The sequence below is a fragment of the Synchiropus splendidus genome, chromosome 12 (assembly GCF_027744825.2).
Source record: "Synchiropus splendidus isolate RoL2022-P1 chromosome 12, RoL_Sspl_1.0, whole genome shotgun sequence".
Taxonomy (NCBI): domain Eukaryota; kingdom Metazoa; phylum Chordata; class Actinopteri; order Syngnathiformes; family Callionymidae; genus Synchiropus; species Synchiropus splendidus.
The window spans coordinates 11,080,387-11,365,534 of record NC_071345.1 but is presented as its reverse complement, the minus strand read 5'-3'; the positions used below and the strand labels follow the sequence as shown (position 1 = coordinate 11,365,534).

Below are 285,148 nucleotides of genomic sequence, written 5' to 3'. Positions count from 1 at the left end.
TCTAACGAACAACAGCTAGATGTCGCAATTTTAGCCGACAACCACTTTTAGTTCACTTCAGTCGCTCAAATTTCTGCTTAACGATTTTTATTCTGGCGAATAGATTTGCCTTACTGCAATACACAGTCACATAATTGTTCGGCGTGTACGTAATATCCATAAGCACAAATAGTGATTCATTTTTAACTTTATCTTGGTAGCTTATGTTTGTATGAACACTGAAACATGGCAGACGTGAACACGCCGTATAACCCTTACCCGGAAAATGCGTCAAATGTTAACTATAGTTTTAATTTTTACCATTTTGCAGAAAGAATTGCAGGTGAATTTCTTATAATTGACACAAGATGGCGGTATAAGTCTTGGTTTCAGCTCGCTCTCCATCCTGATCTCCCTCACAACACTCCAGCAGGCGCATGCGCACTCGCTTTACTATTACATAGCACGCATTTCTTTCATCCACTCAGAACTTTTCTGATAAAGTATGTCAGAGCAACGTGAGTATGTGAGACGCCTTTTTTTACTCCAGTTGTCGTCAATTCGCGGATTATTCTTTGTGGAAACAGTGTTAACCCAACTTTACCATCGCATAAACAACTTAATATTTCTTAATAACTTAATATTTCAGTTCTATTCCACCAAATCTTGCATAATTCACAAATGTCCGATCATAAAGAGCCTCGTGCCTTTGCAGCGGGCGCACACATTACAGCAAGCATCATTAACCACGTCATTTCTCATCTTGTAAACTGCTTTGCTACATTGCCTCACGTCACTCCACCAACAACAAACCACACTGTTGACGACAGCAGTGCCACCTCCAGTATGAATTACAAGTGTGCTGAGCAATTATTGTCCATGATTTTTGGGGTCATTTGACGTTGTCTTTTTGGCTGCTGTTAAATATCATTAAAATAATGTGTGCTACTTTATCATCTTCAGCCGTCAGAGGACGCTCCTGCCCACTCCGGTGCTTTACTACTGATAGCACACGATTATGTAACGCTTACTACTGTTGCAGGGCGTCCGGAGAAAGCTCGCTCTTAAATGTTAGCTGCGACGCTTCGGGTGATAAAATAAAAAAATAAAATAAACGTAAACAGCCCGTGCGCGCGCTGTCACATCGACCGTCTTCACGGTCCACCGACATCGCCTCCGATAACTTTACAAACATGGGGTTAACTGAGTTTACGCCTGGCCACGCCCCCGAGGTCCAGCTGGTGGCAACACTTGCGGTGACATCACCGCTGCACACGCTCATTGGACGCGGCCCTGCCCAATAGACTTTAAGTGGGGTGACGTCACGAAGACGGGTCCCGCTCGCTTTCAATCGGGGTGGGCGTGGTCGAGAGATAGCGGACGTCACAGGTTGCCTTGTGATTGGCTGTGAGCGGAGAGAAAGGGAGCTTCTGTTGCTGAGAGAAAAACAACATGAGCAGTTTGTGTTGCGACGAAACAGCGCCTCTGAAATCTCGCGGTGAAACGCACGACTGCGATTCGATTTTTCTCGTGGCCCAACTGCCATTTTCTTTTAATCAATTTGATTGGTTTACGAGCTTGAAAGAGGGTCTTTTGATGCTCAAAATCTGCTGCGCCAACATCCCGGGAGGGCTGATGTATTATCACCGTCCGCGCGGAGATGATACCTCTTCTGTCAATCATGGTAAACACACACACAAGTGCAGAAGAGGAGGGGACGTGTGTGCCTTCTGATTGGCGCTCGCTCGTTGAGATCCCGCCCCTCAGCCCTCCCTCGTGTTGTTCCTATGGTTCCCAGAGCTCTCATTGGATACTGTAAAGTTTGGGACCGGACACCGGTGTTCCACAGTGCGACCGCTGCCATTGGCTGGAACCTCACGTCCATCTAGCGCATATTGACAACTCGTCACGCCCTCTAGTTTTGAGCATCCTCTCTGATTGGCTACTGTATCTGTCAGCGACATCTGATTGGTCAGCCTGCCCAGCTGTTACTGGTTCATTCACCATTTTGTGACTGTAGTGGAAAAGAAGAGCAATAGTTTTGTGTATCCCTGTTTGAGTTTCCGCGGAGGAGAGGTCATGTTTTCCCGAGCAAAAGTAGAGCGCGAGTCCGAGGCGCACCACGGCCGCTGCCGACAGCAGAGGGATGTAACCGGGAACAGTTCGAGCCGCCTCTCCAGAAAATAGGACCGTAAATCTTTCCGTAGCGACGAGGAGAAGCTCTGCTCGGGTGAGTTGAACTTAGTTGGTAACAGCTCCCGGAGCCTTTTGGGAATGACTCGGCGCATTCCGCAGCAGTTTACTCAACTCCAGAGGGTTGTTTCGACACATTGTCCGAAGAAACGGAGTGTGTCGAGCCGAGGAAGGGCCGAGAGCAAGGGGAGGGGTTGAGGAGGAACAGCCTTTAAAACTTTGTCAAATGTTTTGTTGCAGCGGCACCGTCGACACATGGGATTTATTCGACTCTTTTCGGATCCACGAGGTCAGTATTCGGTACTTTTGCGTGACTTTAGCGTCCTGGTTATGCGTCGGGCAGCGCTGGCGTAGTAAAACAATCGACCTATTTGCAGCATTGCAGCCCGTCTGTTTACACCCGCGCAATAACATGCGCCTTTCCATGAAACAACACAAAAGTCAGTCGTGTACACGGCGGCTTCACCGCTGTTTTGTACTCGTCGACTGTCATCGTTGCGTACTCTACTACTACAAGTCGCCCTAAGCTGATTACAACAGCAAACATGACAGATTTCTGCCAACTTTGCTTGAATGTCGTATGAATAAGTGCGTCGATGGCTTTTAAATGAAGATAACAACGAGTTATTTGCGTTCCCCCGTTGCCACAGTTCACCGCGAGAATCTTGTCATGGTGAGAAAACGTCAGTAAGAACCGCTTGTTTGTGTTTTGTTACCGTTACGCAGAGCAGACCGGCTGACTGCCTCCAGTCATAATAGTCGTTTGACATTGTGGAGTTCCTCCTGTAGTACTCGCAGAGATCAGCGCAGTGAAACATGAAAACATGCACTTCCCTGCGCTGCGATCGCACACCATTCCACGCCACTGTATTCCATCCGATAACAGTGATTGATGTTGGTCTTCCTTGACATTGTATATCATGCACCTATCCCGCTCATCCCTTCGTCACGGCGTGTGAAGCGGTCCATGTGTGTTTGCTGACCACTCATTGATCTGGATCGCCTCAGGATGCTATTGAAGTTTATTTCCTTATTCATACGCACAGTCAGCTGATATTGTGTCTCCATGTAACAACACACATGCTTGTCGAAGACATCAGAAGTGGCTCTGATAAGCTCACAAAGAGACACTCTGTAGCACTGAAGGATCATGATGGGTGAATTGGAAAGTATGTTCCTTTCTCGTCGTTGCTTCATGAGCTTGCGTGCTCCCCAGTGACCCAGTTAAGGCCCAAGCCGTTTAACCATATTTGCCAAATTTGACTGTCTCGTTTCGGACCCCCAGAAGATTCTTGTGTTGTTCATTGCATGTTCACCTCTCTCCGGCTTTGTCACTGCAGCCCCTGCGCCCACACTGACACCCATAAAACGCTTCTGAGAGAGGGATGAGCCGCAGCGTGCCTCCAAATTATGGAGACATCTCCATCTACTTGTAGGGAATGTGGCGTGTACCAAGAGGTAGATGTCGAGAAGAACGCTGTCATGCATCCTTATGTCACGCTGTACATGCTGTGCCATGTTGCAGCGGGGCGTAAGGTGCAATTCTCAGGGCTGAATAGATAATCTGGCACGGAGATCTGACTTCAAATCTCACTGTCAAGTCTGAAATAATGTATATTATCACATCTTCTTGTACTGTTGTTGCAGGTCTCTTCGCATGCATGCAATTCTTCTCACACACACACACTCTCTCTCACACACACACACACACCAGAGCTCTTCAAATAAAATCATGTACGTCTATTCATTCTTGTTCATTTTTTTAAATTACCACCACAAAATACTTATTGTTTTTTTTTTTTTATTCGATACCTGCCTCGTCCGTGTGAGTCGAGTTTGCAGCACAGAAAGAAGAGTGTGTGTTTGAAGACAGGCAGAAAATAGTCATACTCAACTGTGTATGTGTGACGGCACCAAAAACTACAAAGAGAATATTAAAAGTGCATGTAAAGTGTGGTGTTTCTATATTTAAAAAGCAAGAGTGCCACTCTGCGATTCCTGCGTGTCGTAATGGACGAGCCGAGTTGATCCAAACTTTGGCTTGGAATTCAGGGATTAAGCCCCGATCTTAATCCGTTAAAATCTCAACCTATATTGATGAAAATAGGATTAATGATAATATTTGAATTTTTACTAATAACAGGTTTGGATGTACGTTTTTAATGTAATGTATGTTTTTAATCTGCCCGTCTTGCTGTCCAGAAAGAATCAGAAATTGTTTTCATATTTATACACCACCAGCACATTCATGTGCTTTGTGATATTTCATTTAATTCTTTTTAGCTATATTTTTATTGCAGTCAGCAAGGAGCATCAACGTCTAGATTTCCAGTTTAAAATTGTTTTTGTAATTTTATTTAGACTAGAATGACATGCCAGTTAAGTGTCTGCCTGAGAGAGAGGAATGAGCTGAGTCGTCCAACAGAGATGTGGAGCAGAGGAGCGTGTTGCTTCCTTATTTATGATGATGCTCCTCAACGTCCGTCTGTCAGTCAGAGGAAATGAGGACGTAGACGGGATGTCAAATGTGTTAAAAGTGTAATCTGCACCCGTTTGATACAAACCAGCCGACCATTACTTCCCAAATATACACCAAAACTTAATCATAAACTTTTTTTTTTCCCATTTCAGACCGGAATAGCTGCAGCTTTTTAAATGAATATTCACCTTTATTTTACGTTTTACCTTTACTCAGCCCTCTGATCATGACTGATACATGAAGTGAAGCTGCAGTTGATTTTAAACACTTAACACATTCATGATAATAGCTAGTAAATGACTTGATAATAATTTGTAATAATTCAAAATAGAAACTAATGGAGTCAAATGTCATGTTCAGTACTGCCACTGAATATTTCCCGGGTCATATTTAGGTCACATTCTAAATGTTAAACTCTTCCGGTATCTGAAATTTGTGCACACAGAGAAACTTGTAGAATTCTCTCTCACTCTCTCGCACACACACCCTGAAATACGCACGTCTGCTGCTTATCAGCTCAAGCCTGGAGTGTTTTTGGAGGCCACGACCAAACACACAAGATCTACCAAGTCATTACGACTGTCAGTCACTCATTCAACATAGTGACCCTGACTCCTTCCTGCACCGTCTTTCCCAACGCACTTGAAAAAAAAACCTCTCCAGGACCAACACACACGTTCGAGACATGAGAGTCTATTCTTCAAAAATTTGATGTGCATTCCTGCAGTCGGATTTGGCGATGCTTTCCTTTGCTTTAGCTGGGTTTAATTGTCGGTGGGACTTGTAAATTAATAATTCAAATAATGCCCTGTTTATACTTTTACTTTTAAGATAGAATAGTGGGATTCCTACTTTTTCTTTTAAATCACAGCAAAGATTTTTGAATGACGTGGTGTTTTCTGGTTGTGAGTTTACATGTGTGCTGATGTGTGGAACCACACCACAGTAATTATACTTTCATCTTCCCTTCAGATTGTTAATATGACCTGGTGTTGTCCGCGGCTGTGACTTTTCACGTATATGATACGTTCCGGAACAAGCCTGTGACAAGTTTGGACTCTGCTTTCTGGAGGCTGAGTGACTGAGAGTGAGAGGAAGGTTTCGGTCGTGGAACATTTCATGACGGTCAGTGCATAGTGTCGGACGTCAGGTTAAAAAATAGTGGATGTTTTTTGTAGCGTCGTCACCTCGAAGTGTGTGTAGCTCCAGTGTGTGTGTCTTAAGTGGCGCGATAATTTGTTCTTCGTGTGTGAGAGAGTGATGTGAAAGTGAGAGTGCTTCGACTAGAAGTTGTGCTGCTAAGGTCAAGGGTCGAGAATAACTTTGGAAGAACAATTGACAGAGCAGATAAAGAGCAAATGAAATGTATATGAGTTGCATGTGTGTTCTCACACAAATCATGTGTCACAATTACTTTTCATCACACTTTTGTAGTTAGCAGTCATTATATATTATAGTTACTGTAATGGTTATTTGGCGTGTGGGTGTTTGTGTGCATGTCAGAGAGAGTGGTAAACGGGAAATACCGAGAGTGAGAGAGGTTCAGCGAGTGCTGAAATGACTGTGGAAATTCCCAGTGCCTACATGAGAGCGGCCTATTTGCACAAACAGCCGCTCTCTCTCCTCCATGTGTCTCTCACACTCTTGTTCCAAAGTGACCTGACCGGACTGCAAGCCTTTAACCCAACTACATTCATAATGAAAAGAAGCTTTCCACATTGAACTCAGCTGCTCATAGGCAGTGCGTAATGCGTGGTGTTCAGGATGACCTGGAGACTCTTCACGTTCCAGAGTGCCGAACTTTTGTATCCAAAGACTTTTATTTTGACACATTTGGTGTGTATTGTTGTTGTAATATCAATCTTGGATCCCAAACTTTTCCTCCCATTTCGCACTGTCTACTGTCAGCTGTCGTTGCTTGTTTGCTTAAGAACATTTTGTGTTTCCTTAAATTCATGTTGTTGGTTCCCGGCAGCTTTAATCTGGAAACTTGAGATGACATTAGATTAGAGGCACCAAAACCTCCTTTCAGTCATGGGTTTTCGTTGAAACCAAGAAGCAAATCCTTCATATGAACTGGACCAGAGAACCAGGGGCTCTACTCTGAGTCCCAGGGAGATGATGCATCGCAGGAATACGGCCACACACAGAAAGAAATTAGCATTGTTTCTTTTGTTTTTAGTATTTTGCAACAGTATTTTACAGTAAACCAGAAAAAAGGCAAAATGAAATTTTGAAATTAAATTAAATATGATATAAAGGCACTTGTTTTTTTTCATTTTCAGCTGGTTTTGAGGGACAATAAATACTCACAGAAGGACAGGAGAAAGATATTAGGAGCTGAACTACCCATGTATAGCAAAACAAACATGAACTATAGAATTGCCAGTTCGCTGTCAGAAGCATTTCCACACAGTTATTTTATAGTTTCCATTGGACCACGAGGGAAGCATAAATACAGTCTACACGTGGCCCCTGGGTGGCACTTCGCCCAGGTCTGCTGGAGTACATCAAAGCAGCTTGAGGACTCGTCATTACAAGTTTAAAACAATGCAAATATTGCAGAAATTCAAGGCGCTGCCTCGCTCATCTCTGTCAATCACGGCTGATAGCTAAAGTCCGTGGTCACACTTTGTTTCTTTAACCTCATGAGGACTTGGATTGCAGTGGAGGTTGTGTTGGTAGCAATGTCTGAATTGGCTCAAGTTGTTAGCTGTGTTGCGTTAGCTAGGTGTCAGAGCCTGTAAATAATGTACCACTAGTGGGTTTGTTGCTTGTCATGTGCCTTACTCTTTAAAGTGTTTCATCACGCTGATAGTAATGAGTGCAGTCACAGTCATTTTCCTTTGTCTGTTTACGCTATTGCGATAGGTACTTTAAAGTATTTTGATCTTTGGAAGAAGAGCTCAAACCGGAAAAACCACTGCGGCTCATTCCAGAACTAGCTTCCAAATTTTGAACAAAAAATTCAATAAATATTTCTGTTTTGTATTATTCAGTAATATGTAAATAAAAGCTGTGACTGCGATGCCGCCTGGACGTCTGTCGACCACTAGTGCTGGGTATATTTCTGTGGATCGTATCATAGAGGCTGTAAGAGGGTTACAAATGAGCGTGACGTTTTTTTTCACGGCCTGCACAAAGCTAATAATGATTTGAGTGACAGGCTGGGCGATGAAGAGTGGGACACGTGCTGATCCATAAACAAAATAAGAAGCGAGGACATGCTGTTGATCAACTGTTAAATATACCAGCGATCTTGTGACAGTCCTTTCTCAAGGAGTTCAGCATACATGTTTTGTTGGACTCAGACTTAAATTTCATGCTCATTTTGGCGGATTTTAAAATCATGTAGTGCCTTTCTTTTAGTAAAATACCCGATAGGTTGTACATAATCTATAGCTGGAGCACCTGCTGTTCTGATTGGTCAAAAGTTGAACCCGCTTTATTGATCACCACTCTGCCAGAAGTGTAAATACCATTGAAATGAATGAATGTAGCATCTTGTTGAAGTGGCGGCTGCAGACATGAATTCTCTCTCGACAGTTCTTTCATGTTAAACTAATCTGATAAGTCGGCTGCACCTCCAGGTCTGTGAGGGTTCTCTGTGCGGAGAGGGTTGATGGAAGGAAGCCGCTTCTTCATTTCAAAGACGGAATTCAACCGGCTGGATCAGGACATTCTGGCAAAAAAAAGTAAACATCATCTGTCCCAATTTTCCATTTGGTGTCCCCACAGCTGTGAAGCGCCGCTCGATCAACACTGCTTTTGCGAGTGTAGGTCGTAGCTAAGGTGAACGTAACTTGGATGCAGAGGGTTTTGTTGATTTTATCCTTTTGTTTGATCTGTTATCCACCTGTAATGTGTCTCTCTGTTAAATTAAAGACTATATATATATATATATATATATATATATATATATATATATATATATATATATATATATTTGAACAACATTCCTCAGTGTCTTTTACTGGAGGACAAATGCACTTTTTACAAAAGTACTGGTGGCCATTCTACAAGAATGATTATTCCAAGGCAACTACAGGATTAATCTGTGCATTCCTAATTAATTTCATTATTCATATTTTGCTACGTTGAAAATACATCTGAAAACATGGCATTAATGTCACCGCTGTTATGTTTTCAAAGGGTTGTGTCAAAATCTGAAATCTGCATTTATTTATTTATTTAAAAAAAGAAATAGCTTCGATTAATATTTCTGCACAGTTTAATTTGTCTTGTACTAACCTCAGGCACCATTCACTCCGCTACTGCAAGTGTTAGTATTTTAGATTATATAAGATTGAGTTTGGAATGTAAAATTTTAGTGGAGGTCCATGAGTCATTGGAGTGCAAAGAAGCAGGTTTTGCAGATTGTATGGTTTCAATGATGCTGCATGTTGCTCTTCACATACATATTCAATTTATCATATAACTTTTTTAGCGCAGACTGCAGCTCATATCAGACATTTTTTTTCCCCAAGAGATTTTTGGTGTGACATTTTTAAATAGAAATCTACTGTTAAAGCTCTTGTCAGGTTGTTTTGTGAATCACAAATGTGTTCAAGTTCCTTTTGTTTTTCCAGCGAGCCCATTCTGAAATTAGCTGTGTCATGACGTGTAATGGAAAGCAGTATGTTGTTAAATATTTTAGAAATAATCATCTTTTTATTCCTGCAGCCTTGTTACAAAGGCTGATATGAATACACGCATGCACACGGACACACTCTACACCCACTAATGGATCAGACAGGGGGCACGGTGGATGCGCACGACAGCGTATGCCTGCAATTGAGCTGATGTGATTGAAAGTACACGGAAGCACACTTCCTGATATGTTGGCAGAGTTGCGCCGCTATTTTTGATTTTGAGGAAAATAAACTCTCCCTTTTTGTTTGACAGAGCAAGAAATCAAGAAGAGGGACGACAGACGAGGAAGAGAACTGAAAAAGTGCCTTAGAAGGAGAGTTTAAGGAGAGATTCACCACACAATCTGCAGCACTTTGTGAACGGCGCTAAAAGACATGAGGCCATTAAAGCGACACAGAGGACGTTCGCCTTTGTTAAATAGGGGCAGAGGGGGGAGGAAGAGGGGGGGCTCGCAGCCCCCACAAGAAAAAGATGCCAAAAGAATCAAGAGTGAAACTCTCATCAAACCCACACCCAGTTCTCTCTCCACACGCAAGCTTGTGCCACCTGCGACGGCCAACTCCACAGAGGAACCCGTGTCGAACAGCAATACCCCCAAGACAGAAGAGACTGCTGGGATCAAGAAACCTGTTGAGCCAGCGGAGAAAGACGGCAACAACGACGGGGAGAAAACAGAGAGAGCAGTCACTGGAAATAAACAAACGGATTCCATATCATCTCCTACCTCCACTGCTGCAACATTCCCGGCATCCTCGACACCCCCGGCCGCCAACCACAGCCCGAGTCTAGTCTCAGTGTCCAGTAGGAAAACAGCCACCTTTAAGGCCCGTGTTCCCAAAAAGAAATACACATATGAGCACTTTGCAAATAATGCAAGTTTTTTGACAACCATTCCTACCTCCAACCCCACACCCCCCAACAATACTTTGTGCAATATGAACAGTAAAGTGAGTGACAGTGCGACTGTCAACAACAGCATTAGTATTAGACATATAATGAGTAAAGACAGTAATGCTAGAAATAACAATATAAATAAAAGTAGTATTCACAGCATGGTTAACAGTACTAACAATTGCTCAGGTAACATTTTATCAGTCCAAGCTCTACATTGTAAGACCACAGGGGCAAATCACTCCATGGAGGAAAGGGCTTTACTCTTCGCCAGTCCCCAAGAAAAAGAGACCCATGCTGGAGAAAATGACTCAGAGGGACCCCCTCACTCAGCGCGGTCTTCATCCACCGATACAGCAAGTGAGCACTCCGCTGATCTGGATGCAATGGAAACGGCAGGACCAAACTTTATTCAGAACAGCCCTCGCAACACTGTTCCTCTTAAAAACGCACAACCAACTATTTCGGAGAGCCTCTCCGAAGTTCTGGCGAAAGGCATGAAAAACCAGAGAGTGTTGGCTCGTGAGGTTAAACGAAAAATAAAGACTGGTGACTCAGAAGAACGTTTTAAAGACAGGAAACACTCGTCGCCTATATTCAGACCTGGTGTTGTGCGTAGAATAAGTGGAGGCACAATTGAAGTACAGCTCCAAGGAGATGGCACACTGATAAAATATCCATTTGATGGTGGAACTATGATGTCATCACCTGGTACTGAGGGCATTGTCGATTTAATTTTAGATGCCCCCCCACCTGGCTCGTCACCTGTAGCTGTCAGTACCCGAGTGTGCGTCCCCTTTGCGGGACAGGAAGGTGGTCCTTCACTTTATAGAGAAGGCACCGTCTCTCAGGTGGACCCCCACCCTGGTGTCTCGTTCCCGTACCAAGTTCTCCTCAATGAAACCAAAGAGACTTTGGAAGAGATGGGAGACAAAAACAAAAATCAAACGGTGTGGGTTTCGCGACAGAGCCTGAGGCTGATCACCCCTCCCTGGGATGTCCCAACATTAGATGTTGGCAGGGCAAAAGAGAGAGAACGAGAGAGGGAGCGAGAGGAACGGGAGTGGAGGGAGGAAATGGAAGTGGAGCGAGAAGTGTGCCAGTTAAGTATAGGTATGGGAGTGCTGGGAGGGGGGTCACGGTTGAGCCATGGGTTTTCACATCAAGGGGCACCAGCACCTCCATATGAGAACATGCGCCCGCCCCCGCATTCCTCCGTAGTGACTGCCAGTGTATTAAGTGGATCTGTTGATGGCTGCAGAGATAAATACTCTGAAAGAGAGAAACACAAGCAGCCAAACACCTCAGAGGAAGATATTGAGATATCTCATTATAACATGGGCCAATTGCCAGAACCCAAGTCCACGTCTGGGACTTTACAGCACAGGAATATAATTGCCAAATCCAGAATATATCCTCCATCCTCCCCACATCTCTCTGTGGGGCGGGGTGTCGGACCCCCACACTTTTCTCCCCTTGCTAGTCCGCAGCCCCCCCCTTCACCTGCATCTCTCAGTTCGGAAGCAAATAACCCTCAACACCTACCTCCAACAAAGACCACTCTCGGGCAGATCCCTACTTCTGCTGGGAATTCATCCTCAAGTGCAGCCCGTTCCAGAACTCCTCTCTCATTGGCTCAGCAAAAGTACAAGAAAGGTGACGTGGTCTGCACGCCGAATGGCATTCGGAAGAAGTTTAATGGTAAGCAGTGGAGGAGACTGTGCTCGAGGGAGGGATGCATGAAAGAGTCTCAGCGGCGAGGATACTGTTCCAGACACTTGTCCATGAGGACCAAAGAGATGGAGGCAGCAGGTGTGGAGAGAGGGGGAGGAGGTAACAGCTCAGGGACCGTTACTCCCTCTGACCTCCGAGGCAGAGCGAGCAGCGAGTTTGAATGGGATGACACATCCAGAGGCAGCAGTGAAACAAGTAGCAGAGGCGACTCCAGACCCCGTTTAGTCCTACCGTCTATTCTTCCACATGACCTGTCGGCACGCTTTGACTATGATGAGTGTGAGGCAGCCACCATGCTGGTGTCTTTAGGCAGCTCTCGCTCTGGCACCCCATCTTTCTCTCCAATCTCCAACCAATCCCCTTTCTCCCCTGCCCCTTCGCCCTCGCCATCCCCACTGTTTGGTTTCAGGCCAGCAAACTTTTCTCCAATCACCGCATCTCCTGGTATTCCGCAACGAAGGCATCGGCAGCCCAGTGGTACAGGAGGGGGAGGGTCCAGTAAGGTTTCAGGGGGAGAGCGGGAGAGACACACCTCGGGCATCCAGCCTTCATTTACTGTCCCCATGAGCCCCAGTAAGAGAAAGCCAGATGCGCCTCCCCCTCTGCCACTGCCGTCACACCACCATGACTACACTCACAAAACCGAGTTAGATCAAGGAGACCCAAACTCTTTTAGGGTTCTGTCTCCACAGGCTCCTGCCTCGCATTCCCGCACTCACACGCCCACCTTCTCAAAACCAAGAGGTGGGACAACTCCTTCATCGAGTAGACCCCCATCTTCCACTGCTGCATCTCCACCACCTCTGCTTGTTTCTCCAACACCTCCCTCTCCTCTAACTCCTGACGGAGGTCCCCGTCGAGTGGTCCCTGTTTCCCAGCAGGCCTTAAGAGACTCCCCCGTCATAGTGAGAAATCCTGAAGTACCACTAGCAAAATTTTCTGAGAGTCCACTGGGAAAAGGAGGGGGGGACGGAGGTGGAAGCCATGGAGTGATGGAAAATTCTTTGTCCAAAGAGAGTGGATTAAACCCCTTCACCCCTCAGCCCATATCTGGCCTCCAAGTTCCTGTCCCCATCAACGCAGCTGCAGCCACAATACCTAGTGGCACTGTCCTTTTGAGGAGTCCAGCCCAAACCCTCGTCTTTGTGTCCCCGACATCTTCGTCCCTACCCGCCTCGGACACCCTTGTTGCTCCCCAGCAGGCTCTATCCGTAAGTGTCAGCACAAATGAGACAGGCCCTGCTCCATGCGGCACTGACAGCTTAGGAGAAGAGAGCAGGGGGACTGGGTTCGAGGGTGAGGTCCAGCAGCCGGTACCCTGTCATCCCTCTCCCACTGCGCTGCTGCCGCTGATCCTTCCGGTGGAAAACCTCCACCCTGCCCCACGGAAGGACATCATCATGGGGCGCCCGGGCACAGGTGAGAACTGCTGCGCTTGTGCTAATGCATGCGAGGTCAAGGACTTTTCAGAAATGTTTCGTCATCATTAAAATAAGCATGTACAGCCACCGTCACTAAAACTGTCGATGTTCAGAGCTTCACTATTTGTTGAACCTTTAAGCCAGAAAAGATTTTATTCCGATAGAAACGTCAGAGTAACAATATCATAATATATATAAAATATATAGTATAATATATAAAATAACATTCAACAATATTATTTTGACATGATTTTCTTTATTTGAATTTCACACAATATGTCAGCCTTTAAAACATATTCACATAAGTACAGTTGTACTTTAAGCTTAAGAGACTAAATAAATGTTATTACCTCCTTAAATATATAAATACTTGCCATTACCAACAGTATGTTTTGGTGGTTAACTTTCCAAATGAACTGCAAGTGTGATCTGTTCAGTTGACTACTCGTATCTTTGCTGAACAATTTCAGATAAATGTTTCATTCTCTAGAATTAAATGTTGATGCCTGCTGTTTGAAACTGTGGGTGTATGAGAGAGCTTCAGCAACCGTCTGCATGGCGCGCTAACACAGGGAAGCCCGAGGATGCTTTGGTTGCTGGCCTTGAACAGCAAGTAAAACGTCATGTCAGTACGTCGGTTTTAATTCCCTTGGTCAGTAAGAGAAAAGAAACTAGCATCACTCGAACCACAGAAACAGAATGCAATGCGTACCGAGCATCTTTGCTTGAGTTTTGTCTTTGCAAGGTCACATGGACCTACCATGAGTTATGTACGAGGGTCTGTGATTTTGTGTCGGTGCCCCATGAATGAATGTCCTGTTAGCATACATGCTGTTGTCCCATATGGCCTCTTGTCGTCTGTCCATTATTCTCATGCACGCTGCTGCTAACTCTGAAGTAACTGCTCAAGCTGGTCTCGTGAGCCCAGTAAGCCGGTGAACAAGCACCTGCGATTCACCAACTCAAGTCAGTGGGATTACTGGAACCACAGCTGAGCCCTAAAAACCCATCAATTTCACCAAACATTTATCAATTAACACTAAGCGGGGAAGGAATGGCTAAAGGGGTCATGAATATTGTAGTGGGAGCTGGTTCTCCTTTGTTATTTAACTTGTTTAAACCTGGGTTTATGGTGTTTATTGGCTTTAAAAGATGCATTCATGCTATATTGAAAGATGATTTTAAGTTATTGTCAGGGATTGCATATGCAGGATTAGGATCATTCAACTACTGTGCAACCTTTTTGTAAGGTTCTCAATACTGAGTTGCTTTTCTCGTGAAATTATTTCATTTATACACCTAAATATAGGGTACTAAAGCTCCACATCATATATTGCAGTGTAAACGAAGTGAGAATTGTCCTTACTGATGTCACAGTTGAGGCAGAAACCTTGACAGAACTGGGCTCAGAGTGGGCCACCAGCCGTTGATTGTGAAAGCAAGCAAGGTGGAAAACCAACCAAACAGTGAAATGAAAAACCTGTTTTTACAGCAGGCTTGAACACAAATGACTCTGCTGTGATCAGAAATGTATCTTTTCCAATGCAGTTATAGAGAAGTGAATGGTGTCAGCTCTCCATCACATTTTTTCTCTATTTAATTTCCACCACAAATAGTTTGTACAATAATTTCTATGGTGCTTAGCCTGTTCAAGACTTCAGGCTGTCACTAATACGGAGGTTTGGTCGCTGTCACCTGCAGCCATCATCATTTAAAAATCTCCATTTGTCAAGACATGACTTGCTGTGCTACAGTGAGACAATATTTTGAACTGCAAACTTTATGACCTCTTATGGGCAAGTCAAATTAACAATAGGAAATTTTGGATCAATTTAAGGATGACCCAACACAGTGATTCTTGTCAAACTGTACTCAAACATTACATTGTAGTTACAGAACCGTGAACCTCATGCAACATTTGTTGCATCTGCAGGTGAGTCGTGTGTTTGTTTGAGCTACCGTAATGACCGTTATAACAGAGCAAAACTCCTTTAATTTCTGTTGAGTTTTCTGGATATTGCATGCTTTGGTCATTTAAATGTGCGTGACATATTCTGTCGGCAGATAGAAGCATTGTAATGAGAGAGTTGACAAGAACAAGGGCCTCTTGGTGACTTGTAGTTTTTAGAAATGTACTTGTGTAAAGAAAACTTTGAAAACATCAGATTGAGTTGTATCTAGATTGTAGGTGTGTTTGGATCTGTTATTTTTAAATCAATTTTGTGCAGACAATCCTAAGGTGGATTTAGTGGAACAAACCACCATCCCAAGTCGCAAACACAAAAGTTCACATAAGGTCTTTAGTGAGCATCTCCAGTCGATCTGAGCTTCCTTTGTGGTCTACAGTTATGGACTCTATTATTATAACTATTGTAGAGTCATGGTTCACTCAACTCTTAAATAGGGCAGAACATAGCACATTCACTTGATCATGTTTTTTTTTAATACTTCAACAAATGTGTTGCACTTGTAAACGAAGACAATAAAATAAAGATAATCACAGTCCTTCCTCATTAGCAACAAAGCAAAGACAAAAAAAAAATCCTTTTAAAGTCAGAACTGCTTTCAACTGATATGCCTTAATATGATTTCAAATTGTCTGATTAAATTATTTCTTTCATGAGGGTAAAATATCAAAAGCAATTTATTATTCTTCAAGGTCAAAGCCCGAGGAAAATAACGTAAAAATTGCACTGTCATTGGAAAAAAAGGGTTTAAATCTGAAGTGTGTCTGAAGTGCTTTCATTTGTGTGTGTCACCTATTGAAACGTCGCATGTGTAATGTTCCATTATTCAATTTAACTGGTGTATAATTCAGTGTACAGTGTTGCTTCATAGATTGTATGTGAACGTTGCAGAGGAAGATTTTTACCTGTAAAACATGTGGATGATGACAAAGGCTCGGGAAGGAGGACGCGTTGCATAAGTAGAAACCGAAACAACGGTTCGTCCTACTGCTGACTTTGTGAGCAACATTCGGATGTTTGTGATTTTAAGTGTGTGCATTTGACTCCACCATCCCTGGTGACTATTTCAACGCTCACTAAAGGCTTGTTGTGCTGACTCTTGCTCGACATGTACACCGTCGTTTATGTTGTGTTTATCTCTCAATGACTCATGTCATAGTAGAGTTAAGTAAGATGTGGGAACCCCAGTCGATTTGGTCTTAATATACAGTGTGTTGTGTGCGCGTGTGTGTAGGAAACGGGCTGAAGTTGGTCTGTGTTATATGTATCCGTGTTTTGTGTGGGTGTGTGAAGATTTGGTTTCTCAGGCTCCTATGATAGATTGAGTTGCAGCACAGTGTGTGTGTGTGTGTATATGTGTTGGGTTGTATTATTCATCATCAGCTGAAAATAAAAAGCAACTGCCCAGCTCTATTGTGCGTGGACATATAGTATCAGCACACGGAATTCACTCCAGCAGGCCCTTTGGCCCTCAGTGTGTACGCACTTGTCGCTATGGGGATGTTGACCAGTGTGACAGGGAAGTGGACAGGAAAAGGAGCCCTGTCATTTTGAGTGTACGGTCCCTGCTCAGATCCCCTCTTCTGCAGCTGAAAGGCCTCTGAATGAATGAATAGCATCTCTTTGTGCGGGTGCATGCATGCTTGCCTGTGTGCATGTGCATTTATATTAAAGATCTCTGAGTGAGCAGCACTTGTGGGAGTGTGTGTGGAGTTGGAACGGGTGTGTGGGCATTTGCATATGGTGGAAGAAGAGTGTGAAAAGGGAGGAAAGAATGATGAGTTGTTTGTCTGGTTACACGTGTGGTGTGTGTGTGTGTGTGTGTGTCTTCACATTTGGCCGTCAACTATAGTCTGAAACAGAAGAATAAAGCACTGCATTTTTATATTGACAGTCTTTTGATGATGGAAAATAAAAATAGGAGATTTAGGCATGTACTTTGTTGTCATCTTTATGTGATATGATTTTAATATGACTCATTGTTCTGCAATAATTACCATATGAAGTTTCGGTCAGGTGAAATTGTCCAAGTATATATTGAAATTAAATAAATAATTTAAAATTTTATTACAATTTCACTCAAAATGTTTGTAAGTATTGACTTAATTTGACTTGTAAATCTTAAAACAAATATTTAATCAATTATTATTCAATTATTATTTGATAACAGTATCGGTGGAAACAAGTTGCAGTATAGTCAAACAAGAAACTCATAATTCTAATAAAGGCGTAAGCCTTTTGTGGATGCTCTTCTCTCCTCCGGTTCGGCAGCAGTATTCAGCGATCCAAAATCCTGCGGTCGAGTCCATTCAAAATTGTGAGTGTGTGTGATGGACTGATAACCTGGGTGCCTCTTGTCTATGATCAGTTGGGAGTTACTTACAGATAAATTTTTTTAACCATAAAATGATATCATGAAAGGGCTTCTTCGCCGCGCACTAAATATGAGCGGAGAAAAAGTATTGCGGGAAGCGTATGTGTGTTGGTGCGGCGCAGGCTGTGTCAAGCGTCCGTCTATGAACACCGGATATGACGTGTTGCTGCCAAACATCTGTTGCCATGGCAACAAAGCAAAACATCACATGCCTGTGTTGCCTCCACATCATACGCCACGATCAGGAATGGAACTAAATGTGTGTGTGTGTGTGTTGGATGGAGAGTGTGCGTCTAAGCTTTTGATTTGAGTCCTCGCGCTCGACACATCATCAATGCGTCGACGCTTTTGTGGATTTGTGAACCCACTGGTACGTTTAAGTTACATAACAGTGTGTCATCAAGTTCACGCGTAAACACCAGCCTGCGTTGTGATGAATTATTCAGGACGTATTTTACTGGATGGCCAACTTGAAAGGAGAGGACATGCTAGATTTTTAGGGATGCTACTTTGTTCCAAACTTCCTTTAGTATTTTTTTTATTTATTATTATTAATAATTGTGGAATCACAATTATTAATATAAAAAAACACAGTTATGTTATATAAGAATTTTATTCAGTGAAATTTGAAATGCATCAGTGAATGTTTTCAATACGTTCGCTGACTTAAAATGCTTCCTTGGATTGCAATAATGTAAATGACTTGTTGTGTTCTTTATTGTTCCTCTCATGTTTCCCCTTTTAAGAAGCATAGTTTTGTCAAGTGTACAATGCTCTGTTTGAATGATTTTGTTGTTATTAAGTTCACTGAAGAGCTGCTCTTATTCAAGCTGAAAACTAAACCAAATGTATCTACTTAATACAGTGATATTTTAGCAAATCTCTTCTATTTATTTATTTAAATGTCACAATTCTAGCCATATCATTTATGCACTTGCAGTATTTCATCATTTAAAAATATAGAGCTTTTTACTTGATCAGTGTTCAATAAATAACTGATTTATATCTTGGTTATAGAATACATTGGCAACTATCAATTCATAAAACGAAAGTTTGTTTCAGTGATTCAAAACATTTTTCAGCAAACTTATGAGTGCAAGTTTGTTTTATTTGAACCTTCTGGTCATTTTTATTCATTTTTCTGAAGCAGATTCAGCAAACTGATTGTGTGGGAATTTTGAGTCATTAATTTAGAATCATTTGAACGCAGTAGTTGACCTGGTGACATGCCGTAATTGTGTCTGGAGATGAGGAGTATTTGATGTCTGTATCTTCAAAAACGTCTCTCTCTTGTTGCCACTGAAAAACACACATGCCGGAGTGAAAATAAACATACTTATAAGTAAACGTAAATACACTTTCGGCAGCTTGTCTTTGCTTCTCTTGGTCTTCCTTCCGTTTTCGGGTAACACCGCTATGTTTCTTTCCTAAACGCTGCTTCGACAATTCTCGTCTTCACTTTTCTCTTCTCATCCTGGTCTACCCGGATACGGATACCCGGGAATAACTCCCTCCCGCCCCTGCTTTACGTAATGCTTAAAGCCCTGCATATCCTGCCTGGCCATGGCAACAACCACATCTGGATCACACCAGACCTGCACCACACATGAAGCCTCGCAGGATTTCCACTAGAGTCATTTAGAAAATGATGTTGGACTCTCATATGGTGCTGGTGATCCTTTCCCTGTGCACAGTGGCTGCAGATGTTCTGTGACTCCCACAGAGGCACATGAAGTTTTGGTTGGGATGCAGCTATTCTTTTTTTCCTCCGCTGAAGTTTGAATGTTTGATTTTGGAATTCCCTTTTCATTTCCTTATCCTCCTCCACTTCTCACATCTTCTCCTGCACTCTGGTCTTCACACTGGATGTGTGGTGCTCCTCATCCATTGGCCATTTATCTGCGGGCGAGTAGTGCCACCAGATGGCTGCTCTCAAACACTGCACATGTCGTGTGAAGGATTTATTTTCTGGACTAACTTTGACTCTCAGGTTCCCTGCTTCTCACTTGAATGTGGAAGCAAAGATTTGTTTATCTTTAATGAGCTATTTAGCCAGAAGCTGCAGCTGATTCATTGTTGCTGAATTTTTAGGAAAGTTGAACATGACATAAAAATTGTCTTCTTTTATCAGCTCTTCACGCCCAGATTATTTTGAAAAGAGTCTGACGTGCCCTAATTGATCTATGTGTTGGTAGCGGTCAGCGGCAGGTGATTCGAGGGGCCTGTGCCCAGCTTCACTGTTGCCATGGTAACTGCAACTAGCGGGTGGATGGAGTTATAATTGGACGAAGGAAAGCATCGTGGGAGGGAGAGAGCCAAGAGTGAAGGATGAAATAAAAGGATCAGAGAGCAAAGGTGGCGGTCCACCTGGACTGAAGCAGGACAGGTTTTCAGCGGCGGCTCACTTGACTGGAGACATTCGGAAGTCTAGATGTGAATATGCACCTTAGCCACATGCTGTGAAGTCTGAGAGCGGAGTCAGCCAATAGGAGCCGCTGAACACCTACACAGCTCTTTCAGCGGAGTCAGACGCAACCGAGGGCTGAGTCTTCACCCCTGTCGTTCTGCCCTCAAATATTACACTGTAATTGTACTTCTAAACCTCTTTTTTTAATATTTCCCGCCCCCTCTTTTCTTGAGGCTTGGTGTGATTCACATTTTTACCTTGGTAGCCGCAGTCTATGCCCTGCGATTATCGCTGAAATAATGTTTTAATCCACTGATAGATGGGTTCTTCTCTGACGGCTTAAAGCAGTTATTCCTGTGACTCATGCTGTTTTATCATGACAAATATAATTGTTTCATCATTGTAGGTTGGCCATTGTATTAAAGCCACCTGCTCCACTGCCTGAATTGTGTCTGTAGTTTTAGAGATGCCAAGGTAAATAATAGCTAGTGTTCAAAGTAGCATAGCTCAGGTTTGAATATAACGTGGCTTCCAGTTCCACACACCAGGGTCATTTGCAGATGTGTGATGGAGAGCACTCCTTTTTTATTGGGTGTAAGTTAGTCAGCATCTGTGCTACACTGCTCTTACTCACCAGCAGGAGAAGAATGGAAGGTAGGAAAGTAAAACATCCAAACATGTGTGACTCATCACAGCCGTTACTAAGCCTGTTCAGATATTTTCACTGCGTCAAGTTGTATGTTCAGGATTACAAAGTAGCTCAGGCAAACAGAGAGCATGAGATATTTGCACAGCATTTGTCAGATAATCATGTGAGACAATCCTCATCATGTTGATACCACAGTTAACGTCATTACGTTGAACATAAGGGCTGCAACTATCTTTTTTTTTATTTTTATTTTTTTATTATTATTCATTTCCAAACTTGAATTCAATATCAGAACTGAGTGCAAACAAATTTGTTTAAGGATGTTACAAAGTGCATAAACAAGTTGCACCTTCAGCCTATTTTAGCTGTTGGAAGTAAGAATTTTATTGTTGTATATATTATTTTTATAATAATATATTCATTCATGTATTATTTTATAATAATTTATTCATATGTATATGTGTGATATTGATGATAGATTTCTTTATATTGTTAATAAAGGGGACAGAAAGAGGTTTAAATGTGTTTAAGAGGATGCGAGCTGACAGACCAATGAATAATTTATCAGATAAAACATTTTATTTTATTAATTTCAGTTTTTGCTTCATTTGATCAAGCAGTCAGTCGATGTGGAGAGTCATACATGTTAAACTCATCAGCTCTAGTGTCCTCACTATTTGTGCTGTCAAATATTAATCTGTTTTTTCAATAGATTGTGATCGGAAATATTTGAGAAACAGAATGAAACAGAATACAGAACTAAGTACTTGCTTGTTCCAATGAAATCGTTTCAGTTCCTGCATTATTTCTGAAAAATTACCTGCCGTTTCTTTTGCAGTGAGAATTGTGTCCATATGACTAATGGACTTATGTGTCTGTATTCAGTTTCATCTCTCAGACTCGGTCTGACCTCCCAATTTGGTCTTGGCCTCTGTCTTGGGTTCTCAAATTCTTCAGCTGTGGTCTCTGAGTCATGTAGATGAAATATTGAGCGACACGACTGGTTTCTGTCTCTCAGATGACTTTATTGCTCTCTATTTTGCTTAGAAGATTGCCGACATTTCCCCAGGTGTACTCTGGGTATCAAGGGCCCGGTCATATGCTCCGCCCCCTGGCCCAGCATTTGTCCTGCCACTGTGAACTGCCTTTCAACTAAAATGTTATTTGGTCCTCACAGTGTTTTTAATTCATGTCTTTTAATAACGTAGTTGACCTGTCGGCAGAAAACACCACTTATTTGTTCAGTATTACTTCATGATCTATCTGTTCACGGTAACAGAGCCCAGTAACTCGGGGTGAGAAGCGAGGGGCACCAGGACACGTATACACTCTCATAGCTAATGTATCACCATCTACCATCTATCAACACCGCCATGTTTCTAAAACATCACCAAGAAGGAACTTTCCAACCCTGAAATATCTGCTCCATCTCAACTCACGACGCGGTCGGCTAATTGAACAAGCAGATGTGGCTCATTATTACTCAGGGCTCGTAATGTTTATACAGAGCTGAAACCACCAAGCAGCCGAAGTAATCCCTCGTCCCCAGCTAGGCCTGGTTTCACCCTGTTTTTTTTCTGCCACTCACGAAGCCAAGACGTGCTAGTCCCTCCCTGAACAAACACCGCTTGTTGTGTCGCCCCACTGAGAGCTCAGTGTAAGTCAATAAAAGTTAATCTCTTCTTTACACACACCAGACAGTCTATCACACATCATGCTTTACTTTGAAGAAGCTTAGAAGGTGATGGACGGATGATGCTCCACCTTAACTTTCTCATCACCTGCAGTTATCTTCCTGAAAGTTATTTTACATCTGCATGTGTTTAAATCGCTAAAACAAGTGCAAACTCTTTAGAACAAACCCAGAGGCCCTAAAAACTCACGGTTTAAAGAACTTGCGTCGTCAAACAAATCTACAGGAAACATAAAAAAGTGAATTCAGATGTGAAGTCATGACTCCATTTTTGCACCTACGTTTACCAAGCGCTAAATATGTGCAATAGTTTTATTAGCGGTAAATGAAAAAAATCTGCATTTTCTCCTGCCGGAACTGATAAATGGCAAGTGACTCAGGCCATTTCCTTCCTGGAAAGACACAAACCACCGTCCTGATAGATCGCTCTGAATGTTTTTAGCATGTGCAAACTGATTTTCTGTTTCAGGGTCCACAAAATGTTAATGGATAATCCCCCAATATAGATTTGGTCTCTGTGGTGTAGTTTACTGGAAAATCAAAACAAGAACTAATACAGTTCAATTTCAATCAGTTCAACTGTTTACTTGAATACAGACGGAATCTCACTGACTTTATTTGGCATAAATTCCAAGATGACTTTCTATCAAATGAATTCATCCATGCTGAAAGATGTGTTATGATTCCTGATTTAGCTATGATCATTTTGGAGCAGCTGAAAGTGATGGCTTCCCCATCAAAGCTGTTATTGGCTTCATTTTTTTCCTTTTTGTGAACCAGTTGGTCTGTAAACTGTTCAGTAATGTTGCAGCGCCTTGTCTCATGCTCCTTTTACTCCTTAAATACAGTGTTTCCTGCGCTAGATATGCCCTCTTCCTTTGAGTATTCATTCATTCCTTTATTCTCTGGCACAGATCAGGCAAGCCCATTTTTCCACTCGCTAATTTCACAATTGTTGTTCTGTTTTCTCATGTGCAGTTGGTGATACTTTGGTTCCTCCCAGTTGTATTAGTCTAATGGAACGATGAGCTCAGCACTTTGACTCACGAATGCTGGGAACATACATCCCTTTCCTGTCTGCCTCATCGGCACCGTATCTCATCGGTCCTTATGTTTCTATACATTCCCCTTGTCTCCTCTGCAACAAGCCCCCCACCCTTCCTCTCTTTAAGAGTTGTGCTCTCATAAGTTTTTTTTCTGTTCCCAAACACCCCCCCTCCTCCTCCCCCTCCTCCATCCATTTCTGCCTGCCTTTCTCTCCAGCTGAAATGACTCAGTCTATTTTTACCCTCTGGTCCTCTCCACTCTGAGCCTGTTTCCACCCATTTTCCCTGTGTTTCAATCCACCTCTACTCTCCTGTTTCCAATTCCTTTATTCTCCCTCCCCTGCGTCTGTTGCATCAGATCGGGGAGAGTTTGTCACACCCTGATGGAAAATGCTCGGGACTTGAACAGAGTTGAAAATACCTGTCTGACGATTCTAGTTTAAATCCAGCACAGCGTTTGACCGTGCACTTCAGTGTAGCTGATTCACTTTATTCTCACCCCTGAGCTGCCCTCTTACTGCAGGCTAAAAACCCAGGATGGCTCAGCAGCGCCGCCCTGCACCATATTGTCCATAAGGAGCTGAGCATTTGTAACAGAGGCGGGGCATTTTCCCTCCCCGCTAGTGCTATTGGGTGGCCTACATTCAAGTGGTGGCTCCTCGTTGGTCGATGAACACATCCGTCAGGGATTACTACGCCGCCTGCATGACACGACGTGATGTGCGCTCACCAGGAAAGATAGATGACTTCATTTGTTGGATGGATACTGGAGTGAAATACGGTCATATTTTTATTGGATTTGACATGAATCTCTCCACCTTAGATTAATACAGTCCATGTAATTTATATTTGACAGATTCGATTTGCTCTAGTGAACATGACAGTAGGATTCAAACACTTCTGCACAGATTTATCAAGGACTTGATTTGTAATTTAGGTAACTCTCTTTGCTGATCATTGGGAATTTTTTTTCCATTGTAATTTAAATACAGAAAACCCATTTTTAAATCATGTATTTGTTCCTATCAAGAGGCTCCACGTGGTGTCTGTTACATTTCTCCTGATATACATTTTTAATTCACATTTTTGCTTGTTTTATTTTTAGCTAAGAATAAGTAAATACTACAAAAAAGAAAAGTGTTGAGTTAGCTGGGTCATGTGAGTGTGAACGAGGACCGGTGAGCTTTTGTGAAGTCAAAAACAAGACACGTTGTGATTGGTCCGAGAGATTTGCTGGATGCAACCTATCTGCATGACTTGGTTGTTGCTATGTTTAAGAAAGAGGCGTTTGTTGAGAGCCATCTTTGATGCAGCCGGGGACCATAGCAGGACATGATGAGGGGGAGATTTGTGCTTCTTAATTCTATTTTCAAGCTAATTCTATGGATGTGGAACAATTCTGCGACTTATGTGATGCCTTTGTCTTGATGCCCATCCTATTGTCTTCGTTCATTTAGACAGCGTTGTGTTTGACTTGAATAAAAATGGCATTTCTCATCAAATCAGATTTTATTAATGGGCACCGTAAAGGGTGACCGTAAACTCCTGCTGTAATTTGCATATGACTGACATTCCAGCGCACTGGCCGTCCAATCATGGGCAGCGGCGCGCAGACGACAGGTCAGCATCTCCACCAATGGCGGAGTGACATTAGCAGTAGCGGGCGGGACTAGGCTGGGCGAGGTTGACAGGACGAGAAGAGGTGGGGGCGAGCACACGGGGGGGAGGCAGCCTAGTTTACAACAAGGCGAGGAGGGAGGGAGCGAGAAAGAAAGGGTCGAGGAGATCCACGTTCTAAAACAGGACTGCTTTCGGACCCGGGACCGTGGAGGGACTTTTCCGAACATTCGGATTTATGGACGTGTTCCAGAAGCGGGCGATGCGCTGGTCTCTGTCGCGGCTAAGAGGCTAACCCGCTGTAGACGGACGCTTCTCCCGTGAACCCCCTCCCTCTTCACACCAGGCATCTTCAACCAGTTTGCTGCCTTAATCCTGGAGGAGGTGGAGAAGGTTCAGCACGGTCTCCGATTAGCCCAGCCTGGACGTGGCTTCATCTGTGCGCGGTAGCTGCAGCTAACGCCAGGCGTGTATATTAGAGCGGATAACGGCTAAGTGGCTAGCCGCAGCGATGACCGTGTTTTGCGCTCCCGTGGATGGGGAGCAGCGTTGAGAGCTGTGGGTGATGGATCAATGCGCCACAGTTACGCGAAATGATCTGCATTTGCCTTGCTATCGAGTCACGATTTGGAAGATTAGCAGGTGTCGATCGTGCTCTCAAAGTTTAGGCAGGTGCATACTACGGTTTTAGCTGTAAGATGTGCGAGAAAAAGACTAGTTATTTGGAGTCGGTCGAAAGCTCTTCATTGGCTTGTTGTGACAGTCGGTCCGTGAATGCGTCTTTGTAGCTGCGATATGAGAACAATTCTTTTGCTTCTGTGTGAGCGGCGGGTGCACGACCAGGGGCGTTCCCGAGAGGTGGCTCTAATCTGGAGCTGTGGACTTGTCGCTCCGGTTGTTGCAAGGGGCAGTTAAAATTCACTGTTATCGCACCACGCAAAACCTTTAATAACCAGTGCATCTCGCAGTGGGTTACGTCATTTACGGAGAGGGTCGTGTTGACGTAACATACAGCTCATATTGTTGGTGGCATTTTGACCATATCCCCTTTAAACAATTCACACGATCACCTTCCGCCCACAGCTTGTTCTGCTTGGGTGAAACTGTGAGCGTGGCGAGGTTTTGCATGCCCAGCTAGACTGCGTAGTTTCCGGGTAAGCGTTCTACTCGAGGCCGCGGATGAAGTGGAGGCCTTGTTAACCCCTTCGTGTCCGCGCCGCTGCAGTAATGTAAACAAACAGACGAGAGGGCATCGGGGGTAATTATACCAAAGAGGAAGAGAGAAGTTCTCGTGCGTGTTGCCAGTTTTTCTGCTGACTAAATCACTCGTTTTTCTTATTTATTTTCCTTTTTATATGTAACAGCTGAACGCCGCTATGGTGCGTTTTGTGCGCACGTGTTTTACTTCGCCATCCGACAGTGTTCTGTTATGCACAACTGTGGACTAACATTATTTATTGACGCTGCAATTGGGGTTGAAATTAAACCACCACTCGTCTTTTATGCTCTTTTTAATGTGAATTATGGCGCACAAGGCTGAAAAAGATTCGCATCGTGTTGACTTCCCTGGAAAGTTGGGCATTTAATGCATGGGCTTTTTTTTCATGTAGCATATTGGTGGATATAACACGACTTTTTTAAGACAAGAAGACGACCATTTGAATCATGTTTTCATCAGAGAATCCTCAATATCTTCGCCAAGGATTGAGCATGTTTGGTTAGTTTTACTAAATTTGTTTTAATCCACAAATGCTGATCCTTATGTATTGTTTGGATATATCCATGTGGGTTCTGGTTGTTTCATGTCTGTCTGATTTGTATGCTTGGGTTGAAGTACTGGTTAACATAAATGTTCATGATGCAACTAAAATCTTCCAGATTATTTTTAGGGCTGCCAGGGGTTGGTCGGCAATGAGACTGTTTTTTAAACACAGTTTGTGCATGAGATCTAAATCAAATAAGTCTGCTGAGGGTGAAAAAAATGTGCTGTTAATATTGGGACAAGGCACTAATACTGCTTAAAAAATAGTTTGATTGTAGGCTAAGTTAACGAAACATACTCGGCCTCTGATTCATTTTTCAAGGATCAGTGTGTACCAGCTCCGACTCTCCATCCTGCCTGCTCTGGAGAACACAGAGTCCTTTTGTACATCTGCTTCAGTTGTTACAGTTTAGGCAGTTAAATGATGGGATTTATGCTGTTGGAGCTGGATTTGAAGTCTTAATACTTGGACAGCTGTTCTGGATGTTTCTTTTTGTTTTCTTTGCGGCATTGCCATCATGTTTTGTTTGTTTCACTCAAATGTGCCTATTGCTGTGTCACAAGCTATAATTTTGTCACACTTTACATAGGTCTGGTTCCTAAAAATCTGATGTTCTTTTTTTTACTTTCTTTCCATTCCAGTCTGGACCAATGTTGAGCCCCGGTCGGTTCCAGTTTTCCCATGGCATTCGTTGGTCCCTTTTCTGGCACCCACCCAATCTGATGCCTCCTCTCAACCGGGTGAGGGTCAGCACCCTGTCAACAACCCACAAGCAGCTAGCGTGAAGCCAGGTACGGATTATAATGGAACCAGACGGTTTTGTTTGGTGATCCAGGGCAGAAATGTTCATGCTGTATTAGATTCACAACTGTTTGTGCTCAGTCATGACTCAGTTGCTCTCCCTCAGAATGTCAGGGGACAGAAGTGCAGCATCACGAAGCAGCCGAGGCACCTCCCACTGTTGAACGAGGGGGGACCTCTCTGTCGATGCCTCCCCCCTCCGCAGATGAGCCAGATAAGGAAAAAGGAGATGCAGAGAGGGAGAGGCCAGACAGTGAGAACGAAAGCGATGTGGACGATCCGTAAGTTCCAAATCGCCACCTAGTCAAAGCAACAATTGTTTAAAATCATTATCATTGAGTTCTCTTTTTCAGTGGATACTTTTTTTGTGTGCATTTGTCTCCCCACTATCACTCTCTATGAGCGTGATTTTCCTGTGTCGCGCTGGCTCCCAGAACAAAGCAGATGGGAGCAGAAGATTCAATTTCAGTGCTTTTATCTGAGGATGATGACTTTCACACTTTCCTTGCAACATAAAAATGATCTTGAAATACCCAAGAGGAACAATAATCTGCCATTATGGCCCACTTTCATTGTGACTTTGATGTAGCCAATAATCATGTCAAATATTTAACCCAATAGCAAGAAGGCAGTGACTTCACTTCTACATTCAGTCTGTAGACAAAATGACAAAATCTGCTTTATCAAATGTCTTTTTTAAGCATGGATCTCTGAACCATTTATGTTCATTTATCATTGGCTTAATTGGTTTAGTCTGGAATGAATAAAGGCTTCAGACATAAATCTACATCATGTGGGTTAGTTTAAAAAAGAACTCCCTGATATTCTCTTCAGGAAAACTGGCACTACATGAATAAACTCTTTTTTTAGTCCATCATTAATCTTCTTCTCACACAACCTATTTGAAGATTTATTAACCTGATGTTGGTTTTCTGTCTAGTTTTCTCCCTGGAGTTGTTCCTGAGCCGCCTCTCTCCACTTCGCCTGTCAAGCGACGCACTCAGTCCCTCAGCGCACTTCCTAAAGATGGGGATAAGAATAGTCCAGGAAAGGTACTTTTCCACACACACGTGTTCTTTTACTGACAAATTAGACATCATACGCCAATCATTGCCGTGACTGTGGTTGCTCTAATAAAACATTGTGTTTAATGGCATAAGTGGCTTCGTAAACTGGGTGAAAAGAGCACAGAGAGACCCACTTCCTTTCAGGCTGAGTGAAAGATAATTCAAGTTCTGCACAATGGAAGAAAACTACAGATCTCTGACTCAGTCTGTGGATTTAAAAAGCTGTTTTCTCCTCCTTTCTTTTCTCAGAGGGAGAAAGACCACATCCGGCGGCCGATGAACGCATTCATGATTTTCAGTAAACGCCACCGAGCTTTGGTGCACCAGCGGCACCCAAACCAGGACAACAGGACCGTCAGTAAGATTCTTGGGGAGTGGTGGTACGCACTGGGACCCAAGGAGAAGCAGAAGTACCACGATTTGGCCTTCCAGGTATTTTCATGACTCAAGGGACTCACGGCAGCGATCGACAGTATTTTAAATGACCTTCTTACTCATCTTCCCAGGTTAAAGAGGCGCATTTTAAGGCACACCCAGATTGGAAGTGGTGCAACAAAGACAGGAAGAAGTCCAGTTCGGAAGGCCGCGGAGTTCCTGGAGGGAAAGATATCCGAGAGAGGAGCATGTCTGAGTCCACAGGTCAGTCTGAGTCTGCGATCAACGGCGCATGAGAGACAGTTAAAATTACATTAGCCAAACATCGACTTGTCTCATTCAGTAGTCAATACATTTACATCAATACTGTTTTGTTGATGTAGTGCTGTTGAGAATGCTGCCACATCATGCTGGAATGCTGATGCTTTTAGTTTGCTAGCTAGCTGTGATGGCTTGGGTCGCCACCCGTCCCTGTGAAATACCAATTCATCCCATATTTTACTGGTAAATGAGGTGTCCGTTATTGAACTGTTTTCAATGAATCCTGAACTCACCACAGTGGCTCTGTGAAGAGTCATCCTCTGTCTCCACCTGGCTCATATTAGTTGTCAGGTGGAATCAGAACCAGAGATGGAGGATGACGGACTCCTTATGAGAGAGTAAGGGCTGGTGTTACACTGCCTGCCTGCGAGAACTGCCACACCACTGCCATGTTAAAGTGTGCAGATTATAATTTGTCCCGGATATTTTTGTGGTGGATCTACTGTTTGATATAGCATAATGAAGCCACGACAGCCTCACTTGCATATGTTTACTTCACGGTGTGGCTGTGCTTGCCTCGATATTTGTCCAATTGACTTCACATTTCACAGTGAATTCTTCTAAAATTAAATGTATTGTTTGTTGAGGCAAAATGCTGGAACTCCATACCTTAATCCAGCCTTCTCTCTAGGAGCTGATTTTTAAAATATATGTTACATTGGCATGATCTAACTTGACTACCCTGAGCTTGTTTGGAATCATTGCTAAATATACCGAAGGAAGCTTGCAATCTATGCCTCTCTAGGCAGGAAGATAAACTCTTAGAGGATTTTGTTGAATTTTCAGCAGCGTCTGATGAAGCCATTTTCAAGCCGTCATTACAGTATGAGAGCAAATGTTGAATTGATTGCACGGCATCAGATCACCTCAAGCAGGTGCTCACTTTGCTGGTTCAGTTCAGCTCGACCCTTAGTTTTCTGCATGGGTACCACAGTGTTATGCTACCCTTCTTATATGTATTGATGTATACTTCTACTGCGCTAGAAATCCTCCCCATTTCATTTGATTTCTGGCTCACATCTGCGTCTATAGGTGATTGGAAATGGCCAAAAGCACAAAACTAATTACCGCAGCCCAATTGGATGACCTTTAGGTGTGGCGCTGACATTTCTTTTTTTTCCCCCTCCTTTAATAGAGCATCATACTTTGGAGCTGAAAGGCGTCGGGCCTGGTCTGGTGGGAGTGTCTGAAAGAAGTGCAGGTGAAGGTCATGTCAGCCAGCTCACTCGTCCCCGTGCCTTCTCTCAAAGCGCCATGCACAGCCTGGAGCGCAGCGACAGAGGCAACACCCAGGCCCTGGCAGAACTGGCACAGGTAAAAGAGAAATTGCACATGGTTTATGCTTTACATTAATACAGCTTTGAGTTGCTGTTTTTGTTGGAATCATGCCTTATTTATATCTCCCAACCTCGGATGTGTGTTTTCAGATGTGTGGTGATGGAGGTGGCCAGTATTTAGGGCACGCCCCACCTTTGTCACAGTCTAAGAGGGGTGTCAGTGAAGACATGACCAGTGATGAAGAGCGGATGGTCATCTGCGAGGAGGAGGGTGATGATGATGTCATTGGTAAGCTTCTGTGAGCCTATGAATGATGGATGCCATCAGCTTCATATTAATGTGTGGAAGGAAGCCTGGCTGCTGTTTTAAATGCCCATCCTCCATGAAAATAGTTCAGGAATAGATCATCATCAATGTCAGACCTCACAATATTAGTGCAGTTTTGTGAACTGTAAATTACATGATTTCAAGAAGTGAGAAGCAAATGATCATATTTAGCCACTTTGAAAAATGTGTGAGTCATTTTATGTGATTGTAGTTTCATGTTTTTTACATGAAGCCACTCGAGTTTCTAGTGAAACTAGTGCTTTTGAATCCGATTGGGCTCCTTGTACTTTCTTTAAATTCTGTAAGTACTTTTATTAATAAAGCAATTTTATACCTGTATCTAGTGTACACTTTGTGGTGTGTCTTTGAATGTCACGTGTAGCTGGAGTCTTTTCTCTTTTCCAGAGGACCCTTATCCGAGCAGCTCCATAGACCTCAAGTGTAAGGAACGGGTTACTGACAGCGACAGTGAGAACGGTTCTGGAGACGAAAGGGAAAGAAAGGTAAGAGAAACTCTCAAGATAAAAGTTCAGTCTAAACTATTATAACTGATGGCGTGTAGTGTTAAAGATACAGCGATCTAAAGCAGTGTGTAATTTTCTTTTTCAGAGAGGTTTTGCGGCAGTCATCTGCTCCACAGCATCCTCATCACATCCCACTCCGCATGGCAGGAGTGTCTCACTCTCTTCTTATCCTGTTAGTCGACATTATGAAGAGGGGCGGTTAGGAGGCAGCGTGTTCTCCGATCACAGGAGGAAGGGAGGGGCTGAGGGAAGTGCTAATGACTCTTTTGGGGGTGAAAGTGGAGGCCAAGCCCCATCTCACTCCCTTCCATCCGGCCAGTCGGTCATCTCGACTTCTTCGGCCGGAGTGCCCCTCTCTTCATCAGCGGGAGTGAATCCTCCCCTGGGTCTGGGAGCGGTGAGAGTGGCCTCCACCATGGTGACCAATGTCATGCGTCCAGTCATCAGCACGCCGCTGCCTGTCACCAGCAAAGCCAGAGATGGAGGAGCGTCGTCAAGCCCACATCCGCCCGAGAGAAAGTCACTGACACCCCAACAGCATTTTCTCATCGGGCCCGGGTCAGGAAGCGGCGTCGCAGGCGGTGGGTACTTCTCTTCATCATCCTCCAACCCTGTAGCTGCGGGGGTCGGCCCAGGTGGAGTGGTGACGAATTTAGTGTTAGGAGGGGCTCTCTCTGCACAACCTGCTGTCCAGCTCATCAGCCCGTCTGCTCAGCCCCAGCTCTCCCACACCATCTCCCCCAGTGCTGTGTCAGCGCAGCACAGCCAAGCCAACGGACCCCTCCCTTTGCCCCTGCTTCAGCCCCAGTTTCTCCCCTCTTCATCTCTTGCGCCCCCCGGGGGTAAGGCCATCACCCAAGTTCAGTACATCCTTCCCACCATTGCTGCCAACTCCAACCCCAAGAGTCCACCTCAGCCGGCCAGCCAGCCGACCAGTGTTTTCACCCTGCCCACAGCCTCGGCACACGTGTCTCTGGCCAACGGGAAGCAGCAAGCCTCCGCCTCTCTGGCTGGATATACTTCCAGCCCAGCCGTGGGAGTGGTCAGCGCAGCGACCAGGGGTGAGAGCTGCTCCAGCTTAACTTCCGACCTTCTGAGGCGCATGATAATGAAATTATACTTGTGCTTCATTTACAGTGCAAACCCAGTCTCCGGTGCTGCAGGGGAAAATGATTGTTCCCATGGCAACAGTGCGGACTCCACCAGCTCCTGCCCAGCAGTTTCCTATCGTGACTCCGCCTCTTCCTGTCCAGAACGGATCTCAGACAGGAAGCAAGGTCAGTGTGCGCTATTGTGGAAGTAGTCTGGTCATAATTATAACTCTTCCTTCTGTCTGGGCTCTGTTAAATCCAGATCATCCAGATTGCTCCCATGCCCGTCGTGCAATCTCAGCTTCCTCAGGGAGGAACTGTCCACTCTGCCAGCCCATTCCCAGTTTCCATGGCGACTGCTGCAGTTGTGGCACCAGGATCAGTGCCCTCCCAGACTGTTCTTCTCCCACCGGCGCCGCGGTAAAAATGGTTCTATAAAAAGTTTACGCCATGTATTCGATGACAAACTGTATAGTAATAACTCCAGTGTATAAAACGGTGCGATTGAAAGCATATCTGTTCAGTGATAAACCTGAAAGTGATGACTCTCTCTAGTTGTTATAGTTCTGTTTGCCCGAGTAAATGGACCATCAGAAGGTTGTCTTCCTCTGGAGCTCAGGCTTGTGCAAATGACCTAATCAAACTTGACCTATGTATGATGGACTGCGCTTTATTGACTCCTAAGAAATATCATATATAGAACAAGAATGGTGCAGTAAAAGGCCAAGATATAAGGTCATCCAAAATATGCTGACACCACAAAGAGAGGAGAAGGAAGTAACTAATGGCACATGAGGAGTGAGGAGTGGCCTTAGTGTTGTTAGCAAAAATTCATCAAAATTAATGCTCCCAAAACGTTTATTCTGCAAGATTCCTAGTTGCAGTTTTATTTATTTTATTACATTTTATTACATTACATTATATTATAATTATATTATTATTATTCATTCTAACATGTTTTATTTAACGCTCATAAAGGAGCAAATAATACTCTATTTCTTTCACTAAATTGTAATTGTGTTGCAGTGTAATTCTCACTGTAGTGCAGTTGTTTGTTTGGTCTCTATTTAATCTGTGGTGTTCTCCTTATGAACAAACTCTAATGATCAATTTGTTGACCAGTTGTCGCATACAAAGGGAAATTTCATCCAATTTGTCCTGAACTTGATCTCCGATGGCATAAATGATCTGGTTCACCGTCAGGTTCTATTGTCTTTGTCTATGCGGCAGGGTGTGTGTCTCCACTAAAAGAGACAAAAAAGTCCAGCAGGGGTGCAGCTCCAGCAGAACAGCTCTATTCTGGATGTGTTAGTCATGCTGCTGGTGGCCCGAGCTGCCTCTGCCTTCCACCCCCACACTACCTCTTAGCTCGAAAGCACTCACACACATAACGCGAGTCATCCGCCGTGATGTACTCTCACCATCTGACCCTCGCTGCTGCAGTTCTCCTTTTGTCTTCCTCTTTCCTGTAATCGTGCTTTTGTTCCCTTCCTTTGTATTCAGCCTCCATGTTTAGCCTTATGTTCCTCCATCTCACCATGACACATCACTTTATTCCATCTTTATTTTTCTCCACTCTCCATGTAGGATCACTTATGTCCAGTCCACTCCAGGGGTCCCTCCCTCTCTTCCACTGATCTCCACGACTACAGGCACCTCCCCTTCCCAGCAAGCTCTTCCAGTGCCAGGATCTGCTTATGTCCCTGCCCCCTTAGCGACCCTCGGGTTCACGACTATCACTTCACCTGGGCAGACCCTGGTTCAGCCGCTGATTGCAGGTCAGTGCTGCAGTGGATAACATCGTGGGGTCATTGTAAATCCATTCCATGACCCAAAAATTTTAGTTGTGCTTGAAAGAGACAGTTGCTTCAATGTCATTGTGAAAATAAACACTACACTTTCTAGTTTTTTTTCCACATTCCTCATGTCCTGGAAGTCCAGCTTAGAATTAGCACTGACATATTAATTCAAAATTCTCATTTCTTTAAACGTGATTTTGGTTATTCATCCTAGCCTTGATTCTACGGAAGTATAGTTTTGTCAATAAAACTAAAATGAGTTTTTAAATAGCCTTGCTCTACACTCACATGAACACCTCCACATCATAGATGAAGAAATGTATTATTCATGGAATCATTAACTCTCCATACATAAGCCAGAATGAATATAATTATTGGTAAATTATAGGGACAAACAAAATTAAATTTGGTTAATCACCAATCAAACATCTAAATTCTAAGATCAAATTGAGGAAAAGTTTATGACTCCGTTATTTTCAAGTATGTATTATGTCTCAAATGTAGTGCATATTGTCAGTTAGTTACAGCGGGGTAAAAATGAGTTGGCACCAATGAAGCGGAAAATGTTTGTGGAGATTTATACCTGACGTAGTTTTGCAGGTCAAATATGTCTTGCATAATGTGTGTAACGCATGTGATACATGGCTTTGTGTGTAATAAGTACCCTAATATATCCATCTTTGTAACATTCTATTAAAAGGAAAGTGGAGGAGTTTCTGTAATAAACATTCTGGCGCAGAGTGAGGCAGATTTTTGAGTGCAGCTTGTGTGTTCTAACACCCATAAAGATTGAGTTTATGTTTGTTTTGGCTGCCATTTCTCCTCGAGAGAAGGCCTATCTTTCTTTTTTAATTTGAGTGTATGTTTGGATTTTTTTAGTTTTATGGTTGTGAAATCCTGCAATGGAAACACACTATGTGCCGGGTTTGCTAATAAAGCAGTCAAACATGACATTAAACTCTAAGATATAACTTAATATTTGGACTCCCCAGCTTGTTTGTCATTTAGAGAGCCAAGGTTCCCCTATAGTGAGCTGAAGTTGCATGTGAAGCATGTGGAGGATTACTGCAGTGCTTGGTGTAGCGTGATTGAAGACCATCAACAATCATACTTGCTCACGTCTGGTTATGGTACACGAGGTGCCCAGCACTCACTGACTCTCAGAGCCTTCAGGGAAGAGGCACTAAATGTTGTTTGGGAGAGCTGCCTGTAGAGCGAATTGAACTACCTAAAAATGACTTTAGCTCAGGTGACCATCGATAGTTGCTCTGCTTATTCGAAGTGTCACGTTGCACCGTGTCGTTTTCCAGGTCAGCCACCTCTCCTGTCTGCAGCGCCGTCTCCTCAGCCCCCGAATTCAGCTGCAGTCTCCGGTGCTGGGGGACAGATAGTCACAGCCATCTACCCTCCGTCTCCCAGTGTCACCATGGCAACATGTGTCGTGTCCGTGGCAGCTGTGCCTCCCAGTGTGGTCTACTCCGTCTCCAGCCCCTCCAGTGCCTCCCATCACATCCTGCCTAAGCACACAACGACCCCAGTCACGGTCCCACATGCGCACACAGACAGATCTCTTCCGACAGACAGGTCAGCTGAGCGATCCCTGGACCTGTCAGACAGACAGCTGGAGAGGCAGAATCTAACGTCGAGTAGTGGTGGCGTAGTGGCGCCGCCCAGTGGACAAGTTCTGTCAGTGCGATCCAGCAGCCCGCAACCTCAGATTCAAATTCCTGGTATGGTTCTGTTCTAAAGTTAATACCAAAAGACAGAAAGTTAAAATACATACATATCTGCTGCAACCTAAAACCTAAAGTAAAACATAAGTCATGTGGTTTTGTGTGTTGGACAGTTTTTTTTGTGTTCAAGCTGCGTTCTTCATAGTCATTTTTCTTCTCGTAGTCAGCACACCTGGGACGCCCAAGCTAACACAACTTCCAGTCCGGACTCCACAGAAAGTGAAGGCCACCGTGGCTAACATCCCTGTGGGCAACTATGAAGCCGGAGGCCGAGGAAAAGAGAAGGAGAGAGAGCGCGAGAAAGAGAGGGAGCGGGAACCGGCATCAAACAGCCACTTCTCTTTCGACCCAGAACCAGCTGGACGTACGCAATCGCCCTCGACCCATTTCGCTGAGGAGCCTTTGTCCTTTGACCGGCCCCAGGAGGGCCCAGGTGCTGCGGAGGCCACGGACACACAAAACCGAGGAAGCACAAACGCCAAAGAGGTGAGAGAAACATCTGGTGTTGGAGGTGTATCTGTAAGCAGCACGGTGGAGTAGTGGTCAATGCTGAAGCCTCATAGCAAGGTGTGTGAGTGACCCCTAGTTGTTCCTCTGTGGAGTTTGTGTGTTCTCCTTGTGAGGCCACCAAACCCGAGAACAGAGCATATAAAGACCAGGCAGAACAAACAAAAACGAACAAAAGTTCTTTTTTTTTTCTTTTGCAGTGAGAATTAAATATCTATATGACTTATAGACTTATGCGTTTGTAATATGTAATTTGATGTCAGTCTGGTCTTGGTCTTTACTCGGGTTTGATGGTCTCTACGCCAACACTAAACATGATACTGAGGTGAATTGATGAACGTTGTAGGTGTGTATGAGTGGTTATCTGAGTGATCTGGCCGTTGCCTGTCTCACTCTTTTGACTCCATCCCTCTGAGTCCTTTTTAAAGACTAAGTGGAAGGAAAAACAAATTCATTTCTGTTATTTTTTATAAAAAAAATCTATTTCAACCCTAAAACTTTTGAATACAAAGCAAGATTTGGAAAGTCACTGTGTATTCTATTGGTTGGTTGGTTGGTTGGTATAACTCATTAATAACCAGTTGCTTTGAGTTAGTAAGTAATCGTGTTCCGGTTTATCACCAGTTTTCACTTGCTCAGCAGAGCTGTAACTGTGTGTTGTAAAGCTGCCTAAAATGTATATTCAGCTGTTCTATCTTAGTTCAGGGGTCTCGGATATTAAACAACATTAGCAAGAGCTGTTGTAGTTGCTGGTTGTGACCTTGGTAACTGGTGGGTGATAGGCCTCTTTGATCTGAAGCCAACTGAGGATTTCATTTCTAGACTGGTCAAAACAGAGACTGTTCTGTTTCAGTTTCTTTTTCATGAAGACAACTTTTTAAAACATTATTATTTTAAATGAGTCGTTGCTGTCACTGGACTGCACATCGACCAGAAAACAAAGGCTTCGTCAGAGAGAAGCATCACTTAAGGGTTTTTTTTCCTCCGATGTACATTCCAGCTGACAGCTCCTAAAAAGACTAATTTCTCTCTGACTTACGGCTACAAAGGCTGCCAGATGAGATCTTTCTAACACTGGCGTTTAAAATGTCATCCGCCTTGAGAACTCGGGGAGCTGCTGCTGCTTAAATATCCATTGTGTGAAGTTGAAGTTTTTATTTTGTGTACATTCTGAACTTTATCATTCCTTCAGAGCTGTCGCTGCATAAGTAGTGTTTTGCTTGCTGGATCATCGGACTTGACAAACATTTTATAACTAAGAATGGATTATTATGAGGCTCTGCTCTTTGCTCCGGGAACTAAACCAACTGATCGTGATGCATTTGACAAGTGTGTAGTGATTTTTTTATTTTTTTTCCTGCTTGTGTATGAACTCCCCGACTCTCCCTACAGGCTGGATGGAAGGAGTCCCTCCCATCGTCACCTCTGCCCCCTCCATTAGCCACAGAACCAACATTGCCTCCCCCACAAATCGACAAAGACGCCCCGATACCCAAAAAGGTCAAAGCCCGCCCACCACCGCTGAAGAAGACTTTTGACTCAGTGGACAAGTGAGTTGAAAAATCCATAACTGATGCGGTCAGAGGGGCGTCTCCCCGCAGGACGGTGTGTTTATACTGTCTTGTGTTTGCCGTGTGCTGGTCCGGCAGGGTGCTGTCCGAGGTGTATTTCGAGGAACGCTTCGCCGAGCTGCCGGAGTTTCGGCCGGAGGAGGTGCTGCCTTCGCCCACCCTGCAGAGCCTGGCCACCTCACCTCGAGCCATCCTGGGCAGCTACCGCCGCAAGAGGAAGAACTCAACAGGTGAGCAGCGATTTCACCGCTGAGTTTATCCGCGATGGAATTGAGGTCGGCATTTTTATTGAATCCACTCTGTTGGCTTCAGACCTGGACTCGGCCACGGACGATCAAGTTTCTCCCAAGAGGAAGAGCCGACGCCGATCAAGCTGCAGCTCCGAGCCAAACACACCCAAAAGTGCCGCCAAGTGTGAGGGAGAGATTTTCACCTTCGACAGAGCCGGTAAGTGCTGCAAGGCAATGACTCGGCACTTCGCTATTGATTTAGTTGCACCTGCTGCTCGAGGAGGGTGTCGGGAGTTTGGATGATTTGCTGCAGGCAGAACATCGTCCGAAGATGAGGAAGGAATATCTTTATGAGCATCTGTTCAGATGATCCTATAGATATAATAAAGTTCATCAGATGGAAGCTAGAGGAAGCTGTGTTTCGTTGCCACCCAGGAGCGGACGGAGAAGACATCCTGGCAGAACTGGAGTTTGAGAAAGTCCCATATTCCTCCCTGCGACGGACTCTGGACCAGAGGAGGGCGCTGGTCATGCAGCTGTTCCAGGAGCAGGGCTTCTTCCCATCAGGTTAGATGCACACACATATTCATGTTTTTAGATTTTGTGGGACCGATCGCTGCCATAATACTTTTCCCAGCCTCTCAGCCTTAACCTCACCCTCCAGAACAAATGGCTAACCTTAACCAGGACTCTGAACCATACTTAAAACCTGTTATTATGACCGAGTTTTTGAAGTTTTCATCCTCAAATTAATTATATCAGTTTGCGAGCCATCTTTTGCTTCCATGACGTGTGAGATGCTCAGTATTCTGTGCATGACCTATGTTGGTCCTCTGGCCACATTATCTCTCTCTCTGAGCCAGTTGTGCTCCTTATGTTGCAGGAGCAGGACATCTGCTACTATTACACACACTACTGAAACCCCCTGGCTGCTCATGGTATGAGCTTGATGTTAATGTTTTTGCACTTTCCAGCTCAAGCCACTGCAGCATTCCAGACCCGATACTCGGACATCTTCCCCACCAAAGTCTGCCTGCAGCTGAAGATCAGGGAGGTCCGGCAGAAGATCATGCAGACGGCGACCCCCTCGGACACGCCGGGCCTCGGCCTCCCAGACTCGGTCGGCTCCCTGCCTGGACCCTCGAGCGCCCAGTCGGGAGAGGGCAGCGGAAAAGGTGGCGCAGACCTGCTGGACGAGGAGGTGGATCAGGGCGCAGAGGAAGGTTCCGAGGACCCGCGGGATACACCAGAGTCCTCCAGATGAGGATCGTGGACCAATCCGAGTTGCGATGTTACCAAACCAGTGATGGGATGTTAAGGATTTGCGTTCCCACAGCAATGCAGCGGCACAAAAACTTGCACATGTCAGCGTCTACACACATTCACCCTGCCATCTTTGAGTCCCTGGACTGGAGTGACCCTCAGTCACCTGGCGGAAAGTCCCATCGGTGCCAGCGAAACAAGATCCTTTTAATCGTCTGCACTCTCTTGTTTGAATTTGGGACTCAGAGCTTGTCTGAAGAAAGACTAGGAAAAAAAAAAAAAAAAAAAAAAAAAAAAAAAAAAAGTACCTTTCATGGTTTTTAACTGGGTCACTAGGGAGGGGGGCTGTGCTGCCAGTCTCAGGGGGCTGGGCCCTCGACAGCTGGGAGCACTTGGACAGGAACTCATCAGGCGCCTGGTACTTTTATCCTTTTTTTTTTTGTTGTCGTTGTTGTTGCTTAGAATTCAACCCTCGGGCCAGGTCGACACCGAGGCGTTGACTGACACTGAAGTGGACTTCTGGCTGTGCCATCATTCCTGATGCTCCCTGTGCCCCCTCCCTAAGTCAAGCACACGCCAGTGAGTAGTTACCAAGCATTCCCGTGCCTCATTCATCAGCCTCGGAAGAGAAGGCGGAGCCGAGCCGCCACATCTGGCTCTGGAGCTCTGGCTGATTCGGCCTTAATCCTCTCCAACTCTTTTACTGACTCAATATTGTACTCTATTGTTGTGACTCTGGTGAAGACTCGTACCAGGCCCGGTCCAAAGTGCTGATTCCCGTCCGACTCATCAGTTCAGTAGCGGACTCACATGTACAGACCTCTCATGCTAGTCTTCCCTCTCCAGGACTTCATTTCAGCAAAGAACACACACATGGACCTTCATGTCCTTTGAAGAGTAATAACTGAAAAGAAAAACATGCTGAATTGTTCTTCTCTTTCCTCCTTTTGTCACTTTATCGCTCTCTCCGGTTCTCCTTGTTTGTCTGGAAAAGTGCGGGCGGGTCAGCAATCAAAACCTGCAGCTCACACGAGACCCGACCGCTTGTTACTTTGTGTGGCTGTTGTAAATATTCACCGCCACTTGCACGGTGCCGATTACTGAAGGTGAGAAAAATCAAAGTTAGAAAAAAAAACAAAAAAAACAATTATTCTGGCCATTTATGTTTTTGTGTTTATACTCTCGTTTTGCCGTTCCAGTACAGTATGCAAGCGATCAATTTTTACAAATAATTTAAGTTTGTATCTGTATCTTTCTGTAGAGATGTTCAATTAAAGTGACTTTATTGCTGGCGATGTGAAGGCTCCTCTCTTCTTCTTGAGCTCATACGTGTCCAGCTCGTACCATTTCAGGTCTTAACCTGTATCCGCTGCCTCCATCTCTGTCCTCTAATACTGGTGAGAACCACAGGGAAAAGGTTGGACCCATTTGTTTCAACAGAAATAAAACCATTATGAGTTTCCATGAAACTGTGGCCTAATGTTCTGAGCCCTCTAGGTGGCACTCTCATCTTTGAACGACCGTGCCAATGATTTTTAAACTAAGAGCGCCACCTACTGAGCTCTGAAAATGAAGCTGCTGTTTCACGAAACAGCTTGTCACTAGCTGCTGCTCTTTAGAGGAGGAAGTGACTTTGGTGAATTTTGAAATTGAAACGAAATCTCTGCTCGTCTTGATATTTAAGATTGATTTATTTGTTCATCTACTATATATACAAATGAATTTCATTGAACAAAGGAAAAAAAACCATTTCATTCAATTAAAATAAAACTGGTAAAAAAAAAAATCATTACAGGCACGACCTGTGTCTGAAATTAAAGCCACATTACCATAAACGCAGCCATCACTTGTCATGTGACTATATTTCATTTGGTCTCAAAGATATCCCGTCCATCCTCAGAGCAGCTGCAGTCCCTCCACAGCCACCGTCTCCATGGCCAGGCCGTTCTCCAGTGCCGTGTGGTAGATCTGTAGCGCCTGCTCCAGAGGAAGGACCCCTCCCTCGCTGGTCTCTATGATGGCAATGGTCTCCCCAAACTCATTGCACAGCATGGTTGGGGTCCCTTGCACCTGAGTGGGAGAGAAACAAGGTCAAACTTTCATTCCTCAGAAGAAACCGTTCATGATTTGTTGTCTTGTTCTGACCTGCTGACCGTCCGCTGTTTGAATTTGGATGAGCTGGTGCTGACCGTTCACCAGCTCGACAGCAGAAGCGTCAACCATGGTCACGGCAGGTTCGGACTCTGGTGCGGCGGCAGCCTCGGCGTCCAGCTTCCTTTGCCGTGCGTGCGTCTTTTTATGGTTCCTTAGGTTGGAGAATGTCTTGAAGGCTTTGCCACACTCCGGACACACATGCGGGCGCTCGCCCGTGTGCGTCCGCCGGTGTTCGGCCAGGTGCATGCTCTGGATGAAGCCCTTCCCGCACACCTCGCAGCAAAACGGCCGCTCGCCCGAGTGGATGCGCAGGTGCTCGCGCAGGTGTGTGTTCTGGCGGAAGCGCTTCCCACACACCTGACAGGGAAACGGACGCTCGCCGGTGTGGACTCGCTGGTGCAGGGCCACTCCCGACGAGGAAACAAACAGCTTCCCGCAGACGGGGCACTGGTGGGCCTTGGGTCGCATCCCTGCCGGCGGACGTGGCCTCCCTGGTGCTGCGGCATGACTGAGTTTGTGCAGCCGCAGGTTCGCAGCAGAGTTAAGTTTCTTGCCGCAGACCTCACACTCGAACCCCCCACGGCAGACAGCGGACCCCTCCTCGGGTTTGGACTCCGCAGAGGGATCAGAATCTTTGCCCTTGTCAGGAACAGCCTGAGACAGAGTCGGATGCTGCTCCGCGCAGTGGCTGTCCCTCTGTCTCCGGGTCAAGAAGCCAGCTTCGCAGTGAGGACAGGGGAAGGGCGCGGGGGATCCGGGATGGTTGGTGTAGCGATGCGCTGCTAGCTTGGCGGGCCGGCGGAAGGTGGCGGAGCAGTTGGGGCAGGTGAGGGGCCCCGTGTCAGAGTGCAGCAGCTGATGCTGCCGCAGATTGGACGACTGCGAGAAGCAGCGCTGGCAGACGTCGCAGCGGTACGGACGGATGCCCGAGTGCACCAGGTTGTGCCGCATCAGGTTGGTGAGGGATGAGAAGGTTTTGCCGCAGTCCGAGCACTGGAAGGGCCGCTCGCCCGTGTGCGTGCGGATGTGGTTGCGCACGTGAATCCGCTTCCTGAAGGATTTGCCGCAGACGCCGCAAACAAAGCTGCGCTCGGCGGCGTGGCAAATCCGTCGATGCCGAATGAGAGCCTGGCGCGAGGGGAGGGTCTCTGTGCAAGATGGGCAAGGCACCCCACCTTCTTCTGTCTGTTGGGGAGGAGCATCGACTCCCACACTGGCCTCCTCAGGTCCATCGGTTTTCGGCGCCAGCTCCGTCTGGCCTTGGGCAGCAACCGACACTTTAGCGTTTGAGCCCTTCTGACTCAACGTTCTGATATTGGAAATAAGGATCTCACAAGAGTCGTCTGCAGCGTCCACCATCTTCCCTTTCTCCTGCTCCACGTCCGGCTCCAGTGGGCTGACGTGACTGAGCGTGAGCTTCCGCTCTCTCGCCTGCTGGATGATGGCGAGAGCAGAGAGAGACGCTCTTGTCGGGGCGGCCACCTGGAGACACAGCTGAATGTCAGACACAGGAACAACACGTCAACTAGACTGTTGTAATACCGTCGAGGCGCTGGCGTCAGAAATGCCGCGCTCCAGGTGCGTCCGGCGGTGGTACAAATACTTGGTCATGTTGGTGAATGTCTTGTTGCAGAACTGACATTTGTGAAGAGGCTCGTCGGTGTGCGACTTCCTGCAACACACAACCACGTCCAGGTTGTTAAAGGGCATCACTGTGAAGCTTGAGGAGATCCTCACCTGTGCATGACTAGGGTCAACTCAGTAGGGAAACTCTGGCCACAGTCCACGCACAGATGCCGCGCCACGCCCGAGTGCGAGCGCATGTGCGTCTGCAGCGTGGTGGCCTTCTTGAAGACCTTCCCACACTCGGGACACTCGTGCGTGCCCTGCTCGTGCACGCGCTTGTGAGCGGTGAGTCGGTTGATGGAGCTGAAGGTCCGGTTGCACAGAGGACATTCCTGGCTTTTCCTCCACGCCGGCTCCTTCTCCGACACCGCGATCCGCACGTCCATCCTCTCCGCGGCACCTTGGTGAAAGGCCTTCAGGTGGCTTTTGTCGTGGCACAGGATGTGCTCCCCCTGGTGCCGCAGGAAGTCCTCAGGCGTTTGTAAGACAAGGGAGCACTCGGAGCACTCGTACGGCTCGCACACCACCAGCTCGCCCGCTTGCATCTTGATGTAGTCTTGGGGAGTCAGCCTCAGCTCCAACCTCTGGACGCCGTTCTCCATGAGCCTCGCAGAGGAGCCTTTGGCCATGGCCGGCAGCAAAGGCGCCGGTCTGGCCCTCTTCGGAGCCCTGGAGCCGGAGTTATCAGCCGCAGCTTGAGCCGTGAGGATCTGGAGGTGCATGGTCGCCGAGCCTGGGGTGGCTGTGACAGGAGGGAGCAAGGAGGCCAGGGGTTTCTTCTGCTGCTGGGCCAGTACCTGGACGACACCAGATGCATTTTCATTTGCACTTCCGCAGGCTTTAAGCTAGGAGGGTACGGAGACATGACAAAAAAAAAGAGAAGTATTGCGAGATCTCACGAAAAATAGTATTGTGAAATCTCGCAATACTAGTTTGAAGTGACGTCGCAACTACTTCCGGATCAAACAACCATACCGATCAGCATCCGTGGGAGAGTTTCATTGAATTTTATTTCCAAACTGGACTTAAATATGAGGACATAAAGTCCGTGCTTCGTCGCAAGCATGGTTTTGAACTCAGTGTCAGGTCATCCTTCATGACTCCTCTACTACTCGCAGCAGAATCAATATATTTGAACGGCATGAGGAAAGTATTGTAGCATCTGGTGGTAGTAGACAGAAACAGCTGTTCCATAGTTTAGTTTCTTCTTTTATTTCACTCAAACACTGTGTAGTGCTCTCCAGAAAACATAAACAATTGCAGCTCCTCACTCTCCTCAACAACTCCCAAAAACAGAACTCCATCTCACCCCCACCGTCGCATCTCACTCCACCCTCACTCACTTGTCACCACTGAACTCTTAAAGGAACAGTAGCATAAACCCAGAACGTCAGGAGATCTCGCAAAAAACTTTGGTTGTTGTCGTCATGTCCCCTTAGGGGCTCCGTAGCAGGGCGTCTGCAAAACATGAAAAAATGGCGGCCAAGCTACGGTCGAGCATCTGGCGTCCATTTTTTCATGTTCCTAGCTAAACGCCTGATTTCAAGTCTGAGCGGCGGCAAAACACCTACCTGAGCCAAAATCTCTCCAGCCTGCTGCTCACTCAACACACAGTTCTGCATCAGAGGTGCGACTGTTCCGTCGGGTTGCAGGACGTACTCCACCTGCGGAGACACACACACACACAGATCAGTCCCGACAACGCCGCCTTCTGAAAGTCGGTCAGTCAGAGCGGAGTTTACCGGTGTTTCCGAGTGTGTGCTGCTGCTGTTGTGGGTGCGCCGGTGCTCCAGCCAGGTTTCAGGAGAGTCGAACAGAGCCAGACAGTCCAGGCACTGGTACTGGACCGGCTGAGTTTCAGCCGCCGGTTCCTCAATCTCCTGGACCTCATACACATCTGAACAACACAGACAAGTACAGAAAATGTTTCCTTAGGTCTGCGGCTGAAGGCAAAACGTCTCTCCATCTCCCCCTCACCTGGCTGCTCCGTCTCCATGCCGGACTCCCTCATGTGCAGCTCCTGGTGCTGCAGAAGCTCCTCCGGGTTCACCAGCACGCTGCCACACTCCAAGCACTGGTAGTGCTGCTCCTGCTCCACCTCTGGGAGGCCCTGGAAAGCCACCGCCACCCCGCCATCCACCTCCACTTCCTGCGCGGTGTGGATCTGCTGGTGGACCAGAACGTCCTGCAGGGAGTTGAAGAGCTGCTGGCACTCGCTGCACATGTACTGGTGCTCCACATACACTTCCTCTGCCTCGTCCTGCTGAGGCTCAGCCATGTTGGAGGTCGGATGTGTGTCAGAGGAGACAAAAATGTTGCTGCAAGAGAGAAGATCACTTTTTAACTTCATTCATTTGTTTGTGTTTATTTTCGCCACATAAGAAATGTGGTTTAACTTCCTCCACAACATTTATCAGAGCTCCAACCTATGTCTAACATGGAAAAAACAGCATCGTTACGGTTGGGAAATGTAGAGTTTACTATCATTTCCAGTTGAAACAAATTGCTAATCCACTATCCACTGGCTCGCATTGACAACATTCCAAGTATGATTTCGGCGCGTTTGTCTCGCTTGTGTGACAACAAACAGGCGATCGTGCGCGTCAGCGTCAAACCCTTCTTCCTTATATTCGCGTGTGATGGCAGACGGAGGGCAGTTGGCGGCGCTCCCTTCGACATTGCAACCCTAATCCCCGGCACCGCGGTTTCCTGGAGGCTGCTCCCGGTGCGTCGGGCGGTCCGTCAGGCGGCGCTGCACACTTTTCCCCGAAGCTCGCGCGCGCTGACGGCGGGCCCTTCTTTCTCTTACCTCGCCCTACTCTCGTTGGACTGTCCCTCGTGGAGACATCGCGCCGCGTTCGCTCGTCCGTTCGCTGTTCAGAGATCCTCCTCCGGCGCCAAATTGTAGCGGATGGTCAGTGGATATGAAACAGAACGATCAACTCAATTTCGACGCGTGTAGTGAAGCAAAGCCCGCTGTTTGCCTCCATTCTTCTGGTCGTAAGCCCCACCTACTGCGGTAGTGTCGAATATTTCGAGCAATCTGATTGGACACTTTGGTTGTAAATTACAAAACCGCGTGGTTGATGGGAAATGTAGTTATTCTGTATAAACTGAGTCGACGTGAAGAACTCGGTAGCTTTTTCACGAGTTTTGGTGATTGAAATTTAACGATATAGTGGGTGATTCAAATTCTTTGATAATATTCTTTTTTTTCCCCAATAAAATGGACTGGAATAATGGGACAAAAATTGAAGATTATATATATATATAAACGAATAAAAAATATATACATTTGTTTGTTATTAGTTTATTGTACATAAAGTGTGTTTATTTAATGTTATTATTATTAATTCGGTTGTTTGACCATATCATATGTGATAATATTGGGAAAATGGGATGGGATGGGATGGCTTGACACCACCTTCTCACATCCGATACCGATGTTGCTGACTTGAGGATGAGTCCATTTCGATCTGACACCTTCAACGTGTCACTCAAAAAGTTGTTAATAATGTTTTTGAATGTGATCTGCTTAATACCGACACCTAAAACGGCTTGCAACGGAGGCTGTGGACAACTGCTTTGGCTTTACTAAAACACAAAGGCATGGCATAAATAAAAGTGCAACTTGGCAATATGTTGAAATAATTAAACAGAACTTATTTGGGATCATGGATGGACTGTGATCCAGTGATTTCTCCCTGGATTGGACCTGATACTGATCCTGGTCGATACTGATAACCATCCCTCGTGAATTTATTACAACAAAATATTTTTTTGCAGTTAAATTAATAAATCCTCATACATTCTTATTTAATGTTATATTTTGCATGTAAGTGTGAATATAACTCTGTTTTTTTAATAAAATGTTTGAAAACTGTAAGGAATAAGTACATTTGAGGAGTCATGAAACCTAAGCACAGTAAGATACTTGCCCAGAATCACATGTCGCGCTTGTAGGCGCCTTGAGGTGCAGCTTCAACTCAGTTGTCTTATACACTCAGTTTCCCAGAATCCCTTGTGGTGCTCACGTAGTCGTGCGTCACCTCCCCAGTTTCCCCCCCCACCACCACCGTTGCACAGAGGAAGAAAGGGGGAGAAGGGCAGCTTGTACTGAACGCCGTAAGTGCAGTTTTAATTGTTTAAATGGAAATATAAGACAGTTATAGAGAGCGCCACACTGTCAAGCGTTATAGCTGCTGCTAACGTCCACGCTCAACCCCGGCCTTAGTTCACACAAACATGAGCGGCGGGCGGGCCAGGACCAGCTCCTTCGCTGAGCCTCCCGGAGCTCCCGGAGCCGTGGCAGCCGGTGCCGGATCATCAGGAGCCAGCGGAAGCTCCGCAGGAAAACCTGGGGCTTCGCAAGCCACTGGAGGCAGCTCGACGGGTTTTGGAAATGTGAAAATGACTCGTAAGTGACCGACATCGTTTGACCGATTCGTCGATTAAGACGTCCCAAGCGAGAGTTGCTCTGTAAAACACAGTCGAGTAAAAGCCCGATATTCGTGAAACTAATGTCGAACATTGTGGTGGAGCTAATCTGAGCTAGCCGCGAACCTGTGTTCTAGCGGCTAGCGTTAGCCGTGTTTTTCAAGACCGGACCCCGTTTTTTTCACCGAAGATGCGCCAATAATATGCACTGTCAGAGACAGGTATCATTTCAGTAATAAGTTCGCTGACGCTAAAAGGGAATTCAAGTTGTTTTGTCATTCCCAACCATTTGTCTGACGATTAGCAGTATCTGGTTAGCATTGGTTCGTCGTTAGCCGAAGCTCTGTTGTGGATTTAGCCGAAATAGCTGCTGAGTTTAAAAAAATAAACCTAATCTGTTTCAAATTTAGAACGATGTCTTACCTTTACACGTGTTTTATCTCAGCTGTCTTTCCGAGAAGCATCGGTTTTTCCGATTTTGGTGGGAGAGACAGCCATTTGAAATCAGATTGCAGACCTATTTGGCACAAATAAAGAAAATCAGGGCCCACAATTGTGTGGACGGAAGTGGTGATCTGAGATTTAGCTGCCAGTCTACCCACTTTTCAGTAACTGTTACCTGGCCACCCTCCATATGAGTTATTCCAAAGCACAGGATGTCTAGAGTTTCACATAAACATGTCCATGATTGTGATGTTTTGATGTAACTTTAGTCCTTATCAAACCTGTTATTCCCTTAAAATTCACGTTTAAATAAGAACACAATACTTAGTCGAGAAAAGTCTTCAGAAAGGAACACCTTTGCCAATAAAGAATCCTTTAAAAAATTCCAGCCAGTGAGCCAGATCACATGCTAAATGTATCATTGGTTTCTTGTCCCGTTTCACACACTTCCTGACAATTTCATCCAAATCCGACCCAAGCTTATTAAGTTAATATGAAGACAAACCAACGGCTACCTGGCAGAGGTAATACATCCCACCCCCCGAAATGGAACTCTAACTTAATTCCCTGACCGATACTCGAATCCTGGCCACCGTGGTGAGAGCGCCTGACTCCGAGACCAATCACCAGGTAATACAGAGCTCTTCAATGTGCACAGTATGTATCTTGTGTACTGAAGACCTGCTTACTAAATCATTATGGATCACTCCCAAAATTGATTTGTTCTAGTTCACACATTTCCTCAAAATTTCTTCCAAATCTGTCCGTAATTTTTCAAGTTGGTATGAACACAGACAAACAAACCAGCGTAGTCGGAAACAGAACCTCCTTGGAGGAGGTAATTGGACCAGTAAGATCGGATTACCAGATACTTGCTGAAGTTATGTTCAGAAAGTATCTGTTTAGCATTTTAAAAACCTCCCCTTTCTTTTAAAATATTGTGTTGTGCAGTTCGTTTGCTATACTTGCTCATCTTAGTGTCCCAGTGTATTCATTTCTGTTACTATTTTCTTCCATTAGTGTTGAAAGCATTGAACGATGCCTCAGTTGCATCGGATTGTAAACCAATTTCATTGTACGGTTCAACAACCGCACAAGACAGTACCTCTCTCATCAACAGTAAGGGTGTTAAGAGTGGATGAATAACAAATGGCGGACATGAACACCACCATTCCAGCATTAAGCGTCGTTCCATTTGAACCATTCAGTTGTTCTGACAGTAAACGCTGGAAAACAAAATGATTCTTGCTGTTGAGTGTGATTAGAAAAGCACCGACGTCTCGTGGCGGTAGTCCACCCATGATCTGCAGAGTGCATCAGCACTTCTACAGTTAAGTTGGTTGAGGCGCTTTTGGAAATTGTGTCCACTGGTTGAACTCGTGCTGATATTCTTTTCCCTCACTGTCTGACTGTTATAGCTGTGGAATATGTTGTTGTCCCTCTGCCAGAGTGTCTGGTTCTCTAAATGGCCGTCTCTGACAAACCTCATCTGCAGTGACCCAGAAACTATTTTGCAGCAGAATGGCACTTTAAACTTTATCAGCCACAATGTTGTATTTTTCACCAACAACCATAAACAAACCAGAACAAGTGAACATGCTGGGTTGCAAAAATTTCACATTATAAATAGAAAAAAAGTAGGATGCTTCACCTGGATTTTTTTTTTTACGGTTTGGCAGCCTTGTTTTCACTGTTATGCCGAGTATGAGCCACTAAAGTTCTTTAAAGTCAGTGTAAAATCCCTGCCTTAGGTCGATGGGTCAAAGTAGCCTCTGAACTTTAAGTACATTATAGCCCATTATTTTCAACATTTGACTCTGATTAATTTCATTGTTGAGTAAATCATTTAATAGCATTCTTCCTATTGTCTAGCATCTTTAAAAGAGTAATTTTAAGACAACTTTTTTTGTTACAGTATTTGGTCACTGATATATACCAAACTGTTGGTGGTCATTAAATGGTGGCGTCAAAAAGGAACGTATTGTCACTTTGATAACTGAAACCACCACTGACTGAGGGAGGCACCTTTGCTCATTCTGTTGGATTGTCATCATAGCTGCCACTTGAAAAATGCACAAGTCAAATTCAACAGTGAATATGTACCCCAAAAATACACAGGAGCAGGATGTTGCCGAAGAAAGCACTTTGATGAACTACAACGACACAGAGATAGATCTCAAAATGGAACACCTCCTGCTGACCCCACGGCTGTGATGAGATCAACAGGCTTATCATGTGAAACGTCTCTCACCTGCAACTGCAAAGTCCTTTTCTTTAAGTGCATCAGATAAATAAGGCAAACACGGCCACTGTATTCTTGAAGCTTCACACTTCACTTTTGTTTTGGCTACGTTAAAACGGCCACAACACTGCATTTGTTGAGATCGGGAAGGGTCCTGTTGAGACAGGCGGAGCGAACAAGCCCTTGAAATGGTAGCACTTCTGGGTGAGCCACTGTCCACGCAATTTCATCACAGGCTCTGACAAGCCTTTTGGCAACTCCTCTTCTCCAGTTCCCTCCCAGTCGCACTTCCTCTGGGGCTGGTCACACATACAGTCTTGACCAATACAAGTGCTTGGACATCAGCGTTTATTGCTACTGGTTACTTGTCTTGTCCTCCTGTGATCGAGAATGAGTCTCACCTTCTGCATAGATGCTGCTGTCTTCAGAAAAAATGGTCGCTTATGCAGGAGTTTAGCCTTCAGGAGGAGATCATTCCCCGTGAGACTGCTTTTATAGCCTTCCATAATTTTTGCTAATGGATAATTGCATGTAAATTAATGACTGAAAACAAAGACTCAAGGGAGATGTGTTGGCTGTGCTGACGTCCACCGTAGCTGTGCCAATATTTAGTTTTTGGTCTGTTTCATTTAGCTCCCAAAACTATTTCCAAATGAGCATTGATTCTGAGAACCTGCAGGTTGTTTGGATCTGTCATTGAAAGTTATGGTTAGAACCGCTCTGACCATTTTGTCTCAGCAGCTGAAACATAGGGGCTAAAAGTTGATGTTTAACTGGGAGGGTGAACAGAGCGCTGCTGGCTGTCATATGTCAATTCAAAAAGAAGTATAAATCAATTTTGATGGCCTGCAGTTGTCTAAAATGGAGAAGTGTGCTCTTGTCCAGCGAAGATGTCCGCTGGGCCTCGACTCTGGAGATGACATGGGGATATGGTCTGGTCCTTGATGAATTGTCCAGACAAGGAGGAGCTACAAACCAAACATGATGCTTAAAGCAAGTCGGAGAACGAAACAGGAAAATGTATGTTTTTTTATCAGACACAAGGCAAATAAAGACACCTGTGGCGGATTGCCTGCTGGAAACCTTCATCTAACAAACCTTTCGTCATAACCATAAACTCCACTGTGAGTCAGACGATTCATTAAGACTTGCTTCAGGCTGATTCCAGAAGACCTTTACAGCTGTTTTGTGTAGATACTTACTCAGTCGACACATGACTTAAAGACTAGACATGTAGCTATCGACCCCGACACTTATAGTGCCAGGGCTGTTACCTATGAAAGGTAAAATAGGTGCCGGAGACCTCTGCAAAAGCCTTTGTTGATGAGTTCAAACAGCCGACCAATGTTCATGTCATACACAAACCAGGCAAAAAGATAGCCTCAAGTCAGATATTGTAATATTGGCCTGCCGAAGAGGCTAACAAAAGGAACCTCGTCTGAGCAACTTTGCGGAATAATGAATTTCACGAGCAGCAATGGAGATTTGAGTAAGTAGTAGCCAGCTGATGTAGTGGGGCACTTGGAGTGTGCTTAACTTGACTGCCGTGTCGTGTTAACTTCTGTAAGTTCGCCCAGTTCCTTGAAGCAACATGTAGTTGAATTGAATCAGTTTCCTTGCTAGGATCCGTCTCTTTCTTTCACAATGAGTTTTCCTTTTCATCATTAAATCGATGTTCCATCGAACGGTGGTGCATTTTGCCTCGTACTACGTGGACATCGTCTTCATACTTGAATTTGCAGCATTTTCGTTCTGTGAAACAGCTGGGCAATTTGTACAGACAATTGAGGAGACTCTTGTCTTTCAGATTGGATTCTAAACTTAGACTGAATAAAACCACCCCTTTTTTTCCCCCTGCCCTGGAGCATCTATGCTGCCGTGCACAAATGGACACTTGAAGTCCATCAGACCGAGACATGAACAACACTGTGCAAGACAGAAATGTTCTTTCTTTTTAGTCGATGAAAACCTGCATGAAGGTTTGTTTCACCTTCGCTTCTGCGATGCGCGGCACACTAGAAAAACTCAGGAATATTTAGTTGAGATTTCATCGTGGGCTGTCAATTGATTCAAATTTTAAATTGTGATTAATCGCACTACAGCCATAATTAACTCATAATGAATTAATCATTTATTAAAAAAATTTTTAAAACGTTGAATGAAAAAGAGCCCTTAATCACTGAGGTGGAGCTGGGAGGGACCTGTTATAGCACTTTAGCACAGTGTTTAATGTTGGTGAATGAATGCTGTGCAGGTCGAATGAATATTGTTACCTGGTTTCACAGAGACAGAAATGCTAGAATTCACATAGTTCAGTGCCACATGCAGTGTTTGTTCATGAGCGTGAGAGCCGCTGTGCTGCTTGAAGTTGGCCGCTTTTGGCTTCGTCATCATGTAAGTACTCTGTGGCGTACTCCGGTGGTTACTTAACTCACATCGACAGTAACTGCAAATCACTTGAGCCTTGTCGAAAGAACCGTCTGCCATGACTTGAAAACTAATTTTGCCATTCAGTAGAGTGCACCCCCTTTCATCTGCACTTGCGTTACTGTTGTTCGCTGCTTCCTGATCTTCTATGGAAGGTACGCACGGTTATTCAAAACACGCACGTCAAAATATTAGTTGCATTAAGACTTGCTATAGTTGTTCATTTTGACAACTATCATTTGTATCATGGTGGTGTGTAACAGGATATGGTCTCAATTTATTCAGTTTAATAGCTTCCCCATTTAAAATGAGATCTTAAGATGAAGCTCAACTACTTGATTTTTTAAGATCAAATCCAGACTTAAAGTAGACATTATTGATAAACTCAGTTAATATATTGGTTGATGTCTATATGATTGTGTGTGTATATGTTAGAATACTGGGTTTAGTTTTTTTGTCAAATTTGTAAGAAGAAAATCCGTGCTCATAAGTGGCATCGCGTCTTTGCACTGACAAGCAGAGGCGGCTGGTTTATATTATTGGTGTCAGGTTAGCTGTCGTCCCACACCAGTCCTCTAGTTTAATATGTGATCATGATTTTTGTGTGCACCCCTCTGTACTGAAAAAACTTGACCCTCAGTGACTTTCATGCTTGTGTTTTTGATGTGGTATGTCCACATAAATGTTCGTCACAATTGTTTAGCATAGCTTTGAGTCTTCAGTAGAAAGACTGGCTGTAAATTATGTCTACGCCTTTATGGATACTAGGCTTTGATTTACAGGAGACAGTGGCAAAGTGACAACTGTGGCAGCCACACCCGGTCAAGGCCCAGACTGTCCGCAGGAAGTGTCCTACACAGACATTAAGGTCATCGGTAATGGCTCCTTTGGCGTGGTCTACCAGGCTCGCCTCATCGACAGCCAGGAGATGGTGGCGATTAAGAAAGTTCTCCAAGACAGAAGGTTTAAGGTACGTGCCACAGCTCACAAGATGGAGGCTCTGCCGACGCCTCATGAGCTGTATGACTCTGTTATCCCCGTCAAAGCCTTAACCCTTCTCCCTCTAAATTCCCCTTCACTTCAGAATAGAGAACTGCAGATAATGAGGAAATTGGACCACTGCAACATTGTGAGGCTACGGTACTTCTTCTACTCCAGTGGTGAAAAGGTTTGTTGTCATCTTTATGATATGATAATATGCACCGACTCACTGTGAGCCTCAGTGGTGGCAGGCAAGTACGGAGGTTTTAATTGTAAGAGACGATTATGAAGTTTCTTCCACTTTGTTCTGCTGTTGACTTAGAGCTCAAAGTTACAACACTTGACTGTGTTTCTCCTTTAAGTACAAAGTATTGTTTTGCTCGGGTATAGTTTCACGTGAATTGTGTCTCCTTCACAATAGATTGTTCTAAATGACCGCACGGATGTTTATTACCGTTGGAAGTACACTTTACCAGGAGCCTAACTTTGACTTGGTCTTTTTGCTCTTTGTAGAAAGACGAGGTGTACTTGAATCTTGTGCTGGACTTTGTCCCTGAGACTGTCTACCGGGTGGCACGACACTTCAACAAGGCCAAGACCACCATCCCCATCATCTATGTTAAGGTTGGTTGACACAGGGGATTTCTCAATTTTGCTGGTTGCCTGAATAGCATTTCTGGCCCAACACATTGAAAGGCTCAAAGAAGTGCTGAACATGCAGCAAAACTTCTCATGTTGGTAAAAAATGACCATTTAGTTTTGTGCAGAACATGGATATTTATATTCAAAAAATTAGAATGGCAGGTTACACTAATAATTCAAAATGGTGTAAACGTCCCAAAATACAAAATTGAGTTAAAATTTCACCTCTCATTGTTTGTTTTCTCCTAGAGCTCATATTTGGGACCCGTGTTTAGTACAAGTTATTGTATTATTGCTCTGTTAGCATTCATGTTCATGTCTACTCTCACTTCCTGTTTTTATTTCCTAGACGCTTTCTTGTGTAAATAAATAACTCGCTTCTCTGCGAGTCCGGATTTCATTTATAGAAAGAGGGATTTGCTGCCTCCCAGCGGCAGAATTTGATACTGTTGCTGAGTGTCCAACGCGAGGTTCCCATCACTATATTATATGTACATGTATCCATTAAATGTATACAAGTTAAGGCTGAATAATGTTAATCATGAATTTAATAAATGTGTTCTTTTATTTAAAAATGTAAGTGAGTTGAGAATTGTGGTTCTACTTTTTGTGATTCTCAAACAATTGGTCTCATTCAAACTTATCCTCTTGGTTTGAGGCTTCATGCCATGCTCCTCCACTCTTGCACATGTTTTTAGTATTCCAATTCATTTCATTGAAATGTTTGCTTGTGAGAAGCAACAGTGACAGTGATAGTCTGTTGAATCACCAGCCTTGTTGCTTCGGAGGGCGACAAGCACATATGATTGCACCTTGGAGGACTCTCTCAGAGGTGACTGTTATCAGCTCATGATTTGCTCCTTTTAAAAACATCGACACGTTGAATGTCTCATATATTTAACCTCACTGAACCCTTAATGAATCACCGCTGCAGTCCTGCCAAGTGAGATCAAATTAAAATAACTTGATGCTCTCAATATATCCATGACTTATGCTAGGTCTCGTGTAGGTCGTGACGTCAGTTTGTGTGGGTCTTTGTTGGACAGTCATACTTGGAACTTATTGAGATGTATTGTACGGGCATTGTGAGTCTGCTGGGACTTGTGTGCGATGCACTTGATTTGTTGTCTAAAGTGGAGTTGACTTCAGAGTCTTGGTGTGTTTATCAGCGTGCAGCACCAGAGAGGACATTCTAGCTGTCTCATGGCCCATTTCTTCACCTCGGCGTGCCGTCTCCTGTGGCTTTGATATCCCGACTCATCTTGCGCGCTCTTCCTCTCTCCTGCCATCCCGTCTTCCTCCAGAGACGCGCTTCCCTTCACTGTTCTCTCTTCCTCTCCGTCTTCTCTCTGCCCCCATTTTAACATCATCTCTCATCACTCAGTCAACTTGTCCGCAATCATTTTGTGACGCGTTGACGGCCTGCTGTCACCGCGTTGTGTGACAATAATGATCATAATGGCGATGATGACGGTAATTTGTCACATTAAGGTCCTTACCAGCTGCATTCAGCAGACGCATTTAGGCATTCCTGACGTTGACAAATGTTTCAGAGTGACATCACACAAGCAGGCTTTCAGGGGTCGTTTGAGGGTCTGAACTGACGCCACACTTGGTGATTGAAGTTGACGCCACGCAAAGCCTTTGATGTGTTGCACTAGGAATGCAAGTTTGTGTGGTAACAATGGAGACAGGACTCTCTTGTGAGCCACGTACGGATGTCTGTGGGACAGATGTTGCCCACTTGGCAGCGTTGTGTGTCATCACGTAACCATGTTAATAGACCCTTATATTTTCTGCTGCAGGTCAGTTTCCTAATTCTTATGCAGGTCATGACAGAGATCAAAATTGAAAGTGGTGTACAAGCCTGGCATCAAGTGTGTGTCAAGCCACCTGACTCTTGGACTCAGAAAGTGATTTTTTTACGAAAAGAGAGCAGTTTCTGCCACCTAAACCAGATTCCCTTGCTAGGATGGCATTTGTGGCATTTCCCACTGAACTGCCGCTTTGATATATTCTTGGTTACGCTTCTAAAAGGCTCTTCTACCCCTGCAGGTGTACATGTACCAGCTGTTCCGCAGTCTGGCTTATATCCATTCCCAGGGCGTGTGTCACAGAGACATCAAGCCTCAGAACCTCCTGGTGGACCCAGAGACCGCCATCCTCAAACTCTGTGACTTTGGCAGGTTGGTAGCAGATACTGCCGTTGGGCATGTTTGTCTCTGCATCCTTGTCGGTGCGGACTGTCCCCCTTGTTACTGTCTAGCTTGATGTGGCTCTAAATTCTGCTGACTTGAGTGTAAACCATTTTATGTTCATGGTTTTAAACTTGCATCTCCTCCACAGTGCAAAGCAGCTGGTTCGGGGGGAGCCTAATGTGTCCTATATCTGCTCGCGGTACTATCGTGCCCCTGAGCTCATCTTTGGTGCCACCGACTACACGTCCAACATCGACATCTGGTCGGCTGGCTGCGTGCTGGCAGAGCTGCTGCTGGGTCAGCCCATCTTCCCTGGTGACAGCGGGGTGGACCAGCTCGTAGAGATCATTAAGGTGAGTCATTTGGGAGCGTAAAGTCCAATATTTCTTGAAAGGAAGCCTTTCCTTTCTGATTTTTGTTCTCTCAGTGGTGCACATTGTGACATTCAATATTCAATGAAGCAATTCTTGTGAAGCGCTCTTTTCTTAAATAATCATTCAGTTTTGTCAACCCATCAGAAACCAGAAATGGGCTGCAGTGTTCATAAGTTGTTTCATGACCTATTAATGTTGCTGGTTATTTCCTGGATTTTTCGACATACATTTAAAATATTTGTTGAAGATCTTAACAATATTGTTCATTTCATAGTGACTGTACGTCCTTTTCATGTCATCTGAATGTAGATCAATTGGGATTGCATGTTGGTCATTTGAAATGTACTTTGTTCATCTGGCTCAGACCCAGGGTCCCCATGCAGCCCTTCACTAGTATTCATGCAGTCCTCATGATGTCAGATTGTAACTGCAATTGAACTATATTCCTCCCAGCTCATGCTGGAGTGACCTTTGTTAAAGGAGCACTGCTTCCCTCTCCACCAGGTTCTGGGGACACCAACGAGGGAGCAGATTCGAGAGATGAACCCCAACTACACAGAGTTCAAATTCCCACAGATCAAAGCACACCCTTGGACAAAGGTACCAGTCTGCGTCATGAATAGATTTTGCTTCTTCTCTCTTCTGGCTGAGTGTTGCTGTTTTCATTCTGCAAACTTGTCCTTGATTGTTTTTGTTAACTATTCAAATCCATGCACACTGGTGTTGAAAGAAATGACAGGTGGAGGACAAAAACAACATATTTGCAATGACTTCACCCTTGTCTTGGTACACAGCTGTCTGAGCTGCTTTATTTTGTCATAAAAATACAGACTGTCTAATGGCTTCACTGATCTGAATGTAATGAATTATTTATTTCTTGGCTTTTAAATTCCTGTGGTGACTTGATCTTGCCATTCGTGATTGGTGATTCCTCTGCTTCGTTCGTCTCCTGACTAGGTGTTCAAGCCTCGTACTCCACCGGAGGCCATTGCGCTCTGCTCTCGATTGCTGGAATACACCCCCGTGACCCGGCTGTCTCCTCTGGAGGCGTGCGCACACGCCTTCTTCGATGAGCTGCGTCAGCCCAACACCCGCCTTCCAAGTGGACGAGAACTGCCGCTGCTCTTCAACTTCAGCCCCGTTGGTCCGTACTAGCGCCTTTAAACTCCATCGTTGATGGTGTTTCGATTTCACTAACCGTGCGTCTTGGTGTTTGCAGAGCTGTCTATCCAGCCCCAGTTGAATTCGACACTCATTCCTCCTCACGCTCGTGCACAGACATCACCTGCCTCACATGGTGCGTAGACTTCTTTCAGACAAATGTGTTGTAATAACAATAATATTTGACATAAATGTAAACAGAAAATTTGGTTTGTTATCCTGTTTACATGCATTTCGGAGTTTCATCATATGAATGGGTTGACTTGCCTTCTGTAATTGTTAATGCGCAGTTGACCGTCTCAGTACCGGTAATGTAGCGGTCACTGAAGAGCACCTTTGTGACCCAGCTGGTCAAAAGAGCTCACAAATGACGGATGGTCCAAACACACGACGGAACAGTCGTAATTAGTCTTGCATGTTGAAATAATGGGTTTACAGAAGCACATCCTTCAACAGCGTCGTGAAGTCAGCTTGTCCTTTTGATTCATGACGATCTTGTTAGCCCCTAACTGCCAGACTGTCCATGAAGGACTTGCAAATAATAATGTGAATAGAAGGACACTTGCTTATGCTCCGCCAAGGTCCATGTGGTATCGCCTCATACAGTTGTTATCCTTGAAAGAACGGTTGTGTGTATCATGCAGCGGCTGTAAATATCAGAGGCAATGTCGCTCCAAGAAGTTTTCACGGAACGATGCTTGAAAAGACACCAAATCTGAGTTTTCTGGTAGTTGTTTTTTTTCCCCCTTGTGACTGATGTAATACTTCTCTCCTCCACAGAGGGCGTTGTGTCAGACAGTACCGCCCAGCCCAGCTCAGCACCGGGATCCATCAACAGCACCTGAGCAACCACCCGTCTGTCATCCTTTCTTTTTGTCTTCCCCACTTTCCATCTTCTCCTCCTCCTGCTCTCCTCCTCCTCCGGCTCCAAACCCCTCTCGAACTGAAAATATTAGGCGCACACACACACACACACGCACACACACACACACACGTACGTCCCCGTCACAGCTGATCTCCCTGGGTGGCTCCCAGGGAGATGTGGGGATCATTCAAGTTTTTTAACAAAGCTGACAACATTGGCTCTGATCTATTCCGGCCTGCTGGAATTAGGAAACAAGCTCGGGAGGTTGTTTGGGAGGAGACGAGTGGGGGAGGAGAGGGTCAATGCTACGTTGCGTTTTATCCCTTTTTTATGTTTCATTTTAATTGTCGATTTTATCCGTGGCTGCGGTCATTAGGTCAGTTTGGCTCTTGGAAGAGTTGCAGGTCAAACCAGACTCCTTACTGACAATCACCCAAGAGAAGGTCCCGACTTGAACTGGTGTCGCTCTGAAACCCCCATGTGCTTCTCCTCACTTGGCTCGTCCTCTAGGCCGTCGTTTCCTGGTAATTTTAGGTCATGGTTTTAAACTGTATGACAAAGGCGAGGACTACTTTCTCTCTTTGTTTTCTTCTTTTTGGCTCCTCAATGGCCTTTTATGTAAATGGAAGAAGGAACCGTGTGGTTTCTTTGTGTAACCTTCACTGATGAAGCTCAATGTTTCTAGTATAAATGTGGGTATTGCACATATCCAAAGAGAGTAGAGGCTTAAGCTAAGTGCTGTGCTGTTTATGTGTGTAATAATAAATGCCAGAGGGAGCAGTAAGCGTGAGGCTCCGTCTGCATCCAAACCTCCGGTCCGGCTTTCCTCCTGCTTTTGGAGCGAAAGCTCAGCTCATGTCACCTTGTTTGTGGGAATCACGGAACCTTTCTGACGCAGAGGAGAGCCATCTCACCTGGCATCATCACCGTCGACCCGTTTGCTTCGGTGGTTGTGAGTGCTGACTCCCTCGTCACCATCTTCCCAAACCGCCCGCCCACCCTCCTGCCTCTCCTCCTTCCTGTCCAGTGGTCACAGGAACTGATCATGATTGACGGAACAGCCTGACTGTCAACCACCACTCACACATGCAGCTCAACTTGACCTCACGTTAGCACCACATGATGCTGAAACAGCTGTATTCCTCTTTTAGTTGTTTTTTTTCTCCTTTGGAGCCTCAATCCCATTCCTCTCTGTCCTCATGCCTCTGCTCCTTCCTCCTCTTTTTCACTGCTACTCTGTAAATATCAAGTACCTTTTATTTTATTTTGTTATTATTGTTATTATATTGTTGTTCTTGTAATTTTTTTTTCTCTAACAGCCGGTCGCTGCAGCGGCCGGACTGTTTATCCTCAGTTGCAGTCTGTAAATATGATTCATTTCAATCCCCGATTCACTCGGGGAAAGACAGAACAAAATGTTTTTTTTTTTTGTTTTTTTTTTTTATCTCTCTCCCTCCATTTCTCTCGGCGGTGCTCCCCCGTTTCTCATTTCCATGTTATTGTCGTCTTAACTGTTTTATTTATTGTTGTGTTTGGGGGGGTTGTTCTTTTCCACCGCGGTGGTCATGAATATAGGGTTTTATTCATTTTTTTTTTTTTTTTTTTTTTTAATTGCAGATATTAGTTCAGCAGTGTCAGGTAATTTACATCGGAGATACTGTACTTGATCAGTCTGTTGTGTGTGTGTGCGTGTTTTTATTGTTTTTGTCTGAGTTGTGTGCTGATTAAACGCAAACGGACTCCAGTTTTCTGTTTTTACTTCAATGTGAAGGGAATGTTACAAGCTCTCTGGAACATGTTTTGCTGTCGGGTGTTGGTCCGTGTGTGTGTGTGCGTGAGTGTGTGTGCGCGCGTGTGTTACACACAAGGGGATAATGAACCAAACATTAACACCTTCCATCTCCTGTGTCCGACTGTCTCTGGCTTCAGCTCTCTGTGTTAGCAAACTAGTCATAATTCTCCGTGTTCCTGATGAAATGTGCGACTTCAAAGTTCGTTTGTTTTTCTCCGTCACCTGATGCATCACCAAGACTTTGTTTTCTCCGACATCACCCGAGTCTGGGGTGAAACAGAGCAGTTGGATGAAGGACATGTTGAAGAGAGGGATTGAGGGAGAGATAACTTTTTGTTGGTATAAATAATTAAACTCATTAATAAAGTGATAAAACCGTCTCTGGCTCATGTTGGTGATTTCAAGGTGGAGGCCATTTAAGCCGGAACCGTTGGGGTGTGGTAGAGCAAACACAAAACTGACTCACCTTTTTTTTCTTGTTTTGTTTCTAAATTTGCTTTCAAGTTGGTAGAGTTTTTATGAAGAGTTCAATGGGTTTGACCTGATCCATCAAATAGTTTTAACCCTGTAAAAATGTTAGACCACCAAACTATTGGCTGTGATGAAAGGTTTTTATGGCTGTATTTCAATCTGGTGAAAGACTGAAACAAGTGACTGTTTTAAGTATCTCAGTTGATGTGATTTATTTTCAACAACTCCTCGCTCAGAGCATTATCAGACTCTAAACATTTACTGTGCTGCTGCTGCTGCAGTCCATTTCAAGCTACTTTTCAAATTTACTGCTCCAGTCGAGCCCAGCATCGACTTTGCTGTGACCTTTCCTTGTCCGGGGAAAGCTGCTCTCAAAGCCCCGGGAGGCTTTTTAGGCAATTCTCCTTCACATTTCGTTTCAAATGACATTATGTTCTGGGATGAAATACCGTTCATGCGGTGAGAAATAAAGGGATGTACTTTGATCGATTTGCGAGGTTATTTAGAATAAAACCTGTTGCCGTTGGCAAATGTTGAACTAGAGCTGCTTTCTGTGTTTAAACTCCGATCTGTGCCAAAAGTCACCTCAGTTTAGGCTTGACAAATGTGCCCTTTGTGACCTCATGATCACTCATTCACTATCCAAGCCACTGTCACAGTATAGTATTTTTTTCCTTCAATATTAAACTGTCTACTTTGTTTCTGTTCAAATTTTAGGCCTAAAAATGTCTCTGAATTTACGTCACCTTTATGTTTACGAAACTGCTGTACTGCATCTTCACGCGTTCAGGTGTACTTGCCTGTTCCTTTTATATAGATCTTCTGCTGTGTGGTCTGACGGTAATGCAGGTGATTTTGATGCAAGCGCCACAGATCAGGCGCTGAATCCACGGTTGCATCTGGATCAGTGACCCTGTCAGCCGAGCGGCGAAGTCAGAGCCGTTGTTATGGGAACCTGTGCGCCGGCAAATGTCGCTGGGAAACATTTTTGACATTGACTGATAAATATCTCCCACCGTTCAGTTTTGTCTGATGTCTGAAGCGAGGACGTGCAAGTTCACTGGCACCTGTATGTTCGTAGTGGGTTTTAGAGGATGCAGTTCTTTCATCCGGGTGAAACCGAATCAGTAACTGAAGACAAAACTGACAAACATTTCAGAAACTGGTCGCACACTTTAAAAGGGTTTCTCAAGGTCTGGTCTGGTTTATATGTTTTTATATTTCATGACTATATGTTAAATCGGGAGAAAATGTATGTGAAATTTCATGGACTTCTTCTCACATCAATATATATATATATATATATATATATACACACCACACTGTACAGCAAAACCAAAGGGTTTTGAGTGAATATCTCCAGACGGCGAAGTATCTCTGGCTGTCAGTGACCTTGATCATTTTATTCAGACAAAATACACTCCAGCAGAGGAGGATGTTCTAATGAAGTCTCCCAGCATCCACCATCTCTCTCCTTCTTTCCCCTCCACTATGCTCCATAGAAAATATTTATGGGCTCTGGCAGAACCTCTGCTGCCTGAAGCTCGAATACTAAGTTTACACCACAGCCTGATTCTCCTGTTCAGCTTGGCTAAATGAAAAAAATCTGTCCTTACAGTTTGTCTGGGGATTTTTAGGAGTCACACTAAGGCAGAATTTAGATTTATTTGTTTTAATAGCGCAAACTTTAGTTGTTGCAAGAGATGGTTATTAAATAAAAAATAATATATCATTAATGTAGCACTGAAAGTTATTGTTTATTCGCTTACATTACGATTTTACAGGAATATTTATATAAATACATATTATTTGTCTTTAAATATGCGTGGTCTCATTTTATTTAAAGCGCGTTCAATGTAAAAACAAATCTCATCTGGACTACACGGATCCTTCTTTGGGACTACAAAGCTGCCGACTCTCTCGTGTCGTGCGATGCTATTGGCGGGTCAACTGACCGTATTGTCCAATCGGATCAAACCTTCTAGGATGCCAAAAACACCGCTGTAGCTGTCGAATGTCCTCCAACGCAGCCGTCGAATTGCGGTGAGTAATGCGGGAATTAAAGTCCTTTTCAGTCCTATCCTCGCTTTTTTACGGCGACGGGTTTGGCAAACGCATTGGTATTTGGAGGTTTTCGACGGGGGGAGACAGCAAATCGTAACTTTGAGACAGCCGCCGCCATTATACCACCGAAGAAGCGAATCCCGCCTTCCGTTGTCAGCTTCTTCTTCTTCGCCTGCTGCTTCTTCTTCGTCTCCCCCCTTTAGTTCGACTTGTTCAGTGGACGGCTGGTGCTTTTGTAAACGGCATCCATGTGCACCTGTCGTCTCGAACGATGCGACCTGGGCCTGCATGGCTGCGAGCTAACAGGGAAGCTAGGCGACACGTTGGGAGAGAGTCCAGGCCAGCGGTGGACATTTGCTGGGCCAATAGAAAAGGCTAGCGGTTTAGCTGCTAGCAACTCCAGTGCTCTTCGTCTGTACTGGTTCCGACTCCCTATAAGCATCTTCTACCTTATATACAAGCATTTAATCTGCTGTTCACCGATGCGATGCAATTCAATTTAAGTAGTTTGCTCGAGTCATTGGTAGAAAACGCATTACGAAATACTGCAGGGTGACGAAGCCTGTTGACCGAAAGGCGGTAGATTCCCCCCAAATTCTTCACATAATCCATGAGAATTCACAGAAATTCAGAGGCTAGTTGAAGTGCGTCTTCATGCCAAATCATCCGTTACAAGTCTTGCGTTGGTTGCCAACATGGCGTAATTCCTGTATTTGCTGATCTTGTTCAGCAGTTAAACTTGTACCCAAGGAAATGACTTTTATAGCTACGTGTTGGTGTCTGGGCGCTGTTTTGCTACTTCTTGCTTTAACTAACCATCTAATAACATCAGGTCATTCATGATGCCAAAGCTGTTATTTTTATTAAAGATCTTCCATATTTTGAGGAACATTTCTGTGGTGGTGTTTGGGGAAGAGACGTTGTTTTCAGTTCTAATCCTGTGTAGCCTCCTATCTCACTTGTCAGCACATTTGAATAGCTCTCCTCAGCTACCACCACATCCCTCCCATTATACTGCTCCCCTCTTTTGCCCTTCTTTTTGAATTTCCCCACTGTGGCACTAATATAGGCCATCTAATCCAACATTACTTACAAGGGCACTTATGGTCAGACCATTGTTCTCTGGCATTGTGCCGTTATGTTGAGAATAGGGCCAATCACACGTGTCTTCATGCTCAACAAGCAGTGTGGTCGTGTCGAGACAACTCCTGAGAGTGCGAACGATGAGAGCTGTGAGGGCTCAAGCCATTGGCAGGTTGGATGCTTGGATGTCACGTCGGACAGTTGCTGGCCGTCTCGGTGGTTACTGACAGACCATGTGTTACCACCAGGACTCAAGACCGTCACATTCCGATGTTGCACCTGCATGTTTGTCTGCCACCTGGACACACAATGAAGTTGTTGGTTTGCACAACAGGTCCACTCAGACACTGTGAAACCAACTAGATACTGCTTTGTGTGAAAACAGTACAATCAGACACCATTTAACATGTTCCAGTGAGTATTGTTATGGTTTTGTCTAAGTTTATGACTCAGTAAGAATTTGATCACATTTTGTGTCTGTTAATTTAGATTGTTATGCAAGAATTCATAAAAAAAACCTTTAGAGTTTTAGAATTTGCTATCCTCTCCTTTAATACAGATTAACCAGGTACCTTAAAAAAGTATATGTGTGACTGAAATGTGTTACTATCTAGATTAATTTGTCCTATCACAGCAATTTACTAGCCTTAAACTTCCGAACAGCTCAGGCATAATAGTTTGAAGCACACCATTAGTTTTCCTTATGCTCGATCGTGGCCTTGTCATAAGCATAATCATTGGTTGACCACTGTTCCTGACATCATCTACGAGTGACTACTGCATCCTGGCTACATGACACAACACCTTGAGCTTTTAGCATCCAAAATCTTCCGCAGACACGTAGGTGTAAAACAGAAAATCACCAGTGTGTGACATGTCCAGCTTGTCTGTGTTATGAATTCTTCAAGCAGCTTTTACCCTGTAAAGGTGTAGAACACATTTAACTGGATAGAAACACAAAAGTGATAGTATAAACTGCTCAACATTGAATACATTATGATCTCTAACCTCAAATATAAAATCAATGTTTTTTCATCTTGTCTGACTGCCGCAGTAATATAGAAGATGTCATCGAGGTACGTGCACAGTTAATCCTGTTGGGCCTGGTGTCAAACTCAATCACACAAGGGGCCAAAGTTCTGAACAGAATCCAGGTCAGGTGCTGAACAAAATCCATATTCTTTGAACAGACTATCCTCAACGCGAGATAAGAGGTAGAATAGAATGTGATGTCAGTCTCCCTGTTAGTTGTTGAAGTCTAATTTCAGTGTAATGCATCACTGCGGTTCGTTTCAAAATATGTATGTATTCCCGCTCTACTGTTTGCACCACATAACACAACACTTGATGGCCTCCCTGTCAATTTTCTGTGTTAGCAGATTATTTGTTAACATTTTTAATCGCCGCCTGCTCCAAACAGAAAGTCACTGTATTCTTGTTAGGTTATGACATTGACATCCAGTGGAAGTAATCTAGTGTTTGATGGTCTGACATTTAGTGTTGCGTTTTATATTGAAATGTTGTGGTCTCTTACCACATTTTGCCTTGTGGCCCAGAGTTTATCATAGGTGCTTAAGGGGTTTGTGAGAAGGTTGTATTCATCCTAAAAAGACACGAGGAGGATGAGAATCTTTCATGTGCCTGTTGAAGAACCCAATTAAAATGTTCTTGAGTAGATGAAGCCCCCAAAATACCAGTTAATAGATTAGATAATGAGGCACTTGAGACCATCAACCTTGGAAGTGTGATAATCAGCGTCTACATGGAATTCTGTACAGGTGTACCTTGTCTTGTTTCATGCTTGTACACTCAAATGGAGACAATCACTGTATTGTGTAGGGTACAATTTGTGTCTTAATACATTTTTAGGTGCATGAGGGAGACCTCTTCTGAATACAAACACTCTTTCACTGCTGGTATTTGGTGTATTTATTTGCCTGAAATAGACATGCAACAGGTCATAGCCTTACATTTGTACTTTATTTTACATGCTGGACGATAACAAAAAATAAAAGACAAAGTTGGGAGTATTTGAAGTATGCATATGTCAGTGCTGTGTTGATGGTTGATGGCGTCCATAGTTTCTAAACAATTTTCTTCATCACAAAATTCACTGTGACATAAAATGCTTGATGTTTTTCAAATTCCCGAGATTTTAATTGTACAGTACCATGAGTATTAAATTTGAACCGCAGTGATCCGTCTATTTTAAATGCCAAGCATTGTTTAATGACTTCACTGGAACATTTTAGCTCTATGTGCGTCGTCTCACAGTACATGCACATCAGAGTTAATGGCTGTGTCCCCTCACCCTCTCCCAGTGATGTAAATAAAACCCCTCACAGCAGAAAACGTGACATGTCAACAGGAAAATGAGAGGAATATTAATAACAACAAAGGCTGGCGGCAATCGATTTACGTCAGCCAGTTTCCAGCGCTCAGCTATTGTGGAGACTGAATAACTGCCGTGACTTACTGGAATAATTAATGGATTGAAACCATCATTGTTGTTACAATTTGCTTCTGTCCTTCTCTTTCTTTGACAAATAAAGCAACCAGTATGAAAAGGTTCTTTTCCTAGATATCTGGCTTTATTCACAGTTACAATACCCTGTATCTATCAGTACAGCTAGAGCTGGTCGCACAAAAACACTCACTAAGAAGGTTGGATGACTTTAAGCGGTGTTGTGTAAAGCAAAGGAGTGTCATGTTGCACACATCACCAGGGGGTTCCAGACATCCATATCCGTGGGCACCTCAGCCAACCACGTCTGAGAGATGTATACTCTCTCCGTCTGCTCCAAGGTTTGGTGCGTGTGATCTCCCATCGCCAGCACTGGAAAACCATGGAGAGAGGAGGGTGGCCTAGCAGCATTCTCATGAGATGCCAGGAGTTGCTTTCACTTGCCTCTGTCTGTGCTGTTTGGCAGATGATCTTTTCTAAGTCTCTGGCAGCTTGCTGAGCTCCTCACTCTGTTCTGTTGTTAATGTCTGCCACCTGGCTGAGGAAGTTATTTTAGAGTTTCAACAGGTACAAAAAGTACTTTGAACTAGCATAGAGTTTTTGTCTGAGGAAAACGGTAAGAATAACTTAGGTGCCACATGTGTATGTAATATAAACCTTCCCTTTCTGTTGCTTTTTTGGCAATGCACTAGTATAACTAAAAGAATGGCTAATTATTTTTATACAAATAATCCAACGTGGAGGCTTGACCCAGCTGTTTGGAGCCACGCCACGCCAGTAATGTGTCCCATCTTGTGGGTGGCAGTTTGGAAGTGTTTTGTGCTTGGTTACTTTAGTTTTAGCCAACTATTCACAGTGCCATTCCAAGTTTTCTGATATGGTGCCACACTGTTATTTTTCCAGTGGGTTCCTCCCAACAAATATCTAATTGATGTTGTTGTTAAACGTCAGCTTTGCTCCCAAAATGGCAGAGGCAGCGAGCAAGACTTGGCACGGTCATTACCTGCCTGAGCGGCGACCTGCCTGGTGAAAAATAACAATTAGCTCCGACTCGGCACATGGTGAGTCATCTTGGCAGAGACCAACGTGGTCCACTGGCACAGGAGTCTGAGCTGCTGTCGAGATAAAATATGCAGGCGCTTCTTCTCATCAAGAGAGGGCAATGTTCACATCCGAACTTCTGATACTCTGCTGCGCCGCTGCTTTGTGTCGAATGACTTTAATATTCAAGGCATGCGCATGAGACTTGTGAACTGTTGTAGCTTCATTTAAATCAGTCGTGCTTTAATGCTTGATGGATTGTATTTGGTAATATATTTCCATTTCTCTTGCAGCTATGGAGACCTCGTCCGTGTTCATGTGCTTCCCCTGCTACAAGGAGTTCGACACACTAGAGGAGGTGATCAAGCACCAGTTAACATGCACCGCAGAGGAAGACCCATCTGGACCCGTGCCTGCCAACTATTCTGAACCGGCGACTCAGGTAAACAATGCCATTTATCTTCCGTTATTATCAGAATTACTCATTAACCAAATATGCACCTTAATAAATAATGGAGATTCAATTAAGTTGATAGCACCAGGTAAGAATAATAACAATTAAAACATATATTTACACCAAACATCAAAAAGGTAAAGCTTTGAACAAGTTGAACTTGGAAATGCTTTTCTCTCTCAAGGCCAGGTCTGGGATGGAATATGTTTTCAGTAGGGATGCTCCGATCGATCTATCACCGATCATGATCAGCCGATTTCAGCGTGAATACAGATCACTTCCTGTCATTGCCGATCACAACAACTGATCACGTGTGACAGCCGGCGCTCTGATGAAGGTCCGCTCCTCCCTACTCACTGCTCACTAAGCAGCGGCATGTCTGGTGTGTAGGTTATTTCAACCTGCCATGTAAAGTTTGCATCCTGTAACACATACACAGGAAAATGCTGTGCAGGCAAGCGCCTTCAAATTAAACACACCATTTGAAGGGCCAGCACTTGATATAGCACGGAGAGTTTTCCGGGCTCATGAAAGTGAGACCGCTGGTTCCTCAGCAGTTGTTAGTGCAGCTGACATTTAGCAACACCCGCCGGTCTGAGCGTGACTTTCGGAATGATAAGAAATAATAATTAATTTCACTAGTCAGCTAGTCGCTCACACGGAGACAGAAACGGAAACGACCAGATCTGTCGCCGTTTTGGAGTCAAGTGCAGCGTTGGTCAGCCACCTGAATGTGAAACTTTTGAAAACATCCGGAGTGGAATCTTTCACAAATGCAGTCCCGCTACAGTATGTCAATATTTCACGGACATAGCACAGTCTCTCGAGATTCACCTGCAACGTCTCACATCAAATGAAAGGTTTTTCAGTTGTCCTTTTGACAGAATAGTTGCTCCATTCAGCAATTCAGTTTTTCTATTTTTCGCCACCGTGAGGAATGGTAATGATTTAAAGTTCATTTTTTTCACATCATGTACACAGAAGCTCTCATCATTTTGATTACAAATTCATTTTCAATCCATGTGCTCGATATCAGTGATCGGTCTCGGTGATCGGCACTCTGGCTGAACGGTACTCTGGCTGATCGGCAGAAAAATCCTGATCAGAGCATCCCTAGTTTTAAGTGAGAATTTTTGTGAACACATGGTTAATGATTATTGTTTGAATCTTATAGAAAATTGATATTGCTGGTGTATACAAAAATGAAACATGTTTAAACAGATATGTTGTGCCTCAGATGGTCTGTTCATCTTTAGAATTTTGTGGAACAAGCAAATGTAGCATTCAGCTGGCAAACAAGGAGGTCGGTGAAAAGGATTTTCCTGTACAACACACCCCATCTCAGCATATCATAATATTGCAATTAATTATACAGCCAAAATAAACCAAATAAATGGTTTAAGGATAGTGATGTATGAAGAACAGGAGAGTTAATCTTTGCAACTCCCTTAGAGAACTGTCTGCCCTTAGCCTTCTGGATGAGCTGCAGAGAGGGGAGAAAGGACTGAGTGGATGTATAATCGTGTTAAGATACTAGGCCAAATATGTGCCGCTGCATACTTGAAGCCCTTTAAAACATTGAAGGTGATTGATCTCATTGGTCGGGAGCTGCCAAATGTTTGGTTACAAGGTGAGATCCGAGGGGAGGTTATCCAGCCTGGTTTTATTTCTGTGTTTTTGTGTCTCCTAATATATTAAATAGATTCATGTTTGTCTGTCAGATGTGAACAGTGTTATCAATAAAGGTAAAGGATGTGATGAGGAAGTTGAGACCAGGAAACACTTTGAATTTCCATGCCTTTTTGCATATACTGTACATTTTGTTGAACGGATTAAAAAAGGCCATGAGTGGCAGCAGGGTGGGATGACTTGTCATGTGATAAGGTCACAGAGCAGATTGAGGGACAGAATGCTACTGTGGAATGTTGAAGAAGAGATTGTGTGATTCACCAGAATAGTGCTCCAGAAATAATGAACTCTGTTGCTGCATCTAAATGTTTCATATTTGTTTGGCTCGTGGCACAACTGTAAAATCCCTCCATGCTTTAAATAATTCATGGAATTGAACCCGCTAAAACAACAAATGTTGCATGCCGTCTTTTGTTCACCATGGCTCGTCTTGGCCCAGTTTTCTGCACCCAACAGTCGTCCATAAAGCCCTGACACTGACGACAGACAGATTGCCACCAGTATTTGGCGATGGCAAAGTGAGCATGAACTGCGTCAGATCTTCTGCCCCTGTGAACCGCCTGCAGGCCTTCTCTACATGAATCTGCAAATCACTGTAAAACCCAGATTGACTTTTTTATTCTGCCGTTTCGGCCCAGGCTTTGCCGTGTGCTGCTTTACTACAAAGAGCCTGATGTTTATTGGCCGTTGCACCATCACCTCTCGATACATTATGTAACAATGCTGTAAAGCTATGATATCTGAAATCGATGTCCGGAAGGTTGCTCTCAACTCTTTTAGGGCTGTTGAGAGAAGATGAGGATGAGTAATACCGGTGATTTGCTCATGGAAAAGAGGGCTTTGAGGTGGTTCTTCCTATTTGATGTTGGGGCTTTGAAGAGCATGTGTTGGTGGGACATCACTAGTGACTAGTGATCCACCACCAAACAATCTGTCTCAGACTGGATGAAGAGTAGCACTTTGATCCTAGGAAATGTGAGGAATCAATCATGGAAACTGAGATTTTGTTTTTTTTGCTTTTAATATTCTTTGCAATATATATTAACTTGTAATATTTGTTGTTGCCAATCAAACCTCAACTAAAGTGAAAAGAGAAAACCTGGAAATGTATGTGTTTATTGTCGCAACCAAGTCCTATTGATAAATTAGTACTTGTGTAATGATAGCGATAAAATTCTGTCATAAACCCAGCTATAAAGCATGTCTGAAATGAACAGTCTAAGACAGTATTTTTCTGATGGATGAGGAAATCGGAAATTGCGCTACAATGAAGCAGACTGATTAAAAAGGAGATTGATTCAGAAAAACAGCGTATTGATGACTAACTGGCAATGAGACAGCAATAATTATTTGTCCTTGATAACATTACGACAAGGACAGGCTATCAATAAAGGCAAGTCTCCTTGATCTGACTCATGAGTTAGAAGTATCAATGTGATGGGAACTTCAATTGGACCATCGTGGTTATGATTCGCCAGCATTACTGCGCAGAGATGATGGAAGCTGTGAGTGCAACTGGCCAACAACCAAGATGGAGCAGATCAATATGTGACTCATGCGGATCTTTTTATTCAGTTTGTATTAGTTGGATATCGTCATGTGAGACTCACTCACTCACTCACTCACTCACTCACTCACTCACTCACTCACTCACTCACTCACTCACTCACTCACTCCTATAGCTAAGGAATGTTCTGTAGCGAAGACAATTGCATTGCTACGAGAGCAAGGATTTCTGATTAAGAACTGCCTGTAATCCTGTTATCCCATCTCATTTGGTGCAGTGATTCACATCTCGGTGTAATAAACAAGAAATTTTCTCCGTGCACGTTCAATTTTAATGTCATTTAAATAGCGCTTCATCAAATATTCATTGCTACAACCCATACTCACGCACCCGTAATACAACATCTGAGAAATGGCAAGCAAAGTCAGGAGGAGGTGTGGTAAGTGGTACATAGATCATACTGTACCACCCAGTAGAATACTACTATCGTCTTTCAGAAACATCTCTCAGTTCACACAAAGTACCAACCATCAGATTTAATTCATTTCAAAGGAAGCCGGTCTGTTTCTGGCTGCTCCTTCTGAACCCATTATTTACGTTAACGCTTAGCCACCACTATGTGACTAGTTCATTCAGACAAGTTAAAAACAAGTCAAGTCATTTAAAAATAATATACTGTGAAATAGCAGTACGGGAATGGAAAGTTCACTCAAATTTTGTGCACTGTTAATTCCACTGCACGTTGCCCTGAACATGTGTATACATTTTAAGTTTGTGTTGTTGGTTCCTTCGTCTTGGGATTTGATCTTGGTTCCTCTGTCCCTGCGGTTTACAATGGATAAATTAATACTAGTAATGAAAAGTTTTGTTAACCCTTCTTTGTTGTACTTTGTGTACTATGTCTATTACCACCCACCTCTACTGTCACAAGTGCTACTAATACATTTCATTAATTATATCATTAATAATAATAATGTTCTGACGCAGGCTGAGGTTTTTGCTATCTGGCAACAATGTTCCTCTTATGCAGGTTGGCAGTTCACTTTTGTTCCATATTTTTAATAATCCTAATTATTCCTGGACCAGAGACATATTGAACTTTTCTGAACGCAGCCGAGCTCCACGTCTCAACCACTTTCATCACCCGAACACAAATGTAATATCCAGTGGAGAGACCCAGTCAAGCATGATGGGATTGTGATATGATCAGGCCAGCCGCAGCCTTATCTCTGCTGTCTGGAGCTCTCAGAAGAACCTCGCCTCTAATCATACGCTGCTCTAATTGACCTCAGTAGCCCAAACATTGAATTATCTCCCGCATGCTATGAATAATTATATGGATACAAAAAACCCTGCATATTAAATGGGGTGGACTTGAATACTCGGAAAATGAAAACACCAGCTTTGGAGATAATCTTATTTTGCTGCTGTCTTTCTTCTTTTCTCACCCCCACAGCAACATATACTCAATGCATCAAGGACAGTTGAAGTTCCCCAGGTTTCTATTGGGACCCTTGAACAAGGTGCGAGTGAAGTACAGCAGGCAGAAGATGTCAACGAACTGTCCGCAGACCAGCCCAGGATCCTGTACCAATGCGGCGATTGCAGTGAGCTCTTCAACAGCCTGGTCCTCTGGCAGCAGCATCGCAAAGAAGGGACATGTCATCAGCGCGAAGCCGCTGGTGCATCCGTTTCAGATCCACAACCACCGCAAGAACCCGCCTCTGCCCAAGACTCAACTTCCGCTTTAGTGCAAGCCAAGGATCCGGATGACCAGGAGTTTGACGTTAGTGAGATTGCTAGACATGAGCCCATGCAGAGCGTTGTGGAAGAGGAGCAGGAGAGGCAGGAGGAACAGGAGATCCTGATGACCACTGTAGCCCAGAGCCCCGATGCTCCAGCTTCTGAAGTGATCACTGTTAACCCCAATGCAGATGATTCATCCCCAAGGAGAAGAGGGGCTGGTAAAAAGCCCAAACCTGAGGCGGTTCTACTCTGCGTGGACTGCGGTTCATGTTTCAGCTTTGTGTCGGAGCTTGTGGCCCACCGCAAGAACCAACACGGCTTTGAGGAAGCCCTGCACCGCTGCTCTGTGTGTGGGGAGTGCTTCCTAAACACAACCCTCTTTCTCTACCATCGCAAGCAACACAGGCAGAAAGGAGAGGAAAACGTGGCTGTAGTGTCGGAAAAGCAGGCCGACAACTGCACAGAGGGTAGCACCATAGTGGAGCAGGTGCAGAACCCCACTCTGACCAACATAACCTTTGTGCAGCCTGAGCTGTTCATGTGCACTGAATGTGGGGAGAGCTTCAGCGACGATGCCGGGCTTTTCACGCACCGAAGAGAGAAACACAACCTACAGGAGGCGCTGCACACATGCATGCACTGCGCAGAGAGCTTCATGAACACCACCTTGTACCTGTACCACCGCCGGCAACACAACTACATGTCACCGATAGAAGAAGCTGATGGAGCTGAAACTGTAGAGGAAATGGTCACCACCACACCTCACGAGAGCTCAAAACGACTCCTCATGTCACCCAATGAGTCTGGCTCACCTTCATCTAAAAGAAGTCGGCCAACAATCCGGATCTTGCAGGGTGTGTATTACCATCTTTATTTGTGTTTTTTGTGGATGCTTTATTCAAGCCTTCTTTGTTTTTCCCAAGGAACCAAAGCTTTAGGATCCAAAGAGGACTCAGAAGGCAACACAGACCCCGACACCAAAAACATGCCCCCGCCTGCCAAGCTCATGCAGGACTGGGCTAGAACACCTCTGCCACACGTCTGTCCTTACTGCGGCAAAACCTTCACCCGGAGAGTCTTCCTCCGCACGCATGTGTTCAGCCACACTGGAGAGAAACTCTTCACATGCAAGGTAAAGACATGAACAGCATGAAATCATGTTTAGACTCGTGGACACTCCAGTTGTATAGCAAACATACTTCAGGAGCCCAGTTTCGCCAGATATAATCTAAGGTTAGGATCATTTGTGATCTTGAATAAGTCTTAAATAAGTTGTGTCATTTCAGATGATCGTTGAAACCTGTGCTCAGATAAAAGGCTATTGCAAAAGCTGTGCAAAAAACATTCCCATTTTGTTTGAGCAGATTGATTCAACGGGTTGAGGTTCTTTTATAACATGCTTAGTTTATTTGGACATGAGTCACATTTCTGACTAATATTATCACAGAAAATTATTAATTATCCGCAACATTTTTTTTTGCAGAATAATTAATTACTTTTTTCCCTTTTTGGCAAAGCTAAAGTCATTTATTAGCTTGGCTCAATTATTTCATCCAACAGGCCAGTGATTTTTGGCAGTCTCTTTTTAATGATGTATTTGCATATTTACATTTTACAAGCCCTAAGTTTATTCAAATCCAATACATGGATGCAGCTTTGTTCAAACGGAGCATAAAAGCACATTTCTTTCTGGTCACCTGAGCTGTTCAAACATTCCACTTCTGTTTTCGGAGGCTACATTGAAAGATAAGACTGGTCTTTGAAGCCGACAATCAAATACAAGGACAGCTCTGACTGTCAAAAGCGATAACCAAGCTGATTGTAGAGCATTTTCAAAAGGAAATTCCTTGTCTGTATTTGTCTCAAGTTTTTGTGCGCTGATTTTTGTTTGTTTGTCTATCCCAGGAAACGTTTCAAAAGACATAATTACTGATTAAAAAAAAAATCTGAAGGTTTCTAACCCATCTGTTGTTATAATTTTTCCAGTTAATTATAGGAGGTGATGATGATTTATACAGAAATAAAGTACTACAATGAAGGTTCAAACTAGTTTGAAGTTGATGAATCTCAATTGTTTATGAGCATTTTTTGTACTTTGTTTCTGATAAAGGCGCTATATTTGTTTGGTAAGTGAAGTAAAGTAAAACAAAAATCATCAACTTCTGTGTAGACTTCAAGTGCAGTTATTCATTTGTGTTGCTGCGTCAGTGAAATTCAGAATCAGAGCTACTTGAGGACAGAATTGTAACTGACTCATTTGAAGGGTTGGCAATGCGACCTTCTTTCTTGCCTTAAAGTTCAATATATGTCACAGTAGATGGTGTCAAGCTTGGTGAGTGCAGTCAATAGTTCTCAGCTTTGCCTTGTGGAAAATAGTATTGCTGATTGAAAAATCAATGGGGAGCTTTATTTACTTTAGAATAGCACTTTTATAACTCAAGATATTTTCATCTTACAATTTAAAGTGAAAAATGAATGAGACATGAATAAGCACTGAAGAGGTGTGCAGTTCTTTGAACTGGCAGCAAAGGATGGTTGTTGTGCGTGTGAACTCCCTCTTTTCAATCTGAAAACACGACATTCTGTGCGTGAATGTTCCTTTTGTGGTTTTGAATGTAACCTGGATATTTACTGATTTTGTTCTGAAGGTGTGCACAAAGTCCTTCACCAATTCCCAGAGCCTCCTGCGCCACAGCATGAGCCACAGGGGCATCAAGCCCTTCACCTGCGACGTTTGTGGCAAGAGCTTTTCCCAGGCTGCAGCCCTCAGGAGGCACAAACACATCCACATGTCCACGGAGCCTCCGCGCAAGCGTGGACGCAAACCAGTAAAGTTTCCTTCTGCAATATTACTCCTCCATTTATTGAATTTGCTTCACTTTGATGATGTGCCTTCTCCGCGTGGCTCTATTTCTGTAGGCATATCGAGTGGACAGCGAAGGAGCTGCACATCTGTTTGATTGTCCGCAGTGCCCATCCAGGTTTATCACAGAAGATCAGCTCAACCATCACAAGTAAGAGCACAATGACACTTTGGACAAAGGTGTCCTGCACTCATATATTTCATAGATGCAAATAGACGCTCGATGGAAGCAGCACTATCTCCATTACCTTGTACATGTACAGCTTTAGAGGTATTTACAGATGGCGTTTACTTTTAATACATTGCAAAGTTAAGTCGGGGATTTGGGGACATTTCCTCTGTGCAGCAGGCCGCTTCAGTAGTTGATCTGTGTCCTTCTGCATAAGCTTTGTTGCGAGCAAACTGAATGAGATGTCTTGGTGCCCTTGAGCTTCTGCCACATATGACTGACAGACAGAAGCAAAGTAAATTAAGATGATAACGATAACAATCCGGGGCGGTGGGAAGAGCGGCGCATGTCCTACCTGGTTGAGCAAGCAGCAGAAGATTTATAGCGTCTGTCGACGTTTGATTAGTTGGGACTGCGGCACATTTAATATGAAAGAGAACAGATAAAAGTGGAAAGTTTCAAGCGCGCAGCCTGTTATTATGTTGATGCTTTAAAAAGAAAAACATTGTTCAGAGTTTTCTTTAATCAGAACTGCTCGGGTACATTTTCTCTCTCCCGTCTTTGTCACTTCCTGGAGGCAAACCTGTTTGAGTCCTCTCCAGCTTGTTGAGTCTGTCTCTGTGGCACTTGCGCTTGCCTCAAAGCCAAACAGAATGCTGGCTGCAGCAGAGTCAGACTCTGTCTGCTGTCGAATGTTGAACAAGAAATTGTCATTAAGGAGCAGATTGCACCCCTCTGTGGTCTCTGTCAAAGCCCAGAGCTCTCTACAGCATTATGGCACATACAAAGTCGAAGTGATGGTTGCTCTGGTTTCTAGTTAATATCCCGCAGCTTTAAACACACAAGACGTGTGCACAACAGCATTTTAGCGTATAATTTATCAAATGTGTTTTGTTTTGACTTGGGTTCTTCGCAGAGTCGTTCATAAATTATATTTTCACCAGGCAGTTTTGAAAAACACAGACCACCTTTTTCGCAAGTTGGGTACCAGAATGCTTTCCAGTTCAAGGTTGCAGTATTGCATTGGCAATGGCTCGAGCTTCTGACCTTGAGCACACATCGAATGCAGCATAGCAGACTTTCCCCTCAACCGACTTAGCACACCGTGCTGTGTCGTTTTCAATGGTACAACCTAGTCCAGCGTTTGCAACTAGTCCCTTGCAAGTCGAAAAATAGATAAGCAGGCGACTCGTCTTTAAATCATTTTCCAGAAAGGCTGCGCTAGCCAATACCTCTCGATGTACAGTGTCATCCTCACTCATTAGATAACATGGTTGGGAGTAGAGGTGACCCTGACTGAAATTCTAATTCTCCCAGCTGCCTCAGGGTCAGCTGTCCCTGAAATATTGATTTTCCTTTTTTATTGTCTGTTTAACAAGGAGCAGTCACAGCCCAGCATTCTCCTGTAAATGGGCCTTCAGAGCTCCTGGCTGGTCTCCTTTGGAAGTGTACTTGAGTGGTTAAGTACTTCACATGGTTCATTAGGGCGCATAGTTAGTGATACAAAATAGTCATGTAAGTATCTTTATTTTGTGGAGTGCTACGTCCGTTTATGTCCTCTTGAAATTCAAACGCTTAAATTCATGGTGCTCACTGTCACTGACAATAAACCCATGAGATTTTCATTTGGGTTCTGATTTTAATTCAAAGTTTTGATATCTGAAAGCTGCAAGCTCTGGGCCTTCATGTTTGGAAAATAAAAACAGACCTATGAATGAGCCTTTCCACTTGCTAGATTTTATCTAATGCCTGTACAGTGAATTTTATATCACTATTGTCTGTGGAATAAATGCAAACTATACACTTTGTTATCTGTTTACTGTGGACAACAGCACTGTGCAGCCACTTTTCACTTCAATATGTGACATCAACCTCCCATATGGGTGGAGATGATAGTGATGATTAAGTCATGCAGTGGTGCTTACTATCTAACATCTGCAATATTCCCAGTTAACACTTTCTGTGAATGTACAACAATTTGAGTTCATTTTCTCAAATCCTATCGCTGATGGTTTTTTTGACTTAGGACTGTGAGCTGTAGTAATTGCTGGTTTTCTGCACCGTCCCCAAGCCTGTACCAAATTGGTGAAAACCAAGCTTAGAAATGCTCAATATCTTCATGCTTCATCAGATAGTGCAGTGATTTTCTGTGGTGCTTTCATTTTGAAATAGTTGAATTTTTGAATGTATGAATGAAACTGCTTTTGTCGCTTTTCTGCACATTTACTTGTTGACCTGTTAAACCCATGGAATAATGTAATATTTGCCTCACTGAATGTCGTACAATTGGAAGTTCTCAACAGAAACCTTTGGTTTTGAAAACTAGCAGGGAAGTGAACTGAAGCATTTGCCTTGATTTTCACTGAGAGGAGACAGGTTGGACAAAGAATGTTAGTAAGGGAGGTACCAGGCAGATCAAGAGCATGTCAACCAGCGAGTTTCATGGATGTGATAAAGGAGGACATGGTGAGGATCGGTGACTGGAAATGCTGGATGAGAAAGAAGAATGGTGAGTCAGCAACAGTCAGCAACAGCAGAAAAGGGAATGGAGTGAGTGAACGAAAAAAAGAATGCAATGGATTGCACACATTCCATAAATGCCCACGAGCCATTGTGAGGGATTTTCTTTTTACAGACCAATCCCTCTCTTGTTGCTCTGTAATTACTCTCCAAGTCCGTTTCTTTACTTGATTCTGATGTCTCTAAAGGGGTGGCACTTTAAGCCAGACAGTCCAGTTAATGTTTGACAATAAAATTGTGGAAATATATCTTAATTTATTGAATCCCATTAGCTTGTGAAACCTTTATTTAAACCCATGTGAATTTTGGACAAATGACCAAAATCTCAACCTCAGTACTCCAATGACTTTGAAAAAGATTGATCCGATAAAAAGATCATTTCCTGAATTGCCGTCTGTACCATTCCGACTTTTTATTTGCACATTGTGTCTCTGGCTTTATGTGATGTGCCGTAACTGCTCAGTAGTTTAAAAGTAAAATGCTTCTTTGTCTGAGCCATAAATTTCCAGCACTGCCTGCGTTTGGTCAGATTGTACAAACCAGAATCTTTAGTTTTATTTTTACACTCGGCGAGTGCAGGCCTGAATCAGCGTGAGGTGAACACTTCTCTCCTTCCCGAAGGCTATAAGCAGTGTAATGTTACGAAATGGGAGAAAATAGTCTTTCATGTCCAAACTCTGACTCCTCCTACTTCACCGCTGCGCTTTTATCTCCATCCCTTTTGCGCTCCTCTAATTCCCCTCATTTGATGTGCAGCCCAGCTGAACGCGTACTTGCTGCTGAAGTGTTTGTATGTATGAACCTAGTTATTCTGATGTGATGAAGTACAGTTCAAATGACGTCTTTGGGACACAAGGACACCATCAGATATTTTAATGTCAACTCAGAGAGATTCAAAGGGGCACTTTTGCATGGATGGTATTTATATTTTTACTAAAAGTCACAAAAATTACATTACAGTTTACAGTGTCCAGGAACCTCTTCTATAAAACCATTGTCATCCCTAGTTGTATATTTTCTTTCTTCAGTAATTATTGTACTCACCTCACCTAACCTAAACTAAAAGTGTTTGTAGTGACCAAGTTATATTTAGTTATGAACTCAAAACAACAGATTTGTCCTACTCGAACCAGTACTCCATTCGATCGTGTTCCTTACCGGGGAAACGTCGGGTCAATGTGCCACCTTTCCCTCCAACATAGTTACAAATCTCCATAGTTGCTGTAAGTAATGAGGGATTTCCAACACATAGCCCTAGGTTGTACACTGAAGATTTCAAAATGCTCTGTCCGTGTTTGTTTTTCAAAACATCTTGTTGGAAACCTTGAAAGAGCGACATGAGCTGTTTTGTAGCAGGGTGTTAATGGAAAGCCAAAAACATGTCCCTCGCCCTCACAGCCAAAAACACACTTCCTCTTCTCTCAGGGAAATATTGAACCACAGTATAGGACACCTTTCCTGAAGTCCGTACAAGTATTTATGTAGGATGGCGGATTATCGGTCGAATGAGCTTGACTGGGTGCCTCACTTGCTCCCTCATGTGATGGCACTGTGGATCAGTGATGAATAGTGAATTGCTTGAAGTTTGACAGCCAATCCTAAAAATACAGCAACTTTATTCTTGGATGCAGACACATGTATCATCAGTGCCCAAGTGGACAGGATAGGGTCGTTTTATTTTACATGAACGTGGTGCAAGAGGTTGGCAAGTCTTGAGTCAATATGCAGGATGTACAGTTGATAACCTAAAGCTCAAGACTAAGGGTAAGAAGAATCGTCTATATCCTACAAACCATTTCATCAGAGAGGCACCAGGTCTTCTCCAAAAACCTCTGAAGGATGGGTGGATTCCTTACGGGACACTTTAGAGTTGATGATCCGTATCAATTTTTTTTTTTTCACTCTGCCGCAGATGATGAGTAGAAATGAAATGTACCTGTAATCGGAGGCTTAAGCAGAGTGTTTTTAGAATGACTCGAGTGTATTTTGCTGGGTATCGTTGGAGTTTTAAATTGCATCATTGTCATGAGCGTGAATGCTATTGTGTGTGTCTGAACAGGCTGCTCCACACCAGCCACCCCTTCCCCTGCAGTGAATGCGGTGAAGCTTTCAAACGGCGGAAGGACCTCGACCTACACTCCCTTACTCATCAAGGTAAGAGGCCAGGGGTCAGCGCAGCACAACATCCAGCACCATTTAGCGCTGACAATATGCCGCAGCCTTCCCTTTTCAGCGAGCCTCATCTCCTCCATTTTATTGCTTCTTTCTAATAGGGGGAAAACATCTAATATAATTTGTCTCATTGAAAAAAATTGAGCAGTTAGTGACGGCGTTCTCAACACACAGGAAAAACTCTATTGATTGATGTGAAGAGCTTGATGAATATCTCCATCTGCTCCCCTTATCTCGCTTCTCCACAAACATGTGCATTGTTCCTCTGACGCATTAAGCCGATGGCTTCCCATTGATCTGTGTCTCATGTGGAATGGCAGAGGAAGGTGGAGGTAAATGAATTGGGTCAGCATGCCGTCACTTCATCTTCATCAGGGGGTGGAGGCCCTCATTAGTTAAGCTTGAAGAGTCCACACGCAGCAGAGGTCAGAGGTACGGAGCTCCTCGGAGAGAGATGATTGTAGAGATTGATCCATTGATCGGTCCAGGGCCATTGGGTGAGGTTGTCTTTATTAAAGGTTTAATTAGAGGCTCCCAATGGGGAGCAGAGTGGATCGTTGGTTCTGGGGGAGACGGCACAGATGGTTAGCAGCTTGCAAGATGTTGGCGTGGCGACCTATGAACATGCTGATGAACCAATTTGGCTGCCAGAACGTCAAGAGCAAACGCAGGGAGAAGCCGGCGGGGCTGCCAAACATTCACCTGAGGCAGACCATTGACCCTTCCTTTTAATAGTTGATTGACCAGTGATGCTGGTGATTGTAATTTTACATTTCTTTATTTAACACAGTGAGTGGGTGTTGGGAGCTGTGCTGGTTTTCACTTGCCCTTTCTGTCTGTTATGTTATGAAATATGTAAGGTGCGCTGTGTGTGCGAAAAAGTGTTTTAAAATGAGTGTGTCCCACGTCTTCCTCCTTCACATGCAACATAGAAATAATTGTAATAGGTTGGCTGAGTATAATGAGATCTAAGAATGTAGCTGATGTAGAACCATTCAGTTATTTAATGTCTCATACTGCTGCATGAAACCAGACCAGAGAAGTGTCTTTCAGCGTGTCAGGTTTAACATGGACATCATCACCCGAGGCTGCTCCCGGAAGCCTTTCTAGTGCCTCTTTTTTTTAACCTGCAGAACACTGTATTATGAGTTATTAATATCTTCAGTCCTGTGAAAGTCGACAGTAAGTGACAGTGAGGTCGTTTCCATTAAGATTAGATTCTCTGAAACGTGTTGATAATTACAGAAGAAGAATTCTGTGAGTGAGTGAGTGAGTGAGTGGTGGTGAGAGTGGTGAGTAATTGGAAAAAGTCTTTCACCTGGCTGGTGTCATATTGAAATGTCCATTTGTACAGCGGCGTATCCTCTCACTGTCATGGCGGACGCGTACAGATCATGATTTAAAATGGACATGGTCTTATGGTTTTAAGGCCCTCATGCTCCTTACTGGCGGTTGTTGACTGTGCATGAATTGTTAGGTGTGTAGGCGGTGATCTCCATTGAGGCTAGCGATGGTGCCAGTATCTGCCCTCAGCATGAACACGCACAGTTCGGTGACTTCATTTTTGCATGGACTCTGCTATGCCATAAGCTCCCGGACTCGGTCCCAGGATGTCTCTGGCTCACCTCCATGGCGCGAATTGCAGACGGTCTCCTGTTGCTCTGATGCCTTCCAGGACCAGCCTCCTCCACCCAGCTAGCCTGGCTGTCATTCCTGTCCTCTTCTACTCCAAGTCATCCTCCCGCGCTCTGTTTATCCCAGGGCTGGTGATTGCACACAGGTGTTTCTCAGGCTGAGTCACAGCGCCACACCTCCTCTGCTGCACACCCCCACACCGATGCTTTGCATGCTAGGTTGACACATCAATGTCAAGCCAGATGAATATCCTCATCAGTAGGTAATAACTTCAGTTATGACCACAAATACTATTCAGTAATAATGTTTTATATATGAACCATTAATCAGAACCATTGCTACAGTTTGGTTCACCTTTTATTCAAGGTAATAAATCAACAAAGCAGTCTAAGTATGCACTTTGTTAGAAAAGAGACAAGCAAGGCCAAACTCATCCTCACTTTCACCGCACTTCTCAGGCAAGGATTATAAGTCAATACCGGCTGATATTGATGTATGGTTTTCCAGAGCTGAGCAAAGTCCTTCCATTTGCCCTTCGCAATCGCAACTTGTGTCCAGCCCGATACAGTTCAATAGTTCCTTAATCCACTTATTCAAAGATGGAGACTCTGGACTCCTCCCACTGCAGGAGCGAGAGCTTTGCTTGTCTCAGAAAGTCAGTAGTTATAGTGTCTCTTGTAGAATAGAGCAGAAAGTCATAATTCATACAGGCCAGTGTGTTCATGAAGCTTGTATGGAACTGGCAGTATTTCTTCATCGTTTTAATATCGCTTTTGTGTGGAACAGTAGTAGTAGTAGTTACTGTGTATTACAGTTGTTGTTACAGTAGTGTTTTTGAGTGAGTGGATGAAGAGAGTCATGTTATTTGTGCAACTAAACCTTGTTACCTATCAAGAGCAGACCAAGAATGATGCTCAGCAACCATGTTTCTGATGTGACTCTGTTGCTCACTAGATGCGTATCAGGACAAATCGGTCATCACAGTATGTTGTGGAAGACATTGCTCAGTGTCAATCCTTTTGACCCCATACACTGCGACACTAAGCCCCTTCTTATTTGGACTCCCTGGCAACAGAGGAGTCTTGTTTGCTGATTTATATCTTCTTTTTCCTGCCCTCTCCAATCACGGGACTCTTGGATTGGCATGAGCACCGTCCCTAACTTTCCAGCCGCCACACTAAACCTGTGTACATAAGCTTGGGTCCCCCACCATGGGTTTGTTTGCTTGGACACTTTGGATCGATCTGGACAGAAGGGTAAAATGGGATGGTGTTTGACTGCTGGTCATGGATCTCAATGGAATCTATGGATATGATATTGGTTATGATCGCAGCGGCAAGTGAACCCTTCTACTTCACAAGGGAGCTCTCACCTCGGTTCTCGGTGAAGACGGAGCACACCTGACGCGTGACCTCTTGTCTCTATCATGGAGACGCTCAAACAATTGAGTCCTAGTGATAACATTTGTCATAATGATGGTTCCATCCTGTTGATCACGCCTCCGGACAGTTTTGACTTACCGGCAAATCTCAATTCAGAATAGACCGTGTTGGTCAGTAAATCCCCACACTGACTATATCACATTACACCATGACTGTGCAGCATCACTGTGTAGTGACTCACCTAGTTTTACTTCATCTTGAATTAATAATAGATGAGAGGAAAGCTGACAGCCGTGGACATATTCATTTATTATTCATTTCATTCAACCGCTCAGCGTCAAAACACAACTTCCCACCAGAGTCCCATCAAGAAAGTACACTACTAAGTGAGACATTTGTCTCTTCAAATGGCTTTTGGGAAGCGTTTACAAACATTTATTTGGCTTGTTCAGCCACAATACTTCCCGTCACCTCATATCTGTGAGCTCACTTAAATGTTGGTTCTCATTTACAGACAAACAGCCCGTGGTGTGTCCTCACTGTGCATCCCAGTTTGTCAACCAGTCGGTGCTGGACATCCACCTGCAGCGCTGCCCGACTACAGAGGAAGAAAGGAACTCTGGTCGTGGACGTGGCCAGGGCCGAGGACGCTCCACAGGACAGGTGAAAAACCCACCTTCTTCTTCCACGCCCATGTGCTACTATTAATATTCCAATTTTAGAAATTATTCATGCAAGTCGAAATGTTAAAACAAATGTATTCTTCATATGCAACAAGAAGAGGTTTGTTATTTAGTAACACTTTTTATGAGTAAATTAGATCTTCTATAGCAATGATGCTATCTTTTTATTATTTAAAAACGTAGATGTATATTATTCTGATGAAAATATAGTTTTCGTTTGGGCCAAGTGAGTACAATGTTCTGCATGAACAAACCTCCAACATGATTTTCCGAAGCCAGATTTTTTTTAACTTCTAATCCTACTTTTCCCTGATCTCTGAGTTGACTTTGAAAGTACCCACCAGCTTGGCAGATGAAGTCTCTACTGCAAAATGAAGTTTGTGCTAATTTTGTCCACCATGGGACTGGAATGAACTCTTTACTTGACTTTGACTTTCTCTTATTTCGTTCTCACATCAATGTTTTTTTTAAGTAGAACTTTTAAAGTAAAGTACTAGTACATTCAAAGGACACTGTAATTTATGTAAAGTAATTCTACTTTGGTGTTATTGGTTTCCATTAGCAGTAAGGAGTTTATGCTCATTTATATCTACTTTTTGTCAACATAAAGCAGATATAAAATGAGAGAATTGCATGAGAGTCACAAAGTTTAAATTAAGCTTATTTCAAAACATAAGGGCTGTTTCCACTTTGAATTAAAGTTGCATTTATTTATTTATTTTTCATTATTTATCGTCCATTCAGAATTTTCCCGACCTTTCACCATCAGGATGTTTGTGCAGTACTCCGTTGAGCTTTTGCATCAATTTATTACTAAGGTCTTCTTGCAACTCCACTGCCTCTAGGTTTCCTGCAGCGTTATATTGTTAATTCGGACTTGACAGGAAGCGTTTCCACTGACTCTGTTTGTCTCTTCAGAACAGGCAACATTGAGCACTCTGCCATGCTCATGCTAAATAAATCCCAAAATAAGACCCAACACCACTGCAGTGAGGATGGTGTTTATGTACTGCAAGAATATATTGTAAAATGATCGCAATTATGATCGACAAGTGCAGAAAAAAATAGCAAAATTGCAATTGTACTTGACTGTATGGTAGGAGCGAACCATACTTCCTGGAAAATGGAATTTACTCTTCATAAAGACACTAGACAAGTCTGTTAGAAATCATGGTTTGCAGGTCATGACAGTAAAACAGGAATTCTCAGTGTCTGTTGAGCTTGGATCAGTATTTCATGTTGTTTTATTCGTTTTTCAAACGTCAACAGCATAAAGTGTTCATGGGATGTAAACGTCAACGTAAAAAGAAAGTAGCGCAGTTAATTTTCAGTGTTCATTTGCCTCGCCTTTATGTCCCCATCTCCTTCTACGGCGCTGTAGATTGAGTGTGACCTTTGTGGCCACCGCTGCATGACCCAGGAGGGCCTGGACCTCCATCGACTGTCCCACACGGGCCAGACTCCGCTCAAGTGTCCGATGAGGCCCTGCAGGCGGCGGTTTACCAGCAACAAATCCCTGGAGGAGCACGTCCTGGCCCATTTCCAGGGCACACTCCAGAAACCCAAAGCTAGGACCCGTTTCCAATGCCAGATCTGCAAAAAGGAATTTGCCTACAATTCCACCTTCAAAGTTCACATGAGGACACATACGGATGAGCGTCCCTTCGAGGTAAGAGGTCTTGGTCTGTATGATTTGCTTTGAAAATGGTTATTTTCAGCTTTTTGAATTGATATTTTGCCATGAAAAGAAGCTGAATATTTCATCCTGCTGCGTCTCGCTGCGCTGCGGTGGCACCTTCTCTTAGCCGTGGTCATCTCTCTGGTTCCGGTCCATGGCCATCTGAGCGGTGTGTGTCCTGCGGGTGTTCCCTCCCTCCCTTCCTCCCCCTCTGCGTACCTGTGATTAATGACAGGCCTGAGTTAGGGCCTGTCAACTCCCCTCTGTGCCTGTTACTATTCTGGGCCTCATCCCTCCGCTCTGTCTCTGGCACCGGTGAAGAAGCGTGCCATCAACTATAGACCCACCAAAGCCCATCACAGCACCTCGGACTGTGGAAATTGATTTGATGTCTTATCTGTCATGCAGGCTAAAGACTGTGGCTCAGAGAGCATCGCTCTTTTTTCCCCCCAACACGAGTGCGTTCATGTGTTAAGGATTTTAATTTATAATTATCAAGTATCCGATATGCCTCCGAGCTGTCAGGCCGTAGATCTGAAGAGGGTATGCAGGAGCATGGAAGGAACATGAAGAGCTGTTTCATGTTGAGGAGATATCTTCACTTGACTAATCTGAGTCACAGTGAAATGAAACATGGAGTCCACTCGGCTGGAGACCATGTTTAATGACCAAGACTTCTCAATGCCTCTCGACAGGTCAGAAAATAGACCTGGAATAGGATCTTTGTTCTTGTTCATCTCTCATTTCATTCAGGAAAGAATTTGTTTGTATTTAAATGAATGATTATTCAATATGAAGTGTGTTCAGTAGTGCAAGACAATGGCGCTACGATACAATAACAGAAGTTAATGATGTGTGTTCAGTGCTTGGAATTAACATTCGCAGAGTCATTGACCCCTGTTTGGGGTGGAAGATGCGCAACAAATTCAATAGTTTTGTCGTCCATGATGCGAGAGACAAACTCAAACTCAACCTGACGTTCTGAACTCGCTCCAGCTGGGCTGAGATGGAACCGTTTTCTGTGTGTTGTTTTGCCACTTTTGCCACCGGGCTGATGTCGTACGTTCAGGGCTGCGTTCACTATGTTCCAATGGTTTACTCTCTCTTACATCTGCACGGGCCGCCTTGATCACGTCTTGAAGGTACCATGGTTGAGAACTGCAGTCAACAGAGCAGCTAATCGAAAATGCTATTTTAATATTTGTGGCTAATATTTATGTTCAAACCTGAATCCAACAATAAATGAGCCTGAAGTACGCAAGTACTTGTTGCTGGATCCACACAGTTGATGCCAATAGCAGTTAGCTGCAATCTGCTAACTGACCCAGAGCTGCTCAATATCGCCCCTCTGAGGTGGTGGATGCTGGATGAGCGCCATCAGTGTGATGGGGAGTCGTCCTGGGGCGTAGAACTGAGGCAGAGTGAGTTGGATGTTGGCTGTTTACTCCATGTCCTTCCATTGTCTGAGCAGAGGTCCTGTATTTGACCCTCACTGAAACAGTTTGACCACCAAATTTGACTGACAAAAGGTGATCTTGCTCCTTGGTAATGCGTGTGTTGTGCATTTATAAATTCACTTTTCTACACTTAATTTTTTAGAGCGTTAACCGAGGTAGAAATCTGCATTAATAGTGATTTTCACTCCTACTCCATAGTTTTGTTGCTACCCACTGAGCTGTGTGGATGAAAATAAACCCTGGATGTTTATCTTCAGTGCTTGCCTCGACTTTCTGACAGGTTCTGAGTTACAGTGAGTAAACACAGGTCATAATTGGTAGTGTGAATCACTTCTGAACTGTTGGCAAATCCAATATTTTGCATAAATTCCACAACAAACTCGTCCGCTGCTGTCATCCGGGACCGTCTCTCGGCAGCCTTGCTGCATTCATTAAACTTAAACTCATCCTTCTTGTATCATTTGGAGGCAGGAAAGATCGGGAGCACTCGCGTATCTGACATCACTATGGTCACGTGCTGTGTGTGAATACATGTGGTCGCATGGGTTCAATGACATGTCAGATGGTGATGCCAGATATGGGCTCCAACCTTGGCTCCCTCCTATCTGGCGGCCTCACCACGACCGATCAGCTTCGGCGGTTCTGAGGGGTTAAAGTGTTGTGCAACCTGGATGGAATGAAGGCCTTATTATTTGAGACACTTTGACAGCTCAGTCGCAGTGTCAGTCACGTCGGCGACCATCACCGTGAGTGACACACGGGCACGAAAGCACACAAATGCCTGCAGGAGAGACACTCATTTGAACTGGCTGGTCCTAACGCTGGGCTGTGTCATTGATACACATTCCCGGATTCAAAGTGTGCGCCCACAATGGCACGCGGATCAAAACACCTGCCGAGGCTGGCACCTTTTAGAAGTTTACGGCGGCCGTGCGAGGCAGCAGTTTTCATGTGGCGCACGTGAGATTGTGCTGAGGCAGCAGCCCGGCTATATGATGTGTGTAAGCGTTTGAGTAACAGAGCGTAAGTGGATCAGCTCTCTGTCTCGCAGTGTCCGATCGGTGAGCGAAGGGAGCGCTGCATAATTCGCTTTGTTGCCAAATGAATTTTCAGGAGAGGAACGTGATGGATGTGAAGATAATATCCCTCCCTTCATCACTCCCGTTCCTCATGTTTATCTTAGCGGGACATCTCCCTGGAATATAGGCCAGTCACTGTGTATCAAGCGCGGCGCATCAAGAAGCTTTTTTTTTTTTCCAGTTTAATGTTTGCTCTTGCTTTGATTCCAACACCTCGCACATCAAAGCGTGTACAGCCGAACATGGCAGTCACTTTTTCAGCCAAGCATGTGCCCACCCACCGAGGCAGCAACCTGTCGGAGCTCACCTGGGAGTGTGGCCCTGCCAGCACGCTCCGGCTGTGGTTTGTTCGTGTGAAATAAGAGCCGCGCTCGCGTGGTGCCGCTGCCGTGGGCCTCACCTTGTCCCGTTCTCAAGCCAGAAATGCTGCGTCTGCAGAAAACAGCAAGGGCAAACCAGGAAATAATCACTGCAGGTTTTTCTAACGGTCTCGCTTTTTGACCCCTTAAGCAGCAGTTTCATTTGAGCGGAGGAGACGGCAGCGTCCATTTCCAAAATCATTTGAGTCCCAGCATGCAGCGCCCTGCACTTTATTTTTTCCTGTGTTGGTGTCGCCTCATCACTTTTTCAAAATCCCATTTAGTAATATCTGCAGTGTTTTATGCCATGTGAGTGATTCGATTTTGAATTAAATCTCTTGCTGTCATTGAACAGCATAGGATCGTGGAGGGGTTTGATCCAAGTTCTGTCAAGTTTGTGGCCCGCGGGCCATGAGTTTGAGACCCCTGAGTTAAGTAGAGAGCTTTTAACATTTGCAAGCGAGGGATTTATTTCATCCACATCATTTATGACGGAAATGTCCTGCTGTTGTAACTAAGTTAGTCTTCCACTAGTGGGGTTTTAAGGGTTAAAGTCTCTCAAAACATGTTGTACTTTTGAGTGAGTAAAGAGTTGTTCAATACTTTGGTGTGGACACGGTGTGGCCCTTGGCCTACATTGTAGTTACAAAAAAAAGCAGTTCTTTTTGTATCTGTCATGAATGTTTCATATTTTGATAGAACCTTTGAGTTTTTTTTAGGGTTTAAACTTTTTTCCTCCCTTTTATGAGTTGGTTTTTCATCCACGTGGCTGTTATGTTGAAGTCTTAAATTTGATTCTTTTTAAAGAGCGTTATTTCTTGTACCTCTGAATAAACAACAGATATTGAAAAAAAATTTTTAATGCTACAAAGATTTATATTTTGCTTCCAGCATTTATGATTTATACAGAGAATCTTTAAAGAAAATGAAACGACGTATCATCAAACCACATATTTGAAGCATTTAATACAGTGGTGTCATCTCATTTTGTATTTTAGCTGCAGAATTTAAGTGATATTTTAGGCTAATTTTCACCAGTCTTTCAGCTCAACAGTCCCTTGGCACAGTATATAATGTGGCCCCTTTGCTTGCCCACACCTGGTCTGGAGAGAGGGGGCTAGAAGCAGCGTTGCCATATGCCCAAGCGGACGATATGAGATCAGTTGTGCCAATGGTCATAAATGCAGCTAATGATGTGGAAGGGTCAAATGAAGTTCAGTGTTTGCTAGGAGTCCGTTCTCTCCTCCAAGTCCTGAGTTGCTCGGCAGTTGTAGGCGGCAGCCATCGACGTTAAAAAACCTTGAAGTGGGAAATCTCTGTTGGCCCATATTCTTAGCTTCCTCTGTCAACAACAGCGAGAAAATGTGGGTCACGACTTGGAAAAAAAACACGTCAAGGATGCCGAGTTGTTTTGTTTGGTGGTGGCTTGCTTTGCCTCTGGACATGGCCTGTGAACTCTGGTTTATTTTGGTTTTTTAATCTTGACACAAGTCAGTGGACCTGTTTTTAAGTTGTCGAGTCGAGACACGTGACTTTTAAATGCTATGTTGCTGCCTCTTTTTGTGTTCTGTTATTCATTGTCCAATTCTCTTCCCATAGTGTGCCACATGCGGGAAGCGCTTCCGCCAGCTTCCCCACCTGCAAGACCACGAGCGCATCCACAGCGGGGCGCGGCCCTTCTGCTGCTGGATCTGCGGCAAGAGCTTCAGCGTGGCTGCCCGCCTCACCGAGCACGCCCGAACCCACAGCGGCGAGAAGCCGTACCCATGCCCGCACTGCTCCGCCGCCTTCCGCTCCCGCTCCAACCTGGACAAGCACATCCTGCAGCACGAAGACCTCCCGCCTGAGAGCACCGAGGAGGCCATCCAGGCGCTGGAGGCCGCTCACGTCCAGAAGGTCCTGGAGGGGGCCAAAGTGCTCTCCTCCCTGGCCACCACAGAGGTGGACGCTGGGACCGTCCAGACCATCTACGTGCTGCAGGAGGCGGGAGGCACCGAGGCCGTCATGATCCCCGCTGACCAGCTGGGTGCCATGGAGGGAGCCTCGCAGGTGGTCATTCTGCCGTCTTCTGTGCTGGACTCCCAGTCCATCACAGTCCCCACCATCTCCATGGAAGACAGTGAGATCACTATGGTGACAACCAGCCAGTCGCCCCAGCATTCCATCGAGTTCATTGTGGAGGAGACCGTCTGAGCCACGCTTGATAAACATCGCCTTCGTGATAGTGTTCCCCTTCTCGCCTTCATCTGCTGTTTGGCTTCAGTGTAAATGTAAAGATGAATTTGCAGAATGAATCCACGCCAATAGATGGGTTTAAATAATTGACCTGATCTGACAGGATGAGTCATTCCTCCCATGAACGCGCTGCGAGTGAGGAAGAGAGGAATGTCGACCTGCTGTTGTCTGTAAAATGTCTTCTGCTTTCTTTTTAATAAAACACCTCAGCTTTTACATTTATGAACCGCTGTCATTTTAGAATGGGGGTGGGGTCAGGTTTCCGTCCTGGAGGTCGGCCTTTATGGGCTCTCCTCTGAAGAGCGACTGCCACCTCTGACAAGTCATCTGCCGCAAACACACCCCCTGCTCCTCGGCTCACAAGCTGTGTTTATTCTTAGCACCCGCCAACACTACGTCAGGTAGGCGAGCGGAGATGAATGGGGGGCGGATGTGTCTAATATTGGGGTCACAAATCCTCACATTGTGGGCTCCAGCAGAACATCACAGCCTTGGTTTGAGCCGGTGATTCTCCTCTGTGTCCATCACGAGCTCTTCAGACGTGGCTCCAGTTCTTCAGCAGGTGTCGACTGTGGAGTCTCTCGATCGTTTATGGCTCATAATAATCATCATTATACTTTATCACTGCTTTAAAGAGGTGACTGTATTAATGAGTGTTTGTTTAGCGCCGGGCTGTAAAGGAATTTTCCAGAGCTGTTATTAAAATCCGCCGGTGAAGAGGCTTAATAGAAGTTTCCTCCAGCGTGAGAACACCAGGAAAGAAAGGTCCCCGGAGGAAGGGAAGCAGCCAGGAGTCGAGCCACTCTTCATCGCCTGTTTGCAGGCAAATGCTTGATGAATACATATTTTTGATTCCTCCTCCAAGCGTTTAGTGAACGCTGCCATTCATCATACCTGCTGCCGCCCCGTGTGGAGGCTGAATTCCACTCAGCAGACCGGCAACATCCAGGATGCTGGAGGTGAGAAGAGACTCCGGAGCTCAAGGGAAAGGAGCTGTGAATATTTGAGCGCCTTTGTATTTACTCAGGTCCAGGGATGATGGCTGGAATGAAACCACTGACGCCACTGAAGAACCCTTGACGTCCATCATCACTACTTCCGTCTCTATTTCCGCCACCGTGCTTCCCGCCAGCTTGGGTGCGCTAATATACACAGGCGAGAATGTTATTTCCTCTCAGATATTCCTGCTTTTATTAAACGCAATGAGAAAATAAAGTCAATAGTGATACCTGTGAACTGCTTGAGATGAACACAAGGTGCGTTTATTTACGTTTGAAAGGAGATTCAGGGCCTCCAAAACATGACTCGTGGACGTCCTTCACCGGCTGCTCTCACCCTGGGCATCCCTCTTTCCACCCGCCACTTTTTTTTTTTTTTAAATCATAAACACTAAAAATATCCAGGTGACCCTCAGGAGGAAATGTGCGCATTCAGCTCCCAGTGCGGTAAACTCGCTGACATCACAATGTCCCGCACAAGTGGAGGACACCAGGAGCCCGTTCGCGGTCCAAATCTCCATGTCAGAACCACAGCAGCTCACTACCCTAATTTTTTTTTTTTTTAACAAGGGATATTTTGACCCCTTTAGAGGCATTTTCTCTCCATAAAACCTGCTTCTCTTCTAATCATATATTTAAAAATGTAAACCCCAGATTTTTTTTCAGGTGCCGTGCCCTCAGACTTCCATGATGACACATAAAAGTCATGAAACACCCAATAGGATGTAACTGTTATGACCAGTTTGTCCTGCTTTTATTTTGTGTAGCTTCTTCCTGGTCCCGCCCCTCTTGCTCCACAGGACTCGCAATAACAGTTCAACCTTCACGTCTGGGTTGACATCTAGGTTAAAAAGTTAAAGGGCTTCATTTCATTTTGCTGGGAAAACCCCTCCAGAGAAACCGCATCGTCTGCCGGAGCGTACAGGTTCCTCTCAGCCTTTTTTCTTCTTCTCCTGACTCATTCTGCTTCTCACTCTCTGGGCTTGATGCTCCCTGGTGCCAGAGTTTGAGGTGTGTTGACCTCAGCTTGGTGGACAGTTCATCGAGTTTGAAGGAAAACATTCTGCTGTTGCAAGGTAACAAAATGTTCAATGAAATGATACACATAAGGTGAGAAAAACTCATGCCTTTTATTTTAAATATGTTTATTTGAGGCATCTCAATATACAACACAAATATGAACATATTTACAGTTTTAAAAAATCATAACTATGCAATACATAAATGTATATAAGTGTATTTGTTCGTATATATATATATATATATATATATATATATATATATATATATATATATATATATATATATATATATATATATATATATATATATATATATATATATATACATATATATATATAAATATATTTTAAATTAATGTTCTTAACCATTGAGAAGTACCATTGAAAAAAATATATATAGAAAATATATTATTTATTTAGAAAAAGTGAGGAAAAAGTAGGAGATAAAAACTGCTGGGACATAAACTTCTCATGTTTTCAATGACTGCACTGCATGTTTGGGACACTTTCAGAAGGTTGTTAAAGAGGAAACAAGAATGTTTTCTTTGCAACATGAGCTTCATGTCACAGTAGTTGGTTAATAACTTGATACACTTCATGTGTTCAAAGTTATGTCGATGTATGTGACGCTGCATTTGACTCATGGCATGAAAAAACGTTGTTCATTGAACCCTCTGTTGGCCTTCATGACCACTGACTGTATAACATGTGATTGCTCTTCAACATACTCCCAAAAAATGAGAATAAAAATACAAATTTTCACACACAATAATCTGATTATAAAATTGTGTACGCAGTCAATTTCCAGGACCTCTCAACCCAGACCTGGGCAAAGTGCGGCCCGGGGGCCATATACGGCTCAATGCCTGTATTTTCGTGGCCTGTTTGAGCTCACACTAAAACTATGACTAATATCTCCTAAATTTCCTGCCTTTTATTTAGATCTTTCTGTTTTCATCACCACCACCACTTCACTGTTTTAAGCCTAAAATGTTCTTCTTTCCATTGGCCATTTTTGTTTTTCTTGTTCCTCAAAATAAATTGAAGGAACACTGAAAACATTTTGAAATAACTTGCCTTTCTATCTGGAACGTCTACTCCATAGTTTATATTCAAATGAAGTGCATATAAAATGAGATATTTCAATAGGTTTCATGGCATATTTACACTTGAGATGCTCACGAACATTTAATCTTCTCAGGTTCATGGTGTCCTTGTTACTTCAGCATGTATTTTGACAGATATTTTCCATCATGTTTGGTGGTCATCGCTGTCCTTCCTTTGGCGTCACAGTTTCCAATGTGGCCCTTGAGGACATGAAGACAGTTGTCCACCTCTGTCTGGACCAGTCAGATGCTGCGCTGCATTCACCTCGCTGTTTATCAATGAAGGTGTTTCCATGGCAACAAGCTGAACATAGTAACAACATACTGCAACTGTAAAGCAACGCAGGGCGCCGCCGCAACACGCGTGTAATCGTGTTTACACTCTGTGTAATTAGCATCTATAATCAATTGATGATTGATTAATGTGCTAATTGACTAATCTCGATCGCGTCTCGCTGTTTGAGATGATAACGAGGCTTCTGACCTGATTTTGATCAAGTCTCATTAAATAACAACACTGGCAGGAAATTGCAGGCGTCGCAGCACGAAGTCTGCGTCTTCATGTTGTGGGGGGGAGGAGGGGGGGTGAGGGGGGTCACACCCACGGTACGGGGTGCGCGACAGTAATTAAACATTAGGGGGTGTGTGTGTGTGTGTGGGGGGGGGGGGTGTTAGGGGGGCTCATGTTGAGGTTTATTACCGGAGAAATGGCTTTTCCCGCTCATCTTTTATTCACTGCCGTAAAGCAAACACGCCGCCTTTTAACCCGAGATGTCTTGAACTCCCACATTTGACGGCAACAAAGCGATATCTCATCGCCGAGCATTTAGCTGTGAGCTGCTCCACTAACTCTCGCTTCGCCGCAGCTAAATGCTCGGCGATGAAATATCGCTTTGTTGCCGTCAAGTCAGGTGAGAGACAAGGAAGCAAAAGAAGCTGCAACTTTGAAAGTCACCATGACAACCACCTCTAACAACTTGTTGTTTTCCCCTGCGTGTCTGAGGTCCGAGTGTGGGCGTGGCTCTCGCAGCTAGAGCCGAATACTAACAATTATTTTCATTCACACTGTAGCATTCCAGATGAACTTTAAAATGTCATCCAGTGTTAAATGGCAGGTGCGTTGGTGACCAATTCAATAGTCGACTGGTTTTTGCAGCCCTGTTTCGTGGGGTTCTTTTCCCTAACGTAGATGAGCCATCTTTGTTAAGGGCGAATAAAACATGGTGACTTCATTGTTGGATATTCTGAAACAGGTGTTTGTATTCTACAGTCCAAATGAGCAGAGCCGCTGCTACTCCGTGTTGAGAGGAGTCAGCTGTGGTGGACGCCTCCCTTTGGAGGTGTTTCAGGCTCTGCCAGCTGGGAGGACACCGAGGGGTCGACCCAGGACCAGGTGGAGGGATGGCATCTCTTCACTGGCCTGGTACCGTCTTGGATCCCCCGGTCAGAGCTGGTGAAGCTGCTGCCCCCGCGACCCATCGAAGGATAAGCGGATGAGGATGGATGCATTCATTCATGTCAAATGACCTATGATACAATCTCAAAAGACAGTATTTATTCACAAAATCCCTCCTCCTGCGACGCTTCCATGTGGAGTCTTGTGTGAAACCTGACCCCTCAGAAACCAAACTGCCCCTCTTCTTTTTGTCTAAGTGTGTTTTTGCACTTAAGCAGCGCAGTCTGCCACAGCTGACTTCCCGACTCTATTACTGCAGTTACTTATGTATGATTGACCTATTTAAGCAATGGTGTCTATTTATCATCCTCCATGCTGTGTGACTATGTTACTGCTGGTCTCTCCACACTTTTCTCTCTTTTCTTTCCCGATCAACAGCAGTTGCTCTGCTCTCCTGCGACATCGCCGCTTCAGCCGCTCTCTGCTGAGTTTGCTGTACCTGCTGTGACTTTGACAAAGTGGCCTCTGTGCGTATCGTAGTGGTGTTTTTTTTTGTTTGGTCCATGTGAGAGCAGCAGAAGCTTTTAGTGCTTGGTTCTGTTTTCATTTGTCAGAGCTCAAACATTCAAAAACACAAGACAAAACTCGCATCGCACACAGCCTTCAGAGCGATGGTGCGATACAGGTGACATCAGCCAGTTGTAATGGGCTCATGAGGCTTCATGAAACAGTGTCATCCTTTTCAGAGGCCTCTAGATACCGCTGTCTACATTAAACTCCTAATAGGCATTTCACTGAACCATCCATCATTTTAAAACCAAGGGTACCATCTAGTGAGCTCTGAAAAAGAGGACACTGTTTCATGAAGCCTCATCAGCCCATCACTACTGTTCAGCTGTTCAAATCAAATGATGCAGTGACATCAACTTTCCTTTGACAGTAACATGATCCTGCTCAAGTGATGTCAGTCACCACATTGCATACATTACATACATTTTTGTTCATCAACTTTTGTAGGAGAAATATTCAACATATGAAACATCCAAATTTATATATATATATATATATATATATATGGAAGGACACTCTTAATCCTTACATTTTTGCATTCATTTATGTACAAAATGTGAATTTCCCTTTTGATCTATTAAAACAAATTTAATCTGTCTCAAGAATTACTGATAATTATTGAGTGTTTTTGCACTTTAAGACATTAATTTTGACTCAGGCTTCATGAAACAGTGTCATCCTTTTCAGAGGCCTCTAGATGGCACTGTCTACATTAAAGTCACAACCATTACATTGAACCCTCATAATATTAAAATGTAGCTGCCATTTTCTGACCTCATGATGAAGCACTCACAGTTTCAGAGTGACTTGCAGTCACAACTTAAAAACCACTGAAAACTCATGGTGTGATAGTTGCACATCAAGCATCCAGAGTTAAACATATTTCAAACGTTTGTCAGGAAAATTGTGTTGGACATCTTTGAGATCATAGGCACAGTTGGTAAAATGGCTGACATCAGTGACCTCATGCTCAAAAGGCAGCAGTGGAGGAGCTGGGTGGAAGGTGGGTTGTGACTTGCTCAGGTTGTGGAGTCCATCACAGCAGATTCATCCGATTCAAGTGGAAGCAAAAGTCAGACACACTTGGTACCATTCCCTGCTAGTTTTTCAGGGAATGCAACTTCATTTGTAGCTTGAAATGAAGGTGATACCCCCTGAAGGGTGAGGTGAACGTCAGTCAGGAGGTGTCACGTCTGAACCCAGCCCTCTGAGGCGACGTAGGTGTGTGTTTGCACTGCAGCATTCCAGTGGTCGCAGCTTATGTCATCCCTTCTCTTTTGTCCTCCATCGCGCTCACTTTTTCATCCCTTGTTCACCTTGTACCCCGTACTCTCTCTCAACCCCCTGCAGCCTCTTCACTCTCCTCCCTCCGTGTCCCCTTCTCCACGTGTTTTCTCCCTCTCCACCCGCCCTCTCTTCCCCCCACTCTCTCTCTCTCATTGATAGTGGAGCATATGTGCCTAGAATGCTGAAGAACTCATCATTATTCCACAGGCGAAGCATCGCGCTCGGGCTGAATGTCAATCCCCCCTCCTCTTCCTGTTGGCTCCCTCTTGCCCCCCCACCCCTTCCACTCCAACTCCCTCCTCCGCCTGTTTGCATGCCTCCCCACCAATAGCTAGCATGTTGGGTTTGGACTCTCCCAAGTTAAAAGTGAGCCGCCCGGCCCAACAAACGCCGGTGAAATCACTCCACCGGAGTCAACTGCTGCAGAGAAGCATATGTGCGAGCGACGTCTGCGGCGGCACGTGCGTCCGCATGTATTTGTTATGTAAAAGCGCTCCACATCAATTTGTCGAGAGCAGAGAGGTGTAGGATGGAGATGAGTAAAAGTGAGAGGGAGACAGCTGTTGAATGCATATTTAGAGAGAGAGTCAGAGAGGGAGGCAGAGCAGAATACAGCCCTGCATTCAACTTTCACTGCACATGGTCCAAACCAGCGCTAATGTCTGCCATTGACTTCTGGCCTTTAGAAGCTGTCCACAACTGCGCTCTGATTTCCTCCCCTCTCCATACTTCACACTACTCAGGCAGCGATCCATCCAGATGTTTTCACATGTGTCATCTTCATACTTGAATGGATTGTTGAAGGTGGCAGCTCATGTTATTCAGCGCAACATGCATAACTCACATCGGAGCAGTGACATTGCTGCCGCCAATGAGACGTGAAAGAAGTGGCTCTTGTCATTATTTATTAGATGAATGATAAAACCCGTAGCTTGTGTGGGTTGGCGGTTCAATTCCTGCTCCATCTGAGTCGCTGCTGTAGCGTCCTTGGGCAAGACGTCTTGCTCATCTTGTTTCATTTGGATGTCTATGAGGGATCATGGCGGTTGCTGGGGGCGGCCATGTTTCTGTCACTCAGCCTCCAGCGTGGAGCAGGCATGCGTGAGAACGCTGACTGATCATGGCTATACATGTAGGAGCTGGTGCTCTTCATACAGAGGGGAATAGATGGCGGGTGACCTACGCTGGGAGGAGAAGGTGGCATCCTGTGCATCTGGGATCAGCTTCATAGATCCTGGGAGCAAGTGGAATGACAAGCTAATGGATTTACTTGAGCTGTTGCTGAGTGAAAAGGAATGAGCGATAGAAGTCCAACAGCATAAACTGACGCGAGGCCAGACAGTCAGGCATCGGGAAGCGGTTCCATATTTGAGCCGGGTCAAACTGGCTGATCCCACATGTGTTGTTAAGATGTTGTGTCACGGTTCCTCCGCTCCGGCGCCTTGTTCCATTCCATTCCATCGCTTCATTTTGTTTACAAATATGATTCTTTTGTTATCGGCGATTTCAATAATCCTCTTACAAAGCCTGGATTTTTGCAGCTACGTAGATGAACCCACTTCTGAAGCTTAGTATTGAAATAAGAGCTGCGTTGAAAGGAGGGAGTCTGTTTTGGTCACTTGGAAGTGCTAGAAGCTTCTTGAACTCTGAATGAGTCCAAAATTTTAGAAGGAAATGTAAGGTTTTGACTAATTTTGAGTCATTTAAAAGTGGTTAAAATCCAAACAATATCCCACTGTATGTGAACTGATCACGCAGATAACAAACTGCTCTTGTTTCCTTCCAACTGCAGTGACTTATTGGCATCATCATGCAGAAGCCTCTTCAATAAATGCTTCTAATTCTCCGCAATTCTCGCCAGGTCAGTGGTCCACAGCCTTTACCATTTAACCAGATCATTTCTTTCCCTCCCACTGAATAACATTGCGCCTGTGCCTGGAGACGTGATCCAAGAAATCTCTTTTTTTTCTTCTTCTTTTTTTCTGTGCTTCCACGGTTTGATAATTTCAGCAAATCCGTCCTGGAAGTCTCTCTCAGTGTTTTAATGTTTGCGTCTTTCATGCCGACTACCGAGTGAGAGGCTAAACCATGGCCACTGCCAATGGTGGCAAAGAAATCTGTCAGCGCATAATTTAACTCTGTAGTTGCTGTTTTTCTATTCCATCCTTTTTCATTTGGCATTTTAACATTTTCAGGAAAAAAAATTGCATTCTTGGAAAGATTGTTTTGCCAGCCATTGTTTTGTATTGTTTACTCCAATTTCTTTCACACACTAGTGATGGGCTTATGAGGCTTCATGAAACAGTGTTCTCCTTTTCAGAGGCCTCTAGATGGCGCTGTCTAGATGAATAACCATTTTACTGAACCCTGATATCATTTTAAAACACAGCGCCATCTGCTGAACCCAAATGACTACATGTCTTGCACCAACACACGAAGTCTGATGTAGGTTACTGCACTGATGCAACACTATCCATATGCGACTAAACGGCTCCAGTTATGTATCAACATCCCACACTTCACCTGCCTTTTTTCTGCCCTGTTTCCTCTGGAATGTGATTCCTTTTGATACAGACTGGTTTTACTTGTAGTTGGAGGCATCTTCCTCTTGAGCTGAACTTCTTCAACAGCCTCTTTATGCTGCTGTCTTCTGCCAAGTTGAAGTGTTGAGTGTGGGTGTCGCTTGGATGGAAATTGTATCCTTCCCTTGTCTGTCTTACAGGATTGTTTACATCAGACATGATGGCACTCCAGCGCCACCTATGTCTCTTCAAATTAAGCCATAGAAGCCAGAGTAGCAAGCATAGACTCACCTTCCATATTTATATATATACATATATTATATAGTTATAACTATATAACTATATATATATATATATATATATATACATATATATATATATATATATATATATATAATTTTTTTAACAGCAAAAATAATACATTTTTGCTGTTAAAAAAGGAGGTTCATCTATGTATAAACCTGAAACATATGTTTAAACCTGAAACAGAAACATATTTCAGAATTACAAATTGCAGATGTAACGTAGCAAAATATGCTCCCAAACTAGACCCAAATGTGACGGCACTCAGACATAAAACATAGACAGCGGAAATAATTCTGAATCCGAAAGCATGCAGATGGAGTCATTTGGGAGCAGGCACACAAACCCAAGTCCGTCCCCAGAGGAAACCTCTGGCGTGACATGGCTGCAGTCTAATAGGCTCCAGCGTGAGTGAGTAATTGGTGCTCCAGCACTGTCCGCCCACTGGACAAAGACATCTTGAGATGCGCATTATTTTACAAGATGCAAAGTGAATAGGTGAAAACATGATGAAGGAATGGGTGGGGGGCAGGGGGCAGGGGGCGGGGCGGCGGGTGTTCGAGGCCAAAGCAGAGGAGACAGCTCAGCAATGTCACATTGTATAACGCTGCAACATTTGATGAGGGGACAGCTTCGTAGACGCAGCAGGGTTGATGTTTCCAAAGGCTGAGATCAGAGGGCAGCACTGTATACGGCAGACGCGGTTAAACCCCTATTTAGAGTCGGGGGATGGAAAAGAGGACCTTCTACTGATGCCATTTCGGTTCTACTGGCATGTGTGAAATTTACTGCCATGAAATTACAAACATGAAAATGCGAGGAAGCAACAAATCCACTCTTGTTATTTTGAAAGGTCACCTCATGGAAAAATCTCTAGATGAAACAATGTTAAAACAACTTCAATCCTCAATTGAAACCTATATTTTGAACTGCATGGAACCAGATCTAGATTGTCAACATTAGATGTTAAACACGACGTTCCTCACTGATGCCAGTTGTTGACCATTGATAGTTTAAAAGCCTATAATTCCAGTGGCCTGACATACACGGCATCTTTCTATTTTACTCCATTTATTACCATACGTACTCTGTATAGCCAGAGCAGAACATGACTGGAGCATCACACCTAGTCATAGAAGGCATGACTTGAATTTGGGGCTTTTTTAGGTCTTTTTGTGCCATTCCAAAATGTGGTCCTGGCTTGTATATGTTTTTGTGATCCAGCTAATATGAATGGAGGCCAGCCAAAGCTTCCATTGCTTTCAATCAGGTAAGTTTTTTTATTTTTATTTTTAAGAAACAAAGCCACTGTGTTCATAGTTTTTTCTTCCTGATAACAAAAGTGTGCACAGTAATCCCACGCCAGATCGTGGTTTATGTTTTCATATAATTATATATATATATATGAAAAGTATGAGCTTCTGAAAGGCTCAAAGTGTTGATATTATCAAATTATTACCATTGTTTCCTGAGAAATACATTTGATATGCTTTGAAACCGAAGACTAGATTTTAGATTTTCACTTCTGTTGGGGGTTCTGGGACGTAACACCTGTGTATATACACCAACATTTTTAGGAGCCAAAGTAGTTTCTCATCAGTAGTGTCTTGCCTCCCATTTGACGTGGACAAAATCTTGGAAAAAACACCTGCTTACACAGACTGTATGCCTTTGTGAGGACCTCTCACCAGGTCAAATCTCATACAAGATTTAGCCTTCAAAATAAGTGTGTCATTGTACTTGAATTTAACCTTGGTTTGTCTCCTGGTGAAGGTGAGCCATTTGTTTTGTCTGGTTTGGTTTAGGATGAGAGGCTGGGGAAAGGAGTCGCAAGTTCAAAATCGATTCATTATTTTTAAATATTAAAATGTACTTTTACCCCCTTTCAACCACGCGGAATTTGAAACTGTTGATCAAACTAGTGACAGAGAGGAGCAGCTGAGTGCTTTGAGTTACAGTCAAAATTATAGGATGTAGCTTTCAATGGAACTCAGCAACCATAACCTTGAAAGGTAAAAAAAACAATCCACCCTTTTATGGTTTCTAATGTGTACAGCTAACACAACAAAGCAGCGCAATATTCTCATAAGCCCCCAAATTCATCCTCAAACATCATTTGGCGTGTGGAAGCGAAGGCAAAGGTCAGTGATCAATACCGCCATTCTGGAATGGCTACAGCGGCGCAGCCAATATCTCTCAGTGAATCTGGGCTTCATATATTAATGAGCGCACACAGGGGCGTGATTTGCCTCCCTCCAAATCTTTCATGCGACAGGATGGAACGCTGGTGTTGCGGAGCCTCCCTGATGAATGTCTACGCTCCATGCCTCCTCCTCCTCCTCTTCCTCCGCTCCTGTCAGCCACGGCTCGTGTTCTTTCAAGGCTCCTGCCGCGTTTGGTTCCGTTGACCAGTTCAGTCGCAGAACACCGATCAACTCCCACTGACACGGCTTCCAAAATAGTTGGGAAACTAGCCGCTGCTTATTTACAAAGCCAGAGCGATTAATGATACAGCTCATGAACACAGCGACACAATCAATGATTCAACACCCTGTGGAGTGTTTATCGGCCTTGGAAGACCCGGATCACAGGAGCCGCAAGGTTAAGAGATCCTGAGTGAAGACAGAAGAAAGGGTTACTTGTACTGTTTAGGTAATGACTAGCCAACAGCCGCCACCTGTGAGGCGCCACGCACGAGACAATGCAGGGCGGTGGACATGAATCCGTCAACAAGGTGTGAGCTGCATCTGTGAATACGCTCCAGAAGAGGAATGGTGACTGTAGACAGAGCTGGACGTGTGTATCAGACACCTCCTGTATTTACAGCTCAAATCCTGTTCCATCGAATCCCACTGTTGAGGTGATGCAGATCCTCATGTTTAGATGAAGCATCAGTGACACTTGGGACTGTGGAGGGCTGGTTCTGATGCCAGACATTAAACGCCTTCAGTTTCTCTTCTTGGTGTGAAGGGATCTGTAATACATGTGTTAAAAGCAGTGAACTTGTAATAGCATTGAACAATGCGGCTGTATAACTAATGCTACACAATGCATATATTAAGGTTCGCCGGCCGTAGCTCATTTGCAAGTCATATTACGCTAGAACCAGCAACGCACCACAAGCTAGCTGCTGTTTAATAAGCTTCATTTGCAGCGTGCACGTGCCACTTCAGCTCCTCAAAGAATATTGTTTACTGTCTATTTAAGAAACTTTACAAAGTACAATGATACGTACAATGTTTAACTCTTGCAGAAAAATACATGGATAACAATACAATAAAATAAAAAGAAAAATACAAATAAAATACATAGGCTGAAAAAAACAATGGAGATGTTACAATAACTCATAATCGCTATAAGGTTAGATTTCTTTGCTGAAAAATGTTCTATTTTGTCCATCTTTTTGTGTACAACCCACTTTTCAGTCTTAATTGAGAAGTCAAATGCTCCACCTGACGTATTTCTTCTCAAATCATGACGCCACGGCTACAACCCCAGAACCAACACAGTCGTCACTCCATAAAACTGTTTTTAAAAAAACTCTTCCACAGATTTGTTGGAATCCCTCCTTTCAGAAGTGTTTCTAGATCAGTGGGGCGACGTGCAGATCATTGCACTTTGGTGCTGTGCTGGTGTCCCATCTGGATCCAGGACAGTTTTGAAGGATTCCTCTGTGACTCGCGTATTCCCAGCTCTGTTCCAAACAAACTCAAAACACCACTTCACCAAATACTACTGTTACTCATCAAGACTGCGAGAGGCTTGACGCCATTAGCATCAGCTTTTTAGCTTCATTTTTGCCAAAAAAATGTGAGTGTTTTTGTCGTAGTGTTTGTGTTCTCTCTGCTCTGAATTTCATATTCACCACTGCATTATATGTCGGAAAGCGTGTAGAATTGCGTGACGTCCTGCTATGTCAGTACACATTTGATGCCAACGTCTGTTTACATTTCATCCAAGCGAGTGCTGATGCGAATATATGTTTATGTGCGTGCGGGGAGTGGAGGCCAGCTGATGGTGGTGGTGTGATATTGTTTGTCACCCTGAGCATGTTGCCATGTCAAACTCTGTCAGGCGAGTTTACTCTGGCGCTGGTGGAAGCATCCTTGTGATTCCCACTCGCTCTCTCTCGCTCTTTCTCTTTCTCTCCGTCTCGTTCTGTCTGTTCTCCAGACGGCGCGTGTTTTCCTCAAGACCAGCTTTTTTCCCTCTGCTTTTATTTCAAATGCCTATCGCACAGATTGACAGGGGATGAAAAGGGTTGCTGGCGAGTTGATATTCATCGTTCAGAAGAAAAAACCTCTGAAGAGAGAGAGAGGCAGAGACAGTGGAGGAGTGGGTGTTGGGAAGGAGGAGGGAGGGGAGAGAGTGGGAGGGTGCAGCGATGGAGGGAGAGAGAGAGAGAGAGAGAGTTGATTAGATTGGAGAAAGGAGGTATGCTATTGAGCAAGGGGAGAGACAGAGAGGAGAGAGGCATGAGGGGAGGGTGACTAAGTGAATGCAGTTTGCCATCGTGCGTCGCCGAATCCTCGCGAAGTCTCCAGGAAGGCGAATGGACTGGATCTGAATCAACACATGGATGTGGGAAAAGTCCACCTTCACAGCATGTGAGGACTTCAGGGGAGTACAGGAGTACACAGCAGCCTTTTGTCTCCGCACCAAACAGCACTGTGATGAACCCAATGGTGAGCCAGAGGAAAATTACGGACAAGTCATTTCTCACCCTTGGAACCTAGAGACACGACTCTCAGCGCTCGGACTGCCTTGGATTACACCTATTCAAAGTAAGTCCATCACAAAGCTGTAAATGTCACAGTGTGTGTGGATTGATGCCTCTGACTTGGGCACGCTGCCTCCTTTTTTTTTTTTTGGTCGAGAAGAAGACGGGAATGCAAATGCAGTTGCAGCAATGTCTCCTCAGTTGCGTTACTGAACAGCTGTGAAGATGTGAAAGTCCTGGCCCAGACTTGACGCTGGTGTGTTTGTGCCTTTTCTCCAGAGTGCCGGTCTGTGTGTGTGTGTGTGTGTGCGTGTGTCCGAGTGTATGTGTGCGTTAGCTGATAATAGCAGACTCATTGGTATTCAGTGGAGGGAGCTCCAGGATCTCGCTGCGCCTTTCCCCAGGATGGGATCACAGAGCAGGGATTGTGCTCGCCTGTGGAGAGACCACTGAAATGGGTGAGTGTCTGTCCTTCCTCTCTTCCTTCTTTCATGACTTGACTCTTCTTCTCCTCCTCCTCCTCGTGCCTCTCGCTCTCCCATTATGTTTCGCCGTCCGTGGCTGCCTTCCAAGCGTTTTCACCTCTAATGCGTTTCTCTTTGCGGTCTCGGCTTCTTCCCTCACCCGTCACCCCTCTCCCGCTCCTCCACCTGTTCCCCTTCATTCATCCCCCTTTCCTCCGTCCATCCCAGACGCATCAGTCCCACTGCACCATACTGAAAAATAAACATGACAGACTGTTCTGATGGATTTGGATGGAATCCGAATGGCTCACTCCAATTGTTGCTTTTCCTGACTCAACCCCCCCCTCCCCTTCCTCCTTGGCGGTGTGACCCCTCCCCGTCCATCCCTCCTCTCCGCGATCGCCTTATATTTATTAAGTCATTAACATTACACCGTGACTGGAAGCGATGATGGTTGTGCGTGAGCCGGTGGTACATCATGTTATTGGGGCATTCATCTTCCCGGCCGTCCACGCTGTGGGGCCTTCCTTATGGAAATTTAAATGAAGCCCCTGTGATAGGATCACTACATCGCTGGCAGTGACAGTGCGGTGACAAGCAGATAAAGTGCTGTGCAATGCTTCCTCGGCGCACACCTGTGCGCAGGTGTTTCTGATGGTGTCGGCGTCACATCCCCTCTTCATCCCAGCTGGTCCATGTGTGGCCCCTGCACTCAGGTTCAGCGCAGGCTTCTCCAGACAGACCAGACAAATGAAAACGCAACATTCTTTCCCTGTGATAACTTTTACGGCTGTGGAGACAAGTTAATTACCAAAGATGAGGGTCTGCGCCAAGAGTTTCATTCCAACTTGATTTATCCTCAATGAAGGCTCATCATGAAACGCTCAGTTTAAGAGCATAATAGCAGGAGAGGGAGCCTCCCTCCCGTGTATATAAAGCCAGGGCTGGCTCTCAAACGCTCTTGTTCCATGAGACGTCTACAGGTGATCTGAGGCTGACACGCTGCACGTTCATGCTCCTGGCTGCTGCACCTTACATGGAAATGCATTTGTATTTTGAGCCGTGGCTTGATATGAAGAGGTGAGGGATTTGACTGGTGAAGATGTTTGATGTTGTTGCCTTTTATTATGCAAATGTCATTAATAAAGTCAAACCAATTATCTCTCACCGCAATGTTTTCTAGGCCTGTTGTGATCAAGGTCGTCTCTTTTTCTTTTTTTTTTTTTCTAAATGCCACAAACAGCGTGTCACTCCAAGTTCACGTTTGGAGTCATGTATATCCATGTTCACCAGAGCTCTTTGGATAGACATTTTTCCTGTACAGCGGAGAGTAGTGGCTGTTATGGAGAACTTTTCATTGCATTTTATGCTGTAAACATTACATATGTTCATGGTCTTCTGGCTCCAGTGTGCCTGCGTGTGTGTGGTGAAGTGGCCGCTCCTTGTTTACTGGCGAAGGCTGAAGACCTTTAAAGTATTGTAAAGCACTCCTCACAGCAGTTTGGCTTTACAGACGGTTAAGTGACATGACCTTTTTGGTCGCCACTGCTGCTGTGAAATATGCTCACACATTTATTTCTGAGCTTATAGTCAAATACGATTTGATTTACAATTGATCCGCCCAGTGAGGCGCTAGAAAGGCTGGCGTATGGATTGAAGCGTTTCATTGAAGAACTCCGGCTTTAATTCAGGCTTGTCAGACTCCATCTCGCAGCAGGCTGTGCAGGGAATGCGTCCACTGCAATAGGAGATATGAGTGTAAACTGGATGTGTGTGTTTTAGAGGATATAACTTCATAGTGATAAACAGCTAGTAAAACTAGAGTCCTTTAACAATGAATGTAGAGGGCCATATTTGGCCCCAGTTCCCTGAGTTACACATTTGTGCTGTTTATTTATTTTTTTTTTTTACAAATCTATCAGACCCTTTTTGGAGGCTTTTCTCCTGAGGACACACACCATCCTTTTTATGACGCCTGCACCTCCACCTGTGTGTCCATACTTCCTTGACCTGCGCTCAGAAATGTTTATGGCGTCCCATTACCGATGGTGAAATCGCGGCTTAACATGCAGTGTGTGTTCTTCGGGAAGTTATTATCACTCAATGTAATGTCCTCTGAAGTGACATAAGCAAGACTCAAGCAAGTCCGTGAAGTAATTACCATCACGCCACGGTGTCACCCACTTTATTTCACTTTGATACATGTGAACTATTTGCACAATGCAAAGAGAGCAGAGGTGAGAGTTCAGCGGCGACACCCGGGAACACAAGGAGATGCACATAGATCAATGTGTTAAACGGCCTCGGGCAAGACAGCTGTGACACGAATGTACACACCGGCGCCGGCAAAAGACACACGTGTTGTCATTCCCAACACATGCGCTTCCATCTTGTCGGGCTCCTCGCTGATCAAACCTCCTCACATCAATTCACACCCACCCACAGGTTCTGGCACCTGTGATGGTGTAGCATGTGCGCGGTGGAAACACGCCGGAGCAGACACACATCTTCAATGGTCCAGTGAGGATATGCGTGTCATCGGCGGGTCACTCCGATCCACACCGCTCTATCGATTGGAGCCGATGCACTGAAAGGCCTTTAATGTTTCATTTTATAGGGCTCTCAGTCTGGAGGGAAAGAGTTCGGTCTCACCTGTTAAAGCAGATCATTATCAGCTACTATTCTGGGGAAATATGTTAACAGTAATTCATTTTCTCTCTGCTCTGAATGAACAATGCCAAACTTCAGTGTCACCTGGGTGGCGATCTGTTCATTAGGAACGCGGCGATACACTGCGTCTAAAATAGGTGCCCAGGGTTGCCTGGCGACGCCTCTGTAGCGTCATGTTTTAAAAGCTTTATTTTAAGGCCTCCCACCAAATGCTATATGAAAAGAATAAAAAGCACTCTCCCCCAGCTTAGTCCCATATTAGCTTCACCGTCGACACGGATAAGTGTCAGCCCAGAACATAAGGCAGAACATTTTCTTTTCAAAGGATGAAAGAATATGTCGCCGCACATTAGAGAACCAGGCGTGATTGTGGCAATACGCGTGATCGCAGAGAAATGAGTGGTGACTAAACCTTATGGGATTAGTAACAGAAATTAACAGATGAAATTAAAATTAATCCGTGAATGCCAAAAAAAAGCAATGGCTTTTATTTATTTATTTATTTTTTTGCAGTTGGTGGTGGTGGAAAACATATCGGTTTGGGACGGCGATTCTCTGGGGCTGGGGTGTGTTTTGTTGAAGCTGCTTCCCAAATTCTGGAAAACCGAGGCTGAAAAAAGAAGCACATGGACTTTCTAGACATTGGATCAGAAGTAGAAGAGAAAGCATGTTTCCGGGAAATCTCTGATCTACTTTTATCACAGTTGGAAATGAAGCCATTCAAGAGATCGCTGTTCTGCAGCATTATTTGCCCCAGGGAGATATTTTTGTATACAAAGTGCTTTCAGTGCAATTCAGGTGTGTGGACATGGATCTCTGCTGGCTACTGGATGAACATGTTACTGTGCAACATACGTGAGTTGGCATTCTGAGCCGGAATTTTAGTCTGTTTACCGATCGGATCATCGAGGGATTCTTCTTCTATTCGGAGCGATGGCTACATTACTTCTGTGCTCACTCATTTTTTTTACCACCATCAGGAGGATTGTTGGTATTTGGTTGCTGTTGTGCTTTGCATTGTCAGTTTCATCAGTTTCACTTCAGATTTGGGAATATATATACAGTGGTACCTTGGTTCTCGACCACAATCCGTTCCAGACGGCCGTTCAAGAAGCGAATTGTTTGAAATCTGAATCAGTTTTTCCCATTACAATGAATGGAAAAGAAATAATGCGTTCCAAGCCTTAAAATAGTCTTTTGTAGGAGTGAATGTAGAGTGTCTGCTGCAGGTGCGCTGTTCCTCTATGTGTGTGGCCACTGCATGTGGGAGGGGTTGCCGAGTGAGTGAGGTCTCTCCAGAAGTGAAGAGGTGCCCGGTGCGTGTCCAGCTCTGAATGTGCGCTTCTGTGCAGTTTGGCTGTGACAAAGTCATAAACCAAGTCACGCTCTGTCCCAGACTCGCCTCATCCCTGTCCCAGCTCCAGCCCACAACAGGACATCAAACCCTGGAGTGGAGGTGTGGAGAGCGAGCACCTCCCCTGTGACACTCTACCACGGTCCAGTGCGGAGACAGGAAAGGTTTTACACCTCAATATGAAGAAAAAACAGTCAGTAAATGTAGCTAACGGGACACGTCTGCATACAGAGGCTGCGTTATACACAATAACAAAGCGCGTCTTGGTCAGCTGATCGGTCCGCGCACGTTAGGTGTTTTCTGGCTTTTTTCGGGGGCCTTCGAGTCCGGGATTGTCATTCGAAATCAGGAGCAAAAAGATCTCGAAATTTTTGTTCGAACTCCGATTTGTTCGAATTCCAAGAGTTCGAAAACCAAGGCACCACTGTATGTTTTAGCAGAAATAAAAAACGTATTCACTCATGCTTCAGCAGCGACTTATCATTGTAAAGTGCTGATTAGCATCCTGTTAAGCCTGAATAAATTTGACTCTACAATGGTCACTGAAGGTTGCTCCTGAACAACACCATAATTACTGTTTATTACCAGTAAATAAGCAACTATTTAGGGTTCTAATGGTTGTGTTCCTGGCTCTAAAATTTGTATCCTTCCTGTGCTTTTCCCCTATTTCTGCAAATAGAAGATTCACTGCTTTTATCTTAAATTTAAACACAGATGGATGAAGCCATTAAAAGGGAAGCATTTTTGTCTCACAAACACACACAATGGTCGTCGTTCATTTGGTTTACTCTGTGACACGACATGTCTCCGGAGCTCACTACGTCATGACTGACGTCCGCACGTTCAGTGATGCGTTCAGGGGTCACACAGGAGTTCAAATTCCCAGTGATCTTTAAGCGACGGTCAAAACAACCAAATAGCATTGAAATAACAGAACGAAAAAAATGAATACATGTTTGCAGAAGAAAACTTGTCCCTGGTACGTTTGCGTGGTCTTTTTGCTGCAGCCACCGGGGGCGATCTCCTAATAAGAGCTCCAATAACAACACAAAGTGAGAGCAGGTTCATCAGCGCGTTTCATAGTATCTGAAACGCATGAAGCCATCTCAATAAGCTTTGGCTCCCGGACCATGCAGCAGTGAGCGGTGTGCGACTGCACGTCTGAGGAGCAGGGTTGTTGAAAGAGACTTATGTCATGAAAAACAATGGTGAGTGAGAGCAGCATTTTACAAGTCAATTTGATAACAACATGCTGCGCGCAGACACAGAGAGTGCGAGCGCTTTATGATGCTCAGCAGAGACTGACAGCCCCACGCTCCGACTCTTCTGGCGCCAACAGGAGGTGAATCCTGTCCTTCAAGTTTTGAGTCCACGTCACATTCACTAACTCTATTTGATCTGAAATAGATGCGTTTTTCCTTCATTAAGCCAGTTGCATTCACGCACATCCACTGTTTGCATCTGCGTTCGGAACCTACGTAGTGAAGACGTGAGGTCTATTAGCAAAACTGCTCTCAGGCTAAGATAAGGACCCCAAGTTACCTGATGCTTTTTGCCAGGAAACGCCTTTTTTGCACCTTTTTTAAGTTTTCAAACTTTGAAACCTGCGACGTGTAACCTTTACATTGTGGCGTTGGAGAATAGGAATGAATGTTATCTTCATCCATACCAGTAGAGTTGTCAAAGTTTTGTTTTGGGTTGTGCCAACCAACAGCTACGACTCACAAGTTTATACAAGTGTTCAAATACCCCACATGCATGCTGCATGAATCGACTCTTTCCTCAGATCTAATATCCTCATATAAACTGACTCAAGCCGGTGGGCTGTAAATAGATGTTTGGGAACATGTCAAACAAAACACTTGCCGGAGAGGCTCAAGTTTTTGTTTATTTTGACATTCAGAAAACGCCATTTTGCATTTCTGCCTGCCAGTTTTCATATTTCTTCTTGCCAGTGCTGCTTCATCAGCTGCTCGCCCTTCAAGTGACCACAGTAATTAGATCAGTTTTCCTCACAAACTTTCTGAATTTGCTAGATTCATGAGCCGTCCAGGGCTCACGGCCACACGGCCTTTATGTAGGAAATGGCGAGTCAAGGGATGGAAATCTTTGTTCTTTACAAGTTGTTTTAAAGGGCCCTTTGGCTTCTTCTTTTTTCAAAATCAACCTTAAGTTTGAAACTGTTAAAGTGTTAAGACTGGTTAAAGAATATGGAGCTCAACTTCACGTGGCTTTATGAAACCACAGCACACTAGAACATCAACAACTAAATTAAAGAACTTTCATGACTCAAGATCTATTGGCTCATGGCAAAAAACATCATCTTCCACTGGGATCCGGAGTCTTAACCTCTACAATCTTTTGTCTTTTTTATGACTCTATTATATGCTCTTTCATAGTCAAGTTTTCCAACTTTTAGCTGAACAGAGTTGACCTCATGAAGGTTGTGTCAATACTTATGCTATAACCTCATGTTTATCTTATACACTGATACTGCAGCTCGCACTCTTCATATGGTCACCCTGGCTTACTGTACATGAGTACTTCAAGTGCTGCTCCATCTACTCCTAAAATACTGCCATTATAACATGTAAACTCCTCATTTTCATATACCTGTATATGTTAGCAGGTTTTAGGATAAGCTGCACCACGATTGATGCAATGAACCGATGCATTCTAAGCCACATAGGCTCTTGAAAGACTATTTTTGAGTAAATGTCGCCAGTCAACAGTTTCTACAAAGTAAAGCATTGTCTCTGGGGTTTCTGGGCTGCAGCCTTTCAGCCTCAGGCACATTAACCTCTCAGGTTTGGTGCTATCCCTCATTGAGGTACCTGAAATGCATCATGTCGTGGATACAGTGGGGCATGATGGACAGCGAGCTAGGAATCCAAGGAAAAGAAAATGGGGAAAAGGATTGGATGGAAGCAGAAGAGGTGTAAATATAAAATTGGATGGAGGCGAGAGAAGATGGATGTGACAGGGTAGAGTGTTTGAAGATGAGCTTGATGGGAGAGAGTAAAGGGATCAAATCATAGCGCGAGTGGTGAGGAAGAAGGAGCAAACAAGCGTCAAAGTCGGTGGAAGAGTGACAAGGACAGAATAGACAGCAAGACGAAGGACGGGGTGGAGTGTGACGGGGAGGAGAATGACGTACGTGATAAGGCAGAGTGACACAAATGTCACCGTGCTAACCTTTCATGCACTCCCTCTCCTCTACTTTGCCGCTCTTCTTCCTCTCCTATGGATTTGAAGTCTTTCAGAGGTGGATTCCGAAGGACAACACGGACTCTGACTTACGCCTTCTAGCGATTGGCGTTTCACACCTGACTACTCCCACCTTCTCCAGCCTTCCGCTCTACCTGTGCCCGTGAGGCCTGGTCTGAGCCGGACAAGCCCGGCTGTGTGACCCGGAGGACAGATACAGAGAGGTACAGACCTCAAAAGAGCTTGGTCAGTCTGACTATGAGACCTGAAATGGGCTGCCTGAGCTACATTATGGAGCTTTTTGGACATTTCCAGATGTATTGCCCGGATAGCCTCTCAAGATTACAGCTTTTTTTTTCGGGCACACCTCAGAGGAGGTCCACTCTTGCAGATTGGTTTATGGGCAACGGCGGGTAATTGAAAAATCACCCATGAGACCATCTTTTTGCTCTGATTTGGGCGAGATAAGACGTTTTGTGAGGAACGCTTCAAAAATACAACTGTATCTCCTCCTATTTATGACATTTTTACGGCTAAAAGAATCCATTATAAAGCTGCGGCGTACTTTCTCCCTCTGTGGAAGGACTGCGCAGAATAGATAACAAAACACACACAGACGAATACCAAAGACAGGACTGTCCCCCAAGTCTTCCAGGGAATCAGATTATTAAATGTTTGTTTTTGGCACAAGAAGAACCTGGAACATGCCTCAGCAGCCTGAAGGCTTGACTAATAGACAAACCAGCCATGAGCGGGGTCAGACAGACAGCTTGAAAGAGGTGCACACTGGATTCTGAGCTTCTGCGAGAGAGAGGCAGGCTCAGAAGACAGCAGCAGTTCATTGTCATTCTTCTCAGCATGTAAAGAAAAAAGTGAACCAAAAAAAAATGGTTCATGTGTTTGTTGCTTCGACATCATCCCCAGCCCTGTGAGCAGCCTGCAGAGAGAGAGGAAAAAAAACTGGTGTGAAGAGGGGGCGCTGTTACTAGAAAGGCAGTAGGGGCTGGAGAGGGAGACAGGAAGGGAGGCTGGGATAGAAACAGAGGGAGAGAGCAGGTGTCTGAAATCCTCCCCTTCATCTGCTTGTCATTTACTCTTTTATGTTCTCTCCTCGTCTGGAAGGCGATTGGTATTTCTGATGCTGGCGTTCCTCTCGGCCCCAGGAAAGCCAGAGCTGGTCAGAGAGCAGCGAGAGAGAGAGAGAAGGCTGAACGGCAGGCAGGTGGAGACACGTGCTGGACTGAGATTTTATTTGCCACAATGTCTTCACACTTTTTCCTTTTTTTCCCCCCATCGAATTAGAAACCGAGTGGAGAAAAACAAGCCCCCGATCAATCCCTCATTCTCTTTGTGTACGGAATTGAACCTCTCCTCTCATCAATTGTTGATTTTCCTCGCCCTCTTCTAAAGGCATCATTTTCTCCATCAGAAAATAAACACTGGAATCTGCTAGAATCCTTCTATCCCCGATGACACGCTGTGAACCCCCGAGGCCGAGCCCCTTCGGCTGAAGTGCTAAAAAGCCGGCGGTCTCTCATTTTGATGCCTGTGTTGACTCACCAGCGCCACGCTCCTGATACCATCTGATTCATGCCTGTGAGTAGGACTGGGTGTTTCTCCGCTTCCGTCTTCACGTGTTGCTGCCATTAGCATGTATTGGGCTCATATTTGCTGACACACAACCGTGATCTGTCTTTCTGCAGTGTTGGTTTTATGGTGTCTTTGCCGCGGATTTGCTTTCCTCGTGCTTCCTCTGCCCCAGGCAATTTAAGAGTGTGTGTGTGTGTGTGTGAGTGTGTGTGTGTGTGTGTCCCTGCCAAAGACAGAGATTTTGATCTTACAGCCAAGCTTACAAGAGCATCAGGATGGTGTCAGAAAGAGCAGAGGAGGGGCCTCTCTCCGCTCCAGTGTGTGTGTGTGTGGGGGTGTGCATGTTTGTGTTCGCCTACATATTGGTCCTGAGGTTAATTTGAACTAATTAGTGGCTCGCATTTTTGCCTCTCAGAGCACTTTTTCTTTTTTTTTTGGTGGTGTCAGTGTGCTGGCGTTCATTAGGCTGAGACGGGGATGTGTGGACGCTGAAACCTGCTAATGAGAATGACTGTGATTCTCTGACTGGTCCTTTGTTGCTCCTAATGCTGCGAGCGGTAAAACACAGCTGCATAAAATTTCACCCGCCTTTAATCTGGAAATGTGTTGCTCTGGACCAAACCCCGGAGACCGGGCCGCAGCCATGTCCTGCATATTACTCAGCTCATCTATCGCTCCAGACACATCCACATCTTTATACACTCCCTCAGCCACCAGGCCCCGCACCAGGAGACGCTCCGTCAAGATAGTCCCTTCAAACAGACCAATGAACTGTGAATAACGCCATCACACAAACTTCCAGCGCTGAACCTAGCCAGCTTGGGAGAGTGGAGAATGAGCGGGAATCAAAGCCGACCTACAACAGTAGCGTGAGAGCCAAGAGCGCGGCGTGGAAGAGGAGCGGTGGACGGGGGAGGAAATGGAGAGGGAGAATCCAGTGTATATGTCAAGAGGGGCTGCAGAGCAGGCGGAGACCTTTTGGCTCCATAGGAAGGCTCTGATGGGCTTAGCTAGGCCCCGCTGTGTTCACATTGTTGGTCAGCCTCTCAGAATTAAGATTACTAAATAATACGATTACTGCGGCTGCACAGCGATAACACACGGCGGCTGATCCGCCTTGTCAAAGTCAGAGAAGCAGGGGAAAAAAAAATGCGAAGGCGATGGCATCAAAGGCTACACTGACTGCAGTGACTTGTTATTCCTCCGCATTAGTGTAGTCTGAGTGTCAGCGACCCCCGATAAATACATATTTCCTGTTGTATTAATGGCAGAAACCTAGTTGAAGAGTAATTTAGTCTTTGTAATAAGTGGTCTTGTGGTTTGGAAGTCAAGAACTTCATTGTTTTCTAAGCATGTCAACTGCCATTCAACCACAATATCCAGCTCACTGGGAAGCCTTAGTTTAGTGCTTTAGTTTTACCATGTAATAATATAGGATTTATCGCAGATTGTTTCCCCTAGTTTTATTCTTGATGGTAGAAAGTACAGTAATTAATATAATAAGGTTTTAAGAGTCGCTGTTTTCAAAGTAGCGTACCTTTGTGCTAAATCATGCCTAGCCAAGTTTGATCGTTTTAAATGACGCATGTTCAGAAACCCAGCACCGACACCATCATGATGACGCTGAGGGAAGAATGCTGGCTCCTTTACTGCGCTTTGGCTGACTTTCACTTGAAGCCCCGTTACTTAGCATGTTCTGGATGGCTGTCAAAATAATGTTGTTAAAAAGTCAGCTAAAGTGGAGCCACGCTGGACACCACTTACCAGCCTCCAGGATCCGATGGTGCTCGCTGTGGTTCAGGTCAGGCGGATTAAGGAGCTTGCAGCCGGCAAGCTGGCAGAAATACATGTGAACCAGCGGCATGTGGGATGTTGAGCAGGCCAGGACTCAGGTGCTCCATCAGGTGTGGAGACATCATAATAAGTCAAATATCTCACAATCTGATAAGGAATGAAAACAAACCACATCATGCTAAAGAGGATAAAACCTTGAACGTCTCGTTCTCGGGTAGCAACAGCGCTCCACAGTTTGGCCCCAACCCAAAAACGTACAGATTGTACACATCAGGCGTGAAGCAGGAAGCGGTTGATGTAGCATTTTATATGACAAGTGGTCATAAACCACAGGATGGAGGACAAATATATGGCTGGATTTAAAACTCGTCAGATAGATGGATGTGGTCATAATTGTCAAACCTGAGATGGAGGACGACTTGCCTGTTCTCGTCCGCTTTACTGTCAACCCTGATGAAAACGTACCACGCATTCCCATCTTTTTATGCCGCGGCGTGAGCGAACATAAAGGCGACGTCTGCGTTTATCCAAATAGTCGGCGGCGTGGCGTGTGTTATCCGTTTCATGCCTGACAGCTTTACATAGATTCTTGCCAAGTTGACCTTGCAATTTAAAGTGCAATAAAAGCCGAATTCCCAGGCAGTGTTGCATGTTGACGGTTGTTCTTCTTGTAGCTGATAAATGGTCTTCCACCCCCCGAGGAGCTGGGAAGCAGAAACCACTGTCCAGCGCTGCTCAGTGGAAGTAAAGCACATCTAGAACACCTCTGCCCCAGAGAGGTAGGCTAATGTCAGCACTGTGCTGTGATCAAAACACCTCTCAGCGGGAGGAAGCGTTTGCCTGCGGAGTTAAAGATTACCTCGGAGCAGGAAACATAAAAAACACATTAAGCATGTGCTGGCGTTTGGAATAGTAACACATAATGCAGAGCACAAGACACGAATGAATGCCCAATGTTGGGTTTTCCTCTAGTTTGTCTTTGCGCGGGGAGGTTTAACCCACTCATCATGGAGCGGCTGTGACTTGAGGCTATTGGCGACCTGCGGGCCTTACTTTAGTCTGACAAGATGTTCGAAACCAGTCGGGAATAAAGCATTATTATACCGAAAACACTGGACGGATTTTGCTGATATTGTCATTCGTAAAAGGGTTAGCTGTTTTGCTGCACACATGCTAAAAACGTGTCGCCAAGTATGAATATTCTCACAGTTTCCCCGTTTCTGTGAAAGAACCTTGTGAAAAGGCACTGCTGGAGTGTGGATGTGTCCTGAAGGGGATCTCCCTCGCTCGCTCCTCTCTCTCGCTCTCCTTGGCACTACACTGCGCCGCGAAAGTATGCCACACTCATTTCACTTGACTCGCACTAAAGCGTGGCAGAAATGCGCATGGTTCATAAGACGGTCTTTCCAGGCTAGTCAGCAGCAGTCAGGTCCTTTTAGATCAGCGGTGCCATCATCCCTCCGGGGTCGGACCGTCTAATCGCTGTCCCTGATTTTATTTACGCGTTAGCACTTGACGCCGCCTTCTCTCTCTTATTTTGTCGTCGCGAGCCTAAACACATTTGTACGTTGTTTGCCCCATTAATCATTTCACTGCAGCGATTTGGTGCGAGCAGCTGCTCGGTCTTTAAAGGTTGCTCTCTTCCACTCACCAGGCAGCGAGCGCTCGGTCCTTTAACCCAGAGACTAGTTGGTCCTGACAGAAAATTTGCTCTGTCTGAACTAAACTTTAGAGGCATAAATTTAAGCTGCTTCATTTTGACGAATGCGCCTTATTCCCGAGTCATCTATTTGAACTGTGAGCCGTTCAGTAGCGCGAGGTTCTTCATCTTCTGTGTGGTGGATGTGTCACAACCCACATGGGTACAAGTGCATTCAAAGAACCAAGAATAGACACAAATGTCATCAGCGTGTGAACGGTAAAATGGAAACCAGCCTGATCCTGTTCAATAACTGCTCTTTGAAGTGAACTCCGCAATCGACATCTTCCAAGTCTGCATTAGTGCCAATCTCATTGACATATTTTGCCTATTGAAACACTTATGAAGGATCGCTATGCTCTGGATTTGACCTTTGATATTTCATCATTGCAATCTGCATGATTGAGTCAGACTTTCTGTTCACTAAAGCTTACCACCATGAAGCACCCGGAACAAGGTTCCTCCATTTCGCAGTCCTGTTGCCAAACCTTCTCACGACATAGTAGGAACTGACATCACCTTGTTCATGTAACTACTTAGTGTTATGAAAGATGGCGTGGCCTTTCTTAAAGGCTAAACTACGAAGGATTACGTTTTTCCAGACGCGCTTCACATTGTAGAGTTTCACTCCTGAACAAACATGGCGACTGTGGAAGAAGTACTGTTAAAGTACCTCTTGCGCAAAAGACGAAAACGTAGGCAGCGACGTCAGAAGCGGTGGGCATTGAGGCTGTTAAATATCGCAACTGGAGGACGGAGAATTTCCACCATTACGTCTTCTTTGTGTCTCATTAGAGTTACGTATCGGTAGTAATAACAGCAACACTGTATTCTTATCCATATCCTAAAGCTCCATCCGTATCCAGAGCCGTACGTTACATTCAGCATTAATGGGCCTATATTCACACCGCAACGCCTGTTCTAACCTAAGGAATTCGCTCAGAGGCCATGGTCAGATGGACACATTAAATGCTTTAGTGTAGAGAAGAAACCTCCTCAAGTGATGGATGTCGAGCAGATCTGAGGACCTGATTCAGATCAGCTTCGTGTGTGGTGACTGACACACGTCTGCATAGGACTCAGAAGTCCACTGGCCGATTCAGGACACGATCTTTATATGGTGATCTATTCTGAAGTCAGATGTTCTTGGCAACTTTCTGACTTTCATGTAAATATTCAGAGTTTTCTGCAGGTAAGACTAGCACGACAAAAGCCACTGTTTTATACCCAACATTAAGAAATGTTTCTGCATATTAGTAAGTACAGTATCACCTGGATGTAACTATTTTTTATCTATTTTAACATGGACTACTTGTGTTTTTATGTAAATGGATAAGTGTGAATTCAACGTGAGCCACATGTTGGGTGTAAGATCATTTTTATTGTGTTGTGCTGCAACTTGGTGTGGGTCACGATGTTCGACCAGGATGTTGTCCCCCGCCTGTCTGTCGTTTTCCCCAATCTCCCTCCTGCTAATGTGCTCTGGGTTCCCTCTTCTGCCTCTTTTCCTGAGTGAGATATTTTAATTTTCAAACACGAGCTCCCTCGCCGCGCCGAGCGGCACTTCAGAAAACTCTCCCCTCCATCCTGGACCATTTGACCACCGCGGCCCGCGTCTGTGGCTTGCACTCCAGCTCTGCCCCTCATTGCCTAATGGAGCACAAAAAATGGCCCTGTTTACTTAGTCGTCTGTCCACTCCTGCCTGCTGCGGGCGAGCTGGCCTTGGGGGAAAGATTGAGTGAGCGCATGTGTGCGCGAGCAAGGTGACAAGAAGTGGACATTAGGAGACACATGGCCTTTCTATAATGTGCTCCCTGCTGAGCTGTTTGGCTGCCCGTAAAGTGAATGCCGCTAATGGCCCGGAATTTAATGGAGTCATTTGGTTTGTATTGTAAGAAGATAAAAGCAATGTGGATAATGTGTGCGAAGTGGGCCGAAGTGTGATAAGTTGTATATGAATACCGCTACTGTAACGGCGTTGTGTGTTTCTGCTTATTTAATGCTTCACTAGCGACGGCGTGGACAGCACTAAGAGGCAGCAGCTTCACAAGCATTAGTACAAAAGGCCACAGTTCTGTCATGGGAATCGGGTCCGAGGCTCAGGTGATCAGTTCTGACCCGGCAGTGTCCGAACCAGCCATCTGCTGGAGCGTCTTCGGTCGCGCGGGAGTGAGGAATGCCAGTAAATCTCATTTCCAGGTCGTTGAAGGACCACTTTTTGCAGTCGGGGACTTTCTAGATAGAAGTGTGTCTTCGGTTAGGACAATTTATGCCAGGCGTAGCAGTGTGAAGCTCATCGTGGCGATTCATCATTCGCCCTGTCATTACTTGTTCCACACTCCACTTCGGAGACTTTGTTCTCTGTTGAAAATGAGCTGGTATGACTTCGGTCAATTGCAACATCTGACTCTATGCCGTCTGTGAAGGACTCGCCCGGAGTTAAGTGCGGGGACGTCGAAGTTGACCGAACTCAATCTATTCTTATTTAAACTGAAGAGTCTGGAGGCGAAGTTTTGCATGAAGCATTTCTGTGGCGTGTTTCTACAGTCAACACTTCGATTGAGGACTGACCTCAAATCAATAGCATGTTTACCTTGATAACAATAAATGCACTAGTACTAAGTACTCTGTAATCTGTGTTGTACATATTGGGAAGCACGGTTTACGAAAAATATGACGGTTGGGGTTCAACCTTCAACCTTGGCATCAGGTGATGCAATATCCCAATGTCAAATAGGTTATTTATAAAGATAAAGAAGATTTATAAAGTGTCATAACCAGGTGCAACATCACCCGAAAGTTAAATTGCAACGTGCTTGAACAACTTATTGCAGTAAAAGTTTATGGAAAGCCATTAGAATCTGGATTAAGTGCCGTACCACACCTCGCGCCAACCCTATTGATGGTGTTATATCAGCATGTACAGCCTCAGAAAGAGGATAATGTGCAGCTAAGTTAGTTAAGTTAGCCTCGTACAACTATGTGGTACACATTGCCTCAAGTTATTCTTTGATTTGGGTCTGAAAGTAAACGTATATTCAATGTCTTTTTGATTGGTTGCTCCGTTGAGCATGTTCCCGAACATAGTTGTGAGGCTGGTGCTGTCCATCAGCACCAAGCTGTTTTAGCTCCGCTGTGAAGGGAAACAGCACAAGTGACGTTGATCGCTGTCGTCGCATGACAAGAGCGAGTGAATATCATATTTCTTGAATGTTCACCTCTTACTCTGACTGGATAGGTGGCATCACGTGACCACACGTTTTACCCATATTAAAGGGCCACATTGCCGAGGAGAACACGCGGTCAGGACCGACGAAAAATACTTTTTTTAAATTAAAATAGCGACATGGGCGGTAACTGTTTATCGCCAAGGCCTGCTTGCACTGTAATATCAGTCAAGCTTGGGCTGAACGTGTACTGAGTTGGAAGCTCCTGTGGTCCACATCAAGGACCATGAGGGGCTGGACCTGCTCTCCAGCACAGTTGTTTTTCAGCGAGTCCCCCATGCGCGTACCAGCTGGGGCAGCGGTGACACACGCACAGTCACAAAGCCTCTGTTACCGGAGCTCATCCCCTGACTGACTGAATATAGGTTGAGAGTGAGCGACTGGGTTTTGTGGAGCACGATTCATTACAGTCTAATCATACAAAGGTAACTTTTGTGTAGAACTCATTCCGACACTTGACTCTTCTTCCCACAACAAAGCATGAATTCATTCACAAATCTGCACCACCCTCCTGAGTATTGAATATATTCATCTGCTTCCAGGCCATGCTTCTAAAATTACTTTATTCTTTGGAAGGAATGAGTAGGAATGAATGTCGTAGGAAGGTTTTTTTTTCTGGACTAAATAAACACGGTATGAAATGAGACTGTGTCGGTGTAAATGAGGAATTAGTCGAATCATTTGATGGCCAGGAGAAGTCTGCAGTCGGGAAATTAACTCTCAGCAGGGGCTGTCACAGTTTGCTAATCAGACCTGTTCGCACTGACTGGCGAACATCAAGAGTTTTAAGGAGACTTATGTGGTGTAGCGTAGGACGCTGTCACCTTTCCTGTTTGTTCTATAAGTAGGACAAGGGAGGATGAAGGGGTGCAGCACGAGTCTCCCGCGTGTGGGGTGAGAGTCTGACAGGGCTTTGTGGATACAGAAAAATAACAGACAGAATAAGGGAGAAGCCAGTGCTGCATCACCTTTAGTGGACAGTCAGACATGGTTCCCAACAAATAATGCTGATTATGACAGCCACAACTTGTCTAAACTTTCCATCGAGCATCAAATATTTTTTGGGGGGGAGAAACGAAGAAAATGCAATTCACAACATGCTGAAGTTTTATCATCATCTGTGAGTCAAAAGATTAAAAGAAAAACCCACATTTGAAACAATTCCACTGTTTACAAGGTTGGCTCCTGCAACTGAACAGGAAGTCGTGGAAATAAAACAGGCATGTTGCGGACTGGAAAGTAACATATTAGCGTGGTTATGTCTTAATGAAACAAACGGGTCAGTTGGGGTGATTTAGGTTTTGGGTAATCAGGTTGGATGAAACGCTCCAATCGAATGTGACAACCCAAATGTTCATTTGACGCTAGATTTGGATTTCAAACCACGGCTGCAGGGATCGTGCACGTCTTGTTCACCCCTTTTTTTTTTACCATTTCTGTGGTGATTTGTGGTGACTTTTTTTTATTCGATTGTAAAGCATTGGCTGTGCTGAAATTATTTCTGTTAAAAAACAAAACAAAAAAAAAACAAACTGATGGCCTTGTGGAATATTTTCATTGTTTAAAATATTCAGCGATGTTGGTTGGAGCGAAGATGAAAAATAAAGCGATCGAAATCAACCCCCCAAAGGAAATGTTGGTAGTATGATGTAGCAATCTTTAAGGCAACAAAAGGAATCAATACAAGTCGCTGACTTCTGTCGCTGGAACGCACGGCAAACTGGGCGAAAATGACAAACCTCCACAACTCAACATTGCAGCACACACACACACCCTGCTGAAAACACACTCGACTACCTGGATCACAACTATATAACACTGAAAACCAAAGATACTCCTGAAAGCTCCATCAATATAAACCCTCCAACAGTCGCATGGATAGACATTTTTTGTCTATCCACGACATTTTTTAAAATATCTTACTTCAATTTGTCATACAATATACATATTGTCCATGTGTAATGTTTAGAGCTTAGTAGTGTTAACAGTGGTTAACACACACTGCCATAAAGCAAAAGGTTGCGGGTCACGTCCAGCTTGAGACTTTCATATTTGATGCATGGATTGAAAAGCGAGTACATTTTTCCACCCATCAAGAATCGAATCATCGCATCAAGAACGGAGCCCCCTCCATTTCTTAAATGGTGAAATTTTGTTTTTACCATCCTCACTGCCCTTCCCACGGTCTGTATGTCTGATGTGAGCGGCTCTGTTTATATGCACCAGACTTGTTGAGGGTACAGCCTCCATCCCCACACATTTTATTATGAAAATAAGTGGAAGGAAAAAGCAAAAAAACATGAAGTGTGAGTGCGTTTGAGGCTCTTTCTGTCCTCCTTTATCCACAACAGAAGTTACTTATTTACTTCCACAGGGAGTTTTCTGAAAAACAAAACACAGCCAAACTCCAATGTTAAACATTAAATGTTGACACATCACAAATATTGTTTCTGTGGAATTACAAAGTCAATTTTGAGAGGAAGGAAAGTCAGTAATAAAACAGGAAAGCAAAGCGATCCAATAACCTCTGCTCTCAGTTAGTGCTCAATCTCACATACGTCTGAAATGAAAGGGACACTCTCTCAAATGTCTTCGTCAGTTGTAAAGTCAAATTGACTGAGGTGTTGAGCTAAGAAGCTACAGATGCAACAATTACAACCTTTTAAGCGAAACACTTAAATGAGCGTATGACCTTTCAAGTACTTCTCTTTACTTTCATATACTATCGCTTTAAAAAAACAAAACTGGCTGGATATGTTTACACATGTGTGCCACTACACTTTGTCGCCAAGTCGACAGAAACAGAAGCATCACATGCTATTGTCAGTGGAAATACTTGTGCAGTCAAAACAGTTTTTTGCACTTGCGCAGAGCCACATCTCACATTTTGGGTGAAAGAGTTCAAAATCACTCAGGTAACACCACTGTCAGCCTCCAGTGGGTCCATTTTCCATTAAATGGTTTCCCCGCTGCTCTCAGTTTGCTTGAAGGTGTAATAACAACACTTATCATGACATTTACAGGCCATCTAAGCACAACTGTGAATACATCAGCCGGCTCAGCTTGCGACCTCAGACCCAAATCCAGCCTGAACACACCCGCTTCTTCATTTCAACAGAGCTGCTTTCTAATGAAAAGCATTTGTGCGTGTTGGACGCAGCAACCGCGTCGTGCACGGTACAGATTTCAAGCCAGTATCTCCTGTATGAAGTGCTTTTCTATCCTGAGGGGTCTCCTCAAACACCTTTCAGTGTAGCTGCCTGGGCTCGACTTTAGTAACAGACACTCAAGATACCAGGGAAGACTTTGGGAAACCACTTGTCTTTGATGAGAAGCAGTTGAATGAAATAATGGTGGAGAAAAATAATTCAATGATGATTACCCCGCGCGCCGTTTGCGCGGCGCTAGACTCAGCAAGTCATCAACTGTTAATTTCAGCCGGAATTCCACTTCGAATTGCTGAAACAAATAAAAAGAAGGCATTAAGACAGAACAATTATTTTCTTCCCTTAGGTTGTTTCACTGAGTTGGTTCTAAATCCGGCTGGCTCGTGCACTTTTGACCCAAACCAAAGAAGTAGGCCAATTTGCTAACATGTAAATCAGTGTGAGGCAAACCGACGATGAGAAGTGCTTATCTGCCCAAACACTCGCGGCTACTTTGATTTCTTGTTTTTCCAAGTTTGATGCTTGCATTCTGATTCGCTGTATGGGTTTTGAGGAGCGCTCATGTGCACTGGGATCAGTAGCAACAAAGTGAGGAAGCCCCTTCTATGCATGTATGTATGTATCTATCTATCTATCTATCTGTCTGTCTGTCTGTCTATCTATCTATCTATCTATCTGTCTGTCTGTCTGTCTGTCTGTCTATCTATCTATCTGTCTATCTGTCTGTCTGTCTATCTATCTGTCTATCTGTCTGTCTATCTATATGTCTGTCTGTCTATCTATCTATCTATCTGTCTGTCTGTCTGTCTGTCTGTCTGTCTGTCTGTCTGTCTGTCTGTCTGTCTGTCTGTCTGTCTGTCTATCTATCTATCTATCTATCTATCTATCTATCTATCTATCTATCTATCTATCTGTCTGTCTGTCTGTCTGTCTGTCTGTCTGTCTGTCTATCTATCTGTCTGTCTGTCTGTCTGTCTGTTTGTCTGTCGGTCTGTCTGTCTATCTATCTATCTATCTATCCATCTAAAGGAAGATGAGACAGAATGTCAATAAGCTTCATTGACAGAATTGGAACTGATATTTCAAGGGCTCCATGCCAGCGTTTGTCATGAAGCAAAGTTGTCAAAAACCACTAAACAAAGTGAAGGTTGTGTAGCAGTTGGCAGGAGGTGCTCAAGGATCCTCTGTTGATTTCCAAAATACGCAAACGCTCATGTGGAAAGACTGGTTTTGAGATAGCTACCTGTTTTTCTATCAACCTTTGGATTGAATAAGGAGAGAAAGTAAGCTAAGTTTGAAGTGTTTTTGGAAGGATGCATTAAAAACATATTGCATTTTATTATTTCATGTAGTGAAAATCATGTCAAAGAACATGAGAATAAAATGATTACAAATTAAACCTTGTTGACGATAATACAATTTAATCTCCTCGCCCCGAATATGCAAAGGTAATTTGTTAATATCTAACAATAGTAATAAAGCTTCATTTATGTAGCACCTTTCAGAACGCTGTTCACACTGTGCTCACACTAGAATTTGGACAGGAACACACTCTACATTTCTACAGACATGAACGCGTGGGCCGTGTGGGCGAAATGGAAGGCAATAAAAACACATCCATAATGAGAAATTGTAATAATTAAATGCCAATATTACCTTAATAAAAGTGTCTTTCCTTTTTATTTCAAAACAAATATCATCTGGACGATTATATTGATTCCATTTGTAATGAAATGAAACACTAATGCTTTAGCAACTTTGAAAATGACTCCGCTCAGTATCATAAACCTAGTAGACTGCTTGTTTAAATGGTATTTAATGGGCCAGATTCTTTACTTTAATTCGTTTTCTTAGGGGAATAAAGGGTGAAAAAGGGAGCTCTATGTTCAAGGGAAAGAAGAGTTGTTTCACTGCATCGGCAATGAATGGGGACCGTGGCGATGATGAAGCCCCCCACTGCAGCCCTCGGCTGCAGCCACATATACACACATGCCAAGACAGCAGCCGCTCCGTGGCCCGTTGGAGGTGAAACATGAAGCACAGTTCTTCCGTCAAATGGCAGTGAGTAACAAAGATTAGCCCTGAGAGGCAAGTGTTGACTATAATTAGGCTCAAGTTCAAATGTTGCTTGACGATAAGTAAAGATGCTTTGTTGAACAATCGTCATTCTTCCGATGATTTGATATCTTCCTCCGGGAAATGGTTCCTCCACTTTACTTAAATAATGAGCACGTCTTCCCAGAGGTTGGAATAAAGAGAAGCTTTTTTGTCTCTCTCTCAGCTGTACTTGATGTAAGCCACACTTGTTTCATCTGTATTTCTTTCTTCTCCTCTGGAGCTTTTCCATCGCTCCGGAATGAAAGTCAGGAGTTAATTATTTAGCCAAGGCTTTTTTCTATACCAGGAAAAAAAAACAACAACTCCACCACATACGTTTAATTTGCAAACACAGATATGCAAATGCTCCCAGATGATGGATTAATACGGTAAGATGTCGTGATTTGGCTTCTGCTGTAGCCCATGTGCCGTTTCAATGGGGATATATTCCGCACTCTCGTGTCAAAATAAGAGGCGTTTTTGTGATTCCGTGACCGATAAAGACAATCTCACGTGTATGCTGATGACGGCCACATTTGCATTTGTGTGCTCAAGGTGCCACGCTGTATGTGTTTCACATAGGTTGGGCTGTAGTCATGCTGAGAAACAAAGTCTTTCAGACAGCCTTTGATCCTAAGCAAAGCCAGCGGAGAGAACAAAAACTCCTGATGTCGACTAGCAATAGCAGCCCATTAGCACCCGCAGTCAGCCTCCGCTCTGATGTTTGCAGGCTACGACCAGAATATAATGAGAGAAAATCTGCTGGACAGGAACAAAACACACTGTTTGTCTTAAATAATGAAAGCGACTCCACTTACGCGCTCAAGGATTGCTTAGTCTGTAATCCCAGCAGGCCCTCGATCTGTTTCTGATCAATCCGTGGAACGTCTCCAGGGTCCACAGGGAGCAGCGCAGACATCACTTGTCTGTCCGTTTTTGCAGCCTTGCTAATTCCGTCGTTATCCCTTGATATTTGCACTTATTCCTTCAGTAGGTGACTAATCGTCTGAAATACTTCAAAATGCCGTGCGCCACTCCTCGGCTTCAGCGTCTGTCATTCATATCGCAGGGAATAACAACACTTTTTTCCCCCCCACACATTTTGTTGTTACATGAAAGGATGTAGCTTTGTGTTTTGCTTTGACGTGAACGGAAACGATACAACAATAAAAAGAGCAGGTCTCTGGAATTTGAATTGTTTACTTTTCTTCTCAGATGTAGGACATTTTGGCACAGACTACGATCCATTGGTGTCAGTTTAGGAAGGTCCCCCACCACACCACACACTAATCCTGTGAGCCATCATAACCCTTCTTATTTTCTGTAGTAACATCCATCTTACGACCTACTTCGACATCCACCCGTACTTACGACCACGGCCAGCAGATGCTTTTTTAAAATTTTATTTTATTCAATGTCTTGCAACACTCTCACACAGCCATCTACCACTACAGTAGTAACTATAACCCTCACATCGGCTATTTTGAATGGCATTTGACTTGCGTTCAATCCAACTTACGACCGGTGGATTGGTTCCGACTCACGACCGTTCCGAATATTCCCACACTCATGAACGCATCATCTGCACTCATCCAAGTAGTGCAGCACTTCAAGTCCCATATTTGCGAATCGCAGAATGGAAGGGCTCGGTAACACTTTCCTTGTCCTCTGACTGGCCATTTCATTTGGCCAGAAAAATGTAAATAGCTGGAGCTGAACCTCTGAGCTAAGGAGCTGAGCAGAGGCAAATGTTTTAACTTAAGTTGTCATTTCTTCAGCAAAATAACTCGGAAAAGCATTCTAGCCAGTCAGAAGCAAGGGAGGAGGCACCTTTCCCCACCATCCTGGGATTCGCAAACACGTACTCGGGAGACTAAGAACGCAAAAGAAAAACGGTGCTATGACTTGTGTGGTCCCCTGGACCGTCCCGTGTAAACAACTATTTACACGATGTAACCCCCCCGACACACACACACACTTCTCAAACCAAACTGAAGCCATTGCTGTCATCATTTAACTCAGAACACTTCTTTGGTATATACTGTAATATTAAGATATGGTTGCATTTCAGGCGCCATATTAGCATAAATACACTTCATATTTGCGTCTGTAGGATCGGCACATTCACCAGGAATTAATCGTTACTATGCACTAATGCCTTTTTAAGACTACACTGTCACCTGGGATGGCCACTCTAAATATTACAATACACACTACTGACTATTAACAGTAAATAAGCAAGCGTATTTAATGGTTGGTAAGTGTTGCCCAATCTGACGTGAAGCCTTAGATGTTCAGAAATTCTCTTATATAAATGGCATGATTTATGAGACAGTTTCTTGATAATCATATGGAAATGCATTTCTGTCAGCTGGACCCATCAGTTGGGTTCCATCTTGCTCAGCCTGGTACAAACGTTAATGGGGGCCTGGGGGCGCGATTGTTTTTGTTGATGGCTCAACCTGAGATAGGCGCAGCTCAGATAAACTTGTGCGTGTCTAAGTGAAAACAACAAAAAGTTGAATTAAAATAAAGCTTATTCCACTGTTTAGAGTTAAAAATACGTTCCATTCCTGGTGGCTTTTTGTATAAAAACGCAAGTGGGATTCTCAAACGCTGACATCATTCGTACGGCTGCGCCAATGGCGACGTTCCGATGATCAGATGAGCTGCCGTTATCTCTCTCGATGCTGCCAACAAATGAACACAAATTGTCAACCGTGTTTTGAAACCCCCTCCTCCACCCCTCGAAATGGCTGTTTTTCAATTTCCCTCTCTGGTCTCTGTGGGACGTGATCATTCACCAGCAGTTGGCCAGTGGCACTTGGCTGTCTGGGATAATAACGCCAGGGTCTCATAAAGGGATAACCTGCCTTATTGCTCTATGGATTTACATACGGCAGGTAATTATTGGGACCGCGGGCTATCTGTGACTGATGGTGTGTGTCAGCCTTCTGCATGCAGCCTTTGTTTTCATTCGGCAATCTGATGTGTCTGGCCATGCTGCGGCGCAGATCAATGTGCCATTTAGAGGCCTGCAATGTGTTTCATTGTCTCACGGTGTGTCTCACTGCACTTTCTCCGAACACTTACCTGTTGGCTGCCATCATCACTGGATTATTTCAGCTGCTGCGTGCTGTCGATACTCATTTGTTTTAATTGTCGATGCGTATGAAATATAATCATGCGCCTTGAATCGCAGAGCAGCGTGTGCAGTGAACAGCATTGAAACAGGTGGTGGTTTAATACGGTGTCCTGAGGTTCGCTTTGCATCATCATTTCCCACGATAGGTTTTGCTGCTCATGAAGCCGTCAAATTTTATTTTAGAATTTTTGCTCACAAATGTTTTCCAGTGTTGACAATTTGAGTTCATGCAATAAAACACCCTGCTGCAGACCCAGGCCAGGGCTGAGGCTGAGGCCAAGGCTGTCGAACCTCATGCAATGGGCCAAAGTTTTGTACACGGTCGAAGTCATGGGCCGAACATTACGCTGTTCTATAATTCATTCATTCTCCACTGCTTTTTCCACTTATGTGGGGCGAGAGGCAAGGAACACCCTGAACTGGTGGCTGGGCACACAGAGCCAAACAGCCATTCACACCAGAGGGCAATTTTGAGTGCTCAACCTTGGTATGTTTTTGGACTGTGGGAGGTAAACTCACACTAGCTGGATGTTCCTGTGATGCACTTTGAATAAGTGGTGAATCAGATCAAACACGCTGTACCCTCTTACAGACCATGTTAAATGTCTTACGCGGACAGGTTTGGCCCCTGGACTTCAAGTTTGGAGCTGGAGCTCAGAGACACCCATATTACCATACTGCAGGGAAGCTCTCTCCCACCAACAATCTACAGTTGCCAAAAGTCTGTGTCTGTTTGGGGTCTTTGGGAGGAAACCAGAGTGCCTAGAGGAAACCCACACAAACACAGGGCGAATAACAAAATCCTCAATTTAACATCAAAAAAGTGAAATGTGAAAGGCTGGTGTTCGACAAGCGCAAACACATCTGAAGAGATTTACCATCAAAGTTTTTCTGGAGTTAGAACTGATTTTATCTTAGGTCAACATAATTTCAATATTAATGATGAGCTGCTGCTTTTTTGCTTTTTCTCTTGAATTTAGCAACCACTTACCAGCGAGGGTCTGTGAGTCAGTTTAAGATCAAGTTAAGATATGTGGCTTATGACCAAGTTTTGTTTGAAATGGGCAGTAAAACAAGGCAAATGTCCGGTCAAAATTCACATCAAATAGTGATATTTGCAACTATGTTTGGCATATTCAATAACCTTATCTGCCCGCTCACAATGTGACTGTTCTCCTACAATAATCCATTTTGAGAGTAAAGCCTAATCCAGTTACTTAAGCGTATGGGACGTGTGTACAGCCGCATTCTTAAAAGCTTTTTTGAGGGGGTGCGTGAGGGGTGGAGAGGAAATGGAAAAACTTGTTAGCTCAGCATAAATGAGCGACGGGCTCCGGTGTCAAGTTAATCTGCTTGGCTGCTTCCCACTTCGCCCGCTTGAAGGTAGTCGCTTTATTTGCTGGACTCCCCTCACAGTCACGAGGGAGAACCCCAGCATATCGATCCCCGATATATTCAGGGAAGGTTGGAAGATGGACAGATAGCATCTGTTGTCTAATGATGATGCCTGAATTACATTTGGAACTCTGGACCGTTGTTCAGCCGCCTGCATACGTGTGTTGTGAAAGAAATGCTCAATGATTTGCAGCAATTCACAAAGGTCCTTGAAATCGATGTGAGTCGGTGCAGCAACCCTACTGATGTGCTAAAGCAGACTTAGAGCATTGTCTGTCGCTGGTTTGGAAATATACATCTTGGCATCTTATTCAACAGAAAAAGAACGTGGTTAATGGGCCAATGGAAAATACTGTTTTGTTAGTAGCAAAGGCTGATCAGAAAAGAATAAATCATATATATATATATATATACATATATATATATATATACGTTGTGAGTCACACTTGACAAAACACAACGCAAAGGCCTCTGATCTCAGCGCAGTGGGTGGCAAAAAAAAGTATATATATATGTATATATATATAGCCAGTGATAGCAGCCAGTATAATTATATATATGTATTTTAGAACTTGTGCCGGTGCTTCTCAGAATTTCCTTCGATCACCTTGCATGATAGCTTTTTTTCCCCCCCAACTATTTCCCGTCTCCCGGCAGCTTCACATGCCGCTCTGTCCTGCATTGCAATAGGGAGCTAAAGAAATGGAGAGGTAACTTTCATGTATCAACAAACTTTACTCTAAATCCCACTGTGTCCGGGCTAGTTTCTCATTCTGTCTGCGTCCTCCCGCCCTGACCGGTCTGCTCTCTGTGGAAGCTCCAGGTATGACTGAGACGCTTTAGTGTAAAGGAAAATGAGAGAAGTGTGGAGAGGGAGCGCGATCGACACAGAGAAACGCGGGAATCAAACAAAGGAACGCTCCCAGAACAGTCATGTTTTGTTCTGCTCTGATCGTAAGCCAGACTAAGGGAGGTTGCCGGAATGCAATTGTTAGTTTTGTGCTGTGCGTATGCGAGTCATGGCTGCTGCGGGGTTGCTGTGTTTATCTGCGAAAGCTTTACAGTGAATAAAGCAGGAGTCCTGGCAGAGAGACAGGTGCAGCTGTCTGAGCCAAAGGAAATGTACTGTAACTCAGGATGAGATGGATAGATAGAGTGCGCGTGTGTGCGAGCGTGCGTGCGTGTGATTCCCGGGGGAACCAACCGGACAGCCTTTTGAAGTGGCCCATATTGGCATCTAATGAATAAACATGACCTATGTTTGCTCTCCAGCGCAGCAACATGGAAGATGTGCGCTCATTAGAAAGCAAGAGACTGTGACTGTTTATTTACTGCAGTTGATCATCACTGCGAGTTCATCCACAAGTATTTATCCTAATAACTATCATGCTCATCAAATGTGCAGATGTGAAAGGATGCGGGCGATAATTAAAGGGGAAAATATATCATTCTCAAGAGTTCCAGGATGACATGAAAACCTCGGTGATCATCTCGTGATGCCGTCGCACTTATTCAAAGTTATCAGCCAATTATGTTGCCATCTGCGTCGCACTGCTGTTTATCAGCGTGTTTATTAGAGGAAACGATAACCGCTCGTGTTTCTCAATGGCGCCATTCATGGGTCTGCGGGAACAAACTCGCGATGATGTCTATTGCTGCTGGAAATGATGCTGCCAGGGACATAAGTCTTCCAACACCTCCACTGTGAATCATAACTCATGTATAGACACGGGGAATGTTAACCCCGTCTCTGCCTCCGGGCTCCAAAGATGAACCTTATGAGCTCAATCTGTTTCGTGCGGCGGTGGTGTGATTAGAAATCCTCTCTAGTAAAGTGTGAAGTCACTTGATGGAGTTTGATAGTCTCAGTCGGCCTGCTGGTTATTAAAACCGTAGTGAGCAACCTTAATGCGCTTCCTTCCGCAGGGGGTCCCACATTAAACTGAAGTACAGCTGATTCACAAGCCTCCTGTTTGCAAGTCAGGTGAGCAGTGGCTCCAGAACTTCATGACAAGATGGAACCACAGTGTTACGATGTTCAGTCACACAATTAAAATCAAAATTGAAGGGACAAATAAAGCCAAAAATGTTTAACTGATAGCAGCTTTTCCATTTTTCCACACATACATATGTCTTGAAAAAAGTGTGTCAAATTTGTCGCTGAAAGTACTGTGACATGAAGCTATTGATGCAAACAAATTGTTGGTCCTACTGTACACAAAGCATCCATGGGCTCCCTGTTTTAACGTGAAACTCTAAATGCGTCCAAATGTCCGGTTTAAATTGTGTAGCTGCTACTTTGTCGGCCATGTTCACTGCCTTTAGATTAGATTGGATTGCCTGTAAGAAAATTTGTCAATGTTTTTTCTCGGCAGCTTAGTAACATTTTCACCAAGCAACAACACAATCGACATTGTAGACATAGAGACAAAAAAAACCAAAAAACAAAAAAAAAATACACAAGTGCACACCTTGTGCTCAGATAAAGACTGCCTCTACTGGAAATTCAGCAGTGATATATAGCGGAGTAGCTCTGTGGCGCCATCATCGAAATGTCCTACAACACGACAATGGGTCAATTGAATAAACGATAACGTAATACAAATAGACGTAGAAAGTTGATGTCGGCCATTGGCTGGCTTCAACTGTCGATCAAGCCCAAGAAGGAAATGACAGTTGTGGTTTGCTGGTCTTGGTTGCATGTTGTAGAGCAACTGACGTTTGGTACTTACTTTACATCGAGGGTGAGCAGGGGAAGTCAATGACGATGCTAACATCTTGAAAATTCGTATGTCGACATAGAGAACAACGCATTTTTCAGCCAGAACACCTACCGTAGAGGAGGTGCGGAGGTCTTGTTTACTTCAACTTTACAATTTTTATTTTCAGATAATAAATAAAATCAATACTAAGAAATGAAGTCTGGTTATTATTTTGAGGGGTCAGAGTACCGCGATACATTTCCCTATCAATCTATCCCTCCAGTGTCTTGTTGTAGTCATGATCACACAATATATAATAATACAAATGAGTATAACAGAGGGACACGGTTTGGAGTCTGGGAGGCCAGACTGGCATGGTTGGACAAGTTAGATGAGGAATGTTGCAGATGAAGACGCCAAGTAAAAGGAGAGGAGGACGAACATTGTGGAGGAGGCTGAGCTGTGACGGAGAATGCAGAAAGAAGAGTTGTTGGTGTCTCCTTACAGTTTGTTAATAGGAAACGTAATGACAGTTTCTGTTATAACAACAGATGGGAGGCTCATTCGGGCCAGCATGCTCAATGGGAAGGGCCACATGTGGCCCCGGGGGCCAAGACGAGTCAAACTGTAAATGCTCAAACTGGAACTACCCATCAAACTGTTTTAAATACATTAGAGGTTTAGTTCTTTCACGCAGATGCACACAGAGTTGCCTGGCTGCTAATAAATAAATAAATAAATGAAATAAGCTCTGTTCCTTTCCATTACCGTTTTGGGTCGTGCACTGTTCCGCTGTTATCTGAATATGCGTCAGAGTATTGCGTTCATCAGGAGGCATTAGCAGAATCAGTAATAGCCCTTAAGTCGTTCTGAAGCGAATCCGAGAGGAGATTAAGCAACGTTGGTTCACGGAGGATAGGAGGGGGAATGGTCTTGGGTCTTACAGGCAAGCGACGGCTCCCTCATAACAAGCAGCAAATCCCTTTCACACAGTGTTTGTCTGCTTCTTTAACAAAACACGCTGGAAGATGGAAAACAATAACACAAGCTGAGAACCAAAATATTTAGAATGAGCCTGTGTGTGGAAAAACAATTGCTCACAAGGGTGTGAGAGGAATTTAAACATTGTTTTGCCTCCCAATAGCAGAGTGAGGTTGAACAGAATATTCATTAAATCAGAGGTCACCTTCATTGGCGCTAATTCTCACCAAAATGTTCCATTGAAGCTGGTGATTTACAGCTTGAGGGCTAGCCAGGTGGTGCTAAGAGGCGTGAGCTCCTGAAGGTGTCTGGATCGCTGTTACGTACAACACATATTAAGTCTGTTGGGCTGACCTGTTTGCCCCGATGTGGGGACACATGACTTCACACTCTACGTTTCAGTGAAGTCACTGTCGTAGACTAGAAAAATTCTTTGTCAAATGTCAATGCAATTTTATCAAAGTGTTGCCCTCACATTGTTTTTGCCTGAATATGGGTGGCAATAAAAGTGAAGTGACAACTAGTCCTCTGAAGGTTAGTGCTAAGCACAAGCGCCTGAAGCCTTCGGCGGCGAGTCAAAAGGTGCTCTCCATCTCGCAATCCTCGATAGCTGTGTTTACATGGCCCACTCTCATCTGAATTAGACGCCTGATTTGAATGAACACCCTTCATGCAAACACATCTTCCCGTATGAAAATGACCTGATTCTGTTTGTTCTGAACGAAATTTGGTTCAGATCGTGAGGACTGGTTTGTGCTCACCCCATCTCCTAGTAATTCATTAGTCCTCCTGCATGTCTGTCTCAGCTAATACACTTCCTACTATTTTGGTTTTACGCAACTGTGCATGTCAGAGTAGTTCAGATGAAATGCTTGCTACACGTATCACCTCATGAAAACATGGAAGACTTAAGATCTGATCAGACTACATGCATAAGTGTATACAATGAGTGAGTTGTCTTCTTCCTCAGCATGAAAAGTCTGAACTGTCTTCTTGTCTTTCTGAACCCCTGGTATAGATTGTGTGTAGTTGATCCAACATGACTCCTGCAATATGTTTGAATATATATCCTAACATTTAAAAAAAGCCTCTCACTGCAAGTCCCATAATGCATTGCATCAGTTAGTTCTTGTGTTAAGAGATGGACTCAGATTTGTATTCCTGATTTTCTTTTTGCCACCATCTATTGGAGTAAGACCACTTTGGTCTAGATATTGGATGGTTATCGCAGTTACCGTGAAGCTGTAGGGTCAGCCTGAACACCTCAAACATACTTAGGGTCACATGACCACGTGAGATTTCGCTTGTACATTTAGTTTCATTCATTTGGATGTTGCTCAGGTTGAAACATAAACAAGAGCTGAACTTGACTTGTAATGAGCAAAGCTATATTGAGAGGTTGGCGTCTATTATTTGGGAGTCAGAACTGCAGTCTACATTGGTCGCTTGTTATGAGGTGTATTTGACGGTATCCAATGTTGTCTATGCTTTTATCAGTTATTACATATATTGTATCTGCCGACATTTTGTGTCACAAATCCTTCAAACTACATCCTCCGGTTGCCTCTCAGGTGTTGGCATCAGTTCTTCGCTGGCAAACTTTCCCGACTTTTATAAATCATGTCAGTATTCGTCCCGACGTCTGTCAAATTACTGAAGCGTCTGAAGCCAAATGAAATCTTGACCCCGGCCAGAGAGACGAGCTCTGGGCTAAGGTGCTAACAGAACACGTGTGGTTGTTACTGGCGCTACGCTGGAAGCTGCTTAGGCACCAAATTTACTCATTTTTAAGTGGCGTTGACAGGTGTCGCTTCACGTTTGGTTCGCAGCATCCAAGCGCTGCCAAATGTCTGTCTTCACTAATGTCAAAAGGTGTTGTATGCAAATACTGGTTACTTTAAGGTGCGCTCCTTTTGCTTTCCCATTCATCATTCATTGGTATTTGACACTTGATATTCAATTTTCACATAATTTGGCTTGTCAGGACCGGCAGGAGGGAGAAGCCATTCCTTCGCTCCGGTAATTGTCGTCCTCAGTGACACACAGCAAACACAAAGGCGCAACGTCCCATTGGCAGCTCTTCCTTGTCTACGATTGTTGAGACTTTTATGGAACGTTACGGTTGCTCACTCCTTGTTTTTTTTTTTTTTTTTTTTGTTTCCCTCTCTGGGGCTGTTGAAAGTAATAAGAGAGTGTGATAATGCGGCGCCTTGTTCCTGTTGGGTGTGTATTGAAACCGGGATCCTCCGCGGCGCTTATCTCCCCCTGCATCTGAAGAGCTGATGCTATCGCCTCCCCTTGTGAGTTTCCCTCCGATCCAGCCAAATTAACTATTCTCCGCCTTTCAAAACTCCCACTTTTTCTTCTCTGAGCTCCGCTGCCCTCCTTATCGCTCTTTCCACCATGGTTCTGTCCCTGTCCAGCTGTCCTCCCCTCTTGTTTCCCCCAATTTCCCTGTTAATTCTGATGCTTAATCACTCCTGTCTGTCTTACTTTAGTCCAGCTCTGCATCCTCCAGGTGTGTTTGCATGTCTCTGGCCAGGAGGCATCAGACTGTAACCTACTAAATTAGAATGTTATGGTGAGGCAACACACACGGATGAGGAACTCTTGAGTTAATGGACAATTTACCTCACCTCATTGTTAAAAGCCTTTACATTCATTAAGCTCCTTTGCTCTCTCCTCCGCATCTACTTATCTTTCTCCCACTCACAGTTTTACTTTTTCATTCCCTCCAGTCTCTCTCCCGCCCCTTCCTGCTCTCTGCTTGTCTGCATCCCAAAAGCCTGGCAGCATTCTTCTTCATCATGTCCTCCTTACTATATTTCCTATGGCTCTAGTTTTTTGCCTTCTCTCACCCCCCTCCTCCCACTCGGTTGAGACCGTCTTGCCTTGCTGTTTCGGCCCGCTGGAGAAAATGGCAAACTAATGGTAACAGCTAGCCATAAATCAACAAACTGACAGTGGATTCGCTCCTGTTTCCTCCCTCTTTCACCCTTTTGTCTGTGCCTTTCACCTTTGTACCAACATCTATCATGTTTTGAATTTCTTTCCTGTATCACTGTATTTTAAAGAGTCATCTATTTAACATTAATGCATGTAAAAGCTCATATTTGAAGAGGGTCAAATCCAGAAGTGTTTGTGAGTGCGTCTGTACTCCCGCTCTCTTTCAAATGAAATTGTGGTCCTGCTCTGAAAAAAAAGTCATTATGGGGGGAATTCGGTCATGAGTGTCTTTTTGGAGGCCAGGTGAAGAGTGCAGTCCTTTGATCGGGATTCCAAGTAAAACCCTGTCGTTTGCTTCTCACCATTGAGGCGGGTTTAGGCAGCTCTTGGTCTTCAGACCTTTGTCATGAGGCTCTGGAGTTCCATTTCACTTTACAATGATTGCGGGGTAATAAATGTTTATTGCTAGGAAATCAATGAGAAAACCGCTGAACAAAAGAAAAAGATCCCAAATTGATTCAGAGCTGATGGTTTCTGGCTTTTATTGAATGCAATGTTTAGGAATTCAACCAGGCAATACGGTGGTGGAGTGGTTTGTGCTGCGGCCTCACAGGGAGAAGGTCACCGGGATGAATCCAGCCTGAGGCAACTCTGGGTTTACAGCAAACCTGGGCTCATTCTGTGTAGACTTTGAATGATCTCCCCATGCTTGCATGGGTTGCACTCAGGTTTCCTCCCACTGTCCAAAAAAGGCCAAAGGTTATAAGCAACCTGCAGGTGGGATGGTCTCAAACCTGGTGCGGAAACTGAATGCTTTACTTTGCAATTTTAAAGGAAAATTTTAGAAGCTGTTTCGCATTTACTCAGTTGACTTAATGTGTGACAAGATACAGCAGAGATTTGTCAGTAAAATATCAATATCAGCGCAGATAATAGCGTTCTGGGAGCCTGAATGAAGATATTTTCTGTATCGATATTTTGTCTACGCCGAAGAGAAGTGGAATGAAAAATGATTGCAGCAAAGGCAGGACACTGAGCTGTGTGAGTCTCAGCATTCACTGTTTTTGCTGGTTGTTGATTGCCGGTTTTTAAAGCCTCAACTGGTGTATGTGGAAGCAATATGCACTGTCCTGACCCCAAGCTTAGAGGAGGAGGCTCATGCGGAAGGAAGAATCCTTGTGTCAGCACATCCACAATCCGCTAATGCGTGTGAGTGTGAGTGTGTAAGTGTGGGCATGCATGTCTTACAGGCTTAAGGGTAGAAGAAAGAGAAAGACACTCCAGTGAGATAGCTAGCGTAAAATCGCCAGAAGAAGCCATGATGGGCAGATAGACTGAGAGCACGATGGTGCTTGGGAATATGAGTGGTTTGAGATTTTGATCGAGACGGACACATTATAAAGGCAGACGTTCAGTTGTTTGTCAGGTTGTTAAGATGTTAACATTGATTGTTGACAACCGCTGGTTGCAGGCAGCATCATGTTCCGTCTTTACTCGACCAATAGGAGATGCCAAGCATGGCTCTGTCTGGCTCCTGTTGCTGTGGTGACGCCTGCTTAGGTACGAGGGGGAAAGCTGTGGTCTTAGTATTCAATAAACACAGCACGAATGCATGCAGCCCTATTTAAATCCTGTATTCCATTCCTGTGCCACTTTTTTGTTGTCCTCCCTCAAACCTGTAGTGAACCAATCCACAAGGAATAGCTGCTCTTACCAAACAGATTCTAAAAGTAGTTTTACTCTAGTTGCTCGCAGGAATCCGGCTCACTTCAGTGAACCACACATGCCACACCACGTCCTGACACATGCGCTCACAAATTCTTACAGACTCACAGCGCAAAGGCCACGGTGCAAAGAGGTGCTGACGGCTGTCAAGTTAATGTGCCGGAGGGGCCAGAGATTTGGTTTATTACCAGCAGGATGAGTCGGAGCGAAGGAGTGCGCAGCTATCAGCTTGTTTACTGAAAGAGCGAGACGAGTAGTTTTTAATTTGTGAGCGCTTCATTTCACAATGGAAAATCCAAAGAGATGTTTCTCTCAGGGCGAAGGTGTCTGATGAGGGGATGGAGGGGCCATAAATCAAGTCGATGGTATATCGTCCATCCCATTAGGGGGTCAGCGATAGTCCAAGTCAAATTTTCCGGTCTCCAGAGGCGTCCCAAGTTTGGAAGGGTTGCCATAAACCTCTGCTTTCTTGACCTTTTAGGGCTGAAATGTTCCCTTTAGATGATTCTGTGTTGCAGTAGCTGCAGCTGATTTCTCCACAGGTTAGTTGCAGGCCATTGGCACATGGTGCAGACACGAGTGACGCACTGTCAGAGCGAAGTTCTTGGCGTATAATTTAATCTTTTTTTTATGTCCATGTTGACACCATGCTCATCATCGGTAACATCCTATTCTGCATTTAACACGAACAAAGTGGAAAGGTTGTGAAAGATTAAAAAGCAATGAGCATACGCCACGTGTCCTGGATGTTAACTTGGTCACAATATAATGAACTGCTCACAACTTATCATCTGCTACACCATTACTCACCATCAGTGTTATTTCAATAAATGATTCCCCTGTCAAAGATGTGGAGAAATGATCTTCGCTGATGAGGCTGTCAGTCAGCAGGTTTCTTCAATAGATGAAATGTCGTATTCATTGCATTACAGTGTGAGGATGGTGAAGACATGTGGCCAGTAGATGATGGTCCATACCACACTTTTTATATTTTGGTTGTCATGAATAGGATTTTTACTGGTCGAGGTGTTTTTATGTGTATATTCAAGGAAATTCTAACGTAAATTGTTAGTAAAGAAGCAGAGGTGAGAGCCAAACCTGCTCCGATCCGAGTCCACGGTTTTCTTCAGGAACTGAAAAAGAAATAGTCTGAGCTTAAGCTGAGTCTTTTCAGCTCTTTCTTTTGCCTCTGTCGAGGATATTGCATGATGTCTTTCTTTGCTAAATTGAATTTTGGTGGTTCTGAATTCTCAATCCAGGAATCTTTTGAGGATTTGTCTGTCAATAGAGTGCTGTAGTGCTAGCATGTGGCTGCGGGCATGGTTACATGGCGGCTGAGAAAAACGAATTGTTGTGCTACTCTGGCTAAGTTATAAAATGCATGTAAACAGCTGTGGCTGTGGGTGAGAAATTCAAATTTCTCTAAGTTGGACCACACATGCAGTTAATAGCTCCACTACAATTGGACTGGGTGATGTGCACAAGCTTCACAGACGGCAACCGAAGAAAAGAAACTGCTCCTAAGACGGTCAAAGGACATTATAAACAAGAAGTGTAGCTGTGTGTAGCTTCCCGCTTCCACTTGTGTCTGATGAGGAACAGATGAAGAAGAACTGACAGAAAAAGCGTCAGTCCTGGGCTTCAAACTCAGGCTTGACCTTTGTTGCCTTGGTAAAGCCTTTCCTCCATCTTGGTGCAGACTAACACGGATATAATGGCTAATGACTGGGGAAGGTTTTCTCTGCCTTGGGAACTTGTTTGGGATGTCGCTGCAGATAAGCAGTTTAAGAAATGAGAGCGTGATGAAGTGAATTATAAAGGAGGAAAAGAATAAATTCTTGTTATGAAATGCAGATTTGTGTTTTTTTAATTATCATGCAAATCCAGTAGGCGACTGAAATAATTTTGAGACCTCATTCTCATCGAATTTCCTTTAAAAAAAAATGTGCCTGACCGATTATTCCACCACAGTTCTGAAGATTAAATTCAAATAAAATGGCCCATCAGCGTACGCCGTCCTCCAGGCGTGCGAGGAAGACTTCAAAAAGCCCAAATTCTGATTTGCACATAAAAATGGATTTGTTATCTTTTCAATAGAGCGCCAAAGAAAACTCAGTCCCCACCTCATTCAAACAGCGCGTCCGATCAAATGTGTGAAACTTAAATGGGTGCAGAGACTTTTTAGTGGCTGCAGATAATGATGGAACATGGTTGTGATTTCGGCGCGTGATGAAGCACGTACGCCACCGCATTGTGATGAAAATCGATATCACAAGAAGCTTGATAATAAAATTGTGATATCAATCTTGGCAATGATCCATTCTTGCCTTTCCTGTGTTCTATCGCCGATTTAAATGAGGGAACAGTGGCATGAAAGGACGGCATGGCGAGATGAACATAAGGGGAGAGGAGCCCAGGGAGCGAGGGACATGGCATCGCTGGAGGATGCAAGGCTGGATGAAGGAGGGAGAAAAGGTGATGATGGGATGCAGATTTGCAGGAAAAGCGGGGGAAGGGTGAGTGCCATGGAGAAGAAGAGGGAAATGGATGCAGGGATTATTGGACGGGAGATGTGAAAGAGCACTGTGGCCCCTGAGGCTCTGACCCTCCATTTTTCATCCCTTAACAGAAAGAACAAAGATTTGGTTTGTTATTAAAACTTGCCTGTCAAACAGAACAAGGGAAAATTGGAATGAGGGAGAAATAAATAAATAATTGCATAGTAGAGTATAAATATAGCGACGACCTCCAGGCATGTGCTATCTGTTGCTCTTTTTCCTTCCACTGTGGAGGAATGCGCTGTTTCATCTTCGCTCCAGTCATTGGGAATCTTTTGATTCCAGAACTTCCCTCACAAGTAGCAGATATTGTAGTTTCCTTTTAGTTAGTTTGAAACACCAACCTGCTAAATAGAGTACAGTCAAGCAGAAATGTGTGAAGAACACAGTCAGACAAATCTTGCTTTGGTTTACGCTTCACTTGGTGAACATGCAGTGTAGAAGCAAAACGCGCCGCTGTGCTCTCTTTCGCTCAGCGGAAACAGCGATCGCTCTGTGCTGCACATATGTCACATTTCTTGCTGTTTGCTTCAAATTATGCATCATTATTGCTCGCAAGAGGAGGAAATGTGCTGCCAGGAACTGACAATTGTCAAAAATAATAACAATAACAATAAATGTTTGCTAAATAGAACCACTGGTGATGCAGCCAGGTCTGGAAAAATGTATGATCAGGACCGCTAGTCTTTATTTTACTGGAATTTGATTCATAAAAAGGTTATTTTCATGTATAGATATTGTATATTTCTTGGCCTCATTGCAAAACTCATCAAACCATTTCCATTCATTTAAATGGGGGAAATAGGTTTCTGAGAGACTCGGCACCAATTACGTTTGTGAGCTGCTTTATGGTTTTGTTTACATGTGATAAAATGACCCCGGTGCTAGTATTGATTTAGAAAAAAAATGAAATGAACCACAACCATTCACAGCAATAAAACAACTTCCATGATCCAACGCGGGAATAGGCTTGGCCTTCACTGGAGCTTGAACCTAGACCTCTTTGGTGAAAGCGCTGAATCTTGTACTTGTCTTGTACCGTGGTGTTGTAGTCATGACTGTGACCAAACAGAAATCAGAAGCATAAGTCTGTTACTCCTCTACACACGCATTGATTTCCTTCTCTGTAAGAAACACATTTCCTGTAAAGGTCATTTAAATAGGAATTTTCAAGTTATGTGACTGAGACGATCATATAACCTTCTTCACAGAGGTAATAAAACCAATTTTAGTCACCTGTCTCCACAGAGTTATGTCATTCGTGTCCCTGAGCAGGGCTCTCAAACCGAAATTACTCAGAGGCATCAAGCCGCGAGAATCAAATTCCTCCACAGGGACAATAATGCTGCCAACCTTTCTTCCTGTTGTTATTGGTGGTGTCAAAATGTGTCTTCAAGCTTTTTAAAAATTCATTTCCAGACATGTCGGTGTTTGGTTTGGTCACTTTGACTCTGTAAATGCCGTTGTTTCTGTGAGGCGAAATGAACGATTGGGACAGCTGTTTAAAAATACTGTTGACCCAAACAGAATACCTGTCGCCAGCCTCTGTGAGCAAAGATTTCAGAGAGATGAAAGGCTTTTCTCATCTGACCTACAGAGCTGCAGATCTACATTATCTGCATTGGCTGTCAGAACCGTCTGGTACCAACAGCATTTTTGATTGTTCAAGGACGTGCTTAGCGGAAATTGACCTCGCTAAACCATTGTTTGCCTTTCACACACCCTTCAGCTGAAGGACTATCACAGGCAAAAGGGGCTCAAATATCCGACATTGAAACCGCAGAGAGAAAGAGTTTCATTATTCTACACTTTCTTTTCTTTCACTCTTGCCATGGAGACGTCTTATTAGCTTTGTTCACATTTCCCGTCGCTCACCTGTTCATTTCTCTCTCCTCATGCGCGCTGTGTGATGTCAGGCTAATCACCCCGCCGCCGCTTCCACCCGCTTCCTCTTCGCTGAGACCGGCTGCAGTGTGAAAGTGATTAGGGCTTTCGTGTTTGTGAGTGAGTGAGCTAGCCTGTGGAGCTACAGGTGGAAGGTGAGGCGTCAGTCACGCCACTGTCTCGTTTCTTATCTCCGCTACTTTTGTCGAGGCGGAACATTCAATTATACAACATTTAAAAGCAGCAGGGCAGCGGTCTCCTATCAGCGTGTCACTGACAGAGCCGGTAATTACAACCTACGTGTCCTGGTTATCTGGTCCCGCGATGATCTGATGGGTGTGACACATGTTCAAAGCAGTAACGCGATTTTCCGGGCTGCCTCTTGATGTCGACTTTCCACAATGCGGAGCTTAAAAGAAATGAGGAAGTTGCTCCAGTGTTTCATCAGATCCCGCTCATAATCAATGGTAAAGTTGCTTTTCATACCTTGACTGCAAAAACCTTATGTTTTGACAGCGTGATCATAGCGACTCACGAGGACCAGTTCGGAAGAAACGCCTCTGGTTTCTATTTAGCATAGAAGGAACGTCATGGCAGGTTTAGAAATATATGGTTTCTTTGGACACGAGATTTTTTTCTTCTTTTTCCTTCGGCCTAAGGGCGTCTCCCTACATCCTTAATGGTGTACCCTAAAATCCAGACACCTCCTCGAGCAACTGATGGTGAGGGAACACTGACACCGTGAGTCACATGTCACAGCATGTTGACAAGAGACAACGGAAAACTCCCTGTACAATGGCAAAAACTCAGGATGGCAGTCAAAACCCCACCATAAAGGGCCCCAATATGCTGCTAATACATAATAAGTACAGAAGGCAATTGACCAATTCTTGAAAACATAATAAGGGAAAAAATACTAACAATAATAATAACAACTCTGTTCAATTTGCTAATGCTTCATAGAGGGCTGAAGTGACAGTGGAAATGAAAGCTATTTAAACTTAAGTAAATACATACATACAGCTTCATATTTACTCCATATTGGGCGGGGGGAATTATATCAATCTGATATTGGAAAAAAGACCTGTCTATAATAAGCAAAGGTTGTTTTCATAACAGTCCATCTAGTCGAGGATTCGGTGGCTTAAGGCCCCTCAGTCTCCTTGTTGTAATTCACCTGTGTTAAGACCTGTGGTGCTGGTGAACCAGGCACGCTGAACCAATGACGCTCATGTGACCACAGTTAGCCATCTTGAATGACACTTCAAAGTGTGGTTTCTGTCCCAGAAACTTAACTCTAAATGCCATTTTATTTTATTTGAACTTTATTGCAGTCATTTTGGAGTCCAGAGTGATACATTAAAATATTTAATGGGCTGAACTTTATATTAGCTTTTCACACATGGGAAGAACTCGAAATTTCCAGCATAGTTCAGGATCTAAAATGCCAACGTTGACCTACACTCATTTTATTGAGTATTTTTTTTGTATTTGGTTGTTGGAAACAGAAAGAATTGGGAAAAAATTGGTGTATTCTGGTGGACAACTAACCATATGTTCCAAGAAGCAAGACCATTGAGCAATGTTGGTGGAAAAAACAATGATCCTGCCTCCTTAAAATATTTATTGACTCATCTAGAGTGGTATAATCAGCTCAGTTCCACAGTTGCTTGAAATAAGTAACTTCATTGTTGTGGTTTTTCCGCACCTCAGACAGATTTTGGATCAACATCACTAAAGCGCACTGTTGGACCCCTTTCATTTTGGCTCCACTGGATCTCACCCCGACCCTCTGACTGGTTTGAGCTTTCCAACGTAACAATTATGAACAATTCATGATCAGTGATCTTTGTGCCAAACAGTTAGGAAATGAACCCTCCTCATCCATGAGTCCTTTTGATGTGGAGATGTTCAGTAGCATGGACCCGGGAGTTCATATTAATGCCATGCTGCGACAGTCTTAACAATAAAATTAGATGTTGTGACAACTGGCACTGTGCCAGACCTGTAAAAATGTGTTCCACCACTGGACAAATATGATAAGAGAAGAGAGCAGCTCATGATGTCATCTACCATCCAGTTGTCCTACTGTTAAAGCTCTGTCCTCATTGGCTGTTGGTCTGAGCACCACTGCATTCAAGTGGTGGCAAGTCTAAATGTGAAATTCTTTAAACAATATTTAAAATTCTTACACAACCAAAAAGCCAACCAAAGATTAAATTCCGACTCATGTCTAACTTTTTGAGAGGGACAGATAGAGCTGCAAAAACATGCAATCCAATAACTATTTTCCAAGTCAGTGTCGCGTCACTCATTGTACCAATGACCTTGCAGCAATGTGTACAACCTCCTTCTACAACCAACATTTGAATAATGACCTTGTTGCGCTGAAAAGCCGCACAATCCCTTTGTGAGGTTTATGATGTTCCGTTGAATTTATGTCCCTTTAAAGCCGCGGTTGTTGCAGGCCTGTTGTGTTAGATTGCATTATGCTGCGCCGCTCCTTTATTGTGTCTGACTCTCCGTGCTTCTGTAATGTATGTTCAAATCGGTCCCCTCTGGTCTCCATTGTAAACAATATGGAGACACCAAGAGGGTTACAGCCACTTTGACCTTCTTCGCCAGTCACCATTTGTGGTTTTAAAGGCGAGCTGAAATGGTTTTTTAACTCTGTGACTCACACTTCTGGTCCTGTTACCGCTCAAACTACAGATGAGATAAATATGGCAGAAATGCTTTTCTGTAGTTGAATAACATTAGAATATTTTATGCAACTTCCCACTGGGAACAACCACAAATAATATTCATAATTATAGTTTCCATTGAGCAAGACAGACAATGCATTTTTTTGAAACTTTAACTCCAAAATTATATATATATATATATATATATATATATATATATATATATATATATATGCCCAGAATACCATAAGTATTGTAAGTAAAAATTATGTAGATATATAAGAACGTGCATTTTAAAACATTAAAATGGTTTTGGTCTGTGCTGATTCTTCTGATGTAAGTCAGCTACATTGCTTTCAGTTTTATCTGAAAACATATGAGCAGTCGAACGCAGGTGCAATGGTGATTTATATGTGAGACCAGTAAAAACCACTTGGATAAGGCGAGAGGTGAGGGTTATAACAAGAACACGTGCCCGAGAACCACGTCAGATTGGGTCAAAGAAGATTTGATCCAACAAATGGCCGTTAAGTGCTTCCAAAATAGTCATTTTGTAGAAATTTCAAACCAGGAGCTGTGCAGTAAAATTTCCTGCCAGCAGTGTTTCCCAATGTCACATTGTGCTTCTACCGTCCTCCTTCTTTCATCTCTGTTTTGTCAGTCATTGTCGTCTTATTTGACTGCCTGCTGCTTTTCTTCTGCTTGTGACCAGCCTTCCCTCAAGTGTCTAAAACTCCGGCGGATTTCTCCCTTGCACTGCAAGATCGTTCAATTTTGCACCTTCGGAAATGTACGCTTCGACTCAGTCTGGATCAGTAAATGTCCTCTAAAACAATGTGAAGGTGCACAGGAACACACACACACACGCCTACTTTATAGGAGCACTTTATTCCAACATATATAAACCATCTCGTAAAGGCGGCTTAATTTCCGAGCAGGTTCCCCTTCACGCGAAATGCCACATTTATCAGCGAAGCGTGAAGCAGGTTTTCCAGAAGGAGTGAGGTTGCTCCTCTAAACACCCAGGTGCTGAACATGATAGGTTTGCTAATTGATGAGCTGGTGCGAGACACATCGACGGTATGAGACCACCTGGGCCGGGAGCTGCTTTTCATCGCCGAGCGCGCATTATCTTGTGGAGTATACTGTTTATTATATTAGATCATTTCCAAGGAGTTCATTACAGACTCAGGCGAAGCGCCTGAAATGCACTCCTCCCTTTGTCGTGAAATCCCGATCAAAAGAACTTCCCCGGTTTCCGACTTGGACCGCCACACATCCGCATGTTAATTACAACCAGGGGAGTTCTCCTATAAATAAAGTTTTGTTGACACAATTAATTCCTGAGGTGTAATTACAGTCCTGAATGCCTCTCCCTGTCCGCCCCGCACATTTGTAAATGTAAGCGTCGCTAACGCGTTTGTTTACTAGCTCGCAGTCTTTTCAGTGGCGGACTTATTTTGGACGCGCGCCAACCACTTATGGATGAACTTTGCTGTGTAAAACTATTAGTGAGAACGCATCGGGCCGTAATTGCTTTATTGAATTACAAAGAGGAAGCACTAGGGGCCCTTCTTAAAAATGCACAGGTAGGTGGGAGGAATTACCACATTTCGCTCTGCAGCCTCTCAGTGGCTGATACCTGAATTATGGGGCTGACGCTGTGCGTCGAACGGGTCAATTTCCTTCTCCACATTGTGCCCATCTGCACTGTGTGTCCAGAAAGTGAATTTTCATATTCTATTAAACCTCCTTTATTATCTTCACCTGAGGCAATAGGCTACATTTATGTTCACCGTTCGATGCATACCGAAGCATTATTGATCAGGTCAGCCCCATGTGCTCCGTCCTGCTGATTCTTCTTCTTCGAGGGGTCTCTTTTAAATGACTGGCCTCCGTGCACTATCTCTAATGGAGACACCACCCACCTAAGTAAACCAGTTTCCACCGCTTCTAGCTGCTGTGCTTCCATCTACAAATCATGCCAACAGTTCAGTGAGGAGATGAAGCTAAAGAAGGTTTTTGGCCTTTGACCACTAACTAGACTCCAAATAAGTGAAGCTGCTCACTCTTCTGGTGTTGCACAAATCCATTCTGGCATGCAACAAAAGCATTGTTCCTCAACGCACCGCTATAGTTGAATTTATCTTTAAATATTTGCCAGGTTTCCCAGAAAAAACCATGCATGTTTAGACCTCCGTGCGCTTCAGTTTGACACCTTTTCTAAAGTTTGACGCCGTTTCTAAATGTCCACTTTGAATGCCTTCCGAGGACAGTTGGACTCTGACATGATTTCTGACTCAAACTGTCTGCAGTGAAAGCCATTCAGAGCCCATTTCATTACCAGGGCTGAGGAACATAGCCTGGACAGAGCTGCAGCCTCATCAACATTTGTGGAACGCTACCATTAATGAATTTCACGCCCCTTTCATGGAGAGCGAGGATGAACCTCAACTGGAGCTTTTCTTTATGTCAGACCCAAACACTTTGAGAAAAGTGTGTGACTTGCATGTCTTTTCCACCAGAAAGGTTTTCAGGGTTGTCAAGGGTTGTATTGTTGCAGAATGGTTGGTGCACCAACCCATCTTCATCCCATGACGTAGTATATTAACATTGGGAAAGTGGACTTTTGCGTCCCATGCTGACACCGAAAGCGAGACTCGTGCTTCCTCCCACCCTGCATGCCATGCTTCTCTAGCTATCAAGCTTGTTTTTTTCTGGAAGCACCACTGTCCATACACTCTAGGTCATTGACTGAACGACTGGCGACGTTTACCAGCTGCAAACTAAAAATAGAACGTTCATGTACTTTAGCACTGCTTTTGAGACATAGCGTTGTGCTGCTGCGCGAGATGGTTGTTGCTGAGAGTTGACCGTTGCGAGTCAACCGCAAAGTCGCTGTGCTTCCGTTGCAAGACAGGGTTCGGCCCGGCCCTCTAGCAGCATAGGAGCCACTGGTGGGAGTTTTCAGCTGTTTTTGTCAACATGCTGTGAAGTAACTCCCAATGTCAGCGCTCCATCACTCGTGCGGGCCTTTTAAGGTAGACTGTTAAGGAGGACTGTGAAAGACGTGCGATGTCGTCGTCATCAAGATGTAGACGGCTTCGGTGGGTTAGTACTCTTTGGGAAGTGTTGTATGCTTACATGACTCTAACTACATGTTTCCGCACACACACAAACTCAAAAAGAGAGGACATCTCTGGGCATGGAGAAGAAGAACGTGTGGACACCTCTGTCCTATTGTCATTATGCAATGCGTCTGTTCATGATTCAGTTTGGCTAATGATGAAATTCTCCCTGGGGAATAGAAATCGGATTTACTCAAGGAGAAGGCTCGAGGTGAGCTACGTTACGCGACAAAAGTGAAATGGAAGCCCATATGCTGTCACCATAAGGCTGATTTATCCAGGGGGTTTTGAATTGTAATAGTGGCGTAATATATGGTGCTGGTTACACGACTATGACACGAGGGTCAATGTCAGAAAAACGTGACGCTTCTAGGTTTTGGAATCTGCAGGCAATTACTCAGACTTGGTTTAAACCCCTTTATCAGAGGCTGATGCCACAGATGCTAATCCTTGGTTCTGTGCAGCCAAATGTCCAGCCAGTCGCTGCCTTGGCTTCTGTCTCTCAGCTCTGACTCCTGCAGTATCTGCTTAGCATGCCACTCATGTGTTCTCCTTGCTGACATGACTAATGCATGAACACACAACATTTATGCCAGGCAGCGAGTAAGACGGGGGCTCGCTCTAAGACTCCGACGATTTTTTTTGGCTCTTTTGTATGAAATTAATATACACAAGTCTGGACTCTAAACCATAACACAAGATTACATGCACGGAGGTTAACAGCAGCTCAACATTCGTGTCAATCTCTGCCTCACTGACGCTGGTGTTTCTGCAGTACTGCTGAGACTCCTGCGGTTTGCTGATGTTCCGTCGTATCGCTCCCTCTGAGCTGGCACTTAGCCACAGGGATGGTCACGCTAATAAAGACCCTTTGAACTGAGATGTGCAGAGAAAAGGGGAGGAGACAAAAGAGGGGAAAGAGAAATTGAATTGCGAACAAAGAAAGAAAGACGGCAAGAGATAATGAAAGGTTTTGTCCTGCAGGTAAAGACCTGCCAAGTCCATGAATTTACCCCCTTCCCTGTTTCCCCACTCATAATTAAAGGCTAGACAGAAGGTGCGGGTCGTCCAGATAAGGTCAGATGACAGCCTTTGATAATCCTTGTTTCAACCTTCATGTTGACTTCAGGTCCTACTCAAGGGGCGGTTGACTTTTGACGTCTGACATTTAAAAGAAGTGGACCTGCAGACTTGACTTTGGCGTGTTATCATTATTAATATTACTTTTTTGGACAGCACTTGGTTGCAAAAAAAAAAAAAATCTGAGCGGAGAGCAATGTGACACAGTCCTGATTTAAACCCGTATCAGACGCTTGTGTCAGCGCTGGAGCTCCGCCAGACTTCATGTTTCGGCGCCCGTCTCCAGCCGCTCGGCACCTTTAAGTATTCTCTAAATGTCAAGGTCTTCCGGTTGCACGTCATGACTTTGTATGATCCAGGAATTGCACGCCGTCACTGAAGCTTGCATTTTTCAGATGGATTGATTCTCAGAGGAAGGAAAAGGAAAACGCCGCCAAAGAGCAGATTGATGAGGCCGGCGTGCATAATCATACATCAGCTACAAGTTAGAGGTCGACAGATCGATTAGTGGGTCGCTTAACAACATCGCCTGATTAAGAATCTTATATACATTTGATAGCAGACACATCTGTGCTGCCTCTGCTCTACAGGAGAACGTAGTCGCCCCCCCCACCCTCCTTCATGTCCCAGTCCATCTTGGAAACTAAAGAAAATACTTCCAGAGAACAATCGTTCGTCTTCCTCTGAGGTTTTGTTGTGAGTGTGTCTCTCACAGATGCGCGTGGAGCTCTAAAAAAACTTCATTGTCATTTACTCTAGATGATGGGTTTCACCAAAGAACGTGTGCCTTTGTAGCATCAAAGCAAATTGGTTATATAGCGGTTTAAGTGGCAGAACGGTGCAGTGGCTGTGGTGTGACTGAGCAGTCGCTAGACATTGCTCAGTAGCAGCCGTTGCTTTCCTGAATGGTGGGCTGGTTTGTAATAGGAGTATAGGTGTCACATGTGGGAAGGAAGCACAGCCAGCTCATTTGATGTCTATGACAGATCCGTGGGCTCATGAAAGCTAATGCTAAAAGCCACAACTGAGTGAGTAACTTGGAGAGGGAAGTGAAAGCAATGTCCAATAAAAGAGAAGTACAGTAGTACCTCGTTTCTCTACCGCAATCCGTTCCAGATGGCTGTTCGAGAAGTGAATTGTTTGAAATCTGAATCGATTTTTCCCATTACAATTAATGGAAAAAGAAACAATGCATTCCAAGCCTTAAAACAGGCTTTTGTAGGAGTGAATGTAGAGTGTCTGCTGCAGGTGCGCTGTTCCTCTATGTGTGTGGCCGCTGCATGTGGGAGGGGTTGCCCAGTGAGTGACGTCTTCGTTGTGTTCGAGTTCTGGATTTTCGTTTGAAATCTGAAGCAAAAACATCTCGAAATTTTTGTTCGAACTCCAATTTGTTTGAACTCCGATTTCGCCCCGATCTATGTCACATCTGGGTCCGATGCGGAATGGGTCTGTGCCAGACATGGTCCAGATCTGAACCCGAGCCATCAAACAGATCTGTCCCGCATGTGGCCCAATGTTCAAACAACCTGTTGCCAGGTCCATAGTACATCCAGCCCACTTATGGGCCAGATAGATTTTGCTATGAGGGTACAGTTGTTGCAACCTTGAAATTCCAATAGAATGCTAAATAACTAACCACTTTATTTGTTTATTTTTAAAACTCCCGGAGACTTTGGGTCATATTGCTGTGGTTGGCTGTGATTCCTCAGGTTTCTCTACGAGTCACCTTCTCTCTGCTTCAGTCTGCATCTTTAATTGAAGAAAACATGTTTGAGTCACGTTCGCGAGCTAAAGGCTAACAACGGACTAACACCAGTAAACTGTTTAAGACAGTAAGGTGGGAGATGGAGCTTTTTCTTGTCTGGGTGCCAGTTTTGCTATCTGCCTGTAGACGATAGCACATGGCCTTCTCTGTGGGTGCAATGCAATGCTCCATAAGTATCCTGTCCAAATATGGAATTTGAGTATCAATATTTTAACCTAAGCATATGACCCACTTTCCAGCCATCATATCTCAGTCACTTTTGGTCCAGGGTTTCTTGAGTCAGTGGGTTTGAAACCCATGGTGACTCGCTGTTTAAGTGACAGATGTTCCACTGTTCTCCTCAGTGTCAGTTGAAGGGACTAGAGGGGCGTATTATGACTCTCACTTGGATTCAACGCTCTGTTTGGGCTTCATTGATTAATTCAGAATACATTTTGACAAGGAAATTTATTTGGATCGACATCCACAAGAGGACCCTAAAGGAGATTGTCACTCATCTGGGGGTGGAGGCGTCCTGGACAGTCTGCTGGTCCCGTTGCTGGTCACACAAACAACAAGCCTTTTGCACGGACTATTAGATCTCATAAAACCTATCGGCGCTCGTCAATATTTAAGGCATCTGCCACCCAGAGGGTGAAATGCATCTGCGCTCCCAGAGATTTGACTCATGGAAATCAATAAGGATGACTTCATTTAGATCTTGAATCCTTCATTGGCGAAAAGACAATCGCAGGCCCCAGACTGTGTGTCAATCAAACAGTCAATTACAAAGGCAAGAGGAAGCCCCCAGGCCAAATACATTAGTTGCTGTCCCTCTGATGAATCACTGTGACATCTTGCATGTGGAGCGGCACCACCCTCGGCTCCTAAGGAGACCCTAATGCGAACGGAGGGGAAGAGGTCAAACATGATAGGCAATCTAAATAAGGACCTTGGTATGACTTTAGCACTGTCGTGAGGCGCCGCCGTGTTTGTGTGCCGCCATGGAGGTGATGTCCTTCCACCTTTCTGCTGTTGTGTTATGACTGGCGTCCTCGCTGCGAGCTGGCTGTCACCATGAGGTGTCATCTGTGCGGCTCAGCCATCAGAGCTCCAGACACACACGTCAAACAACCACTGAGGATGCAGAATAGAATCGGCATCGTGGATCACGACTGACTACATTTACCCCAGGGCTTAATAGCAGCACCCCCTCTGGAGTATTCTGGTGCTACAGGTGGTTGTCTTCAACACAGGCGCGTACGCCGTTCCCGCTCAAGACTTTCAAAAAACCCGGAGCCAGATGTCAGAAATGTAAATGTCTTCAAGCCTGCATAACAAGAAAAGAACTGCTGGCCTCACTCTTTTTTTTTTTTAGTTCAAGCTAAGTTCACATGAGCTTCTTTTTCTTTCATGTCCCTTTCAGTCCCTAACAAGTGCCGCTTTTGCGGTTAATGAACAAAATACCGATGAAATATTTAATACTCTGTAGAGATATGAATGAATCAAAAATCCGCAGGGTTCTGCGAACAGCGAGTGCATGCTCCATTATGATAAGAGTTTGCAGAAACCATGCACTGTATGCAAGAGTCATCCAGTTGAGAATTGATCTCTGATACCTGAATTCTGGGCTCAGCAAGTCGCGACATTTTTTTTTTATTGAAAGGTGAGTCGCACTGATAACTGCATCCAACCAGACAGGTCGCAATATAGCGCTGAATCAATACCTCTCCTAGCTTGAATCGAAAACAGTCGGAGTGTTTCTGCGGCTGTCACAAACATGTCATTTTCGTGAAAGACGGTATTCGCCATAAGCGAGTACATTCATTGCTGTTGTTTATTGCAGTCTCCATATGATGAATGTTCCCTCCTCTGAACCATAACTCTATAATCGCATTTGTGCGAATGCATTCGCCGCCTACCAGGCTTTCCAAACAGCTTGTTTGGACTGACAGCTGATACGGGTTGTCGTTGAGGCCTTTATGACACGTCTGTTGTTGTGTCTGCGCATATGGAATGTATAAGGAAGGACTGCGCTGTACTGACTGTAAAGACATGCTGTGGAGCTGCTAGCCAGCATTTATATACCAACACCAGAAGCAACATATAGACCCACTTTCCTTGTTCACGAAAGCCAACTGGTCAATCGTAACAACTCGCATAGCAACTAGTGACAAACATGAGGTGGCGGGGCTTCATTGTTGGGCATGCTGGCATCCTGGCCTTTTTTTTTTATCAGTCTGCCACTGTGTATCCAGCAAAGCCTAGAATAGAACAGCCGGCTGGAGAGTCTAATCACCAAATGGAATAATATCAGAGGAAAAATACTACATGGAAACAGGAGGGCTGCAGTCTTGAAATAACAAAAGCTTCAGTCAAGCCACAGACCAACATCATTTTCCACTTCAAATCAGCAAATCTCTCAGTCATTGTCAGCCCTTAACCTCTCCTCACCCCACTGGTCAGATTGGAGGTTCAGCTTTGGGAAAATAAAAAGTTTTTCAGTGAGTAAATGAAGCACGCTGTTATAGTTTTAAGGCATGAATCTATATATCAAGTCGGAATAGACGCATAGAAGATGCTCTCTCTCCCCTTTTTTTGCTCCAGATCGCTTCGGCATGCCGACTCTCTTAGCGTGAATGAAAAGAGAATTATGGAGATGAGCGTGTGTTTCTGCGGGAGGCACGCTGCTGGCGCTTCGTTTGAATGTTAGGCCCAAGTCCTGCATCACTCATTCCGGCGCGACACATCAAAACGACAGAAGTCAACGCTGCAACCCACCGACCATTTATGGCTCTTCCTGCGACATCCAGGCTCTGGTTAGGAGTAAAAGTAGGACAGAGCCGCTCCTGATGACCATATTTGGCTGGTGGTTGTGTCCCCTGCAGCCATCTTTTCTGCCTTCACTGCCAGAGAAGTGTTGCTCAGCTCTTTTGTCAAAGGTCCCTGTTGCTTCTCTTCCTTTTTTGATTCCTAAAGAGAACTTTATTCATTTTTTTTATCCCCCTATTGGTTTCACTTTGTGCTTGTTCTGCCTGTTATCGCCCCTCTTCCCTCCTCCTCTCACCCACTCATCCTCTTACTGCAGTGTTTTGTATTTTCTCCCCAAACCCACTTCTTCCGCCCATCCTGCTTTTACTCTTCCCTTTGTTCTTTCTCTCCCAGTTACTTCCTGCATCCCCCCTTTTCTCCTTATCCTGTCCCAGCAGGAAGCTACTCACATCCAGGTTTACTCCACCGGCTGTTTACGGTGATCACGGCTAGTGTCCTCTGGCCTTTTCTGGATACGTCCCTCTGCGACTAATCAGCCGGCTTATTTATGTGTTTGCGGATTTCTTATCATTCTCGCAACTTTGCATGCAACTCTTTGTCTTGTCTTTGAGGGTCTTAAGCCGCTGCACTCCCCTCCTTGCTTTCATCCTCTGCTGGTGAACGCACACACCTCCTCATGATTTCCTCGCGCCTAATGCAAACCCACACATAAATCATGAGCACATGCTCGGGAGCATTGACACACACGTTCACATGCACAAACCCCCCTGGTGTTGAGCTTGATCGCCTGGAAAATGAATACTAAATGCGGGGCGAAATGGCTAGCAGGGATCACCTTGGCTGTGCGCAGATATAAAAATCAAGTCTCCCTCGGCTTATTCCCGGCTACACCAGGGGCGTGAAACTCGATAAGGGGCCAAAATTTAAAAAGCATTCCAAGTTGCAGGGCGAGAAACATTTGCATTTATTGAACCGCACTTGGGAAGAAACAAGCATCAGACTTCAATGAAATTTTTTTCGGGGGCTAACGCTTTCATAAATCATCCCCGTAGCTTGTGTTGAAATCCAATATAAAGCTGTCCTGTCTTCTTCAACCACTCTTATTTTTAAAGCCTCTGCATTTGTACTCTTACGGGCCACATAAAGTAACGTGGCGGGACAGATTTGGCCCCCAAGCCTTGAGTTTGACGCATGGTCCACACAGATATGCTGTGATTGATGGCTAGTTTGGATGAATCTAGAGGAGAATCCTCCTGTGCCCTCTTACTTTCCCTGTTAGGCAAAACACAGCTCATCCAAACACACTCTCTCACACAACATCCACAAGGAGGATTTGCATGCAGGCTGGCACCATCACTGGGAATCAAAGCAGAAGACGAGGCAGCGTTGGGCAGGTCAGGCTGGGGGAGAGGGTCCCTCAGGGGCCCTCGAGAACTTTGGTTTCCAGATGTACCAAGTCATTTCCTCCAAATGATTCTTTTCGCCCCGAAGATTGCGGTTTTGAATCATGTGTGACTACTTAATCATTCAATAATAGAGTTGTTCTCTCATTAAGTGAGTTCGGAGGAGACAGACCTCTCTGTTTATTGCCAATTTCTCCGTTGCTTGATGAAATATCCCAAATGTATTGCTCCTGTTTATTTGTCAATTACATCCTTCTATATAAACACAGTAGCGTGTATTGTTTGGCTGAAGGGCTTCATCTGCTTGGTTTCATTTGATACCGAATTATTGCTCTCAACATGCCAATTATGTTTTTCTACTTTTTCCTTTTAATGAAACTGTTTTAAGATATTGCATTGGTGCATTAGCTGCGCCGTTTTTGGAAATAAACCAAACAAAACGTACTACTGTAAGCAGTTTCTTTCTGGGAAATGGATTTAAACCGATTAAAAAGTTCCTAGACGTCGACGAATACATTGCATGCTTTGACTTTACAGAGAATTTGAAATTCTAATTCTTTGTGGTGAAATGAAAACATGGAAATGGTTTAACCCTTTAACTACCTCTCTGGGACTTTTTCTTATGTCTTGGTATTTATTTTATATTTTTATAGATTCATCTGAAATCTCCCACATCAACCATGTGCTCGAAATGGCTTGGGACTTTTCACACTCTGTCTCAAGATGAAGTGTGCTCGGCTCAGAAGTCCGACATGAGCAAAAGCCAACTGGGTTTTGGCTGTGGACTTGACTCCACCTGGAGAGCTGCACCTCATTCCGGGAGCGAATTTGGCGAATCCCAGGATAATAGGGGAAGTTAGCGCCTTCCTTGCCTTAAGATTGGTCATTTCATTCGGCCCCCGAAAAAGGCATCTCACGTTCTGAGCAAGCTTAATATCAGAGGTAAATAGCTGAGCTTTCATCTCACCTGGTGCTGAACAGCAGAAGCAAGTAGCTGAGCAGAAGCAAATGTTTTGAGATAAGTTGTCAATTCCTCACCAAAATTGAAATTGGTAGTGGTTAGGATCAGAGGACATTCTTGCCCTACCATCCTGGGATTTGCTCTGCGTGGGGGTGAGCAAGAAGCCTCAAGTGACTCAATGCCGGACACCGGAAACTATGAAAACAGACAAGACACACAAACATGGTAACTAGAAAGCAGTTAAGGTTTCTGATCGCAGTCTGGGCAGAGAACATTGCGACAACTTTGCAAACTCCCAGAACGCTGAGGTGCAGCGGGAGATTGATGCTGGGGAGTCAGGACTCGCTATGTGTGCACAGCTTTGATAACGCAAGTTTTATGAATTTGAATGACATTATTCTCTACAGTTTGGCTGTGCAGTGAGGAAAAAGTAAAATATGATGGCGACACTGTCACGAAGGAGAAAGCAGTTTGTTGTTTTGTCAATGAACAGGTCGCCATTAATGCGCCATTGGGTTTTAGTGTGTGATGCGCACTGTATGTTGCTCCCCCGGAGAGCAGCGGGGCTTGAGAGCGGGCTGTTTACAGCGTGGCCATGTCTGTGTTTGCTGTAATTATGAATCTTTTCATGTGGATGTGTTTATTGCACGGCCAGAGTGTGTTTGTGTTTATGAGCGTTTGGTTCCGTTATCAATGCGGCCCAGACAACAGAAGCTCTTTAGCGGGGAATAAGTTCACTTTGCCATGGAGATGAGTTAGTGCGCCCAGTTTATTTCCCTGTTTGTCAATGCGCGTACTGGAGTCAGGGATCTTCGAGGTGCTGGTGGCTGCTTCTGTTAAATAATCACTAAAATCGCTGATCTATTCCCGAAGCTGCGGCATTATATATAGCCTTCTCCTCTTCCTCCCACTACCTCTCCGCATCCTCTCGTTTCATTCGCACACATTTTCTCTTTTGTTCCATCTATTTTCTATCCCTCTCCTCTGCCACTCCTCATCTCTGTCCTCCATCACCTACTCCCACACGCTCACCATCGCTGAGCTTTGTTATGTATTGCTGCTCTGTGTTGTTTGTCTCTGGACATTTTCCCTGTCATCTCACTTTTTCTCCCCCGTTCCTTCGGCCTCTGCCCCCGAGCCCTACGTTCCCCCATTACCAACACTTCCCTCCTCTCATGTCCTGCTGCCCCCATCCTCCCTCCAACATCCCCTCTTTACCCTCGCTGTCCTCCTCTCCACCCGTTTTGACTTCCATCACATATGTGCACGCTGTCGGAGGGGGAGTATTGATTGCACGCTTGGCTGACAGGCACAGTAATGGACGACTTCAAGTGTGTGTGTGTGTGTGTGTGTGTGTGTGTGTGTGCGGAGGGGGTGTTTAAGGAACAGTCCTGGCAATAACTCACCTGACCAAGCGGAGGGCCGCCGGGCACGCGGGCAGGCAGCCGGGCGGGCGGGCGGGCGGAGTGAGAGGTGCAGCAGCATGCGGTGCGGCTTGACAGGCTGCATTTTAAAGCTACTGAGCCAAATGTAGGGCAACTTTCAAATCACACTCTGCTTCATCCCAGGGGGACTTGTTTTTGACTAGAAGCACCATGTGAGAAATAAAATGGACGAGTAAATTCAGGAATGACTGTGACCGTAGTCTCCCTGGCTGTCAGATCATATTGTTTTTTCCCCCTCAAACAATTATGTCACACGTACACAATGTCAAAGACGGCCCTCGCCAAACACCGAGCCCGACTCTTGAAATTATCGCCACTGCAGCACAGACAGTACCACACTGTAAGACACACTCAGCAGTAAAAATGCAAATAAGGCGATTCAATTAAAACAGTCTCCTTTTCATCGCCGGTAACACAGTTTTTGCGGCGCTGTGAGTCAACGTTTTAATGTAATATTATGTGAACGGGCCGCCAGAGTCTGTCCTCTCGGGCGGTTTTTGGACATTGTCAAAATGATTGCAGAGCTTTTTTGCCACAGCTCTTTCAGGAGGTGCATTTGCTTTTTCATGATGTGGATCTTACAGCGGTGGTTTGACATTTGGGTTTAGACGGAATACGATTACAAAGTCTGTCATGTAAATAGCAAAATGTGTTTGTGCCTGCTGCATACAAAGAGTCTGATCACACATTTCTTGTCTCAGACAGTGTGTTTGCTTTCATAACAAGCGGTTTGACTTTTATACAGTGAAGTAACTTGCTAATGACTTGTCCTATCGAAGACAAACATCAAGATGCTGAACATGTTTTGATGCTAATGAATCGGATAGTATCTTCACGAGCAATAGATCAGTTGTAGGAATGTAACAGAGGAATAACACTGTCGCCGGTCTGTTATCAGATGGAGTGTCATTCCACCATTACATTCCTTCATTGGAAAAAGCTGAAGATCAGGTCATGTAGAGATGTTCGGAGACTAAGTTGGATGAATGAGCTGTGGATGGAGATTGGATAACCACCATGACCAGCTACCGTTGATACCATTGGTATAAAAGGAGACCAAATGAGGTTTGTTGTTGTGGCCAGGATGTTCATGGGGAGTAGCCTTACTTGCTACCTCAACTCCTAATGGGAAACGTGTAAAGAAGCACAAGCGAATAATGTTGAATTCATGAAATTCTAAGAGTAATAATAAAGCTTTATTTATATAGCACTTTTCAGAAGGCTTTACAGGCAAAACAGTGAAGTGTTTGTGCTCGCTTGACCACGTAGGTGGATGACTAGGCCTTCAGTGAGCGAGAACTAAGGAAATGTTTGGAGGACTTTCCATAAATGCAAATGCATGACTTTTTAGCAGGGATTTAAAGGCGGTGTTGCAAGTTGTGTGTCAGACCTCCTCTGGCAGACTGTTGCAGAGTGGAGGAGCCCTGACAGAAAAGGCACCTCTAAATTTAGGTCTAGACTTAGGGACAACTGGCTGAGACCCACCTGAGGATCTGTGAGGATCTGTGGCTAGAAGGGGGTCAGCAGTTCCACAATGTAGCCAAAATGGCCTTTAAAAATGATCAGTCAAATCTTAAAGTGAACAGTTTTTGGTCTTCTTCAAATATGGATCTAGATGTACGTGCATCATATCTGGAGAGATTGAGAGATTGTCCTCAGTCCTGGTCACACCAGTTGATGTTTCACTGCACTGGACATAAAGAAAGTCACTTTTCTGTTCCCAGGGGACAATGTTAAGACTGTGGGGTGATACCTTTAAGAGGAATCCCTTAACTGCTTTTCAACTCCCCTTTGGGAAGCCACCACACTAAATATTAAGTTAAATTTGTACTGAATTATTAATGCAATGCGTAATAAATTAAACTTCTATTGACAGCCCAACTGTTTTGCTTTGACTCAAATACACGGTGGTTTGAATTGGCTCTTTCCGTGGTCAATAGACATCAACACATGGTGTGACATTTATGAGGCAACCTGAAAAGCATGTTTTGTGTTGTGTTCATCTGGAGCAAAACAGTTTTCACCCACAGCCCCTGCCATCTTTTTGTCATTTCCCATGATGATGCACGAGCACAAGGCAAAAACACGGCTGCACTGTTGGCTGTTAATCACACGCTGACACACACGTGGAAGGGCAAATCACGCACTAACTCACACGGACGTTTGCACGACACACACAAACGCAGCTCTGCCATTATAGGTTGCAAGCATCAGCTAAACATGTTGCTCGGCGGCACAATTCTGCAGAATCTGGATTCCACGGTGGCGACTGCAGTCACGCCATTGCTGCGCCAGACACAACATGACACGCGGTATCACTTGACGTAATGATATTCAGAAGCAATATGACCACTTAAGCATCCACACAAATAAGCAAGCAAATTAATAACATCCACTTTGCATGTATAATTGATTTAAGCCCGACCTTGATCTACTAACTTGAGAGGTTTTCGTCGTAAGCCGCATTAAAATCAATGCGGATATTCATAATTCTGCAGTAAGTTGAGGGATTTCACAGGCTAATGTGCCGTGAGTTAACAAGATGCATTATGCATTAATTCCGACGCACTTTGCTGCGGATTTACAAAACAATGGAGCAAATAAATGCCAACACCACATTAAATATGGTGGTGCTGCATTAATATTCCGCTGCAAATTCCTCTTAACATACGCTATCATCCCATTAGCATATAGCCGGCGGAGCCATGACCAAGAAAAACAGCGAGAACGGAGCAGAGAGCTGCGATGTTTGACCAGAGAAGCGCGAGCTGAAGCACCTCGTTGACATTGGCAAGGTGACACTCTTATAATAGAGATGTACACACGCTCACACTCACACATTGGTTCCAAGTCACTAGCATTGCTCACAATTGAATTGTATGACACTTTATTTTCCCCGGCTTCTCTGCGGCTCAGTTGCCCCGATGGAGCATGAGAGTAGCTCAGCAGCCAATCTGTGCTTCGGCTAAAGGGATATTAAATATTGACTTGAGGATAGAATCAGGGCCGAATGGCTGGAAATTATTCATCATTTGTCAGATGGATGTTTTTGACAATACATGCCGGGGTAATGGATCAGCCCTTTGGCCTGGCTGACCTTGGGATGGATCTCATCTAGGAGGTGTTGAAGTGACATGAAGGGGAGCTACACACCTTATCTGATCTGCCCCACCATCCTCTGTGATAAGATGGATGCTTTGTTTTGTCAGCACGTTTCATATTTGCTGAATACAACGCTATTCAAATGGCGCAGCTGCCCTGCGCAACAGCTTGCTCACAAGTCATAACCCACCTCCTCCCCCGCTCCTCCTGAGTAATCTTCTGACTCATCAATGCCATCCTGTTATCATTGAGGCAGGCTCTGTTCGGTAACCTTGTTTATGTAATTTCACAGAAGCGGGAACAGAGTCGTCGCTCTCATTTTTAAGCTTCCGACACAGACTTGTGAGAGATCCGGGATCCCTCAGCGCGCGCCATCCTGTCGCGTCGACGCTACATTATTTATTTTTGACTAAAATGTTCCTGACAGCGCCGTGTCTGTCATAACATTGCTCACATTGTCTTTTTATCATATCCAATTTCATCTCACTCCTGAACAAAATCCCCCAGATGCGTCTCCACTTGAGGGAAAAGTTCATACCTGACTTGGACTTGTCAGAGAGCGGCATGCTGTCAGTTCATTGCTGTGAAACCGAGTGAAAATAGCTCAGCATGTTTATCATCAACTTTCCTGAAGACACGTACGCTAACTTGATGCTTCAGAATTACTTTAGCTTCCGTATCCGCCGATCACATCTATGCTGCCCCTTCTTTCCAGTGTGTCTGCTTGCTGTAAAGGTGTTCAAATGGTTTCCTACTGAGAACTATTGCACAAGAGCTAATCCACATTCTTGTCGAGATTCAAATGTTCTCACTTAAAGTTCAAGGCTCAAGGTTAATGAAGTAAAAACAGGCACTTCAGCTACCAAAGGCATGACGGAATCTTGAGGTCACCATTACAGGAGCAGCTCGCTCCTCGCGGTGCACTCATCTTTTAGTCTTTCATTTGCCTTCCACTCATTTACAAAACGCTTGCAGAGCGGCGGATATTTACGAGACAACCAGGACATTCGTTCTGTCAGCTCCTTCTCTTCAGCACCTTGGAGAGCTCACATCCTCTGGTGCCCTTTTGAAGTCTGGCTGAAGCTCGTGGCCACTTTTTCATTGTCAAGTTTTCGACGAACCTTAGAACTGAAGCCATTTTCAAGCCTCTTTCTAGCGCCGCGCTGTGCATTCTCATCAGGTTTCCCTCTGAATTCATGGACGGAAAAATATGGTGACATTGCACTCCACCTTCGAACGATATTCATTACCCATGTTTGAGTTTAATACATACCATTTTGAATTAATACAGCATGAAATATGAATCGTTAATTAAGGCCGTGCTTTGGAATAGCAATACTCATTTATGGTTGTAATTCAGTTCCTCTTGGATTTTGCCATGTCAGATTGGAGCTCATTAGAACCTCAGCAGTCAATTTATTTTTGCAAGTGCTTTCTAATATATTTGCTTATCTGGATTTGAACAACTTTTTCATTCATAATTCTCCGCACTTCTGTAGGGATTCATACTGCAGTGGCTTTTTGCTGCAGTTGTTTTCACCGGCAGGGAAATAGCGCTCAGTTGTTTGGTTTTGCCATTGTAATGTCTTTGTTCTTATCCAGAATTATAAGGTTTCAGTCTTGTATTTCATGTCCATGAAAACATTCTGGTGCATTTTATGGCCAATGTTTGGACATGGAGCTGTGGTTCACCTTTGAGCTCCTCACCGACGACCAAGCTCCTAACCTTATATCTGAGGCAGACCAGACTTGCAGACGGAGGATTTTTTTTGCCCCCAAGAGTACGAGTCATAGGGTTCTCCTCAGGGGTCCAACCCTGGTGGTCAATTTCTTTCCTCTTTCAACTGAGAAGTGCAGTCCAGTGAGCCAAGAGATTATTTGCACTTGTGGCCTGATATCAGACCTGACCTCCTCTGACCCCGATCACCAGCTCCCACCTCTCAGAATGGCCAGTATTCCCACTACGGTTGTGCAATGACTTTTAGCACTCCCAACCAAATGGACAGCGGTCAACATTAAACCTGCACTTCTGAGTAAATAACAAGGCATTCCCACTCCTTAGTCATGCACAATTCATTCTTCATCATTATAGTTAATGTTAGCTGGGCTTCTTTGAGTACAGTCTAGAATGTTTTTTACTGGTTCAAGTATGCTACAGAAAAAAAAAACTTAACTACTTCAATGCTTTCTGCAGTGTTCGTAACACATTGAAATAGTGTGGAAAATGGCTTATAATGTGTTTAAATCCTGGATTCCCATTCAAGATGCAGGGTTTCCATCAGGATTTTTTGAAACTGTGGCATGGAACAGAACACAGCCATTCAAGGAGCAATGGAGAAACAAGGAAGCAGAGGGAAGTGTTTTGACATTTACGGAATTGGTGACACTAAAAACGCTTGTTTTTAATCATCACAAGTAAATCTTTCTTCAATCTGCTGCCGATCTCAAGCGCTCCGCCTGAATGTGCCACTTGAGTTCCGCGAGCAACAGACCTCAGTCATGACGAAGTTCCTTCCTGGAATTTTCTGTGAAAAACACACAGAATACCATCATATTCATGTCTACCTCCATGATGTGTTATCTGTCTGTTTCCGCTTAGGTTTAATCGGTTTTATCACGTGAGATTTTAAAAAGAGGCTTTTCGGAAGCCTCTCATATTTACATGTAGCGGAAACCCTGAGATGTGAGTGCATTTGCCTCTGGGTGACGTGGGATTGACCGGAGGGATTTAAGGTCATGAACATTGACTTGATGTTAGTCTAATGCTCCGCGCTCTTGTCTCTCGGCTTATGTTGCTTTTGAGTGGCCACTCGTTGATCGCGGAATAAGAGATCGCTGGGACAGTCATTCACCAAAATCAGTCAGTAATCGGATGGATCGTTGGTATTGACTTTACAAGCTGGCTTTATTCCTCGATCAATGTTATTTTCATTGATCTCCGTATCAGTCAGCCGAGCTTGATGATCAGCTGTTTTTAGCACGTGTACTCCTTTATCCTCCGAGTGCCATCATGAAGTACTGAAGAATGAAAGCGCCTCTTGGCCTGGTACAAACCAGCAAACAGGCATTTCAATTATGGGAACAAATCTTGTCCTCATTAATAATACATGATCGACTACTCTAAATAGTCTTTGTTTTGGCTTTGAGTGTTGTTTCTGTTTTCGTCTCCCATCTGTGCTTGCGACAGAGAGAGCGAGCGAGAGAGAGAAATAAATGAGAATGTTTTGACAATGATGTTGCGGCGCTGCACGAGCAGCTAAGCGAAATGCTACTTGAGCAAAACGCAGGCACAAAATTTGGAACGTGATCGTTTCTGTGTCGCAGAGTCGCTCCTGGCGACTCGTTATTTGAAAGGCGTGATCATTTTGGAGCTCAGCCAGGTGTGACAATAGTAGCTGAGTATGCAGTAATTAACGTTCAGGAAATGTCAAACGCCAGTGAGAGTTAGCCTGTAATTCTTACAACAATATAACAATATAGTTACATAAGTCACTTGATTTAAATGTTTCATGAGCAGCAGAGCCGGCGATTCACATCACACAATACTGCTACGTCACTCAAGCGTTGAATCAGGTGATATCCATCCAAGTGCAAGTCAGACCTGAGCAAAGGTTGGGATGACATTGTTTCAAACCATTATTTCTTCATGTCAGTTCTTCAAGCAAAGCAATGGAATGAGCTTTCTGTTGTCTTCTCTGCCCCACTTTTATTCACAGGACTAAAGTATTTGGGAGTATTCATGCTCTCTCAGAACTCGATTTATGGTTAGCTTTAAACCTTTGAGTGCGAAATTGCGACAAGCCAATCTGCAAATCTGGTGCCTCAGGCAAGCAGATGGCGGCTACCTGCATCTTAAATCTGAGCAACATACGAAAGTGTTTTGGAGTTTAAAAAAATGTCTGGTTTTAGTAACTCAGTAGGATTAAGACAGCGCAAGAGAGTGAATATTCATGCTCTGATGGAGATCTTATAGTGGGACCGCGTAGTGACAGTGTGTCCACTCACAGTGACGACTCTACAAGAAGCACATCCTAGAGCGGATTCTTGGTTAAAGCTCTGATAGGGGTAGTGTGACTGTGAAATGCCGGGATAGTGTCAAATTCAGAACAAAAACAAGCAATGATGCTCTGCCAGATGAGGAAGAGTATCACTAGTGAAGGGTGTAAACATCTCTAAAACTTATGTAGCTGACTACGTCAGGAGCCTGGTGACCTCATGAGAAGTCACGCACATCTACTTCCGCTCCATGGGACCTTAGCTAATGAAAAATATGAACAGGAGCCAATGGAGAGTATTTGGTAGCGAACTACAATGCTCCTTGCAGGCTCTCACTTGACCGACTATCGAGTGAGATAGTTGGTCAACTATCGAGTGAGAGCCAGCTGGCAGGAGTGTTTAACCATGTCAGCTAATGTTTGCTATCTTCTGCCTTTGTTAGTTTAGTATTTTAAGCATGTGCCTTAGCCTTAGCATAGGCGCTGTTGGATTCTGCTGTGACATCATATATGCGACACTAAATAATTATGTATTTTCACAATCAAATAAATCACAAACGACACGACAAACGTAGACGAAACTCACGTCATTATTTAGCTTTTAAACTGAGGCGCAGCACGTGATCCATCGCATGAGGCAAAGTGGACCAGAAAATAACCTTGATCTCACCATAGACTTCCATTCATTTTTTTTCGAGTGATCTCTTTGGTAACAGCATCCAAGTTAGGATTCCATTGCGGAGCGACCCAGAACATACCGTACTGACCATGTTGTAGGTCGCAATGCTGCCAAAACCATTTCTCCTCGTGTGCTGCTTTGCGGTGATGTCACAACTCTAATTTAACAGTCCATTCCAGTCAACTACATCGACCATTGATGATGCCCCACCAAACTTCGGTGGCCGCTGTTAGAACCGTCAGAGACGGAGGTGCACCTCATGAGCTTTATCCCAGTGACAATTGTTACAGTGAGCATGGATGATAAGCTGATGGGCGATCCATGCATGGCGACTGAGGTCATCACAAACCTGGTAAAAACTTGACACCAAAAGAGCAGTGTCTCCAACCAGAGTTGCACAAGGACCTCAACCCATCAGTTAAAGCGTCCCTGAGCGAGACCCCGTGCCGAGACAATTAAAAACATAATCAATGGATGGATCCTCCAGAGGTTCATAGCATGTTCTCCTCCTCAGTCCTGTGACCTTCTGCTTTTTAAGAGCTCTGCTTTTATAGGCCATAAATAAAATGATCAATTGTCTTATTCATCAGAGGCAGCAGGAGACTCGGTGCTCATATTTCTTTTATACACTTATCTTTAAAGGCGCCCTCATCAGAAAACGCAGCACGAGGTGGATTGACATTGAAAGAGATACACATTCATAGTCTTTTCTTTGCTTGTGCCAGTGTTACTTCCCCGAGTGCAAGCAGGGATATATGAGAGTATCCATTAGAACAGAGACGTACAGTCAGCTCCTTGCATGGTATTTATTCCTGGCCCGGCCTGCGACTGGCACCACAGCCAACCTCCATCTTGTTTTCACAGCAGCGTTCCCAGTAAATGATGTCGTCTTCGCACATTTATCCTGAGGCAACAGCCTCCCGAAGAGGGAGAAAAATAAACATGATAATTACGACATTTGTCATGATTCCAATCAATGATAGATTTCATTCGATGGCTTCTTTGAGCTTGAAGTACTTAGGTTTGAAACGTGTCACATTAAGTGGACGAGCGGCCGAGGAGCTTAATTGCATGGCAGGAAACTACAAGTAGCTATTACTTATAAAAGACTTTTCTTTCTGCCGTTTTCGCCGAAGCGCTGAAGAATGCATTCATCTTTGCTGCATGGAGAATCTGAATTATGTTGCTCTGGGCCCAGCACTTGTAGATCTAGCTCGATGATGTCGCCGTTTCTGGCGACTTCGTTGCTCTGTTTGGCTGTGTGGGCTCACATTTGTGATCTTAGTCCTGCATGTTCACTGTGTCTAAACACATGACTTCAACCTTTCTTTATTAGTTTCACCGTATTAGTCGTGTGAGTCAAACTGAACACAACTCATTTCCAAGGCTACCGACTGCGACGCTGCGTGGAAACCGTTTTGAATTTTCATTTTAGAATGCGGTTTGTTTTTCTCCCTCATTTAACGCTATTTTTCTTGGATGTTTGAATTCTAGACATTGCAAACGCTGTGCGAATAACAATAGCTCATCCAGTGATTACTGAGTAAACATGAAAGGGTGAAATGACGGCTAAATTAGCGGAACAGTAAGCAGTAATGTTGCATCACAGCAGGAAGTTATGTTTCAGTCCGGAGGGTGCGGGAGTTCTACCTTCCTGCCTTGCTATTACCCGGCAACTAAATGAGACACAGGTTGGATTCGCACGCTGTTATGTGATTTAAACAGCATCATGTATCATGTTGTGATCTGAACCTTTCCCATCATATGGACTGTGGATGATCAAATATTCATTGAGCGCTTAAAAGTTTAATGAAAACCAGTGAGTCTCTGCGGATCGCGGTTGTAACTTCCACGATATGAGACACATCTCTAACCCCGTCTGGTTGTAAAGGGAAATGTTTTACACACGTCATTGAAAAAGCTCTGACACAGTGTTTGCTTTCTAATCCTGCATTTGGGAGAAATACCACAACTGAAGGCCACCCTCCGGCAGTGGGTGAGAGATTTGTTGTCAGATCTGCCTCTAGATGCTCTTTGGGGGAGTAGATTAGTGAAGATTCACCAGATGATATGAACAACCGCGACCACCATGGCTTAAGGTGCGTTATCTGTTTCCCTCCCTGGAACTATTCGACAGGTGGAATTTGATTCACTGATAAGAGGTTGACTGGTTTTTCAAGAGTAGCAGGGAGAAATCTTTAGATCCAGAGTGTATTGGTTTAATTGAACTATCTTGCGGACGAAAAGTTTTTGTATGTTTTGTGTGGATTGATAGTGCACTTCGTAGTCTTGTTGGGCAGAGTTCTGAGATTTTTTCCAGGAAGAAATGCGCTACGACGTCAGATAAGCTTATCAAGACTTGTACCTGCAGTGAATGGGTTCAGTGGCAATGGTAAATCTAACATATCTCTCACCTAATTTTGTGCCATGGGGTATTGCGCCGTGTCGGAAACGTGCTCCTCAAAACCGAAGTTAGACTCCTTCCCGTCCGCAGATTGCTGCTCGATTTTCACTGACGGGGGCAGTTTTAACTTGGGGTTAAATAGTGTACTGTACGATTGAGGGGAAAAAAAAGAGCGTGGCTGAGTGTACTGAGTGACATATTTATAGCTTCGTGTCAGCTAAGCAAAAGGAGAATACGTTGTGTTGTTGGTCAAGTTAGTCAAGGCAGGCCACCTTAATATCAAGGAAGCTCTGCAGGAACCAATGCATGAAGGTCTCTCATTGAAGCATGGACATTTAGTAGCCCTCACAACACATCCTCACTCCCATGGTGTAATATATTGGCGTTGGGAAAGTGGACTTTTGCGTCCTATACTGACTACAAAGGCAGCCTTCTGTGTTGACATGTACACAGGTGTTTCAATGGTGTGGGGATGGTGTCTATATCACTTGCAAACATCTGTCTTTTTTACGTTTCTCTCTATCAATGTGCCAAGATGCATCACTGAAGACTGCCTTTGTCTTGTATTGTCAGTATTGGATCTCAGGATATTTTGCCATGGGACTGAGGATGTGTTGGTCACGTTTGTTGGAGGCGATTGTAAACACTCCATATGATTGGGTGAGTGAGCCACTAGACGTGATGGGAGCGGACATCGATTTAATGAATATAGTTGTCTCTGAAAGTTTCATTTTAGCAGTGTTTGAATAGTTTGCTAACAGTATTTGGAAATGGCCTGCGAGCCAATAGAGTTTCCAATTACACTTCAGCTATTACATTTGCACTTTGAATAAAGCGGAACGTCCAAACCCAAATAAGCACTTCTTCCACGACTGCTGGGTGAGATTTTCGGTTCAGTCCTCGCAATAAAACAAGGAACTTCTGAGCGCCGGCATGTATGTCACTTCTGTGATGATTCGTGACACATTCATTCGCCTCTGAGGATCCGCTGTAAATAATTTATGTACGATACACTTACGGTGGGGAGACGGGAATATTGGATCCAAACTCACTCTGGGTTTCACTTTATCGCCAAGAATTTCTGTTGCTTCATGTGCTGTGACAATTCATGACTCAAATGTGGAACCAGGACATTTTTTTTGACTGAAATTAGTCAAGAGTCAAATAACAAATTCCTTTCTCCGTCCAGCAATCAATAGTTCAACAGTGTGAAGATGGCTGTGACTCTTCTGCTGTTGACTCATGCTCACGACCATTTTTAGATAAATCGTGGGTGACTGAAAAAAAAAAAAACATGGTTCCAAGTGGACATGCAAAATGCTCTGCACTTTTACTTTTCATCAGCAGTCAATTTGAGACAAGTCCTGCTAAAAATCTCTTCTACTTCTCTACCTGTTCCATCACCAGCCTCCTCTCCACACCCCCTCCCCTTCCAGCCCGAGACTCTGTTGCTATGGCAGCTGAACCTGACAATGAGAGAGTGAGAGAAAGAGAGAGGAGAGCAAATGCCACCTGTGAGTCAATCAATTTACAACCTGTGTGTGCATGAAGGTGAACGTACCGTATACGGGTAACTACAGTGTTTGAGGGGACATCTAAAGCAGGAACGACGCTTGCAGTGGCTTCTCCTGTACATCAAGGAAAGCATCGATGCGATTATAAGTTTTTGTGATTGAATGAAAGCTGTAAAATATCCAGTTGCCCTTAAGAGCGTCGTTCTTGAAATGGCTTCACGGTTTCCTCAGTTGTTTTGCGATTTGTCGTGATGGATCTGATGCCAGCTGCTTCTCAAAACACACACACACAAGACCCTGCTCTGGGTTGTGAGAAATGAAATGAGAAGAATATATTTACTCTGAACGCACCAGAATCCCTTTGATGGTACACGGCCTTGGAGAAGAAAGTATTCAGATTTATTCAATTATAATTTATCTTATTTTACTCTTTTTCATTCAGCAAGGAAGGGAGCACATCGGTTGGGAGTCAGACGGCGTAGCTGTGGAGTGATCCCAATTTTCGAAATGCACTCAACAGACTTCATTTTAAATGTTTTATCACTCGCACGATGTATAGTGTGTGTGCGTGCACGGTGTATCTGATGGGAGAGTGTGAAGTCAAGAGCGGTCCTTTGGTGCAATGTTGGCAGCAGAAAAATGAGATTCAGACGCAAAAGTTCTGCAGCACTTCAGCGTGTTTGAGTTTGTTGCTGAAATGTGTGATATAAATTTTGAAAAGCAGAAGTACTGTGTTAGCCAACCACGTTGTCTTACTGAGAGGAAACTGAAGCACTTGTAGTTTCTACTAGGAATGAAATTTGCCTCGCTACTGAGCGTTAAAAAGCTATTGTCAAATAAGGACACTGTAATGTCAATGGAATTTGCAAATGACTACAGGTATTCTTAGAACAACCACAGTGGCCAACGCCCCCTCCTGACCTCAGGAGATGAATGACACCTTCATCTACCTTCCTCAGCTTCTATCGTCCTGCACTCATGACCCTCAATGGTTCCATGTTCCCCGTCTGTCCATATGCTTGAGTTTGGTGGTGTTTTGTACCTTCCTTTGGTCACATAAAACACAGCATTCACATGACGACAGTGACAAGACGTTCAGTTAAAGCCTGTCAAACTAGTCATAGATCTGAGTACTCCTGTATACTGCAGTGAGCTCAACCAATGTAGCGCAATGTCACCTAATTCAGACTTTTTACCATGAGCCAATGCTATTCTTTAGTCAAGGAGGCTGCTTTATCCACTTATTTTTATGGTGTATTTTCAGAAAAAGACAGAATATGACGGAGGTATTCACTGTCTCAGTGCCTTTCTTGGTATAATTGCCCTCATCCTCCTTCACCAAAGACATACACAGATTTCTCGCTCTTGAATTTCACACCCCAAATTCCAAATAAGATAACATGAAAAATATGATTGTATCGGGGAATTGCTTTGCTTTGGAAATATTTGTTAAGAATCACTGTGAGACAAAGCCAGACCTCTTCCTGCTCTAGCCACAGGCACATGGCAGATAATGAAGGTGCATCTGCGCCTACTGTTATTAATAACCAACCTAATAGATCAATAAGAGGGTGGAACACAAGAGAACCAGTCATTTGTCTGCATTACGCTTCAGTACTCTCAAGTCAGTGACCACGGTGTCTCTACTACATTATTATTACATAATGTTTTTGTATTGCGTTGACATCTGTGCTCCAGTTCGGTCAAATGAAGTTTCTCCACCGAGCCCTGCGGTGCGTACATTTGTATCAATGGGCATACCCTGTTCAAAGAACTGGCGCACGGCTCCCTGAGAAGACAAAAAACATTACACACGCTCAAAGAAAAGAAGCCGGAGCTCCAAGTAGGAGAAAGAAAAAACTAGTGGGAAACCTCAGGAGATGCAATTCAAGAAGACAACGCTCCTCCTCGTGCAGCCAGCTCTGTGAAGCAGCAGTTGTAGAAAGAGACAGATATTAAGAAAGAGTGCATGGAACAAGGAGGCAGTTACTCAACAATGTAAGGGGGATTATTTTGCTACCGATTCTCTGAGGTAAACAAGGATAGAAGCCTTTGACCTGATCGCTACCTCGGATTGGACGAGTCATTGTTCGTCACGGCGCTGTGTGTGATCAAGTCATTCTTAAAGTCCCCCAGTCTGAATGCAAATTCCCAGCTCTCCAAAATAAGCCAAGGGGTGAGTGAGTTCAAGGAGAGCTTCCTAATAGTGATTAAACCTCTGCGCTTACATAAGCCACGGCGGCAACAAGTGGGACCTGCGTCAACAGCCAGTGACACTAAAGAACACGTCTTTTAACAGCGCTCACGGGGAAATCAGTGCACCGAGCCGCTGCTCCGTCTTCCTCTGCAGTGATCTGAACAGCGGGTGATGCATATGCATCCAGGAGAGGATGAAATGCAGACTCAGACATGAATAACGCGCAGGAATGCGTCAGGCAAGCAGACAAACAAGAGCACATAAAATGACAAAATTGGCGGAATGTTCCCCCCCTTCTGAATCTTTCTGCTGGTGTGTAGCGCTAGCGGACGTGTCTGTCTGTGTGTGTGTGTGTGTGTGTGTGTGTGTGTGTGTGTGTGTGTGTGTGTGTGTGTGTGTGTGTGTGTGTGTTTGTGCTTGACATAGTCGAATGTGACAGTGTCACAGGAGCACCGAGGTTCCCCAAGCAGGCGGTGTCACCGGCTGAGGGCCTCTTTGTCAAGAAAAACAGGAGGATGGATTTATCCTTGTCCAATGGAAACACTCACACACACACACACACGCACACAGACACACACGGAAAGTGCACTTGTGGGAATGAACAGAGTCCTATAGACTGTTCCTGTGGCCAAAATAGATATAGCTTGTGCTGGAGGAGATACAGATGTGTGGATGGATGGAGACCGAATGAGAGCAGAGCCAAAATCTAGCCTTGAGTTTTTAAGTTCAAGCTTTACATTCCAGTGAATATTTACCTCGGTTAAGCTGCGTGTTTGTCAGTACAAGCAGCTCAAGTTCACAAACCGCGGGCAGAAACCTTTCTAGAACAGGACTGCTGTCTATAAATGAAGTCAAAGTGATCAAGAAATATTATGTGGAAATATATATTGTGGTTAAATATATATTTGCTCAGGTGAAAACACAGCTGCCCCATTTAAAAAGTGGTTGCTATAGATAGCAAAGCAAACATCTGAGGACGGCCGATTCCTCAAATGGTCGACAAAGCATCGATGAAACAGTGTGCGTCTGTGACGTCAATAAATATTACGATGTCTACAAGTGCGGCGGCTCTTGTTTCAGTGTCACAGACAGTCTTTCTCAGCATAGATTCATTTATTCGATTAGAAAATGGCAGGAGGTCGTAAAAACGAGAGAGACCCATTGTACTTTTCCCACAGGCCAGAGATTTTGCTAAATAGCTTCTTTTGTTTGAGATCAAAAGAAACTCCTCTCGCAGAGATATACACCGAGGGAAATGTGCAAATCCTGACATTTGAAGCTGAGGCCGGAGAATTTAGACAAGTTTTCTGCCCAGTATAATGTATTCCTCTGAAATGGAGATTTTTAAAAACATTGTTAGATTCATGACAAAGTCCTTTTGTGTTACTTTCTTTCTGAATCCAAGTTACAGTAAAGGTTTCCACTGTTTGAAATTCACTTTTAATGGTTTGTCAAAGACATTTACATTACATTTATCAGTTTATTATGTTTTTATTTTTTTTCATTTTTAATGTACCTGGGTTATCATGAAAAAAACCTATTCAGATATTTGGTACAGTCATTGAAAATGATTCATAGATTTTATATATCCTTTGATCATGTTAAATGGTAATATTTTTTCCATACCCTTTTATTGAAAGATATAAGCATTTGTTGTCATACACTCTACAGTATATACAGTCTTTGTATCATGTGTCAAACTTGAGTCCAGGGGCCACATTTGGCCCACCAAATCATTTTTTTGTGGCCCATTAGGGCTTTTAAATTTGGAATATAGCGCCTTCCTCAAAATGTTTTGTTTTTAATGAATTGTTATTGCATAAAAATACCTTTGGATTTGTTCACAAGTATTTCAAGGTTGTAATTTTACAATTTCACACATACAAAGCAACTGTTTCTTTCAAAACTCTGCAATAACTCATCTGAGAAAGTGGTATGTTGTGAAATAGCTCCCTGAAGTGTAGTAGCATGCTGTCTCCACACTTGAGTTGGTGGCGCTGCATCTTGACTTACTCTGTAGTCACAAATTTGCGAGCAATCTTCTTCATTTATTACCAGACCTTGCGGCGATTTTCTGACATCAGTTTTACTGGTAGATGAGAGTTTATGCAGAGGACTGTTCTCTGCTTGGTATTCTCGACGGCAAAGCCCCAATAACGCCTCGACTTACATGCGGCAACCCAGTGAACATCCTCAAGAATCTAATATAAGAAACTCCGTTATGTGCCCGCTGCCAGACGGAACAACATCAAATGAATAAACCATATTTCCTCCAAATGTTGAAATTCCTCACCGGGTCTGCAACCGACTCTGAATCAAGCCCTCGATAGCGGGTGACGGTAAGAGGGACAGATGAGGCGGAGGGAAAATAAAAACATGCGGAGGAAGTGATGGAAAGTTGGTCAAAACAAGAAGCGAGATGGGAATTGAAATGGTGGCGGGGGTGAAAAGGGAAAAATTGCTGAGTCAATGCGACTCGCAACAAGTGCGAGCGCTTTGTTGGAGGAAGAAAGTATAAACCCTAAATCCTTAGAAGAAAAGAAAAGCCGGAGGAGCAGCGAGGGGTCTGTGGTGCTTCAGTCGTGCTCACATGCAAATGACATCCCAGCTCATCCGTGTTGTTGGGGTGTTGACGGAAATGACGGGCCCTTGTTACGGACAAACCTCCCCACCCTCGCCCCCTTTAACAGTTCTTTATAATGAACCATTATGTTTAATTGCGAGGTCCAAAACCCCCTCTCTGTTCCATCACGTCTAGTGCTCCTTCAGTCCACTGCCAATTGAAACCCTTCCACTCGCAAATTCAATTATAGCAATGATTCATCCTTCCATTCTGATAGCTGTCAGATTTTCTTGTTTCGCACAATAAGCCAGAAATGAAGAGAAAAACAAAGCATTTCCTCCCGCCGTGGCGACACCCTGCTCCTCCAAGCTGCTATTCTCCCTCAGCCTGCCTTTGCCTACATCCAGCTTTCTTCGCCTTAGTCTACATTCATCCTTTCCTCTTCTGCCTGGAGGTAGGAAGCCAGATTGCGTTTCTCAGCCTCCCCTCCTCCCTGCCACGTCCCACTCTGTCCCTCCCCTGTCTTTCTCTCGTCGCCCACCACATACCCACCTTCTTCTTTACAATTTCTGGAGATAATTAACGTCTTGGATTTTACGCTTCATTCTTCCATAATAGACGTGGCAGACACGATGAGCGGGCTGCCAAGTTTCCAGCTCATACAAACACATAAATATGCAAATATGCCTAAATGCGTATTTTGCCATGAATCTCCCGCTCGCTCTCCCGCACCTTTTCCCAGGCGATGTCATTGTCTCCTGCGTGTACAGACATCGCCCCCAAAACAATCTCTATCCATCCAATCTCCGCTCAAGCGGTTGGGGCAGCAGACTAAAGAGGCGAATGCTGCGGGGGACGCGGGCAACCGAGAGTGATCTCTCCAGCTCTTGGGGGGGGGGGGACGGTTTGAGTAGAATGCTGAGTCGACAAATGCTCTCTCTTGAGGAGGAGCTCTGGTTTGAGCCTCTCCTGGATGGCCAGACCTCTCAAACATGGCCTCACCTTGAGCTTTGTCTTTCAACTGAGCTGGTGCTACTCCACTCTGAACAAGACAGCCTGGACTATTCTGCTATTCTATGCTGACTGGGAAGCAGGAGATTGAGTTGGAGGCACCTCATCCCTGTCTCTTGGAGCAAAAAAGCAATAGGCAGAAACAAGAGCATGAGGTCACCAAACACTCACCTGGTCTGTTGAAAATATGTCCAGTAAATTGAGGGATGAATGGAAAACGTGACAAACAAATTCTCTGTGTTGTTACTGGTTTGGGTTGGAAAAAGACGCACACTATCACTACAGTCATGTGCATAAGCCCATTTATTTTCCATTCACGTTCCAAAATGTACCTGTCCGTCTCAAACAATGTTATGGACACTGATCACATGCTTCCATGTGTTCTTGGCGTTGGTATTGCTGTTCACCAATATATCCACCAGATGGAGCAGCCCACAGTCATAAGTTTATGACGACAAACTCCAAAACCAACGTGATCCGACTGTTGAAGAAGTATTGGTGATGTACTTCTTGCACTAGAGAAAAATGGAGGCTCTGTCATAGGAGGCGATGGTCGGTGAGGCCAATAGATATCTCACATCTGGAGGACGGAGAATTTCCGCCATTGTTATGTCTTCTTCGTGTCTCATTAAGCTATGTATCGGGTAGTAACAGCAACACTGCCCCCCATGGTTTCCAGTGGTACTGCTCTGTTTGGTCGGTTTGGAAACATGGAGGAATATGGACGACATGAATGCAGCACACAGACAGAACATGTTGTTGTTGTCAATCCATTGAATGGGACGTCAGGGCACGCCAACGTCATGTGACCACGAAAAACGTTCTTTTTGTGTAGTTTGATTTTAAGAAGAGTTTCAAGAAAGGAGGCAGATGGTTTAATTTGAACAATGCTTCATCATTGACTGTTATATGGTTATAGTCCAGGTGTGTGTTTACAAACACAATGTTTATGATCATAATAATATGCCAAATGTCTTTGCTGTTATGGACAGAAAATGTAAAAACAAAACAATTGAGCTTCGAGCATTGAGACACACTAGTGTGCCAGAGAAAGGGATGGTCTGCTGTAGTTGCTAGGGGGCGCTGTAGGAGCCTACCGGCCCAAGTGAAGGGCGGCATGCACTATAAAGTTCACCCATTCATCGGATGGATAACAGCCGAATCCGCTGAAGCACATTTTGAGATACTTCTTGTCGTAAGTTTTTATGGTTCATTTGTGTCCTGATCTTGAATTACTGCAGTTTACAGCCACATCAATCCGGAGAGCTTCTAACCTCATCATAAAAGTTGACCTTGCTGCTTTAAATTAGAATAATCGGCAACTCAAAGTGCCGCCAGGTCGGATTTCCGTGGTGTATTATTATTTTTCTCTGATGACACGACTCCGGGGCAAACCTTAATCTGGGATATGATATTGGAGGTGAACTAGATAACAGAGTGAGGGGCTTAAAGTTGCATATAAATATGTTGAAATATTCACTGAAGCAGGGTGCGATCCATCGACACCATGTGTTCAGCCTGATTCAGGTGAAATAAACACTCAGTGTCTGCTGTAACCTGGACGTCTGCTGCTCTTCCTGAGCGTGGACTGTCCAGACACACACAAGCTTGAACTCACATCCACACACTTGCTTTTGTGTCTATCTCCATGCTGCCAGAAAGTGGAGCGACTTTCACCAGGGCGACACGACGTCAGCACCGGGAGATAGAAGCAGCGATTTTCTGCAGCTCAGACGAGTCAGGACTCACTCGGCCATCTTGCTGCTCCAGCGCCTCATTGACTGACACCTCACTGCTCCATGAACTCGGATGAGAACAGCTCTGGCGAGCGCGCACGTGCAGTCATCGCTAATTAAACATGGCAACAGTGTTGCTACGCTTCTCTTTCTGAGTGCATCTGCTTCTCACACTCCAGCCGCACTTCACTCCGCTGCATCCAACCGCGGTGTGAGAAGAACCTTCGTAATGAGGGAAAACCTGGTGGTGGGATACAAGTCACGCTGGCGTTCAAGGGCGGCAGGTGCGCGGTCAACTCACTGTAAAGCTCGATTCAGAACCAAAGAGTAGAACTTCCACGATGTTGCTATGGATTTCTCTGGTTGCTAGCTATCGTTGAGAGGCCTTTAAAAGGCCTCCCAAAAGACAATCAATAGTCATCTCAAGCTTTTAGAATGTAATTCACTAACAAGCCAGACCGTTTAAAAAATCCAATGACAATAATAGCAGTCATGTTGAGAAGGGAACCATGGTTCATTGAATGTGTGAATGTGAAAACATTTCATCAGTCCTGGAAAGACACTGGCTGCTTTGGAGAGTACATTCAAAATCTCTCAATAGTTTCCTCAATAGGACGATACTGAAGAGGACGGGAATTCGAAAATCTTTTTTGTTAGATCACTTTATTGCACAGACATGGGAATGTTTAAATCCAGCAGGTATTGACAGAGCTTTTCTTTTGTTTAGTTTTATTGATATCTTCCTGCAGTTTCTTGTTCGCGGAGCTGTGCATGCTCTTTACTGGGGAATATGATGAGGGTTAATATGCATTATTACCTCTTCAGAATGCGATCGACTTGAAGCGTGTTTTACTATCAACGATCGCAACGGGTTCCAAGAATCCATTTGTACACATTTGCAGAGTGGAGACAAACTCTCTTGGTGAAAAATGAAATGAAAAACACACTCTTTTCTGTAGAAAAATAAGGTGGATTTCACCATGCCAAACTGCAACACATTTGTCTTTCCACTGGGTTCTCAAAGGTCTAGGGTGGTGCTGGTTATTGACTCAACCAGGATCTGTCTAAACACTGTAATAGTCGTCTGTCTGGTGCTGCTTGATTCAGCTGATCCATTAAGTTATGTCTGCTTGACTGGTTGGAACAAAAACCTGCACCGCACCAGCTCTTTGAGGACTGAGTTGAAGACCTACAGTATGTTCTACTGTCGATCATCTTCCAGACTTTGGCTTCACGTGAAAAACAAAGAGTAATTGTCCTGCTGGAGGAATACAATTTCAGCTCTTTGAATAAAAAATATCCCCTCGTTTGAGTGCGATCTTGAGTGACAGTGCTCAAAAGTTGGCTCACACATAAAGTATTATCCACTCTATATCGATTGGCATCACCAGTATTGTCACCACTGCTCCACCTCAGTCCAGCCATTCACTTTGAAGGTCAGGAAATGCAGCAAGAACAGAAACATTGTGTACATTGAAACACATGAGTCAACAAGCAAGGCCACAGCCCGAGATCTGCGTCAACATTGGATGGAAATGTCTCGAATTTACGCATTTACCGATCGTGTTCCATCTTCTTTCTGTGTGTGCGTGCATGTGTGTTTGTGTACTTGTTGATCTTGCCTTGTGAGGACCAATTCTTGGAAAAAAAAAAAACCTTGTGGGCACCGTTTGGCTGAAGCTCAAAAGGTTAAGCCTGAATTTCATGAAATATGTTGGTCATTCTAAATGGGTTTTAGTTGAGGTGGTTGGGGTCTGCCGTTTGTTTTGGAAGGTTAGGTATAGGTGAGGCTGGGGAAAGCAATATGTCAATGAGAAACCAAAGTACAAACGTGTGCGTGTGTGTGCTTTGTGACTGACTGGCAACCGGCCTTCTGTCCCTGGGATGGGCACCAGCTCCAGAATAAAAGTGAGACCCAGTGATGGATGAGTGCCTCGAGTAGATTAATGCCAGCAGTGCAGGAGCTCATTGGATCATCTGAGATTAATACAAATAGTCTCTCACTAAGAGCTGAGCCAGAAGGTAAAGCTCTGTCAATTTGGAGGACGGTTAAGCATATTTTACATTTAATTTCAAGTATTGAGTGTGATATTGCAAAAAAAAAAATCTGGTTAAGCTCCCACTGCATCTGGTGAGAAGTCGAAATGTTTGTTTTTATGCTTGTATTTTCCCAAACAAAGCTGGAGGAGCTCCCAACATTACATACACACAGCACATTGTAAATGTCACATCGTAGCTATGGTTTCGCAATAAAAAATGCATTTTAATTCTATGTGAATTTAAACCATCTGTTTTGTAGCAAAGTGCGCGTCTGATCCGAGCTTGAAGGGCAAATTCCTTTTTAAGAAAGAAATCTAAACTGCATATGGCCGACGATCACCGAACAGATGGATGGATTTGATGTGGTAAAAAAAAAAATGATAAGGCTAATCAAATCAGAATTAGTTCAGACTTTGGAATATTATGCCCCACATGTTGCTGTCACGTTTTTGTTCTTCGTTCCTGAGAGGCAGAAAAGCTTGAAATAAACGAAACACTCGACCGTTAATCACAAAGCAAAAAAAAAAAAAATCCCTTCATTAAAGATGGAAAACTCCTTCATGCTCCAGTTAAAAGCAAATCCAAATGAAAGACTATCAAGTATGTTTCTGTTCACGTCTGATCATTCTGCTCACAATGGCTTACAGAGAGAAAAGGAAGAGAAACTGTCACAAACAAACAGAGCCCAGATTGAATGGACGATAAGAGCTATGAAAAAGCAGACTGCGGAGTGAACAGCAGAAGAATCCTGCTGTCTATACTCCTTTCTGTGACTCTTCCAGTCACATGACGTGTGTCTGATAAGTCACATGGCCTCAGAGTTATCGGAGTGTAAAGTGAAGTTTCAGGATTCCAATGAGATAAGACATGCCAGGCCGCTTGGAAGCGCGCAGATCAATGTCATAAGATGCTCACCAGGCTGATGGTTGGAAAGATTGCGTTTCTAAGAACTGAGCTCTGATGAGTCACTGGAGATAATGTGCAGAGATAAACGGGGACAAACAGGCGGCAAAACAAACACTCCGTTTCAGTGCGGAATCTGAACAATTGCATCTCAAATTGTGGTTAAATGCTTTGACATTGACTGACAGGAACACATTAAATCCTGCTTTTTTTAAAATGTAACTTTTGTCAAATATTGCGTTTGACACTTGCGCGTCTTTGACTCGTCGGAACACCCACGTGTCTGATTGTCTGCGCGTATACGCTGCTTGTCAGTGGATCTAAAGTGTTTCTCCCTGCAGTCTCACCAACTTATTTTTAATTTATGTTGCCACCTGAAAGCATTTCTGCTATTCGCTTTTCGTCTGCCGTGTCAGAACCTTTTAGCAGCGCCGCGTTCGCAGCTCCATCAAAATAAATATTTGTGTTAGAGATCAAATTTGGACGAGGGGTTGTTTCTCTGTTCAAAAGAGCGTCTGTGCGCTGGTGGGATGGATTAATCATGAGGTGCGCGTGATGAGGTCAGTGTGGAGGGTCATTGGTCGACAGCAGCTCTTGGTCTTTTCTCTGACTGTAAAACACTTTCACAGTCAATGCACTACATACAATGCAACACAGAGAACAAAAGGACAGTGCTCTGTCTTATGAAAGAGTGTGAATTATTATCAGAAATAAGATGAAAAACCTGGGCCCAGAACAGTGCCACTCGGGCAGCAGATTCTAGGGTGGTGACAGGGTGAATTCCTGGTGCCATGTGACCAATTTTGAATTGGTAGAGAGGCTGTGCTGAAGGGGCGCTTCCTCCCCTCCACCTACAAGCAATGTGATGGACAAACTATAAACTTCCCTCAAACTATAAGGATAAATATTTTATGGGTAACATGTTGGAGTGAGTAAATGCTTATGATTTTATATTTAAAATGATAAATAAAATGTTGCTTGAGAGCAGACCTAGGCAAAGTGTGGCCCGGGGGCCTAATGTGGCCATTTGACTGTATTTATGTGGCCGTCCTGGAGTCAGACTAAAAGTATAAAGCTGACATTGTTATTGTCTCTGACATTTTTGTCTTGCTTTGCATTGTTTTTTTTTGTTCATTATGATGCAACTGAAAGATAACTTTCTTGTTTGCTTATGTTTCTTAATTGTATGTCTTTGCCTTTGGCTATTTTAGGAGTATTTCTTGTCCCTTAAAGTACATCAGATTTGAGAGAAGATTTTGAAATGTATGAGACACATTGAGAATCGTTAAATAAAACACAACAAAACAACATTTTCTGTGCGTTTTAAAGTGTAATTTCATCACCACAAACATAGAAAAGTTTCTTCATTTCATTATAAGGAAATGTAAAAAAAAAAATCAATATTTTTAGTCCTCCGTCTTCTAAAATCCACCTTTCAGGCTGGAGCTGTGCTCTTCTTTTTGGCTTCCATGGCAAGCACAGAGCAGTTGGTCAGCACTGGTCCCACGACGGCCATAAACGCCTTGGCGAGAGGAATTAAGGATGGTGAATAAACAGTAGACACATCTGCTTATCCAACTGGACGGTTAGTGAGCCAGAAAATTCCAGGAGAGGGAGACACTATGAGAAGAGTGGTGGAGAGACGCAGGACTTCCTCAGGTAACCAGCTAACAAGAGCCTTGGCTCTGACTAAGAATTTATGAATGATTCTAATGGTGGAAGTTGATGATGTTTTTTTAATGATTTTTCTATTTTATTTGAGAAATATTTGTGTCATTGAAAGCGTCGATTATACAGTCGTCTAAACCCAGCCACTGAAAAGAGCACGACTGAAATGATCAAGGACTGGAATTATTTATTGACGGTCAAAATCCAAATGATTCAAGCGGAAGAAAGGCTCCAGTTCGACCAAGTCATTGAAGAATTGCAGTCTATCAATGGTTGTTTTTTAACCAATGTAGCTCATAAACACTTTACTGTGACTGTTACAGAAACTGTGTGCGGTTCTTGGCAGCGTTCCGTGCGCCTTAAAGCCTAAGCATAAAGGTTTTCACACTCTTCTTTGTCCTCCTAAACAAATGCACTCACTCCGTCGTGCTTCCATCTCCATCCCGCACCTTCATTCTGTTGTAACACTTTCCAATCTCTTCTCTCTGTATTCAATTTTCTCCCTTATTCCCCGTTCGTCCTTCTGCCTATTCCCTTTGCTCTGCTTTCTTCCCCACTCATTCCACTCACTTCTATCACAGTGTTGCATCACCGCCTGTCCCTCCCCCCCTCTGCCCTTCTAATCCTTAGAGTACGGACGCCGTCCGAACTGTCAATAGCCCTCAATAACAGTAAAATATCGCCGGTTCCACCCCGTCATTGATGAAGGCGTAGTTCCAGTTTGGGCCGTATTCGTCATCACGGCAATCTGCTTCTGGGTAATAGCCAATCATATGGCGGCAGTGGAATGCAGCGCTGCCATGATAGGTTCCCCATTGGTTTGATCGACTGCACCTGAGGGCCCGCCACTTCAGCTGGCTGCGATCAATACGCCATCACACTCACACAAAGTAAGCATTTTCCCCCATACACACTGGCTGCAGATGCACACGCGCCTTGCTGAGGACTAAATTGAGTAAGAAGTCACTGGTGTGGGAAGCCAGTGGAATCAAGTGGTAACAACCTAGAAAATGGAGCGCTGTGTATCCTGACATGGCCTGCGACGCTCCAGCGGTGAGGTGCAGTCCCTCCGACCGACTGACAAGGTTCTTCAGGGCGACCAAAGAAGACGTAGTGAGGAGCCTGGTTTGATCAAATTGAGAGCCATTGTGAAACCATATATTTCCACATACAAGGCCACATTAGCATTTATATGCGACGGCGTTGTCTTGAGGACAGACTGAAAGACAAGTGAGGCGACACTTGATTAGCTGAAAGGGGAAGACGAAAAGAGACACGTTCTCCCGCAGGACACCTCGGCACTGACAATACAAACAGAGGCGACACGGGAACACAAACATAACACTGGAAGACAGAACACATGAGAAGAATACCTGCTTGTACATTAGCCTGACACACAGAGCGACAGGAATAACTGCTCTTTAATGTGACACTTATTATGAGGGAACATTTATTACTCAAAATATACTACTTATCCATGTGAATTATTATTATTATATTATAAAGTATTGTTTAGTGTCTTGTTTAGACTCGATTTTACCCTGGAATACTCACCAAAAGTTCACACCATACTTACCAAGTATTCTCAGTAAATAAACAAATAGTTACTGTATTAGAAATTAATGTGATCCCCAATCTTAAGTGTTACCAAATAATCTAAATTATATGTATACACTCTGATGTGTACAGAAGAGGATTAGGGCCAGTGAAGAAAAAAATATTTGGCAGACTTCTGGCTTTAAAGTCTGACTTAAAGAATTCTGAGATTTAAGTCAGAATTCTCAATTTAAAGTCAGAATTCTGAGATCAAAGTCAGAATTCTGAGATTAAAGTTGACTTCAATTCTGAGAATTAAGTCAGAATTCTGAGATTAAAGTCAGAATTCTCAGTTGAAAGTCAGAATTCTCAGAATAAAGTCAGAATTCTGAGATCAAAGTCAGAATTCTGAGATTAAAGTTGACTTCAATTCTGAGAATTAAGTCAGAATTCTGAGATTAAAGTCAGAATTCTCAGTTTAAAGTCAGAATTCTGAGATTGAAGTCAGAATTTTGACTTCAATTCTGAGGTTAAAGTCAGAATTCTGCCAATTCTTTTATTTCCTTCACTAGCCCTCATCCTCTTCCATAGATCTGAGAGTATAAATAGTGGCAAAAAAGGGAGTGATGCTAAAATACCTAAACAGGAACCACTATTTCCTTGTTAAAGATAAAAAGGCCATTGGAAGATTCATCATAGACAGGTAGCAACACTTTTAAACACTGTGGGTTGAATAATGTGCAGCGAGTGGGATGGCGTTGCTACCGTGGGTTTATTTTTAAAGACCTGTGTTTTTACCTGCTACGCAGAAATCCTACTGCCTGGGCCACTTCCGAGGTTTCTCGTAAGACCTGTGTACGAGCAGATGTCTTCCCTCCGTGCCAGACTGAAGCACTTGATGTTTAAAAACACGACGTAAGAGGCAGACTAGAAGGAATGTGAGAAGCAGTCGCAGATGGCCCAAACCAAAAATACAGTTCACGTTGTAGGCCACTCAGACCTAACATTTATTGGATTTGCTGTAACTCACCAAGTTTAATCGCAGAGAAAAACCTCAAGAATTTGGCCATGAATTGGATACGCCTGTTCATTGATGTGAAGATGGCATCCATTAAATTAGACCCTGAATATTACACCCAAGCAAGTGAATAAGTAAATGACGGGTGGGATGGTTTGCTCGCAGTAATAGATCCGTACTGAGAAATGATAAGTAAATCCTTGCAAAGTTCCCTCTCCATTTCACCTGAGGTGTTCAGTTAGGGTTTGTTTTCATTCATAGAGCCAGTCAGGAACCTGTTTTATTTCTCACACATCTGTGGCACCATTCCACAAGTGTGTTGGAGAACATGAGTACAAGGTGTCTTTCAAAAGAGACTAACAATATGAGGCCTTCAAAGACTGACTGTCACTCTTGAAAGGTGTGTAGAAACATGCATTTTCCCTGTGTATTCCTGTGTAACCATCAACTGCTTATTTGCATGCTCGCAGCCTTCACTTGTCAGGAGTCACTGTGTCAGCATGTAGAATGTCAGGATGTCGTCAAATGACACTTGAACAACAGTTGAAATGACTACTAAGAATCTCTTCTGATCACATTAAGATACGACCCTTTAGATGACTGAGAACAGATGTTGTTTCTACTTCCAGTTGATGCTTCCTGTTCTGGAGTCCTGTCATCATTGTTGCATTCATTCATGGCAAAATATATCAAAAATCCATTTTAGTGGAAAATACAATGCTACTCCAGTTTGGGTTTATTTGTGAATGCTTGTGTCGCTCATGTATTTTGATTCACATCAAAATTATTTAGCCATTTAGTGTGCGGCAAATTATTGTTATTATTATTCATAATTTTTTGTCCATTTTTTTTAAATTAACAATTTCAAATGAGGAATACGTTTGTCTGACCCTTTTCTAAAAATAAAAATAATGAAAATTCTAATCTAACCAGGAATTTAATGAGATAACTGGGTTCTGTGGTACACCAATGACTGAACTCGCACACGAGGGAGGCGGGGAAAAAAGATGTAAATAATAACAATAATAATTCATAAAATTGATTGACAAATTCAAGGTCTAAAATATAGATGCCAAGTTAAATACATAAATATATATATATATATATATAAACAAACTTATATTGACAGGTGATTGGATGTCACTCTTGTTATATTTTTGTAACAAAAATACAGTTTTCACTGTTTTATGTTGTTTTATTTTCTTTCTCCAAATAAGAAATAATATCAAATTCTATCACGCTTTTTATAGAATTGTTTTCAGGGCTTCTTGCAACTGTCCTCGTAACGTTGTTGACAATTGAGAAAGTCAAATGGCTCACCCCCCCTCTACATCCTTCATGTGGCGTTTTCCCTTCTCTTAAAAATTGTCCCCGTTTCCTCAGTCTACCCAAGTCGAGACTGTTTCCTGGATCATCAGCTGCTGTGTGCAGCTTTTCTTTGCAAACAGAAGAGTGACGGCACGACGGAATGTTTGGCGCTCTGATGTCGTGAATATGTCTCTTTGTTCACGCTGTGTTTAAACACTGATAGATTGGAAAAATTGGGGAAAACATTGCACCCACTGCGCGCCTGTGCGACTGTTGCACATGCAGATGGGCTGGGATGGAGCCTTGTTGCTATTCACTCAGAGCCTTTTCAGGATAACGGGAGCATCAGCGCCATCTGCACACTATGGTGCACGTCATTAGTAATACAAACGCGTCGGCACACAAACACTTGCCGATGCTTTGACACACGAGACAAACTCAAAAGAGAGAGCGACATGAAGTTACGCGGCAGGAGCAGGGGGTCAGTAATTGTGAAGAGTGGGAAGAAACGGAGAAGAAAAGCAGCGAGCTCTGTTTGTGAGATGTAAAGAGCGGATCAAAGCTGCGGCAGGTTTAGACATCAAAGGCAAACTCCGGGTCGAAAACACAAGAAAATGAATTTTAAAATGCCTGGATGGAGAAACGAGGAGAGCGGGAGACGGGGACGCTGGATGGCCGCACCGGCTAACAACACAATTCATCTGCATCTTTGATGTACACTCACGTCCACCCCCGCAGACCGCTGTCAGGGTCAAAGGTCAGCTCTCTACCGCTCCCTTGTGTAGAGCCACTTGGGTCAATTGGAGGTCATGAACTGACTCGTTCAGCTGTCTGTCAGACATGACTAAAGCTCAGATCGGTTGTTGGAAACATTTACAGGTCAACAGTCCAACCCCCCCGCCGCCGCCGCCGCCGTCCACCCACCGCCCACCATCCTCATCTCGACATCACCCAACCTCCGTTTCTCTTCTGTACTCGTCCATCCTTTCATCTCGCCGTCCCTAGACAATGCCCCGTCAGGTTGTCAGTCAGAGCGAAGCTTTGTCACTCCAAGTGATGGAGCTCAGCTGCCTCATTTGGTGAGCTTTGTAGTGGTCGTATGTCTGTTGGCGCTGAAAACATGTGCAGATGTGTGTGGGTGTGTTTCATCGCCACCAAGATGAGTGGTCCTTTGTACATTCCTCATGCGTGGTCTGTGAAATCCCACTGGTCCCTCACTTGCAAACAATACCTTGACATCAAACTTTGGGTTTTTTTTCGACTCACAGATTTCACCATTTGAAAAGACAGCAGTCTCTTGGTGTGGTTAACCCGACCTACCATCTCAAATGTGACACGATCTGGGCCAGAAATTCAATGTTCTGAGCTGAATTCTGCCGTTTCATCAACCCGTATTCCATATTCATGACTGTACTTAGATGGCCTGCTTCATCTTACGCAGTCAAATGACGTTGTTATCAGGAATATGATATCACGAGTTGGTAAAGCAAACAGCGAGGCTGGCGCGACCCTGGCGGCTTCCTGATGAAGTCACGCGGTGATGGATACGGCTTGCTCATTAAACACTGCTACTGAAGCGTGTCCCAGGTGTTAATCGCAGGTATCTGAGTCAGGACCGCAGGAGACGGTTTAGTACATCCCCCTTGTGAGTGCCAGTCCTCCCAGCGTTGCCTCTCAAATGCCTCCAGAGATATTTCAAGGCGGATTCCTGTCATTTCTAAACGGCTGTGTTTCCACCGGAGACCAGAATAGAGATGTGCTGTCTCATAAAACTGGGAAGCTTTATGCCGCCGACATGACAGAGAACATCTTCATAGCTCGCTTAAATCTGCTCTTTGTCTTGTCAACCTTTCAGGTGCTCCTCAAACACGTGCAGCCTTCTGACAACTCTTGATCAGCTGACTGTCAGAAGGAAGCCATCGACGTGTCCAGTAACAAGCTTTGTGTCTTCTGCTCCTGCAGGTGGTGGTACAGGCAGCCAGCAGACCGTTCTCCATGAGGAGCAGTAGAAGATGCCGGCTCTGCCAGCACTGCTGCTGTCGATACACGTCCTCTCCTTCCTGCTAGTCACCATGCCGCCACGCTCCCTCAGTCAAACCCCTCTGCTCTCCTCCGTTCGCATGGGTGAGTGACACCTCTTTTAGCGCTCGTATAATGACTGTTATTGTGGGTTTGTCAAAAAGTGACGGTCCTAACATTCGACTTTCCAGGATGAGTTGCCATTTATTACTGCTGAATTATCAATAAACCTGCTCGGGGTTAATCCCAGTCAAGTGAAAGCTTCTTAACTCATATTTAGAAAGCTCCATAACTCTTTTTTTCTTTTGGCAAAAGTGGTTGTTTTTGCCGTGTACAATTTAAACCTGCCTTCGTCGACTGTGAGAAATGTTTAATCCTTGGTTAGCACCAGTCAGAGGGGGTGAATGGTTTGAGGGCTGCAATTCTCCGGTCTTGGTTGAGCTGCTGTCGGATACACTGAGCGTCTTTGTCCACGCTGACGTTTGTATCTTTATTTTATCCATCTAATATTGCCGATTTTAATCGATATTGCCTGTTCAGTCACATGAGAAATCTGCACGGTCAAACTCGCTCAGAACGTGGTGGTGTTTGACTGCAGACTGTAGTTTGGGCACACCGCTGTCTGTACTGTAGCGCCCCCCTGTGGTTCTATACCCCCAGCTCTGGTCACTCCTCCCACCTGTTTTATTATTAAGTTGAAGTTTTACATTTCTGAATCTCGGAACGTTCTATAAGTCGCTCCGGAGTACAAGTCGCACCAGTCAAAAGATGCATCAAGAAGAAGGAAAACAGTCACACTGGACTGTGAATAACATTTACAGAGGACATTTACCAGCCAAGTCATTTGTATTTATTGCTCCTGGCTTGACCTGTGACCCGGAACGTAACCCAGAAGCTAGCCCACTGAGAAATAAGGAAGCATGGCTAAAAATGCAAGCTTTAGATCATGAGAAGTAAATAAATGTTAACCATCTGCAGCCGCTCTCACCTGGGACATTTTTAAAGATATACAAGTCCCACCTTAGTACAAGTCACAGGACCAGTAGTAGTTCTTCCCCAATTCATGACTTCTGATGTTGACGTCACCCGGACTGAACACCGGAGGCTCATTGGGTGGATGATGTGCTGAACTGTAAAAACTAGAAATAGAACATTTTGTTTTTACAGTTCACCTGGTCATGGACCTTGGAGTGTGTTCCATGAACGTCTTTTCTGAAGCCCAAAGCTTCACGATTGGGCCCCTTTAAAGGTTCTTGAAACGCTTCCTCGAAGTGCGGACCTCGTCTTTGCCTCAAGTGTTTAAAACAGTCTGGCAATTTCGCGTCCTGTCTCTGATTATTGAGAGCCACTGTAAGGCTCCCGAGGGAGGAGAGAGGCTTCACTGCTCAAGACTCACTCACAGGAGTTGAATTAAACATCGCGTGGCGCACAACCTGAAGATCAAGCTGACTGGCAAACAGGTCCAAGGGGAAATACGGTTCCCAGAATCGAGGTCACTGGCAGTCGGGGTAACAACAGGCGGAGCTATCTGATCAGGTTCGAGGCAGATGAGAGTGTCAACAGGTCAGACAAATGAGCGCTGGTTTGCTAAGCTTGGTAGGTAGGGAGGCTAGAATGGATGTTGTGACCTCAATGAACGAAAGGGCCAGGTGTGAGAAATCCAGAGTAAAACAGGGAGAACTCTGACTTTACTTGCAGGGGATCATTTCCACCTCCCTGACTGGAGCAACCAAACATCGGAGTGTGTTTCTGATGTTGGGAGGAAACCAATGATTTCCTCTTGCAATGTGATTCCAGTGGAAACTGAATCTGTGACACCGATATCTGGATATAAATAAGAGCCTACAGTATCATTTCTGAACTAATACTTGTCCACCACCAACATCACTTCATGTTGTCTGTCTTACTCGCTGCTCTGGTTCAGAGTGAAACACACATTGATACCACCTGTTGAGTCGACACCAACAGTTTGTAACCGTAGATTAAAGGCGTCTCTCTCTCTCACACACACACACACACACACACACACACACACACACACACACACACACACACACACACACACACACACACACACACACACACACACACCTTATGAGAAAATCTAATGCTTTTGCCATGAACCTCGTCCTTTAAAGTTGGACAAATCCTCCCCCCCAGTGCGAGTCACCTTCTTCCCGGAAACAAACATTTGTTTGGGATCGTTTTGTGCGTTCACTGCAGGGCGTATTAAGACGCCGAGGGAAACTGTAATTGTCTTTATCACTCAGTCAGCAGGGAGGAGGAGAATTAATTTGATCACAATCTGCAAACGCAGCTAACATTAGTTCAGACATGTATTAATAACGTATGCTATCTTATCACGCCCGATCTTTACCGCTAAATGAAAAGGCAATGGTAATTGAATTAAGTCGCGCAGACATGTTATTGTCAGGAGAAGTTCCTGGTATCAGGGAGGGAATCAGATAATGAAATTTGGACTCACAATTGGGAGTAGAGGCTGCAGTCAGCCCTCAATCGATGCGGCTTGAAAGTAAAGCAACTTTTACTGTGCCCTGGAAAACACTGTTTAAATGCTGCCCTCAGATGGCCATGCTATGCTCAGTACATGAATAAAATAACAGTGACACCTGTTTAAAATCCTGTTTTACATCAGTGCTTGTTTGTCTTGGCGCTGCTTCCCATTGGTCCACCGTGACTCGTGACCCAAGTTTAATCATTTCATCCATATGCAAATTATATTGATGTTTTAGTTGGCAATAAAGTCGGGTTGACCTACTGCCCCCCATTAAACTTGTCCTGGAGCTGCCACTAAAAATGTTCCAGTGTGCATTTATAAGAATCTAAACTGTGACCTGACGTGTTGAGACATAGTACTGTAGGATGATTCACTGTCGTAGTACACATAATTTTTTTTTTTTTTTTTTTTACGAGATTCCCATGTAAAGATCTATCTGGAATTTCCAGCAAACAACCACAAATCTGATTATGACAAAAAAAAAGTACAATTTTTCATGTTGGAATCAGGATTTATGCCCCACAGGAGCTTTACAGTACATATCTCCACTGAACGTTTACCTCCTCTGGCTATGACTGACATGTGATGTCACTGAAGGCAGATGACAGCACTCAAATCCTGGTAGGAGCCGCTGTTTCAAGTAGACAAGCGCTCACTTTTTGGTAGCTAGATAGGTTGTGTTGAGCTTGTCCATACCGCACCATCATGGAAATTGCTTGTCGTTCAGAGATGATATGTTTCGGAGCTTAACACAGTCCTTCTCCAATAGTGGGGCGGGCTCCCGCTGGGGGGTGCGGAGTGATGCTATTTACAGAGGCGGCGGAGAGTTGGGGGGCGTGAAACCTTTACTTTTTCCTGAGGGGGGCGCAACAGAAAATAAGAGACGCACTGGCTGAACATAACAAAAAAAGTTGATATTTAGATGCGGGAACATTTATCACAAGTTACTCTCACAAGGGATAAATAAACATCCATGTGGCACATTCAACATGCTGCTACAAGTCACCATTTGTTCATTTTTTTGGCCATTCTAAGCAGTCGAGAGAGATTTTTCAGCCCTTACAGAATAAAGTGTTAATTCTCTGATGGAGCTGCAAATTATCCGTCCCAGTCAGGAGGCACTAGAACATTAGCAACAAGTAGGAAACAAGATGTAAGGAATGTAGTCGGGAGACCCACATGCAGACAGGGACTGGAGATTGAGTTCAGCAGTTTAACTGAGCTCACTTCTAATATTAATTCTCAGTATAGAAGGAGTCAAAAATATGAAAATACAAACAGAAACACTTTACTAGGAACTAACAAAGGAGGTAGGAGAAACAAAGGCAATTCTAAATCACAATGCGAGATGGCGACAGAGTCCAAAAACCACAAATAGAACCAGTTGAATGGTATAGCAAGCATCCATGAGCGTGTAGCAAGTCCAGCAATGCGAAACAGGTCCACAGGATTGTGGGGGAAGAGGAACCAGGGTCACAGGCACGCTGGGAAAAACAAAGGAGATCAGTCAGTAAAACTCACAAACGCAAAGCACATGGCAAAAATATCCATGGTCCGGAGATGAATCATTCAGAATGTCTAGACGAATGCGGGGATGATTGCAGAATTGGCTTCAGGTGTGTGTGTGTGTGGTGGGAAAAAAGACCCCCAGTCCAGGAAGAGAGGCGGAGAGAAAGTCGGGAGCAGGAAGCAGTCCAAACCAAATTGACAAAACAGAGGGGGTTCGTGACACAAGGATAGTCTTAGGTAGCACAGAATGTGTTGGGCAACACAAGGCCGCTCTCCTCTGAGGATTCATGTTTAAAGATCAGCATAGGAATCTGGAAAGACATGGTTCCTCAAATGACCAGGAAAATGTGTTCGAGGAACAGGTTTCATCTGCCGCTAAAAGCATTATTCCTGAGCAGCCCTCACTCCAAATATGTCAGCAAATCGTAGTTTTCTTTTCTACCATTTTTCATGTCCCTCGGTGATCCGGCTATTTTGAGCGGGGCCGTCTCATTTTACTTCCTCAGTCAATAGTTGTGATACATTTCTTGGCTCCTCTTTCATTTCCAAGCTCACCTCCGCCCACACACAAACCGTAAAATATTCTTACGCAATGTTTTACCTTTATAGTTCTTCACATCTCCTGCTTCCTCTTCACCTCTCCCTCCCTCCAGCGGCGATCCTGGATGACCAGTCTGTGTGTGGGCGTGGCGAGCGGCTGGCGCTGGCTCTGGCCCGGGAGAACATCAACAGCATGATGGAGAGTCCGGCCCGGGCTCGAGTGGAAGTGGACATCTACGAGTTGCAAAAGGATTCCCAGTATGACACTACTGACACCAGTGAGTACACTGCAAAAATTTTGTATTTTAACACTGATATCAAGCACACACAAGTGAAATTGTCTGTCCATGCATTGAAATATTTTTAAGTCCTCTTGAAAGAAGAGCTCAGGACTAGAAATAAGAATTCTGTGTAACCTGTAACACATCATATGCTGAATTCTAGCTTATATATATTATTTAAAATGAGTCTCTGTATCAAGACTAGAAACAAGCTAATGAATAAGGGGAAATGTCAGGTTAGTTTAGTTTAAAGTACATTTAAATTCATCATAAAATAAGTATTTTTCAATAAGCATACTGCAAAAAAACAAGATAAAACACTCAATTTCGGCAGAACACAGGTCCTGTCCACACATATCCGACAAACTTACTGTGCTAACTTTATTTGTAAGAAAGGCAAGCATTAACACTCAACACACAAACATCCCAAATAAGAAGAAGACAGACCTTGCACCTCAACTCTGCTCCCGTAATCCTTTGCTCCAGAGGTAGCCTGGATCGCTACTAAATTTAGGCATCAAGCATTTGGTGTTAAGTTGTGATGCGGCTGGATCTCGACATGCTTGGAACAAAGAGAAATAACAGACACTTGAATGAAGCAACAAGTTTTATTTTGATGAGACAGGGGCAGCGATGTAAAATATCATAACCTCATTTTAAGACTTCCTGTCTGTTGTAGGAAATAATATTAGGTTATGCTCGAGATGAGATTTCTGTGCAAATTCAAAAACCAGAAATAAGAAATCCATGCTTAAAATGAGATGAATTACCTCACACTTCTGAATCTAATCTTTTATCTTGTGAAGAACAGCATCATTTGCAGTGTGAAAGCACATGATCTGTGTGTGGAAGTAAATGTTGCCTGTCAAGACCGAGGCACTGCTGCCAAACCTGGCTTTTATGGGGTCTATAAGAGCTTGTGGGAATCAGGTTAAAAACATGAGGATGCAGCAGGGAGCCAAGTTAACTCGTATAAAATGCTTTTTTAATTAATCATGACTGACCGTCACGAAATGTGTCACTTCCTTGTGGTTAGCAATAAGTGTGGGCTTGCTCTGATAGGTTTGTGCTTCACTAGAGACCAGTAATAGCCGCACCGCCAGCCTTAATAAAAACGCTGGACAGTAACAGCCGCCTGCGTCCACTACCAAAACAAATCATCAAATAATAATAAGCGGTTCAGGCCAAAGAAATGCAGCTGGAGACTCTCTGCGAATATTCCGCTAGGTCGCCGACCCAGCCACCAGCCACCGGCCACATGTGCACGAGACTTGTGTGCATATGTGCACGTTTCCGTTGCAGGCGTGTGTTAATGTCCTTGACCGATGGGCAGGAGACTCTGACATGCTTGTTGGCTCAGGGCAGGTTTTTTTTGGTGGCGAGTTGTGGGGGGGTGGGGGCCTTTGGATCGCAGCATCTTACATCGTGTCTGTCTGAGGAGCACGTACACTCACATTTTTTTAAAACAACCGTGGCCATATTCACATGCAGGCTGAAAAGTCTAATATTAATATTATTAAATAAAAGTTTTGAGCCTCTATATTCCAGTTTCAGATCATGTTTTCTCCATTGCACTAAGTGCCACGATGGAATACAAATTCAATTCTGCTATTTCTAATGTAGCAACTCCTGAAATAATTTCTTAAAAACTCCTTTTCATGGTGCCAAGGCTAACGGAATACTGCCTGAGTGGTGAGAAGGAAGTGGTTATGGAGGAGGAAACACCTCGTGGACTAGGAAGCAACACAGGTGGCTCTCTCTCTCCTTCTTCACTGGAGATTTGACACCGCGATTGATGGCGTGAGAAAGGAGATAAATGACTGTGTGGAATGTGTCAACTCGGCCTGTCCCAGGGAAAACAAATTGCCGCTGAAAAGTTAGCCAACTGTGAGATTATGGATGGGAAAGATGCTCTTAATATTAATTATAGTGATGATATCGAAACCATTTTCCTAGAAAAGCATTTGGTGTGTTTTTGTCAAGAGTTGGTCCCCACAAGACAGATTAAACAACTACACACACACACACACTTGTTCATCATCATCATCATCATCATTTCTGTGCTGAGTATCAGCTGTTGCTGATACATCAGTTTTTATTTCAGTCAATTTTCCGAGTTTGTTTTTGCGTGAGGTATAAGTTACTCATTTATAATGTATGTCTGAATAAAGCAGGAGGCAAACGGTGATTTTATCAATCTTGATCTTTCATCGCCACCTTTAAAACAAAGCCCACATTTAAAATAAGGTCAGTTTTGCCCACCAGCTGACCGACACCAGGCCAAACCATTTTATCGCTCCATATAACGTGTGTTTATCTGACGTGAGTGAGCTGCTGATATCGATCAGATCCTCCTCAACACTCGGAGCAGGTCAATACACATTTTTCTCTCAAGCTTTTTTGACATCTGGCTATAGGAAAAGGCCAGGTGTAAGTGAAACATTGATGGTGCCTTCCATTCCTGTCCCGGTAAGTAGTGTGTGTCGGGGCTTTTTCGATGCACACAGAGCACTTCACCCTGCTCACATAATGGCAGGCAGTGCAGTTCCATTCTAACCTACACCTGAGCTTTTTTCTGTGGGGAAGAGTGATACTGATCCAGAACAGTGTTGGATAGATCCGGCTGTCTCACGGATACATTTTTATCTCCTGAAATTGTTGGGGAGAAAATTGCCCGGCGCAGCCATCTTTCTTCCTCATGCTCCACTGATTATATCACTTGGTTATTTACAGAATTAAGTGACAGTGACTCGCTCCTTGAACACAAATCTACCAATTAATCTCATTAAAGGAACATTTACATTGATCAGCTGAACCTCAGAACCACTTCTAACCACCCGAGCTGCTCGTTTTTGGCTCAGGATAAAGAGGGAAAGGAGAGTCTTGAGGCCCATTTATGCTCAACGTTTTGTACGGATCCCAATACAGATGGAGTGTTCTGTCCGTGCTTTGTGTTCATGTGTCCGGATTTCCACTACGGACAAATCGGAACAGTGTCACCGGAAACTGTGGGGGCAGTGTTGCAGTTACTACTCAATACGTAGCTTGAATAAGACATGATAAGGACATAATAATGGCTGAAATTCTCCGTCCTCCAGTCGCAATATAGTTAACAGCCTCACAGCGCCTCCTACAACGCTGCCTCCATTTTCCTCTAGTGCAAGAGGTACATCATCAATACTTCTTCCACATTCGCCATGTTTCTTTTGAAGTTTGTTATCATAAACTTTTGAGTCTGGGCTGCTCCCCCTGGTGGACATAAAAGATCAGTGACATTGTTTGAAACAATTTCGTACGTAAAGGGAGTGTAAATGGTCCTTCAAATTAGCAATAAATAAGTCTGTAAAATGCGTTTCATAAAAAAAAAAAAATCCATCACAATGGTACAAAATTGTACAAAGCAACAAATTAAAGATGATCAATAAACGTATTTCGTGACACAAATATGTGCACATGTCCTCTCTAGTCACCCCTGCCCTCTCGATGCCCTTGTTAACTGCACTCACCAACCTCACTGGTTACCTCTCTCCATTTCCAACCTTCTTCATCCACTATGTCTCCCCTCTCCTCTCCATGTTTCCAAACCATGTGACCTGCCTGACTTGATCTCTGTGTACTAATTTTGAACGTTTATTATCAGCTCAATGCATTTATTAATAGCTGTTAGGAGCCGTGTCAGATCTGTCATTGAACATTTCTGTTGCCTGGTTTCACACTGACCTCATGTGGGCAGGGTAAATGCAGGCCAGAGCCTCCATGCCTCTCAGCCGTCCTTATTTTATCTCTGCTTTCTTAGGTTAATATTCTCGTGATTAAGCTAGTCAGATCAAGGTAATGCCACTGTTGATCCTCTGATATCCTCCTGATAGCATTTGAAGTATGATCACCATGTCTTTTTGGGGCATCAAGGTAGGGTCCAGCTCAGTCAGGGGGCCAGATTTTAGCAGTGCAAGTTATGTGTTTACTTACTGAGGAGCCAGGAAATAGGAGTCTGAACAGATTGTTATAGCTTAAACGTCCCTGCGGTTGGTGTTCATAAATTGCACTCCTTCACCTCCAGCTCCACCACATAACACAAGAGACACTCGTTCCTCCGAGCACCAACATTCATCCGCTTTCTCGTCTTGTTTCCACTTCTTTTCCAGCCGTGAAATTGACATAGTTTGGAGGCGATCTAGTTTTGGTGCAATAAAATTAGTGTTGGGTTTGAGCTGACTCAATATATTTGAAGCCAAAAAAGTAGTTTAAAGAAAGTAAATCCGGTGCGATCAAGAAGGTTTCAGTAAAACAATAGTGAGGCTTTCGTCCTTAACTTGTCCTGAATGGCACACTCATCCAACTCTGCCTGAATTTCTCCGGGTTGGTCGTGCCGCAGCAATATGGGACTCATCAGTAACTGAAATAGCGGTTGCATCATTTATGAGAAAACATTAGAAAGTCTAATCTCTCATCGTAGCTGTTAGTCATGCTGCGTTCACAAACGAGTTGTGGATAAAGCCTCTGATATGAATAAAAATCACGGCGGCGTTTCAGCAGGTCAGATCCAGTGCAGCTGACCATCTGCGGCCAGTCTTCCTCCGTAAAGAACCCGGAATAGATTTATTTCATTGACGCGACCTTTGCAGTCCTGCTTTTGCTCCGCCTGGCTCACTTCCTCTCCTCAAAACGGAATTATAATCCGCTGTGTCATCTCTGAACGCTGCTGTGAAATAGTTAGCTTCCAACTACTCATTCCTGCCAGCTCCGTTCAGAACATATCTGATATGTTGCGGTTTCTTTCCCGACACTTTTCTCCTTTGTCGGTGACACACTGGCAGCAGAGCAGGAGTACATTTACAATGCAGTCCTCCTCTGCCCCATGCTGTGGCTGAAATGTTATTAATAGCAGGGAAAAGAATCTATTTATTTTATCCATTTATTTAGTCGTTTCCTGACACTTTATACCTCTAAGGCTGCGGTGTCCAATTCAAGGGGCCAAGTTTCAAGACCTATTCACAGGACAAAATAAAATCGATCAGTCACCAACCTTTTTTATATTATTGCAAAAGGCTTCTATGTGGCGAGCGTCCTTCACCACCGGCACCCACACGGATACATTCATCTCATTGAATGGTTGGTTTTCAGACTACATTCTTACGGGCCAGTGGGCTGTACCAAAGTCTGCTGTCCCCGAGGGCCTCCTAGTTACTTCTAAGTGCTATAACCATCCCTTTTCTTGTGTCTATGTTGGGGTTGGGAGCGGGTGTTCAAAGCTCCCTGGCCGTCTTTCATGCCACGTATGCTACCTCATTTAGCCATTGGCTTCAGTGACCAAAATGTTTTTCATACATCACCATAATTGAGCGGACGCCTCTAATCCGGTGATGCATTGTAGCTGTTTCACGTGCATCGTGCTGGATTCAGTAGACTTTCTTTCTTTATTCTTCAAACTCGTACGTAGCCCCATCCAAAACACCACCTCCACCCGAGCCAGAACACACACCCACTCTTGACAGCCAACCTACCAAGAGTCGCACGATGCCTTCAAAGTCCTGTGCAAACTAGAAAATCCCAATACACAACAATGAATCCAGCCCATTACAGTATGTTTTATGAGAATATATTCCAGAGCCATGAAAGCCAGAAAGCATGTGTTTTGCAAAGAAAAATTCCTTGCAGCAAAATGAAACTGGCGTGGTTTGATCGATGCCACCTCCTCCATCTGGGAGGCATCGTAGGAGCCTATTTGAATGGGTGATGCGGACTATAAAAACTGCCCATTCATTGAGATGATTTTGTCTGTTTCAGGTGACAGGAGATCATGAAGCACAAACATTCATCCAGTTTCCTATCATAATCAAATTCACAACTGCCAACATCTTGCGGGCCAATGAAATGACTTGGCTGGCCGGATTTGGCCCCCAGTCTTTGAGTTTGACACATGCTTTAGTTCAAGGGACGAGCCCATGCCAGATGGTCACATCAGTCTATTGCACTTTGGCTCACCAAACACAAATTTTTGGACAAGGGGAGGAAACTAAAGTTTGCCTCTAAACCCAGCAGAACTGAGGGCTGATTCACTTTGCTTGTTGTGTTTCACGGAAACAAACCTACATTGTCCCAGAGCCCCAAAAAGCCTCAGTCATGTCAGTAGTTCATCCGCCATGATGTGAGTTCAGGCAGTTGTTCTCCACTACGACAGCAGTGCATTCAAGTGGTGTCGGAATGTTTGAGTGCTCAAGCAACCCGAAGCCATCAGTGACGGAACATATTAGGCATCGCAATACACGTATAATGGTGTTTAACAGTATGAAGTCATGTTTTCTACTCTTCTGTAAAATGTCCTGAACGCAATGTGGCGCGGGCTTCTACCGCCGTGGCTCTCTCCTGACAAATGACTCCGGGATGCAGATGCATTTGGGAATACCATCAATTTAATCACTGGTTCCTCTGTTCTCAGTTCCTGAACGTTTTACTGAAATCCATTCTTAAGGTTTGGGCTGCCTGACAACAGCCTGACAAATCGTGGCCCGAACAAATCTTTGAAAATCTTCCCCCCAAAACTAAAACGATATAAATGAAAAACATGCAGGAGATTAAATGTCTGGGAAAATAAAGTCCGCCATCATGTTATCAGGAAGCACTTCAATAAACAAAAGTCTTTGCCACTACCGTGCTTTATTGCGGCAAAGTCAATTTCAAATGAAGCAATAAAAGGTTATGCTAATATAAACTAACCGGAGAGCCATTTCACTTGAAAGGCTTGTTCCCTTAATGCGATATTATCATGAGGATTTCATGCTAATGGACAAATAGTCATCAAGTGGGTTCCGAAAAGAATGGCCTGGCTTAACGGCGAATCATGGCGGCTCACGCTCTGCGTCCATGTGACTCTGAAGAATGTGTTTGTGCGGAACACTAAAAGCAGCGACGGTGGTCTGCCGCCCGGTGGCTCCGCTGCTGTTGTCCAGGGAGCGTTCCACTCAAAACAAATCAGCTCGTAATGAGACAGAATCTGTTGCAACTGAAGCATCAGTGGTTAAATAACAATCACAGTTTGTCCTCTGAGTTTTTGCTGCACTTTTAAATTTGAGCATCCCCACCCCGCCCCTCGCCCCGGTATTCCCGAACCTATCAAGCCGAGTGAAAGAGTCTGTCTGAATTTGCTGCGTTTGCTTCTCCTTCTCCTTCCTAGTGTGTCAGATTCTACCCAAAGGCGTCGTCTCTGTGATCGGTCCCGCCTCCAGCCCCGCCTCTGGCTCCACTGTCAGTCACATATGTGGAGAAAAAGAGGTAAGCAGACGCCCGCGCGTGCACACACACACAGACAAAGGAATATCATGCTGTCCTTTTCATATCAACGCCAAGTCTTGTGAAGCATTTGGAATCTTTGGGTTTCATGAGTTTCCTGTGTATATTTTCTGCTCCATTTTGAAAGTTTTATATTCCTCTGATAAGCCGCACCTTAATCTCCTTTACATATTTGATCTCACTAACTCCTCCTTAAATCTGCTGAGGGTTAGCTGCTTCAATTAAAGCTGCCTCCGAAGACGCTCCCAATCCTGGCCCTCCGTCTGGTTCTGGGCCTGTTCTGGGGTTCGACACAGGTTCAAGTCCCAAAACAACCTCCTCAAGTGGCAAGATTAAGTAAAAATCGATACCAGCATGCGACTATTTGCATGTTTACTAGATGGCGCTTTCAAACCGAGCGAGAGGAGAAAAGGCAGCAGCGGCGGACATTTTGTTACCGATTCCAGACCTGTTGGTGGCGGTTGGTTACCTACTGGTGCCGTCAATAAACATCTGAGGATGATGGCAGCGACAGCAGGTTGCTATCAAATTGAATAGTGAACAGCTTGGAAGGAGAACAGTCTGCAAATAACAGCTTGCTAATGCTGCAAGAGAATGCTAACACATACATATAGCACAACCCCAGGAGGGACAATCCCAGTCATCTCTTCTGTACAGTGTAGCGGTTTACCATTTGTTCTTCACAGATTTCCTCACTTGAATGGGATTCTGTGGCCTGTAGGTATTACTTTTTGAATGGGTATGCAGAACACTATGGGTTGATGGATAAGGCACGTGGTTCAGCAACCTGTGTGCTGACTAGATCAGCAGAGGAGCATTTGTTTCAAGTTTGTCTGCGAACACTTTGCTTCAAAGCGAAAATGTTTATGGCCGTAGCGACGGTGAAACACAGTCGGGTTAAGGGAAGCAAGAGCATGGGAAAGGGGATGTTGTGAAAGGCTTTAGATAATAATAATAGTATGAATAATAAAGTGCCTCACTGTAACCCAAGTAACTTGCTCAACTGTAACAAGCATGGCCAAATACTGTCATGACATTAAAATTACAGTATAATCCTGGAAGTGTCCCCGCAAACTTACTTTAACTTCTTGTTCAATCGACTATCTTCTTTCTTCGCTCAGTGGCGATCAGGAGGGTTGTCTGAGATGAGATTGGAACACATTCCATCACTGTGGTGCAGTGCAGTGATGGAATGAGTGTGAGTGACACATGTCACAGATTTTTTTATGCTACATGATCCATGACCCTCAGAATATAGATTGCGAACCGAAGTGATGGGCTTCATGAAACAGTGTCATCCTTTTCAGAGGCATCTAGATGGCACTGTCTACATTAAAGTCTTTGGATTTGAACTTATCATTTTAAAACTCCTGAAAAGGAACACTGTTTCATGAAGCCTCATCAGCCCATCACTAGAATATAATAACATTACAAGTAACATCCGACTTGTACTTGACTTATGTCCACCCGTACTTGAGACCATGGCCAGTAGATGCTTTTTATTTATTTTTTATTCAATGTCTGGCACTGCAGCACGTAGCAGCCCGGTGACATGTAGGACAGTTACGGCAGCACAGTATCCCAGCATCTCACTCTCACACAGCCATCAACCACTGCAGTAGTAACTATAACCCTCGCGATCCCGGTCGTAAGTCGGATGTTACTTGTATTTTTTTGTTTATATTGTACTTCTACGACACAATCAAAGTCATGGACAGTAACAGAATAAAAAATGTTCATCTCCCGTTTTAAAGAAACATCATTGAGTCATGGACTCTACATACATATCTCGCCCAACAGCGAACCCTTCTTTCTCTCTCTGTCAATTAAAGTAATAGCATTATTAGCACGGCTTATTTGGCATCCGTTTCTTGTGCAGGAAAATCATTGTCCGTTCTCTGGTGTGCCACACTAACCCAGGACTCCTCATCTACAGATCCCTCATGTGAAGATTGGGCCAGAGGAAACTCCTCGCCTCCCGTACCTCCGCTTTGCCTCCGTCACTCTGTATCCCAGCAACGAGGACCTCAGCTTGGCCATCGGGGCCATCCTGCGCTCTTTCAGCTACCCATCGGCCAGTCTGGTCTGTGCCAAGGCCGAGTGTGAGTCCAGAAGCCACGTTTTGTGGCTTAACTGTTGTGCTTAGGTGGGAGTGAATGCCTCGCTTGTGTTGCTTTGAGCTTACTCACCTCGTGTGCGTGCGATTGAGTGTGCAAATGTCACAGTGGGAGTTTTGGCACATTTGCCCTGTCTAGGCGGATATGACTGTTTTGCGCTGTTGGATGCTCGTTCTGACATTGTGGTTATAAAAGTTCTCTGTCGCCGACCAGAAGTCTGAGAAAGCTGTTCTGGAAAGAAGCTTTTTAGCCTATTAATTGATTTGAAATATAAAAGACGGAGTGATTCACTGTGACAGCTGTTAACGCGATGAGTGAACCTGGACCTGTGGAGTCCAGTGTGTCATTAAGGACGAGCTTGAAATGTCAATAGGAAAAGATATGACCCAAGTGGAGAAGGTCAGAGGAAAGCTTTGCCAATTAAACTCGTCCCTTTGACCATGTGTAAGTGTGGACTCTAAAGTTTCCTGGGGACGCACTTAAAATCTCACGTTAAATTTAGGTTCAGGTAGAGAGCTACAGAGAACGGTTAAAAGACAACTTGAGGATTTAGAAGAGCAGAGAGAAGTCGGGGGTGATTTACTGAGAGGCTTGTGTGCACTTAACACGTGCAAATGTACACATTTATAAAGCAATTCATCAACAGAGCATGCAGTGACACACCAGTTTCTGTCGACTGAAGTATTTAAATGATCACTTGCCTATAGAGGGTTGAAATGTGCTTTTCAATGGCATGAAATTACATACGTTTTATTCATCATACTGTCTTCAGTGAGGCTCTTGAAGTGGTGCGTCGGTTGATGATCAGTCACCAGTTTAGTGACTCTTGTTTTGGGGGCGTAGCTTTATCTCCTTCATCGTCTCCTTCCCAAGGCTGCTTCTCACTGGAACATCTCTGGTGAAGCTTTGAAGTGACACTCCACTGTGCATGTTGACACCATAGAGCCGGTCGTTCACACTCACAAGACAGAACTGTGTTTCCAACTCACCAGAGATTTAAACTCTCCTGCCGCATCTGTCGCTGCTCGCTGCTAGCGAGCTCCGATTGGCTAGAAAGATGACAGTTGGCCAGCTGGTTGACCAGCCGACTTTTAATGTTGGAGGTTCTGACTTACCGGAAATGTAGACTAGTGTTAGAGAAAGTTAGGGAAGCCTGACTCAGATGGTTTGGTCTCATGGTGAGGAGAGACAGGGAACATCTTGGATGAAGAATGATAGGAGTGGAAGTACTGGCCATGTGCAGGGAAGCCAGCAACAAAAGCAAGAGTTGTGCTTCAAATATCTCTGGTCCTGCAGCCCACTGATCCAGCGTCCCTCCCCCGCCTCGCAGGCTTGTTAGACCAAACCTGTGAAAACACATTTTAATATTGGACGGGGACATTTTACTTAGCATGCCGGGCACTCCGAGCGCTATGAAGTCCCTGGGGATTTGCGGCTTAGTCACTTGCATTCTACTTTCATTTTTAAAAGAGAAAGCTATTGATTTATTATGCACTCCTGTATCGGGAGTCGGTGGAACTAAAAGGCCTCGTCAGGTCCAGGCTGTAGCATTAGAGCATTCACATTACAAGTCTGGTTCCTTCTTGATAATGTTACTGCAATTGGATTTGCTCTTCCTGGTTCTTCAACTGCATATTGTAGCTCACCTTGAACCAAAGTGGAGGGCTAGCACAGCCGCCACAACAAATGAATGAAGGGGGAGACATTGACTTTTATTTCTGGCAAAGTAACAGATGATTTACGAGAGGAAGGTGTGGCGGCTTCTCTGTGGGCCAAAATGACAACCAAACTCAACTTGCTAAATGGCTGTTTCTAAAAACCCAGCACTGTCACTGTCAACCGTAGCTGGCACCTTCCAGTTTTACTTAAAGGAAAACAAGCCACAGCAAAATACATTGGAGATGGAAAAATTCCAATACAGCTTTATTGTGACACTTGGTGAGCAGGATGAAGATTTAAAGTTCAACAGGGGGCACTTCAAACATCACACCAGGCAGCAGGTGCTAAATAGTGTGCGTTGTTGCTCTGCCAAACACCTCATACTTAAAGCACCCTTTTATTCATATCAATCATTGTATTTTGGAGGAGGCAACTTCCTGTTCATTCCATAGTGCTGGTGGGGCACTGGAAAAAGTGCCCAGTCAGGACAGCGACTCAACCAATCACAGACATGGAAAGCTCACATGGCATTCGTCCAATCGGCACACGAGAATCTGTTTTACTTCACTGCAAGTTTAGTGACTTTGACATCCATAAATTCACGAAGAGCTGCTTCCAATAATTGCTCATAACTATCTCTGACAGAGTCGTCATAAAGCACTAGCAGGGAGTTTGTGTGTAATGATATTGATACTGAGATGTTTAAATGTCCAACTGACATCCACAGATTTTTTTTTCACCTGCTACTTGTGGACCATTCTTGGCCATGGAAATGCATTTCTAGAATACTGTATATGGGTCTGAAAGTAGTTATTATGTTTAGTTTAGTTTTTTTCATTTTAGACATCGACCGTGCGGGTTACATTCCTGAAAATATTCTTCCTGATGCTCTGAAAATCATTTAAATATTGAGATGTGGAGTTTTCACAGCAGCCTCAGGATAACTTTTTTCCCCCCTGCACCTCTTTTTTTTCCCTTTGAACATTACTTGTCTCACTTTTACAAAGTGGTGACTGTGGTTTCTTAATTAGCCAGTGCATTTTTCATCCGAGACTCATTTTCACGATACAATGCAGCGACTCGAAAATGCAAATATAGGTGTGAACATCTGCGACTTCTGCTTCTAAATCTTTTGTGAGGCTGGGAAAAGCATGCATATATACTGCAATTAATTGGTATATATCTGTCTGTCTGTCTGTCTATCTGTCTGTCTGTCTGTCTGTCTGTCTGTCTGTCTGTCTGTCTATCTATCTATCTATATGTCTATCTATCTATCTATCTATCTATCTCTCCGTCTGTCTGTCTGTCTGTCTGTCTATCTCTCCGTCTGTCTGTCTGTCTGTCTGTCTATCTATCTATCTCTCCGTCTGTCAGTCTGTCTGTCTATCTGTCTATCTATCTATCTCTCCGTCTGTCTGTCTGTCTATCTATCTATCTATCCGTCTGTCTGTCTGTCTATCTATCTATCTATCCGTCTGTCTGTCTGTCTGTCTGTCTGTCTATCTATCTATCTATCTATCTATCTATCTGTCTGTCTGTCTGTCTATCTGTCTGTCTGTCTGTCTGTCTGTCTGTCTGTCTGTCTGTCTGTCTATCTGTCTGTCTGTCTGTCTGTCTGTCTGTCTGTCTGTCTATCTGTCTATCTATCTATCTGTCTGTCTGTCTGTCTGTCTGTCTGTCTATCTATCTATCTATCCGTCTGTCTGTCTGTCTGTCAGTCTGTCTGTCTATCTATCTATCTCTCCGTCTGTCTGTCTATCTATCTATCCGTCTGTCTGTCTGTCTGTCTATCTATCTCTCCATCTGTCTGTCTGTCTGCCTGTCTGTCTATCTATCTATTTATTTATTGCAGTATATATGCATGCTTTTCCCAGCCTCACTAAAGATTTAGAAGCAGATTTTGGCGAACAACCTCCTTCCCTGAGTTAGAGGATTGAAGATGGGTTGTGGCTGGGTGTATATATATATATATATATATATATATATATATATATATATATATATATATATATATATATATATATATATATATGTTTATTTAATCCAAAGCATGTACAGCAGATATTTTTTTCCAAATGCATTTTCAGTTAAGAAGGAGGTCAAACAAAATGGTTAAAAGGAGCCGGGTTCATTAATGCACTTGGCAAGTTTGCGCGTCAACTCCTCCATGAAGTAATCAATGGATTTTTGCCTCACCCTGTGCGAGATGGAGCTGTGCAGCTGTCGACTGCTCGCACAAGCCAAATAGCAGCAGAAAACAACTGAAGAGCAATTGCTTTAACAGCTAGAGGGACCACAGATGTCTGTAAACACCTCACATCGTGTTGTGAAAGGGGAAGATTTGACAAACAAAAACAGATACAATCCTGAAAAATGGATTCGCTCATTGAGTCTCTTTCATTCACTTCATCGTGAGTTCTGTTTTTGATGAAGGATGATGGAATCCTCCGGGACTGGTGAGCTTGTTGAATGAAAATGGCTTTGAAGTACTCTGGGCCATTTGAAGGCATTTACAATTTAAACGGCTTGGAAAACCATGTGATCATATTCATTTACAACCAAGCAAACAAAGCAAAACAGAAGGTTGTGGATCCAGTTGGACTGATACATACTACACTTGCCCAGATGGAACACAATAGAGTGGTCACCAAGGCGATCCATTCAAGGTCACAGTCCTCCCAGCTCATGACCCACTAGGCTGAGCCATCCATCGCCCTGGTGCTGGTTGCCATGGCAGCAGAAACGGCGCTAACTGCCACTCAACAAGCTGGTTCCACTCTCTGAACAACTGTGTGGGTGTCGTTGTGGCGTGTGTGTGTTTGATTTATTTTCCCAATGTGCTCTGTTGTAAGTACATGTGTCGGCAATCTGTTACGATGCTGTTCTTTTACAGTATGTGGGTTTGTGTGTCACCGAATGTGCCGTTCTGTGTCTGTTAGCCAAAACTGATGTGAGAGAGTCGAACACCTCTGGGGCCACAGGCCAGTGGCATCATGTCTTTTATTAAATGGTCCGTATTGTGGAAAGCTATTTTGGGGTCTTCTGTGCCGCAGCATTTCAAATATGAACATACTATAACTGTCTACAGAAAATACTCGCAGTATCGTCAGCTAAATTGAACTGTGTTTGGACCTACGTTTTGTAACTGGTGAAGAGTAGTAGTTTATTACAGCACCAGTGAAAAGATTTAATGTGGTGTCCTGCAAGTGTCCATCCTTGGCCCTACTTCATCCTTATGCTATGTACAGAGTAAAGCAGAGTTTTGTTTATAACATTTTTTTTTTTTCGTTTTTACTGTAAAGTACAAGATTGTTCTTAAGAGTAATGCTTTACGCAACTGGCATACACATGTTGTGTTGGCATTCCAATGGACATCGATTCCCTCCCAGAAAGATCATCTTCGTCTTGGAATTGTGTTTGTTCCTTGTTTACTTTGTTCATCTTATCACCATCCTTGCTCACAAAATCCAATGAAAATCATATTAAGCTGTTTAAAAAATATAAAGTCACATCATAGAAGTTAAAAAGAAAAAAACTTTCTGGTAACGTGAAAGGCTTGTTTTTGATCCCAAAAAGAAGGAAATGTTATTTTCGAAAAGTCACCATCCTTCGCACCTGTCCTCTCAAGTTAGCTTGATCATCATGTGTCTGTCAGGGACTCTATCTGTCACAGTTTTTCCTCAAGCGTCGGCATGACTGATTGCACTCATATCAAAATTTTCCTCTTCGATAAAGTCTCCAAATTGAATGAGACGCAGCCACTAGGATGGAGTCTTAACTGTAATTTTGTCATCAAATCGTCGCTGATGTGACAAGCGCTGGATTTTAGACTCTCACAAGTGGTGGCTTAAGTTTTATTCCAAAAAAGATCGAATCGTGGAAAGGCTGTTCACCGATTTTTGCTGATGGTTTGGATCGACCCACAGTGCAGGAATAATGCCCTTCTGGCTTGGTGCTTTGGTGTGTTATTGTATTTTTAATTCCTTCTTCTGTGTGGGGAGGGAGCACAGCTGAAGGTGGCATTTAACAGCCATAGAGATGCATGTGAGGGTCATGCAGGAGAGAAGCCTTCATTGAAGATGATGTTTGCGGATGACGTAGTGAGAGAAGATGAATGAAACACTCGACTCCGTGTGTGTGAGTGAGAGGGAGTTAAGGTAGTAAGGAGAAGTAAAGAAGAGGGTGGAGAAAAGTAGGAGACAAATATCGGGGGAGACAATGAGGTGGTCATGACTTGGAAGGGCTGCGGTTTGAGAGTCCCAAGCAGAGGTTGAACATTGAGGCACAGACAAGACAAGTATTGAGGTTCATGGGTGTAGTAAATGATAATGTGAAGAGGATGGGAGTGACTAGAGAGGATGTATAGGAGCAGTTACGGCGCCATGATTGCTTTTGCATGATGCGCCGTTTGTTTGGAGCTGTCTGTGGAAGCATGTTCGGCCTTGTCTCGGCTGAATTGGTTATCGTTTGATGCAGTGATACCATGCGGTCCGACTGGCAGGTGGAGCCGCTGAAATTCCATCACCTCAAACCAGTGAGCTGATAATGGCCTGCTCCGAAGAGTCCGTCATCCTCACCTGCTCCATTGTATTCACCGGCCATTTAGCATGTTCGTCGTGATAAAAAAGGCCCCTGAGGCTTTTTTGCGACCCAGTTTTTGGTTTTCCACGATAAGAAAATGTAAATGGGTCTGTTTCCCTGTGTCTGTGCAGTTCATCAACGTGAGTGACTTTAGCTCGCAGGCTAATTCAACATGCTAAGTGTGTTATTGAGGGCTACTGAAGAGGTGATTGATCCTGCATGTCTGCCATGGCGTGGAGGGAGAACTCAGGCTTCTTCTACAATGAGCTTGATCTCGTGTATAACCAGCAAGCAACACTCAGCATCAAATAAATCCATAAATACATCCCGTTATCTGCTCTCTTAACTGATTTCTATTGAGAACGAAACACCTTTTTCTTCTAATAGCCTCCTGCGTGTCATTGTTTATTGGAAGGAGATAATGTGTTGCTTCATCCCGCCGTTTTACAAACTGTTAAATCGCAGCTAATTCAAGTGCACTGATGCAGAAGATCGCTGCGGTGGTTTATAGGTACAGGCGGTTATGACTAATTCTTATTACTGATGTACACCAGGATGTTGCTCTGGTGTTCAGTTGTTGTCTAAAATGTTTGGCTTATTATCAGTTATGTCAATTCTCCGTGGTTTATTCATGCATTATGAGTAACTTTCTTTATTATTATTGGAAGGGCTGTCAGATCACTTACATAAAAATGCCGTATTTCCAGTTCAGGTTCTCTTTATTATTATATCTGAAAGGCGGCGTCTTTGTGATGTTCCACGGATGATTTGCAAATAACAATGAGTAAATGACAGGAATAGAGTGAATTTGATGCGACATTGCCCAAAGTCGAATTTTGGCCCATATCACATTGCCGATTATACAGAAAAGAAAAGAAAAGATTAAATGTCATTATTTGCAATGAGACTAATTTATTTAAATCAATATAAATCCTTGACCTATAAGTCACATTAAAATATCATATTGCTGCGATAAGCAGGTTCAAAGGTCATCAGATATCGTGAAATTGTAATGAGGCGGATGGTGAAACGGTTGCAGCCTGGGCCCAGAGAAAAAACAAAGCTGATCATGTGAAAATCTTATGTTTTGTTGTTTTTGATGAATTGAACTTTAAGTTACACTTCAAGTTTTACGTACTTTAAGTTACGTTTTCAAGTACAGTGGTACCTCGGTTCTCAACCACAATCCGTTCCAGGCGGCCGTTCGAGAAGCAAATTGTTCTAAATCTGAATCGATTTTTCCCATTACAATGAATGGAAGAAAGAAACAATGCGTTCCAAGCCTTAAAATGTAGGGGTGACTGTAGAGTGTCTGCTGCAGGTGCGCTGTTCCTCTATGTGTGTGGCCGCTGCATGTGGGAGGGGTTGCCGAGTGAGTGACGTCTCTCCAGAAGTGAAGAGGTGCCCGGTGCGTGTCTAGCTCTGAATGTGCGCTTCTGTGCAGTTTGGCTGTGACAAAGTCATAAACCAAGTCACGCTCTGTCCCAGACTCGCCTCATCCCTGTCCCAGCTCCAGCCCACAACAGGACATCAAACCCTGGAGTGGAGGTGTGGAGAGCGAGCACCTCCCCTGTGACACTCTACCACGGTCCAGTGTGGAGACAGGAAAGGTTTTACACCTCAATATGAAGAGAAAACAGTCAGTAAATGTAGCTAACGGGACACGTCTGCATACAGAGGCTGCGTTATACACAATAACAAAGCGCCTCGTGGGTCAGTTGATCGGTCCGTGCACATTATTGTTTTTCTTGCTTTTTTCAGGGGCGTTCGAGTTCTGGATTTGCGTTCGAAATCTGAAGCAAAAAAAAATCGAAATTTTTGTTTGAACTCTGATTTGTTTGAATTCTGGGATGTTCGAAAACCGAGGTTCCACTGTATTTAACAGACCCACAAAATAAATAGAGGTAAGATGAAGAACATTTTGAAATAAAGTGTCATGAGGTTTTAGGATTTATATTGAAATGAAATTCGAATAGTGATTTTTTTTTTCAACCATTTTTTAGGATTTCATGACATAATTAAGTTTGTTTTATAATTTAAAAAATAGAAATAATATTTACAGTATTTTTGTCCTTCATTCATTATATGTTTTGCCATCGTATTAAGGCTCATTTCTTTCTCATTGTCTGACGCTACACCTTTCTTGTATGTGCTGTCCATCATTTCATGGGCTTATTTCTGGCGCTCTGGTTTCCTCCCACACGCCAGCAACATCCAGTTGTTAACTGATTCTCGCTGAATTGTCTGCAAGAGCGAGTGCTGTTATGGATGGCTTTCTCTCCGTATGTGTCCTGTGATGGACGGGCGACGTGTCCAGGGTGTCCCCTGCCTCCCACCCCACTAGCTGTGAAATGAATAGATGTCATTTATGGTGAGATAATAACACTTGCGATGATGATCAACGTGTCCATCAAAATGATTATGGGCAAACAAGAACTTGATCTATTTTAAGATGGACCCTAAATGGTGCTGTAATGACTGAATAGAGCTCCTTCTTAACTGCTGCCACAGATATTCAGCTAAAATGGATTTTGGGTCATTCCTGCCGTCTTCTCCTCCTGCGACGCCTGGGTCACTCCACACTATCTGAGCCTAATTCCATTATGCAGTTGTCTGGAGATGGATGGGGTTAAGGACAGCTAGCAGGAGGAATGTGGGCGACTGGAGATGGATAAAGACAGAGAGGGGTAACTAGAGCACGAGCCAAAGAAAGAGATAGAGGTTAGTGATTATGTGCGAGGAAGGAAACATGTGGAAGAAGGCGGCTGGCTGAGCGAGAGGAAGCTGTAAAGTGCATTGATTCCTCCTCCGCTCCCTCCTTCCTCCAACTAATTAAAGTTTTGGCCTGGTTCAGTGATTACCCCACTGCTCACCGAGGCTTGCTCCTGCTGAAGGGCTCCATTCGCCACCTCTGCTTTCCTCCTCCTCCTCCTCCTCCTCCCCATCAACCCCCAGATGCTTTGCCCCGTCACTTATTTACATACCTAGGGGTGTTTCACTATGGAATTACAATTAGGAAACAGTGGGGTAGACTTTCGAGTAAAGGCTCATTTCCCACACACGGCGACAAGAGTGTTGACTGAAAATCGTCTCTTTTGGGTGGAAACGGTGCCAAATTATGACGCTCCCACAGGGAGGCTCTATTGTTAGATAGTTGGATAGAAGGATGGTTTATATCGCCCATATGTGCAGGTTGTTTAATGGTCCGTATTTTCAGTCAGCGGAGACATGAGCGCTTGTCTCTGAGGAAGACGCCTTGTGTCAAAATCTGATCTGCTAACAAATCTATTCCGCAATAATCTCTGGGCTTCTCCACCTGAAGGTGTTGTCAGAGCTGCCTGCGCACTCTCAATGAATTTTCTGTTCTGGATGCATCAACAGAAACTCATACGGTGTTATTTTGTGTTAAGTGCTAATGTGTCGTCTAATACTCACTAGCTTACAAAAAAAACACTAGAAACTTTTTCTTCTTACTACAAAATGTTTACTCCAAAAAAAAATGTTATGTTGCCCTGCTAAGAATTATTAGCCAGAAGGGGCTGCAATGGAATCCAGCGGCGCAAATTAAAGTTGTTTTTCAAATTATTCCACTGCAGATTTAAAAAAATATATATTATTATTATTTATCACATCTGTAGTCTTTGAGCCACTTTTAAGGACGTGTTTTTCTCTTGTACCCACAGACAATCATATCAGCTGTTACAAACAAAACAATCTCACTTATGTCAAAAGCGAAAACAGAGGTTGAAGCCATTCCATAGATATCAGCTGTTTCCTGTTCAGTATGACACGCGTAACTTAACACAAGGTTTGATAGTCCAAGTAACACCTGGTTTAAAACGTACATTGTGTTGTGCTTTCTACCCTCCTCTGTGCAAATGGTGCTTTCATGCTGTTTGAACCGATACTAATTCAGTTTAAACATCCATCTCCCACTTCTTTGTGCGAAGACGTCTGGCTGAACGTGAATAGGACAGTGTGAAAGGTTCAAAAAGAATGAATGAGTTAAAGGCAGATATCAGTCGGTGATACAGGACTCATCCTCTTGTTATTGTTAAAGTCGTAGTTAATTCTCTAAATACCCTATTGTACTGATGATATTGGCTGTATTGTGACAGTTCAGGAGAAGCAATGTAAGTGGAGGGTGGTTGTTCTCTAAGGTCATTAAAGATAATTGATCTTCACTGAAGAGCCACGAGGAGAAAGAAAATGGAGGAGAGTAGATGAAGATGTTTCTTTACAGAAGCACACATCTTGAACTCTCAGGTTCCAGAGATGAAAACAGCCGCACGTCCTTCTGTGCTCATGTAGAAGCAGTGTTGTTATGAGGAATGCAGAACGTCTCTGTTTGTGAAATCTGTCAATTTGATGTTTCAGCATTATGCACACTAACTGGGATAATCAACATTCAGAGAAAAAAAAAGGAAAAAAAACCTGGAAGAAGTTATTATTTCTAAAAATGTGTAGTGACGAGAGACGCCACGAAAGTGAAATTCACACAGCAGGCCATCAATCATGTTTGAGGAAAGATATAAATAGTTTGCCATCTGAGAATAAATCACGCTTTTCACAGCTCACATTTGAGAAATGTGAGTTATATCTGGTGATACAGACGATGATATGTGCTCTGTCTCTGCTTTGGCTGCGCCGCAGGCCTGTTGAGATTGGAGGAACTGGTTCGGCGCTTTCTCATCTCCCGGGAGACGCTGTCAGTCAGGATGCTGGATGACAACCTCGATCCAACGCCGCTGCTGAAGGAAATCCGCGACGACAAAGTGGCGACCATCATCATCGATGCCAACGCGACGGTCTCCTATCACATCCTGAAGAAGGTCAGGCTGCCGGAGTCAGCACATCCGTTTGAACCGCCCACACTGCCGTGCACTATCTCTCGTACAGGAGAAGAGTCCTGCAGGGAGTTTTTCTCCTGCTTTGTTGTATATTCCGGTTAATGCAAAGTTCTGCCGACAACAACTGTATTTATTTCTACCTTTGCTGCCCCGAGGAGCAGCGTGGCAGCATATCTGTCACAGACAATCATTTGCATTTGAAGAAAGTATTTGACAGAAAGAACATCTTTGACTTGAATGCCGCTCAGATGTTAGAAAGGCGCGCTCTGCGGCGCCGTCAGCGAACACCGTGAGTCACACTTCCGATGCTACCCGAATGTTTTTACAGGGTACGTCGGACCGTCTGTCTGCCCTCAGCGAAATGTTAGCGCAGTGATGTAAAACTGTGATTAACATATAAATCCTTCTCTTGCATCCACTTTGACTTTGTCCCCCAAATGCACTCACTAACCTTCCTCCTTTGCCCGTGTTGTTTCTCCCCGCATCAATCTTCCAGCTTCTGTACCCTTCCTGGATCGCACCTGCATCGTAATATTCTTATCCTGCTTTTTTTTTTTTCTTGCTGCAGGCGTCAGAGCTGGGGATGACATCAGCATTTTACAAGTACATCCTCACCACAATGGTAAGAGCATCGCAGCCACATTATCTCGCTCTGAATTTCCCACTGCAGTTTACTGTCCCTTTCTGGCTTTCTCTTATCAAAGAAATGTGGCACAGATCCAGAAAATAAGCTGGAGATAGGGTTATTTAAGTCCTAGTCAGATGGCCATCCATTTTTAGTCTACAGTGGCTTGTTTGTTGTACTGTTGGGGAAGAAATCAGTGTTCATAGAGCAGAAACGGTTGTACATAGGTGATGACTGAGTGCAGTGCAGCAAGGGCAAAGGGTGTTAGATTCAGAGGTCAGAATGGCAGGTAAGGAAAGAATTGAAGTCAGCGTAACACTTCACGTAAAAAAAATAAGTTAGTTACAAACTGTGTTAGGACCAGTAATAATGTAGCAATTGTCATTCTACTGACAGTCACCTCTCATTGGCTGATAGGGGACTAGATTTTGTTTTGCAAACAGTGTCCTTTTTTGTTTTAGTACTTTTAAGTTTCGCAGCATTTTATGTTGTGTTATTTTATGTAGCGATTACCTGGGTGTTGAACTAACCCCTGGTTTCCGCTGAAGCTCCACAGCACACTGAGGGCTTCCAAAGCACGTCACCTGGAGTGCTGCCAATCATGCAGGCAGGAAGTCAGATGAGGAAGGGCAAAGTGGATTTTCAAAATAAATGTGTAGCTTTAAAAACACATTTTGTCCTGAAAACACACCAATATAGATTTTTTTAAATCTTGGATTTGTAGTTAAGACACTTTTCATGTACAGTAGCTCCAAACTCCAAACAGACATGGACAAATTGGAGATCGCAGGTACTTGTTTTAAAATGTGGATTTCTCTTTCCATGTATGATATGCATTTAATCCTATAGACTCCCAACATTATAGCTCAGCTGGCTGCACAAGCCATCCAAGATGGGACCAGTGATAAGACACCGGCTGATGCAGCACCACACTTTCAGAGCTGCAGTTTCCGTGGAAGTGTATGGGGCAAAGATCTCTCTATTTAACATGGCTTCTTCAGTTCATACCTGTTCAAACTGTTTTATTTTTTGAAGTCGCACACCAGTATGACAAAAATGCTGTTTTTTAAGTTCAGCACTACTCACAGCACTGATGAATTTAGAAAACAGAGGCTCGGGTTTAGGTTATTTCAGCATGGACGCCGCTGTGTTGTCATCCAGGTCACTTCCACACTCTTCTAGCATCAGGTCCGGTCTCTGTTTTGGCTCCCATGTGTTGCTTTGGTCTTCATACCTCTGCCCATCTCCTGTTCTGTAAACACCGGTCCTAAAACTGATATTCTGAAAAAAGCCTGATGGCTGCATTTGGGCCCCTGTTTGAACAATGAGGAAAAGTGCTCAAATAAGTGAGGCATGGGTCAGACTCAGTCAACTGCTGCTGTTGAGGACTGTCCTAGTTTCTGAACAACTGTGTTGCTCATTTTAAACCCCGAAACAGGAATAATGCTGATGACTCTCAGCTCTGTCCCTCCTCTCGCTCTCATGCTCCCATCTCGCCTCACACGGCGACGCCACACACACACTCACATATGAACGCAGCACTTCTAGAGGACATCCTATAATTAGAATGCTATTCCCACAACACTGGTTTCTAGTTTGCTTTAAATATCGTGTACTAACGTTGCGAGCCTCGCGCCGAGCTGTGGCGCCTCGGCGGGAACCTGGAGTAAGTTCAGCCTAACTTGGGCCAGAATTGAATGAGAGAGGCAACCAAAGCTGTGCTAGTCTGGCAGAACTGACGGGGTCTTGAGGTGAAGGGGATGACAGAGAGCCCTTTCTTCTGCTGCACCTCCAGTGGTTTTCAAAGGCACTTATTCAAGCAGCCCAACCTTGCGTCAACCCATCCCCTCCAGCCGTTGGAATTAATGCCTGACTTTATGCCTTTGTCCCTCCTCCTCCTCCTCCCACCCTCTGTACCTACCTTGCTCTTAGATTTGCCTCAGATGCTGGGTCTTCTATCTGTGAAATGCTACCGGTGTCGCCTCCATCAATCTCACTTCCTCCTGTATCTCAGTCCCCCACTCTTATTCTAAACCCATCAGAGCCCAGATGCTGTCAGTCCCCGTAGCCTCCCTCTTTTCTTTCCCCACACGTCTCTTTGCTCTGTGCTTTTTGAAGATTTGACGCTCTGTCAACACAGTCGCTGGAATCTCCTGTGTTCTTCTGCACACACTCCTTTGTAGGACTTTCCCCTGTTGAGACTGGACGATATAGTGAACGATCAGTCCAACATCGTGGGCTTCTCCATGTTCAACACGACCCACCCCTTCTACTTGGAGTTCATCAGGAGCCTCAATCTCTCCTGGCGGGAGGGCTGTGACCTCACATATCCCGGCCCTGCGGTGAGTCTCACAGACTCGCATCCTCGTGTGCTCACTTGCTGGGAGCTTTCTCTCTCTCTCTCTCTCTCTGTGATTCACAGAGCAGCTAAAGAGATTCAGCAAGTCTTTTGCTTGTGTTTAATTGGTATTGACGTTTCCATCTGTGTTTTCCTCCCTGCTGGTTACCTATACCACACACAACCCCTCTCATTCTCCCCTCTTATTTTCCATTCCGCTTACCAATCAATCATCTGAATTCACACCCCTGCTATCTCCCTCGCATCTATTCCCCCGACTTCACTTCCCCCCCTCCTCCCCTCAACCCCACCCTCCCCGCCGTCCCCCAACATCATCTCCCCGTCTCCCTCTTTTGCCTCCGCAGCTCTCCTCAGCGCTGATGTTTGATGCGGTTCATGTGGTTGTGGGGGCGGTGAGGGAATTGAACCGCAGTCAGGAGATAGGTGTGAAGCCACTCAGCTGTACCTCACCCCAGATCTGGCAACACGGGACCAGCCTCATGAACTACCTTCGCATGGTAATGAATTGTTTCATCTTCATGAATGCTGTCTGTGCTATCACCTGCTGTTCTGCATGTTCTCAAGTGCATCCCGCCTCTGACACCTGAATGGAAAAGAAGAACCTGTAGAATCGTAACTAGTCCCGTTTTCGTCATTTAGAAACTACGGTGTATATTTTTCTTTATATCGTATGCATTAAAAATGCCTCAGTGCCACATACATTAGCAGTAGCTTCCGCAAGGTGCTCAGTTTAAAACACAAGATACAGTCAAATAAATAGTACGACTTCCATGATTCAAGATTTGTATTGGCTCTTGTGGAAAAAAAAAAAGAACAAGCATGATTGCTAGCAATGTCCAGACTGCTAGGCCTCATCGCAGTGTTCCTGAGTTTTCAAAACTGACTAGCAACTCTAATGTAGTGTTGCTTGACAACAATAAAAACACATTCTGCCACCACGGTCAGGTGGAAGTTGGTTTAGCAGGGACATTTATTTATTTCTATCTATGTATTTTTTGCTAATTCTGATCTGCGCACATTGGCAGCTTCATCAGAAGCCATACATGTGAACGATGATTCTTTTATCATCTCGTCCTTGTTTCATGAGCATAATTTCTCCCAAAAATGTCTCACTTTTTTGCTGACGTGTGACCAACAATAATCCAAACAGACATGGACAGATAGATGTGTGCCTACCTTGCTTGCCGTAGTGAACCAGTTCTGTTTACTGTTGGACCCACTCAGAATTGTAAATACACTGCTGTGTCTTACACAATGCAAATGATGGATGGATTGTAGTTGTTTTGATTCCTATTTGAGTAACCAACTTTTGATTTGGTTACTATTATCACATACATGTGCAACGCGATTCATAATGGTATCACTTTAATGGTTATTTTTGCACACTGTTATTGGATTAAATGGGATTTATGAGACTAAAAAAATAATTTCCAAATGCACCTTTTATTTGCAAAACACGCAGTTAAGGAACACCCAGAAAAAGTTAAGTGCTACTGGTTTAAAATTTGGATTTCTCAATCCATGCCTCTTTAACAGGTTTGTGGTTTGATGAAATGTGTAGCTCCTTTCCAAAGCATTCCTTTAGCTGCAATGTAAGTCTGCTCCGTAATCCCGGTCAACCCTGGGCAGTTGTCCTGAGTATCAGACGCGTCTGAAGTTGCATGTAACCTCTCTGTCTCTTGTTGTCATCTCCCATCCCTGGTCCACGCGTCTCCCATCGACGACCTGTTGTCAAGGCAGCCCGGGCTTCATCTCTCATTGCCTCCTCCCCGCCGGCTGGACATCTGTCTTTGTTAGTCAACATCATGCTGCGCTCCATCATCTGCAACACGCCATTCGTCATAGATTTCACCTGGGTTTTCGGAGTGGCAGTACGGAGCTCTTGAGGTGGAGTTCTGAGTCTTATTAAGGGCGCTGTTGACTCGCTCTGCTGCTCTATCTGAGCCTCTCACTCAGTCAATTTCTCCTGCTTGATCCGGAGCTGATCATCCCTGTCTGGTCCGGCTTCAGACACTTCCTCTCTCTTTTGCTGTCTCTCCTTCTTTGCTGTCTCTTTCCCTCTGCCTCCCTGATTCACCTACAAAGTGTGTCTGTCTGGTCATGACTGGAATTGAGAGGACGACTGGCTTTATGAAGGCAGTAGTCTATTTCCACATTTCTGAGCATCATGCCTGCTTCTGCGCTTCAACTCATTCCATCTCTGTTGTCTGGCCATTCTTGCTCTTTCTTTGCCTCACTCTCGTCTTTCGCCTGCCAGGTGGAGTATGATGGCTTGACAGGCCGTGTGGAGTTTAACAGCAAAGGTCAGAGGACCAACTACACCCTGCGGATCCTGGAGAAGCACCGAGGAGGCCACAAAGAGGTCAGGAGTCACCTGTGAACACACACCAGCCACCGCTTGTTGCCTGCAGGCTTTTGGGCTTGCACCCGGTCATCTGTCTGCTTTGCCCATCGCCACAGGAAACATTTAACCCAAAGGTCGGCAGTGTAGCAGAATCCCGAGCGAGCTTGCACGCCAAAATTCTGGAAGTCTTTTTAGTGCCTGCCATCCGTCACTGCTGTCTAGAAGGCCTTCTAGTTGTGAAAGTAATTTGAACGAGTACAGCCCCGTGACTTGGCTGTAGAGCTCACAGGAGCATCAAAAGACTGGTGAAGAGTGTGCGACTGAAGGTACATTAAGGAGAGAATAGAAGTCATTCTCCATGCTCTCAACTTTTTAATCACCTTCTCCACCAAGTCCTGCTTCCTCCCCTGTAACTGAGCCAGCTGCCTAGTTGATGAAGTACTGTACAGTAAAACACCTAGCGGTGAGCAGTCGGTGTTCTCAGTGTGAAGAAGACTGAAATCAGAAATATACACACATTACTGGAGAGGGAACAGCACCCTGCTGTGACTCAGTTGGAGCCATGGTTGGGGGGAGTGAAAGGGAAGTCTGGAACTTCCTGTGGAAACTTCAGTGAAGTCAGATAATTGGTTGCAAATCATTTCATCTTCAAACCATTTTATTCCCTCAAACGTTAACTTATCCATCACATGACTTTTTGATTTGTTTACACAACCCTCTGTTTCTCAAACTTCTGTTTCTCTGTTTCTGATTTGAGAATGTGTGTCTATTCAGCGAATACAATTTTAAATAGATTACATAGAGCAATTCATATTAACCTTTAATGAACTAATGCCAGACTGTAGAGAGCACCGGAATATTAGCCACACCCACTACATTTAAGAATGGAAAATAGATCTTCTTCATAGATAAGACTCACCGGTCTGTAAGCAGCGGGTGCAGTGGTGCTGTCTGCACCGTAGAATGGTCAGTGGTGCTTAAAAAACCGCTTGAGAATCACTTCTAAACTAGTTTGGAAAACTATGGGCAAAAAACTATGGACTCATGGGCAATGTTCTGAACTTGAATCATGAACTCCTCACATCTTTTATTGATATTAAAGCGCTGAAAATGCGCTGTTTTCACCCGCGTGTCCAAAGCCAGTCTCAGCTGCTGCTTCGCTTATAGTCAGGAAATTACGGTGCTTGCTTATTTACGGTCAATAGTCTAGTATTTATGATGTTGAATTGAGTGAACTTTTGGTGACCATTCGTGGGTTAAATGTAGCCAGACTTAACAAGACAGTTATAAATGTGTTATAATGACTAGTTACAGGCTAATATTCAGGCAATACTCATGTGAATAAGTAATGCATTTATGGCAATATATGTTCCCTAATCGAAAATGTGACCAAAAAACTATATTAATAATATAACTTTGATGTTCTTGATGAAAATTTTTACAAAAACGATGACACATGAACTGGTTCAGTCACAGTAAACATGCTCAAACGTTTGGTTACAAACAAACAAAAAACTGCATGTATGTTTGTTTCCAATACTCCTCATGGAAACTCTTGCAGCAACACCTGTTGAGACGAAACTCCGGGCCACTGTGCAGCTCCGTTGAGCAACAAACAGTTTTTTTTAGAACGTCATGTTTGGCACTCTCAACATGTGAATAAAGAGAAACTACTGTTTGTGTTTAGGGTGACGCTGCTCAGAACATATACGGATGATCTATTTCAGTTAAATAGATGGCCATACTCTCTGAGCAAAGAGAGAAAAAAAACAGCTTTAAGTGATATGGAAACATCCATCCAGATCATCTTCTCCAGCACCAGATGCTGAAACACGACGAGACCATTTGTTTTACGTCCGCTTTGTTTCTGCAATGACCTTCCTCACGGTGGAATAGTGGAATAATGGGTGTTTTGTAGAGCTTAACATTTGCTGTGCATTTCCACATCTCGCCGATGAATAATTAAGCGACCAAGACTTTGAAGCTGAACTTATTCTTGCGCTGTGGTCTTTGCTTTTCATTCCTTACGTAAGCGCATGCATCCAGTCTTTAACTCGATCACAGCTCGCAGGAAATAACTTGAAGCCGGATCTTTTCTGCTCTGTTTTCATGAGAGTGCTTCATGACCTTCATTTGAAATAATCGATGTGGTCATTTTGCTGAAGGCTTGTTAGTGCTTGTATATCCAAGGCAAAAATTTGCGTAGTATCAAAGTAGAGTTGCCGCAGGCACACGTTAATCCTGCACATGGACTTAGATCTTTTTCCAGCTTCGATTTTGTGGCTGTTGTTTCTGCGCACGAGAGAGAGTTATTGTTGTACCTTTTGCTGCTTGCATTTGCCTGTAAATATTGCAACTTTGCCTGTTATAGTTGGATATTTGGGAGAAGTGACAGCTGCATCCACATATCTTTAGAAAAGTTTGGGTCTGTTGAGAGTAGCTGCATGAGCTCTTCGATTTTTTTTTCTTAGTTTACTCTGTGTGTTGCTCATGTGAGTTCCAGACTCCTACTGCCACCTGCTGCTCAAATCAGCTCTTATCAGATTGACTATAATATTGATGTTTCAAATGCATAAATAGTATCTAAGTATAAAGATAATAGTGGTAAAAAACTCATCTGCCAAGCCGCTGACTACCAGCCTATTTGGGTTTTTTATTGCTGCTGTTTCCCTTAGCATTAGCAGTGGTATGAGCTCCTACAGCACACACAATTGGTACCGAGGAAGAGCTCACATTGAACTTAGTGACAAAACCATGCATATATTTGTGAAACATAAATTTTGCCTTAGATATACGTGTGTCCCCCAGTCATTTGGTGGCATAAAGAGTGTAGGTAGGGCAATAATACTGGGTTTGAAAGTGCTTTTCTGCTTCATTTTTGACTCAAAATATGACAAATCTACCCCCCCAAAAATTCACAGTAATACACTTTACTTCCATCATCATGTGCCAGTTTCTCAGTTAAAACTGCATACATTTGCCCCCCTTTTTTGGGCATCAAGGTCCTGTTACCTCCAAATGTCGAGAGCCATTCGTGCCGTCATTGAATTGAGAATGAAAATGTATTCAAGAAGTGGAGGTAATGAAGCCCATGCAAAGTCTACACATCACTGCACCCTCTCGGGGAATTGTGCCGCGGTTCAGTGACTGGAGGCAACACTTGCTCTTCACCTCCCTCTAATAGTTCTTGCTTGCCTTTATGACAGGGCCAACAGGCAGCCATGTTAACACTAAATGCCATCTGATAACCAGGTTTAAAGCGAGGTGTTAGCTTTGTGAGGGAGCTGTAATAATGAACATCTTAACTCCTCCCGCCGCCGCGCACGCTCGCAACACTCTGGCAGGAAGTGGGGTTCCGCAAAGAAAAGGCCAACCTTAAATGTCAGCGGCAGATAGAGTCGTAGAAAAGACTGTCACTTTGTCTGTGGGAAATTTTCTTTATCTGACCTATAGAAACATCTTCAGAAGATAAGCCTGACTAAGCTGAGATTCTGCTTGTCATCAAACATTTAAGTGGCTGTACAGCGACAGGGATCTGAGCTGTTTGGGATGTTATTTAGCAACGAACAGTTGGTCATTGCTGGAGTGTTTCTGTGGGTGTGAACCATCTCAGTCTTGGGAAGACCACCACACACGCTGCCATCTATTTTGGGCTGCAACAATGCAATTCCATGGTCAAGTCAGTTGAACGTGTATAATTCTGTTTGGCTGATTCAAGATAAACAATATCACAAATCCGATCTCTTGTTCCTTCGGCTTTTGTAGTTGAAATGTGCCTTCTGTTTTCACTCAGAAGCGAGTCTGATTGTCGCTTAAGAAGTCATCATTTCCAATTTTTTCTCTGGCTCCTGTGAAACCCTATTTTGGGGCCACTTTACCTTCAGATTGATGCATGCTCATTGCTTCCACAAGATGGCCTGTTAGCACATCATAGGCAAATCATTTGGAGGAGAGCCTGACATTTCCCACTGTTTTAAATCCCTCTCCTTTCACGGGAGGCGACTTTAATGGTCAATTTCACATTAGTTAGGTCATTACGGTGATATTTTACACCTCTTTGAGCAGCGTTCTTACCTCAAGTCCTTAACATTTTTCGAAGTGAAAGCCATGAGTCTTTTCAAAGACGGTAGCTAAACAGTTTTGTCCTCATCCTGCCATCATTATATTCCCATTCCAATTGGGAATCAAGCATGTAGCCAGACATGTTGGGGGGGGGGACCAATCACAGAAATTATCTTTTTCAGAACCCAAAATATCCAAATGAAAGACATCAGCACTCTGGCTGAAGGGTCTCGCAAAAACACAGCATTTACCTGTCTGATGCTGCAGGTCTGAAGAGCCGTTTCACTGCCACTCCGTGGAATGGGAGGGGCTTGTGACTCTCACAAGAACTGAAATAAATTCCTCTGCAATACGAAAATACAGATGGCAACTTTGTCTTGTCAAGAACTTAAGAACACAGAAAAAAATTGGCTCCATAAGGGGCACATTTCTCATGCATTGAAAAAGGAGTGGTGCTTGACCACTAGAATCTCTATGCACATCCCTGTTGGAAATTATGGCTTTTATGTAAAATAAAAAAAACAATAAAAAACAAAAAAAGTAAAAAGTGTTCAAATAGGATGAAAATACAATTTATTTATTTTGTAGAATATCATACAAGATTTAAGTTAGTTATGATTTTTGTGAAAGTAATCTCCAAATATTCAAATATATCCACAGAAAATCCAACTCATATAGAAAGGGCATGACCTGAAGTTATTCTCTATTTTGCTGGATGTCTGGAAGGGAAAAACTCTTCAATTCAATATGCCAAAAAGCTTTTAAGCCCCTGACAATGGGATTCACAGGCATTCTGAGTGTGATTCATTGAGAATCTTGTAAATCAAATCCCCCCCAATTTTAGCAGAGAGCACTTCATCCCCGTAAAGTAGGCACAATTGGAACAACTTAAGAACTCAATGGCCTTTGTACATCACCTTGGAGTCATTCTTCTTAAACCTTTAGCGGCATCCTTTCTGCTGAGTGACTCTTCTGTGAAATAAGTCCGAAACGTAGCAGTTTTCTTGAAGTAAAACATCAGAGAACAAAAGAAAAATATGTATATGAATTGATTTCATGCATCATACAAGAGTGGCGTATGAAAGATACAGAAAGGCTGAATTGCCATTTGCTGCCGAGAGTCCTATAAATCTGACTACTAAGTCTTTGTTAAGGTGAAGGGGGGGTCGGTATAATGTTCCCCAAAGGGCCAGGTATGTCTTCATTACCCTCATGCTGTCTTGTTGGCGCTTATCTCAACTCATGTTCACAGCTGTTTACCAACAATATTACATGGTGCCGCGTGTACAACAGCTCCGATGGCGACAGTTAAATCAATACGTCTGGGTTATCTGGCAGCGCTGGAACATGCAATGCTTTTCTGTTGAGCTCTCTACTACTGCATGTGTTTTATTTGCATGCAGCGGATGTGTCCTCTGATACACCAGTGAACCAACAATGTCCCCCCCTAATTTATTCCAATCCCCTGATTTTCTCCCTCAGATTGGGATCTGGTACTCCAACAACACACTGGCGATGAACTCCACCAGCCTGGATATCAACGTGTCGGAGACGCTGGCAAACAAGACACTTATTGTCACCACCATTCTGGTAAGATCATCCCCTGGCGCTGCGCCATAATTAGGTCAGACTTATTTCAGGTGCCAGCTTGAAAAAAAAGGTGAAAAAAAGAAACATTTTCAAGTAGTTGAAAACTGGCTTTTTAAAAGAGGCCGACGGATGTATCCGCTTGAAGCCACTTCGTCTAGTTTTTATTGTGCTCAAGGTCGTCGGATGATGTTTTCGAACAGTGTGTTAGCTGTATATCCGAAGGACGTATTAGTTTAAGAGGTCAATTTTGGTGTGTGTCGCTGGTTCCTATCAATGCGCGCTCATTTCTTCCGTGCTGCTCAATTCCATAGCAACTTTTTTTGGATGGGCACATTTTTAGGCACAAACTTAATGTGTTCAGAACTGCAAGGATCAAGTTGATGAGTCACACCATGAAAGAGAAAAGAAACAGTCGGCGGGCCAGACTAAGAGGTCAGCATCAGTGAGCAGCAGGATGGATTCATGCCAGGAAAGAGCTGCTCACATCCATTGTTTGCTCTATGGATGTTGATGGAGAAGTACAGAGAAGGTCAGAAGGCGTTACACAGTGTCTTTGTGGATCTAGAAAAAGCCTGTGACAGAGTTGGAAGAGAGGAGTGTGGCTCTGATGGGGAAATGGGGAGCGTCTGAGCAGTATGCTGGGGTCATGGAGGACGTAGATTTACCTCATGTGGAGAAGAGGAAAACTTTGGGAGGCCTGATGGTTCGGTGAGGGACAAAGGATGTTGGGGATGGAGGTAAGAGGCAGACGAAGAAGACAACATAGGTTCGTAGATGTGGTAAAGGGGGACCTGAAACAGATAGGTGCACAAGGAAAGGATGACTGAAAATAAAGAAATGAACAGTCACATTATTATTGTTTCAGTCTGCTCCCCTTTTCCTTGATATATGTCTGCAAATATACATTTATAGTAAATCTTTGTAACTGACTCACGCCCAGAGTGGCTGGAACCTTGTGTCAAGCCTGGTTAAACATGTTTGCCAGTCAGCTTCTTTCATCTACACTGATGCCCATGGATGCCTCACTGGAATGAATGTCCTCTTCCAATTGAGCAGAACTAATCCAGGCGTCTCTTCTAAATAGCTTTTTTTTTTAACATGGAAGCCTGGTAAATTTCATTGAATTGCATGTTGAAAATACATCTACAGCTTTATGTGTTTTATTGAAGAACATGCTCTATTTTTTCGGGTAAACAGGAAACAGGACGTGAATGAGGTGACAAGCTTTAAGGCCCATTTATGTACCTGTCCATTTGAACCATGTTACCATCAATGATCACATGCATCCATGCGTTTTTTGCCCTGGTATTGCTGTTCACCAATATATATATCCACCAGGGGGAGCAGCCCAGAGTCAAAAGTTTATGACAACAAACTCCAAAACCAACATGGCGACTGTGAGAGAAGTATTGATAATGTACCTCTTGCACGATAGAGGCAACAGAGGCAGCATGAAGGAGGCAGTGGTCGCTGAGACCGTAAAATATATCGCAACTGGAGGACGAAGAATTTCCAACATTATTATTTTAGAGCTACATATCGGGTAGCAACACTGCCCCCATGATTTCCAGTGCTACTGCTCTGTTTGGTCCGTATCTGTAAGCTTTGTGCAACTGTGCAGAAGTATGTCCATATCTGAATCCATACGTAACGTTGAGCATAAATGAGCCTTTAAACAAAGTCTGTTGTGGGTGAATCTGTGTACGCAGGATAAAAAATAGATGTTTGTGAGGTTCAGATGACTGGAGGCTAGTTCTCCCTGCTTGAGCTAGGTTCACTGTTTTGTCGTAAAAGCTGAAAGTGCCCAAATCCACTTAAATTGGACAAAATTGTGGTTGAATTGTTTTCTTTCCCCAACTGTGTATCCTTAAGGTGACCTTGACTTCATCATTTTTCGAGCTCCACATCCGCACTTCAGTGAAAAGACTCCTCACCCCTCACAGTAAAAGCTGACTGAACACTAAAACGGGTTTATTAATTTTTTACTGCCAAAAATCCAAGTCATCAAGCATGATGAAAACCCGTGGTCCATCGACTGGTAATATCTCTCATCAATATATCATCGAATTCACCCCAAATCCATTTCTCAAATCATCAAGCCGCCAATGCACAGTGCCAAATATAACATTTTAGAAATCAAGCTGGAAAACGCGAGCGATTCATTTCAACTTAAGCCTCTGGAGCTTGACATAAAAAAGAACAACAACCTCCTTAAAATCTGTCAAGCGTCTTGTTCTCCTGCCAAGCAAGACAATTCTCCGCACTCTCAATTTTCACTGGTTTACGGGAGGATTTGAGGATAGATGCTGTGAGCTCTGCCAGTTTATCTGGTGTTTTGGTGCTTAGTGGCGTCTGTTTGCCTTATTTCAGAAAGACATCAGCGGCAGACATTAATTTCTCAAGACATTGGCCCTCATTTATCAAACAGCCGAAGAGAGGTGTACAACCATCGGTTTCCACACAAGGCTGCTCATTTGTCAACGCAGACGCACTCAAATCTCACTGATCTATCTGATATACGCAAGTTGGTATCCGAGCGGAATCGCTGCGCAGCCGTCACGGCTGTGTCGGAGGACCAGCTGAGGGGTGGGGCGAGGAGAATGCGCTTGCTTGAGAAATCATGTTACATACATTGACTTTCTTGTTTCCTGGATTTTTTTTTTTCAGTGCTTGTTTCAGTGCAGAAAACAAGGTTGTTAGTGTTTCGCTGATACTATGTCATTTATCAAGGAGGCATGTGTTGTGATCGTCTTACTGCAAATCTGGTTGGCTAACACTGCTCACACAATTTTCAACTGGTGGATTTTTCCATTTATTATTTAAATACATCTTTCTTTTCCCTTATAGGATTTCAACTGTCTTGTTTTGCTTCATGATATGTTAAGTTTACTTTATAAAATGAATGGCTCTTCAGTTTTTTCATCGTATAAATTCATCTACCAACAGAGTTAGTACTTTTCAAGTCATTTTCCTGCTCATTAAAATGGTCAAACCATTGCTCCACACATGCAGTAAAAGTTCTTGCTTTACACATAGAATGATCCCTTGAGTGGTCTGGCACGCGACATTCTGCTTGGTCGCTTGGTGTTTTCCTGTTGGTCAAGATGATGTTAAACATGCAGCGGCCGAGCTCCAACTGAGGATCTGGACTTGACAGTGGCCTCCACTTTGGTGACCACTTCCATGTGGTCTCGCTTTGTGAAAAAATATATTGATTTAAATGTGTGTTTAGTAGAACCTCTCATATAACACAATGCAAAAGTAAATACTGGAAACTTTTGAAAACACCTCATGCCGCCTTTGTCCTGTCTGGACGATTATTATTTCTTCTGCTCAACCGGGCCATAGAAATCCAAACTTCCGATGATTTTTTCGGACAAATCAATCTCCCTGTTTTCACCATTTCAGACGTCATCAGTTTGCCAACTGCGTTTTTCTCCTTTTAGTGACAGTTCCAATCACTCTGACCTATTTTTATTGCCACTTTGAAGACTCTTACAATGGGAGGCCAAATGAAAGGTCTTCAAAGCCGAGAGTCCTGCAGTCCTGTTCAAATCTGGCACTGTTGTTGGCTTCTGTGTGCCTGCAGGTGAACAGGTTTTTTTGGGGGCTTGTTGAATGGCTGGCCACCATCAAACAGGCTCAATTGAACATGTGTTCGCAATGTTCATGAAAAGGAAAATGGATGGAAGTAGGATTTTATTTTTACCCTTCTGTATATGCCCCTAAATTAATGCCCAGAACTTGTAGGACCACACAAACTCATCCTACGCAAACCCAGCGCTTGCACCTGCCATATTTCTGAACAATTCAATGACATAAACCCTGTATTTTTTTCATTCCAACCCCGCCTCCACAGGAGAACCCGTACGTGATGCGTAAAGACAACTACCAGGACTTCCAGGGTAACGACCAGTACGAAGGCTTCTGCGTGGACATGCTGCGGGAGCTGGCGGACATCTTGAAATTCTCCTTCAAGATCAAGCTGGTGGATGACGGCCTGTATGGGGCCCCGGAGCCCAACGGCTCGTGGACCGGGATGGTTGGCGAACTCATCAACAGGGTAAGTTGCCCAAGCAGCGTGGGCTGCTGAGGTGTGTGATATACGCTTTGCTGCAGTCCTGCCCCACGTCCGCCGCCCTCAGAGGGGAGTCGGACTTATCTAGGACAAAAGTGTGGCTTCATTATTCTTGGGACAGTTGATACCTGTCTGGCTCTGGAGAGGGACTACAGCCTGGTCTGTCGGGAGAGACGGCGTATGAGGTGAGGGGATGTCTTGCAGGATCCGATCCAGCTGTCGCTAAAATTCCACTCTGCCATCAGTGGTAGTTTTCCTGAACTCAATTAGTGTGGTACTGCTGCGATTTGAAGGGTCTCCACAGGAAACCAATGCAACCCGTTGGCTTTAAAGGAGGCTTTTGTGCCTGATTGAAATAATGGGTTTTGATATTTGTCACTCAAATATGAGGCTTATGTGTAAACTATTTCTCTTTCATTTTGACTGTGTCGTAAGTAAACGCCCCCCAACTCTCCATCCGCCTCGGTAAAAAGTACTATTTGTCTATTAAATTATTATTAGAGATTATTATAGATTAATTATTAGAGTACATCTCTGCGTAACATTGTATCATTGTTAGCATTAAAGAAAAGAAAAAATAGAATAATATACCGGGGTTGGACAAAATAATGGAAACACCTTAAAGCTAAAAAAGCTTTAAGGTGTTTCCAATATTTTGTCCAATCCCTGTAGATACACTTAAAATAAAGAACAACTTTATTGACATTGTTTTTGTTTTGTAACAGAAAAAAATGAAAGTGCATCAATTTGCCCGAAATGAAAAAAAAAAGAATTTTTTTGGAAAAATGTGTAAGTGGATGTGCAATTACACATTATTCTAGTACACAAAAAAACAATGTTCCAAAGTCACATGCGCCCCTCTGGCATCACTCCACACCCCCCCCCCCCAGGGTTGCCCGCCCCACTATTTGAGAAGGACTGTTGTAAAGCCATTTCTTCTATAGACTTCTATAGTGCACTGACTGTACCCCCAGATTCTGAACCTAACTGCCACGCCTCCTTCACTACTCCATCCTATTTTGACAACCCACTTAAAGTGAAAATTTTCTTCAATATCGCTCCAGAAAAACTTCTTTAATTCCATCTGGAAGATCTAGTCGACCAGCCGAGGTTCTGATAGCAGCGCATAACTTGCCACTCTGCTAAGGAGGCGGCGATGAACCGAAGCATTACAGTGGTAAAGGTTATTGGCCAGACACTTGGCATGAGCGCACATTACAAATCTCTGCTCTCCTTCTTCACCTCCCCATCCGAGGTTCACTCTCAGAAACCTATGCATTTCTGCCTTCCTCCACTGTCCAGGGAAAATGCGCCACTGACAGTCGCTGTGGCGCCAGCGGGCTAATGAGAGACCCTCTCTGCTTCATTACCATACGGTTTACTTCAATTACCAGACTGTGGTCCCTGTGTGGGTCCTGCCACCCATGTGCTCCTCACACTCTCCACGCTTCCTCTCCCACACTGCCCTCCCCGCCGCCTGATCACTCAGCGCCAATTAGCAGCCCATGTTCATCAATTAGCTTTTAATGGAGGTGATGGAGGGATGGCAGAGTCACCGGAGCCTCGCAGGCTTTTTTTTTTTTTTTTCAGGTGCACAAGCCAGGTCAATGCATGCTAACTCACAATTAGCATCATTTGAAAGGGGGATAATGTGTTTGTGCCACAGGTACAAAGAGACAATTTGGACGTCTGTGTGTTTTTCCAAATGTGTTTTCAAGTGGCTTGGCCAAGTTTTCACTTTTTGCCCGGCTAAATCGTCGTTTTGCACAAACAAAGCTCTCATCTACTGTGTTGAGTGCGTGTCTATTTTTGCTGGGGTTTTTTTTCCCTCTGCCTTCGCTCACCTTCGGCACAATCTCTCCATCCATTTACTGATCTGTGTCTCTGTCAATTCCGCAGAAAGCAGACCTGGCTGTGGCCGGCTTCACCATCACGTCAGAGAGGGAGAAAGTTATTGACTTCTCTAAGCCTTTCATGACCCTTGGGATCAGCATCTTGTACCGAGTTCATCTGGTGAGGATGTTATCCGACACAGCGGGGCTCAGGCTGGGTGATGCTCTCCTCAGATCTTAAATTGGATTTCATTTCTTTTGTTTGCAATTCTTTAACGCCGCCAGAGTCACACAGAAGGCGACAGGCTACAGTACCGAAATGCGGCTTAGAGACTCAGGCGGCGCGTTGCATAAGAGTTGATCTCATCTTTAAAAGGCTGCATTTGTGCGGAGCGTCGCCTGCAGCCTACACGCTGAAATTTATAGGTGTAATTTAAGTTGCTCGATAAGTCGCTGCTGTGTAACTGGGTAACAGTGGCAGCTTTACATTGCTAATGAGGTTTTGGGTCCAGGCCGACTATGCTTCAGCAGGGCACGCTGTGAAACAGAGCGTACGTGGATTGTAGCATTAGCAGATCAAAGCCTCACCACTGCGGGGAAGGACACTGCCCTCCTGTGGCTCAAGAGGGGACATTCTCTGACTCATGAGATGTGACCTGCTTTACTAACAATCTGTGACAGACGGCGACTGTTTTTCTATCTATTCACTTCTCTTTTTTTTCACCTTCAATTTGTCTGCGTCAGGGGCGGAAGCCGGGTTACTTCTCCTTCCTGGATCCCTTCTCTCCAGCTGTCTGGCTCTTCATGCTGCTCGCCTACCTGGCTGTCAGCTGCGTGCTCTTCCTCGCTGCAAGGTCAATACACATTGTACAGATTGTCTTAAGCTCACGCCGGGCTCCATTTATCTTGATAGACACTGTCACATAATGTATTATTTTACTTGATAAATCTGCGGCAGACACTGTGACAGGTATTGAGTGACTGACTGGAGGTAACTTAAATGACAATATGGTACATTACCTCGCTGCACTCTGACCTCAATTTCGTTCCACTGCACCTGTGCCTTCCAGATTGAGCCCCTACGAGTGGTACAACCCTCACCCTTGTCTACGAGAGCGCAGAGACATGTTGGAGAATCAGTACACGCTGGGTAACAGCCTGTGGTTCCCTGTTGGAGGCTTCATGCAGCAGGGATCAGAGATAATGCCCAGAGCTCTGTCGACCAGATGTGTGAGTGGAGTTTGGTAAGTTTCAGGTCCACCGATAAATGCTCACCTTGAGCGGTTGATATTTTGAGGAAGAACACAGCATTTATTTTAACTTACTGGAGGCAAAAAAAACAAGGCATACACAGATAGGCAGACACTCGCACCTACAGACAATTTGGAGTCATCATTTAACCTCTGTATGATTGTAGAGTGTGGGAGGAAATGAGAGTGCCCGGAGAAAACCCACACAGCGTACCAACTCGGCACAGAGGGGAAGATTATTTAAAGTCAGACTGGGGCCTTCTTGTGCAGAGGTTGCGGCGCAAACTTGCCTGCTTTATAACCATTACTAAAATTGTTTGACACAGAGGCCTCTATCTTCCTCAAATGCCTGGTGGGATTTCACCGAAACAAGTTCTGTCCTCACATATAAGCCACCCTGGTCTATAACCTGGAGCAGCTGCAGATGAGACCGGCTGTGGAGGCGGAGCTCCGGGAACAGCACATTGAGCATTTGAATGTCAATAAAACACCTGTGATTTCATTGGGTGTGAAGCTTGTTTGCCTGTAAAAATCCATATATTAGCCTCATCATTTTAAAAGCTGCATGGTTCAGACTGTGTGGAAAAAAGTAGTGGCTTACAGACTGGAAATTATGATCTTCAAAATCACGCCCACTGCTGGTTCCTCCCACCCTTTTAGAACAAGTGTGTCACGCTCATAGGTGCAGCCTTCTGTTCACCGCCACCATAGAGAATGTGATGGGTGCGTTGTGGCTGTGGTTCTGCTTGTTTCATTTCTCAGATCCGTCTTATTTACTGTAATTCGGATCATTCTTTTTCTGTGCTGCGAAAAGAAAGAATGGGGTTAATCTTTGGGTCACATCAGTTAGTCTTGTCCCACGATGCTTGCTGGGGTTATTAGACTCATTTTTTCTCTTCATTCAAGATTCATTTGAGTAGAAAAAAAAAACGTGAATATACGGTTAACTGTTCCCCAGATTTCTCTTTTACTCCCCAGAAGCCTGGATCTGCTTTTGACATTTTCTACCTGCGATGTAAGATGAAATTTTAAGGCATTTACCTCATCCATACCTCCCAAGATTCAATTCGCAAGGAGCGTGATTTCATGCAAATAAGACAAAAAAAATGCAGTGTTCAGGAAAACAGCAGCCTGCTGATGCTCGTGCGGGTGTGAAGGCTGCTGAGAGAGTAATAATGATCACTGAAAGCCAAGGACGCGAGGCGAGCGGAGTTAATTACAGCTAGCTGAGTATGATATAGCGCTAGCCATATTAATGGCTTATGTAGTAAATACATGTCTTTCAAGACAAAACACGGTTTTAAGAGACGGGACGCGCTGACACTGCAGCTTTGCCTTTAACTTAAGTGCAACATTTCATTATTTGATCAGCTAAGTAGTGTTGCCTTGAATCATTTATGAAGTCTTCGGTCACAACGTAGTACTTCTGTTGAGTTTCTAAATAAATGAGTATGTCCTGTAGACGTGCAAAATATATGTATATATATATATTTTATAGCTCCTGTCTCACTGTCCGCTGCCACATGTGAGTGTCCTGTGACCAGCTGACAATATGATGGGTAGCATGGTGATATAGCAGTAGCAATATAGTTGATGGACCATCAGATGAGCAGAGGAATACTGGATGGCATTACTTTAATTTGTCGCTCAAATTCAAGGCCCAACACCCTAATTTTTCTATGTGACAAAAAAAAGTCAAAGGACGGGATGATGCTTAGAAAGAGATCTTTCGGATGAGGGACAAGAGTCAAACAAGAGCCAAAACACATGGATAAATGAGAGACAACCTTTATTGTCTGACCTGCTGAAATGTTGTCCACCACAAATGTATTATAAACTACAAAGATTGGTTTAAATATATTATTATTACATGTTATCATGACATCTGTGATGAATGAATGCGTCTATTTTTTCCCCTCTATAACTCTTTAACCTGCACACAACAAACAAACATGACCAGCGGAGATAATGACTTTCTGGACACAGTAATGAGATTATTAAAGAAGGACGCCCACGGGTCAGTTAGTGTCTTTCAACTCTAATGGATGGCGGAGAACAATAACTGACAGCCGAGACGTTTCAACAAAAGTCTAATCTCCTGCTCTTCTTTCAGGTGGGCATTCACCCTCATCATTATCTCCTCCTACACGGCCAACCTGGCTGCCTTTCTCACTGTTCAGAGGATGGAGGTTCCTATTGAGTCCCCGGATGACCTGGCCGACCAGACCAACATCGAGTACGGAACCATTCACGGAGGGAGCACCATGACGTTCTTCATGGTATGACTCAGGCTTAAGGCTCTTCCTGGTTTCCAAAGTGGATATAGATGACTACAAACATGTGTTTGTGTATTTGCTTGAAGGAAAGAAATGAGATCTTCTATTAGTCTTCGATTTTCACTAGTTTCACTAGTAGCTGTACATGTGCACAAGACTGACTGAGCAAGATCATGTCAGGCTGGACGATCATGGCAAAAATGATCAAACGTTTTTATATTTTGCTGTCATTGAAATTCTAAACAGTGAACTACAATAAAAAAACAAAAACAAAAAATATAGATAATAAAATAACAGTCATATTTAACTGTCTAAAGGTGTCTCTCTAGAAACACCAGTCTGTATGGTCTGGCTTCAGAGAACAGTGGAGACAATATTTCGAGCTGAGCAGGCGCTCGGTTGGGACGCAACGATTTTTCAGTGGTTCTGATGTTGTGCGCAGTGATTTCACATTTTTCATGAGATCATGGGAGAAGTCGACACTCCTTTGATTGTAAAACTTCTATATTTGAGTGCTCTTGCTGCGTCTCTGCAGCGTGATGGATGACAGGGAGCGCTCGGTTTTATCACCCCTGTCTCAGGTCGAGCGCGAGCGATTGTTCTTATGCATTTATCCACTTCCCTATAATCGCTGGTTTTTGACACATTGCCAACAAGAAACTATCACTGCTATGGTGGTGCATCGTTTGGTTACATAGGGACAGAATAAGAGAAGCTGGAGAGATGCTAAATAATCGTTTCATGGCGATTATCACCTTTTCATAATCGTTTCATTTTTTTTTTTTTTTTTTGGAAGAAAAGTAGCTAGTTACAATCTTGGATCAGATGATGTCTTGGCAGTCATTTGCTAAATGTGGCTGGAAAAATAGACATTTATAATATCCTGCTGGATAAGCACTTGAAGATTAGATAGAAATTTTGGATATGATTTTCCCAGTCTGGCACCCACTGCTATGTCTGCCTTAATCTTAGGGCTCCACTTAGCCTTGACCCAAAAGCACGAAGTGTGCATCTCCGTCTGAAAGCCTTTTGCAAGCTTGGCTTTAATGAGTTCCTATCACATGAAGGAGCAAATACAGCTGAGGTAACAGATGATCCTGAGAGACAGGACGGCTTCGTTCGGTTAAATCAAAAAGCACCAGCAAGTAAAGAACGCCATTCGTTTCCTGACACCTTCTCCACCAAGACGACTGGGACAGGCTTTTAAAGTGCGGCGGTGATGAGATGATGATGGCCTTCAGCTGAGCAGGAACACAGATGGTAGGTGTTGGATGATCAGGTGAAGAGCGTAATGCCGTGTCTCCTCCAGGGGCAAAAACACTCACACTAACACAGAGAGAGAAAAGAAGAGGCGCACAAGGGAGGAAGAGCAGCACATTCACTTGTTAAAAAGCCACAGCGGCTCGCTGGCTGGGCTGCTAATGTAGCCGATCCATCCCGCGCTGCCCTGCAGACGCTGCCGACATGTCTTTTTGGCTCGCACCTCCTGTGCACCAGAAACCATAAAAACGCAGATCTGCCTCCTGCCATGTCTCATATGCATATTACCACCTACTTTCTACCCTTAAAAGGACCCTGTACTGCCAAGGCCATCAAGCAACTTCAGGAGTCGTGTATAGTTCAGCCTGTGATGTAATTATATGCGGTCCGGGCATAATTTAATGACTGTAGTTTCCCAGCTTGGGATCAATAAAGTAAATCAATCTATTAATGATGTCCCGCTTTTTAATAGCCTCACTGCACTCGGATGAAAGTCCTACAATGCACTGCAACAGTTCCAGCTCTAACAGCTATATGAGCCCGAGGGTTAAATCACATTTGCCTTCCCGGTTTATCGCCGTCGTTTTTTCTAAGTTCACTGACTGTTAATCATGTTTGGCTCAACTTGCGCTGCACTTGGTTTCCTGTTTGACACCTCTGCTTTAGTGTGTCGATGGCTGAGGTGAGGTTGTGTGCTTCAGATTGCGGCACGTCCTGCCATTGCTCAGAGATTCATGTGTCAAACTTCATACTTCAGCGGATCATGTGGAAACAATTGGACATGTCAGACCAAACCCTCTTCTATCTTCCAGAGTTGATGTTGAAATTCCAGTCTGGGTTTCAATCCTCATACAAGAGACAGACTCATTGTGACTCTGCCACTCACTTTCCGCAAACCGCTTGGTGTCATGATAATCGCTTACAGTGCGCTGTTATATGATGTGTATTTCTCTATGTTTATCTGTTGGTTAGCAAAATAACTTGAAAGGTTCTCAGTAGTATTTGAATGGAATTTGGACATTTCCACGGTGTTGCAAAATTCCATCTGGATTTCCGAAACTTTCGAACCACTGCCATGTCTTTGTACGACACCCTCTTCATGGGGCCTGTTCCTTCCGGTGCATGTGCGACTTACTGTATCCCTTTGTTCCCCAAGCGGAGTTTCTGTTATCATATTATTACGAGGAATTTTTGATCAGGATTCATCTGTTAAAGACAAACAAACACTGAAGGTGACCAATTCCATCCTGTATGTTGGGATTTGTTGTTCTCTTCTTCATTTCGTCACATGGCTTGGAGGACAAGCTCCGGTATTGGGACGGATGGTTGTGGTGTCCTGTGTTGAAGATTCTTGGGCCGCACCACTTAAACTGCAACTTGCGACATTGTCTTTACGTATCGGGTCTCTGACAGAAAATCTGTATGTGTGTACCCCGCTTTACACTCCCTATTGCATTCACAACTAGGAAACAAAACTGAACACTTGCCCTTATAAAACAACATAGAATCATTTGACTTCCATGTGACTGCGTTCGCTAAATCTATAGCTCATTGCTCGGTGGGATCACTAGAGTTTAGGCAAGTATGGACCTACAAAGCTTTGCCCCGGGACTCTGTGCTTTCACACCCCAGTCCGGGTACAGCCGTGATAGCAGTTTGCCATGTGAAATGTGCTCCTTGGCGGAGGTCCACACTGTCCCAGTGCTTTTCTAGTTGCATCATGTTGTGAAGCCTGTAGCCTTGTAAAGAAAAACCCCCTCATACCTTAACTTGAGGCAAAACAAAGTCCCTTTTTTCCCAATATGTTTTCCTCTGTATTCATTCACTTTCTCATCTTTACAATGCTGCAAACAAAACCATCCCTAACTGAGTTAACAGACGTTCAACCAGTTAGTTATGGCAAATAACTGAAGTCAAAATGTGACTGTTATTTGAGATCCAAGCTTCCGACATGCATGAACACAGTGAAAGGACATGAAGATCTGAGCAGTAGTGTTCTAACGTGCCTCTTAAGGTGCCCGTCCCGGTGAAATGAAAGCCTTGATCCGCCGTTGCCTCCCTGTCACTTCAGCACAAGTGTGTTGTCGTTGTGTTGCCTGTGGCTCCATGTCCCAGGCATTGCGACTATATCCGTGGACTCCTCTGTTGTTTTCTTTGCTAGTGTTTGTTGTTAAGTCGACTGCAGTCTGTGTTTGCTTAAGAGAGCGCTCCTGGCATCTGTGTTGGCATCTGTGTTTGTTGTACCGTGTGTGTGTGTTGTTTCCTGTGTAGGTGTGTGTTCATATGGGAGTAAGTGTAGGTGAGTGTATACAAAGAGCTGTGTTTACTTGTGAGTGTGTGTGTGTGTGTATGGCGAATGGCTACAAGCCAGTTGTGTGCGCCTGTGTTTGTTTACCTACATAAACCACTTTGGGCGATACAGCACATTACACTCACTCAAAGCTTAAAATACACACACACGCAAACACACATTAGAATATTTCACATAAACGTCACTCTCAACGGTTTCCCTTTCTTCTCACTCGCAATGAGAAAGGCAATTTTGAAGTCTTAGTGTAATCCTGGATTTGGACCTTTTGCGTTTTCCTCAAACATCTCCGGTTTATTTATCCACGTCTGAAGGCAGCAAGATGGATCCACATTGAGGGGCCCATAATCGCTCCCCTCTCGACACGCTTATTCTGGGCTCTGCAATTTTTCTCAATCTACTATTGATGTTGCTGTCCTCCAGTCATTATTCACACTTGGTAGTTTTTCTATCTGTAGGATTCCCGCCCTGTTTACACTCCCCCGTCTTTTCCACTGACCTTCCCTTGATTTACGCCTCGGAGGTAAATATCAAGACGCTCTCTGTCAGGACTGGCATTAACGTGTCGGCGTCTCCGTCCACAGAACTCCCGCTACCAGACCTACCAGCGCATGTGGAACTACATGAACTCCAAGCTCCCCAGTGTATTTGTGAAAAGCACAGAGGAAGGCATAGCCCGCGTTCTCAACTCCAAGTACGCCTTCCTGATGGAGAGCACCATGAATGAGTACCACCGCGGCCTCAACTGCAATCTCACCCAGATCGGCGGCCTGTTGGACACCAAGGGATACGGCATCGGCATGCCGCTTGGTAAGGCTGTTTTTTTCTTTGTAGTTAAGAGCCGTTGGTTTGGGAGACATCTGTTTCTTCTGAGGTCAGGTGGAGCCTGTTGCCTATATCCATGAAGTCCCCCAATATACAGTATTTATTTGTTTACCTGGATCTCAAAGCTATTCTCCCTTTTATTCAGGGTCCAGCCACCCTGAATAGGACAGTCTTTCCTTGTTTCTATCCTTGATCTTGTTCTCTTGGTTATGCAAACACTGTCCATCAGTGAAGGGGGGTGAGCTGTAGATCTACCTCTGAATCTGTCCCCATTACTGAGGACACCATCTCCACCAGTCTCCTTCGTCGTCCTTCCCCCACTTGTGGACAAAACTCCATGATACTTCACCCTTTGGTCACTTCGATTATTCCTGGTGTTTCCCCCTTTGCTGTAAATGCATTGAAGGTTCTAACACTGCTGTGAAGTAACTTCTGTTTGTAAGTCAGAGGGGTGATGTTGCTGCTGTCTATTGGGTGTCTGGATGGACTACATTGGATCATGAAAACCTCTCATTCACTTCCTAGTTTGAGTTTATCCTAATAGAATTTGGTCACACTTTAGAAAAGAGAATTCATTTTGTCATAAATAAACGACTTATTCGTGTGTGTATTCGCAGTTTATTATCCAGTAATTCATCATTCTAAAGTACTTGTCAGTGTGTTGTTAAGCCTGACTACATTTTATCCAGGAGTGGTCACCAAAATTCACTCAAACTACTTCATAATTACAGATTATTGACTGTTAATACCCAAGTAATTAGTTTATGAATAGTTAGTAAGTGTAAGCAGAGAATTTATTTAAATGTAAATTCATTTCGGTTTCTAACCGTATGTTCACACCAAACCGTGTTTGTCACTGGCTTTTTTTTTTGAGTCAACACATTTTATTTTACCGACATAAACAAAATTGAAATGGCTACTTCAGACGCTTATTTGGGCTTCAGCAGACTGCTTGATAGTAATGAAGCAATATGGATGGTTATGTTTTCTTGAGATGAATCCCTTCCCTTCCCTTTGTGCTGCTGTTCTCCTCTCACATTTTGGTTGTCTGGATTCATCTGCGTTTTTCGTTGGTCAGTGCTCCAGTGCCAGTGATGTTAATGCTAATGCTGAGCACCTCACCCTCATGGCTGCCTTATATGTAAGATAAGGTGCTATTAATCCTCTTGCAAGGAATTCACTTGTCAGAGCAGCATTACAGCAAATTAAAACATGAAGCTGATAAATGGGACGTTCGAGAGGAAATTGTAAATCACATGTATTTGCATGAGGTATTATTGGAGAAGTGTATTACCTGAACTTAGCTGCATGGCTTCAACAGGGTGGGGTGATAAATGTGCTGGAGCTGAGTCTTATAGTTGTCAGTTTAAAGCAGCTTTGGAAGCGTTCAGGCTCAGGTGGAGATAAGTGTCTGGCTGAGGTCCATCAGTTCACCGTAAAGAGTCCTCAGAGTGCTGGTCTTTCTCGCTTGGTCCTCGTGGTCTAGTTTTCTTCCAGCAGCGGAGAATTTAAAAAACAAACTTGTTTAATGTCTAACATGTTGTGGCTGTTGTTGATTTATTCTGTTTGTAATGTTGTTACAGTATGTGGGTCCATCAGCTTATATATAGATATATATAGATATGTAGATATAAATATAGATATATAGATAGATATCCACTGTATATGTGGAGCGCATCTTGTCTGATAATGCTTATTAAAGCGGAAGTGGCACCAGTTGTGAAGAATGACCCTGAACATTTTTTGTCAAGAAGAGATTCAGCATCCTTGCTGTCTGCCAGAGCACATCACAGAGAGAATAGGTGCCCTCAATGTTGGCACTCGTCCCTACCAGTTCTCCTCAGCCTTGATACCTCTTACCAAGGATGCAACTTATAAAACTTCACAAGGTCTCCTCACACTTCAATACCTTCGTTCAAGCGGTGTTCACCATGTCTTTTTGATTCATCACATCTAAGTGATCTATGTTCGATGACTAACTAGCGAGAGCCTCTGAAGTTCCAGTCTGCCTCCCACCTAGCTCCAGCCTCTAAGTGTTTTTGGCACTCCACAGCCCCCTCTTGAGCTCCTTTTCGCACATCTCTGACCCCTGCCAAGATCCCGTCTCCCAAAATCGTATAAAGCAGGTTGTCATCTTTTTTTGTGATGAAACATGTCAAGGTCAAAAGGGAAGTTAAAATCAAGAGAAAGGAGTTTCAGAGGAGGACAAAAATGTCAATGTCTCTTCCGTTTATTATGATGGAATCAATATCTGTAGCCGCCAGAATGTTACTTTCAGTTGATGCGCATTCTCTGGAGTCGCTCGGCCCCGTCCACAGAGACTGTAAGCAGCTGAACTTCCTTTGTTGTCTGAAGGTTGAATTTCCCTTTGAAGCCGCCAAAAACAGCCAAGGACACGACCATTAGTCAGTAAACTGTTTACAAATGACAATAAAGTGAATCACTTAGACACAGTGACCCAAGACGCGGGTCTCACCGGCACTTCCTGACACGAAAAACAAAAACGAAGAGCAGCAAATGTCTTGCTTTTGGGAGCCATTACGCCGCCAAGACACCTGATTGGTGAGCGATCACATCAGAGGAGTGTTTCTTTATCGAAGAGATTAATAAGTATTTCAACTGGAAGTAATGAACCTGCAGTTAATTGCTTTCTAACTCCACTCCGGCTGCTGCGGCGTCACTGAATCCTAATGATCTTCAGACTGAGTGGAAGGACGTGTGAGCGCACTGGCGGAATAAAGGTTCAGAGGAAGATACAAGTGGACAAAGGTGTTGAAGAAGATGAAGTCAAATTACATGAGAGTGATGTTAGAGCAGCCGGTGCTGCTTAGGTTGGGTGGCTGATGTTCAAGCTCTTCAAGACTTGCCTTGCTTATGGTCTGTTTTACTTATCTATTTAAATGCATGGCTATCTTTGCTTCAAAGGGGAATTTCAAAACCTTGAAAGTGTGTATGGCCTTACCCAGGTTGTGATTTCAAATCCTGGGAAGCAGCATGCACCAGCTGCAGGGAAGGAATCCGGCCACAGAAGCAAATACTTTTTTTTTTCATGTTGTGCAGATGAATGTAACTTGAACAGGACATGATCCAGAAGCTTGACAGATCCAAGCAAATGAAGTTTTTCCCAGCACATTTGTTTTTTTTTTTTGGTTTTCCTCCATCGCCTGCTAGGACTCAGTATCACACTGATCTGCTTTTGGCCGTCCAGATTTGCCAAATACGCTGTCCAAACCAAAACATTTCTCCCTGAAATCCTCCCAGTTTCTCTTACTGGGTCTAGTTTGTCTCTGCTTCCGTCTGTGCAGCTGTATCTTCTTTAATCTTCCTCTTTATCGCTCCCTAATCCTCCCGATTCTCATGATCTGATCACTGAAAGCTGTCTCAAAGCAGCAGCGACAACTCCGTCTGCCTATTTCCCCGTCACTTCACGTCTGCCTCCTGATGCCACTGGCTGATGTCTTTCATCCTCTCCTCTGAACCAGGGTCCCCGTTCAAAGAAGAGATCACGCTGGCTATCCTCCAGCTCCAGGAGAACAACCGTCTGGAGATACTGAAGCGGCGGTGGTGGGAAGGAGGCCAGTGTCCCAAAGAGGAGGACCACCGTGCCAAGGGTCAGTCCACCGCAGCTGTCCATCTCAGCTCCCTCTGTCCCTCTCATTTCCCCTGTAATGGTCTCCTCGCTCGCCGCTCCAGTCCAGCTAATGGCCTCGTGTCCTTGTGAAGGGTGCTGAGCGCAATCTACTTTCCCAAATGTCATCGGTTTGTCTCAGGTGCTGTGTAATGGCGATTTTATGAGGGCAACTACGTCCGTTCTCCAATGAACAATTAGTAATCTGTTGCCACCTGACTGAAACAAAAAAAAATACAATGCAGGTCTCACTTTCTGAGGACAAGCGTCTCTTTATAAGAGGTGGGCAGCATGTCGCTGCCCCAGACGTGGCATTCAGGAAGTCACTTTATCTGAGGCCATTGAGATTTTTAATTAAATTGAAAGTCCATTTGAATGATTTAATATTTCATTTACATAAAGGAGCAGCATTAGTAAAAGACAGATTTGAGCAACGATCGCTCACTATTAAATCGGAAGTGAGTCACTGATTCTATGCAGCTTTGCAGGACTCAACAAGTACCTTCTAATGGCTGGTTATTGCAGCTCTCAACACAGTGGGTTTAGCTGGTTATCGTCATGTGAAACGGAAGCTAGTTTTATGAAATATATTCCAGTCAAGCAGCCACAATATGTGAGTCAATGTCAATGTTACTTCATAACAATATGCTTTTGCCTGTGGTTTAGCTCCCATTAACCAATTTCAAAGTCAGTCACTGATAGTTTCTCGCTGAAAAAAAATCACTGCTCTAAATCTGTGTTCAGAGTTGAATTGATTTATGTGTGAGTCATAATGAAAATATGTTTAAAGTTGACTGCGTCGTCTTTAAAAGACGAGCTGACACGGACTTGCACATTCAAGTTCTAGATAATAAAGGCCTGCACCTTTGTTTCTCTATGCAAAGTTTACCCGACAAACTTCACCCATCAGAATAAAGACGGAGTCATTGTAAAGTTGGTCGCACGTCAAATCATAAGAAGTGTTTCCTATTTTCATATGAATATTTTTTATGTATAAACTCAAGTTAAACGTGGTTAGTGCTTGATACATTTATATGGCAAGTTTGTGGAGAATTAAATGAACATGAATAAATTAATAAATAAAATAAGAATAATAATTTGAAAAAAATAAAGTCAAACTCAAGGGCCTTATGTTGAGTTTGGTGCCCACCAAAACCTAGAGCACCTCCAATGCATGTTGATATTGTGACTACAACTTAAAAAATGATGGCCCTTGGCGTGACTGGGTTTGGAGCCATTCAGCTAGAGAAGTCAAGTCTAACACTATCGTTTTTTTCTCTATTACTCTTTGAAAATTTAAAGCATTTAAAAGTGTATACTTGAGCTGAAATAAATATACAGCAAGTGTATGAAAATGCAAATGCATCAGTTCATAGAGATGTCAAACGTGTAACTAAGCTACTCTCTGCTATGTATCGTATGGTGTATGGCGGAAATTTTTAACTAAAATTAAATTGCCATAAGTAAAAAGGGTAACAAGAAAATGTGAATCACATACATTTTTATTTATATGAAAAGAATGTATTTGGAGTTCAAGATTATAAAGATGGAAATAGAAGGTATTAAGCACGTGAAATAATCTCAATAAAATGTGTTACATCCAAATAACTGTAAAGACACTTTCTTGAACACTAAAATTAAAAAAAGCACAAAAGAATTTAGCTATGAAACCATTGAATTGTTTTCTGAAAATGAGTTGCGAAAACTGTGTGTGCTTGACTGGTTGTATCAAAAACCTGCACCACCCCGGCCCTTTGAGGACCGACTTTCCAACCCCTGCTCTTAGATCCTCCTGTGAATCTGTGATGAATGAAATGTCTTGCTGCCAGACGTGTTGCTTATTGTAGCTCTTTGCCTCAGACTTCAAACACCATTTTCTTCTCCAGTGTAGAGTGTTAACTCAGCTCTTTCTGTGCCCCCAGGTCTGGGCATGGAGAACATTGGGGGCATCTTTGTGGTGCTGATCTGTGGCCTCATCATTGCCGTGTTTGTGGCTATAATGGAGTTTGTGTGGTCCACCCGCCGCTCGGCAGAGAGCGATGAGGTATGCCCCCATACCTGCCCTCGTCGACCCCACAGACACACCCCAGTAGGTTCCCATGGCATCCCGCCAACCCTTTTGATTACGTTGTGGTGTGTGTGTGCGTGCGTGCGTGCGAGCGAGCGAGCGTGTAGATCTTTTCGTATTATTTCCGCTCCTGCATTCATTCGTCGTGGTTGGCGCATGCTTTAATTTGCCGTCCCATTTGAGAATGAGCATGTGATGTGGTAGCTGATGCCCCGCATGCCAGGCCTGCCACCTTTAGTGGAACACAGTGAGCTAGACTTGTTGCTGCAGAGAAGCAATATTGAGAAATGCCAATATTTGCTTGCATTACAAAGTAGTGTGATCTTTTTCCCTGCATTAAATGTCATGATGTATCTTCTTTTACATGCCTCACATGTACGCTGGTATTCTTCGTTTCCATTCCTGGAATTTACCTTTCACACATCTCACTGTGTGTGTCATCCGCTCGCTGGTTCACACTCTCCCTTCCTGTCACACTCTCTCTCCACCTCTCACGCTGTCTCATCGCCACACACCTCCTCCTCCTCCCGCCACCAGTGTTTGTTCTCCAACAACGAGTACTGTTTCTGTTTGTGTGAGCACTGTCTTTGATTTCTCAATTTTCCTGGGAATGTTTGTCGGACATGTTGATGCATTTTTGTCGTGCGCCGATGACAGTCATGCTGCTAGTAATGAGAGTATTGATGACAAGTGCGTGCGGCGGTGTGTGTGTTTGTGTGTGTGTGTGTGTGTGTGTGCAGGGGTTGTCACTTTTTCGTTTTGAGTACACATTTGAGGGGGCGGGACGTTTGTTAGGAAGTGAAAATTGACTCATGAATTAGCACAGATTCATCACTAGTGCGTCAAACGCTGACTCCACAACACGCCGCTCAAGTTGTCGCCAATACGCAATGAAAAAAGATTGCAATATTTGCCCCAAAATATATACAGTAAGTATTTTGTCACCAAAGGAAAATGCAATTTGTACTTGTGCTTTGAATTATTAAATTGTATATATTTATGAAGTATATTAGTTAAAAAAAATTTTTTATACTATATTTATTTATATTTTTATTTATCATATAAAAATAACCAATTGATTTAATTGTATAATATTTAGGTTTTTTTTGGTGCATTTAAAGTTGTTTTAATTTGCGTCATAATTTATGTGTATTTTTCCCATCAATGTATTTATCATTTTGCTCATTTCTAAGTCTTGTTTTTGTTCTATTTCTGTATTTCTTTTATGTCTTTATGGTTTTACTTGAATTATAACTCATATTAAGAACTACTCTTATTGGATTTTCCTATTATTTTATTTTTAATTTAATATAAACAGTGTTTATTTTGGTTTAAAATAGTTTTTGTTCACACCAGTGCCAAAAAAAAACAAAAAAACAATTTGATAGGTTGATCAGGTTTGTTTTCCTCAAGTCACATTTATTCACTCTTATCGGTGACAACAGTATCTGTGCTGTATGTACCGTCTAAATTTAATTCCCCATAGTAAGTAATGCGTTCCACCACGAGCAGCTCAGAATCAGCAACCTGTCCTTGATCTGATGTGATCTGTAGCTTCTGTCTCCATTAAAAGGTGTTGAAGCTGAGCGTCTCCAGAGTCACTAGGATTTGTGCCTATACACATAGAACCTGTTGAAACTGTGCGGCAATGGGCGACTCTTAATACGGGAGCTTCCCTTTTTCTGTAAAACACCAGCGGCTGCAACTGTGTCAAGCTAAATCTATATATATTCCCCTCACATTTTGAATTCATATCAAACCACTTTTGCGGAAATATTTTTGCAATTTTCCATGGCAACAGTTTTAAACTGGATAAATCTGTGCTTCGGAGGAAATCCACACCTCATGTTGTTGTTGAGTAACAACTACATAACAATTGAATAGGACGTGTTGTTTGGAAGTGACAGCCCTTCTGCACTTGACAGCCTGCGTGTCCATACTGTCACAATGAAGCGTCCATGATTGAACATTTTTGGTGTTTTTCTGTTCTGGATGGTAATTTTTTTCTCTCTGCTCCTTGGATGTCCTCCCATCTCTGTCCATCGTCACTTCCTTCTTCCTCTTTTCCAACAATCCTCCCTCTGCGTGACTTCGCTTTCCTGCTACTTTTGATATTGTACCCCATTTTATGTGTTGTGCCTTCCATCTTCTTGCTTTTTTTTCCTGCTCTCCTTTTTTTTTTTTCGTAAATCCATCGTCTTGATCTGCTGGCTGCCTACTTTGCGTCTGTGGCGCCCCCTTCCTTTTCTGTCTCCCCTTCTTTCTTTACCTCTTCCCTGCCTACTTTCACCCGTCTAGGTGTCTGTCTGTCAAGAGATGATCACAGAGTTCCGAAACGCCGTCTCCTGTAAGAAAAGCTCGCGCCTGCGTCGTCGCCGGCCGCTGAGCAGCTCGGCCGCCTTGCGCCACCCGGCACGTATCGCGCTGGGGGCCCCTCGCCCCCTACGCTTGGTCCGGGAGATGCGCCTCAGCAACGGCAAGCTCTACAGCGGAGCCGGCCCCCTGACAGGGGGAGCGGGAGGAGGGCCGTCAGATCTCGGTCCCGGACCCCAGCGGATCCTGGACGACCCCCTGGGAACCAACACCACTCCTCCTCCTCCCCCTGCCCCGACCCCGGTGATGCTGCCCGCCCGCAGCTGCACCCATGTGAGGATTTGCCAGGAGTGCCGGAGGATCCAGAGCCTGAGACCGGGCAGCAGTATAGGATCCACATCTACAAGAATACCCCCTTCCTCAGCACCGCTGCCTCGGCTTCCTCCGCCTCCTCCACCGTCCTCGTCCAACACAGACAGTGAGGGAGGAGGGGGCCCCAGTCCAAGGCGGCTACACCACAGTCCGTCCGCTCATACCCCTCGGACCCTTCCACTCCCACAGAAAAGCAACACAGCAGATCTGCTGGGGGATCAAGCTTGAATCCAGAGGCCAGGAGAGGAGGGTGTCTAAGAGGGAAGGGGCGGGAACATGTCAGTGATCAGACTGCTGCAACCATCACTGTTCAGCTGGGTCCATTGGAGGGCAGGCAGATGAAGATGAAACCACCTCAGAGCGGAGAACAAGGAGTATGGGGTCTCCACGGCAGCGACCGACGTCAGGTCAGCTTTCAACAGACTCCAGAAACGCTTGCTCGGACCAATCCGATGGGATATGCACCTGACCAGATGATGGTTTTTACTGATCCCTCCTTTCTTCTCTTTCATCCTCCCTCCGCCTCAAATGGGAGGGATAGAAAACGCCCCCTCCGACAAACTGTGTCTGTATGTGACTAAAATCTGCGACTTCAAAACTTTGGGAGAATTATTTCCTGTTGTTTTTATTTTAATTTCTGTCTTGTTTTTTTTTTTTTTTTTACCATTGTTCTAAGTGGGAGTTAAAATAAAGACTAAATGTGACCACATGGTGGAGTGAAACACACCGAAAACACTGCGCGAAGGGTTTTGTGTCCCTCCCTGGGTTTCCACACGGATGGTGATCGGGTTCACAGTGCGGCACGTAGCAGGATCAACTGCCAGCCTGGGTTACTTTGTGTTTCTGTACCACAGTTCGCTCTTTACGTGGACGTCCTTTGTGAGCAGTATCGCAACCCACATACCTTTACACACGCTCTGCGGAAATACTGTCAATGCTTTAGATTCTATACCATGGAATGCAAAAATGACTAATAGCGGACAACAAGAACATAATTCACTCTTAAAAGAAACAAATGCAAAGCCTTTCTTTGACGCACACAGTTTGACACTCTTAACAGCAATTACTGTTGCTCTTTCAAGACTCGCCAGTCATTATTCGTCTGCGTCTGAATGTCACATCAATCTCTAGAAGCTTCATAATAGGTTTTAAGGAATTAAAAGGCATTATGGACTTTTTTTTCCCCATGAGTGTCTCAAAAGGTGCAACTTTCCTTATGGAGCTTAGCGCTTTATTTTTGTTTAAGTTTACCTCAACTAAATGGACTGTACTTGAACAGTACCTTTGCTCCTGACAGCTGGTTCCTCCAGTTTTCTGAGCCTCACAATGTGTGGATGTGGAGATACTTCAGTGGTGAACATCACTGCATATCATGGCGTCACTTGCTGCTCAATGGCTACCTGTTTGGGAGACAGTTATCCTCGCATTGGTTTAAAAAAAAATCATGTCAACGAAACTCCAGCTACTAGATACATGGGGAAAAAAACATGTTGAGTGTTTGTTTTGAAGATTTCTCTCGGCACATCTTGGCAGCGACTGCAACCAAACACAGCAAAAGAATACGTACGAACATAAACCTGGAACTGCGTCAACACTCCCAATATCAAACCGTGTCTGCAGAGGTATCCATCTTTGTTTACTCGAGGACAGAACAGTGACACATGCGGACATAAAAACGGAGCGAATCAGAGAGCGAGAGGCTTTGAAATGTGAAATTAATGTCCCTTGTTATCCGTGGTAAAGCCTGCCAAGCCTTTACATGGTTCCCACCTCTGCGCACGCGGCTCACTGTGATAGCGAGCGCGGCAGAGAGAGGTAACTGCGGCGATGGAGTGAAACAGACGCTGGTGTATTTGAATCCTTAGCTGAACTGCCTTCCATTACCAGATCCGTCCTGATCTGTTAATTATGGGCATCTTTTAAGAGGTTTGTTAATGCGCCAGCGGGCGCCGCTTCCTCCCGTCTCGCTGTGAAACAGACAGACTTGGCCGTCCACAGCCGAGGCCCCTGCCAGAGCGATAGACTCAACACAGCCCCGTCAATACTGTCTCAAGCTTTTGATCGTCTAATTACTCGGCCTGGTGGCAGGGGACCCGCTTGGGAGGGTGAGCGAGGCAGGGTGGGGTTGAGGGGGGTAGCAGAGCACCGGAAAAACATGCTGATGGATAGATTCACTTTTTCTTTCCAACACTGGTTCATTTTTTTAATGATGTCGCAGCGACACTCCCAACATTAGAGATGCCGCAGTGCACTTGTCACGTTACTTTAGTCACCTCTGTTCGACATCATGTTTCCATCCTGTACATTTCAACATGCTGGCCTTTAAATGAAGGCTTTCCTTGAAGAAGAGGACGAAGGGTTTGATGTGCTGTTAATAGGCAGGGAACATTGCTATTCATTCAACATTATGGTGTTGCTCTTTGTGATACAAAAGGTTGTGGGCTTGATACTTAAAACCTGCGCAACCTTGTTATGCTCCTTTATATCCTTCCCCTGGAAACTGCACTTGACACTGAACATAGTACCAATTTCATTTCAAAGTACCAGCTAAATATAGTCCCGTGTACCGGATTTTCAATTTGTTACATTGTTATTGCGATGACCTCTGTTGGTTTGTAGCTCTCACCTCTGGTTGGTTTCTCCTGCTACAGCTAACTCTTATCATTTCAGCTTGCTTCGTGACATCGATGGAACCATCGTTCATCTCAAATCCTTATGATGATTTACTCCCAAGTTATGAATGTGAACAGAAGATGTGATCGCTTGGAAATTCTCATACCGTAGACCATAGTCCAAGGGTGTCAAACGCTATCAGGCATGGTGGAAAATTGTTCTAAACAGCCCCAACAATATAGCGGAACATTGTCCTTGCCAAACATCCCTGTCGGCAGGTCTGACCACTGCAATCCTCGGTTACCCAGCTCTGGACAAGGCCAACTTGATGGTCCAATATAAATTGTACAGTGGAAAACCTTTTACTTGTTGGGCTCTTATTTTGGCATGAATCGTCTCCATGGTTCACCACTGACTCTAGTTCTTAGTCCACAACTCAATTATTGTATGATAACATATATATTTATAGTGCCTGTGGGCCACATAAAATGACTCGGCGCGCTGTAATTGGCCCTCAGGCCTTGAGTTTGACACTTAATTCCCCCCTTTTCTATCTCCGCTGCTCATCAGAAGTAATGTAATGTGATTGAAGCAGCGTCAGACTTTCCGTCTCCATCTCTTCTGTCGAGCCATTTCCTGCTCAACTGAAAGACAGTAGCCACTTGGACATGCCTGAGACACCTGTCTAGATGCAGGGGCCACTTCAACTGGCTCCTCAGAATAAAGCACGTCGGTTGTTGTCCTCGGGATTCACCCAACATCATGGGGAATCCAGCCCTCACACTTGGTTCTCCATCAGTCACTCTCAGGAGCTTGTGATCTCAGACTCAACTTCCTCCAAGTCTCCAAATTACATTGTTGTCAAGACGACTAGTGAGTATGACATATGTGTTGATGACATACTGTTGCTTTAATGAGCTGTTTGTAGTAAATTAAGAAATGACTGCTGAGTGTAGACACATCCTGGATTGCCTTCACAGCTTCTCTTTTTTTCGGCCACCTGTCCCAGGCTTCCTCATCTAGCACAGCCCCTGTTGTTCTTGTGCAGCTCCATCATGTCACATATTCATCCCCAGTGTCTGGTCAGTTCCGTTGTCTGATCATTACTGATGTCATTCTAGCGTGAAGCTGACTTGTCTCCATCGTGTCACAGAACGTAAATCGACTGGGTTTTATTTGAAGCCTCGGATGTGATTTGTCTCTGCGGCTCCTTCCCACTAAATCACATTTCCTTCCCACCGTGGTCGGCCTGCATTGACATTATGTGGGACAGATGGTCGAGATGGAAGCGATTCCTATGTTTACAGCTTGCCAGGTCGAAGGACGGCTCCGAAAGTCTCCCGAACCAAGGATATAAATAGTTTGCCAGGCAGTGGGATGCAAACACAGAACACATTTCAATGCAGTCTTTGTGAGCGAACGTTTGGATGTCACAGTTTCTGTGTGTAATTCTTTGAGGTATTGTTGTAATTCAGTATGAGGTGTAGGTGGCCCCTGCATGTCTTGAAAAAGCATTGTTTAGCCTTGACAGCTCCTTGGTCGAGGCCTCTGACAACAACTTCACAGAACTAAGAAAAGTATATATAGATTCCCTTCAGTAATGTATGTTGCTAGTGTGCTAGCAGTCAACACAGTAGCGCCTCCACTGTCGCACGGATTTCGCTCCAGATGTCTGAATTTTTAAAATATTAACATCACTTGTATATTTGGCGAGAAATTTCTGTGACGTTATTTCTGCAGCAGAATCTCATGATTCAAGCAATTTATGTTGGTTCATTCATCCATTCATTTTTCACATCAGCACAAGAGTGGAGGAACATGGCGCCAGTGGCTGCACTGCAAACATCGTGATCAGTTCGATTCTTTTACATTTCAGCTTGTATTTACCGCAGAAGTGAGTTGCCCAAAAATAACACGTTGACTGTTTATTTGCAGTATTTTTGATCTGACCGTTCACGAGACTATTTTTCTTGGTCGTGACCTCGGTGGTCTACGGTTTCGGTCTTGTATTCTCTCGGACTCAAAGTCTGTAATATTCAGGCTTTACCGTAAACTTGTCTGTACGGACCACCTGTCCCAACATAAAGCCAATGCTCATCGCCGCTTTACGGTGTAACAATATTTATTATTTCCGATCTTCATTTCACTTGACCTCGACACGGCCTTAACTACAAGCCTGTGTCTAAGAATCATTGGTTCCTACTTCAGTCTCACACTGTGCTGCAACAGATGATAGCTATCGTGACTCTGTATATAACAAGAGAAATGGATGAATGTTCATCTTCTTTATTGATAGCCTCCTCTGTGTTTATTGAGGTCTGGTAGGACTCTATGTTCAGTGTGAAACCTCAGCTTTTCATCGCTAAATCGACTCACTGGAACAGTGGAAACACGTACTTCTTTGATGTTTCTGTTGGGGCGGAGTCCCCTTCAGAAACGTGAATATGATGTCACCCTCTATATCAGTTAACCTTGCTCAAAATGAAAAGTGATATTAAATGACTGCCACTTGTGAATGTATCATTCCGCTGCTGACTTGTGAGCGACACTGATTGTTACCTTTTGTGATCGCGGGTGAGTCATTTCGTGGCGACAAACTGTCGACGACTCTTTTCCCATGTAACAGGCTGTTGTCGATCCATGCATATGCATCAGTCTTGCGTTCGGGCAGACGTGTCGCAGCAGCGATCAAATCCCCTTCTCAACACAATCGTGATCGGCTTTGCTGCGAAAAGAAGGGTTTTGTTGACAGTCTCTTGTTCTCCGGGTGATGAGTGATAAGACTGTTTGCACACATTCTGTCTCCATGAATGACTGCTGTCAGCAGATTGGGCCGTGCCCGGAGGCTCTTTTTCTTTTTGTGTGGAGGGTGCTGACTCGGCCATCTGAAGCAAAAGCATCCTCGTGTTGTCTCGCGGCACCGTTCTCCTTGTTGTCTTCGGTTTTCAACTCACGTGATCTCGCCATAACGTGGCAATTGACAGCTTTAAAGCATCAGCTGGCTGCGTCTTTGAGCCGCCAACATCAAGGCGGAACCCACCGGGAAGGGAGGGTCACAAAACCAATTCAGGTGTCGGCGAAAAAAAAGTGTCACTCAGCAAAAACAACCTTTTTTTGGTTCTCCTTCATGTTCTTTTCTTTGATATTTTTTCATATTTCTATACAAGTGCTAAATGGATTATTAAAACTGATGATTAATATTATGATGAAATTGTTGATATTATTCCTATTGAAGAACAAGAGAGTCTATGGGGTGTGTTCGAGGGGGGAGGGAGGGGGAGGGTGTTGGGTCGAGGTGCAATGATGTTTCTTGAGAGAGATTGCTCTTGTTCAAATCTATAGACATAAAAAAAAAACTTGTTTTGGAATAAAAAATGTCAAACAGTCACTTGTTTTGTTTTTTATAGCAGAGCACACGCATGAACAAAGGTTTTTTTCAGGAGCTTGTGGGATTTTATCTCTTAAAAATGAATACATTTTGGCCTCAGACTAGACTTGACCTGCTCAAAGGCGCCAGATGAGACAGAAGAGCCAGAGCTCCTGAATGAGACCTGCTCTGCCAATGGATAATGAATATCTGACTCGGCTGTTTTTGATCATCGCAGGAGACTCAGAAGAAGATTGATCAGACAAGACGTTTCAGTTGTCCAGCATTTTTCCTCGACTGACCCAGACCTGGAAGAACGTCTGTCGGATGAAACCATCGAGGGTGAGATGCAAAATGAAACCATTGAGGAAATGGAAGGGTATTACGGAAGCAAGGTGACAACAAAGTGAGAATACGAAGGGAGAGGGTTCCACTCTGTGCAAGGAAGTTCACCATCAAACTGTCAAAATAAGAGTCGGCTATTTGAACATGAGGAAATTGCCAAAATAAAGGAGGAAATGAACAAAATTCTGGCATCATCTCTGTGAAGATCTCACCAAGGAGAGATAGAGATCAACGACCTAATGAAAAAAGTGATCACCATGACAACAGAGACACTTATACTGTGGAAATATAAAGGATATCAATATAAAGCAAAGCGCAGTCGGGACAGAGGAGAGATTTCCATATTTTGAGATACTTCTCCATACTAGAATTTGCTGGTATATTCTGCGCCAGAAGACGTGGAAGCTTGGATATTCACACAGAACCTAATGAAGGTGGGATCCAAAGAGGGATTTGTTTTGGACTCAAGTGAGGGTGCAAGACCTTGACCCGTCTTGGTGGAAATGCAGTAGAGGCTAATCCAATTGAAGGTTCTCATGGCAGCATGGCAGGATAGACACTTCACTGTCAGTGCTCAGAGCATCTTCCCACTGAAAAGCCACACAGACAAGAACAAGACAAGTGGCTGTGGGAAAGAAATTCCTGAAAGTGAAGGCAGATGCACACGTTTTCGTCAGTGAAGCTGGGGTTTAATTCCGGGACGATGAGGTGAAGACGAGGCATACCATGCTCACTGGCACAACACCAACAGAAATGAGTAAAATAAGACAGTTACCTGTATAGAAACCACAAAGTAATAGACGGATAAGTAACAATGAAAGCGTAATTCTTATTTATTCACTTTTTATCTTTCAAGCACTATAGAGCGCACCGTAAGTATTAGCCACACCCACTACATTTAAGAAGGAAAATAGATCTTGCTGTGCTGTCTGTGCTGTAGAAAAGTCAGTGGTGCTTAAAAATGCATGAGGATCACTTCTAAACTAGTTTTGAAAACAGGGTCCAGCACTGAGACCGACTCATGAAACAAATGCATCAATGTTCTGAACTTGAATAATAAACTCCTCACATCTTTTATTGACCTTAAAGCACTCAAAATGTGCTGTTTTCCCTTGTGTGTCTGATGTTCTGACATTACAGCTGGTCTCAGCTGCTGCTTCTCATCTCTGGTCCTCCAGGAGTCTGGCTCTCTTGGTGGAGGTGCGCACACGCAGGTGAAAACAGCACATTTGAAGCGCTTTAAGGTCAATAAAACGCCTTTGATGTCAGCTGTGACAAGGCTCAGTTGTCAGCATCTTCATGTTTCCATGTTTTAGCCACACCGTTGTATAAGATGCAGGGTTCAGACTGTAAGTAGCAAATTATAGTCCTGAAATTATGGTATTTAGTACTCAAGCACGTACTGGAGCTGACATACTTCTTGTGCGTTAAAAAATGTTCTTCTGCTCTCTGCTTCTGTTCTATCAACAACACAATTTAACTGGTGGAAAATAGCATTGCAACTTGAATAGAAATAAAAAATAGAAGTTCAAAAAAGCAAGGAAAGTATCAGATGTGGAAGACGACGCTATCACCTCACACTTGAAGTACTACAGTACTTTAAGTGTTTTAACTCATTACTGTTCCTCATTTTGTTTATCGATCTCACAATAATCGCAAATTTTATTTATTTTTTTTCTCGACTTTTCTTCAAGGCTGGTTCCCCAAAAAATGAGCCATTCAAGAAGTCTCTTTCTGTTTCATTGGATTCCAAGCATCAATAAATCACTGTGCACATTAACCAGGACAAAAAGAGAATGTAATCAACATAAAATGGTCCGAAAGAAAAAAGACGGCACTGTGTAAAAGGCCATTTGTAAAATTGTGCTTTTGAAAGTGACTGAAAAAAAGGCACACGGTTGAGAGCTCAGTTCCACAGTCTGGTGGCGCAGGAGGATAAGACTAGAGGAGAAAAGAAAGATAAAAGTGAAACCAAGAAATAATTCCAAAATATAATCATATAATCTGAGATTTGTGAGGCTCTCAGTAGAGTGAGCACGCAGAACCTCATTAGCACCTTCAGATACCCAAAGCGACCCTATTAAACTTTTTGATATTTGAAATTGAAAACTCTCTCTGTCGTGACTTCATGGGTTCAGGGTCCAAACGAAATCATTTCACTCAATCCAAAAAACGTGCTGGTCCTGCGCTTCCCTCCATTTTGGAGTTTAAAAATAGTCTGTGCTTCAATGTCTCTGAAGCGATGGGTTCATGTCGTGGGGCTGTTGTCAGTCGGTGCAAGAATGTGTCGCGCATGGGACGCTCTGTCCCCAGCCTTTTGATCAACAGTGTCAAGAACGTATCAAGAATCCTCCAATACAATAAGACACCATTGAGGGCGCTGGTTATCAAAGAAGGTCAAGCAACTGTTACAAATATTTATTTTTCCTCTTTCAAACTGATGAATGAGGCTCATGAATCCGTCTGGTGTGAGACTTAATTTTGTCCACTTGAGGCCACCGTATTCTGTGACTGTTGTCGTGGAACAGTGAGTCTGTGTGGATGAGGTTAAAATGAAGAAGGAACAGGTTTCTTTCACTGACTCCACTGTTAATTTCCTCACCTGACTAGCATGTACTCTCTGTGTATTGTAGTCTGAAACCTGTGCTGCAGCGATTCTCTCTCCTTTGCGGAACTCCGCAATAGGGTCAGTGCATGCATGCATTTTGACCAACCACGAGCGACTTTAAGACAAATCAGCTCTTAAACATCAACCAGCTCCAATAGTTCACTTCAAATAGCTGCTCTTCTAGTTGCTGTTTGTTCCATCAACAGTTTTTTGTTTTATACCTCTGGGCCGTGAGGGCAGCAAGACACTCAGTTTTAATACATTCCTCACATACAGTCCTTTCTTCCTGTGGCAATAAAAATGTACAATTCATCCCTGCTAAATTTACTGTGAAGGATTCTTTGGCATGATATTCTCTTCATTCATTCTGCATTTTCATTGTTTATAAGCTCTTTTGTATTGCTTTTTTTTATTGCTTTACAATATTTGGTTTTCATTTTATTGTCATATGTTGTGTACAGAGCATGTTACGAACAGAATTTCCTTTGGGATTAATAAAGTTTTCTGATTCTGATTAGCCACGTATGGTGGCAGTAGTGTGTCACTGAATTGACAGCTGCAAATCTGTGATAGTTGACAACTATGGAGAAGTTGAGAAAGTGATGCCCCTCCAAACAGTAAAAACTGTTCATGAAAGCACCTGTTGAAGCAGTTTTGAAATGATGATACTTTTATTTACACTTCACTTATATCTTCTTTGTAGTTCAAATAAAATGCATTATTTTTATTTTATGATATTTAGACATGGTTTTATTATATTTATTTTATTGAGAATTTTATTCAGTCTTTCCAATTTTGCATCAAGGGTATTTTTCCTTTTTTTCTTTAGCAAGTTTGGCGAACATGACTTGCACCTGGTTCTGCTGCTGGTTGGACTTTTCGATGACAAATAAATATCTTTGCGATAATCACATGGTTTCACGTCATTTCACAAGGTTTTGGTTTGTTTACGTGTAAGTAGATTAAATATAGTTATTGATCACAAATGAAATCAAGAGTGATGAATCAGTTCTATTACTTGAATGGGCCCCGGGCCCAGGGAAAGGTGGGCCCAGAGATCAGGAGGGTTAAGAACCCCTGATCTAAAGCTCCGCTGCACCGGAGGACTGGTGGAAATCGTCGGTCTGGAAGGATACACACGGTCGAACAGCGCAGTGAGCGCTTCATTTTATTGGTCCCACTTTTCTCATGTCGAACCCTGAATAAAACTGCTCACATTTGTGGAGTTGAAGAACACGGTGGAGGTCCGCAGCTGCTCACTGATTGCCGCTTGTGTGATATTAATGTGCTTTACTGCCATTTGTCCCTGATTCTGGAGTCATGAAGGACAGCATGTCTGCAGCTATATTATGGTAAAAGCAGCTCTGGCAAGCGACCTCGCTGTTGGCAGTCGAGCCACGCTGCAGACCCGGCCAATATGAGCGGAACTGACGGGGAAACCGGAGCGGCTCGGTTGCCATAAAGAGGTGGAAACAGCCCGGCATAAAAGCAGGGTTTGTCAGAATGTGGAGTATTTTAAAACAAGCCTTCTTCTTTGGGTTCATTTCAGTCTGAACAGCCGAGGAGTTAATGGGAGCACATCTTCAGTGAAGCTGATGAAACACCCCAGATAGCAACTTGATTCATTGCCATGCAGGCGATGAAGATGGGCGTCGTGCAAGGTCACTGCCCCCCCCCCCCCCCCCCCCCCCCCCCCCCGTTTGCGTGGCGTGTGGTGTTTTTGAATGGCCCTCATGAGATGGGTTAGAACCATGTTCTCATCTCAGGGCGAGGATGAGAGAAGCACCGTGTTGTAATTGATGAGGAACATCTTAAGGTCTCATGGGAGGCCTGTGTTGTCTGCTGTGACTTTGAAACCCAGATCACCTCGTATTCCAGCCTTGCATCATTCCGTCTGACATGCTTTCAGTCGTGCTATTGCTCGGTTTCAGGTGTTTCCACTGTGTTGTTCTGTTGTAATTCGAGGTTTCACTTCCTCCCTGTTCCCTGTCTGTGTGTGTGTGTCCTTGTATAGTTATACTCATGGGGACCAAATCTACAATACACACTTTGTGGGGACCTTTTGATATTAGTGGGGACCTTTTTCTGGTCCCATCCATGAAGTTAAGCCTCAATTTGAGTATTAAAACCTCAAAATATCCAGCTCAGTGTCCTGGTTAAGGTGAGCCATGTGTTTTGGATGGTTAGGTTTAGAGTGAGATGCTGGGGAAAGGGTTATGAGAGGTCCCCACAAAGATAGAGATCTAATAGTTGTGTGTGTGGGTGTGCTTGTTTAACCTGCAAAACACTATGAGGAATTTCCAAACCTCAATTTGAGGATGAAGACTTCAAAAATAACTTGGTAACCTAGTTCAGTTTAACCGTTTGTCTTCGATGGTTGGGTTTAGGGTGAGAGGCTGAGGAAAGCATGTGGCGATGAGAGGTCCTCACAAGAATAGAGATACAAACACGTGTGTTTGTGTGGTCGCCGCTAAAATCTCTCTAGTTTGGATAGAAGTTATTCATAAAACTTTTATCACATTCAACATTCAGTTGAGTTGAGTTTGGGTTTTATGTCATGCAGATGTTCTCTGGGTGGGATTGGATTGCTCATTCTACCTTTATAAAGAGGAAAATAAAGAAAAGAAAAGCTCGGGTTGCTATGGCAACACAAATAAAAATGGCTTTAATTCCATTATATAGCCAAGAATGCTGAGCTAGATTTACTGACAATGACTGTGTTTTATTGATAGCATGGTTGAATACGAGATTAGACATAAAGCAAGTACTTCCACTATAAAGTTGTGTAGAAGTAGAAGTTAGCAGGGGAAGTTGCAGAGGAGGAGGAACCTGCCGTCACATTTGCACCTAAAGATGGGTCAAGTGTGATGAAAAGATGAGAATTGTAGATGAAAATTGTAGTAATAATACTTAACTTACACCTACAAAAGATACAAACCAGGACAAGAATGTACTGCTACGTTGGTCCAATAGAAAAGATGACATTGCATAAAATCTGTATAATTGTGTTTCTGAAAGTGATATAAAAGACAGTTACAACATTTCATGTCACAGGGGGATAAAACTAGTTGAGAAAAGAAAGAGTCAAGTAGAAAACAAAAAAAAGCAGTGGTTTTATACCAAAATAAATAGTCACATAATATCTTTATCATCTGAGATTTGACAAAGGTTTTAGAGCTTTTGTTTTCACAGATGTAACGGGGACGAAAACATGACAAAGTATTTTGAAATGATCATGAAGTGCATTCCCTTTATTGGATGGGCGGAGCTTGGTACAGCAAATGGAAGCGTAACGCTGACGCACTGATGCCCGACGGTGAGCTGAAATGATATAATTAAGAGGAAATAGAAATTGATTCAGATAGAAAGAAGGAAGGTGAGAGTTCTGCCTCTTATTTTTTCTTTCAGCAAGTGTGGCTCAAAGACGTTCAGCTCTGTCACAAGTGAAACGGCGAGCACGGCCCCCTAAAATCTCCACTGCCAACAGCGTGTGTGAAATATTGATATTGTTTGACTTGCAGTGCCTGTGACAGAAGTGTGCGTGCGCGACAGCCTATTGTGCGCTGGCGACTGGCTCACTGGCGGGAAGACTTCAGTGAGGTCGACCTGACTGATACAGTTCCAGCAGCACCTGCATGTCTTGCTTCTCCCCACATGTCAGTCGAAGCAGATTGAACCTCTGCTTTGCACCACTTAAAGTACCTGACAGCGAAGACACGCTGGAGCTCCACTTTCCTCCATTCACAAGCACAAATTGAAGTTAAGACTGAAAGGTTGCTGCTTTCTTTCATCCAACTCATATGACCATCTCCTCCTCCTCCTCCTCCTCCTCCTGTTTGTGCCGCTGACCTCTCTGCACAACCTTTGAGTAGATAACGTCATCCCTGTGATGTGTTTTGGTGTTGCCGATTGCAGGACGACCGTCCTCTTTTCTTTTGACATCAGTGTAGACGACATCCTGCGAGACATCAAAGCAAACGTTCACCTCATCTTCAAGCTGCTGTTTGGGAGATTTGTCAGAAGGCTAGAGCTCACGTGGTTAAGCTGAGCCGCTGTCGTCACGTGCACCTGCTGGACACCTGCACGGAGCATCAAGCAAATGAATGGTGTTAGTGCCAGTGGAGGCAGCGTTGCATGTGCGCGTTTGTGCTCTCACCTCTTTGTCTGCATGGAAACCTGGGTGCAAGACGTAAAGGTTAGTTGGTGTTGTCACATCATGTGTGGGTCATTCTTCATCCATATGGCTCCATCATGACTCTCATACAATCTAGACCAGCGTTTTTCAACCGCGGTGCCGCGAGAGAGTGTCAGGCGTGCCGTGGGAAAATGATCAAATTTCACCTCATTTGTCCGGAGATAGAGGTGGGCGATATGATGACATGACCGCCAGCCAACGTGAGGAGATCACTTGGACTGCTGTGGTGCGCGGCGCTCCTCTTCCCCTCACACTCACAGCGAAGAAGCCGCTCACATGTGCAACTTCCAGCTGCTTTTAAACCTGATGCTCCTCTAACTTGACCACTCACTTTCACCACAGAACAATGGAGTGATCCTTGTCGGACCCGCGACACCAAACACTGTCAGCACCGCAGAGCTAACAGAGCTAACGTGATGTCTCAGACATACTCATGGAGCATCAAAGTTTGCTTTGTGGTTTAAAAGTTGCCGAAAAACGAAATGCACAACAAAATAAATGCGCTCCAGAATGTAAAGAGAGAAAGTATAAACGTTTTTATGAAGCAAGTTCAGGCAAAGAATGCTAAAAACTACAATAAAAACATGCAAAAGAAGTGATAAAATCGAAACAGTTATTTAAAGTAAGTAAATAAATAAATAAATCATGATATATTTTGCCTTATTGCCTGCCCCTTTCTGTACACGTTTGGAACAAATACATTTTCTGCAATTTGTTTCTGGAAATAGCATGGCAAAAAAACAACCAGGTGTCAGTAGATACAGTTTTTCTCAAATGAATAGGGATTTTCTATGGGACAGCACAAGTGCTCTTTAGCCGAGGTTCCTTTGGTGGTGAGCCTCGCGATCTTTTCAATGAACCAAGGGTGCTGGGGCTAGAAAAAGGTCGGAAAAACACCGATCTAGACTGTGTTGAAGTAGATGCTCAACAGTTGAGGATGGGCTGGGGTCACGAGGTCAATAAAAGATGGAAGGTTTTGCTTCCGAGTGATCTCAGCTTCCTTCCTTTCTGAGGAGCAGAGTTCAAACGTCTGCTGCTGCGGCAGGTCTAACCCGCCTCAAAGAACTGGACCACGAGGTCATGGATGGATGGGAGAGGGCGTCAGATCATTCTTTTCCAGTTTCACTCGTGGAAAGAAACAGAACCTGACACAGGACACAGACGGTCTGCTGGCATCTGACCGACTTGGGTGTCAAAGCGGACGGCTGACGGCCAATATCGGCTCACACAGTGTCAGTTTATGCGACCACAAATTTTCTTTTGGCAGTTTTTACGGGCTCCGACGCAAAATAAATAACACAAACGCACCTTCTGGTGGAGACGAGGTAGACTGTGGCTGCCAGGATGATGAACAGCAGCAAGACCACGACGACTATAACCGCCACCAGCTCCAGCTTCATTTGTTCTGCGAGGGAAAAATGGTAATTGGTAAAAGTGGGATATTTCATGCTCATTTCCAGCCTTTTTTGACAGGGAACTAGGTCCCTTCGCCTGTATCTTCTACACATCCTCCTTTGTCATGTTCACGGACAGGACTTTAGCTAGACGACATTAAAGCCAAGTCTGGGGGCAGTGTGTTTTCTACTAGCACACAAAAACAGCAGGTTGTGTGAACATCTATGGACGTCAGAGTTTTGACATGGCTTTTATAAGAAGACTAACTGGAACCAAATCAATCACCTTTCTGACCTTGAACTTCAAGTTGGATAGATTCCTCAAACACACCATCAGGGAAAGCGGTCACACGGCATTTGTAGGTCCCAGCATCCGACATTTGCACCTTGTGGATGATCAAATCAGATTCTCCTGAAATGTTCACTCTTCCTTTTAGGGGAGTCTCTTTTACACACATTCCATGGTTGACATTAAAAACAAGGATTGGTTCTTGTGTCTTGTTTCCAGTGGACACCAAGTTCCATTGTACTGTATCGACCTTGGACTCTTCGGCTCCTGGAATGAATCGGCAGTGGAGAGTGACATCATCGTTGGTGTAGCCTGTGACGTTGGGCTGGACTTCTAATCTCTGTGCCTCCAAAGCTGCCAGATGATGACAGGAGAGAACGTCAGGAGAAGAGAATGCAGGTCAATGGAACACAAGGAAATCAGAACACATGTCTATGTGGACAACAAGCTGCTGTGCGTCTTGTTTTTCTTGACCTATTCCAAAGCTTCAGATTCACAGTGTCTCTATGTATCCGACTCACCTGGAAGTAGCAATGTCAAGAGCAGAAGCAGAACTTCAGGAGGCTGGATGAGAGCGTCCATGGTGGTAGAAACGTGGCTCAGTGGACACAGACATAAACAGATGCCCAGATGGATGGAGACTGTGCCCAAGTGTGCAGTAGGTTTCCTCACTGCAGGGGCTTCGAGCCTGGTGCTGAGGTGGGCAGGTTGATATGAGGAGGCTGTGATCTGTTACGACAGATGATGAATTGCACTGGCTTCGGTAAAAGGGAAGCTACAGCTACAGTAAACAGATGTTGATTTAAAGATACAGGTACTGCAAGGTTAGAATAGTTCCGGATTTTTCATCAGTTTTGGATTTTCTTTAGTTATGAAATTTTGTCTTCGTAATTCAGTTAGTTTAAATATGTTTTTAGAATAAAGGTTTGTTTTGTGGGCCAGCCATCGGTCTTCTATCAGCTCCTCCAGCCTGTCGCTGGTTCCAGGCTTTTCTCGCTTTTCTTCGCATTTTGGGAATTCTATTGTGATTACATGTTCATCTGTTTCGCTCCATCCCTTCCTCATGAACAAACGTGAGCTGCGGGGACCAGAAACTCTGTATTACGGCAGTTTGCAATTACACTCTTTCACCAGCGCTGCCGCTAAAAACAAACTTAAAATAGAGGAAACAGTACACCGGTGTCAAACTATCAGTGCTTTTAAGGTTTGTTTTTTTTTTCTTCTTTTAAAATGTTGCCTTCTTTTAAGGCAACATTTAATATATATATATATATATATATATATATATATATATATATATATATATATATATATATATATATATATATATATATGTCTAGATCTAGATCATAGTCATATAAAAAGTATATAAAGGTGCTGAAAGTTCAGACTACTTTCTCATTCATGTCTTCCTGATCCACCAATAAATATGTGTCCTACTGAGCTTTGCTCAACTAAAATGTTACACTTCACATTCAGAAGTTAAGAAGTTAAGATTAAATGGAACAAAAAAAAATTGACAAAAAAAAAGCAATGTACACTTTGTGCACGATAGATCCTTTCTGATGCGGCAGCAGAGCAGTGTAGTCACTAAGCACTAAAGGAAGCAGTAAAGAGGAAGCTGTTTGAAGTTCAGGCCGCTGCTTTGCCACGCTCAAACTCAGATCTTTGTCTGTCACCAAAACCAGCGACACCTACTGGTGAGTTCTGCAGTTACATAAACTGAGTTGGGTGATTTTATGTGACTCAGTGAGGGTGAAGAAAAATATCACATGGAAGTGCAACAGTGACATCATGTGTTTCACTTATGGAAGTGTGTCACTCGATAGTTTTCATTAGATATTTGAACAAAAATCAATAAATAAAAAAGCTTAAATCATGTTCGACTGCTGGCTTTAAGTTTGAGAAAGACGTGACTAGAATCTAGACAGAGCCAAAAGTTGGTCACACCACATCACTGGGTTACAGCTCCAACACGAATCGCTGGACCCGTCCAAATAAAATAAAGAAGGAAACACGTCGAGCTCGGATGTACTGACACCAATTTCAAGGATGTTTCAGTTCAGCAGAACACTGCGATGATATGAGTCAAAGCAACTCTCACTTTTTATTTCTCTTGTTGGACATCACTCCATGTGTCAGTCAAAGCCGCTTGATCCTCTCATTGCACCTTTGAACTTACTGCACACTGCATTTTATAATGTTTCATAATGTTATGAGCTGCTGTTGCGCTGCACCAGAGAACATTTGACTTGACTCTATAGCGTGAATTGTAGTCCAGTCTCAGACTGGAATGTTGCTGTCATCATTGTCTTGAAACACTGGTCTTCAGGTGAACTCATAGGTCCGTCTCCATCTCCTCCTCCTCCTCCTGTGTGCGCTGCTGGCCCCTCAACACGACCTCATTAACATTGGCAGGAGCAGTATGTGTCGATGGAGCACCATCGAATGCTGCTCTCTGGACGTTGACATAGATGACATCCTGCGAGACATTGGAGCCAAACATTGACTTCATCATTATGCCACTGTTGAGGAGACTTTTCGGGAGAGCTAAAGCTCACATCATGTGGAGCCGCTGTGGTCACATCCTCTTGTTGGAGACCTGCAGGGGATATCAAACAATTGTCGGTGGCAACAGAGGTGCGTTACATGTGTGTGTTTGTGGTCTCACCTTTTTGTCTCCATGGAAACCTGGATGGAAGACATGAAAGGTTAGTTTCTGTTGTCTCATCCAATGTGGCTCAATCTTTGTCTGTATGCACTGCTTGTATTTTAACCTCTAAACAATGAGATGTGTGTCAAGATGCAAAAAACACAAACAAATTGAACAGATTAATATATTAGTATTTGAAAAAAAAAACAAGAAAAACAGGCTGCTGTATGGCAATGTGTTGTGGATCATGATGTCACCATGTTTTGTTAGTGATGTCGTTTTATTGTTGAGTCTTTCAGCCAAACCTCTTGCTAAAATGTCTTTAGCAGCCAGATTGGAGTTGAATTCATGTTGCAATTATGGGAGAGGCAAAGAGAGGCTTTGATGATGTGGGCCCTCAACTGAGGTAGTTGGAAGTGTTTCAGTTGATGGGAGTAGCATTGAGAGGTTCTTGCTTTAATCACATGGATTGTTTCCATCCTTCGAAAACAGCAGCCACTCTCAACGTTTATACAGTATTCTGAAAGAAAAGTACTTGATATAAAACTCACATATGGAATGGATCACAGTGAGAAATTCAAGTTTGTAAGTTCTTTTTTCTGCAGGATAAAGGCCCATTTATGCTCCATATACGTGTGAAATTGTACTCCGTTTCAAGCGTTGTTACTGTCACTGATCATACGCTTCCATGCGTTCTTGACTTTTAGCATTATATCCACCAGGGGGAGCAGCCCACAGTCAAAAGTTTTTGACAATGACAGACTCCAAACCAACATGGCGACTGTGAAAGACGCATTGATAAGGTACCTCTTGAATGAAATGAAAAACGAAACAGAGGCAACGTTGTCGTGGCGGTGGTTGGTGAGGCCGTGAAATATATCGCAACTGGAGGGCGGACAATTTCCGCCATTGTTCCGTAGCTACGTAGCTACTACGGGTAGTAACAGCAACACTGGACCCAAGGTTTCTGATGGTACTGCACCGTTTGCTCTGTATCGGTAAGCTTTGTGGAAAAATGTAGAAAACGGGCAAAATGACCACAGAGCACACAAGTCTCCCTCTGTATCCAGATCTGTACGTAAAGTTGAGCATATACAGGCCTTCAGAGTGTTTGGGCTTCACATGCTCCATTCATAGCAGCAATGCAAATAAGTGCGACATTGATGAATCTACACGCAAACGTGACACCTCAGCATCGAGCAACGACGAACGTGGTGCAGGAGATGTGACCAACTTTAGTTTCATGACTGGCTGGCAGCCGATGTTACTTTACCCAACCGCAAAATGTTCTTTGGCAGGTTTCAGGGGTCTAATGCGAAATGAATGAACACACCTTCCGGTGAAGACGAGGTAGACTGTGGCAGCCATGAGAGCGATGAGCAGCAAGACCAGGACGACTCGAACAGCAACCAGCTCCGGCTTCTTACGTTCTGCCAAGAAAAACAAATACACACAAATATTCCGACTGCAGAGAGGACGTCAACACCTTAGTGGTCATAGAGGCGTGGTGTACATTCATTTCATGTGCATTGAGCGGGAGGTTTGCATGAGCAATGTCTACTTCAGACCTCAGTTTCCTCTTGTAACCTCTGTCTGTTAGAAATCTTCCTCACTTTATCTAGGGTCAGTCTAGATAGAAAAACCAAGACAACAGGAGGACCTTTCCTCTTAGCTGGACATACCTCAGTACCACATCACTGAGGTAACTGCTGAGGGAGTATTAAAAATGTACACAGCCCTGGAAGTGACATGAATGTGTTTTTTTGGATGTGGCGTGCATGACTTTATTTTTTTTGCCCGAGATAACAATTATCTCAAGATTGCTTATTTTTGTTTATTATTTTAGTTTATTATTATTATTATTTATTTTGAAAATGTTGAATTATAGTTTCCTTGTGGAAAAAAAAAAACAGTAAATGACTGAGCTGAGCAAAACTGACTTGTGTCGTCCTCATCTGTTTCACAGATTTTCGGGATGGTATACGACCAAAAGCTATTGTTGCCAACCAGATACACATGATCCGAGGCTGCTACTTAAGGCACTTGTATCTTGTTCCGCCTGTCACCACCCAAAGCCAGTGACCATAGGTGAGGCTAAGGACGTCGTCTGCGTGGCTCCAATACAAAGTGATGGCAATAGAATGAGCTCTTAAGTCATCATTCTTGAGGATCATAGTTAATAGGTTGTAAGATGCCAATTTTGAAGGCAACACTGAAGCTAAAACTGCCGATGATGTTTTACACTGACCCTGTATGATATTCTGGAACAATATAGATATGTTGTATTAAAATTCATGGACATCTATTTTGAGACTGGAGTTGAAGACCAAATCACTTTACTGACCTTGAACTTCAAGTTGTATGGATTCCTCAAACACACCACCAGGGAAAGCAATCACACGGCATTTGTAGGTCCCAGCATCCGACATTTGCACGTTGTGAATGATCAAATCAGACTCTCCTGAAATGTTCACTCTTCCTTTGAGATGAGTCTCTTTTACATCCGTTCCAAGGTGGATGTCAAAAACAACAATTGGTTCTTGGGCTTTGCTTTCTGTGGACACCAAGTTCCATTGTACTATATCGACCTTGGACTCTTCGGCTCCTGGAATGAATCGGCAGTGGAGAGTGACATCATCGTTGGTGTAGCCTGTGACCTTGGGCTGGACTTCTAATCTCTGTGCCTCCAAAGCTACCAGATGATGACAGGAGAGAACGTCAGGGGAAGAGAATGCAGGTCAACAGAACACAAGGAAATCAGGACACGTGAAATGGTTATGTTGACAACAAGCTGCTGTGCGTCTTGCTTTTCTTGACCTATTCCAAAGCTTCAGATTCACAGTGTCTCTATGTATCCGACTCACCTGGAAGTAGCAATGTCGAGAGCAGCAGCAGCAGAACTTCAGGAGGCTGGATGAGAGCGTCCATGGTGGTAGAAACGTGGCTCAGTGGACACAGACATAAACAGATGCCCAGATGGATGGAGACTGTGCCCAAGTGTGCAGTAGGTTTCCTCACTGCAGGGGCTTCGAGCCTGGTGCTGAGGTGGGCAGGTTGATATGAGGAGGCTGTGATCTGTTACGACAGATGATGAATTGCATTGGCTTCGGTAAAAGGGAAGCTACGGCTACAGTAAACAGATGTTGATTTAAATATCATTCAGTTCATAGAGGGGCATTAATCTGAAGACACCCGAAAAAGAACTGATCACTAAGATGCTTTGGTGTAGTACAAGTAAATACACAAGACAATGACTGGCGATATGACAATAACTTAATAACTACACCATAATGATGTTGCTCCTCAATAGAGACTGTATGAGCGCAGCTTACCAATATTTGAGGAGTAGAAAAACATGTCAGATTACTTTCCTTTCCTTTCATGTAAGTCTGTAAAGGTGCTGAAAGTTGAGAGGATCAAGTGAGTTCAGTTCAGCGGAACACAGTTGCAGTCAAACCCTTGTTGAAACCAAGGGTTTTCAACATTATCTGCAAGACTGAAATCAGCTACAAAATAGTATGGTTTACCCCACAGAGAGTACTAGAATCCTCACTTCCCGAATGAATTAAGTCATTGCATTTTAGCCCAAAATATATGACTGTTTTGTCATTCAAGATGCTTCCATTCGCCAACTTAATCAGCTCTCAGTACAGTAATGTTTACAGTCAGTTTTGCAGCATTATGCACACACAAGTCTTACACAACCACCGTTGTACTAGGTAAAGATACTCTGGCTCACATTGCTGGCTCACAGCAATGGATCTAGGAAGCCATGATGGATAGTCCATTGTTGCTGGGTTCCAATACTTTGTCAAGCTCAGGAGAACAAAGGGGAAACAGGGCATAGACATACAAAATAAAACCAAACTTGAATCAGACCAAGCGAAGAAGATCCTGAAGAGTGTTACATGGTGTTGTGAAAATATTACATTAATAGTTACAAATTCAACTGAGCTAACACGACTGGGATGCAGCCCTCCCCTAAAAAAAAAGAAAAAAGTAAGGCGTCTTTGAACACAGCATGACAACTTCAAGCAGGAAATAAGTGACTCCTGGTCGGTTGTTAAAAGAAAAAGAAGTTATGCGACCACTTCTGGTTTTTGTGCTGGGTTTTGTTGATTAAGACACAAGATAAAGTTCTTGGTGTTTTTATCTTCCTTGTTTTTGTGATCTACAGATCCACAGATGACAGTTTGACATGCAAACATTACCCCACAGTGTCTCTCTCTATATATATACTCATTGTCGTTCAGCATAATCTAATGAAAACAGCTCACTGTGATAAAATGAAAAAGCAAGAATCGTTGGAAGCATCAATGTTGAGAATGAGAATGTAAGAATGAATTTGTGTGAACAGAGAAAGACTGGATGAAGGATGAATGAACAAGTAAATGTTTGCTTAAAAAAAGAACAAAGGCCTCCAGACTGTTTTGCCATGATTGACAGCTGTGGTGATCTATGATGGTGTAAACAAAACAAGAAAAGCAGAACCAGTGCATTCATTTAAGACCTCACTGAAGTCTGGGCTGCTGAGGGAAACAGTGTCTCGGAATAGTGATCTGTAATTATCTCCACAAATCTGGGTCCCTGGCAAAAATAGCCGCAGGTGTTCAACAAGTTAATCAGGTCAGGGATGCGACTCCTTTCCTGCTTCAGTCGGTGCGACTTGTTTCCTGCATGTAGATGAATGTCTCCCAGAGCGAGACGCGGAGGACACAGGAGGCTGGATCTCTTTGTAAGACATTACAGCGAATAGCTCTTCAGACACCATCATTGTGTCGACATGGCTGGTTTGAGGAGACTTGCGTTCGCATCCACCCGCCTGTATCACGCTGTAGATAAACACTGCAGACATGAAGTCAAATAACTCCCTCAACACGTGATGATAAATCCATCGGTAATTTAATCCACTTCATATTTTATCTTTTACCAGGGTGGTCATTCATAAACAAACATCTGGTGGGATTCAAATCCCTGTGAAGAATGAGAAGTGCATTCTTGAACATTCAGTCTCCGTCATAAGCTTGTCGCGTCAGGAAGTTTCTTGAAGAACAATCTGTGACAGAAAGAAAGCAATTATTGGATAGTGTTGTGCTCATCAAAAGGTGCTTGACTCACCTGCCGTTCACCTCTATAGAGACAAAATCTGCCCCAGACTGGCCACATAGATGGACGTCAGTAAAAGGGAGAGGCACGGAGCTGCTCCAGAAGCTTGGTGGATTGGAGAGGACTCATCAGTCATTTCGGCTGAGTTACGCATCATTGCTTGTATCTCAGGGGTGTCTCACCTCTCAGGCTGTGCACTGTTGAATTCCCCACTCGGGTCACCATGTTTCTGGCGGTGCAGGTGTAGTTTCCGGCGTTCTCCTCATCAAACCGCTCGATAGTGAATGTAGAGGTGTTGGCATGAGTCTGGTTGTCGTTGAACATCCAGCTGAAGACGGGAGTCGGGACCGAGTCGACCATGCAGTTCAGAGTGACTGCGCGTCCGAGTCGCGCTCCAGCGGGGCCGACGATGGACATGTTATGGGGTCCATCTGCACAACAGAGTAAAACTAGTTAGTCTCAGGTTTCTCTAGTCAGACAGGATTCGCGAGGGTGGGTGCTTTTTCTTTCTGAGCTATTTATTATGTCAAGTATAGACTTGGTATGTTGAGTACATATATTGAATGGGGTCCAAACAAAAACCCAAATTCCTTTATAAACAAGTTCCCTCGAACACTCACAGTTGACAGTCAGGTTGTAGGCCACAGTCATGCTGCTGACTGGGTTGTTGACTTGACACTTGTAGGTTCCGTGGTCGGCGCTCAGGACAGGTTCGATGAACATTGTGCGGTTGTCCGCAGAGAAGGAAATCCTGTCTCCGCGAACCAGATATGCACCGTCTTTCATCCACAGTCGGGTCTGGATGGTGCCAGAGGCCTCGCAGGTGAGGTTGGTGGAGTCTCGGTCTTCTATCAGAGTCACTGCTGGGCTGCGGATCACCGCTCCTGATATCCGTTCTGTCGCAAGACACCAGAGTGTTGATGGACATGAACTAACCGAAAGATGGTTGGAGAACCAAATATATATATATATATATACATATATATATATATATATATATATATATATATATATATATATATATATGTCTCTAGCTGACAGGTAGAGGAACTGTAGTGTTCACCCACCATAGACTTCCAGTGTCGTGCTTCCTGATTCCTGCTGTCCGGCAGCAGGGGTGATTGTGACCGTGTATTCTCCGCTGTCCTCCAGGATCAGGTTCCTGAGCTCAAGTGATCCGGTGTCTCGGTTTAACGTGATTCTGGAGCGGTACACAGGCGTGGTGAAGTTGCCGGTCGTGCTGGAGGTGATGATTATCACGTCTCTGAAGTTCCAGCTGACAGAGCCGAAGGGTTGCTCTGGCGGTTTGAGGCTTGTGGTGAACGTGACCTTCCCACCCACGACTCCATTCAGGGGTCCTTGTGGCAAGATATTGGCGCTGACGTACAAACCTACGAAGAAAAGATCAGCGAGATTCAACGGTCAACAAGACAGTGACTGGAGTACCTGATAGAAGCAGCGCCAACAGAGCTCTCAGCATCTTCTCCTTCAAGGTGAGCTCACCGACTGGATCCATATGGGCCGGTACCTGATGCTCCCACTCTTTTATCAGCAGCTCCCGCCCCAAACCAGACACCGTTCTGAAGAAGTTTACGACGCCATTGTTTACCTTCTTACCAGAGTGCCTGTGGGCGTGTGATCATTCAGCTGAACAGTCTTTTAGCCTGATTTAGAGCCTTTGATCAATCGCCTGGCTGAGCAAACAAGAAGCTTCAAAAACACTTGTGTTAATGCTGTAATGTGGGATGTAAGGGAAAGAGCACTTCCAGTCAGAACAACAAAAACTAAAACAAGTTCCTGACATTGCGTCAAAAAACAGTGTGACACAAGTGGAAGTGAAATATAAAAGACACCGGAACCGAAGAGCAGTGAACATGACACCAGTGAGTTACCTCCAGCCTTGACTTCAGTCGACTGTGTGCAACAATTGCTCGCTGTTGTACACAGGTCCTTCTCAGGCTATTCACGCTTCAAACACCAATTGTCCAAGTGAGTGCAGGACACCAGTAAAAGCCTCTTCCCTGACAAAAACCTGCTCACATTGTTGTCAGATGGTTTAATACATAGCATCTTGAAATAGCTACGGTCCAAAGAATTCAAACCTGGAGCAGCAAGAAACAAAATTTCTTCACACCGAGTCATTCAAACAGAAAGATCAGGTTATAGTCATGTGTCTTTTTCCTTCCTTTTGACCCGGAAAAATTGATACACTCAGCATTTGAGACCGAAGAGGCCATATGATGATTTGGCTGTGGCTTTACTTGCTCATGAGATGGATGACCACCTGCACTTATCCAGTCAGGAAGATTGAACCACACTCATTCAGTCATCTTCCATCTCATTGTCATCGTTCATCAAACGCATCCCACCTGTGACACCAAGAGAGACAGCCACACATCACGGAATGACTTGGCTGCGATGACTCGTAGCAAAATGAGATTTCAGATCCCGCAAATATGAACCATAACTGACGCTGAGAAGATTAGTCGACATGTTTACAATTCTCCTCCTAACCACGATTTCCCATCAATTCCTCTGGATTATTAATTCTCTTCTAATTCTCCACGACGAACACCATCCACATCAGTAACACCGTCAAATTACGTTTAATGGGATTTGTTCTCGCTCAACATGGGAAATGAAATTGGCAGTTTACCAGACACCTAAAAGTAACTGTTGTTCGCAGAGGACTGCGGATGATGATGGTGCGGGTTTCAGGGAGGAGGAAGTGCGGGTCGTCTTGCCTCGGTTTTATGAGCTCTGTAGTGTTTGTGCAGCAGCAGTCGGCCGCCACATTCCTTCAGGAGGAGAAGGAGGAATCGCAGACGTCCGGGACACACTGGACCTGCTTTCAAAACTGGCCAATATCAGCCAGAATTCATGTTATTAGGCTGAATAATGTTTTATTGGTGTGATTTGATGTGGGTGTGACTCCGGCTGAGTCAGTCAAGCTTTGTCACGTCACTGTCAGTCCAGTTATGTACAGTAAGGGAGGCGAAACTTCCCTCCAGAGATGCGTCATCAAAAACAAAGAGCATTTGTGCTTGACGCTCAGAGTAATGTCCAGTCACATGGTGAGTGACTGCTCCTTTACAAGTGACCTACGCCTAAATATTAGTGATGTGCTCACTGTATGAGGCTTCATGAAACAGGGTGTATAAATCAAGATTTTGCCAATGTATTTTTAGGTTTTTTATTGAATTTATTTTATTTTATTTTTGGAATTATCCAATACGCAAAAGGATGAGGCAGTGAGGACAATATTTGGTGGCGGAGCCAAGTGACGGATCATTTCGGTTCACACCTGTTACAGAACAATAGTCGTGGTTGTTCAAAGACAGGACAACTCAAACAAATCTGACATGGATTAAATATGGAGTCAGCTTTGTTTATGTCGCCCCTGTTATTTGTTGCATATGGTGGACATTGTTTACGCTCACGCCGTGGCTAGCTAACTGTTACTCGGTCAGCTAGCACCTGCTCATTGCTTTGTTCTTGTTTGCTCCAGTAGACTGACTTTAATAAATTTAACAGGCCCAAGCAAATGTGGACCCAAGACCTTTTTTCAAGTCTAAGTAATGAAATATAGTTTGTCTATTGCTCGTAGGTCACAATGCTCCCACAAACCTCTGTTTTTCTGAAAGTAAATATATATTGTTGCTCTATTTCCATTATGTCACTTGTGTTATCAACTCATATCATATCACACATTTCCCATTACAGATGGGACAAAAATACCAGTTCTCCGTGGCTCCCTGAGACTTAAAACCCCTCCAGGGCACTGAAACCCTCAAAGTGCGTCTCCCGCTCAAATAGAATTCAAATTCTTCATACTGTATCTCCTCTCTTTATGACTTCCTAATGGAATTTCTGGCGACTGTTCAAGTTTGCTAGAGAGCTATAATGTTGAAGAATGTGGAGCACACATTCAGAACCAAGCCCACCGTTTCAACATATAACTCAATGGTCAACAGTCCCTTGCGTCACTGCGTTTTAAAGGCTCATTGTTATCAGCTGTATATTCACTCTGTATCTGTGAGTTGATGCAAAGTTCATCGCGAGTGGACACGACAAGTCATAAATGACCAGTGAGATTTTATACTGGGACCATCTGATGTTGCAGTCCCGCAACATCATGTTGTGATTGTTGGGTGTTCAACTAAGTGCGTGGGGCCTTTGTCTGTGCAGTTTGTTTTCTGTTGGTTGATATGCTTTCCCTGCGGTTGTGTGAGCTTCTGAGTGGCTGTTAAGACGAACCCCCACCACTCACTTGTGACTTGTGTTTTTTTAACAAACGGCTTCATGGGCTCAACAAGTCGCAATTGTGTCAGCAGTGTTGTGTATGGTTGGCCGTGTTTTACCGTGTGAGGTTTTGTGTGTCCTGGAACTCACCACGTTAACTCAGGTTCCTTCAGAGTATTTCACATCAACAAAAAGAGAAAGCTCTACACATAATTTGTTCAGTAGTGTTTAATGTACTTGAGTTGTAGTATTTATTTATTAAAATAAACATATATTTGTTTTTAATAAAGTGTTATTTGTTGCCTGGTACTAAAGAACAACTTTGCTTTAAATCCCATTGTTTATTGTCTGGTGAGAAGTGAAACGTTAAAGCATCATAAAACTTTTTAAATGCACGTATGTCTACGGAATATGGTGGCTGACAAACTTTTAAACAAATTTATGGTCATGTTCAGTTTCTCCTGTGCTTTTATTTTGTCTTGTTTCCTTTTCCTTGTTTCCCTCCAGCTTCACGGCAGCGCAGCTGGAGCGATCAAGCCTTCACTGATTTATACACCTGGGTCCCAGTCTGTGCTGCCTGATGGCTGTTTCTGCGTCCTCAAGGTAATACTCTCACGACCCTCGCTCCTCTCGTGTTGCCGAGTATTCTAAATTCCGTGCGTGCTTGATTTCCTTTTCAGCCGCCTCCTTAGTTCTCATTCTTCCTTACTCCGTTTCTGTTTCTCTCCTCTCAACAGAAATGTACAGTTACTGCTTGAACCAGAGTTATAGGGATGACACACTGTAATTCTGAACAATATTAATGTTACAGAGTTTACACATGAAGCCACCCTTCTGCTGCTGGACCTGACCTTGAACTCTACTACAGAAACAGGGTGGCTTTCTACAAAGAAGTGGAAAAGGGTCTGGCAGCAGAGGGGTACAAAACCTCGATGAAAATGTCAAGAAGAAGCTGGGAAACCTGATGACCACATAGAAAAGAGCAAAAGACAGGTCCCACACATCAGGAGGGGGAAGAATCTCGTGTGAGTATTACCCACATTGAACAGGCTATTGGTTAATGTCTGCTTGACACAAGTGTAGTGGTGGGTTTGCATGATTTGTGATAGAGTACTGTGCAATGTTTACTAAACCATACATCTGTTCCCCAGCAAATGGATGACTTGTTGGGCCGTTCTGCGGTGGGGTGTGTGCCAGCAGGAACCATTGTATCAACACCCCTCATCCCCACCTCTGCTCCTGGCCCTTCTGGTGTTCCTCAGCTCCTAAAAAAAAAAAAAAAAAAAAATGGGGGCGGAAAAAACCCCAGTGATGGAGGAAACATTTCAGGCTCACGCAGTAATGCGGACGTTGGCACTGGAGGCATGCCAGTGGCAAAGCGCCTGAAGGAAAGGGGAAGAGCATTCGAAAAAAAAAAGTCTGTTTTTGACAATATTGTGTCTGCCTTTCACTCATGTGCTTAAAAAAAACTTGTATTCCAAACTAATCAGTGGTTGGATGGTTCGCTTTCTGAATACCATATTGCCTCTAGGGACCACTGAGGCTCCACTGTTTGTTTAGCCTGAGTTCTGGAAACCCAGTTACCATGAGCTGGAGGCAAAAGAGGAGTCTTGATGATAAAGTCAATTGCAATACATGGTTTGATAAGCAGTGTCCATAACATCACTTTACTATTTGAAAGAAAGTGTGGCACAAACAATTGAACAGATTCGATCTAGTGCTCTCTAAGGTGATGAAAATTTTAGTCACATTTGCTTTACATCTTTGACTTCATTAAGTAACAGAGCTGCGAGTAAAAAAAAATCATTGTTGGACATTTTTAATTTGCTTTAGTAATACATGCGTTAAATGCTTAAGAGACAATATGGACAACCTGTATTACAATTCACTCATCACCCTGTGGCATAAAGCACACCAGCTCACGTGTGTGTGTCACAAACTTGACTCGGCTGTGGATCTCCAGGGTCATCAGAGGGTGGGTCCTGATCAATACCCTCCTCTACATTGTCGTCAGGGTCTAAACACAAGTTATGGAGAATGCAACATGCAGTCACAGCCCTGCTTATGCCCCCCACATCGTTCATTGGCAGACACTTTAGTCTCCTGAATTTACATTTCAGGAGGCCAAAGGCCTGTTCAATCAGGGCCTGAGCACAATTCAGCCGTCTATTGTACAGTTTTTGTTGCCCGGTTAAGTGGCCATTGTCGCGGTACGGTTTCATCAGCTGCGGCAATAGGGGATACGCAGAGTCTGCAATGATGCGCATGCCCTCTGGGACCAAAAGCAGTGGGTTGTCTTGCAGGACTTGAGCAACTTCCGTATGGCAGAAGGCTCGAGCATCATGCCAGCTGCCTGGGTGACCAACACTGACATGGCAAAAGTGCCGCTCACCATCAGAAAAAGCAGTCAGTATGATTGAGTAAAACTGCTTCCTGTTGTAAAAGGCAAGGGCGTTCTCACACTGTGGCTTTAAAATCGATATGTGACACATCGGTATGTGGGGCCAGTTGTTCCAAACAGGTTCTACAGTAAGATACAAAAGAGGAAATGACAGGCACTAAAGTAATACAGAACATTTCTGTCACCAACCTCCACTTGTCCTCTTGTTAGTCTGAAGCGGCTCTTGAAGTCTGACGGCCTGTATAAGGGGACCACGTCCTCCACAAAAGAAATTACTTTTGCAACTGACCTGGGGAAATTACGGAGAGTCTGTTGCAACCTACGGATTGTTACATGTCGATGAATAGACAGTGTTATCTTTAGAATGAAGGAAAATGTGAAGAAACATAAATGACACTGGTATATTTTCGGGTAAGTTGGCTAGTTGCTGGCAATTTCGGGCGCCTTAGATGTTTGTGAGAGTGCTCAGTTATCCGGGTCATCACGCAGCAAAGGTTATCTGTAGTGCTCATGCTGTACCACTAGATGGCTCTATGATGAAGCTTTTTATTGCTTGTTATTGTTTTTATTTTTCACGCTTACTAATGCAGTAATAATTTTTAAGTGAAAACTTCAGTCTCTGCGTTTAAACACAAGAGGGCGCACTTCTCCAACATCCAGTCTTGACAAACCGTCAGTCAGGAGGGTACGGTCGTCCCAAGTCAAGTCAAGTCAAAAGAGGACAGTTACCTTTTCATCCTAGCTCTTCGGAAAGTCACCGTTTTGTTCAATGGACCTACTAACAATCGTTGGAATTGTTTCTCTGGTATATCCTGGTAAGAATCTTGAATATCATCTAAATTTGTGATATTATGGGAATATATATATATTTTTTTTACTTATTTATTTATTTATTTTTTTTTTTTTTTTTTTACTGGCCTGACTGTAAAAGTGGGCGAGATGGTTTAAGTCATCTTTACAAGACAAAACGCTCTGTGTTCCCTGAGTGTTGTTTGGATGCGTCTCTTCAACTATAGACAGCTACAGGTGAACAACTAAATTTTCACGTCCTCACGTGACCACCAAAAGGCCATCTAATCTAATACACAGGGTCATTACAGTTCCTGAAGAAGAGGTGGTCAAAGGTGGTCATAAAGTAACGTGACGTGTCTCCTGCAGGTTTGTATGAAGCAGCTGGTGTGCTACCAGATGGACCTTTGGACGCCACGGTGGGAGGAACAGTGTGGTTCAACACGACGCTGATAGAAAGACCCACTGTTTATGCTTTTGTTATGTGGAAATTCAGTGGTGAAACAAGTGGAAATGCTCCTGAAATAATAAGCCCAACCAACACTCTTCCCCAGTTTCAAGGCAGGATCACTGTCTCCAGGGCATCTGGTTCTCTGCAGCTGAGAAACCTGCTTTTAGAAGACAGTGGAACCTACAGCGTTGAGATCCTGGGCAGACAAGGGTTTAGTACTGGGAGCACACGGCTGAGAGTTCACGGTGAGCAGCTCTTCACTTGGTAGTGACAACAATTTCAATGAAATATGAACTTGAAATTGAGGTGTTTGTGCTCTTGTCCGAGAGACGTAGAGACATCTATTTCTTCATCACTGCAAGAGATTCTGACTGTTCTGTTCAACTCTGACAGATGTCAGGCTGAAGACCACTACAACAGTTCCATTGCAGTATGGATCATGAACGTCACCGCATGATCTTCTGTTGTGTCACTTTCACAGAGCTAAATCCTTGTCCCACTGGCTGCATTGCTGCAATCATAGCCGTCTGCAGCACCGTCATCATCATCGCAGCTGCTCTGGGAGGAGTGCACCTCTGCAAGAGAAGGTGAGCAAAATGTCACATATATATATATATAAACAATGTCTGCTTTGTTTCCTTAGGCAATATGCACAGGAACGGTTTGAAACCATCAATAGAACAGGTGTGTTTTAGGTATTCACTGTAATTTCCAGACTATAAGCTGCTACTTTTTTCTCACGGTTGGGCGAATACATGGATTTTTACAGGCTACAGAGTGTCATGCTGCCAAAATATTGAGCTTTGTCACATCAAACAGAAGCACAGGTGTTTTGTTGACCTTAAAGTGCTCAAAATGAACTGTTTAGGACCGGTGACAAGAAGCAGCAGCAGCTGAGACCGGCTGTGGTGTCGGAACACGTGGGCGAAAACAGTGCATTTTTAGCGCTTTAATGTAAATAAAAGATATGAGGAGTTCATGATTCACATTCAGAAGAGTTTGTCTCCTGCATGGAGTCAGTCTCCATGCTGGACCCTGTTTTCAAAACTAGAAGTGATCCTCATGCATTTTTTACCGCCACTGACCTTTCTACGGCGCAGACTGCACCACTGCACCCGCGTCTTATTGTCTGATGTGACTTATGCATGAATAACATCTATTTTTCTTCTTAAATTTAGTGGGTGCGGCTAATATTCATGTGCGCTTTATAGTCTGGAATTTATGCTAATCTAAAACATTTGTCATGTTTGTGTTTAATTTTATTTTTTATTCCTTGTCAAGGTCTGGAGGGGGAACAAATCTCCCACTATGAAGAAATTCAGGTGAAATATTGTCCCTTGGCGGTGTTCTGTTAGGTGAAGTGAATTCTCTGTTCCACTGGCTTCATAACAGGGAGATTAAAAAAAATGGAATTCATTTTTTTTTTTGCCGAGGGAAAAAAAGATACTGGTGATCAAAAGTTGGTTTCACCATTTAACACCTCCTCTCCTCTGAATGAGCCATGAGGAAAAGTAAGCTCACCGATGCTGCACAGCTCCTGAAGCATGGCTTCAGGTGAGCTTGAGGAAAAGTGGTAGGAATTGAAAATGGACTGGTGCAAAGTGTTTCAGTGGGACCTCTTATTAATCGCACTAAAATATTTCTGAATGTAAGTGGACTCTAGGAATGTTGATAATGTGACAAGGAACTATTGATTTGGGTGATCGACTCTTCCTCTTCCTCAGCCCCAGGAAGAGGACTATGACCAGCTGACCTTCTACGAGAACGCAGCTTCACTGAGGTCCACCTGAAAATGGAACCATCCAACCATTTGTCAGCAGTTTGAATCTGACTACGCTGGTCAACTTGGCCACACCCACTGCTGAAAATGGACCGTTCAGATGGCCTGCTCTTATGAGTGAGCATGACCCGCTGACAGGCAATGAAAGCAGTGGGAAAACTCAAGGAGCACCAAGGTGACTGAGCATCAGAGCCAGGAGCAGATGGCGTGTTCCTGTGAATCGGTCTGAATGACAAAAAGAGGTTTGAACTTTCAGATGCTGCAGGATGAACGTTGCAGTTTACTGGAGTAAAGGATGAGAAATCTAGTGTTTCAAGCAGCACATTGACACCCATTATTGTTGTCAGTTTTTTTATTACTGTACTGTAGGACTCTGGTTTCAAGCTTTCTGGTGGGAAGTGCCATGGTTTAGCAATATTTCTCCCTGGCTTGCAACATTTCCTCAGTTACAGTCAAGTGACAGGTCATTGCACAAGTCATCACCAGCGTCCTTGAGAGGACAAAACAAAAGCAAACCATGGGCAGCTTGATGTGGCCGAAATCTCCCATGATGCCTCACGGTTCATCGCTCACTTTCCTATAAAGTCATTCTCCGTTCAGTCTCAGTTATATTTTAGAGTCCATTTTCATTCAGTCATTCCGCCCCTTGTAAGAACTTTTCCTATGTAGGTTTCCTTCACTTTGTTTGCGGATACTTTCAATCGATTTAAGATCACAAAGTGTCAGTTAAAACACTAGGAATGCAGCATCTTCAGATGAATTGGTTGAATTGCTGATGAACAGATGTAACTAATCAAAATGAAACTGATTCATATCATTGGTTAAATTGATTTATTTCACAGTAATAACAAAATGGGGTTTTCAGATGAAAAAAAATTCTAATCATCAGAGCGCAGCCATTCCGTAATATTCCTCCCAAAATATTTCCCTATTTACAAAACCCCCGATAATATTGTGGATTGATTTTATCTTCATACTTTTTCAATGAGCTCAAACTGTCAGAAAGTGTTATCATCATATAAACAAACTATAGGCTTGTTGTTTTAGGTTGTGTTGTTTTACGTGACCTCTGACCTCTTGAAATTGCGCACTCACACAGCATTTATTTATTTTTGCGCTGTCTTTGACAGGATTTTGCTCAGAGCACCACACAGATACTGAACCTCTCATGGTCTCCTGTGTTTGCCTTTTGAAACGCTTGAATGGCGCTCTCCAGCAACATTTGTTGTAACGTCAGTCTGACGCTAAATCAAATAAATAAATAAATAAAATTCAAAAGGAGAGGCCAGTTGTACCACCATGACCCTGAAGTCCCCACTAGTGAGGAGAGTTTACTGTTACATTGTCTCTTTTGTGTGTCAGTATTTATTCCCGAACACAAGTGTTTAAATAAAACTTAATGATAAAAGTACAAACACTATATATATGTATTACTATACTATATTATACTATACTATAATTCTTCCTTCCGCAATCACAGTGCTCTTTCTCTGACACCTTGTCTGGTGTTGTCATTGTAGCTTCTGTGGGAGACTTTTACTTCTATGAGAGAAGGTGAGGAAAGTTTAACTAATGCAGTACCGTAGTAATGCGTCCTGTCTTTCTCAGTAATAAATCTGCACAGGAACCACCCGAAACATTCAGCAGAACAGGTGTGTGAAGTATTTCATCAGAAACACCATCTATGATATGTGTGCTATTTACATACCGGTATATGTTGTTTGTGTTTTCAAGCTTTTGAGGTTGACACAGTTGCCCATTCTGAAAAAATCCTGGTAAAATGTTTGTGTATAATGAGTTGTTGTTCACAGAGTTAAATGATAGTCTCTTGTGGAATGCACAGTACTGCAAAGACTTTTTTAAGGCCCGTTTATGCTCAGTGTTGCGTTCAGTTCCTCTGTATTTCTGCACGTTTCGGCGGTACCACTAGCAACCATGGGGGGCAGTGTTGCTGTTACTACCCGATATGTAGCTCCATTGAGCCCACTGCTGGATATATTGGAGAACAGCAATATCAACGCATGCAAGCATCAGTGACGTTGTTTGAAACAGATAGGTGCCATTTCATTGTTAAAGGGAGCATAAATGGGCCTCTAACCAGCTTGTTCGAGTGATCAGATGGTGATGTGTCAGTCAAACCCAACTGCAGTTAGTCCCGCTCCCTCTCCTCTCTGTGAGTAAGCAGTGAGATAAAGTAGTCAAATCGATGCTTTTCAAGATCATTTACCCCACATGTAATGACATAACTTGGGTTATCTTTTGTTGAGAGGTTCAGTTTTTTATTTGCTATTTCTTTCATTTTCGCCACTTTAGTCTTGGCATCAAGCCCTGGAAAGGGAAGCTCTTTTTTTTTTTTTTATGTTTTATTGATCAGCTTGCTGTGTTCCATAAAGTCATGTGACCTCTGTGGTGAAGGGATGGATGACTCTTCTCAGCCCCAGGAGGACTATGATCAGCTGACCTTAATCTACCAGAACACAGCTTCACAGAGGTCAACCTGAAAATGGAACCATCCAACCATGTCTCAGCAAATCTGACTCCAGACTGGACAATTTGGCCACTTCTCCAAATGCACCATTCACATCCACTGTTCTTATGAGTCAGCAAGATGTGCTAGTAGTGGGATACCTCATGGACGACCATGGTGACTGAGACTTGGAAGGAATATTTGTGTGTAGCGTTCTGAATGATCGAAAAAAAAAAAAAAAAGGTTTGACATTTTTGGATGCTACAGGATGCATTACATCCTGTAGCATTACATCAGAAAAATCCATCTGTTTCAAAAATGTATTTGTCACCCTTATTGCCATTTTTATTTTTCTGAATCAGTGAATGCAGGTTCTGTTCAAGCTGTCTGGAGGGAGGTGTCCTCCTTTTGCATTTCTCCATCAGTTCACTTGAATTTCCTCAGTTACAGTCAAGCAGCCCACGTGACAGGTCATTGCACAAGTCATCAACAGCGCCAAAGGCCAAAGACCCAATAGTGAACCTTGGAGCCAGAGGTCAAATGGATTCCAGACAGAAGAAAGTGTATTTATTGACTGTATTTATTTTGGTGGCTCATGTGGTGGCCATGTTTGACTTCTATCTGTCTGTACTGCAGTTCTTTAAACTGTGTGAAATGGGTAGCATTTGCCTTCAGGATTATATTGAAGACCAGAGCTTTACATTTGCGAGCTGACTTTAAGATGATAAAAAAATGCACAAATTGTCTTGGAACGTGTCTCTGTTATTCATCATTTATAAACAAACCATCGGCTACATTTTTAAATTGATTCTTTTATATGCTTCCAGTGTGAAATTGGATTCAATTAAATCCTGGCTTGAATTTCAGACTTCTGTGTAGTTTTCATGCTGCGCCACTAGATGGCACTAAAATGAGGTCTATGATTATTTCTGATGTCTTGTGAATTATTGTTTATCAACCTTCGTGAACGCTAAAACTGAAGGTCACTTTCCCCTTTTTTTGCGCCAACAAGTGTCGCAGTTTAGTTCTAAACCCGACGCGGGGTCTGAACCTCCCATCCCTGACGCGCGGGCTCCTCTTCAACACAAGATGGCGCACTCATGCAACGTTCGGTGGAACGTCCGGCTGACAGCGCATCGAAGAGGGAGATCTTGTTCTCTGAAGTCCGCCCTTCCAAGGAGGGCAGTTACACTGCAGCCCGAGCTCCTTGCAGCTTCTCAAGCTTGATCAATGGCTCTAGTAACGATCATTGGATTAGTTTCTGTGGCATATTCGGGTAAGATGCTTGAAGATAGGATGAGACTGCTCTGTTTAAGCGTCTCATCTCTCAGTTAATATTAAAGGAAATGCATTTCAAAAGTTATTTTCTATTAATTGCAATGTTTTATTGATGATCTTTTCATAGTTTCAGTCTGTTCTTCAAGACCCAGCGTGGATTTAACGCTCTAAGTCAGTTTGTAATCCTTAAACTGCGACTGTTGTAACATCCCTGAGTTTGTGATGTTTGGGTTGTGACGTTTTGCGCATGCAGACAGGGGACAGTTGCGTTTTGTTTTGGGGAGCTCAGAGGAGCAGCGTGTGGCGGCATGAACGTTTTGGGAATTGTTTGCTTGCTTATTGACTCTATAATAAAACCATCCACTCCGGAACCAGTGCATATTCTTTGGAAGGAAGGCCACATCATTATAATATTCTCCTCCTGCAGGTTTTTCTGAGGCAGCTGGTGTGTTACCAGACTCTCTGAACGCAGCAGTGGGAGGAACAGTGATGTTCAACACGACGCTGCCACTGACTGAAACACCAGTTAATGTTGTGTGGGGCTACAGGAACAAATATTTCACGTCATTTAACATAATAAGATCCTTCCCCAGCTACAACAGCACTATCCCTGAGTATGAGGGCAGGATCATGCTTTTCCCCTCCACTGGAGCTCTGGAGCTGAGGGATGTGGTTCTTACAGACACAGGATTCTATTCGCTCGCGGCTCTGATGCCTTCTGGGTACCATGTAACTGGGAGCACAGATCTGAGAGTTCATGGTGAGCAGCTTCTTCACTGACAGTGAGGAGTCACAGTAGAATAACTCTGGTCTCGTGTTTCCTCCAGTTCCCATCACTGGTGCTCAACTGACCCCCAGCTCCGAAGACTTGCTGGAGTTCAACAGTTCTGTCACCTTCTCCTGCTCCGTCTCCTCTGGGTCCTCGCTCTCCTTCCTCTGGCAGAACATCAGCTCTGAGATCTCTGCCAGTGATGGAGTTCAAATCACTGATGGAGGAGCCAAACTCACCGTCCTAAATGTGACTCGCTATGACCAGGGACCCTTCAGGTGCACCGTCTTCAATCCAGTGAGCCGAGTCCTCACTGATCCGCTCACTCTCTCCATCAGCTGTGAGTAGTCTTTGTGCTGTCCTCTTCTTTGTGGGGCCACAATAAACACCTGTCACATGTAAACACGCAACTCCAACTCTCTCTTCTCCCTCCTGGTATCCAGATGGCCCTGACAATGCGCATCTCCAGATCATCCCTCACTTTGGCGGGGTGAACATCAGACTGAGCTGCTCATCTTCCTCCAATCCTCCTGCACGATTCCAATGGTTTATGAACGGCACCCTGCTGCCCAACACTGG

At 44.0% G+C, this 285,148-nt stretch overlaps 7 protein-coding genes across 21 annotated transcripts in view; 5 read left to right on the top strand and 2 right to left on the bottom strand.

Annotated features, from left to right (window-relative positions):
- Positions 1-1,968: 1,968 nt before the first annotated feature.
- Positions 1,969-41,623, top strand: cicb (capicua transcriptional repressor b). 7 transcript variants are annotated; one of them, XM_053881732.1, is made up of 22 exons: positions 1,970-2,209; positions 9,557-13,348; positions 27,508-27,657; positions 27,774-27,948; positions 28,608-28,719; positions 28,984-29,166; positions 29,241-29,373; positions 30,566-30,744; positions 30,858-30,996; positions 31,441-31,538; positions 31,645-32,140; positions 32,516-32,620; positions 32,697-32,836; positions 32,913-33,070; positions 34,238-34,428; positions 35,760-36,179; positions 36,346-36,668; positions 38,082-38,241; positions 38,332-38,490; positions 38,573-38,707; positions 38,926-39,057; positions 39,465-41,307. In XM_053881732.1, exons 2-22 carry the CDS (start codon positions 9,679-9,681, stop codon positions 39,752-39,754), a joined length of 7,548 nt encoding a protein of 2,515 aa, XP_053737707.1. In that variant the 5' UTR covers positions 1,970-2,209; positions 9,557-9,678; the 3' UTR covers positions 39,755-41,307. The 7 variants fall into 7 exon arrangements, with proteins under 7 accessions (XP_053737708.1, XP_053737707.1, XP_053737703.1 ...); XM_053881728.1 differs by adding an exon at positions 2,413-2,461 and having other exon boundaries at positions 31,645-32,620; XM_053881731.1 differs by having other exon boundaries at positions 31,645-32,620; positions 38,082-38,239; positions 38,339-38,490; positions 39,465-41,308.
- On the bottom strand, positions 41,431-50,881 carry znf526 (zinc finger protein 526). 3 transcript variants are annotated; one of them, XM_053881737.1, is made up of 9 exons: positions 50,666-50,881; positions 48,394-48,487; positions 45,511-45,851; positions 45,276-45,430; positions 45,105-45,197; positions 43,645-44,330; positions 43,450-43,579; positions 41,899-43,389; positions 41,431-41,823 (listed from the first exon to the last, which is right to left on the bottom strand). In XM_053881737.1, exons 3-9 carry the CDS (start codon positions 45,809-45,811, stop codon positions 41,650-41,652), a joined length of 3,030 nt encoding a protein of 1,009 aa, XP_053737712.1. In that variant the 5' UTR covers positions 45,812-45,851; positions 48,394-48,487; positions 50,666-50,881; the 3' UTR covers positions 41,431-41,649. The 3 variants fall into 3 exon arrangements, with proteins under 3 accessions (XP_053737712.1, XP_053737713.1, XP_053737711.1); XM_053881738.1 differs by lacking the exons at positions 48,394-48,487; positions 50,666-50,881 and adding an exon at positions 46,343-46,558 and having other exon boundaries at positions 41,899-43,166; positions 43,242-43,389; XM_053881736.1 differs by lacking the exons at positions 48,394-48,487; positions 50,666-50,881 and adding an exon at positions 46,343-46,558.
- On the top strand, positions 47,551-61,048 carry gsk3ab (glycogen synthase kinase 3 alpha b). Of its 2 annotated transcripts, XM_053881739.1 has the most exons (11): positions 47,551-47,658; positions 47,768-47,950; positions 53,866-54,053; positions 54,168-54,251; positions 54,578-54,688; positions 56,762-56,892; positions 57,053-57,257; positions 57,783-57,878; positions 58,236-58,422; positions 58,498-58,575; positions 59,220-61,048. In XM_053881739.1, the coding sequence occupies exons 2-11, from the start codon at positions 47,779-47,781 to the stop codon at positions 59,282-59,284; spliced, it is 1,317 nt and encodes a 438-aa protein (XP_053737714.1). In that variant the 5' UTR covers positions 47,551-47,658; positions 47,768-47,778; the 3' UTR covers positions 59,285-61,048. The 2 variants fall into 2 exon arrangements, with proteins under 2 accessions (XP_053737714.1, XP_053737716.1); XM_053881741.1 differs by lacking the exons at positions 47,551-47,658; positions 47,768-47,950 and adding an exon at positions 52,051-52,145.
- A 2,497-nt stretch (positions 61,049-63,545) lies between these two features.
- Positions 63,546-92,047, top strand: LOC128768732 (zinc finger protein 585A-like). The gene is made up of 10 exons (XM_053881817.1): positions 63,546-63,610; positions 68,513-68,661; positions 73,326-74,469; positions 74,539-74,747; positions 76,264-76,443; positions 76,535-76,629; positions 81,227-81,321; positions 84,871-85,019; positions 86,421-86,708; positions 91,212-92,047. Exons 2-10 carry the CDS (start codon positions 68,515-68,517, stop codon positions 91,803-91,805), a joined length of 2,901 nt encoding a protein of 966 aa, XP_053737792.1. The 5' UTR covers positions 63,546-63,610; positions 68,513-68,514; the 3' UTR covers positions 91,806-92,047.
- Positions 92,048-105,497: 13,450 nt separating this feature from the next.
- Positions 105,498-254,350, top strand: grik5 (glutamate receptor, ionotropic, kainate 5). Of its 6 annotated transcripts, none has more exons than XM_053880172.1 (22): positions 105,498-105,835; positions 106,051-106,229; positions 171,182-171,288; positions 189,231-189,392; positions 193,968-194,132; positions 201,310-201,407; positions 203,362-203,527; positions 214,436-214,614; positions 215,201-215,254; positions 217,441-217,599; positions 217,961-218,113; positions 219,874-219,978; positions 225,505-225,612; positions 229,472-229,675; positions 231,590-231,703; positions 232,267-232,376; positions 232,593-232,766; positions 234,886-235,051; positions 239,201-239,426; positions 242,924-243,052; positions 244,992-245,158; positions 247,436-248,526. In XM_053880172.1, exons 4-22 carry the CDS (start codon positions 189,281-189,283, stop codon positions 248,048-248,050), a joined length of 3,204 nt encoding a protein of 1,067 aa, XP_053736147.1. In that variant the 5' UTR covers positions 105,498-105,835; positions 106,051-106,229; positions 171,182-171,288; positions 189,231-189,280; the 3' UTR covers positions 248,051-248,526. The 6 variants fall into 6 exon arrangements, with proteins under 6 accessions (XP_053736147.1, XP_053736148.1, XP_053736151.1 ...); XM_053880173.1 differs by lacking the exon at positions 171,182-171,288 and adding an exon at positions 114,896-115,062; XM_053880176.1 differs by lacking the exons at positions 171,182-171,288; positions 247,436-248,526 and adding an exon at positions 254,041-254,350.
- A 10,407-nt stretch (positions 254,351-264,757) lies between these two features.
- zgc:194627 (uncharacterized protein LOC799208 homolog) lies at positions 264,758-268,325 on the bottom strand. Its single transcript, XM_053881558.1, has 6 exons — positions 268,151-268,325; positions 267,631-267,978; positions 266,620-266,716; positions 265,305-265,324; positions 265,195-265,235; positions 264,758-265,115 (listed from the first exon to the last, which is right to left on the bottom strand). The coding sequence occupies exons 1-6, from the start codon at positions 268,212-268,214 to the stop codon at positions 264,972-264,974; spliced, it is 714 nt and encodes a 237-aa protein (XP_053737533.1). The 5' UTR covers positions 268,215-268,325; the 3' UTR covers positions 264,758-264,971.
- A 9,403-nt stretch (positions 268,326-277,728) lies between these two features.
- LOC128768604 (sialic acid-binding Ig-like lectin 6) overlaps positions 277,729-285,148 on the top strand; it is a 9,537-nt gene continuing 2,117 nt past the window's right edge. The window contains exons 1-9 of the mRNA XM_053881571.1: positions 277,729-277,850; positions 278,194-278,520; positions 278,757-278,862; positions 278,919-278,959; positions 279,557-279,597; positions 283,753-283,798; positions 284,228-284,560; positions 284,628-284,909; positions 285,013-285,148. The exon at positions 285,013-285,148 is cut by the window's right edge and continues 110 nt beyond it. Of these exons, the coding sequence (XP_053737546.1) occupies positions 277,805-277,850; positions 278,194-278,520; positions 278,757-278,862; positions 278,919-278,959; positions 279,557-279,597; positions 283,753-283,798; positions 284,228-284,560; positions 284,628-284,909; positions 285,013-285,148 (1,358 nt within the window). The 5' untranslated portion in view covers positions 277,729-277,804. The remainder of the gene's footprint in view (positions 277,851-278,193; positions 278,521-278,756; positions 278,863-278,918; positions 278,960-279,556; positions 279,598-283,752; positions 283,799-284,227; positions 284,561-284,627; positions 284,910-285,012) is intronic.

Coding starts and splice junctions, on each gene's coding strand:
- LOC128768732 (XM_053881817.1), top strand. CDS start 68,515: ATGGAGACCTCGTCCGTGTTCATGTGCTTCCCCTGCTACAAGGAGTTC. Junction 68,662..73,325: donor ATTCTGAACCGGCGACTCAG/GTAAACAATGCC, acceptor TCACCCCCACAG/CAACATATACTCAATGCATC. Junction 85,020..86,420: donor GAGGACGCTCCACAGGACAG/GTGAAAAACCCA, acceptor ACGGCGCTGTAG/ATTGAGTGTGACCTTTGTGG.
- grik5 (XM_053880171.1), top strand. CDS start 189,281: ATGCCGGCTCTGCCAGCACTGCTGCTGTCGATACACGTCCTCTCCTTC. Junction 189,393..193,967: donor GCTCTCCTCCGTTCGCATGG/GTGAGTGACACC, acceptor CCCTCCCTCCAG/CGGCGATCCTGGATGACCAG. Junction 232,377..232,592: donor GTGCTCTTCCTCGCTGCAAG/GTCAATACACAT, acceptor TGTGCCTTCCAG/ATTGAGCCCCTACGAGTGGT.
- zgc:194627 (XM_053881558.1), bottom strand. CDS start 268,214: ATGGACGCTCTCATCCAGCCTCCTGAAGTTCTGCTGCTGCTGCTCTCG. Junction 265,325..266,619: donor TACCTCGTCTTCACCGGAAG/GTGTGTTCATTC, acceptor TCTTCCATCCAG/GTTTCCATGGAGACAAAAAG. Junction 265,116..265,194: donor CCACAGCGGCTCCACATGAT/GTGAGCTTTAGC, acceptor AATGTCTCGCAG/GATGTCATCTATGTCAACGT.
- znf526 (XM_053881737.1), bottom strand. CDS start 45,811: ATGGCTGAGCCTCAGCAGGACGAGGCAGAGGAAGTGTATGTGGAGCAC. Junction 45,431..45,510: donor CATGGAGACGGAGCAGCCAG/GTGAGGGGGAGA, acceptor TGTGTTGTTCAG/ATGTGTATGAGGTCCAGGAG. Junction 45,198..45,275: donor GCACACACTCGGAAACACCG/GTAAACTCCGCT, acceptor GTGTCTCCGCAG/GTGGAGTACGTCCTGCAACC.
- cicb (XM_053881727.1), top strand. CDS start 9,679: ATGAGGCCATTAAAGCGACACAGAGGACGTTCGCCTTTGTTAAATAGG. Junction 29,167..29,240: donor ACCACGATTTGGCCTTCCAG/GTATTTTCATGA, acceptor TCATCTTCCCAG/GTTAAAGAGGCGCATTTTAA. Junction 39,058..39,464: donor GCAGGGCTTCTTCCCATCAG/GTTAGATGCACA, acceptor TGCACTTTCCAG/CTCAAGCCACTGCAGCATTC.
- gsk3ab (XM_053881739.1), top strand. CDS start 47,779: ATGAGCGGCGGGCGGGCCAGGACCAGCTCCTTCGCTGAGCCTCCCGGA. Junction 56,893..57,052: donor AAACTCTGTGACTTTGGCAG/GTTGGTAGCAGA, acceptor TCTCCTCCACAG/TGCAAAGCAGCTGGTTCGGG. Junction 57,258..57,782: donor AGCTCGTAGAGATCATTAAG/GTGAGTCATTTG, acceptor CCTCTCCACCAG/GTTCTGGGGACACCAACGAG.